The 288,358-nt window shown below is 36.1% G+C and overlaps 7 protein-coding genes across 8 annotated transcripts; 5 read left to right on the forward strand and 2 right to left on the reverse strand.

The window, feature by feature from the left end:
* Window positions 1–1,980: 1,980 nt before the first annotated feature.
* On the forward strand, window positions 1,981–3,000 carry LOC140147490 (neuropeptides capa receptor-like). The gene has a single exon (XM_072169267.1). It carries the CDS (start codon window positions 1,981–1,983, stop codon window positions 2,998–3,000), a length of 1,020 nt encoding a protein of 339 aa, XP_072025368.1.
* A 30,770-nt stretch (window positions 3,001–33,770) lies between these two features.
* On the forward strand, window positions 33,771–34,106 carry LOC140147491 (uncharacterized). The gene has a single exon (XM_072169268.1). It carries the CDS (start codon window positions 33,771–33,773, stop codon window positions 34,104–34,106), a length of 336 nt encoding a protein of 111 aa, XP_072025369.1.
* Window positions 34,107–36,357: 2,251 nt separating this feature from the next.
* LOC140147492 (uncharacterized) lies at window positions 36,358–44,353 on the forward strand. The gene is made up of 3 exons (XM_072169270.1): window positions 36,358–36,476; window positions 39,166–39,649; window positions 43,652–44,353. Exons 1-3 carry the CDS (start codon window positions 36,358–36,360, stop codon window positions 44,351–44,353), a joined length of 1,305 nt encoding a protein of 434 aa, XP_072025371.1.
* A 16,885-nt stretch (window positions 44,354–61,238) lies between these two features.
* LOC140149104 (uncharacterized) lies at window positions 61,239–160,314 on the reverse strand. 2 transcript variants are annotated; one of them, XM_072171272.1, is made up of 31 exons: window positions 160,100–160,314; window positions 140,668–140,730; window positions 139,499–139,572; window positions 119,035–119,103; window positions 118,540–118,628; window positions 115,957–115,988; window positions 112,782–112,818; window positions 112,033–112,073; window positions 107,231–107,281; window positions 105,945–105,993; window positions 97,978–98,040; window positions 93,940–94,011; window positions 93,118–93,152; window positions 90,737–90,774; window positions 89,435–89,621; window positions 88,402–88,429; window positions 87,809–87,961; window positions 86,422–86,453; window positions 85,798–85,834; window positions 84,631–84,705; window positions 81,662–81,733; window positions 81,088–81,150; window positions 79,234–79,299; window positions 77,462–77,629; window positions 71,850–71,900; window positions 69,104–69,796; window positions 68,186–68,367; window positions 66,650–66,730; window positions 65,366–65,521; window positions 64,898–64,984; window positions 61,239–62,356 (listed from the first exon to the last, which is right to left on the reverse strand). In XM_072171272.1, exons 1-31 carry the CDS (start codon window positions 160,175–160,177, stop codon window positions 62,327–62,329), a joined length of 2,952 nt encoding a protein of 983 aa, XP_072027373.1. In that variant the 5' UTR covers window positions 160,178–160,314; the 3' UTR covers window positions 61,239–62,326. The 2 variants fall into 2 exon arrangements, with proteins under 2 accessions (XP_072027373.1, XP_072027374.1); XM_072171273.1 differs by lacking the exons at window positions 71,850–71,900; window positions 77,462–77,629; window positions 79,234–79,299; ... (2 more) ...; window positions 84,631–84,705; window positions 87,809–87,961 and adding an exon at window positions 85,051–85,125.
* Window positions 160,315–166,256: 5,942 nt separating this feature from the next.
* Window positions 166,257–182,828, forward strand: LOC140147493 (uncharacterized). The gene is made up of 11 exons (XM_072169271.1): window positions 166,257–166,310; window positions 167,311–167,346; window positions 167,878–167,917; window positions 168,376–168,512; window positions 168,979–169,119; window positions 169,516–169,650; window positions 178,556–178,669; window positions 179,514–179,590; window positions 179,998–180,180; window positions 180,680–180,866; window positions 181,830–182,828. The coding sequence occupies exons 1-11, from the start codon at window positions 166,257–166,259 to the stop codon at window positions 182,007–182,009; spliced, it is 1,284 nt and encodes a 427-aa protein (XP_072025372.1). The 3' UTR covers window positions 182,010–182,828.
* A 2,551-nt stretch (window positions 182,829–185,379) lies between these two features.
* LOC140149105 (synaptotagmin-1-like) lies at window positions 185,380–191,296 on the reverse strand. Its single transcript, XM_072171274.1, has 7 exons — window positions 190,917–191,296; window positions 189,182–189,379; window positions 188,512–188,766; window positions 187,395–187,645; window positions 186,721–186,850; window positions 185,992–186,120; window positions 185,380–185,645 (listed from the first exon to the last, which is right to left on the reverse strand). Exons 1-7 carry the CDS (start codon window positions 191,151–191,153, stop codon window positions 185,574–185,576), a joined length of 1,272 nt encoding a protein of 423 aa, XP_072027375.1. The 5' UTR covers window positions 191,154–191,296; the 3' UTR covers window positions 185,380–185,573.
* A 533-nt stretch (window positions 191,297–191,829) lies between these two features.
* LOC140149106 (protein transport protein Sec61 subunit alpha) lies at window positions 191,830–202,810 on the forward strand. Its single transcript, XM_072171275.1, has 13 exons — window positions 191,830–191,974; window positions 192,185–192,252; window positions 194,617–194,682; window positions 195,195–195,273; window positions 195,828–195,959; window positions 196,638–196,747; window positions 197,251–197,404; window positions 197,680–197,840; window positions 198,396–198,536; window positions 199,093–199,149; window positions 199,537–199,728; window positions 200,524–200,600; window positions 202,174–202,810. Exons 1-13 carry the CDS (start codon window positions 191,971–191,973, stop codon window positions 202,358–202,360), a joined length of 1,428 nt encoding a protein of 475 aa, XP_072027376.1. The 5' UTR covers window positions 191,830–191,970; the 3' UTR covers window positions 202,361–202,810.
* The last annotated feature ends 85,548 nt before the right edge of the window (window positions 202,811–288,358 follow it).

Below are 288,358 nucleotides of genomic sequence, written 5' to 3' on the forward strand. Positions count from 1 at the left end.
TCTGTATAAAAGAAAATATGAATATTAACTGCACATCATATATAACGATTCGTGATACCCAATTGTGGCACATTTGATGTCGTTTAAGAAGCAGAGAATTTTATTTCAATTTTATATACGCCAAAATATTTTTTTAATTGAGCAAGAATAAGGATATAAAAAACGTTGAGAATCCTATGTGAATATTACATTAGACCCGGCAAAAGATTACTGTTTCGTTTTTATGATAATCTAATCTTTTATTTCCTGAAAAAACATTTGGGGTCTAAAATGGATTTTTTTGTAGTTTGATAAAAACATCGAACGTGTATACAAGAAAACGGTAGGTTTTCCTCTATAGTATTTTACTGACCATGGAAATGTACTGAGACACAAGCACGTGTCAAAATCGATATAATGTATTGTCCATACAGACGCACAGTTATCATGTTTATTATTGGATTTTTTTTGTATAAAACACGCAGTTAACAATAATTGAGCGCTAATAATACACATAAATGTTTTTAGGCAAATAAAATTCCAAAATATGGTACGTTTTCTGCCTTTGCTTGTCACGTGGTAGGCCTATGTTGAAGTTGCGATTATATCTTCAATAAGTTTCAAATGAATTCCAACAAGCCAAGTGGCCGAGTGGTCTAAGGCGCTGGGTTCGTAGTGTATCCAAAGCAGTCCGCCGCCGTGAGTTCGAACCCCGCCTCCGCCAAACTTTAATGAAGTAAAATTAAAAGTAAAATTTTACTTTTAAAAAATTTCATATTGGGGAAATGTGACTGGCAGAATTTATGTATGGCGTGGAGTGGTGTGCAAATAGATCATAGTTTACTAATCTAATCCTGTAATATAGACCTGTTATATCACCTGTATTTGCATGTAGAGTCTATAGACGAATCCAAATACACGCATTCCTACACCTGACTAGCAGCCTTTAGTTGGGTAGCCGTCGGCTACAATTCACTCAAAATGTGAAATGATTCAGCCTTGGCGGAAATTTTAAACTGCATTCCATCACCCGTTTTACACCTTCCGCGAAAACACAGGCAGACAAAAGAATAACACAATACAGTTCCCTTCGACAAAACACACAGCATGATCTATTCGCTGTTGAAGTGACATAATAATCGGATTAACTACACGCGGTATCTATGCATTGATGTACTTGCGAACAAAAGGACTATGTATGAATAGATGCGACGGGATTACCTGCGGAATTATCTCCATTATATATATTATTAGCTATTATTCTATTAACCCTCCTCATCCTTGCATCTTCTCTAGGTGTTAGGCGGCTTTTATTTGCACAATTGGACGCTCAAAACACCAGGTTGGTGCTAGCGGCTACCCAAAGATGTCCGACCAAATCCTGACCATGACTTGGCTACTTGGATTCGTCTATACATGGTTTGTTATGGTAGGGATTAGTGTCCGATCTCTGTAATGTAATGTAAATGAAGCATATTGATATGCAGGAAGAATCGATCAGGGCGCTATCTATTAGGGAAAGATAAACACTATTCAAAATATCAATAGACAAGAAGAAAGGGATGTAGAGATTTGTAATTGAGTCATGCATGATTTATCAGAAGGTTCTTTCCAATTCCCAAACGTAATGTGAAAAACCAACAAGTAATATTCAAACCTATTATTTGCGATTAACCTTTCCAAATTGAAATTACATTTGATATGACATTTTCCCAATATAGTAGCAGGAAGTGAGTTGCGCAACACGAAATCATGATGTTGCCGATAGGTATAAGCAAAGTATTACTTTGGTAAAAGTAACCAGAACCATCAATCAATCAATCAATTTATTTGGGAAATGAACAAGTTAATAAATGACACGTTCGACGAAAATCGTGCGCGTGGTTATATTAATAACGATTTAAAAATCGTTATCATAGTTATGAGAAATGTAAGTCAGACTCCAAAAGTGTGTTACCTGGAAAGGATTATGTCATTCTTACTAGAATATGTGCGGGTAAAATGGCCGAAACTTGCACTGTTAATAATACAATAACATTGACTTACAACGAAACATTAGGTAACATCTACAGCCGAAGGGACGTCATCTTTGTGATCATCGTGATCCCAATTATTGCCCTATTTGGACTAGTCACTAATAGTAGTTTCTTATTTGTTCTGTATCGCATAGATTCAATGCGAACTGTAACTAATTTTTACTTAGGAAATCTTGCAGTAGCTGATGCATGCGCCCTGATTTTTATAACATCCAAGCATGTTTGGACTTATATGGTTAATTCAACGATTCAGAAAGGTATTCCATGGAAAAGCCCGATAGGGTGTTTGCTGCTTTACCTCTCGTATGTCGTCTACTACACCTCTGTGTTCATAATAACGCTAGTTTCGATTGAAAGATATTTCGCGACATGTCATCCATTACGACATCGTCTTTTGAACAAAAAGACTAGAGCTGTGAAGTTAGTCATCACGACTTGGGTTGTTTCATTCGGATTGGCGAGTTTTGCTGCTTTACCAACTTCTACCTATCAACTGTGTTACAATTACATATTAACAGAAAAAACGTTTCCCAAAGAAGATGCTATTATTGTGTATGAATGTAAAAGAGCATGCGCTAATTGTTTCTTAATATTGCTTATCATTGATATGGTGCAATTTGTCATAGCTTGCCTTTTGAATTCTATCCTGTACAGTCTGATAGTACTTAAAGTAAACAAGAGAAGCATTGGTGAATCGATCGCAAACAACAATGTCAGAAATTCAGTTATTAGAATGGTAATCGCCAATTCAGTTGTATTTTTTCTTTGTTTGTTTCCATTTCAAATTGTAAATGTACGTAATCTGATTTTAAGCTTTGACGGATATTCATTTATTTCTGCTGAAAATCTCAGTTTGATTGAATGGATTGGACGCGCAACACTTTTGCTCAACTCCTCAGTTAACCCTGTGGTGTATAGTATGACCAACCCTCGATACAGAAAGGCATTCCTTGAAGCATTTAATCTCAGACACGATGATAACTGATAAAGATAAGCCTGAGTGTAACGCAGTTTAAAGACAAAAACCAACCAGTAATATTCAAACCGATCAACCTTTCTAAATCTAATTTCCCAATAGAGTAGCAAGAAATAATTAGCACGACACGAAATCATGATGTTGCCGATAGGTATAAGTAACCAGAACCAATTATGTGGTGTTGACAATATCACGGGAAATGAATTAAACAAGTTAATAAATAAATAACACGTTCGACGAAAATCGTGCGCGCGGTTATTTTAATAACGATTTAAAAATCGTTATCATAGTTATGAGAAATGTAAGTCAGACTCCAGCTCCAAAAGTGTGATTTTACCCAATTCACTGTATAATATTGTAACTTGGAAAGGATTATGCGTTCTTACTAGAATACCTGTATGAGTAAATATGGCCGAAACTTGCACGGTTAATAATACAATAACAGTGACTTACAACGAAACATTAGGTACCATCTATAGCCGAAGGGACGTCATCTTTGTGATCATCGTGATCCCAATTATTGCGCTATTTGGACTAGTCACCAATAGTAGTTTCTTATTTGTTCTGTATCGCATAGATTCAATGCGAACTGTAACTAATTTTTACTTAGGAAATCTTGCAGTAGCAGATGCATGCACCCTGATATTTATAACAACCAAGCATGTTTGGACTTATATGGTTAATTCACCGATTCAGAGAGGTATTCCATGGAAAAGCCCGATAGGGTGTATGGTACTACTTTACGTCTCGTATGTCGTTTACTACACCTCTGTATTCCTAATAACACTAGTTTCGATTGAAAGATATTTCGCGATATGTCATCCATTACGACATCGTCTTTTTAATAAAAAGACAAGAGCTGTGAAGTTAGTCATCGCGACTTGGGTTGTCTCATTCGGATTGGCGAGTTTTGCTGCTTCACCAACTTCTACATATCAACTGTGTTACATACTAGTATTACCAGAAAAAACGTTTCCCAAAGAAGATCCTATTATTGTGTATGAATGTAAAAGAGCATGCGCAAATTGTTTCTTAATATTGCTTATCATTGATACGGTGCAATTTGTCATAGCTTGCCTTTTGAATTCTATCCTGTACAGTCTGATAGTACTTAAAGTAAACAAGAGAAGCATTGGTGAATCGAGCGCAAACAACGATGTCAGAAATTCAGTAATTAGAATGGTAATCGCCAATTCAGTTGTATTTTTTCTTTGTTTGTTTCCATTTCAAATTGTAAATGTACGTGAACTGATTTTAAGCTTTGACGGATATTCATTTATTTCTGCTGAAAATCTCAGTTTGCTTGTATGGATTGGACGCGCAACAGTTTTGCTCAACTCCTCGGTTAACCCTGTGGTGTATAGTATGACGAATCCTCGATACAGAAAGGCATTCCTTGAAGCATTCAATCTCAGACACGATGAGAGTGTTGCCAAAACATTTACTTCGCAGTTGAATATATTGAATAAACCCAATAAGTTGATTACTGATAAATATAAGCCTGCGATTAACGCAGTTTAAAAACAAGAATGACCAAATAATATTCAAAACCTATTATTTGTGATTAACCTTTATAAATCGAAGTTACATTTAATATGACATTTTCCCAATATAGTAGCAAGAAATGATTAGCACTACGACACGGAATCATGATACTGCCGATAGGTATAAGTAGTTCAAACCTAAAAACCTTTGTGTTTTGCAATGAATTAATATTGCGAAAGTAACCAGAGCCATTTATGTGGTGTTGAAAATATCACGGGAAATTAATTAAACAAGTTAATAAATTACACGCTCGGCGATTAAACAAGTCAATAAATGACACGCTCGACGAAAATCGTGCGCGCGGTTATTAAATCGTTATGAGAAGTCTAACTCCAAAAGTGTGTTGTTACCCAATTTAAGACTTAATAACATTTTAACTTGGAAAGGATTATGCGTTCTTATGCATACCTGTGCGGGTAAAATGGCTGAAACTTGCACTGTTAAAAATACAATAACATTGACTTACAACGAAACATTTGATACCATTTACAGCCGAAGGGATGTCATCTTTATTACCATCGTGAACCCAACTATTGCGCTATTTGGACTGGTCACCAATAGCAGTTTCTTATTTGTTCTGTATCACATAGATTCAATGCGAACTGTGACTAATTTTTACTTAGGAAATCTTGCAGTAGCAGATGCATGCACCCTGATATTTATAACAACCAAGCATGTTTGGATTTATATATCACCCATTCAGAAAGGCATTCCATGGAGCAACCAATATCCTGTGCGCTACAGTCTTACACCGTGTAAACATGTATAACACTACATGTATAACACTACATGTAGTTTCGATTGAAAGATATTTCGCGATATGTCATCCATTACGACATCATCTTTTTAACAAAAAGACTAGAGCTGTGAAATTAGTAACCATAACATGGGTTGTCTCATTCGTATTGGCAGGTGTTGTTGCTTATCCAACTTCTACTGATCGAAAGTGTTACATATTACCAGATAAAGGATTTCACAATGATGTCCCAGATCCTATTATTGTTTATGAATGTGAAAAAACATGCAATATTTGTATCTCAATAAAATTTAAAATCCATGGACAAACCCACGATACAGGAAGGCATTATATGAAGCATTCAATCTCAGACACCGTTAAAACACGAAATTAAGTCTTTTTAAAGTTAATTTGGAATGTTAGTTTAAACATTCGTTTTTTACATTCTTTTTGTACGTCCTAAACGTCACTGAGTCTAACACCTTCATTTTTCTTGAAATTGTACAAAAAAAACATGTTAATAGTTGAAAATGAACGTGTTTATAGATTTGAGAGAGAATTACGGACGTAACGCAGTGGGAGAGCCCGGGGAGAGCTCCGATCACTTGAAAACACTGAATTGAAAAGATCGCGATTCAGATTTCATAGAGTGTTTTCACGACGGGCCAAACACTGATGATAGGGTCTAATTCCAATCGAGCGCACGTAATATTGTGAACTTTAAGAGCTTGTTGAATGAGAGAATTTGCGTAGTTTCCAACAAATCAGGACTTTAGAAGGAGGACGATAAAATTCGCATTAACGTCGATTTGATGTCCAACGACATGTAGAAAATTCGCGGAAATTGAAAGAGCTAACGGAAACAGGGAAAATCGGTGACCAACCATAGTGCAGTGTCGTCCACAGCATATTCACCGTGACCTTTCCAGCCATAAACCCGCTTATTGAAGATTAAACCGATATATGCAGTACTAAACCATTATATAGTAATCTATTGTCCAATGCAAATTTATTACCACCTGATAATTATTGATCCAATGAGCGACCGAATTGTCCGCTACGGACGACTAATCCAATCGATAGTGACTCTATTGACATGTACGAGCGGAGCTCCACTGACCGAGTTTTCGGGTATTTTTTCACTGGTTTGCAGCTGTTTGCTGTCATTTACTCATCAAGGCGGACCACCGTTATTATAAGGACTATGCCAATTATTTAAAAGATTGACATGTAGAGAATAAGCCATAATTGATTGACAGAAAGTACTAAATTTGTACCTATGACGGTTTTATGACACCAATCTTCCAAATACGACCAAAAAATGGCTGCCCGGTGAAGCAAAATGTGCATTGGAATAACACGGCGAGTTTGGATAGATGGTAGGATTTCTTTTTAATAAAATGTATGTTCCCCGTTATTAAAGCTTGTACCGGGTTGAAGATTCAGATATTTGGAAAAGAATAAGTAATTGAAACATAGAGCAAGTACTAAAATCATAGCTTTTTCCTTTTTAATATATGATGCTAACTAGTTCATCCCATATAGCTACAACACAGCGCTACCAGTAGGGTTCAATTGCCTATTGTGAGTGCCCCTGTGTTGTGTGCATACATGTAGTTAACAATAACTGCATGATGCAATGTATAAATTAGAATTCTCATGCGGAACTGGACTTGTGCGTCACTCAACTGAAGCGATGTGTTAAAAACTGTCAATAAAAAGCGGTTGGAAATTGGATTGGAAAAGCGGTAAGTCACAATTACGTATGGAGGTTGTAGGAACTTAGAAAATGATGACACCCTCACCTATCAGTAAAGATGAGAGTCGCGATCGCGATTACACTGCTACAAAAGAGTATACTATCTACGAACAACTGCCTTAGCCCTTTGTTAGTCATCTGCAGATTATGCATGCCCAGTTTGGGAAAGATCGGTCCATGCTAAAAAGATTGATCCAGCCATCAATTGCACCTACCGTCTCATCACTGGGTGTCTTCGACCAACATCAACAGACAACCTATACATACTATGTTGTGTAGAGATCCGTCGTAGTGCAGCAAGTATAGTAGAGAACGTCATCGCCAGACCACAGATTAGCAACACCCTACATTTGGCCATGAACCTGCAAAGAATCGGCCGAAGTCTAGGATAAAATTCCTCAATGAAGTTGAACCCAAGTGCACAAGCTGAAAGTACCAGAGCTGCATTATGGAAAGAGAGGCTTGTCGATCTTCCACAAACAACATCCATGTCCATATAAGTGTCAAAAAAGAACTTCCCCTGGTGCAGACTTAAACTGGAATGGAAATGCCTACAGACTGAGAACTGGTACTGGCCAATGTAAAGTGAATCTCAAAAAGTGGGGTTATCTAAACACAGAAGACCTGCGTATGTGGAACTGAACCACAAATGGAGCACATACTGCGATGTTCTCTATTGGAGCAAGAATGCAAAGCTGAGTACCTTGCAGGGAACAATGATAATGCTAAAAGTTGTGTCCAGCTATGAGCTATGGCTGAAACACAATATCTAGCGTGTTTGGACACGAGAAGAAGTATTAATTAATAGTCGTTTTGAAATCAAGACATTGCATAAGTTGTTGCGTGGCCTAACGGTTATAGCGTTGGACTATGAGTCCTTTTTGAAAAAACCTGGGCTCGAGCCCTGTGTGGTAGAATTTCTTTCTTTTCATCTTTTTCTTTTTCTTCTTTCTTGTTCATTCCTTTCTTGTTGATTCGCTGTTTGCACTGATTGATTGTTTTTCATTATATAATTCAGGAATTTATCGGCCTACTATTTAATAATCTTGTACATGGGTCATGGGGACAATTGGTCGCGTGGAATGAACCGCGTGACGCCGTACAAAACTGCAAAGATGCAAATCGCTATTTCATTTTTATACGGTCGACATGGTCGATCTCATACGCATTTCAATGAACAATCTGTATGCATGAACCGAATGTATAGTTCAAAATTTCATACCACACTGTTGCTTTATTATAAGGATTTGTTACAAACAATATCATAACAAGGATCATGTTATAGTTAGACTTTCCTTCGGATGTTCAATATCCTTGCCTGTCTTAAATATATTGTAAAACGGATAAATTGTGCGCATTTTCTACGTTGTCCGCTCGTTCATTTCGTACGGACAGAATCTCAATACTTATTAAATAAGAGTCGTTTTGAAATCGCAACCGCTCTAGTACCTTCAGTTTTCCTCTCACAATCCTTTACATCAAAAGCTAGGAGTTGGTCCGGGTCGAATCATGAACGCGTATCAATATTATCGATTATCAATAGACCATTTAAGTTATCGTACATCGGTTTTGTCAGGTCGGCCGTAAAAGTTAACTGAGTGATTAAGTGAGAGATCATCTTGGCGCAAAGCAAGTCTCCTGTTTGGATAACAAAAATACTGTGTTTCGGCCCTCAACATGCTCCTTTCATTACTTTGATTGTACTCAAGTGGAGTGAGGCAACTGACAATTAAACCATTAAACAACTCAGGGACTTTACAGCTTACGAGCGCACACCCTCAATCCGCCCTAGATATTCATTGACCTTCGCAGCCAGGATCAACTATCCGAATTTCGTACGTGTCACAACGAGACCATTAGCAATAAGTTCCTTATCCAGGGTAATTTCAAACTAACTCAATTTTTCAATAGACCATACTAAACCACCGCCAGGGTTCTAACCCACAACCTCTCGCACCTTTATTCGAACACCTTTGAGAGTATATTGACACGAGTTTAAACGTATTTATGGTAATGTAGACCATGAGCCACACAAATCTCAACCACTATTAAAATAGACAAGACTGCCACATCCAATACTTCATTAAGTAGATCCAGTGTAGAAGTTGAAAAAAACACACCAGATTTTCAATAAATAAATATCAAAAATTGTGGTTACGACACACCTTATATCTTAGTCATAAACGAAATGATCAAAGAATCTTAGTGTATATTATTGATCCAGTATTTCATGATCAGGTAGTCATAAATTGGTAATTAAATCATCATCAGTCAGGTGCTTGAAGAAGTCCGGTGTTTCCAGACACAATGTAGCATATTGAATTGCAATTTTTTTGATTGAATTTTTTAGTGATTGGAATTTATAAATGATACAAACGCTGAGCTCCATTATGTTAAATTATGATTGAATTAATTTATGAACAGTTGTTGAATCGTAAAAGTTGGAGACCAATGGTTAAGTAAACCTGGGGTTTGGGCAAACTTATAGTAACAGTAACGTTGCAATTCGTTTTGGTGATTTAGTAATATTATAAATTTTGTGACTGCATTTTGGCATTTTCAATGCGTTTTGAGCTTACCGTGGAATTAATAGTGATATCTGGTCCTGCTCCTTTTATAATTTTTGTTTGATCGTCTAATTTTGCAAATAAAAACTCTGAGTAAGTACCGTAGTCATCTCGGTGGGTCTTTTCATGATATAATTACTTTGAATTCCATGCAAGAACCCAAAATTTACCTCTGAATTCAGGGTTCAAGACTGCTTTCGGAAAAGCCGTAGTCTTAAAAAAGTGCACGAGTGGCGACTACGTTTTATACTTCGCGCATTGATGATTGCGTCTACGCCCAATATGTTGATTGTACAGTGATGAATCACTGTTACACAAAGGTATACAAAGAATGACCTCTATATATTTATTTGATTAGTATGACTGAAGGGATAGACCCTTTATGTATCTTATAAATAAAAATATATTGTATTACGTAGGATCTTTACCCACTGGCATGTGCCCGGGGCATGTGCCAATATTGCGTAACGCCAGAGGTGAATATATTGCTTTGACATCGAGTAGGATGGCCGAGCGATCTAAGGCGTTGTGATTTCTTCGATGCTGTTCTGATCGTCGCTTGGTCGAAACTTGTTATTATTCCATCTTTTTTCTTATGCTGCTTTATTTTTTCCAGCGAATAGAAAATGATTGATTTCTTTTTGTGTTATTAATTAATTAATTAATTTATTTATTTATTTATTTATTTATTTATTTATTTATTTATTTATTATTTATTTATTTACTTAATTTTTCTATTGATTATTTGAATGACGTGAGGATTGTGCGAGCAGTTATTGGAATGACATCGTACATTACACCCCTGGCAAGCCAATTTTGTGCCTATTTTTGTATTTTTCTTCAAAATTATAGCGCATTGGTGACAAGTAAGATATGTATATTATAGGGGCAAGGACTACAATTACTGCACTGAAAATTCAGTAACTCAAGACAAGTAGTTATTGATTTATTGATCAAATATTGGTTTTCCCTAATTTTTGACTGTAACACCACAATTGTTGTCTGTGCTGAAATATAATTTCCAGTGCAGTAGTTGTAGTCCTTGGCCCTATAATATACATATCTTACTTGTCACCAATGCGCTATAATTTTTGAGAAAAATGTAAAAATAGGCACCAAATTCGGCAGGGGTGTAGTACCCCTTAAGCATTATCAAGGATTAATATCACAGGTTTTATTGCAGATAGGTAGTTGATTTAGTGGTACTATCCAGTGCTTCAGAACCGAGAGGTACCGGGTTTAATTCCCATCTATGCCTAATTTTTTTAAATTTAAAGACTAGGAAAATTACTGCAGTAGGTTTATTTGGCGCGATCTCAGTTATTCATTTTCTGTTGGCTGTGCCTCTTACAGACACCCTCCCCTGGAATCCAAACCACGGTTCGCTCTCGTCACATCCCGTAAGGTATAATCTACCAAAAAACGTTGACAACGTAAAGAAATCAGCAAGTTTAAAAAACCCACCTCGGCTCACTTTTTGAAACTTGGTCCCATTTGTAAAAGGTACTGATTTAAACTTTATCATATTTATATAAATCTAAAACATTTCCAGAGTGTTATGTATCTTTATAAATGTGCAGATGCGATATTAATTTGTAAGCTTTCTGGAACGACCTGAAAGGTTATTATCTTGTTCTTGCATGGTAAGCCAATATCCTATTGTGGTTTTTTTATAATAATCATGATTAATGATTGAATTAAACGAATAACAAGTAGGCTTGTAATCTTGTTAATGTTGGAAACGCTGTATTCTGTTGAAATAAAATAAAAACACTGATTTGCTGTTGGTGTTCAAAATGGGACCAAGTTTCAAAAAGTGAGCCGTGGTGGGTTTTTTTAACTTGCTGATTTCTTTACGTTGTCAACGTTTTTTTTGGTAGATTTCTTTTCTTTTTATGAATGTAGCCAAGCAGCTCCAAGCTTGGAAAGTCATCAGGTTACAAAGTGCTCCATAAAACGAATAAATCGAAAAATAGATGTGTGAAGTTTCTATTCTTGATTCATGACTATAAATAATTAAACCAAACTTTATCAGTCGTTTATTTTTAAAACTTGCTCGTCACACGTGACTGTAATGTTAAGAGGCGTACAAAATGATCAATATACATTTTAATATACTTTAATTATTCAAGGCAACGTAAATATGTAAAGAAAATGTAAATATGAACAACACACACCCAATGTTGACAATGCCAGAGAGACACAGAGTGTAAGTCCGATTTAGGCCTACTTCAAGTCGGAACTGGTAAATGCGCATAAGCGTCTAAATGCCCCGACCTGGCAAGATACTCGTGTTTTAATGTTTGCGGGGTAATATACTTGGCTATCCGAATTTCGCGGTTTGTGGTTCTTTGTCGCCCTGCGGGGCAATGTAGTTGGATATCCCTATAAGCGGTGGTTATCGGCGATCTTTCGTGGTTTGTGGTTTTAATTTCCCTCATCGAGCCCTGCCCTCTATCGGGAGCTAATTTATAGTTTAAACTTGTTGGATATCCGTATTTCGTGGTTTGTGGTTCTTTATAATAGATAGGCCTGCGGACCATCTGCTTAGATATCCAAATTTCGCGGTTTGTGGTTCTTTGTAGTCCTGCGGGGCAATCTAGTTGGATATCCCTATTAAGCGGCGTTGTCGGCGATCTTTCGCGGTTTGTGATTTTAATTTCCCTTATCAAGCCCTGCCCTATATCGGGAGCTAATTTATAGTTGAAGCTTGTTGGATTTCCATATTTCGTGGTGTGTGATTCTTTGTAGCCCTGCGGGGCAATCTAGTTGGATATCCAAATTTCGCGGTTTGTGGTTCTTTATAGCCCTGCGAGGCAATATAGTTGGATATCAATATTGAGCGGCAGTTGTTGTTGATCTTTCGCGGTTTGTGGTCTTAATTTGTTGGGTATCCATATTTCGCGGTTTTCTTTTTAATCGATAGGCCTGCGGGCAATCTAGTTGGATATCCACATTTTGCGGTTGGTGGTTCTTTGTAGCCCTGCGGGGCAATCTAGTTGGATATCCCTATTAAGCGGTGGTTATCGGCGATCTTTCGTGGTTAGTGGTTTTAATTTCCCTCATCAAGCCATGCCCTCTATCGGGAGCTAATTTATAGTTTAAGCTTGTTGGATATCCATATTTCGTGGTTTGTGGTTCTTTGAAGCCCTGTGGGGCAATAGTTGCATATCCAAATTTCGCGGTTTGTGGTTCTTTATAGCCCTGCAGGGCAATCTAGTTGGATATCAATATTGAGCGGCAGTTGTTGGCGATCTTTCGCGGTTTGAAGTCTTAATTTGTTAGATATCCATGTTTCGCGGTTTGTGGTTCTTTATAATCGATAGGCCTGCGGGCAATCTGGTTGGATATCCAAATTTCGCGGTTTGTGGATCATTGTAGCCCTGCGGGGCAATCTAGTTGGATATCCTTATTAAGCGGCGGTTTTTCGGCTATCTTTCGCAGTTTATGATTTTAATATCCCTTATGTCCTCCTTACGGTTTGTGGTTCTCAATATCAATATTCAGCGGCAGTTGTTGGCGATCTTTCGCGGTTTGTGATTTTAATTTGTGACAATTTATAATATTTATTCCAAATATAATTTTAATCTAAGCTGTGAACAGAGACACCGATAAATGTGTTTTAAATGACGAAGATGTCATGATAGTCAGGCATGGTGAAAGCATCTGGATGGTGAAAGTAGGTCCTAGGTCTAAATGTGAATAAAAATGAAACATGTTTGTTTGATGAAAAAAAATAATATCACAATAGCAATGGATGTTCGAAATGGTGTTATTCTTGATTTATGACAAAAGTGGTGGGAAGTTTCGAACTTAAACAAAAATTCATAAATGGATTAGAAGTCCATGGACTTAACCGCTTCGCCACAGGGACGTCCCGATATAACGAGGTGTGAAAGTGGAGTATTTATTAATATGAATGTATGCTGTGGTCCGGAAAGAATAAAAGAATTGTGAAAAACTTGATTTGTTGGCGAATGAGATCCAGAATTTGTATGTAGGGTATCCAGGAAAATGCTAGGGTATATTTGAAAGTGAATCTGAAAAAGTAGCGCCACAGTGACAGCCATGTATGGCTGTAGCAGTGTCGAAAGATTGTGGATATATGTATGATTAGCTATGATTTTCCACTAATTTTGGCTATGAAATACCGCGTAAAATAAAACAAGAATGTTTGTTTATTATCAAACAATCGGATTGACTGTAAGATTGGTGTAACCTTTTGAAATAATGAGCTATTAAAATATGACACTTTGGACAGTAAATAAGATTTAGCATGGTTTTAGATATATTTTGTACCCAGCGAAAAATATCATAGAACAATAGCGTTTTGTTCCGTGCAAATATAGTCTCGCGGCGCATCTGTTTATCCTTCTTTATCAGTCGTTTTTTTACAACTTGCTGGTCAAGCTACCGCGTGACTCTAATCATCAAATTGTTCGACCATTAATCCTTTTCTTCATTGTTCCTCAATCATGTCAATACTTGCCACATTTATTATTGATAATTAATAACGAGATTTCTTTATCTCAACTGAATCCAACCAAATTGTGAAAGGAAAACGTTTTTTTCTTAACCAAGCAATTGATGCTTTTGACCCACTTACCGAATATTATCTCGTCGTATGCGTATAATTTAATTTGATTTTATTATTCAGATACAAATTAATATCCAGTCCCATTACGATAATGACAACATATAAAAATTATTAACAACACAAGATAAATTGTTTTAATTACTTTTGAAAGTAACACAAAAACTATATTTCCAGCCTTTATTTATTTAAGTATAGGCACACGACACTTATATTTTGTTTAATCAATTAGTAAATGCATGCTTTAATAATCTCATTGCTTTCATATTAATCAAAATTGGATTATTACAATAATGTTCTCCTTGTTTGTCGTAAGCAAACATTTTGTTGTCATTCTATTGTGAGACTTCCATCGAAACACTCGTGGTGTTGGCTTCTCAGTTTCGTTTACTTTCTTATATTTCAATAGCGTTCAATTAAAATACCAAAATGGCTGAGAGTTGCAATGCCATGAATACTGTAAATTTAACACAAGAAGATGCTTCGGGGATCACTTATAGTAGGGATGACCAATGAACCATCAACTTGATTAGAACACTCCCATAGACATGCAGGGAGCTCAACTGTGCACTGCTTGCACATACATTTCTAAATTGATCTCATTCTTTTATTTTCAATATTTTTCTGTAAAATTTGGGGAAGTTACTGCCAATTATATTTTGTAACTATCTTGCAAATTACAGCAACATAATTTATTTTGTTTTTCTGTAAGTGCGAGTCAAAATTGGTCCATCGCCACAGTGCGCTTAATTGCCAGTGGCTGAGTTTAGCACTGCTCAAGAATGGCACAAAATATTCAAATCAGTAAGATCAGGTGAAAAACGTGGCCTACTGAGCTGTAATTTGGCAGAGTTGCCAGTAATACCTCTATCATACCCTCTGTAAAAAGGTTAAAAAATTGAACAAGTAGATCTCGAGTTACAAATTAAATCACCAGCTTCCCTTTGGAATTTTTATATTCCTTTCAAATCATGTTAAGAAGACACCTTTCTGAACATAAATGTGAAGTTTCGTGCTCATTCGATGTATTGTTCACCTGATCTTAACCCTAAACGTTTTCTTATATTTAGGCCTATAACATCTACAACTTGCTGCTGGCTATACCTTGTTTAGGACTTTCAAAAGAAGTACCTGAATGTGCAACCATAACTGTTTCAAAATAGCCCGCGATAGTCATGCAGGTAACTCCGAGGTCAAGCATTGAATTGGTTTGAACAAAGATACTCATAATGTATTGAGTGCTACTTTGGTTTGAATGAGGAATACTACAGGAATACACATGAGCATGATGAGGATAATCTCTATTGTTGTGAATGAGTCAATGACCTTCAAAACTTAAGATTTTGTTTACATACACCTACTAATTGGTCATATTAAACCCAATAACATTGAAATTCTTGGTTGTGAAAAAAAAGTTCACCTACTTAGTGCAATTTTGATTTTGTGCCATATCGGCTATCTTGGATGATTTTTGGCAAATGTCCTCTAAATGCATGATTTCAATGCCTTGGTTTGAAAAAATAAGTTATGCCAGTGACTAGTTAAGTGCCATTTCATAAGAAACCCTTTGATACTTTCACAATATGCTTGTTTCATGTTTGCAAATATGTTAAAATAAAGAAATATATAAAGGTAAATATATGCTTATGCCAATTTTGCTCCCAACTGCTATTTTTGGACCTTGTCATTTTATTTCGTTCCAATGACCGGTCAGAATGGGAAACTTTGATAATTCATAATTCAAAAAGTTTTTGACCGATTTTGACCATTTAACCACCAAAATACTTCTGTTGATTAGTTCTACTCAGAAAACAATCTTTTGTAGCAATAGGGTCAACATGAAATTTTGATGGTTATCCCTACTTATAGCCAAGGAGATACGATGTTTATCACTATTGTGTTACCGATTGTTGCATTTCTTGGTGTTTCGAACAATCTCGCTTTCTTGTTTGTCATTTTTCGAGTCAAAGTAATGCAGAATGTGACCAATTTTTACTTGGGTAATCTTGCCGTTGCAGATGCTAGCTATTTGATAATAATGGCAACCAGATATGTTTGGATCTTCTTTGCAACTTCACCAATCCAAAGTCAAACTCAAGGAGCCATACCTTGGAAGGCTCCAGTCAGCTGCCAGCTGCCAAGCATCATTACATATGCAACCTATTTTGCCTCGGTATTCATGATAACGCTTGTTTCAATTGAAAGATACTTTGCGATATGCCACTCCTTGCGACACCGTGTCTTGAACAGAACGACAAGAGCTGTGGCATTAGTGATTGTTACCTGGATTCTTTCATTTGGACTGACAATCTTCTATATGATGCCAACATCTACCAGACAAATGTGTTACATATTACCGGATGACATTGCCAATGGACAAGATCTTCTCATTGTTTATGCCTGTATCAGGTCCTGCAACTCATGTATTTCAGTCGTTTCTTTGATCGATGTCATACAATTTGTTCTTGCTTTCATATTAAGTTCTTTTCTGTACGCGTTGATTGTTGTAAAGGTAAGCAAGAGAGATATTGGTGAAACGAACGCAAATAATAGTGTAAGAAATGCAGTAGTCAGGATGGTGATAATCAGTGCTGTCATATTCTTTCTTTGCACATTTCCATTTCAAATTGTCAATTTACAAGATGTCATTTTAGGCTACGGTGGCAACTGGTTTATGTCAGTTGAAAACTATAATTTACTGAATTGGATTGGTCGCGTTACTTCGTTAGTCAATGCTTCAGTTAACCCTGTTGTATACAACCTGACTAACGCACGATACAGACAGGCTTTCTTAGAGGCATTCGGTTTGGGAAAAGAAAAGTCTGTCACCAAAACATTGCAGTCACGGCTGAATACCATTAGTCGCTCCAATATATTGGATTCTGGTGAACTCTAAATGAATCGAGAGCATACGACTCTTATTTCTATCTTAATCGCTATTGTAAAAACTAGAATTTATTGGTATATCGAATTTTGTCTTAGTAACACGTCGAATTAAAGCAATGTACATAAATGTGACTAATTTTTACAATCTTAATAATGGACTTCTTTACAACTTCACCAATCCGATGCCAAAGTCAAGGGGCCATACCTTGGAAGGCTCTAGTCAGCTGCAATTTGCCAAACATCTTCATGCAACTTTTTTGCCGCTGTGTTCTTAACGCGTGTTTCAACTGAAAGTTACGATAACTCGCATCGCCAATATCAACACACAGCAGTCTAACTTATGGGTCACAAGTCCAAATGGGGTAACCTTTCAACAATATGATGGGATCATAAACACAATATATGAAATAAGGTCTTGACTCTCAGAAAAACGTGCCAGAATATTGTCTGTACATTTATCAAGATATTTTAGTTCTTTGCATTGAAACAAATTGTGGTTAAGAATCATTTTGACACAGCTTATATCTCAGTCATAAACGAAATGATCAAAGTATCTTAGTGTATATTATTTATCTAGTATTTCACGATCAGATAGTCATAAATTGGTAATTAAATCGTTGCAATTCGTTTTGGTGATTAAGTAATATTATAAATTTTGTGACTGCATTTTGGCATGTTCAATGCGTTTTGAACTTACCGTGGAATTAATAGTGATATCTGGTACTGCTTCTTTTCTAATATTTGTTTGATCGTCGATTTTTGCAAATAAAAACTCTGAGTAAGTATCGTAATCCTCTCGGTGGGTCTTTTCATGATATACCGTATTTACTTTGAATTCCATGCAAGAACCCCAAATTTACCTCTAAATTCAGGGTTCAAGACTGCTTCCGGAAAAGCCGTAGTCTCAAAAAAGTGCACGAATGGCGACTACATTTTATACTTCCCGCATTGATGATTGCGTCTACGCCCAATATACCTCTTTATATATGTTGATTATACAGTGATGAATCACTGTTACACAAAGGTATACAAAGAATTGAATATATGAATACAAAAGCCACCTAAGTCCATACTTTGGCCAAATTGAGTTAAGCATGGGAAATTGTTGCTATACATAGGCCTGTCATATGCATGAAAGAACAATTCAAATTCATTCTCTGTGTCTATTGGGCATGTGAAAAATAGCATGCATGAAAGAATCACCCAATTCCATGATTTGAGTCCAAAATTTAAAATGAACCCCACGAAGTCCCTGAAATGCTAATCGTCATACCTAATACAGGTTAATCCACTCATTTGCACGTAAAACTTACCATATTGACCAGGTAAATCTAACTGAAGGAATTAAAATGATACACGGGTTTTTCTCTCAAAATAACTTCGCATGGACTTAGGTGGCTTTTGTATTCATGTATTCAATTGGTTACATGTCAATGACCTCTATATATTTATTTGGTTAGTATAACTGAAGGGATAGACCCTTTATGTTTCTTCCGTGTTTTTGTATTACGTAGGATCTTTACCCACTGGCATGTCCCGGGGCATGTGCCAATATTGCGTAACGCTAGAGGTTTGACATCGAGTAGGATGGCCGAGCGATCTAAGGCGTTGTGATTTCTTCGATGCTGTTCTGATCGTCGCTTATGGCTGGCCGTAACCGCCACTACGTGGAGCTGCTACGCGTAGCTTACTTTTCGCTTCGCGGAGCTAAATTGACCAATCATGTTAGATCTTTTCATTACGCGGAACCAGTGGATGCATCCTCGTTCCAGAGAGAGAAAACTCTTGCCAAAATTAATGTTTACTATGTGGATTTTAAATGAATCGAATGTAAATAAACCACGACCAGTTATACAGGATGAATACCATTAGTGTATAGTCAATGTTACGGCCAGCCATATGAGTGCATGTCCATCTTAGGGGTGGTGCAATAATTATGTGTACCCCGGGGGTGAATTCTCAAAATGGTCTGCCAAAAATCGCTTGCCCCCCCTTTGGCCGTGCCAAAAACCTTTGCCCCCCTTTCGACGTGCCAAAAACCTTTTCCCCCCTTTTGACGTGCCAAAAATCTTTGGCCCCCCTTACACATGCAAGATTTTGGGGAACCCGAATTTAAAACCTTAAATGTCTTAACATATAATGCGAACGCAGCGAGCCTGAAATTTTGCATATTTGAACGTGTTTGTAACGTTTTCCTACGCCTTTTTAAGCCGTATATAGAAACGGTGCCCAAAATATCTGTGCCAAACATTGCTTGCCCCCCCCTTTTGACTTGCCAAAAATCGCTTGACCCCCCTTTCGACCTGCCAAAAATGCTTGCCCCCCTTTGGCCTGCCAAAAATCTTTGCCCCCTATAATTCACCCCCGGGGTACACATAATTATTGCACCACCCCTTAATAATAAGTCGGTTCGTACTTTTCATAAACTACTTTTTGAATCATAACTTTCGTGACCGAGGATATCTTGCAACTACGTGAAGCTCGTCTGGCAAATTCTTAATGAACAAATTCGCTTCACGTAATGAGTAAGTCGTACTTGATTGGTCAGTTTTACCTCCGAGTAATGAAAAACTCTAACATGATTGGTCAATTTGGCTCCACGGAGCAAAAAGTCAGCTACGCGTAGTAGCTCCACGTTATGGCGGTTGCGGCCTACCATAGTCGCTTGGTCGAAACTTCTTATTATTCCATCTCTTTTATTATGCTGCTTTATTTTTTCCAGCGAATATAAAATGATTTATTTCTTTTTGTATTATTTATTTATTTATTTATTTATTTACTTAATTTTTCTATTGATTATTTGAATGACGTGAGGATTGAGTGAGCAGTTATTGAAATGACATCGTACATTACATGTAGTATTGATTTATTCCGTTAAGGGGGTACTACATCCCTGGCAAGCCAATTTTGTGCCTATTTTTGCATTTTTCTCAAAAATTATAGCGCATTGGTGACAAGTAAGATATGTATATTATAGGGGCAAGGACTACAACTACTGCACTGAAAATACAGCAACTCAAGACAAGTAGTTATTGATTTATTGATCAAATATTGGTTTTCCCTCATTTTTGACTGTAACACCACAACTGTTGTCTGTGCTGATAGAAATTTCCAGTGCAGTAGTTGTAGTCCTTGGCCCTATAACATACATATCTTACTTGTCACCAATGCGCTATAATTTTTGAGATAAATGCAAAAAATAGGCACCAAATTCGGCAGGGGTGTAGTACCCCCTTAAGCATTATCAAGGATTAATATCACAGGTTTTAGTGCAGATAGGTAGTTGGTTTAGTGGTACTATCCAGTGCTTCAGAACCGAGAGGTACCGGGTTTAATTCCCATCTATGCCTAATTTCTTTTATTTAAAGACTAGGAAAATTACTGCAGTAGGTTTATTTGGCGCGATCTCAGTTATTCATTTTCTGATGGCTGTGCCTCTTACAGACACCCTCCCTCTGGAATCCAAACCACGGTTCGCTCTCTTCACATCCCGTAAGGTATAATCATCAAATTGTTCGACCATTCATCAGGGGCGTAGCCAGCTTTCTTGGTCGGGGGGGAGGGTCAAAAAAATTTCAGGGGCACAGCTGAAAAAAATTGCAGTTGCAACATGAAATGTTTGTTTTTAGAGAGACTGTACATGTTTTCGAGCTTCCAAAAAAGGCTTTATTGGGGCGATATGCGCGTGATCTATTTTTGCCCATGATCGAGACGAAATTTGCTTTATTGTGACAAATATTTGTATTTTACACTATTTTTGCCCATGTTCGGGGTGAATTTTGATGAAAAAGGGGCTCCTTGCCCTTTTTCTTTTACTTTGCCCTTTGGTCAGAGGGGCACTTTTTCTTTCATTTTTTGTCAGGGGCAGTCTGCCCCTGTCTCCCCCTGCTGGCTACGCTACTGCCATTAATCCTTTTTTTTCATAGTTCCTCAATCATGTCAATACTTGTCACATTTATTACTGATAATCAATAACGAGATTTCTTTATCTCAACTGAATCCAACCAAATTGTGAAAGGAAAACGGTTTTTTTCTTGACCAAGCAATTGATGCTTTTGACCCACTTACCGAATAATAGAGAGCTTGCGAAATGGCGTTACTTTAACTTTAACTTTAACGTCTAGAGGATTATAGAGGATTATGTATTCAAAACCAAGGTGGTTTTGAATACATAATCTCTATAATCCTCTAGACGTTAAAGTTAAAGTTAAAGTAACGCCATTTCGCAAGCTCTCTAATATCTCGTCGTATGCGTATTTAATTTGATTTTATTATTCACATACAAATTAATATCCAGTCCCATAACGATAATGGCAATATATAAAAATGATTAGAAACACACGATAAATTGTTTTAATTACTTTTGAAAGTAACACAAAAACTATATTTCCAGCCTTTATTTATTCAAATATAGGCACACGACACTTATATTTTGTTCAATCAATTAGTGAATGCATGCTTTAATAATGTCATTGCTTTCATATTAATCAAAATTGGATTATTATTATAGTCTGTTCTCCTTGTTTGTCGTAAGCAAACATTCTGTTGTCATTCTATTGTGAGACTTCCATCGTCACACTCGTGGTGTTGGCTTCTCAGTTTCGTTTACTTTCTTCAATAGCGTTCAATTAAAATACCAACCCGGGATACCAACATGGCTGAGAGTTGCAATGCCATGAATACTTTAAATTTAACACAAGAAGATGCTTCGGGGATCACTTATAGCCAAGGAGATACGATGTTTATCACTATTGTGTTACCGATTGTTGCATTTCTTGGTGTTTCGAATAATCTCGCTTTCTTGTTTGTCATTTTCGAGTCAAAGTAATGCAGAATGTGACCAATTTTTACTTGGGTAATCTTGCCGTTGCAGATGCTGGCTATTTGATAATAATGGCAACCAGACATGTTTGGATTTTCTTTGCAACTTCACCCATCCAAAGCCAAACTTCAGGAGCCATACCTTGGAAGGCACCAGTCAGCTGCCAGTTGCCAAACATCATTACATATGCAACTTATTTTGCCTCGGTATTCATGATAACGCTTGTTTCAATTGAAAGATACTTTGCGATATGCCACTCCTTGCGACACCATGTCTTGAACAGAACGACAAGAGCTGTGGCATTAGTGATTGTTACCTGGATTCTTTCATTTGGACTGACAATTTTCTATATGATGCCAACATCTACCAGACAAATGTGTTACATATTACCGGATGACATTGCCAATGGACAAGATCTTCTCATTGTTTATGCCTGTATCAGGTCCTGCAACTCATGTATTTCAATCGTTTCTTTGATCGATGTCATACAATTTGCGCTTGCTTTCATATTAAGTTCTTTTCTGTACGCGTTGATTGTGGTAAAAGTAAGCAAGAGAGATATCGGTGAAACGAACGCAAATAATAGTGTAAGAAATGCAGTAGTCCGGATGGTGATAATCAGTGCTGTCATATTCTTTCTTTGCACGTTTCCATTTCAAATTGTCAATTTACAAGATGTCATTTTAGGCTACGGTGGCAACTGGTTTATGTCAGTTGAAAACTATAATTTACTGAATTGGATTGGTCGCGTTACTTCGTTAGTCAATGCTTCAGTTAACCCTGTTGTGTACAACCTGACTAACGCACGATACAGACAGGCTTTCTTAGAGGCATTCGGTCTTGGAACTGAAAAGTCTGTCGCCAAAACATTGCAGTCACGGCTGAATACCATTAGTCGCTCCAATATATTGGATTCTAGTGAACTCTAAATGAAACAGATACACTTTGAATCGAGAGCATATTTCTATCTTAATCAAGGTATATTGTAAAAACTAGAATTTATTGGTATATGACTTAGTAATTCGTCGAATTGAAGCAATGCACATTAATATGGCCAATTTTTACACTCTTCATAGTGAAACTTTGCAACTTCACCAATCCGATGCCAAAGTCGAGGAGCCATACCTGGGAAAACATCTTCATATTATGCAACTTATTTTGCATCTGTATTCTTAACGCTTGTTTCAAATGAAAGTTACTTTATGATAAACTCGCATCGTCAAGTATTAACACACAGGAGTCTAACTTATGGGCCACAAGTCCAAATGGGGTGACTTTTCAACAATAAGATGGGACTATAAACACAATATTTGACATAAGGTCTTGACTCTCAGAAAAACGTGCCAGAATATTGTCTGTACATTTATCAAGGTATTTTAGTTCTTCAAAGAACAGTACACTGCAGTACATTACTATTGACTTTTTGTGTAAGGATGTTAAAAAAAAGATTGAGGACCTCCTTTTGAATATATCTTTCAATAAAAGATATCGTCCGATGAAAGTACTTCTAAAAACGTATATATGACGTATATATGTGGAGGATTTTTGTAGTAAAATTTCACTGCTAAAAGTAATTATTCACGTCTATTGAAAGGCAAATTGATATTTTGTTATTTGCATGCGGTTATCGTGTATATTATCCAAAAAAAGAGATTTCACGTCAATAACGCCTGCCTGAAGACATTATTTTTTATATAATTTTCAATGGACATCAAAGTAAAAACGGAAACCTTTACATGTCGAAAATCGGGTTTTCATAGATTCGATTCAATTAATTGTATTAGGTCTATATTAATTCGTATCCATTTTTTCGTTCTTAACGTCATCATTTGTTATTACTTGCATTATTTTCCTTTCATTCTTTCATCATTTCTCATCCTCTGTTGTTTTTAGGTTCATTTTCATTTTATATTTCATTTCATTTTATTAATCTATCTACCTGTCCTATTTTCCTTTCATTCGTCTATCCTTTCTCTTATTTGTTCAACTTATTATTCTATACTTGTACCAATATTTTTGTCATCATTATTTGTTACTCGCATAAGATTACTCGCATAAGTTACTTTACGATAAACTCGCATCGCCAATAATTATATCAACACACGGGAGTCTAACTTATGGGTCACAAGTCCAAATGGGGTGACTTTTCAACAATAAGATGGGCCTATAAACACAATATTTGACATAAGGTCTTGACTCTCAGAAAATGTGCCAGGATATTGTCTGTATATTTATCAAGGTATTTTAGTTCTACAAAATACAGTACATTACAATTGCAGTACATTACTATTGTGTAACGATTGTTACGAGTCGTACTTGACTCAAGGCCAAAATAAACTTTTACCCGAACTCACACGAATGCACAACACAAATACACTGTTTGTTTAAGCTAACAAAATCTAAGTCTTTAATTGAAAGCAAGTTTTGTTTGGTACAATATAATGACAACAAATGCACATATACACTAATCAAATATAATCACTCTTTAACTATTTAGTACTTAGCCAGCATTCTTCTTCTTGGTGATCATAAAGAGTTCTTATAATGTTCTGGACGGCTGATGTATATCCTTATTCTCTTGCCCTGCGAAAATCAGCGAAGTCCTTTGTTACACTTGCATTGATAAATATCCTTGCGCTTAAAATCGTCACACAAATATGGCGTTGCTTTCTCCTTGCGCTATCTCCTTGCGCTGCCCTCTAAACTTAACTCCTTGTGCTGCTTTCTCCAAACTTGGTGCTATTTCCACCTTTCACACAATATCTTCAGGAAGCAGGACAGCGATGCAGTTGTTCCCACTTATTTTGACAGTTGTGTTGCTCCTTTAACCAGACTTCAGCAAATCGGCAGAAGAATATATTTTCCTTTCGTTGAAGAAGTACGTTCTTTGACGTATTCTAGATCTTCTCCGACAACACTGGCAGGTAGTAGTGCATTGACTACTTAAATTAATTCTGGTTCGCAATTTCCTTTCTTTGAAGGAATTGGACTGTAAGCATATTAGCTACAATGTAGCTAGCCCAAATGAACACAATAAACTGTGACAATAATTGTGACCATCTTCTTATATATCAAGCATGGAAAAAACCCCATTCTATTATGGGCCATTTCCTACCTTCACACTATGCTCAATCTGGGAAATTCCCAAGTCTTACTTATAACATTAACGTTTCTCATTACATCACTTCCTTAGGGGAATTCCATTACATCACTGTCACTTTACAACCTCAGGGGGTTTCCAAATATTCCAAATTAGATTTGATTCAACTTGTTTTGCTCAATTTGAGAGGGGAATTCCCCCAAAATGTCATACTCATGTAACTTTGTAAACAAAGATAAATCATCAAATTGAATTACTCAGGGCACATCACACGATTTTGAGAAAAAGATTGAGGATCTCCACTTGAATATATCTGTCAATATTGCTTGTAGCTCCTTCACGAATAAGGGTTTCTTTTTACTTTGTTTTGTTTGTTTCGACAACTGCACATTACACTCTTACAATATTGTTGTATAAAACATTACGCAGCGATTATACATGATCTGGTGTTTGAAAAATTACACAAATTATTTTCAAGGTTTACTCATTTTGTTGCGCGTAAATAACAGATACTAGGCTTTATCATAGTAAACAGAACTAAGATTTTGAACAACCATTTCAAAATAATATTAAGTGGTGATCATTAACGACATATTCGACATGCTCGAGTTTTAATTGTATTGTAACGATGTCTTTGTAAAAATAAAATCGTTGTGATTATTGCATGTTATATCATCAGCATTTCTTTAGTGGTCATCATTATCCACATATTCGACATGCTCAAGTTTTAAAATGGTATTGTAATGATGTCTTTGTAAAAATAAAATCGTTGTGAGTTTGTATTTACCCCGGCATTTACTTAAATAACGACGTGAAAATATTTGTTTACGCGTTTCTTTGTCACGTCAAAACTGAACATTGTCCAACATGATTTGCTTTAACACAGCAGCCTCTCGGGCATTGAAACTTTGTGAGCTGTAAGATATTCCAGCAAATACAAAATATTGTTCAGACAACATTATAAATGTCGGGTTATATAAAGTTATTAAATGTTGACAAAATATTGTGCAAATAATTATATTTGCCAAAAAATATTTTGCAATAACATTTTGACAACATTTTAAAGATATCGTTGTAGTATTTTTCATGCAAAACAAAAAATTTTCATGACCTTTATATAACCCAACATTTATATGTTATTAAAACGTTTCTATCAGTGGTTCAATATTTTATCATCACATTGTATAAGATTTGAGTTTGTTGTAATAAAAATTCGTGTAATTTATGGAATTCAGTTAAAATCTTCAACAGCCTTGTGGATTCTTTGCAGCAATGCATATGAAAAGACCCTGATATATGCTTTTTTCACCAATTCAACCATAATCCCATGATCAACATTATCAATCATTATAACAAACAAATTATGTCCGTAATCTAGTAGGCTACAAATTAAGAAAAAGAAGGGGTTAACCCACCACTAATTGCAACAGAATCCATTTAATCACCATTCATTTCAGAAAAGCATATTTAGTAACACATCAAAAGTCCCCAAAAATCCAAGTAGCCTAATTTGCATAAATCCAAAATGGCCGCTTATGCAGGGGTGAAATTTCAAAGTTAGTCAAATCTTGTAGTTCACATCATCTTGCGAATGATAGTGAGCTTTGGCAAAAATTGCATTGATCATTTCATAGCGAGTGTGTAGAAGAATTCAAATATCACGGATATACTTTTGTAGGTCATGTGGTTCTTTAGTTATGTTGTAAAAAAGGCTGAAACAACAACACTTTTGCAAAATGTACATAACTCATTAGCAACAATAATTCAGCAAGTTTTCAAAGTATATGATTTGTAGAATGAACTTTTGTAAAACATCAAAGTGTTATTTCTCAATAATATATTGATTTAGATAATAAAAATTTGATTTTTTTTTGGCTGCTTCGACCAACAAGACCTACTCTACCCTTAATAACCATACCAATGTATTGCTATCATCATAAGGATTTAGAAAATGTATAGTTTGACCAGTACCCGACATATAGTCCTTGGGTTATTGGCAAAAAGGTCAAAAGTAATACATTGATATGGTTTTTAGCAAGGTTTGATCAAATTTGAAATTTCACTCCTGCATAAGCGGCCATTTTGGATTTATGCAAATTAGGCACTGTTCCACTGCTTGGATTTTTGGGGAATTTTGATATGATTTTGTGTGAGTTTTTGGGAGATGGATGCATGCAAAATGGATTCTGTTGCAATTAGTGGTGGGTATTTTTTAAAAATTTGACTAGCCCATAGCTTACGAATTATGCAGCGAGCAGTCAAATAATATGTGGGAGTAAAATATGTGGGAGTAAATGTGGACAACAAACTGGCAAACTGGTACTGTGCAAATATTACAGCTGCTTCCGTTAATAATATTTCGTTGCAACTTCCGCTAATGATCAAATGTGATTACAATAGAGGTTATGAAAATGTCAAAAGTGAAACTAAAACAGGGCAGAATATATATCGCGCTGCACTAGTACGTTCACGCAGTACCTCTGCATTGTATCATATCATGTTGATCACTCGCACCTGTAAGATTGGTATCTCAGTTTGAAAAGAGCGGTATTGTATTCAATCTTGTAAGTCTGATAGTGCTTGTAATAACTTGTATGAAACAATCCCACTTGATATCTAACTGCTTTAGAAAACGTTTTACCTAATTATGTGAAAAGTGACCTCGTGCTGTTTTTATTGGAAGCAAACTATCCATTTCCATTAACAACCTACACTAATATATATATGAAGAGCTTTGTTTCAAAACCCCTTACATCCACTTTCCCAATTTTGAGAACACATCAAAAAATCATCAAAATAATCACTGATATAAGGTGTTTTTCAACAAAAGCAGTTTTTGGCGGGATGCTCATTGTACCCAAGCATCCCGCCAAACACTGCTTTTGTTGCAAACCCCCATATATCAGTGATTTTTTTGATGACTTTTTGATGTGTTCTCAAAATGGGCAAGTGGATGTAAGGGGTTTTGAAACAAAGCTCTTCATATGTGAATGATAATTCGTATATTTAGTTGGTCGTTCCGAAGGGTAAAAACAAAATGTGCCACGTTCAACAACTCTTTCAGCCATACAAATAAAAAAAGATATCTCTTACAGTCCACGCTTGGTTAAGTTACAAAATTTATACACAAAAACTGAACTTTTGAGTTCGTTGTACAATAGGTAATAAACTAAGATGTCAATAGTTTTGAGCCTATATGTTGTGTGTGGTGCATTTGGTCTCAGTAAATCCAAACTAATCCAGCTAGATTCACAAGTCAAATAATATAAAATCTTTTTCACCACCGTTGTTGCAGCTGTCTTTTTACATAAAGAGTGAAGTTTCTAAATCTTTTCCAAATTTTCCTATCGACAATGTTGAAATTCTTGAGAGGAAGTCGTGTTTTTGGGCGAGGACGTTTCGTGCATTCGTCAGCAATATTCATGGAGGATAAGCCAATTACAGGTGGAAAGGTATCGTCTATTCCTTACAGGTAAGTTGAAATCAATTTATACTAAAACCGTCAAATTGGAACAATACCAAGCGCTAGCGGACATTGAGTCAAGACTATGTGGGAAGTTTGGGGCAAGTAAACCATTTCCTTATTTAAAAAAAAAAACACATTGAAAACGATGTCCAAAATTCAACTTTTTATCACAACGCGATGTATTGCAATAGTCTATATTTAGATGGCCTTATATGCTGGTTCTCTTAATTCTATTTCTAAGTGTTAATCACCTGCCGTCTGATGTTTAGGTAAAGTCTAGGGAACAAATGTGGCTATTTTTTGGTTACAAAAACCGACACTGTTAAAAAATATCGGTATTTACGCAAGCAACCTCTGCAGTGTGCATAAATTAGAATAGCGAACAGTAATATCAATAATAAGTATCTACATTCCAAGCGGAAACGCTTTTCAGAAACTTGCCGCCCTTTTTCGGGCAATTGCGGAAACCGAATTATGCAATTATTCTAAGTTGAAATAAATTTATAAAACTAGTTATTCAAGCTAAAAATGTGAGTAATATTCTGGATTTGTCTACCTAATAATTTTCTGATATGATGAAGGTCATTTCAAGGCTAGCAGAGAAAGATCATGTAATTAGATGGATTGTTCTGAGCAATGCATCAATTCTTCACGAAAAGACAATTTTGTCCAGGTTCATTTCAAGGTCACGGCTGGAATTCGTGGTCTTATCAAATCGCAGTTTATCTACACTACACGATTCTTACTGCGGCCGCCTGCATAGGTTCATCGTCGCCAATGTACCTGACTGGTACACACAATGTACCTACATAGTACCAATGCTGTTACTGCACAAGACCCACCTGCAGTGGTACTGCACTTGTAGTCACTGATACTGCCCTGCACAGTACCAGCCAAGTACCATGGCGAAGGTAAACCTGTGCAGGCGGCCCCAATAGGAATCCGGATCGTAGTGTAGGTATTCGTCCTGTCGCAACTAATATAATTTGCTCTGGCCCTTTCATCATTTGACGGATTCTGACCAAAACGGATTATGACCAAAACTACCCCAGACTTTACAGTTGACATTTTGGCTAAAATGTAATTTTTACCAAAAATTTTTCTTCTCCTATGGGGTCTTCGCAGATTTGGGGTATTATTAGAGTAATCTGTTTCTCACCTCCACAAAAGAGGGTTTCAATAAATGACTTACAAATTTACACATTCGAAATGACAATAGGAAAATAGAACCTGAGATAATAGAAAACTGCTATATATTTCTGAAGTGTCAGGGCTCACTGTAGGACTCCATCAAAAGTGTTGCGTTCAAGTGCAAATAATGCAGATGAGAAAGACAAAGACTTTAGATGAAAACTTGCCAAAATATTAAAAAAGAAGGTAAAATCCAGAATCTGTGTAAAGACCCTACGTAAAAAGAACCTCAAAGACAAACCCTTCCAAACCCGTATACCGTACGTAAGTGTACTATTATTAACCCCTTTCAATCTGTGTTGTTTCATTTTTCACAGAGGTGACTATAGTCAACAGGCAGCCGATGCCAGACGTAAATGGGTTGAAAGTGTTACCAAAACTTGCCTTAGTAACCTCGATGGTTGGTGGGAGCCAAACGCCCAATTTGACGAAGAGCATCTTATTGCTAACATAGAAAATGCCATCGGCGTTATTCGCATACCTGTTGGTGTTGTTGGTCCGATTGACATCCATGGGAAGTACGCTAGTGGTACATTTCTTGTTCCAGCGTCTACGTTAGAAGGCGCGCTACTTGCTTCTGCTTCAAGAGGTGCCGCTCTTCTGAAAAAAGCCGGCGGAGTTGAAGCACATGCGTACCGGCAGCGGATCATTAGAGCACCAACGTTTTATTGCAGTAGTGCAGAGGAGGCGGAAATGGTTGGAGGGTGGATTCAAAGCTGTTTACCAATCTTTCACGAAGTCGTTGCACGGGTGTCGAGCAGAGCTCGGCTGAAATCTTTGGATTTCTTCATCGATGAGGAGGTATGTGCATTATAAGCTATAATACATTACTGTTTAGGTATCTAATCTTCAGACTTTTAACAAAATAAAAGTATCAATAATTCGAATTCATTTTCAGTAATGACAAATTATGTTCATGCATCTTAATATGCCAGAGTCAGGCTATGACAAACAAGTCAATTTTGTGATGAGTTTGTTTAAATAAAACTACGTGATTTGTGCGTGATAATTGTTTTTCCAACATAATAAGGCATAATGGTGTTATTGCCGGAGACTTCCTTTAACCAGTAACGAGAAATCATTTCCAAAATTAACTTGCTTTGGGGACAAGCTAATTTACACACTATTAAGAAAAATTGATCACTGTCAAGTGATTCCAAGTATGCGATATTGTGACCGTGAAATTTCAAGTAGGCGCTATTGTGACTGCGAAATAAACGTATCATTTGTAAATCTCTCCGGTTGGGTACTTAAACCAACCGGCGGTTGTAATGACCTCTGACAACCGGACGGAATCACCCGGAACCGGCGGTCAACCGCCTGTCGAGTTTTGATTTGACCCCTAACCAACTATCCGTCGTTCTTTTGTTTCCTCAAATGTCACAGAGGCTGAATGTGTTTTTCGCCTACGATTCTGCTGAGGCGGCAGGACAAAACATGTCTAGCACCTGCACCAAAGCTTGCTGTGATTGGATCGTAGACAACGTCAAGGAATTGAACATCAAAATCAATAATTTCACAGTAGAAAACATCCTCTCTGGAGACAAGCAGGTATCTTCGCTGAATGCTCTCTTTGGGCGTGGTGTTTCAGTTGTTGCAAGAGCTTCAATACCGGATGGCTTAATCGAATCAGTATTCAAAATAACAGCTGATGAATTGTTGCGCGGCTTTGCAATGTATCGAGATCACCATCACAGAGCCATGACGCCTTCGGTTCAAATCGGTAATGTTCCCAATATGATAGCCGCCACGTTTGCCGCTTTTGGTCAAGATTTGGGCTCCGTTGGGGAATGCTCGCAGGTATTTTTAAATGTTCAGAAAGGGCGACATTTGGGGCACGTAGATGTTGAATTGAAAATGCCTAGTCTTGCCATAGGAACTGTAGGGGGTGGTACATTATTGCCGACACAATCGCAATGTTTAGCAATGGTCGGTTGTCAAGGGGGTCCAAATTCAAGCCGCAAATTGGCTGAGATTATCGCCAGTGTATGTCTGGGGGCAGATTTGTCTCTGTTGGCTTCACTCGTTTCAAATACACATTCTGACTCCCATGACAAATTTGGTCGCAATCGTCCAATAACAGAATGAAAATATGTCATATAGGCCCAGCAAACACAAATAATTATGTTTTTAAACGTTTTAAACATGTTGTATTTTGGGTTTGGGTTTAGATAAAACGTATTAATAACGTTAAATGTAGGGTTATATAAGGGTATGGCAACGTTTTTAAACGTTTTGTATTAAAACACACTACACCATTATTTTAAAAATGTTCTCAAAATGTTGTTGTTAAATATTTTTTGCAAACATTTTTTGCCAAACATTTTGTTAACACTTAAATAAGATTTGCAGTAGATTATCAACAAATGTTTTTGAATGTTATGAAAATGTTTTATACCCCTTATTATATGTCCTTTATATGGCAACCTTTTATAACCTTTTAATAATGATGTCGAAAACGTTCTAGGCCTATATCATGATATATCATTCTTGAAATGACTTGCCAGCAAAATAGATTTCAATTGTGACATCATTAACACACGTTCTCCCGGCTCGTTTTACAAAAGAGTTTGGAAGGTTGTGTGTAGGGGTGTAAAGTTTTTCATCTGGCATATAAAACCCTCGAGATTTGTGGGAAGGACGCCCTCATTTTTTTTTATAAAGGCTTTCTTTTTGTCCGGATCCGAACCCGGACATTTAAATTAACACAGTGGCCTATGGGGAACTATTATATACCAAAATTCCCATAAAATTAAAACGGAGTATTGGAATCAACTATTTGCAGCATATTATGTTAATTTTGTTGTCCTTTATAAAATTATGGGCAAAACAGAAGAGGTTATGATCACCACTAGTCTCGGTGCCAGCCGATTTGTGCTCCTTCGTAGTGACGGAGGAACACAAACCGGCTGGGACCGAGACAAGATCACCACCGGATCTGTGAGTGTCCCTTTGAGGGTTTTTCACACCAGAGATTCACGAGTTCAATTCAAAAACAAAAGCAAACAATATGATCAATACCCTCAAAAAATTACCCGTGTATGATAAGGGGTATGAAGACAAACCTTAACTTACTAAACGCACAACGGAACATAAAGGCATACCCGACCACACACGTGCCGTTTACTCGAGAGGGCTCTATGTTACTTCCAATATACAGTGTACTTCGGTTATTTTATAGCGCACGTGACTCATAGGCACGACATACTAAGACCAGCAAGCGTGACCAAATCCTTATGCTTTGACCACTACACAGAAAAGGATAGGAACTATAGATAAAAATCATCAAATTTAAGTATTAGTTACATAGCAAAATTATTACACATGGGGGGGGTCCGAATTATTATGTTATCAAAAACATAACTTCGAACTTCGAAAAATTTTGACTTCGAAAAGGCCTTTGATTCTGTGTGGCAGGAGGGCCTGTGGAAGGCACTTGGATTCTTCGGATTCCCCAACAAAATTATTAAGCTCCTTGAAGCACTCTACCGGAAATCTGAAAGCGCTGTAAGAGTTAACGGAGAGTTAACAGAATGGTTTACTACTATAGTTGGAGTCCGACAAGGGTGCGTGATCTCACCTCAGCTATTTAATATCCTTCTTGAGCTGGTCATGTTATATGCTCTACACGACACAAACATAGGAGTAAACATTCAGGGACAGCTTATCAATAATCTACGCTTCGCTGATGACATTGCACTTGTTGCTGGGAGTGAAAACGACTTACAAACTCTGGTTGACCTTGTGCATAAAAGCAGCACATCACTGGGACTGAAAATCAACATAGGAAAAACTGAAGTACAGGCATTCACCAAAAAGTACACAAAGATAGATATAAAAATCATGAAATGAAACACCAGGTTTAGTCCAGGTTGAGGAGTTCACATACTTAGGAGGGAAGCTCTGTCAAACGGGATCCTGCACAGAAGACGTGAAATTACGCATTGGGAAAGCCATAGGGACTGTTCAGAAACTCCACAAGATATGGAGCGCCAAAGACATACAGAGAAGCACTAAGATCGAGCTCTACAAAGTACTTACCCTCTCAATACTGCTGTATGGAGCGGATACAGCAGACTTTCAACATTTGAAATAATGTGCCTTCGTAAAATAATGGGAGTGTCACGTCTCGACAGGATCAGAAACACCACCATTCGCAAAACCCTGGAGTTTACCATCCTGGACAGAATATCAACAAAAAGACTCCGATACTTCGGCCATATCCAGAGAATGCCACCATCACGTTTTCCCAAATTAGCATTTGAGGCACATATCCATGGCAAACGCCCAAGAGGGAGACCACTAAAAAGATGGAGTGACTGCCTGAAAGCCGATTGTAGCAAAGTGAACATCAACTCTTTGGTCAAAGCTAGCAGACTAGCTCAAGACAGATGGAAGTGGCAGGACATCATGAAGCAGATGGCACCACTCAACCCCAAGTTGGAGTGAACGCCATAGGTCAAGGTAGGTCAAGGTATCAAAAACAACATTTTGAAAGTATTTTACGACGGACAAATATTCAACGACGGAAACGTTTACGATATAATCACAAAGTTGAACAAAATAGACCATTTTGCTCCACAGTAATCTCATGTTGTTCCGCCTTGGCATTCAAATGTTTATGAAGACCACCCGCTATATAGAAGGTCACTTCGAGACTTACTATCTACAAGCTGTTATGGCAGCGCGGAGGTAGTCACGTGCGTATTTATAAAAGCGCATTTATAAATATAACCGAAGTACACTGAGAAACATTTTAGGATATCGTTATTTAATGACCCCTTTAAGTTGACGGTGAATTTATTTTAAATAAATAAGGTGTGTTTATAAATAAATAAGGTGTGTTTATAAATAAATAAGGTACATTTATTTTAAATAAACGGGACAACAGAAAAATCGCCGTTACTGCGACACAATTGTCCGTTTTTGATCAGAATGATCATCCATGAAATATTTAATATTTTATGATTTAGGATATATTTATTCATTGCCAAACTATGCATAGAAACCGGCTGAACAGTGCACAACACAGGTTTTAACAATATAGCTGGTCAGTATCCTGAAGAAGGGCAGTTAATTTGCCGAAACGTCGCTTGTAATTTTATTTACTTTTAGCTAATGGTGTCTCCAACGGGCGAGGTACAAAAGACACCACGGAGGATGATACAAGAGGTTACTCAGAATATATAAAAACAGAAAGATTCTTCAGAGACAAACAACAAAAATATATACAGCCAATGAATTAAGCTAGTTACAAATAGACTTAGCCATAACCCCACAAGTGTGTATATCTGGCTCGAATCTTTCCGACCGAGTGAGCCTTCATACTGCAGTTACTGTCCGTTTTCCTATACACAATACACAGTGCTCTCACCATTGACGCGTGACCTCTACAAATAGCGTACGTTATAAGTATGGGGATTTGCCTAGTTAACATCACTGTGTGAAAAATAACCGGCCAATATTTAAAGTATTCTCCAAACTTCTAGCAAATATATTTCTCTAACATGACCTAAAATTACAGCTAGGTTAGATGTTCAGAAATAGTCGCACTTTCGTAAAATATGAGTGAGGGCAAGGCATAGCTAGCTCATAGCTAGCCAACTCCCCGTGTTAATTGAATGGAGATTTGACCGAAAATATTGGTAACGGACCGCTCAGTTCTGAAGGATGCCACAAAAACGGTATAAGCTACATTTAAAGTATTCTATGAAATTCTAGAAAATATAGTTTTGTAACATGTCCTAAATTGTTAGCTAATTTAGGTGTTTGGAAATAGTCGCACTTTTGTGTTTTAGGAAGGATATGTAAACGACAGATAACACCAAAAATATGAAGAAATTATTTCCAAACCGTGTTAAGTCAACAATCATTATGTTGCTCATTTTCAAGAATGCTGGTTAACAAAAAGCAGCCCATTGTCTCATTTCGTGAACAAAGGTCCACATACCATTGTTTCCTTGCGTTTCCTTTATAACCGGTTACCCAACTGAAACTATAATACCAGCGTATTGAACATGTAAAACAGACACATGTGCACAACCAGAGAAGATCTGATTTAATCAGTTTTCAATGAGTGTTATCTTGGTTTAATAGCTTTTAATGGGGTTTAAGTCCTGCAAAGGTCGTGGTGAATTCTACTGTAGACATGACTGCATCGTGTGTATAACAATAGCTAGCTAGTGACTAGCGTTCTGATTGTGCTATCGCGTACGAAGACAGGGGAATCGGATGAAAGGCCCATTCAGTGATCCCAACTCAAGTGTAAAAGAATAAATTACTAAAAAGTGAAAGATAAGACATTAAAATTGTCATTTCGTATTTTTGAAATGAAAAATTTGGCATAAAACGAAGAAAGCAGCAGTATTGACGAAGTTGAAGCCCCATTCAAATACAGTGTAGCTAATTCATATACTGTCAGACAGATCGAGTCATATAAATGCCTTATTATTATTATGCCATAGAAATGTCAAAAATCACTCTTCCAGTCCACATGCACGCTTGGTTAATATAAGTTAAAAAATATATACACAAAAACTGAACTTTTTTAGTTCGTTGCACAATTGATAATAAACGTAAGCTGTCAATAATATATAATTTTGAGCCTATTGTGTGTGGTGCATTTGGACCCAGTAAAGTCAAAAACCTTTTTACATAAAGTGTGACGTTTTTCAATCTTTTACAAACTTTGCTATCGACAATGTTGAAATTCTTGAGAAGAAGTCGTGTTTTTGGGCGAGGACGTTTCGTGCATTCGTCAGCAATATTCATGGAGGATAAGCCAATTACAGGTGGAACGGTATCGTCTATTCCTTACAGGTAAGTTGAAATCAATTTATAAAATGTCTGTGTGCAAACATTGTGGTCAAATGTAAGTAATAAAAAATTTGTTACAGAAACCGACACTGTTAAAAATATCGGTATTTACGCAAGCAACATCTGTAGTGTGCATAAATTAAAATCACGAACAGTAATATCAATAATAAGTATCTACAAATATGCCATTCTAAGTTGAAATATCGTGTGCATATCGACTGCTTAGTGAAAGAAGTTGGTACGTGCTATTGCACTTACCGACGCAGCCACACATCGCTCACCCCATTAAATTAATACACATCTACACATGAACGAGACCAAGATGGACAGACAGAAAAAATATTGTCTTAAAATGATGATAATTCAATAATAACTGATAAAGAACGATCTAGAACTAGGCCAGTCAAATTAAGAACAATAAGGGGTTAACTCACCACTAATTGCAACAGAATCAAATTTGATCGTACCCTGGGAATGAGACTACAGCCGGTTTCCGCGGGAGAAGTAGTGAACCAAGTCACTTTTGAGAAAGCGAACATCCAAGATGGCGAAAGCTAATGACGTGAGTATTCTGGATTTGTCTACCTAGTAATTTTTGATATGATGAAGGTCAAATCAAGTATACCAGAGAAAGATCATGTTGGATTGTTATGAGCAATGCATCAATTCTTCACGAAAAGACAATTTTGTCCAGGTTCATTTCAAGGTCACGGCTGGACTTCGGGGCCTTATCAAATCACAACAAGTCTACATTACACGATTCTTATTGCGACCGCCTGTGCATGGGGTCTTCGCAAATTTAAGGTATATAGACTAATCCGTTTCTCACCTCCACAAAAGAGGGTTTCATACGTCTTCGTGTAATCAATAAATTACTTACAAATTTCATCTTACAATAAGATATGATCAAATACATTGTAACAGATACAAATAGGTAAAAATAAACAATATAGTTAAATTTTTAAACTACAACAAAATGATTAAATATCATGCATAATACGTTTATCAAAAGATGAGTTTACAAACTGAATAACTTGATGGATGGTATCATAGTCATGTACACTCATAATAAGTATAAAGATATCTCTATCAGATAGACTGTCAAAGCCATAGATGCTTCTAAAATTATCAAGCAATCGTATCCGCAAGTCATTGTAAAAAGAACACTTCATAACAAAGTGAAACTCATCTTCAACATCTTTACTATCACATAACTTACAAATCCTATCTTCAGGCTTAATATTAAAATGAAGACCCTTTTCAATCATTAGCTGATGTGCGCTAATTCTTAATTTACAAAACGAGACATGAGAGGAACGGTTCATCATCAAGACATAATTTTCTAACGAAAAGCTTTTTTGAAAAGACAAAATGTCCTAAGTTTAGCCTGGTAACAAGTGATTTGTTTAACCCATAAATCACTGTATACATCTTTAATAACACTATGAACAATATCATCAAAGTTAGATAAAGTAATAACATTGGGTTTATCCCATACCGTATATCCAACCTATTAATCGTTTTTAAACTATTAAATATACCAGATGACCATGAAAATATACCTGATGAGTGAAGCCTTCTATTATCAATTAATGCATCTGTCACAAGGTCATTGCTACCTTTATGGTATTTAACATTTAATTTCCACCAATATTTTTATCAATTAAAATTGATAAACTAATCATATGAATAAGTAAAGGAAAACTACCAAGTTCACCTCTAACAGCATGATTAGTAGATATTTTATGCACACCCAAAATTCCTTTACAAAATTTAATATGAAGAGATTCACCTGGTAGTTTATCACATAATGAAAGAAAATTACTATTATTAAGTTTATTTAACAGAAATGGAGACCAAACCTCGCAGCCATACCCAATTATTGCCTGCACTAATGTTTGGAATAACTTAAGGGTAGATGCGGTATTGTTGGTCGAAGCAGCCAATAAAACTTAACTTATTGTTGTTAAAGAGTTATGTACATTTTACAAAAGTGTTGTTGTTTCAGCTCTCTTTACAACATAACTCAAGAACCACAGGACCTACAAAAGTATTTCTGTGATATTTGAATTCTTCTACACGCTCGCAAGGAAATGAGCAATTTTTGTCAAAGCTCACTACCATTCGCAAGATGTTGTGAACTACCAAATCGCAACACTTTAAAATAATGTATTACCTTAAAACCACATTTTATTGAATTATCAAATAAATTATGACGTATTTTAAAGATAATAACAAAAACTACAGCTATGGCTAGAATACTTTGGTCAGAGCTCACTGCGCGACTCCATCAAAAGTGTTGTGTTCAAGTGTCAGGGTTCACTGCGCGACTCTATCAATTGTTGTGTTCAATTGCAAATAATATTATGTGGTGCTTATGATCAATACTCATTAACATACAGGTGGGAAAAACAAAGGCCTAAGTTGAAAATGTATTTTAACTTGCCAAAACATAAGAAGGTAAAAACCAGAATCTCTGTAAAAACCATTGACTTGCCATTTTATATGGCAGCCATAGGGTAGATCAATTGTAACGTTTTGACAAAGTGAATACAATAAATAAGAGAGAGAGAAAGATTCCAACGTAAATCGACCAATTACACAAAGAAGCTCAAAGACCGAACCCTTCCAAACCTGTATACGCATAGAGTATTAATAACCCTTTTAATCAGTGTTGTTTCATTTTTCACAGAGGCGACTATAGTCAACAGGCAGCCGATGCCAGACGTAAATGGGTTGAAAGTGTTACCAAAACTTCCCTTAGTAACCTCGATGGTTGGTGGGAGCCAAACGCCCAATTTGACGAAGAGCATCTTATTGCTAACATAGAAAATGCTATCGGTGTTATTCGCATACCTGTTGGTGTCGTTGGTCCGATTGACATCCACGGGAAGTACGCTAGTGGTACATATTTTGTTCCAGCGTCTACGTTAGAAGGCGCTCTACTTGCTTCTGCTTCAAGAGGTGCCGCTCTTCTGAATAAAGCCGGTGGAGTTGACGCACATGCGTACCGGCAGCGGATCATTAGAGCACCAACGTTTTATTGCAGTAGTGCAGAGGACGCGGAAAAAGTTGGAGGTTGGATTCAAAGCTGTTTACCAATCTTTCACGAAGTCGTGGCAGGGGTGTCAAGCAGAGCTCGGCTGAAATCTTTGGATTTCTTCATCGATGAGGAGGTATGGATGGGCATTATAAGCTATAATAATATTGTACATCACTTTTTAGGTGTTGAATTATCAAATTTGTAACAAATAAAAGTATCGAATTCAAATTCATTTTCAGTTATGACAATATGTTATCTTAAAGCCTTAATGTACGATCTTTTTTCTTTATTTTTTCAAACCCGATTTTTTGCCATATTTGTAATACTTACACATGTTCCAACTTAAATCTGCGAGCAAACTGTCAACTTCTCCCTATTTATTTGTAGTACTTAAAACGGGATGATTTTCTGTTGGTCCGACATATTATCATAATTTTTAGATTATGATGATATGTCGGAAAGATCGCAAATTGTAGTTTCCTACGAAGCCAGTTTGGTTACGCTCCCTCCACATGTGAAAAAAATGGCTGCCTGAAGTTATATATAGTACTGTCTGTTCAATTAGCTTAGATTCTTGTAATTTTAAGATATTTGAAAAAATAAAACACTGTGGTGAAAGTCACCAAAGAAAAGCGTTAGCACAGCCTTAGACCCAACGTGATTTATACCTTTCAAATTCCAAAGTTCAATTTGAAACCCCATTTCTTTTTAATTTTGGTCTTTTCCCGCGATATTTTTTTATAAAAAGCCGTAGAACGTCGGGTACCATAAACTTTTTTGAATCAATCTATTTAGGGCAATGGGGACGAATGTTATAATAATTAGATGCGCTGAGATAGTATTCGACCATCCGCATCAGTAAGTATTGTCCAGGTAAATAGCTATGTTTGCCAGTAGGCCTAATTTGTGTTGAAACCCCACTGTTGAAACATTACGTTATTATAAAAATGTGAATATGAACTAAGGTTTTCTAGAATAGGCCCAGCTTATATAAATACATTTCTTGCGTATTTAAATATATTCTTGGAAAGAAATGATGGTATTAAACAAAGCTCAATTTACATTGTAAACCAGTTGAAATAAGAACGATATCTATAATTTTAACGTCATTGTTTAGGAAAAATATAATGCTCAGCAAAATGTTATGCATAAAACGTAATCGCGCATATAATTTCATGCAACAAAAACAGGTGGACCATCATCACCTATAGATCCTATCAAATAAACCGGAACGGTATAATAATTGAAATGGCAGGACATATTGGTGGATAGATTGTTTTGCTGAATTGGATAGGGTCTATGCCCTAAGTTGAGAATGGACCGTTCCACTCGATTTGTGAAAAGGTCGCGAAACCTTTTGGTGGACCCAAGTAACTGCCTAAAATGAGGCAAAATTGAAAAGAAATGTGGTTTTAAATTGAACTTTGGAATTTGAAAAGTTAAAATCACATTGGGTCTAAGGCTGTGCTAACACTTTTCTTTGATGACTTTGACCAAAAATGTATATTTTTTCAAATATCTTAAAAATACAAGAATCTAAGCTAATTGAACAGACAGCATACGGGCCTGTGTGATTTGAAATAATAAAATCAGAACTTCTAAATTGTAACTAAAATTAACTAATCTACACAATGGTAATATATTCAAACTATTTTAACCATTAGCAAGAAACTATTTCCAAAATTATTAAACTTGCTTTGGTGACAAGCCAATTAAATCCAGAGAAGATAATAACACACGACTATCGATCACCGTGCTTTCAAGTATGCCCTATTGTGACCGTGAAATTTTAAGCATGAACTATTGTGACCCCGAAATGAATATTATATACTCCTCAAAAAGTTTGGAAACTTTCCAAAACGGCTATATATCAGAAATATTTCCATATTGTTTCATATCAATACAAACATTCAGAGCAAACATTGTTCTTTCTTTTCAAAAATGACACCAAATTTGTGACCAAGGTTGAGTAATTATCTTTGAAAGACAAGGAGGTCTCAAACAAAATGTGCCAAATCTGCCATTGTCTGTGCCATTTGCAACAGTAAACATATGAGTAAGGAACTGTTCTGCAGCCGTTGTTTTTCTCGGGCGGCCACTTCTGGGTCTTTCTTTGACATCTCCGGTCTGACAAAACTTGGCTTTAAGCTTCGAGATCATCCTGCGGGAAACTCCAAAAATTGCCACAACTTGATTCTGAGGTATGCCAGCCTCAAGCTGACCAATAGCTTGAGCCTTATCAAGATCTTATAATCGAACCATGGTTGATTAGAACTTTCTTGCAAATGACCACTATGAAGAAGTGACCAGCAAGAGAGATTGACTTGCGTTGACCACTATGAAGAAGTGACCAGCAAGAGAGATTGACTTGCGTTGACCACTATGAAGAAGTGACCAGCAAGAGAGATTGACATGCGTTGAACCATTTAGATCCACCTGTGAATCCCATCCTAGCACTTTTCATTTAACATGATATACTCCAAATAATTTTTCATTCATTCTTCTATTCATGCATTAACCCACTCATTCATTCAAAACAATGAGATGAGCGCAGACAATGTTCAGTTTAAGACCTCTCTGTCTTTCAAAGAAAGTTACTCAGCCATGGAATAAGTTATCGTCACAAATAAGGTGTCATTGTAGAAATTGTGTTTGTAAAATGCTGCCTCGTACACAAATATACGGTCCTTCCCCCCGTTCGAAGCAAAATGGATTTCCATGGCAGGAGACTGGTGACGTCACAGTAAATGAAGAGTCATGTTACATACACATGTGCCCTGGATATGAGCTCTTTTGACATTCAGTAATGTGTATAATATGCGACCTTGTACCACGAGAAATCGGGAAAGTTCAAACAAAAGGCCATTGAAATTGTTTATTTGCATAATAAATACAATATGGATATACATCACGCTCAAATTCTAAGCTGCACGGCAAAATTGGTGTAAAATATTTTTTATTGTTTAGTCCAAATATTTCTCAACAACTTGATATTATGAACTGTAATATCACAATTTACTAGTATATGAAAAAGAAGCGGGTGATTTTATCCATATGTTTAAAAAACATTAAATTTGTAACACTTTATTAGACTTTTTCTCTTAAACCAACAACAGTATAAGTTCTGTGCATTGAGAGCGTTTACAGTCCCTTCTCTCAAAGCAGGCACATTTCATTTCATGACGTCAACTTTTTACTAGGTCAAATCTGTCTCGTTCGAAAGAACTTACCGCTTAAGTTGGTTTTTGCGGAATATCAATTTTAAACATCTTATTTTCTCAAAAAAGGAGGAGTCATTTTCATTGTCCTCATAATATTAGCTTGTCAATGCTATGATGTTGTCCGAGCAATATGAATGACCTTTAAAACAAACTCATTTTGACCTTCAAAACGAATAAAAACAGCCGTCTCTCAACATGCGATATTCAAGTTTCCCGGGCACCGAAATTGACTGTGGCATTGACGCCCAGTAACACAATGAAGGCTGGCGACAATTGAGCACAAATAACCATGACGTCATTGCCACAGGCAATTTCGGCGCGGGAATTTTAAATATCGCATTTTGAGAGCCTTCTGTTTTATTTGTTTTCAATATGAGTTTGTTTTAAATAAAACCATGTGATTCGTGTTTGATAATTGTTTTTCAATTACTGGGAGGCATACCAAAATAGCGTGATCCGGTAAACAAGAGAATTACGTAACCACTTCGATGCTGAATTCATCAGCGAAGTGTTACGTGTAATCTGATTATCACTATGTCAACTGGATCACGCGTTTGAGTTCTGCACCACGATCGAAATGATCGCAACACAAAGTCTATGACATGTACTACCAATTCCAAAAGGTGCGTGATCCAGTTACCAGGGAATTATGTAACCACTTCGCTGACAAATTGAGACCGTGAAATTTCCGCTATTGTGACTGGGAAATAAACGTATCATTTGTAAATCTCTCCGGTTGGGTACTTAAACCAACCGGCCGGCGGTTGTTACTCGTGCATTCTTGAATATTCATATAGCAATGACCTCTAACAACCGGACGGAATCGCCCGGAACCGGCGGTCAACCGCCTGTTGAGTTTTGATTTGATCCCTAACCAACTATCCTTCGTTCTTTCGTTTCCTCAAATGTCACAGAGGCTGAATGTGTTTTTCGCCTATGATTCTGCAGAGGCGGCAGGACAAAACATGTCTAGCACCTGCACCAAAGCTTGCTGTGATTGGATCGTAGACAACGTCAAGGAATTGAATATCAAAATCAATAATTTCACAGTAGAAAACATCCTCTCTGGAGACAAGCAGGTATCTTCGCTGAATGCTCTCTTTGGGCGTGGTGTTTCAGTTGTTGCAAGAGCTTCAATACCGGATGGCTTAATCGAATCAGTACTCAAATTAACGGCTGATGAATTATTGCGCGTCTTTGCAATGTATCGAGATCACCATCACAGAGCCATGACGCCTTCGGTTCAAATCGGTAATGTTCCCAATATGATAGCCGCCACGTTTGCTGCTTTTGGTCAAGATTTGGGCTCCGTTGGAGAATGCTCGCAGGCATTTTTAAATGTTCAGAAAGGTCGAGATCTGGGGCACGTAGATGTTGAATTGAAAATGCCTAGTCTTGCCATAGGAACTGTAGGGGGTGGTACATTATTGCCGACACAATCGCAATGTTTAGCAATGGTCGGTTGTCAAGGGGGTCCAAATTCAAGCCGCAAATTGGCTGAGATTATCGCCAGTGTATGTCTGGGGGCAGATGTGTCTCTGTTGGCTTCATTTGCTTCAAATACACATGCCGACTCCCATGACAAATTTGGTCGCAATCGTCCCATAGTAGAATGAAAACATGTCTATATTCTTATAAAGAACATGCAGTCATTTTGCCGTTCTCCAGGCTCGTTCTGCAAAAGGATGTCGAGGGGTGTTATATGCAGGGGTGTAAGGTTTTTCGTCTAGTATATAAAACGCTTGTATTTTGTGGGAAGGGCGCCCTGAATTTTTTTGATCAAGGTTTTTTTTAGTCTGCATCCGGACATTTAAATTAACACAGTGACCTATGGGAAATTAGTATATACAAAAATACCCATAAAATTAAAACGGAGTATTAGAATCAACTGGAATTTTCAGCATATGTTTATTTTGTTGTCCTTCGTAAATTTATAGATAATCTATGGTAAAATTAAGGGCAAACCAGAAGAGGTTATGATCACCACCGGTTCCGTGAATGTCCTTTTGAGGCCTTTTCACACATAAGTCAAGAACAATATTGGACAATATGATCAATGCCCCCTCAAAAATTTGCCCGTGTATGATAAGGGGTATGACGAAAAACCCAAACGCACAACGGAACATAATTAACGGCACACCCGGCCACACACGTGCCGTTTACTCGAGGGACTCTATGTTACTTCCAATATAATGATGATACGTTGCGAGTCGAATTTGTACATTTTGGGATGTCGTAATTTAATGGCCCCTTAAAGGAGTATTTCGTGATCCTAGCATCCTCTTTTTCAGTAGATATCCACGAAAAAAGCGTATTCCCAAAATTTCAGTTGATTCCGATTTTGCGTTTGCGAGTTATGCACGATATGTGTTTTACCCTGCTGCATAGCCATTGTGTTGTAATTTCGTTCTGGTATACAGAACGAAATTCAAATTTCATGATATCTTTGTCAAACGAATTAATCTGCAAGAACTTTTTGTAAACATTGTGTAGCAAGAGGTTTCCAGTGATATAAAAATCTCAAATTGTTTTGAGAAAAGTGAAGGGATGATGCTGTGGATCACGAAATGCCCTTTTAAGTTGACCTTTGTATTTATTTTAAATAAATAGGTATGTTTGTAAATAAATAAGGTACATTTATCTTAAATAAAGCGCTTCTTTAAGGGTAGACTACGTATTGTTGGTCGAAGCAGCCAAAAAAAAGTCAAATTTCATTTTCTAAATCAATATATTATAATAATTATCATAATAGTCTGGCGCCAGTGGGTATGACGTTGTTTTGATGTCCATTTGCTTCTCAAGACCACGAACTTGAAAATAAGTTTACTGGACCCTCTCTCAGCATTGGGTATTTTGAGATATGGCGGATCCAAGTTCACACAGATTGCTCAGATGCTTTTACCCTTCTTGAGTTAACTCCAGAAGGGTATGTCACAGATAGGTAAAAGTATACTTTTTCTGGATCGCCATGACAAGAGGAATAATTTGGAGAACTTTTCAACAGTATTTGAGGAATTTAAAATTTGACCTCTGTATGAACTTTGACCCACCATATCTCAAAATGCCCAATGCTGACAGAGGTCCAGTAAACTTATTTTTGAAGTTCGTGGTCTTGAGAAGTAATATCCATCAAAAACAAAACTATGGACATCAAAACAAGCTTCTGTAGCAAATTGCATTTGGCAGCCGGACTATTATACTAAATTAGTAGGTGTATGTCTTACTCTGATGACGACAATGATTTATTATAATATTGTGAAACCTTTATTAATGTTGTCCACCACACCTTTATTACCATTAGGTAATTGAACATTGCTAAAATTGTATTATTGTTTGATTCCAAGACATGTTGACTTCTCAGAACCATCAAGACAATGCATATTATAAACCGTGCATCGTTGACATCACACATTCTTAGGTCATGTATGGTGTCCACACATGCAGGAAGCTATTATGTTCTTGCTCACATACCATAAGTTACTTTGGGCCAATCAGAGTTAGATCATCTCCTACTCCCACGCTAATTTTAATTGAATATATTATGTTGTATCAACAAATACATGTATTATAGTTATAGTAGAGTTATGATTGGAGATCTGTCAAGTTAACATCGTATTATGGTTAAATAGTCGATATTAAATATTACTTCTACAACTTTACATCTAATTCCCCGTTTGACTTATTTATATCCCGGTTATAATATTTATGTGTGAGACAATGTTGCCCACCTGTATGTGCAATTAAAACTTTTATGCACAAGGGCGCATTTTGCAAAACATAGTTGCCCGTTTTGAAACCAAATGCACTCCTATCAAACATCAAGGGATTGCCTACCAAGTCTGCATTTAAACAAAGTGTCAAACAACATCTGCCCAGCAACTCTCTCAGTCAAGAGATGTTAGATTTCACTGTGTAGGCATTTTCTGTTTCCCTTTTATTCTCTAATCTTTTCTTGGGACCATCGGAAATAAGCTTGCCTTTTCTGCGGGCTTAATGGTTTATCCCGGCTTCTCATTTTTTTGTCTGTGTGTCCTGATCCACGGCGGTTTGATGTGATAATTTATTAATTTCTTTAAGGGATCTAAAATGAGTGTTTATTGCGTTTCGACAGTATTTTTTGTGGGACATGAGAGCACCTCAGACCTATCGAATTGTATTCTGAATACGAAGCATGTCTTTCTGATATCAAATAATTTTCATTTTTTGAAAATCACAATATAATTCAAATTTTATGACAAATTATAAAAATTTGATATTTTTCAAATTTTTGATATATAACAGTACTCGAAGTAAATTATATAAATCTAATGACATATTCTTAAAGTGTATGTAGCAGGAGGAAAAGCCGACGTCAATTGAAAATTTTGACCTTTCATATTGAAGATATGGATTTTTTTCCAAAAAGACCTAATTTTTTTTGTGGTTTTTTGTGGAAAAAAATTATCTTCAATACGAAAGGTCAAAATTTTCAATTGATTGTCGGCTTTTCATCCCACCTACATACACTTGAAGTATAAATCATCAGATTTATAAAGTTTACTTCAAGTACTGTTAAATACAAAAATATCAATTTTTAATGATTTGCCATAAAATGTGTATTAAATTGCGAATTTCAAAAAATCTAAATTATTTGATATCAGAATGACATTCTTCGTATTCAGAATGCAATTCGATATGTCTGATGTGCTCTAATGTCCCAAAATAAATACTGTCCAAACGTTCATACCCCAGCCCTTAAGAAAACATTATCATAATGTTCAATTCTAGACCTGAATACTACCAGCAGATATCACACTAATAAATGGTATATGCGCATATAAGTTAACGAAATGTGAAAGGTGTGGTTCCCGGAGAAGTGTGCAAATTGTGTGCAAATTGAGGGCGCTATTTACATATTTTTATAATTTAAATGATCCAATTTATATGAGTTATACATAATATTTCATGATAAAATGTTTTTTTGAAAATTCACTTGTCATTTGTTAGTCTGTTTGCTGATGTTCTAATACCATTTTACAAGTGTCTTCCTCTTGTAAAGATGCAAACAAGGTTTTAGATAAATAGCGCCATCATTGTTCAACATTTCTTTAAAATAACTCAGTTTTACATGCCATCAAATAACCGTGGATCCTAAATGGCTTTGTGGCTGGATTTAATTAAGCTTTTAATTTGTCTCATTAATGTGCTTCGTAATGATTTATCTGTCTCTATCATTTGTTTTTTGTATTCTAATGATCTTGCCAAATAAAAAACAAACAGACATGCAGACCCATCAAACGCGATGTCGGACCCGGAACAAGAATCAAGGGTCTAAAAATGAAGATAAACACATGTTCTTGGCTTGGGGCTCGAACCCCCGCTTCACTGATTCATTTTGTGAACCAATGAATATTGATTTTTCGACGTCCAGCGCAGCATGCCACTCTCAACTTGCTTTATTAGAGTGATTTGCTCATCCGGACGATCGTAAAAATCATCAAAATTCAGATTTTGATACCTTTGTCATTGTCATACATGGGCTAACATAGCCTGCGAGTGGTTCAGCCGAAAGCCGTGTATATAAGACAAAATAAGACATTTTACACGAATCTGAATGGAGCTTCAACTTCGCCAGTACTGCTGTTTTCTTCGCTTTTTTGCCAAATTTGTCATTCAAAAATACCAAATGACAATTTGAATGACTTATCCTTCACATTTAAGCAATTTATAAACAATTTTAATTTTTTTTACACTTGCGCTGGGATCACTGAATGGGTCTTTAAACATTGTAAATGAGAATGAGTGTGTTGTGAGGTGTGAGTCGCAAACTAAAACATGGCACTTGCAGAGAGTGTAAATCGGGTAAATGGCAGATACAGTCGCCAATTATTACCATATTTCTAACCCAAGGTGGATGAGACATTACTACAACATATCAAACAAGAGTTAATACTCGGCTTCTTTTAACATCAACATTTTGCTGTTAGAAAACAACCAAAATTCTCACCTTTTACCAATGAGCTGCTATTTTTCTGTATTTTTCGCTTATTTATTGTTATAATATATAAGAATGATTATCAATGACATTTTCAATACTTTATGATTTAGGGTGTATTTATTCATCGCCAAACTATGCATAGAAACCGGTCAAACAGTGCAGAACAACTACTTAATTATTCATAAGCCTCATTAAAATGCATGGTTTTAACAATAGGGATGGTCAGTATCCTGAAGAAAGGCAGTTTATTTCCCGAAACGTCGCTTGTAATTTTATTTACTTTCAATTGACTTGAGTGAGACAAAGTCTCCAATGGATGAGGTACAAAACACACCAAGGATCAAAGGATGATACAAGAGGATACCTAGAATATATAAAAACAGAAAGATACCAAGGATCAAAGGATGATACAAGAGGGTACCTAGAATATATAAAAACAGAAAGATACCAAGGATCAAAGGATGATACAAGAGGATACCTAGAATATATAAAAACAGAAAGATACCAAGGATCAAAGGATAATACAAGAGGATACCTAGAATATATAAAAACAGAAAGATACCAAGGATCAAAGGATGATACAAGAGGATACCTAGAATATATAAAAACAGAAAGATACCAAGGATCAAAGGATGATACAAGAGGATACCTAGAATATATAAAAACAGAAAGATACCAAGGATCAAAGGATGATACAAGAGGATACCTAGAATATATAAAACAGAAAGATACCAAGGATCAAAGGATAATACAAGAGGATACCTAGAATATATAAAAACAGAAAGATACCAAGGATCAAAGGATGATACAAGAGGATACCTAGAATATATAAAAACAGAAAGATACCAAGGATCAAAGGATAATACAAGAGGATACCTAGAATATATAAAAACAGAAAGATACCAAGGATCAAAGGATGATACAAGAGGATACCTAGAATATATAAAAACAGAATGATACCAAGGATCAAAGGATGATACAAGAGGATACCTAGAATATATAAAAACAGAAAGATACCAAGGATCAAAGGATGATACAAGAGGATACCTAGAATATATAAAAACAGAAAGATACCAAGGATCAAAGGATGATACAAGAGGATACCTAGAATATATGAAAACAGAAAGATACCAAGGATCAAAGGATAATACAAGAGGATACCTAGAATATATAAAAACAGAAAGATATCAAGGATCAAAGGATGATACAAGAGGATACCTAGAATACATAAAAACAGAAAGATACCAAGGATCAAAGGATAATACAAGAGGATACCTAGAATATATAAAAACAGAAAGATATCAAGGATCAAAGGATGATACAAGAGGATACCTAGAATATATAAAAACAGAAAGATACCAAGGATCAAAGGATGATACAAGAGGATACCTAGAATATATAAAAACAGAAAGATACCAAGGATCAAAGGATGATACAAGAGGATACCTAGAATATATGAAAACAGAAAGATACCAAGGATCAAAGGATGATACAAGAGGATACCTAGAATATATAAAAACAGAAAGATACCAAGGATCAAAGGATAATACAAGAGGATACCTAGAATATATAAAAACAGAAAGATACCAAGGATCAAAGGATGATACAAGAGGATACCTAGAATATATAAAAACAGAAAGATACCAAGGATCAAAGGATGATACAAGAGGATACCTAGAATATATAAAAACAGAAAGATTCAAGTCAGGTATACCAATTTGATATAGGGAACAAGAAAAAGACAAAATTAGATAAAAACTATACAGTATGTAAACCATGGAGTCCAAAAACCACACGGATGGTAGACAAAAAATAAATTACAACCGAGGTTTCGTGCAGATAAACTGCCCTTCTTCAGGGACAAACAACAAAAATACACACAACCAATGATTTAAGCTAGTTACCCGAGTGAGCATTGTATAACAATAGCCAGCGAGTGACAAGCGGATCAAATTGGAATTTCATTTTCAGTTATGACCATTAATTGTATCTAAAAGGTTATGCATCTCCAAATGCCTTTTGTGGACAGCACATGAATAGCTTCTAAGCACCCCTGCTTCTATAGATGAGGTTTTAAGGTATTTGTTACACCGTTTTGCAGCAGCTTTTATAAATATTGTTAATAAAATATCTTCTGACCTTCTGAAAATGTTACAAAAATGTTTTGTTTGCTGGGAACTATAACCTTAGAACGTATGCTGTGTTGCAATTACATTAAGCCAATGATACATTTACACTAACAACGACAGTTTTTGTTTGTTTCCTGAACCCCGAGTACATATTATTTTGACATTGTGTCAGTCAACAAAGCTATGTACAGTAGATTATAAATTTGAGCTGGGACAAAAAGGATATTTTATAAACATGTAAATACACAAATTAATAAACAACATTTCACATGGCATCCCATAATAATATTCATTGAAAAATTATTCCAAGAGTTTATTTACAGTCATCTTCAATATAATATAATATATCTTTACATTGTTAGACGAACACAAATATATAATACTGTACAAATTAATTAATATTTTACAATATGTAGCAATATTTGACAATTATTTATAAAAAAATTTCATACCTTTCCCTTGGGCTTTCCCACAATCCATTGTCAAATTATCAAAGAATGCCTGGATAAAATGTGTTATTAAATATAAGGGGCAGTGCAATAATTATGGGGATTTGTTTCAATTCATTATCAAATCAAAGAAAAACTGGATAATAAATACATTTAAAAACTGTGGCATTTTTTATTTCAGGCAGAAATAATAGTATTCTTGGTTCAATGTGCTCGTTGGAAGGAACAATTGATGTGGGGCAAGTCTAAGGAAGGAGGGACAAGCAATATTTGGCACTTGACTCAGCCTTGTTCAAGGCCTTCTAAGTTTCCTCCCTCATGACCAGCACTTTAATCCTAGTTTCTAATCTGCACTGACTTTGGGGCTGCCAAGTCCATGATATGAGGGCACAGATTGCGGCTACATATAACCATGCAAAAGTTGAACGATCAAACTCGGGTTGAGCCTACGAGCACGTATAGGGCGATTGGTGGTTCGTAGACTAAGCCCAAGCGGTCATTAATAGCCGTAATCTGTGGCCCTCACCTGCTCACTGATTTCGCGAGCCCAAAAATAGTTCAAGCTGGGAGAAAATCTTAAGAAGACCTTGAACAAGGCTACACTTGATTAGGCTTTAAGGGTACCTATATTCATGCAATACATGTAAATATGTTAAGAATGATGGTTAAAATGATAAGACAATGTATCAACATGCTAAATGACCAATAGCTATCTATAACATTTTTCACCCTCACAGTTGTTTGAAGTGATCATTTAGAAATTTTCCTAACAAAACATTATTTACCAACATATATCACACTAGTATACACCTATATTTTCCAGCTATTTATAGCATTGATTTTCGTTTCTATATCAAATTGTTCATCATCTTTTTCTGCTTTTGACATAATTTTTGTTCCATCAACAGTACATATTTTGTGTGTTAATTGAGGGCGCTATTTACTTATTTAAAAAAAATTGAAATTAGCCAAATAATGATGAGTTATTCCTTACATTTCATGTTCCTTGCCATTTGTTAGTCTTTTTCTGATGTTCTAATACTATCATACAAGTGTACCATCTACCCCTTGAAAAGATGCAAACAAGATAAATAGCGCCATTGTTCTTTTCTTCAAATTTACTTAAAAATTCATAGTGTTACATTTCACATGGTTGTTTTACAAACAACCGTACCCTGATGTGGTAGAGATGTTAATACGCTAAGGATGACATTTCGCATGCGTATCTATGCAGCATCTTAAAATGTGTGTTGGTTTATGTCAGTGCTTGAGAGCATACACCAGCGATTTGGACCTGCATCCAATGAAATATGCACTGATGTCACTGCTACATCAGGGTGAAAAATGGTATAGACCAGTTAAGGTTTGGATTTGGAATTTAACATAAGATTTTTTGGTCAATGAGGGACAAGATATATTTTTTTTGGCATACCAAGAGGGGAGAGCAAAACGTTGGCATGCCATTCACTCTCCATGGCACATGCTTATTGCACAGCCCCTTACTCTTCCCGAATTTTGGCACATACTTAATTGGTAAGTTTTGGAACTTTATTCACACTACTACAGGTTAAATAATTTCTGGTTATTTTCCAGATTCACAATTTTGTAATTTAGATTACATTTGTTCCAGTAGTCAAGATAAAGCAATCAACTATGCAACACAAGATAATAGTCACAGTATTTGTAGTATAAATTGTTCAGTTCAAGAAATATAATTTTTAAATTTGGGAGTGGGATTTCCACCCAGATCAGTTCTGAAACAGAGCCGAATTCTAAACGTCAATAGGGTAGTCAACCCTGAGCAGGGTTGTGAGAGGTCTCACACAAAGAAGAGGAAAATTACTAAAATAGCTTAAAAACAGTGTAAAATCAGGGTAAAAATGTCACATATGGACTGAAAATAAAAGAAAACACCATAAATTTTGGCAATAAAAATAGTTCAAATCGGCTAAAAAGCTGACCTCTAACACCCCTGTTTGAGGCATATAGTTTGAGCATAGATTAATAACACATTGATTGTAATATTCCATGCCTGTGCTGTCTGAATTCAGCCGATGCCGGTACAGCGTTCAAATGACATCGCTCATCATACGCGTGAAGTTTCTTTTGTGTATGCTCACGGTATATGACCTATTTTTAGGTTAGTTCACATGCCTCTTACTTAGCGTTGACCCCGAAGGCAACATGCCCACATTCCGCAGTATGAGCTTGAGTCTCACAGTTTCTCAGGCTTTCATTGCCATAGTCATCAAAATCCCATACTTTTGACCAAAATTTAAAAAACTAACCAGGCATGAAAACTGGTCTTGACGAAAACAACACTGAAAACCACATGTTTTTTACTCTTTTCTGTGAAAATCACTGAAAACAATAACAAAAAAATGCTGAAATCAGCTAAAACACTGAAAATTTATTCATGCCTGAACTATCATACTATGGATTACATATTGTACACATCCATGGTAATCAACTGCCATAGTTGACATTTACTGCAGAATGAAATTTTTTTTAAATATGTGGCTTTAAAAAAAATCCTGGCCTATGGCGAAAGGTGCCATTTTTGGCTTCTATAAGCCCTGGTTTTCAATCAGTTTTAGCTAGTTTTTGTAGCTAGAAACGTACTTTACATTTGTGGTGATCAAGCCAAATCAGTTTGAAATCTGGCACATTCAATTTTCAGTCTTTTACATGATTGTTCAAAGTATTTTGCAGAAACCCCCATTAAAATTGAACTTTTAGTTCTAAAGATATGAACAGTTGCAGCGCTTCCAAAACAATATGAAACAAAGGAAATTATTGTCTTTGTTTGGCTATATCTAAAAATCAATATATCCGAATTCTGACTGATTTTGCTTGATCACATCACATTTGTCTAATTTGTGCAGCATGTTGGTAGAGTATTCAAGTATCTATATTTTGTTAATCAAGGTCCTCCTGTACCTAAATGAACAATAGGTTACCATAATACATTAAAATTGTGTTCAAAACAACACAAATGTCTGAGCAACTGAGCTATTGTATATTAAGTGGTAGCAAAACTAAAATGTATCAAAAATGTCAAATTTGTTATCAAACTTACAAACAATCGTAGTAGCAAAAATATTTCTAAATGTATTATAGCATCATTTTGATCAATACTGTGTACGATAATGTTTACATTACATTATTTTACTAACATATGGTATAATCAAATAAATAAGGTACATTCATGTCAATAAACCCTTACAAAAATGAATGCATTAATATCAGCTTTTGCAAGCTTATAATAAGCTTGTATTAAAGTTGTTATTTTTAAACTTCCGTGGTTGTGCCTGTGCGTATCGCGTACACAAGCGTAAACGCAAAACCAATAAACAATCACGCTGATTGGCTGATCAATGCACTTCACAACAAGCCGGCTGACCCATTGGTCTTTCGGCGCGGCGCGTAGTAAGCGACCTTGTCACTTCTACTCGATCGCAATTCACCAGCGCGTACCCGGACCAAGGAAGTTAAAAAAAAAACAACTTTTGCTTGCAATTTGTTTGCCACTTCTTCATGTAAATGACATCCTTCTTGATAGTAAATTTTATCTATTTTAAAGGAGTATTTTGTGATCCTAGCATCCTCTTTTTATGACATTTTTCAGTAGACATCCATGAAAAAAAGCTTATTCCTAACATTTCAGTTGAATCTGATTTTGCATTTGCTAGTTAGGCATCATTATGCACATACACTGCTCTATAGGCCACCAGAATATACTAACGTAATTCAAATTTGATGATATTTTTGCTTAACAAATTAATCTGCAAGAATTTTTTTCTACATAAACATTATGTGGCCAGAGGTTTCCAGTGATATAAAAAGCTCAACTTTTTTGAAAAAAGTGGGGAGGGGGGGTTGAGGCTGTGGATCATGAAATGCCCTTTTAATGAAATAGAATGAAAAAGGCACATGCATGTCTGCTTGTAGCTCATGGAGGAGCTAATAGCGTACATAAAAAGTGGTCCCGTCAACGTTGATTTGGTTGCAAGTTTATTTGCGTTTGCAGGTAAGAGAACCTTCAAATTTAAGTGAACCTTTGTAACACTCATATTTTTCTGAGATGTCTATTATTTGGGATATACCAATGGGTTATTTTTACGCTTTTCAAAAACATGGCCAAGATTCACTATTATCTTGGTACCCCACGGCAAAGCAACCTTATATAAGAGATCTCCAATTAAGTTCAAATGGGGATATATGAAGAGCTACAAACCATGATAATCCATGGTCTGCCTTATATTGTTTTGTTATCAATAGTTAATATATTTTATTGCAGTTTTCTTTTCTTTTCATGAATGGACATGAGCCTTTTAGCTATATAGCCAACCAGAAAAGATGTGCCTGTTGAAAGTGTCTACACTGGGATTCAGAGAAGAACAGCAGTCCCTTACACAGATTGACGCGAGCGCCCTGTTAATGAGCGACATATGCAGAGCTTTGTGTTCACTTCAGAGGTGCAGATCTGACCAATGATTTGATGCACAATCTGCCGATCAGATTATTGGTATGCTGCTATGATTGTCAGTCAATTGATTTAGCCAATCAGAACCCCACTTCTGTTTATGCTCTGCACACTTTCAAAATGTAGAATCCCACTTTTGTGTTTACGCTCTGCACATTCTCAAAATGTAAACAAGTGCCGTTCTTCTCTGACAAGAACTGTAATTGCACTCTAATTGCAAACTATATATGCAGTGTTTGACATCATATGACGTAATACATTTACACATGACATCATAATAGGTGTTACAAATCCACTGCTGGCAGTTCCAAATCAGCCATCAGGGAGCATGTCACAAGATCTAAAGGCCACCAGATTGCCTGGGAAAATGTAAAGGTTCTCGAACAGGAACAAAAAGAGTATTCCTGGGGAGTTCTGGGAACACTTATACACACAGACACCAATACTGAACCATGATAAAAGGACTAGAAAAAATCTGGCATAACCTTCTGATGCCAGGGGACACAATATCATCCTATGACGTGTGTCAATCATATGACGTCATCAATAAGGACTACCCAGATTGTAGCCAAGAAATCATTACAATATCACCATCTGCTGAAGCGGAAACCTTCCAGGTGAGTGTTGAAGTAGAACTCTTTTACCAACTTGTCTAATTTCACACCCAATCTCCCTTACCCTGTAAAGTTATACTGTGTTCAACTCACATACATTCACAGAAACTCAATCATGCAACACAAAGAGCACTTTAGGCACAACATCTTTTTTGGTCCTACAGCGCTATCGGTGCCTGAAGATGGCACTTTTTATTGTACCCTGAACATTCGCATAGTGCATTCATTTTTATCTAAATGAAAAACAATAACACTATGCAAATATTCATTATTATGCTTATTACATCTCCAGGGAGCGATGTTAAGAGTTATCTGTACCTTACAGGGTACTGATAGTTCTATAGGACCAAATTGGATGTGGTGCCTTACATAGGTGCATGCCAATCGATATAAAACTATTTTGTTACAAGTCTTGCAAATACCTGCACAAACTCAAACATAACACAAGGCAGCATTTGAAAATATCACTACGTTCTTGAAATCCTTTGGTTGATAGTTCCCCTATTAGGCAGTCTATTCTCATTGTCATTATGCCAACATAAAATCAGTTTTTACTACTAATAATTTGTTTGTTTTAATTATGTTTTGTGAACATGAATATGAAGATATCTTAAAAACAGGTATGAAAGGAAACATTAGATTGACACATTAGATAATATCATCACTATGTACATATATATACCTTGTAATACAGGGTATTAAAATAATTCAATTAAATATTAAATATCAAAATAAAATATACAGAAAATGCTACTAGATTAAAAAGTATGAGGCATTTGGTCAAAATGATATAGCTGACAGCTGCATCAACATCTTGTTCTCCCATAACTGTAAAATCGCTGGCATGTGACCATTAATAAGGACCCAGTTGCTATTTTTGCGAGCCGAGTAAAAATGCAGTTGCGCAAAGTCACTTAAAATTAAAGCAACATGAAGCTCACATGCATGTTTGACCACTTTTCTTACAGTAGTTGACAGTCTTAGTCTCTACCAGGGTATGTCCACCATTCCTCTGTATGCAGATATCAGCTCTCCATTCACACCACGTCATACTTCCTGCCTGGGGATGTCAACTTGTGCAATTATGTGTCTCTGAAGTTCACCAAGGTCTGCAGGAGGGCTTGTGATAACCTTTGATTTAAGATAGCCCGCAAGAATAAATCCAGAGGGGTAAGATCAGGAGATCTTAGGGGCCATTCCACTTGGCGCCAAAGAAATCACACAATTGGCAAACAGTTCTGTGAGAGGTTCTGTCAATTACTCTAAAGAAAGCAGTGAAACTGTGATTTTCATGTTGTTTAATTGACTTTGCTCAACTGTATTTTTACATGGCTCAAAAAAAGCAACCACCGAGTCCTTGTTAATGGTCACACGCTGGTGATTTTCCAGTTATGGGAGAACAAGATGTTGCATCAGCTATCAACTAAAATACCTCATAGTTTCTAATCTAGTTGCCTTTTTCAAACTATAAAATTGATTTTGATACACCCTGTATATATCATGGTTTGTATGCCAATATATACACAGACAAAATCCTTGTAGTATTTTTAATACTTGTTCAGGAATTGAATTGAGTGGAAAGACATCTGTTTCAACCAGGATATAATCATTTGGAAGTGATATTGAATTTGATGAGACAAGGTGCCCTGTTCAATCCTAGGTAAATATGAGTTGTGCTGATTTTAGATATACTGGGCCCAGGGTGGTCTTTACAGGGGGATGGTGTTAGGGCAGGGGGTTGACCTTCCCCCTCCCAAAAAAACAGTTGTTTTGCTAACTCAAACCCCAAAAGGGTCAGTCCATCTCATATCACCTAGTTTTCACAAAAGGTTGGCTGGTCACCCTCTCAGATTTTGTTTAAAATCATTTATATCATAGCCCTATGTGCCAAATGAACACATTTCAAACGGTAGGTCTCTACTCCTTGTCGTTTCCGAGAACCGGCCTATTGAAAACTGGGTCAGAACCCCCCCTTTTTGCTCACACGCGTCGCGACGTTAATTTTCTTTCGAGTTTAGACATCCATATCTTCCCCTAGGGGTAAGCTACAGGGCTACAAATTGGAATCTAGGGTGTCTTTGACCCAAATAACCAGATGCTGGACTCAAAACATGAATATCTATATACCATGTTCTGGATAGGCTATAATGACAAATTATATGTCCTTTTCCACTATCTTTGGCATGCCCAACCTTTTTAAGATAAAATTCAAAGTGTTGAGAGGTCATCTTGACCCCTAAATCCAAGATGGCCGCCAGTTCCATATTGAAAAACATGAAAATCGATATATCATGAAGTGGATAGGCTATAATAACAAACAATGTGTCGTTTTCAACTATATTTGGCATGAAAACCCGTTTAAGATCATATTCAAAGAGTTTGGGGTCACATTGACCCCTATATCCAAGATGGCCGCCAGTGCCATATTGACAAAAACATGAAAATCTATATACCGTTAAGTGGATAGGCTATACTGACAAACAATGTGTCGTTTTCCACTATTTTGGCATGCCAAATCTTTTTTTGTCATATTCAAAGTGTTTGGGGGTCATCTTAAACCCTAAATCCAAGATGGCCACCAGCACCATATTGAAAAACATGAAAATTGATATATCATGAAGTGGATTGAATATAATAACCAACAATGTGTCGTTTTCAACTATTTTGGGCATGCAAAACCATTTAAGATCATATTCAAAGAGTTTGGGGTCACCTTGACTCCTAAATCCAAGATGGCCGCCAGCATCAAAGAATTTGGAAAAGTCAGAGGATTTCACGAACGTATTCAGAAGAATGTTAGTGAGCTTGTGTATGATACAAGAACTGCCGGTACATACAGCGAGGCCGCGTTATTATCACTGGGAGCAGGGTTTTCTTTAACTCACAAAACACACATATTTACGCGTTCAGGCACTTTTCTGACTCCTTCAAATCCATAGTCCCAAAGTCCAATGCGTACAAAATCTTGAAAATGTACGCATTCAGATATTGCAAGATTTGAATAGAGAAACACCCGATATTGTGCATTTATTCTCGGCTTTTGGCATTTAGGACCTACTTCCGGTATGTAGAGCCCATCACGTTTTGTCAGCATCGATCCATGTATGTTTTAGTGATTGCGAGTCTCTTTATCAGTTTGAAATCTTGCAAATTGGGTTCGGGTCCTTTTTTTCTGTTTAAATGATGCACCAAATATGTCTTCAATTGGACTTTATTTTGCAAAATTTTCTCTATAAGGGGGAACTTCCCCCTCAGACACCCTATGCGTAGTGGATAAACAAGTGACCATTTTCGCTTCTGCTTTCGACATTTGCCATTTAGGCCCTATGTTTAACACAATTTATAGGTCTAATGGGGAAAACGTGACAACGAAAGGCTTTATGGGCCGTCATTTCACAATTTTTGGCTTTTCAATTGTTCAAACTTTACACAGTAATAGTGCCAAAATGGTCCACCAAATCGCTTCAATTAGGTCTTCATTTTGCAAAATTTTCCAAGTTCTAAGGGGGGAACATCACCCTGTGTAGTTGATAAACAAATGGCCACTTTCACTTCTGATTTCGACATTTTCCAATTTATGTTTAACATAATTTATAGGCCTACCATAATAGGGAAAACTTGCCGTAGATTTCTTTTTTGACTATGGGGGGATGAAAAAATGTCTTGAAGTGTAGTGAATCCAGCACCTTTTGGAGAAAGAATAAGTTTGTGGTACAAAAATGTTTTGCCATTTTGAAGCTAAACTGTTAAAATATGGTGTAAGAGTGGAATAAATTTGTGCGAAGCGCGCAAAAAATTGCATTTTGGGGGCTAAAATGGCCTAATATGAGGTTAATTTGGTCAGAAACCCACATTCAGGCGTCAACATTGGGGGATGATTGTATGGACCATCCCCCTGGCAAAATGTTTTGGGGAGATCCCCCCACCCCCTCCGGATCTACGCCTATGGCTCCAAAAAACACACATGTCTTTAAAATTAATATTATAAAAATACCCCTTGGGCAATGTTTTTGACTCCTTCAGAGGAAAAATTTACAATTGAAAGGGTAAAAAAAATTTGAAAATACCCCTTCAGCAAAATGCTTAAAGAAAACCCTGACTGGGAGTAACGGATGACCAGTTGGTCAATGTTGCAACACGACTTAGAGAACAGGTCATCAAAAGAACCACTATTCCTTGGCCCCCGTACATACATGAGTCAGAGCAAGATGAAAACTTTAGTGAGCTCCTACTAAATCTCATTACCTGGTTGAAAAAACCTAACACAGGTTCAGCTGATGACAACCCAAAGGTCTGATCAATTTCGTCAATTTTAGAGAGCGATTGTTATTTACGACAGGGGGAATGGGCATATTTTTTATCTTGAAGGGGGGTTCGAAATTTTTGTTGAACCAGGAGGGGGATTGTTAAGTTTTAAATGGAGAAATTGTGTGAAAACAAGGCGAATTTGAAAATTTGCTTCCCCCTCGCGTCCACTCAAAATTGTCAGATTCCGCCTTTTAAACTTAACAATCCCCCTCCTGGTTCAACAAACAATTTTTTGTTTCCACCTCAAGATAAAAAAAAATAAAAAATCGGGTTCCCCTCAAAATGCCCATTCCCCCTGTCGTTAATAACGATCTCTCCCTAAGATTGACGCAATCGATCGGACCTTTGGGTTGTCATCAGTTAGACCTGTGTTAGGTTTTTTCAACCAGGTAATGAACTTTAGTTGGAGTTCACTCAAGTTTTCAGCTTGCTCCACCTCATGTATTTACGGGGCCAAGGAACAGTGGTTGTTTTGATGACCTGTTCTCTAAGTCGTGTTATGACATTGTTGACCAACTGGTCATCCGTTACTCCCAGTGATAACAGCGGGCCTCGATGTATGTATCGGAAGTGCTTGTATCATACACAAGCTCACTAACTTTCTTCTGAATACGTACATGAAATCCTATGTCTTTTCCAAATTCTTTGATCAGAAGTTCCCTGAGGTAGCTGGACCTTAATTGGGAAAAGTGCCCGTAGCTTGAAGTAATGCGAATGTAATCTTGGAGCAGTCCTTCAAGGGTGCGTATTTCACGATCTTAATATGACTTGTTGGATATGTTGAAAGAACATAGCTTGAGCCTCCCGAAGGTTAACATGCTGTAGATGCTCTGCATTTTTACTGAGATTATCTCTCGCTTGATTGCTGACATATTGACGCCAGCAATGACCGTGGTATCTGATTTCCAAGCCAAAGGCTGTTTGCCTGTCTGGGATTGATGTTATAAACGTATTAACCGCTCTCTTGTATCCTCATCTGCAGTGTGTGCCTTGAATCTTCTCCATGCATCTTGTGTCAAAAGTAACAACAGTGTTTTTGTCCCGGTTACCAGACTTTTGTGGACGCACAATGCCTTATCCTGCAGAACACCTATACTTGAACGAAGTTTCTTGGGAGGAGGACCTGAGAAAGATGATTGCTGACCGGACATCCCAGCCTTTTTTTTTTGATTTCTCAGATTTGTGCTTGCGTTGTGTGGCTTGGCAGTGAGCGTGTGTGTTAGACATTGTGGTACAACAAGTAGCATGCATATGATAACCCTTAGGTCCTTTATCCCATTCAACTGTTGTATTGACATGTTGAAATTTACAGGGGTGTGATTAGTTTTTCAGGAAAAATCCTAAAACTAATAAAAATCCTGAAAAATAGCGTAAAACTGGGATAAAACACACAAAATCGGGCTTTAAATCGATAAAATTGCGGAAATTTTGGTCACAAAAAATCCTGATAAATCACACCCCTGAATTTATCAAGGCCCTTCCATTGTAAAAATGTGTCCTTAATGTTCTCCCATTTCTTTACTTTTTCTAAACTATCTTTTACAGGGCAATGATCTTTCAGCATGCATTCTAGTTTATCAGTCTCTTGGGTGCTCTGTAGCTCTTCAGTGTCTGTTCTGTTCTCCATCACATGCTCTTAACATGCAACTTTATTTCCTGAAAGAACAAAGGTAACACTTTCAAAATCTATAGTACAGGGGGTATCAAAATTAAGTATACAGTTTAAAAAATGCCCGCTAGATTAAAAAGTATGAGGTCTCTGGTCAAAATTCTCTAGTTGATAACTTCAATATCTTGTCGTCCTACAGCTGAATAATCACTGGCGTGTGACCATTAATAAGGATTTAGTGGCTACTTTTGTGAGCCGAGTATAAAAAGCAGTTGCGCGAAGTCAGTTGGGTTTAAATGCCTGGTGCTTGTTATTGTTGTGCAGCCAAGAGAAACATGCAGGTGTACAGATCATTTGTCCTCATTGTTAGGGTTCCAATCCTGTGCATGTGTGAGTTACATAACATGTGACTTTTGGTAAATCTGGACAACAACCTCTTGCATATGCTAGGTTTTACTTGACAAGTAGAATAGCAACACTAAAATGGATACTCCACAGTACACGTCAGAGCAAGATGTCTTCCTTGTTGCAGTGTACCATCGCACCCAGAGTTCAGCAGAAGTGCTTCGGAGATTCCGTTAGCAGTACCCAAATGCACGTCCACCTTCGGCCTTCACGTGGCGCTATTTACAAAAATGTTGCGAAATATCAGATAACTGAACAGAGAACTGGAAGATCTGCTGCTAATATCCTAGCAGTTCGTATTAACACTCTGCAGGCGGGGCAAGCAGGAGGTCAAATTAGCTGCCGTTGAAATAGACTTGGAATACCATCTGCAACCTTTAACAGAATAACTTGTTTATGACTTGCGATTTCATCCCTATCAGAAGATAAGGAGACATCAACTTCAGCAAGCAGATCACCAACGTCGCACTATATTATGTCAGTGGCTTCTTGCCCGTCCTCTGCATTTCCTGGAAGATTTCATCATTGGCGATGAAGCAGAGTTTGCATTAAATGTTTTCACAAGTCCTGCAGACCTTGATGAACTTCAGAGATGCATAATTGCACAAGTTGACATTCTCAGACAGGACAGACCTCTCATTAGACGTTGTGTGAACGCCATGTTTGGAAGAGCCGAAATTTGCATACAGAAGAATTGTGAGCATGTGGAAGACTAAGACTAAAACTGTCAATAACTGTAAACAGTAAAGAAAGTGGTGAGACTTTTTTGTGATTTGTATGTTGTTTTGATTTTAATTGACTTCGCGCAACTGCTTTTTGTGCCCGGTTCACAAAAGTAGCCACCAAATCATAATTATTGGTCACACGCCAGTGATTTTTCAGCTATAGGAGAACAAGATGTTGATTAAGTTAGCAACTAGAGAATTTTGACCACAGACTTCATACTTTTTAATCTAGCGGCATTTTTCAAACTGTATACTTAATTTTGATACATCCTGTATAAGTAATTGAGTAAAAATAAGTATTGGCCTTATGTGTGTCACATCTTAAATATCGTTCGATCATGTTTTTCGACATGGCTTAGACAGTCATCTTGGATTTAGGGGTCAAGATGCCCCCGAAACACTTTTAATACGACATGAAAAGGTTTGGCATGCCAAAAATAGTGGAATATTTGTCAGTATAGCCTATCCCCTTCAAGTTTTTGTCAATATGGTGCTGGCGGCCATCTTGGATTTAGGGGTCAAGGTGACCCCAAACTCTTTGAATATGATCTTAAATGGTTTTGCATGCCAAAAATAGTTGAAAACGACACATTGTTGGTTATTATAGTCAATCCTCTTCATGATATATCGATTTTCATGTTTTTCAATATGGCGCTGGGTTTACGATGACCCCCAAACACTTTGAATATGACAAAAAAAGATTTGGCATGCCAAAAATAGTGGAAAACGACACATTGTTTGTCAGTATAGCCTATCCACTTCATGGTATATAGATTTTCATGTTTTTGTCAATATGGCGCTGGCGTATCTTGGATTTAGGGTCAATGTGACCCCAAACTCTTTGAATATGATCTTAAATGGTTTTCATGCCAAATATAGTTGAAAACGACACATTGTTTGTTATTATAGCCTATCCCCTACATGATATATCGATTTTCATGTTTTTCAATATGGAACTGGCGGCCATCTTGGATTTAGGGGTCAAGATGACCTCTCAACACTTTGAATTTTATCTTAAAAGGTTGGGCATGCCAAAGATAGTCGAAAATGACATATTATTTGTCATTATAGCCTATCAAGAACATGGTATATAGATATTCATGTTTTTCAAAATGTCACCGCGGTCATTTTGAAAAATGAGCTATAAATAGATTTTCCCGCCATTTTGGGAGGGACATAGGAGCTATTTTTTCTTAGAATATGTCCATCTAGTCAAATCCACAGAGAAACAAAGGTATGCTATGAATGGTCACGGATCGTAAGAAAATGATTCAACTACATTTGACATTGCTTCAATGCCACAGCATGGGTTCAGTTAAAACTAGGTTCCTCCAGAGGTTCCTTAAGTCAATAATTCAAATTGTAGTTCTTTTCTGAAGTAGTTACTTTCTGGGGCAGTCTGGCAGATATTGGAATGTTGTGATTAAATGTGGTAAATTAAAAGATAGGTACTGCAACCTTTAGTGTCACTTTGCCTTCATCCCTAGCGAGTATAACTGGTTCCTGTTGGTAGTACTGGATCATTTGAGAAGCATTATCATGTGTCTGTGTATAAAAGCATAGAAAAATACAAAGAGCATCAGCAAAAATCTTAATACATTCAGCATTGTCTTGAGGGCTAAGAACCAGAACTGGTTACAGGTCAGGCAATCACATTCATCATCACCAACATGACCAAATTGGCAATTCAGTTTTATTTTGAGGATGTTTATGTCCAAGTGCTTTCAATAAAAATATTCACAAACTATCATTTTTACTGTGTTATATGCTTTATTTCTCTATAAAATAAAATAACTGCATTTTGGTCATGCAGATTTTGTTACTGATTTAAAAAATACTGTTTCAGACAGTACATACTGTTTAATATACAACAAACCCCAAATTAATATTTTTGTGATCAGAAGTTCATAATCATAAAATACTCACCACTTCATTGTCCTTATAATTGCCTAGCTCAAATTTGCCATCTTCTTGTCGTTTTCTAATTTTCAGATTGCGTACTTTGTTGTTATACCACAGAGTTAATGAGTAAGGTGCACTCTCACCTCCCTTTTCACTATTTCTTACCAAGAATGCCCCATCCTGTACAAGCAAATAACATACATTGATTAGTATCTCTTAGAAGTGCCAAGCACTTTCCAGTATTCCCAAGACATCAGTATTTCCACACAAAAGCAGCTGTGTGATTTTAATAGGAAAACATTTGTTTTTGCTTTGACACCTAACATCAAGCTTTAAAGTAGGGACATAGAAAAACTGGTATAGCACTTACATACCACCAATGTTATTATACAACGTTAAGTAACCTTCGGTTCTGAATTGAGTAATTTGTATATTTAATGTAGAATTAGAGAATAAAGGTATATATAAGTATAAAAGAATACATTTTTAGAAAGGAAATCATGTAAGGAATCCAACTAGCATAACAGATTCCTTTGAAAATTAACTGTTTTTGAGAGAATCTCAAAATTTGATTTTACTTTACCGACTCGAGGAAGGTATATGGACTATAATAAACCTCTGATGAAACATCTATTTCTATACTCGATGCGAGGATAATAAACCTCTGATGAAACATCTATTTCTATACTCGATGCGAGGATAATAAACCTCTGATGAAACATCTATTTCTATACTCGATGCGAGGATGCGAGGAATCACATTACTTTTAGTTCATATATTTCAAATACTTTTAAGGAAAAAAACACCATTAATTACAAAGACTTTCAAGGCCTTAAAAACAGATTTTCAAATTCCAAGACTTTCATTTCCAAAGACCATACAACCCCTACCCAATCCCCTCCCATATGGTAGGCACAAATAGAGTTTTAACCCCATAAGAAGAGATCGAACAAGCAAAAACTGAAATGCCTAAAAGTGAAATATGATAAAATCAGGTGAAGTACTGAAAACTACTGATTATGAGGTGTTGAATGATTGATAAGCACTATTTCCCAGCCAAGGTAGCAGTTTCAATTCAGATTTCCATTCTCCCCATAGTACATTTAGTAACAGGGGGAGTGCTCAATCCAGGCTTCATAGGGAACAAAATGCCACCAGGAAGGTCCCAGATGGCAGTTACAAGTCATCAAACTTACTTTCAAGTGGAAGTCCTCAGACATAATATTAAAACCAATGATGTACACATACATACAGATATAAAAGCACACACACACTTATAGACATGAGCGCAATGTCAGATATGCCTACCTGTCTACATTCTTTGACAGCCTGGAATGCTTTGTCTCTCTTCAAATCACCATGATACCATGGATAACCATCTAATTCATTCTGAAAGAAAAATTTAATTTATTCACAATATTAAAGGGTAGTTTATGGTTCACCATGTTGCATGCAATTTTGATGTGACACATTTGCTGAAGCAAAAATGTGCAACAAAGCCCTGAACAATGCAAGATGAATAACCATTGCTGCTACATACTGCACATGCTTTGATGGCAAAAATGCAACATTTTGTGTTGTTTATTTAAAAGCACTTTTCTTATCAATACCTCTTGAAATGACTACAATTTATAGCATTTAATGTACAAATTATGTGTATCTGTGTTGCAGTTGGATATGGCAGTCTTGTTAATTGTAATTCCAAATTGATGGGTACCAATCACTTTGCTACAGTCTGTATTACTCATGATTCTGTATGCCTTTTTAATATTTTCTATTTCATGTGTCTGCCTAATCAAAACAAACGATGTTCCAGGGATGTATGTGGCCTCAAATAAAAAATGTGGAAATTTACTACTCTACATGAAGGCCAACTATCACAATTAGTCATTCCCACCACAGGTTTTTAACCAAAGGCTTTTAAGATCTACTTCGAGCGATTCTGTATCTAACTTTGCTTTGTCCCACGTTCAACAAAATTATGATCTCTAGATGCCATATGTCCTTTTTCACATTGTTTTGAACAAAAATAATCCTCAGTAGATAACATATGGTTTGCCTTGTCTAGTAATGGGAGATGTAAACAACAGCATCATTCTGACAGCAAGGTTCGAACATAACAAACACACACATGTAACAGTGACTATTACGGTAGATGGTTGTACACAAATGAATAGTCTCATATCTCCTGTTTAGGCCAAAAAAAAACATGTTTGTTTCCTGTAGCAGGTCAAAAAAAGTCAAATGGGAACTTTTTTTTTTTTTTTTTTTTTTTAAATCCATGTCTTTTTACCCTCTTATGTGTTCAAATAACCCTTTCCCATCCAATCGCACAAAATCTTATACCCTGGGCATCTCTCCTGGGATAAGTTAGGATTTGGTAACACACAGCTCACCCCACTCAAACAAGCTGTGTGCGGTTAGGTATAATGAACCCATTTCTCACCAAATTCTAGAAAATTTTACACCCTGGTGCCTAACCTGCGATAGACAGAGGTATCACACTGAACACACCTACCAAAACCAACTGTGTATAGGGTTTCAAATGTCATCATGTTTTAAAGTATCAGGAAAAAAGTCTTCATATCATTGAACAGGTTTTCTGGATACAGAATTCTAAATTTGAATACATAATTATTTCAAACCAATTTACATTTGATTGCTGTAGTTCTAAAAGTTTTTAAAGCTAATAGAATAAAACTGAATGGAAATGGCAGTTTTCCTGCTGTAAAAAATGTGAAAATGTAGGTCCTAGCTAGGATGTCAAAAAACTGTTTCTTTCATTGATTTTGGAAAGTCAGTTGAAGAAAATAGCACTAAGTACTAGACGAAATAAATACTCACTAGTTTCTGTGCAGTTGATGGTGGCAACCTAGGTGAGGCTGCAGGCCTTATAGTTGGTGAAGGTGAAGGATGCTGGTTAGGCCTTGGAGTTGGCGATGGTGGTGGATGTTGTACTTTTGGTTCAGGTTCCGATGGAGGTGTGGGTTTTGGCTTCTGCACTCTGGGAACAGGACTAGGAGCTGCTGATGAATTGACAAAAGTATATTGATTTGCTTGAGTGAAATGCATGCATACAACCACTTCACTGCTCAATAGCCTTATTGTGGTGTGACGGTACTGTTAGGCAAATATGTCACAAGTCATCTATACTCAGTGGTTTGTTATACAAGGACACAAAATGTGTTCCTTACTTCACATTTCAGCCCTTTGTAAAAACGAAGTCTGTCAATTTTTTTAAAGTCCAGGTAACCTTAACCCCAACACCCTGTTGGGTAGCCAGTGCCACTGGGGTTTCACTGACCTGGTCAGTGATTCTGTGCATATATATACATGTATGAATTGTGGTGTTTGTGTCATGGCATCATTTGAGATGCATGCATATAGGCATTAGGCACTGGTTTTCCTTTTTCTGATTTTGTTAGATTTGGCAGTTATTAGGGTTAAGATAACCACACTTCACATTATCAAGTTTCAAATTGAATTTGAACCTTGAACGAAACTTGAACAAAATGAAAGACACAACCATTTTTACTCCCTGGGTAATATGACAAAGTAGGAGACCATTCTATAGATTAAATTAATTTATGTTTGAATTCAGACATTGAAATTATCATGTTTTTTATTGTAGCTCTTTCTGTCAAGTAACATACCTGCAAGAATGTGCCTGGATGATATTACTTGAAATTATGCAATGTGTCTAATTGTTGGTGATTTTGCTTGTTTGTTCATAATTACATATCACTTGACATTGTTTAGTACCTTGTTTGATTGGTTCCAGTTTAGGTGGTTCTGGTCTATTTATTATTGGAATCGGCGGTTGTTGCACCACTGGTTTCTGTGGTGATGAATCATAGTTCCATCTTGAAGTTGGCTTGTTAACTGGCAGAGATGGCACAGGAATATTTGTAGGAGGAGCATTGCTAGGTAGTGGAGGCCTTTGCTTTGGAATTTCTGGAACACGTCTCTCGGCAGATTGAGGAAGCTTAGCAGGTATAGCAGGCCTAAAAGGTGATCCAAACGGTTTGCTGTCAGATGCTGATGATGATGATGAGGATGAGCTGCTATTACTACTAAACCTTTGTCTTAAATTAGACACTGTTGACCCAGTGCGCTCCCCAAGTTCATTATTTTGTGAAATGCGTTGATTTGCATGCTGAATCTCATTAACCGCCGGATTGATCTCCTCAACTGGGCTCCTTCTCTGTATAGGAAGAGTGGGGGGATTCTGAAGTACTACTGTTGTTGGGGTGCTGTTATGAGGCCTTTGGACTGCTGGTGGCCGAGTAGGAATTGCTGGTGGCTGAATGTTATTACTATTTGTATTGTTCATAGAATTGGGTTTAGGAGGGCGCTTTGGCATTGGGGATGTTTTTGTTGGAGGTGGCATTGGTGGTCTGGTGACAGATGGAGGCACTGGAAGCTGCCGACCTTGAACTTGTCTGTTTGGCGGTTCTGTAATGACCCAACAAAAAGAGATAAAAGAAAACCGTTAAAAAAACAAAAATGGTGAATCGCAATGGTTAATTTCCATACATTGCTTTTTCATTGTGTCACCAAGTGCATTTTTACAATTAGTCTCTACACAAGCTTATTGAGTGAGCACCATGTGCTATTTTATACCCTATGATCTGATGTAAACTAGTTACATTGACAAATTCATGCCCACTGCATGACAAACAAAACCAAGTTATATTTGTGTTATCATTTGAATTGATTAGCCACACTATTTCTGCTGTATGCAGTATGTAAAGTTAATTTTTTATTACTTCCGTGGTCCGGATACGCGCTGGTGAATTGCGATCGCGTAGAAGTGACAAGGTCGCCTACTACGCGCCGCGCTGCAGACCAATGGGTTGACTGGCTTGTTGTCAAGTGCGTTGATCAGCCAATCAGCGTGATTGTTTATTTCTTCTGTGTGCACGCTTGTCTACGCTAGGCGCACAGCTCGGACCACGGAAGTAATACAAAATTAACTTTAGTCAATGTTATGGCTTGCTTCAATATGTTGACCATGAAGGATTTTATGTATTCATTTTCTTTTGACTTTTGGGAAAGATGCATCTGGTTCGACAAGATTGCAATATGGACCTGGTCAGAAATGCAACATTAATACATAGTGATATCCCTCATGCAAATTTCTATGTGGGGTGCATGGGCATTCTGATTTGAATAAATCACAATAAAGCATTATACATGCATTGTACAGGCAACAAGCACAGGCATAACATTTAGGGAACAAATCAAAAGATCGACAATATACTATAAACCCCCTCCCTCTAACGTAAGTTTGAATGTTGGAAGGTCAAACCCAAAAAAGGATTTTCATTCATAGGGTGTCATCAAACTTTTGGATTGTTCCCTTAGACCACAAGATAAAAAGAGGCCTGTTTTTAGACCATTCATGAACCTCTCCTGCCAACACTACTCCCTGTACACTCAGGATCATGAAATTGTAAAAAGGACCAACCACCATCATTCTGAAGATGTAAAATCATGAGTGAACGATACAAAAATATTCTTATTGGTTAATTCATTTATGTTATAAAAAATTAAAGGATTTGATCTGACACCACAGAGTAAAAAATTGCACTAGCTATCCAGTTCACCTTGGAGACCAATAGATTCCACCAGATCTCTCATGAGCAGTAAATATTTGTATACTATCAGCCTAGATGATGCAATGGCATATATGATAAATGATCATGTGGCCTAATCAAGCCAAATGAAATAACTAGAATCTACGGATAAAATATATTCTAGTATATCAGCCTGCTTGGAACACAAACAAGTCAAATGCATGGGCTACTTGGTGCACAAAAGGGTTAACTGGTAAGGTTCAACAAGGCAGTTAACTCTTTTGTTCTCCAGGCAGCGTTTGCACTTAGCAGTTTTGAGCTCCATGCAATCGATGTGTAGCTATTGAAGCTAAGTGAAAGCACAATATCATTATGCTGAACATGTTTTTACAAGGGTTGTATACTTCATTTCACCTACAGTTTGGTAGTGACATCAGTGCTTTCTTTTATGCAGCTACACCGCAAAAAGCTGTGTGTATATGCTTTGTTTGATGAGGATAGTGCATAACATCACCAAATTTGAGGTGAAATAATGCATATAGTATTATATAACATCTTACTATATTATTAAAGTAAACATACCATAAGATTTGTAATTTTTGTAGTTAGAAATGAATTAAAACTGAATGATAAGTACTAATTTTGAGTTTCTACAAAAGTTTAATATTGATTGCCTGAAAACCACCTGTAGGAGGGCTCCAAACTTAATAATGAAACTCCTTACCCAGCAAACACAAAGCATTTCACAGAAAATCTTTAAATGCCGGGTTATATAAACTGTTTTAATAACATTTAAAAAAAATATTTGTTGAAATACAAAACATTTTCACATAATCTTATTTAAGAGTTTGAAAAATATTTTGCAAAAATGTTTGCCACAAAATAGACATTATAGATTTTGCCCGAATGATTAATAATTATATATCTACCGTCATTGGGGTCCAAGTATAGCTCATCTTCAGTTGGAATTGGAGTTGGATCTGAAGAGTAATAATTAGGAATATGACATGAAAATGGTGATAATATGATATCAACATGAGAAAGCTATCTAATCTGCCTTATCTACTACAGATTAACTTACCATGTAAATGTATACATGAATATGTATCAGAAGATTCAATCATTTGCATTATTATACTGGTAAAACACTTGCCTTGATATAATTATATATATATTCATGATAGGAATGTTTCATACATCTACTGGTGAAAGAACTTGCCTATGTATGCATGAGAAGGTACAATCAATTTGCCTTTTAAATATACTGGCTAAAGTATTTTAGCTGCTGGAAGGAGATACAAGAATGTATGAGATGGGTTTATCTGCAATATAAGCTATTCAGTGGGCAAATTTGAGATGTAGTTTGTGAATGATGACAATATGTTACTCCCAAGTTACTGACATTGTATCATTCCAATCATTTCCACAATGTTTACTTCATACAACAACTCTGAAATAACCAACTTTCAAAAAGTTTGAAACTGATAAACTTGAACCAGCATTTCTACAATAGACAGTGAAAAGATGAATAAGCTTGGATAAGAGATTAATGATAGTATTTGCTGATGTTACAGTGTGCAAGAAGCATGTTGTGTAGGTCTGCTAGCAAGCTGGGGAAACCATGGGTCCAGGCCTATCCAAGCGGCCAAAGTGAACCCCTCTAAAGCAAATCAACCTGTCGGCTGTCCTTCTGGTGGTGACCCCGGCGGTGACTTTGACATGTCTCTATGTCATGTCAAATATGAATTTCAAGTACCCCTGGGTCAGGGCCGGCTCTGATTTTACATACCTTCTAGTGGTGTAATGTACATCTCTTGACCTTCCGGAAAATCACCCATATCTTATACAAAACAGAGACAAAATATTTGAGACATTTTGTACCTTTCAATAAACCAAACAAAACTTGATGCCATCGGTGAAAGAAATGGATGGATGAAACTGATGACATATTAAGAGTGAATGTGTCAAAATGAAAATCAAATTACATGGAAAGGACAGTCCATCTGCATGCTAATGAGATCCTACAGCAGCCAAAAATTAAGAGGCCAATAAAGTAAATAGAAAAGTTGGCATAAGAGCTAGACTATGATGAACAGACTGATAAGTGAGAAATCATGCAAGAAAGAATGAAAACTAGATATGGTTGCGGTCGCCTGCGACCGCGAGCATGCACAACCGCCAGGTATTTTAGGGGGGGGGGGCTGATGCAAAATAAAAAATGACCCTTAATCTGTGAGAACCGAAGTGATCCTTTAATTACCTTTGACCCCGCAAAAATATAACATAGTGCTTAGGATGTCATAAGGAATATTCCTGGTGAATTTCAGCTTAATCGAACTTATACGTGGATTTTGATTTAAAAAAATTATGATTGACCTTTTGACCCCTTAATGACTTTTGACTTCAATGAAAAAAAAAAACCTTATGTACACCGACAAAATGCATTGTTCCAATTTTAATTAAAAAATTCTACTATGTTTAGTTGTCGAGATAAAAATTCTTAAAGTTATTTAGCTAAAAACAGGAAGTGACCCCTTAATGACCTTTGACCCCCAAAATAAAAATACCATGCATACATCAAGTAACACTGATTCATGTATGATGATTATATTACTCTGGTCTGTTTACATTTTGAGATAAAATTTTTTAAAACATTTTTGATAATTTTGGTTTTTGACCGGAAGTAACCCCTTAATGACCTTTGACCCCAAAACTGTAGACATCCTAAAGACCCTGGCTAGTAGCGATGCATGTGTGCTAATGGCGACTCTCTGCTATGTAATTTGTAAAGACAGTGATTTTTTGAATATTTTTACAAATTTTTCAGACTTTTACCGAAGTGACCCCTTAATGACCTTTGATTCCAATTTTGTGGTATAACTTTTAGACAGTGGCTATAGATGATGCATGTCTGTAAGTGACGCCACGGTGCTATGTAATATGTGGGAGGAGTAGCATTTTTAGTGAAAATCTAAATTTTTTGTTTCTAACCGTTTGGCCATGGCCATTGACCGAAGTGGATGACATTTGACCGGAAGTTGATCATGTGACATCTGTGGCACCACCAAACGTTATACTGACCAAGTATGGTCAACATGCCTGAAAGCATGTGGCTACGATGGCTGATCATAGTGTTGACAGAAGAAAGAAAGAAGAAGAAGAAGAAGAACGCGGTAAAAAGAATGCACATCGCCGATGGCGGATGTGCAATAAAAGTAGAAACAAGACGATGCCCAATACAGACAGTAAGATGTATACTGAATATGTTCATTATAGGACTAATTATTCTCTCCTAGTTATATTGCTAAACAGTGAGTCAGCATCAGAGCTTAGTTGTCTAGGCCTATATAAATTTCTTTGGTCAGCATCCTCTACATATTAGATCTTCACAACAAGAATGTAGAAAAGGGTATCTGGTAGACAGCAAAATGACTGCAGTGAATGCTGATTCATTGGACTATAATCCGAGACCAAATTAAAAAGTTTGTGTCTGACATCAGGGCAAAGGGGCAAAGGTGCGGCATGATTGGTTGCTGACCTGCGCAGTAAGACCTTTTTGGTCTGGTTGACAGGATGTCAGACACAAACTAGTCTTTAAATTAAAAATTCTGTCTCAGAATATAGTAGAATATTTCATTGATAAGAGGTGAAGATCATTGGTGACCACAACCAGAGTCATTAACCTTCAAAGCTCACCCATTCATTATTAACACTCAAGTTTGCAACAGTAATTCAATTTTATATAATTCAATGGTAATGTTTGCAATCTGTGTACTATTTGCAACAATTAACATGCCAAGTTAAATTTCGGGTCTTCCCAAAAGTTTCCCAAAAGCATTCATCATTTTAGATCCCATAACTGATAATCCTATATGGCAAATTACCTATAGCATTACGCAAGCAGTTCTCCCAGTTGATGCAGAAAACATTTCTATACAGTTCTTATTTTTTTAATTTCTTTATCAGTAACGCATTGTGGTGAATAAAAACATAAAACTCAAAAAATCAGAGTGTCCAAATAGTCCAACTAAGATTGTGCAAACTCTACATGCATAGGCACACACTAAACAGAGTAAACTTAAAAACTACTAACTTTTAGAAGACCAACTTTGACTATTTTGTGTAAGTACATCTACAACAACAAAAAGCAGAGAGATTTTTGAAACTGGCAAAGGTCTACAATTAACACAACATGAGGAGTGACTCCAACACACCACTCGCAACATAGAAAATTATCAGCATAAACAAACTAATCATTCAGATACAAACAAAATTAGCATCTTATACAAACATATAAACATGTCAACAAAAATTATATGTCTATCAAAATCGCTCTATCAGCTAGGTAAGCATACTCATAACATGTAAGGATCGAGTGCTGCTGACTGGCAATAATCAGTACCAGCTTTAAGACATGCACACCTGGCAAAGATTGACAAGAACACTTGACCCTGGTAAGGAATTTTGATACACACTGTATAACTTAGCAGACTTTGCAAAACATAAACTCAAAACATCTCTTCATGCTGGTAATTTTCCTTCACCATGAGTATAAACTGATATAAATTATGACAAATACAACACCTGGAAGAGAGATAAAATAAATAAAAGTAAGACAAATAGAAAGTTTGTTTAAGAGCCACCAAAGGTATTTGAAGGAACCATTTGCCAAAAACCGTTAGCAAGGTAGTGTAAGTATGTACAGATTAGATTGCCTTGGGTTTGCTCAAGGTGCTCCTTGGTATTATGCTGGGTTCCCTGCTTAATTGTACAATTGGCTCTCAAACTAACCCTCTATGGGACCAAAAAATAGCGAATCGTCCTTTTATGGTAAATAAATATAAATGTCCCATATGGCAACCCTAGATTTTCATCAGGAAAGGAAGTAATTTAGATACCCTCATTACTAATATTCATAGTTTTCAGTCAATTTGACATCATAACAGGAAAGTTGTATCCCTTTTTTATTGCTATTATTCTGTGTTCCTTGGGAACCCAACACCAATACAAAGTGGCAATCACATGGAAGAAACTCCATTATGTTTAGTGTTGTCACATCACCAGTATTCCATCCAAACTGTTATTTGCCTACCAGGTATAGAAGTAAAACTGAATTTACCTGAAATTAAACATTCAAGTTAGTTAGTTAAACCAACATGCATATTTTGTTAGAAAACGTTTGCTACCAAGAACCCTGGGCCAAGAACATTAAAATTCCATTGAAACACTCAACATAAAAGTCCCAATAAGACTAAAGATGTCAATATATGTGGCATACCACATATGTGACCCATCACATCGAAACAGACCACCTTGCGGCAGAAATGAAAATAGAGATTTAAACACTAGGATAAACTGCTGCTTTTTAGCTTGAAAATAACACCTTACTTGTTGAAATCAGATACAGTAAAAATGTTTTATGAGGCAAAACAAGCTCTGAATTCTTTTTATTTTCTTTATATTTTTTCATCTTCTTTCAGTGACTTTCATTGTTTGACTTTCATTGTTATCTGCCAATGAAGCTAGCCGCGAAGTGGTCTGTTTCGATGTGATGGGTCACATATATATTCTGATTTTGGAGCCAATGTAAATCCCAATGTACAAAAGAAGAAGCAACACCAACATAGAGGTCCTTCTACTGTGCAGCTTGTCTAATTCAGATCCTTTTTTATGGTCACAATGGCAAATGTATTAGTAACTCCAAGCTCTTTTTTAAATTTTAAAGTTCCCTTCCCACCATAAACTATTACTTCACTAATGACCCTAACATTGCTAAGTCCTGCAAATCTTAATAACCACCACCTGATGCCAGAACCCATCTCCATGCTGTGTGTATACTCAAGCAAAACTATTCCAAGATATCTTGAGAATCTCTAAGAACCCCAAAGTTACATATGCATCAGGTTTTGTTAAGCAAGCAAAATTTGACAATTTTATCAACAGACCAAGAGCTCAATTTTGAAGCTTAACCCAAAATATATTTAGGAAGGAGCTGCACCCATGCCTTGCACAGTATTTACTCTTGGAATGTTTATAATACAAAGAAAATGCTGAATCATTTACCTATATACATTATAGTTTATGTTTGATGAAAGGGAGTGATATTTTTAACAAATATCTGTCCCACATCACTAAGGGATCAATTCAAGATCTTCTTGAGAAATTCAAATGATGTCATTTTCATTTCCTATCGAAGAAAATACATTTCAGGGCAATTTGACAACAAGAAATCCTTTTGTATCTAAACATAACATAGGCTCATACAACATAATATGTCAGACCATATGGATCAATTTTAGCCAGCTTCACAATTAGGTATCAATATCTTGTCACCAATAATTTGCCTGTAGAATGTGGTTTGCGGGTTTGGTAGAATTTAATTTCACTTATGACATTGTTTAACGAGAATTAGCATAGATAGAATTATGCAAATGGATTCCCTGATTCTAACTGAATTTGAACCATAAGAGTAAATACTGTGATTTATCACCATACTATACAACAAGCTAGGGTTTGGGATTTTGACGAAGATAAGGTATACCATGATCATCCTCATCAGTAGCATCTGGTTGAGTGGGAGGTGGTGGAAGAGGAATGGCTTGTTTATTCTGTGTTTGGCGTGATGTCACTGGTATATCTTGTTTATCCAGTGATCCGCGTGGCTGTGGCACCGGGAATGGTGGTAATGGAAGATCATCAGTTTGCACCTCTGTCAAGAGTAAATGTAATGAAAATGGTGACTGATGGTTGTTAATGTGACACATGAATATTCTCAATCTGTAGAAACAAGCGAATAAAACTCAGTACTGATTAGTGATCATGTGACAAAAATATGATGATAAAAAAAGGAAATACAACATATGTTCTTCTCCACATTCAATAGCTCTGAAATATGAAAGTGAAAAGCAAAGATGCATGGTAAATAATGTTCCATACAAGACAATACAGAAAATATTTGCATCAAAAACCTGTATAATGAGTAGGGTAAAATAAGGTATAGTAACAGGGCGGATTTAGGGGGCGAGCCAGCCGCCCTCTATTTTTGACTAGCAAAGGCGCGGTAACTTAAAAATACAAAATTGTAAGAAATTTAAAAAAAGAACCAATTCGACCATGAACAGCAAACAATGGGCCAAAACCGTTGAGTTTTCTAAGGGGGTAACCACCTTTAACACATTTTTTTCGTCGTCGATCAAAAGGCGCCCCCTTTATCAAAAATTCCTGGATCCGACCCTGAGTAAGTAGGTACTATATAGACTGATTTCTGCAGTACAGTTGTTCAATAAAAGCTGTGGAGAAAAATCAGTCAAGTTCTGGTTCAAAGGCTAGTATGTTTTGATCTAACCCCTGCTTAACAATTTCACAAAAACTACTGATTTATAGTTTATAGGTCTACAAGTATTGCTTTTACAAAAACTTAGGTTTCAAATTGAATACGTCTAAAACTAAAATCAGTTTCTCAATTAAAATTGCCACGTTTAGGTCAGGCAAGGCCAACCTTGTTGGACCTAATGGCCACATTGCAAATTACAGACAGGTTGTGGGCCACATACTAACTGTTTTTAAATACCTTTATAATGACTAAGAATTACTTAGTGCAGGGCATACCTGTATAGTATTATTTTAAGAAAAGGCTTTGCGGGCCGTATTGGACATTGTCAAGGGTCGCAGCTAGGTCACCTTTGTTTTAAATAAACTTGGTTGTTCAATTGACCAAAGTTAGAATTCAATTAAAAAACAAGTTTTTCAGCAACAAAAAGGGCACAAAAAGGTTAAGTTCCTTTATAGTGTAAATAACTTGCCCTAGACAACACCCAGATCCCTCCTCATTATAGTAAATTGCTGTAAACCTTTGACGAGAGTGTACTTCTGCGATATTTACAAGGCAGCTCTGAATTTCGTCACCATACGCGTCATATGCGTTGTGAGTTGAGCCTTGTCAATATCACGGAAGTACGCTCTCTTCAAAGGTTTACATCAATTTACTTTATTAAAGCAGTTCTGTTAAGGTCCGTTCATACTACCACCGCATTTGCGATGCGTTGCTTTGCGATGCGGTGCATCGTACTGCAAACTACAGCATTGCGATATCGCAATAAAGTTAAATACATTTTAACATGGAAATGCGACGAGTTGCGTTGAGTTGCGGCAAAAGTAATCGATATATCGGCATCGCAAAGCAACGCATCGCAAATGCGGTGGTAGTATGAACGAACCTTTAGTCTGCAGTTCCCTTAAATACTGTGGTAGTCATATCAGTTGACCTACAGAAATATCAGGCACAACTTGGTCGACTATTCATAGTCATCATACCTTGTACTTCATCTGGTGCAAGGTACAATTCATCATCCTGCACACTACTACTGGGCCGTTCTTGTTCTACATGATAGCGCACAAACAAAAAGACAGACAAACAGATGGACAAGATGATTAGTGATGAAACATGGCATGTTACTTGACATCTAGATGAAATTGTAGAATTCTATATTATATACTTATACAACAGGCATTTTGAAGGTGAGTTAGTATCATTTCTATTTCCTACCTTTGGCTTCATCTGGTGCAAGGTACAATTCTTCCTGCACACTATGTCTGACTATTTTTTCTACTTGATGGTGGTATTAAATGACATGCAAACAAACACACAGACAGACAGGAACAAACATATGGATGTTAATCGTGTGGTATGAAGTGTTATATGTTGATGTAATAGCTACAATCCCAAGTAAATCATATTATGAAAATAGTGTATGGTTACAATCAAGTCTAAAAAAAGTATTAGATTAACATACAGATTCACTCGCTTAACCCTAACCGTGCCGTATACTACAAAATACTACTTGATATATGCGCTGTTCGTGCATGCATCCCACGTGGTGTGATGACGCAATCGCCTAAGTGATATATAGAGGCACGGTTTCAGCTGGCCAGCGAAGCCCAAGACCTGTGGCAAGGTGTCGCCAACCGTGTGCTTGGCATGCGAGGGGTCTCGGGTTCGAATCCCACCCAGAGCAAACAACTTCTTTCCTTATTTTCTCTCTTTATTCCTTCCTTCTTTCCCTTCCCGTCGCCGAAAAGCCCCTAGGCGGTTAGGGTTAGGCCTTGAAGGTTTTTGTGTGTAAAAATTGATAACCTAAAAATGAGTTAGCATCAACTGTACCTTTGGCTTCATCTGGTGCAATGTATAATTCATCTTCCAGCACACTACGTCTAAATTTTTGTTCTACTTGATGGTGTAATGACATGCATACAGACACACAGACAGACACAAACAAAAAAGTTAATCATGAGAACTTGAGATGAGACATGAAATGTTAAAACATTATGTTTGTATTGACTGCATAATAATGCAACAAACACACCTTTATATGTACATATGAGAGGTGAATGTAGATAGATATGTATGATGCATGGAATTAGGATTCACATGTTCATTGGACTGCACTCTGTGCATGACAGTCACACTTGTTGCACACATTTTCTGTACAAAAGATTATTTTTGTCTAACATTACTGCACAACCAAATAATCTACAATTACAATAGACCAAATGAAAAGGTCAGATTCCAAATCCGAATGCCATTTTCAAATTACAATTTTATTCTTTGGGATGCCTCAAGTGATATAGGTGCATATGTCAATGTTCGAAGTATCAAATTATGCGCAAAGGTAATTGTGCCGAGTGTACACACAAGGGCAGTATGTCAGCATGCTTGCAGTGCAATGGCGACAAAGTATTGATGTCGCTACAAACTTGAGGTGACCCAAAGAATAGCTTTTAATTGACACCTTACTTTCAAAAATTCCAAAGTCAATCTTGAAACTATAATCAAAAGTAGCAGGTATGTTTTCTGATTTTCATGACATTTACCTATATCTCAAAATGAGATTTTCACATCCAAACTCTTATGCATATTTCATGAAACATTGCACATAACTTGTTCTGTAAGTGTCATGTTATCCCCAGCGTCAACTCAGCTACTGCGTAGGTTATCAGTAGTTTCCACATTCAACGGCCTCACTCACACAATAATAAAAGTACGGACATATTTTCTCCTACCTTCATTTTAATATCAGATTTTGTCTTATCAGATTACTTTCAAATTTGTATGAATTAATTATTTAGCATTTTCTAGTCTAGCAACTGTATCTACAGAACAACTCCTACCTTGTGTTTCATCTGGTGCTAAGTACAACTCATCTTCTTGGACACTTGAACTCAATCTATGTTCTATGGCATGGTGATAGATATGCACACAAACAAATATGCAGACACACAACAAGATTAATAAAGCATGAAATATGAAAAGCAATTGAAATGTAAAATTGGGTTCTTACTCTACATGATGGCATACAAACAAACAGACAAACTCACACAACTTATAACATAAATGATACATAAGCCACTACAATGCACAGTATCAACATACATCAACTACAAGATGATACATATTGCTACCAAGAGGGGACTGGTCGTGGGTTGAAATACTGGGTTGGAATTGACTTACTTTGCGATTTGCATATTTCTTTACGCTTATTTCAGACCAAAATTTAACTATTTTTTACCATTTCAGTATTAAAATTACTGATTTCAAAGCACTTTGTAACATTATTTGGGAGTAGGTTAGTGGAACAACCAGGGAACATGGCTTGGTAGTATGTCAGTGGGACAACTTGTGGGACAACTTGCAATTTTATCCTCTTGGTAATTTTACTCGTTATGCCACTACTTGCATCTATACCTTGAGTTTCATCTGGTGCCTCGTACAGCTCATCCTCATGTGCACTGATAACCCTAAAAGTATGTTCTGGCTCTACATGATGAAGGACAAAGACATAAAAACAAACAAACAATCACAGAGAAGATTAGTGCTAACATACACAAAAAGTGACAGGCTACTGTGTGAAATACTACAAGTAGTTGGAGAGGGAGGATATAGGAAGACGATGCATACATAATAATCAGATTTCTGAGCCTGCATATCTACTTAGTTTGCATTCTACACAATGAAAAAGGTATTGCTTTTTTTTTATACATTGTACCAGCACTATTATATGGAAGCAAAATAACCTATGCTTATTATCTATGATAAAAATGTGTAAATGTGCTTTCTGCAGTTAGGTGAACAAATGTTGATAAATTTCAAAATGAAAGATACAGTCTGTGAATCAACTGAATGCATGAATTGGAAACATTCAACAAAGCTTTCCAAGTTAGCAGGGGTGTTTGTGAACAGTTTTTTAATTACATATAGGCCTAATGCTTCCCATTCATTTTAGGCCATGCACTGGGCAAGCATTAATACTTAAAAAGAAAAATTGGGTGACTTTTTGATGATTTGGGCACATTATTTTTGAAACCCCATGTGTAACCATAGTAACTGGGAGCGACAAGATGCACTATTTTAGAGAGAAAAATAAAAATGTAAGTACCATAAATAAAAATCCTATTAGGCGACGACTGACCCAGATTTTGAACAAATTGGAACAAAAATTTTTCTGGTACAAATGAATGCCGACCCAAATTTCAGGAACAAATTTTTGCAAATTATTTACAGATTTTGGTGATTTTTTGGGTCATTTCAAAAAAAAAAAAAAAAGCCTGACCGACCGACCTTAGTTGAAAGGTCCGTTCGCCCATATTACAGGGTTTCTTGTTTTCATCGCCTTAGATCAAATATAATTATGATGCCAATAACCCAAATACCCACAACAAGTGTTGAAGGTGTGTTCCTGGTGAGACAAGCAGAATTTGATTTGAGGTTCAAGAGGGTTTGGGTTATAGCAAGGCAGTCCCTAGAATTAGACTGTGAGACACAATACCCCTGCCAGATAAGCTTACTTCTATGTATCTATACACATCCTACCTGAATTACAATATGCTTATTAGCTTGGTTTAAACTATGCTGGTTAACCAAATGTATGATGAAGTTAAATTATGATATCAATATAATACCTTCTGTAGAGACAACATAAATCTCTTCCTGATGAATGCATGTATGGTCTTCCTCTGTAGGAAGATGTGGAATGTGCACACCAACAAACAAACAAACAAACAAACAGACAATGACATATTACAACAACTAACAGTGCCCAATCACCGATGTAACATATCATCCCTTTGCATTTCTTTGAAAGTACAATCACAGGAAAACTAAAATTATATTTCACTTGAATGACTCGCTTTCTATTCAAGGTATTGGTTTTTTAGTTTTCATTACATTATTGGAATAAGTATAAATCCTTCACTCAGCCACCCTACATGGGTATATATAGTCTGTCTCGTCTTGAGAGTTATGCCATGTTGAATTTTGTAGTGGCAAATTCGAATTGTGTGCCCTAAGTAACCTAATCCCACGGACGTATATACATGCGTAGAAAAGCGATTTGTCCCTACCATGGCTATGCAATCGCGTAAATGCACTGATTGGAATCTACCACTGCGAAATCCAACATGGTGTTACTGGCACCTCATAGGACACTGTGACGGTCCAACACTATTTATGCTCCTCACATTTTACTTTTTCCTGTTCACCACACTTTCTTGCCTAAATCAAAAATATCAAAAATCTATAAAAATATCACCCTTCCAGCCATGGTTCATAGTTCAAGTGAATTCTGTGTATCCTCCATCATACAGAAGTAATGATCAATGTAAAGTGGAACTTACAACTAATATGAGTTTTAGTATCTACAAAAGACTGTAACAATAATCTAATTGATTTACTGTAAAAGAGGTCATTTTAATGCTATTATTTTTTTGCACTCAAACAATTTCAAACCAATTTAAATTATTCTTAATTGCAAACTATTTTGCTCATTTTTAATTTTGCAAATTTCAAATCCTCTTTATATGACTTCACAAAATTATTTTACACATCTTAAATTTCACACAGGCTTAACAGATCACGAAAATCACAGACAATAATGTAGCACAAAAATTTACACTTTCTTTCACACTAAAACATTTCAGGATTCTGTATTGTCTAGACTTTACACTGTAGACATAGGGAGTATTTTTAGCCTCGTAAATTTGGTTTAGTCTAATAAAATATTAACTGAAATGAAAAAAAGTTGTTTATATTACTGACATGTTTTTGTTTCTACCTACATTTAGTCTAGACAAAAAATCTCTGGATATGTATGTTATTATATTTGTTATAGACATGTTTACAGACCTACTTCATCCACTATAATAGTAAATGTCAACATAAAATAAATTTACTTTGATATACAGGCTTGGTAAAAATGAAATATAAAATCTTTCTGCGATACCAATTTTGGCAAAAACAAGTGAAATTTTTCTTGGAAAATATCGCTTTCACTGCATCGCAACATACTACCTCAGAGTAAACATTGGCCTACATTAATGGTAGTAATATCCAGGTCTGAACCCATTTAATCTGCAAACAAAATCAACCCATTTTTGGCAGGGATGAAAACAAGCACTGACATAATTTCCTGAAAATGCTTTAATTTCCTGAAAATGTGTATTTCCCTATACTTTGTACAGGGAAAATTAAAGCAAAATTTCCTGAAATCAGGAAATTTCCTGAAATCAGGAAATTTCCTGAAATCAGGAAATTTCCTGAAGATTTACATCCCTGTTCTGGGTACTACAGGGCAATTTTCACCTCTCTTCCTCCTATCCTACTTTCATCATTTCAAATTCTGGATATGACCTTGATAAAACAAGAAGTTAGATACCTACCATTTGGAACAACATACAACTCCGGCTGTTCATCAGGTGGTGGAGGTAAACTGTGCTGAGAGCTCCGTTTCCCAACTGCATGCCAATGAAAGCAATTCAACAAAACATGCAAGAAATTGATTCATGCAAGTTAAAATCCACAAACTAATGAAATACATTTACAGATAATGGAACTCAAAAATTTAGTTTAACATGCAATATCATAACTGGGAAAATAAATATAACTTCTGAAACCTCTATAAAGCAATCCAGAACATTAATTCCAACATGCCTGTCTAAAGATCAATACCTATTGCAGCTTACAAGTCAAGGCTCAATGCACCACATTCTACACTATGTTTGCACAGGCACACTGCACGCAGCTACAATGCGCAGGACCATGTACATTATTATGCACATGCATATTCAATTTAGACCTACTTCTTACTGCATTGTAGCATTGATGTAAATATCGTATATCATGAGGGCGCCTGTACATACTAGCTAATTCTTCATCTGCGAGACAGATCGGAAAGATAAGGCACACTTATCATACAGCTGCTATTTTGAACAATATAATTTCTGTTATATTTATTTAAAATGTCAGGCAGAGAATAGCTGAATTGTAACAGAGTGTAATTATAATGACATTCAAAGTATTACAAATACAGCAAATTTACAATATCTTGTCCATATAAAGAAATTAACAAACACTTCAAATATGAATAGGAAATAATTAACACACAAAGGGGCTGATATGGCTGAAATTGAGTTGAACTGTCTAGGGCAAAATAAGACCTCTATCATTAAAAGGCCACAAAGAAGAAGAAACAAAAATTTGTCTCAGCATTACCACATGACACAGCTTTTCAGATTTGTTAAATTTGGTTTATGAAAATTGAACCCCAATCAATCAATCAATCAATATTTCATTCAAAGAGGTCAGGACAAAAAAGTGGGCCAAATATGCCATAAAAAGAGAAATCCTACATGATGCATAGTCTTTTATGAACTAAAGCACTTAACCTTAACAATTCACAAGGCTTAGGATTTGGGGCAAAAATAAGATTTTATCCCCATGATTGGATATCCAGTCAACACCAGCGTTCATTGAAAAATTATAAGAATACTCATAATTCCAAATTCGTATATATCACTCATGCCCCTTGATAAAGTAGTTTTTCTTACCTTCATGAGGAGGTGCTAAATGATTTGGCTGATCATTCTGTTTAAAAATGAGAATATCATACCAATTAACCTTAATTTTACTGAGATAAATCAATAAGTCAATAAATGCCACATAAATGTAGTCATGCATATCTAGTTTAGTTTGAACCATATAAGGCAAATGAGAACAAATTCTGTTTTTGGATGGATGAGGTGATTTTTTTCATTCATTTGACATAATTCATTATTCAACAGATTCAAGACAGTACCCTAATCTAAAGTCTTGCATCTTGGAATTGTCCAGAAACAGTCAGTACAAAAAAGTTTCAAACTTTTGTGGTTTTTTTATATTTGAAACTAGTGCTCTTTGCACAGGAAAAGTAAATTGTCACCCATACAGACATAGAGACAGGCAGACAGAGGTTTTGGGTTTTAAATATAATAGGTGAATGCATTGTGATTCAGACTACATGTACCTATGTACAAGGGATCTTGTGAGTTATAGATAAAATCACAGCTGTGTACACTGTCTTGAATTTTACGCAACATGTATGTAACTGGTTACACACACTATCATCACATGCACACATTGTCTCAACCTCTATTGGTTTGATGGAATAAACAGAATTCTACCATGAGACTTACCCTATCTGCGACTTCGTAAAGATCTCCAGATTCTGCAAAACCAAAAAAGAGGATATTTTCAATATTATTAGCATATGAAATTAATTAATTTTAAATTGTCATTTTATTAGACTGGGTATATCACACACATACCATAACATAATTAATACACCATTTGTACACATGAACAGGTAAACAAGCTTGGGTAGACTGGCATAATATACTAATCGAGAAAAATATACAACCAGGAGGAATCGATCCAGGATACACATTACACACATAGTACACAACATGCTGAGATATCCCTTCACCATTTCATATGGTACAAAATCTAAACTACAAGGGAAGCTGAAGGAATAACCTGGTCTTTTAAGAGCCACCACGGGTATATAGGAATAAGTGGGAAAGGCATTAGTGGGAACCCAAATGAGCATATAAAGAGTGTGTGTTAGATTGACTGTCTCAAGTTGCAGTTGTCACATCGCTAGCCTTCCATGTCCAACTCATTATTAACTTGCCAGCAATTTAAGAAAAATGTGTTAAGACAACAACTGAACATCATTGCAATGGAATAAATAAATTAGTTATCTTTGTCAACTGATACTCCTTAAATCCACAAAAAAAGTCACAACCTGTGTGCCTCCATGGGAGCTAGTGAGGGTGGACAGCACATTGGGACTGGGTCATTTCATTTAAACTACAGCATCAAGGTTAAGTATCAATACACATAAGCATAAGTAATAAGCATATATTATTTCCAGACACCAGACACTAAACTAAAATCCCATTGAAACCATGTGTGGTAACACTAGAATAATATGTCCCAACAGTAGCATATTGTGATTTAGGAACTGCATCCATGCCTTTCACAGGATTTACTCTTACTGATGGAAAGTGAATGCTGAGTTTATCTAGTTTATCTAGTTTATGTTTCACATGCTTGTCGGAGTGAGTCACGTTTTTGTAGCTGTTGACAGCATCATTATATTAGCCACTTCAGCTGTAGATTTAATAATACTATGTACCCATTGTATCATTAAACTATGTAAATTTTTTTTTCATCCTTGAAAGTATATTTCAGGACAATTTGGACAACATGGATTGATTATTTGGATATTCAGTACTTTTCAATAACTTCTTGGAATCAATTTGCATAATATGGCAAACTATCCATAGCATATGTGTAACTGCTCCAAAATATAATTAGCTCACAGGTAGACCTATGACAGAGGTTCATGATTTGTGGAGAATCAAATTCCAACTTTAATATGACAACCAACAAACAAATTAGAGATACAAATTTCCTGAATCTTCCTGACTTTAAACCATTCAGAGTAAATACTGTGATTTAATCCCATATATACCAGCAAGCTAGGGGTTTGGGATTCTGATGAGCACAACATTATACCATGATCCTTTTGCTCTTCATCATTGGTAGCATCTGGTTGAGTGAGTGACGGTAGTGATGGAAGGGGAGTGTCTTGTTTGTACTGTCTTGGGCTTGATGGCTGGGAAGAATGCATGGGCTTTGGTGATGATATGGAATCATCAGTTTGTCTGTCTGTAAGTGTAATCAACATCATTACTTATACTTTGTAACATGAAATCAACATAACAAAAATATGCAGTAATCAGAAAAAATGAACAAAATGGTTTTTTGGGGAAAGCTGTGGAAAAATCAGTGGAGCTCTGGTTCACAGCTCAGTATATCTAGATCTAATCTGTGCATACACTGGTGCTGACAGTGGTACCAAAAGAGAGTTTGATTATGCAATGATGGCATAAACCTCGCAGCAGTGCTAGAAAAAGTACATATAGATTGTTAACTATGGCTTACAAGGTGTAAATAGCACCCTGAACTTTGTATGTGAAACATTCTTATTAAGTAGATATCACACCAACAGCTGTTGCAAGCAAAACCTTAGGTCTTTAGCTAAGTGGATAATCTTGGGTTGTCTAAGGCCAATCTTTACAATATAGAACTTTATAATATTTACTTACCATTTGGAGTTAAGTAATCTTCGGTATCCTAAATTGAGAAAATATAAAAAATGTATTTTATAAATGGAAACAAAGAGAATAATTATGCAAACTAAGGGCACAGCTGTGTTTGAGCAAACACAAAACACTGTACCCCTGACCCGTCGCCCACCCACTATAACATTTGGGGCCCTTGGACCCATAATGTTCAATACATGTACTATGTCAAGGGATGTCAGTGAACCAACTTATGGTCCTAAAGCTGTGACATTAATGATGATCATAATTAATTTGTATTGCTCCGATTTCCAAGGTAAAAATACCCCCAGATTTAAGTGGGTAACAGATCCATTTGCTGTGACACTGACAGGTGGCTGAGCACTTGCTTGAGGTATTTAGCATATATGGGGGCATATCCAGAAACAGACTGCAGCAGGGGTTAAAGTGTTATCACCCCCTTAAAACATTTTGCTATTGTTGTTGCTGTTCTTTTTATGCTCATTATTACTTTTCAGTGCTGGATTTCTTTTTATGGTCCCATATTTCTGGATAACTGCAAATTTACAGGCCCCTTGACCTCACCCTGCATGCTATTATTCCCATGCCATATTCATGCCACTTGTATGGATACTGGCAATTTTTTGGCAAAGTGGCACTTCACATTTGCAAATGTTGCTCTATACTTTGTTTCACCTCAATTCCATAGTGAGATATACACGGATACGCGATCATGATACGATTATGATACAATCGTAATCGACGGGAAAAACACACTCGGGTGGACTGGGTCTTAGATAATAAATGAAAGAAAATTTTGTTTTCACTATCCTCAATCGTGTCATAGACAAGTGTGTTCCAAGTGTTATCGCCTGATAGACACCCCAGGAATGTGCATAAAAAAGTTAAGCTAAACCACACCCACTCAGAATGCTGATTAATGGATCATAGGGCAACTTATGCCATCATTGTCAGCACACAGAGGCCTTGTGAGTTTGGTATAGTCATCTGGGAGTAACCATTGTTCATATTTCAATGATAGTATGGCAGGTCTTACCGAATCATCATCATCAAATTGCTCTGGATTAGCGTGCCTTTGACCCCAACTAGGTGGCATTCTGGCATTTCCTGGATGAGGAGGTTGTCGCTGGGGCGGTCTCTGACCAGGAACAGTTGGCAAACCACGTTGTGCTGGTGAGCGCAAGTTTTCACTCTTAATTGGTCTAGGTGGTGGGTTTGAGTTCCTGTATATAAAGGCAATGTTTTAAGGTTGAAAATTAAAGGATCACCAATAATATCAATACATTTGTATTGTAAAATGCATACAGTTTGTTATGAAATTTCCTGATTGTCTTTTTCATCAATGTGTGTCATCGCACACTATTACAATATGTTTACAATCTCTGCAATTTAGCCACTGTGCATGCTCAGACATTGATATCCCCACAAGATAAATGTGGGGAAAACAATCCAATGTTCTTATACCAGGGAAGTGGTTTACACTTCCCTGTTTATACATAGATGACTATGCGAATGAACTGTGATTCATCAGAATTTCCAGTGAATGCTCTTTTCTGTTACAACATTGACAGTCCAACCAGGCATAATCAATACTTATGTGCTCTGTAAAACCTCAAGACCCAACAATGTGTAAAGCACAAGCACAAAGCAAAGTGCTATAATATGAGACAGAATTTGAAACACTAGTTTGCATCACCTGTCGAATTCAGAAACAATTTGTTTATGAGGTGCTGTGATTATTGCGTTTCTGAATGTGGCAGTAAAACTGCTTGCCTTATGGTTAATTTTTCAACTTCAAACATACAAACTGTCTTAAAAGTAAGGTCTTAATAATAGGAACCTTTCTTTCCTGAAGGCACCATGCACCATGTCAACAATGCCAACGAAATTTGCTTTTTGCCTTGTAAAAGTTCCATGATTGGAGCAGATGATTGAAGCAGATGAAGCAACCTTCCTTTCAAGTACGACTAACCAATCAAGGGTTAAGGGGAGTTTGATTGACAGTGATGTTAGACGCAAACTGTCTTGGATTATAGTAACAAGTTTCAGGCTTTTATAATTATTCACCCATCATATTACCCACAATGCACTTTACTTTGTGATTTCAAATATTAAATAACTGCCTGGTCAAATCTAAAAATTCTGTTGCTCCAAGAGTTCCAACTCTTCTGTTCTATCTTAGGTACTTAAACACAAAAAGTGAGGTTTGAGTATTTCCTTGTTCATATACAAAGTCCTCTACATTTACTCAAGCTTTCTCAAAATTTCTTTCTGCCTTTAATATTTGTGTTGACAAAACTATTAATAAAAATACAAAATATCTTTATCTTTCACTTACATTGGTCTGTGGCTAGGGCTTGGAGATCTTCTGGTAGGCTGAATGAAACAAATCAAATAAATCAACAATTAGTGAGTGACTATGAAGATGATGGTATATGAAAATGGCTGTATGCTTTTGTGCACAGGTTCAGTAGGCTGTTCCAGGTGTGATGATGCATTACTTCACTACATTCTTTCACTGCATTTCAACAGTTATTGAACTATTTTGTTTTTTCCAGTAATTTTTGATATACTGCCTTACCTTATTACAGCAATGGTATACTTTATACAAATTCAACAGTTATTATAAATCAAACGAAAGGTAAAAACATTTTATTGCAACATATTTTTGTGCACTTGTTCTGTAAGAGTGAATGGACAAATGAAATGGATTTTTTTTCACCCTTAGATTCTGGGGAATTCTATATGGGATGCAAAATCCATTACTCGACTAATGACTTTCAATAATGCGTAAAGTGCCTAAAAATGTTTGAGTTGCTTACATACACCAATAAGCAGAGTATACATACAATTAGTGTAACATAGGAACATAAGCGCTATCAAAAAAAAAGAATAGTGCGCTATGCATGATGTTGATCCACAAGCCTCAGCACACGTAACAGGTTGTCGTTACTCGTTGACCACTGCGGCCCCATATCATTCCATAAACCATTTAACAACAATTACTTAGGGACTTAGGAGCGCACACCATAGACATACAACAATTGACTTTCACAGCCAGGATCAGCTCCCCAAGTTTCGTACAGGTTAAAAGGAGACAATTAGCATATTAAAGTTCCTTGTCCAGGAGAATTTCAAACTAACTCAATTTTTCCATGAGAGCATACTAAACCAGTGCCTGGATTCAAACCCACAACCTCTGGCACCTCATCAATTGAGCTAACTTGACTGCTGTTGGAATATGCATTAATTAGGAAGAGTTTAAATCAAAAGAGCAAGTGATATTCTAATTTCCATCCAGCAAACCTGCAGGCAACTATGACACATAATGTACACAATAAGAGAGAGAAACCTGTTTTTTCAACATCTTGTTTTTTCTTCTGTTTCTTGTTTTTTCTTTGGCTTTTCAAATTAAGAACCCTGGTTTAATCAAGAAACCTTGGTTGACTAACCAAGTTTTTCAAACTTGCTTTTCAATTTGATAAACCTGGTTTTTTAATTTGTAAAACCAGAAAAATAAACCAAAACAGATATTTAATTGAGAAACCAAGTTTCTCTTTTTTAATTGTGCCAAAAAACGTGCAACACAACAATAAATGATTTAGCTTACATACAGGGTGTCCCAGAATGATTTATACCAGGAAAGATGGAATTTTTTAGGTATGAACGGCATTTCTATTGGTCATATGGTTTTGCATTTTAAGTTCTACATATACTTAGCTTTCTCAGATTTTTTAGATTCTCTAGTAGAAGTTAGAGAGGATTGCGTAAAAATTGTGAATTTCATGTTTTGACAAAGCAACCTATTTTGAAAATCTGTAAAATTACTAACCGTTCAGCATAAAGTTATTTGGAAAATGTTATGCAGTATATTTGCCCTGTCGATAGTCGATATCTATCGTTTATTTATGATGTTACAAAGCAATCCTTGTATGGAATAAAGGATTTGCTACGCTTGAGTGACCTAAAACTATTCTTTCTTTGGCGGCAGTTTTGAAGCCAATTATTGTGGTGTGTGAGTTTCATCATTTCAAATGCCGGCAGAGATGAATTTTTCATAAAAGTATAGAGAAGGTTCGTCCTTAGTGTCACAGCATGCATTTATGTCCAAAGTATATTGGCAAACCCACAGCTACGTGACGAAGAAGATTAAAATTTACTGCGGAGGATGCTTGTGGAAGTTATATCCTCTGTAATAATGACATTTTTGGGTACAAATTGGGGTAAAAATCACATAAAAAGTATGTTTTTCAACCTAAATATCTGATGTCATATTGAAATGTTTCACTTAATCCCATACCAAGAATTATTTTGCTTTGTAAGCTCTACATCTGTGCCAAATTTGGTGTATTTCCTATAAAAGAATGTAGGATTTCTCCAATATATTGCACAGTGCGGCTGAACGATGGTGATAAAGGACCCATGTGTTATGAATACACACCTGCCGTTTTCGTCCATTTTCAGTAATAGCAATGTACGCAAAAACGAATCAAGCTATTTCCATGAAAGTCACAGAATAAGTAGGAGACATGTGTGGCATTGTATTGCACTTATTAAGATTAGATACACTGTTGACTATATATTTTTGATATTTTGTTTAAACACGGTATAAATCATTCTGGGACACCTTGTATGTGCTGACAGCCAATAGCTTAATTTCGCTAATAAGATTCCATACTTCCCATAATGAATCTTGTTTTTTATATATAACAAACATACCTGTGTGGAGGGTACTTGCATATGAGACCACTGTCCTGTAAATGGAAAAAAAGACATGAGATTGATCCAAAGAACTTTATCATAGGAGATGGCTAACTCTGTGGATTATTTTAATGTAACCAAAATGGTGTTCAATAAAATAGATCAGAATAATTTGATATGAGATGACTAATCCCGTGTAGGGTTATAAGAAATCTACCATCTTGTATCGTTTTATAAAGCAATCTTGATTCTTGAACAATAAACTGGATGTTATCCCTGAAATGACTAGTTTACCAGTTTGCCAATATATGACCCAGCTGGGAACCAGTTACGTCACATGATCTTGTTCAGTCCAGCTTTCCAGAATGTGACTCTCATCTGGGTCTGAGGCAATTGGTTGTCAAATGTTGACAGTTGGTAACAGATGCTATTGGAAGTATTATTGGCCATATTATGGTTGAATGAGTTATCATTGTCCTTTGCAGCTTAAACATTGGTAAAATATGACAGATTTGTTTAAAGAGGAGCACAAATATCTGGAAATTAACCATTTTAATGTTCATTTTATCCAGTTTTATGAGGACAGATTAGTGGCTAGACATGGGATTGGCTGCATCATATCCCACAATGTGACCTTTAGGTGCAGGTAGTGCTTTGCAAAATATGTGTCAGGATCAAGATTCTTGCAGTGTGGTAGCTGGTAGGTACATATTGCATTACAACTTTCCCACTTTTTGACAAGCCAATAAAATGTGCATTTAAGAATAGAAATAGTGTGTGATGAACTAGGACAATTCCTTCTTAGGAGTAAACCTATCCTGTATAAAGTGATTAATTTACCTGACTGTGGTGTTCTGACTTGATTTAGTTCTTCACGTGGAACTTCATCATATGTGTCATCAAAATCTTGCCCTGTATAAGAAGAGACATATAAGATAAAATTATTATCAGTTATATAAAGTTTTAACCAAGATCCTATAGTTTAAATTTTTTTCTTGGCTATATATAGCATGTGAGAAGATAAATCACACAGCAGAAGCAAGTGCAATGCAGGGTGGTCTTGGAATTGCCTTGGCACTGGAATGACTATGTTGGCTCAAGTAACTAAAACTGCCAACTTTCATCTTGTGAACATTGGATGTGCGCAAAAATTACTCACTGAAGATGCCATTAAATGGCTATTCATTCACTGGGGACATCCCACCTTGAATATTGCAATAGTCTGTTGGTGGGAATAAGCAAGAAACTGCAGAACAAACTTCAAAAGTCCAACGCACATCAGCAAGACTGATTATCAGGTAATGCAAGTTGGACTCCATCACTTCAGAACTCATAAATGAACTCTATCAGCTTCCCATCAAACAATGCATTGATTACAAAATTCTCGCAGTTGTATATAAAGCACTTCACGGACAAGCTCCATCTGACATCATTGATATGCTTCAATTTCGAGTTACCCAAAGGGCTTAACATCATCATGCTCAGATGGTACCTCTCTTGTTGAGCCAAGAACTTGTGTGTTTGCGTGACCAAGCTTTTGATGCCTATGCTCCCAGATTGTGTAATAAACTACCAGATCAAATCAAAAAGTGTACTTTTGCACAGTTCAAAAAGCTCCTGAAGAACCACCTATTTCAGGATGCTTATCAGCAGTAGCTTTTGAGCTAATGAGTGCCATTGAACACTTTGTAATAAATTTGGGGCTAGGATATAAATATAACCGATTGTCTATTGGGGATCAATCCCCAAATAAGCTTCTGATTGCCTCATGTGAGCTACAACCCCTACTAATTTTATATTGAAGAAGAAAAAAAAAATACATAAAAACACCTCCCTCATCAATCATGAAATCCTCAGACAAGAACCAAAAAACATTAACTGCAGGTAACATCTACATGAAAATAGATCAGCACATATGGCATTCATTTGTTGTTAGGAAATGTGATTAACACATTACTTTCCTGTTTTTTTTCTGTACAAATTATAATACTATTATTACATGTACCCTAAATGAGTTTAATGTCATCAAATAGTAGTTTGCAACTTGTGTGTTTTTAATTTTATGGCATGATTACACATGTAAAGGATCCATTAACAAGACCTTTAATCAATTTATCATGTCATTAATTAATATCCAATTAAACAAGGGTTTTTAAATCCTTGTTTAATTGGAAATGTTTAATTAAAATGTTTTGATTATATCATTAACTGTCCCCATTCAGAGAAATGTGGTTAAAGAATTACTACTTTGTTGTGGAAAGGAAAGTCACAGAAGCATAAATGCAATCACGTAGTAGGAAGTGGAAGAGTAAAGCCGAGTGAGCGAGAGAGACATAAACAGAGTGAGTGATTGAGAGAGAGGGGGAGAGGAATAGAGGTGGCAACAGTTCGGCAGAGCTGTAGAGAAAGACGGATAATGTAAAACAAGACAGTCAAGACAGAGATAGAGGAGAAAAGAGAGTGAGAGAAATAGGTGAGAGAGAGAGAGAGAGAGGGAGGGAGGGAGGGGGGGAGGGAGGGAGGGAGGGAGGGAGGGAGGGAGGGAGGAGAGAGAGATGAGGGACAGAAACGAGCCAGAGAAAGGTAATGATACATGTGGAGGGAGGGAGGGAATGGGATGGGGAAAGAGGTGAGAGACACACACAGACAGACAGACAGACACATAGTGAAGAGTGCACTTTAGTGAGATAGATAAACAGAGAGACTGAGTCAGGTTAAGATTTGAAATATTAGGTATAACTACCACATATTTACATGTTTTCCAACACTATGTTAGCTAGTGACATTCATTGTAAAACAGTATAGAGCCTTTCATATAAATCAAATACAAAGCAACCCTTTTTTAAGTAACTGGGACATAACAGCTGTTCAGGTGATGTTTGTTTTTGTAATAGAAACAGACATGGCTTGAGGTACAGGAAGATGCCATGCCAACTATCACCATGGTTCATTTATAATTTACAAATATTCTTTCAAATTACTTCATCCTTGCTTGATACAGGATATTAGATCCAGACACAAGCATAACTAGTAACATGTTGTATTAGATTGAAAACACATTCTCTAATCATATTTAGTGTTTACTTTCAATACCATTCCATTATTTCACCTACACACTCTATATTTTCCTGAAATGGTCTTGCATCAAATTCAGGAGAAAAGGGTTTACAAAGTCTAGAAGTCCAACCAATATTATGTCAGGCAGAATTGTTTTAGGAACATGTTTGGTTTTTTTCCAAGGAAAAGGGAAGACCCCAATTTTTTTTCGAGAAAAGGGTCATTAAACATGCATTGAAGTTGAAATATATAAATCTTGGGGGAAAATGAACACAAAATTGTTTGTTCACAAAGATTCTTCACTCCACCCCTGCCAAGAAGAATCAACTTCAAATAACTCACCTAGGAGTTGAATAGTGCAAAAAATAAGCTGATGTATCATGTTTTTGGCATGGAACTGGGGAGCTTGAGTCCCAAAGCCACCACCAGGTATGCATCTGAATTTTGTAACAGAATGAGGGAATATCAGCTGCTCAGTTACTGTGTAATCAGTTTTTAGTTTTAGATAATTCAATTTGGAAAAAGGTGCCCACTTTGTATTCAATTACAATATGTAGGTCATGTGATCCTTAAAGGCAATTTCCTTCACAATACACATTGAAAAGACTTGCTAACAGTATATGCAAAAAAAAAACTCCTCCCAATATTGAACCGCTCAGCACTGCCTCAACTCACACAGCCAATTCTTGGGTCTTCATGTCCTCTGCATGACTTCCAACATTTCACTGTGGCTAACACATTCAAAGGCTTTGCAATCATCAATCAAATGCAGATACAAGGGAAGCCTATTTTCTCTGCATTTTGTAATAATTGACTATCTCTCTCAAAGTAACTTGTATGATGAAAACCTACTTTTCTGGTTTCACCTTAACTCTGTTGATTCTTAACATAATCTTGCTGGAATGTAAAATCAGATTGATTGTGTGGTAGTTATAAACTCTTCCAGGCTACCCTTTCTTGGTAGTGGTACTAACACAGTCATACACAAAATGTATTGGCCCCTACTCTTTCTCTTCAGATCTTTGTACACAAGTGTCATAGAATATCAGTGTCTCCTATATCCAGATGTTTTTCATAGCTCTGCAGGAATATTCATCCATTCCAGGTGACCTCTCATTGTTCACCTGTTGTAGTGAATGTTCTGTCCTGAGTGGGGGTGGTTGATATGTTACCCTACCTCAAATGTAAGTTTGCCAATGGTCATTGTCATCATGTAGCTTTGCATTATATTCCATCTACATGTCTCTTATAAGGAATTTCAGTAAGAGTCCTGCCATATTGATCATTAACAACATCAATCCTTGACATCCATTTGTTTATGAAATAACACCTTGTGCCTCTGTATTCAGTTGGGAACAATCACAGGTTGCCAGCTGCCTTAGTTTTCCTAGCTAGATTGAGATCAGTACTTTGTGTAATCCCTTTTCTTCTTGTTTGGAATCTGACAGAACTATCTCCTTCATATCCTCCCATAGGTCATCTGAAGTCATTCTCTCCTTCAGCTTCAATTTCACATTTGCTACAATCAGCTGGTGATCATTTCCACAATCTGCTCCAGGAAATGTTCTCAATTCATACATATTGATCGATGGATGTTTCAGCATCAAGTAAGACATATCTCTGGTGCTATGTGCATGAATGCCAGTGATATGCTGAAGTTTGTGCATGCACTCATATAGAATTCATTGAGTTAATTAACTCATGCATATCACAGGCAATCATACACAAAACAGTGATATATATGTACAGATGGAGATACTTCTTTCTGCTTCTGAGCCATTGATATAGGACAAGATACATACATAAAAAGATTCAGCTTACCTTCTACCATGTTTGAAGAATGTCCTGCAGGGACTTCATATGTACCACCAAAATCATCCTCCGCTGAAACAAGCATGATCACAGAAAATTGTTAAATCATTAAGGGATCTAAAATGAGCGTTTATTGCGTTTCGACAGTATTTTTTGTGGGACATGAGAGCACCTCAGACCTATCGAATTGCATTCTGAATACAAAGCATGTCTTTCTGATATCAAATAATTTTCATTTTTGAAAATCACAATATAATACAAATTTTATGACAAATTATAAAAATTTGATATTTTTCAAATTTTTGATATATAGCAGTCCTCGAAGTAAATTATATAAATCTAATGATATATTCTTAAAGTGTATGTAGCAGGGAGGAAAAGCGACGGTCAATTGAAATTTTGACCTTTCATATTGAAGATATGGATTTTTTTCCCAAAAAGACCTAATTTTTTTTGGTGTTTTGGGAAAAAAAATCCATATCTTCAATACGAAAGGTCAAAATTTTCAATTGATCGTCGGCTTTTCATCCCACCTACATACACTTTAAGTATCAATCATCAGATTTATAAAGTTTACTTCAAGTACTGTTAAATATCAAAAATATAAATTTTAATGATTTGCCATAAAATGTGTATTAAATTGCGAATTTCAAAAAATCAAAATTATTTGATATCAGAATGACATTCTTCGTATTCAGAATGCAATTCGATATGTCTGATGTGCTCTAATGTCCCAAAATAAATACTGTCCAAACGCTCATACCCCAGCCCTTAAGAGCATGAGCAAATTGAGCATCTGTTTTACATTGCAATGGACCATTCATCTGAAATCTACACTCCCTTCTGGAGGACATCAATGTTATCTTGATTCCAGTTGATCAAATGTTCAATCCTGCTGGAAACTGTTTGATTATTTTATGCTAAATTTCAGCTATTTATACTTTTTTAATCCAGTTTCAACTTCAACATCTTCCATGCACTTTTTTTTATTGTTTTAGGATGCAACAATTGTGATATTTGAATATGACCTTAATCAAAATATTGAATTTGGTTGTAATTTTTAAAATGACAAAATCTTACACAGTAGGTGGAATTACATAGGTTTGTTTGCAATAACAGAACATATACTAAAATAAAGATGTGTTGGTACTAGTCTAAACACACGCAAGAAAAAACTATCATAGTGGAGAAACATCACTGATTAAATGTGAGTAGTATCTATAACTTTTTTCGCACTCAAGTACTTAAAACATTTTTTACCACACTGCTTTACAGTTCTGGGTACAGTTCTGTATATAGGCACATAACCAGCCTAGTTGATCTGAGGGAGCAAGAGCATGGGTCATTGGGATCCATAAAAGGGCCAAATTAACATTAATTTTCATTCTTTCTGTCCTAATTTCATCCAAAATATTTTACAAGGAGTAGTTTGCCCCCTGCCACCCCAGTTATACTGCTGTCTGAAGAAACAGATACGTATGGCTATCCACATACAGTTATAATCCACCATTAGACAAAACACTTTTAAATTAATCCTTTATTAGGAATTGCTAATTCACAAGAAAAAATATCCTAAGACATATTCTGGGAACATACTGTTTGATGAACACCATATTGAGCAATTGACATTTGCAATATTTGCTATAGTATAAATCCATGTATTTCTTTGTTGTGTATAATTATGGAGCTCTGTTACAATCCATAATGATAGTGTTACTGGCCATGTGCCTTTTCCACTGCCAATTGGAAATCTTCAGAAATCAGTTCAAAAAGATATTATGTGCGGTGAAAGCGGTTTTGATGAGCATGTTGTGTAGTATATTTATTCACACCAATCATGTGAATGCGGAATTAACTGTGTGGTTGATTAACCTGGCACACATTTTGTTACAAATTTATTGGATCAATATGTTTTGATCGTGCATGATCAGTGCTTTTTGCAAAGGTCCTAAAAAGATCTATCATGCTACCTTAATGCATGGTCATGCAAACATTGTGTGATACATCAAGAACTGACATCAGTGTAATTGATATGTTACAGCTTGATCAGCTTGAAGATCAGATGATACAGAGGTGTGACATTCAATCATAAAAGGATTCCCAATTTGCAATGTGCCCTTTGCTGGCATTTGAGAACTGTAAATGCATCAGACAAGCTGTATCATGGCTATTATACTTGCCACCAGTGTTCAGTTGTAGATTTGATCATTTTGATCATTTGATCACTTACTCAGTAAATGAACCTTTTCAGGAGGACAAAAATACCAATCATACGCGACCATCAAGATAAATTAAACCAATATATTTCAAAGTTGATGCTGCGTTCAATACATTGCATCAAGTACAGGCAATGTGATAGGCCTACATGATTGGTGTAAACAATCATACTACATCACATGCTCATTGAAAGTGATGTCGCCAATGTGGTTGATGTATGTGGTTGATGTATTCGGTTAATCCCATAAAAGATGTAATCATTTGATGTCACGCTGATGCACACATTGTTTAGTGAACATCACTAATGCGCATTTCAAAGCTGTGAAGAGCGCAATGATGATATGCGCATCGGCTGGATGTCAAATGATGATATCTCAGATCTACTTGCAAAGGCTTATGGGATTTATCAAAAAGGTCAATTGGTTGTAATATTTTTGTTTACAGCAAGGGGCATCTTTTTGAACTTAATTCGGAAGATTTTAAATCAGTTGCTGAAAAGGTCTATTAAACTTGAGTGTTCATACAAGTAAAAACCTCTTTGAAATGGTGGTTATTGCAAGTGGTGACCCGCAACCGGTCCAATCTGTGCTAACGGACAAGTTGATAAGAAAAGTGAAGTGTTATCTCTCCTCAATCTGAGCATATCCAACTACCTTGTGACATTTCATCCATAACACAGATTGCCTTCTATATCATGATACATTTGATGACATACCAATACACTTATCTCTCACTGACATAAGCAGTCCTTCCTTGCATAAAATTGCAAATTCATTATCTGCAAAACCAGTCATTTTTCAAATCCATATTGAGCAGTCATGGCATAGGCATTTCACGGAATGGTTGAATATGCCCAATTGATATTTCTTCAAAAATAACATGTGTGTCCCTTTCCATTAAGTTGCTTCAAGCTGATCCATTAAAAACAAAGCATTGATAGTAATTCCCTAGCTTTTCTGCACAAGCACCAAAATAGTTGTAAAATATTTTCCCCAAGCTTGCCACACCAAATGCAGATCACTAGTGTGGTCATGGACGAAAGAGATAACAGACCGTGTCAATTGGTTGTAATATTTTTGTTTACAGCAAGGGGCATCTTTCTGAACTTAATTCCCAAGATTAATTCAGCTGCTGAAAAGGTCTATTAAACTTGAGTTGTCATACAAGTAAAAACCTCTTTGAAATGGTGGTTATTGCAAGTGGTGACCCGCAACCGGTCCAATCTGTGCTAACGGACAAGTTGATAAGAAAAGTGAAGTGTTATCTCTCCTCAATCTGAGCATATCCAACTACCTTGTAACATTTCATCCACAGATTGCCTTCTATATCATGATACATTTGATGACATACCAATACACTTATCTCTCACTGACATAAGCAGTCCTTCCTTGCATAAAATTGCAAATTCATTATCTGCTAAACCAGTCATTTTTCAAATCCATATTTAGCAGTCATGGCATAGGCATTCACAGAATTTTTGAATATGCCCAATTGATATTTCTTCAAAAATAACATGTTTGTCCCTTTCCATGAAGTTGCTTCAACCTGATCCATTAACAACAAAGCATTGACAGTAATTCCTTAGCTTTTCTGCACAAACACCAAAATAGTTGTAAAATATTTTCCCCAAGCTTGCCACACCAAATGCAGCGTATCACTATTGTGGCCATGGATGAAAAAAAATAACAGACCGCGTATCAACAGTCAAAAATTCTGTGTTTTGTATGCTGTGAATTCTCGCACATTCATGAGGGCCGATAATCACATCCTTCGCACATACACGATAGAGCTTTATGCGTATCTTTGCGTTTACGAGAAAGAACGTAAAAATATGTGGTACGTGCACAGCAGTGTTGCCTGTCGCATTTCATAGAACAATCTGCCCTCATCGGGTGATGCTAAGATTTTGACTGCTTGAACGTGCGATTGTGGTAAACACAACATTCTCAAACACACCTGACTGACATATGAATTATATTCCATACATATCAATCCCACTATGAATATCCAAGAATTAACACATCGTACTTAACACATACTTCTATATAATCCATTCCAGAAAGCCACATATCCTCTCACTGAAGCAAGCATAGTTGTTCTTCCAGTACTCCACAACACCATTTATACATATAAGCGCACTATTCCAACAACCACTACATAATCAGACAAAGAACTCCACTAGCAGACACAGCACGTACGTACTAAACCCCACATGACAGTCAAAGGTGCGTTGATAAACAACTATTTCAGTTTTTAATGGTCACATATGACTCATGATGACGTCATTACAAGGTAACTTGGTCATTTTCAAAACTGGGATTAGACCATCATATAGCGAGGATGTGCTAGCGATAAGGAATACTTTAAACTGGGATAATTAACCAATATCCTCCAGTTCCACGCTGATAAACATGGCTAAACTTAATTCATTCCATGCAGTTTTACGGTTTTCGGAGGTATACAATCAAGAAAAGCTTATTTCCAATTAAAATATCAAGAAAAGAAAACATTACTGGGCATAATACTATTCATTTGGGGGTCATTTTGATATGGGAGAGAGGTACTAATACATTTTTACTTGTATTTTGGAAAACTACAATTTTCTCCAAAAAATCGTCTTAAAAACTTGTTGTCTCTTGACTTAAGCAAGCAGCAGGTTATACTGCAAATTTGTCTAAATATAGATGTTGTCATTCAGATTCTTTCAGAAGGCCATTCCAAAAAACCTCCAAAACAAATCCCAGCATGTTCATACACATCTAAAATTGACATTCTTTAACAGTCTAAACTTGTCAATGTTTAATAGAAGTACAATCATATCAAGCATTGAAAAGACTTAATTGCATGCAGTTTGTTGAATTTCAAATGGCACACTTTTTTGCCAATTTAAGCTTTGTACCATAGAGTTCGAGGTTACCAACACATTTTGGGGAAATTTGACTTTGCATAAATTAAAAAGGGTGAATATCACGAGGTTATACTATGATAGTGCTTTGTATCATGGGCCTGTGTAACCACCATATTGTCACTTGGGTTGGAAACCCTCATGCATTTACACTGTAACGTATTAGGCAAATAGGAAACAGCGACAAAATGTTCATTTTAATGATATTATTATTTTGCAAAAAACTAGACAACCGTTCCAAAATGTTGTTTTTATTAGTTAAGTGTGTTTTATAACTCTTGCAAACTTAAAACTCCATCAAATTTGACATTTTGTTGCCATTTCATATTTGCTAAATGGGTAACAGTGGAAACACGAATATATGAGGGTTTTCCTGCCCAACAACAATAATGGAAAGTCATGCTTAGGAGACCAAAATTGTGTACCCACAGCATTAATTTTGTTGTGGCAAGAGCCTGAAATTGAACAAAAAATCTGCAGTTTTTTTTAAAAGATATTGATTAAAAATCATTAGCATTACAAGGTTCGTGAATGCAATGCTTTAGCACGCATTGTTGTCACATGTTCATTACAAGGCCCATACTTTGTTGGCTAATTGGAGAAAATCCACAGGTGGACTGTTTTACTCTTCATGAGTGACATGCAAATAGTGTGGACACAATTAATTAGTCCAACTTGTTTAGTTGATATGTGTGATTCCTTGGCAACCTTAATGACACACTGTGACATGGTACTAAACACAGTCCTATGTGAAACAGGGGATTCCTAAGACGTCTTGTTAATGCAGGGCAATTGATGTAAGCATATTTAGCAGTCTCTCTGTTATATCTCCATGAAGACACAGGTGTTCAACAATCAAAGCCAGAATTTAGTGCAATACATGAATGTTTTTATGTATTGAATACTGTACCATAGAGTCCGAAGTTTTCCATAATGGAAATAATCACAGAATCGGAGGTACAACACGGAAAATTTTTTGTAGGACGTGACAAAAATTGTTAAACGATAAGACAAATAAATGTTAAAAACAATCTTGAACTGTATGTGTCAATTTTTATGATAAAAATACTGAAACACTTCTCCTTCAGAAAATGTCTATAAAATGTACTGAAATTGAACACCCAGTCATTTTGGACAGGTACATTATTTACTCCTAGGATGGGCAAATTTAATGTCTTTAACGGTAACTTAATGGAGGCCTTTTGACAAAGGGGACGGAAGGAAGAAAGAATGTGCAGAGAATGGTTGTTTTATCCAGTCCGGTTTTGAACCATAAATAGCTAGCAATGGGCGAGTACCATGGTCGGCAAAGGGTTTCACGCCTCATTCACATGGGATACTTATAGTAGTCACTTTGTGTGTTAGCCTTTTGCAGCTTTTGGTTGGGTTAGGATTCCACGATGAGGGGAAAGAAGTGGTTTTTAACCCTAACTTACTGGAAACTTTTTGGTGAAGGGGAAGGAAGAAAGAAGATGAAGCGACAAGTTCTCTTTTTTTCAGTCCAGTTTAACCATGGAGCTGCAAGGGCCTTGGCTATAGAAATGGGTGTTATTTTTGGCAGCAATTGGTGTAAACTTTGGATCTCATTTCCAGACTTTCAAAGGCACATCAACCACATCCTACCCAAAGCAAACTTTCCAGGCAAGTGCCAATTGCTAGTTTAGATAGCGCATTACGACCCAGATTTGTGTATATAAACCTTGACCAGCCATGTTGGGTCCCTGTAGACTGATCACGATGAATGAAGCCCTGCCTGATACAATTCCTGAAGGCTTTCCTAAAATAACTCCTCCAGATCTCAAGTCTGACAACTTCCTTGTGTTAAACTGTGATTGAAATGGACAAGGCTAATCTCATAATGTAAAACATGTAAACTGGGATCATAGTAAACTGTTAAACATGACACATCTACCCAAGCTCAATGTCTAAATATGGCACAGTTACCGGATATAATGGGTGAGAATTTGGCTTAAAATATGTGTAACTTGCTATGTAAACTGATGGTAATCAAAGGACAAGGTTCTTGTCCCAGGGTTCCCAACCTGTTTTTGGGACATGACCCATTTCTTCTAATTCAGAAGTCATTCAAATGTCATTAACTGGGTGGATCCAGGATTTGTATAGCTAGATGGGGCATTAAAGTGTGATCCAGTTGTGAGTCAGGGGTGGGTGGTGTGGGTGGGGTCAGCCTTGGGGCTTTGGAATTCTTGTATTTTCATTTACCGTATACTCTATAATTAACCTTCCCTCTAATAAATCCTCAATCTTTTTTCAAAGAAAATGTGACCGAAATGCAGACATTTCCCTGCCATAGCATGTAAGTATGGGAAGTAAGCTTAAAACTGGCATGCCATGATATCATGAAACTGAACAGACAAACATATTCTTAAACTTAAATTGCCATCCAATACATGGCCACATTATAGTAGAATGTTCATATTTTTAACTAAATAAATCAGTTTTGCATACAAGTTCACTTACAGATTTAATTTTGTAGTATTCACCATTAATGGCCCACCATGTTGTACTTCAAACCGGAAGTTTTATGTTGCATATAAACACCCTCCTTTTGAAAATGTCACACCACCGGGGGGCATTTAGTAGAAAGAATATGGTAGTTAAGTTCTTTATTTCTTTAATTTTTCTTTCTTTCTTTCTTTCTTCTGTTTCTTTTCCTTCATATCTTTCCTTTTCATCATTTTGTTTTTGGTGGAAATTGCTGTATTGGTCCTATGTTGACCGACCCCTTACAAACTTATGATGCATTGCAAGTCTCAAATGCATCCAAAGTTCTATTTCACAGAATATATTACGTATCACCATAGTAACACATGTACATCATCAATATTCTTACCTCCTGGGTCTGTGTATAATTGATCACTGTCTCCTGTTGACGGGCCACTCTGAGATACAAACAAAGGCACACCATTATTAGAATAAGTAGATTTGAAATTCAGCATTTATACACCCATGCCCCCATTAGAGCACATGAAATTGGACATCTACTCAAGACTGGAAATATTTTAAGTGTTAGCAATAATGAGTGACATTAGTCCGATGATAAACAAGCTTTGGAAAAAATAATTTATGATACTTTTGAACATTATCATCATTGCTCATGCTTTTGACATGCATGACCATACATACTTGATAATATGGATATAGGCATTGAATTACCATGCTGGATGGGAGAAATGATTCTCCTTGGTTTCAAATTCAATCAATATCAACCAATTTCACTCTATTTAAGAACCAATCTAATTATATCGTTCATGAGCATTATAATTATACATTTTGCAAGTTGTGCACCCCTAGCTGCAATGGTCCCAAATAACAGTTTGTTTGTGCTGTTGAGTGTTACACCATTGGTATATTGCCCCCTTGGACATTTTGCTAAGTATGCCCCTATTTCCAGAACATATGCACCTTTTCCCCTGTCCCCATGCCAATTACCAAACAACAAATAAGTGAAGATACAAATAAATGATGATATACATGTAAAACTATGAAAAATTAAATATGAAGATCGTGCGAGGATGTGCAGATGGTAAATAAATAAGCACAGTTTTCTCAAGCACTTACTAGCATGTGTGTTTTTGTTTTAAGACATCCAGATGATGTGCGTCCATGCCTTGCATGCTGGGTAACAATACTATTATTTTCAGAAAATAAGTAAACTTGCAGCATATTTCATCACAAAAGTACCACATTTAAAGATCTGGCAAAAACACTCACAAACAGATGTGGTAACTTACTACCAAATCAAGATGAATAAAAATGTGTATTGTTAATTTATCAAATAATAATTTGTCTGAAAATGTGACTTGCCCTTCAGGAAATCCAACATTGGCAATGTCCTTTAATTTATTTACTTTATCTTTTGATTTCATTTTCTTTAGAAATTTAAGGTTTCTTTCAAACAAACCAATGTTGCATTGACCTGTTTCTTATTTGTGTAAATAATTAGCTCTAACTTTCCTAGGTTCCAAAAGCAATTCAATCACAAAGAACAGAGAAAAGATCAGCTACATATCTAAGTGAGTCATCTGCTACTTTCATAAAGTTACACATAAGGGAACACAAATTCTGAAAATTCTAGTATATCTTACCCTGACAGCTATATAGAAATTAATATTGTACCTGTTTTATGGCACCTAATGATGCACTGCGGAACTGATAGCGTTTATGAGGCTGCTAAGCAAATTAGCACAAAAAAGGAAAAGCAGAGCTTGTATATGAGCATATAGCCTTATGAAAATGAAGTTAACAGCAAATGCATACAAACATGCCATTAAGAGAAGCAATAGAAACAGAAAACTTATTAACAATGTATAATTGCAATTGTAGATATTTTTAGGCTGGTTGGCATGGCAGCAATAACAGAGCCTTTGTGAGTGAACATATTTAAACTTTGCATAACATAATCTTTGGCATACATTGGTTTAATTTAACATTACTCTGTAACAAAAGTGAACACTTTGGTGTTGGTTTCTGTCACCAAATAAACAATGTTTGCTATCTGTGTTCTTGCAAACTGAAATCATGCATTGACATTTTGCCAAATACCACAATATAGAGGCCGTCAGCCTTTCGCCATCTTGTGGGTACAAATGATACGCAGGATTCTGCGTCGGACACTACGCGCAGGGCGCAGCTTGCCACGCAGCTGTTATCACGCATCACCACGGTGATTTTGCTGTTCACGCATGGAGATCGAACGACCATCGCAGCCTGTACCCACAAGATGGCGGCATATGACGTCACGCTGACGGCCTCTATTGAAAGTTTCTCTTTGCAGTGCCAAGCACATGTAGATGAAGCAGCAATCGCTCCATTTACAGTTATACACCATGAGTGGATGTGAGCACACACAAAAATAGTGTGGAGATATATAAAAGCTCCATTTTTCCTCAAATTGGTGACATTTGTGTTCTGGATCTCATCTATGTATGGAAGTACTATTGCCCAGTGTTTAAAGCCATATTGTAACATTTCCATAAAAATAGATTAGTATTTCTTTTCCATAAAGTGTTAACTGTTACTGTCAAGTATGTCCCCTTTTAATTTTGAGCTGAACAACTGAAGTAAAACAAAGAAAATTGGAATTTACTACCAGCGCCGATGCATGTCACCACGTTGGTCATGCTACGGCATGGTCATTTGATGTGTGTATGACCCCATTCTATACTGTGTTATGAACATCGCATACGCATTTGACTAAAATTTCCATTGTAGTAATTAAACAATGGTTCAAGCGCTTTATTCAAAATCTGGGATTTTGACAAAACTACGGCACCTTAAGTTTTGCAGGGTATGTCAGTTTAATAAAGTACATTATAATCATGTAAAAAACAGAATTCTGAAAAACATACATTGAGGTTGTCCTCCTCAGCAAATGTTATAATATGGTTTTAATGAACTAGTTGTTTTGAAATGAATAATGGCTGTACACTTTGTCATGGGAAATATCAAAAGTTTATACATTATGGACGAGATGGTACACTAATGCCCATTTCATACCAGCACTCGCAGCGTGTGACTAATAAATCTTTAGTGATCAAACGCTGGTAGTGTTTGCACAATCTCTTGAAGTCACAAGGCATGTTAGTGATATCTATCAGGTATTGACACTTGCTTTTCGCATTAGCGAGGGACATCCAAGTCGCCAAAATATGCTATGCTCCTTGCGATTGCTTAGTATGCTATGGGACATTAGGATACGGCATGAAATAAACTATTTCCCCTATATCCCAACATGCACCATATTCCAAGAGGTGCTCTCTTTGTCAATATTTTCATGTCTATACCTTCGCCTATTCCACTTCACATGTCATGTTAAAACTTGTCACTGAGAGAGTATACAACCCCCAAGTGCATGATGGGTGAAAGGCGAGTGTGTTTGAGGATGATTATACCAAAGAGGATGGACTTAACCATGTTTGCATATTAATTAAATAGGGAATGATTCACAAAGTGCCTAGCAAACTTCTAGTCATCTTTTGCTTGACCTCAACTTGTTGGCAAACATGCCAGAGGTACACTTTTTTAATTCTCATCTATGTTCTGCAAAACATATAACAGATTTTCCATGGTATTATGCATAAGGGTCTAATGAAGTCCACTTTCTTTGGTCTAATTCTTATCCATTTCAGAATTGTGGCATTGAAAAGTGCTGTTTTGTATATACAGCAAGTACAAACAGGTGGCCAGATTAAGTAATGTGAAATCATCACCTCCTTAGTTTGAGAGGGGAACCTGAAAGACTGTGCATGTCTAGGACTGATTACAGCCTGTAAACGGTAGTAGATATAATAGTCAATAGGTTAGTCATTAGTCACTTAGTATCTACTTTAGTAACATCTTAGTCATTAGGAACAAGTATCTATACTTTAATCAAACATTGATACTTTGTTATACTCTTTCGCACCTTTTGTTGATCACAGGGTTCTAATTGGTTAACTGAATCACATCATGAAATATCACCAACTCATTTGCTAAACAAGTTGTGTAGCATTGTGTGACCCAAGCATGACCTATGTTTTTTACGTGATCATCGGGAAGAATCTAAGCTAATTGAATGGACAGTAGTAATATCTTAGTCATTAGTGAACAAATTACAATGATGATTTCTTAGTGGTGCATGAGCATGCGTCTACATTACTAACATTTCACAGAAACTTTTAGCCATAGGGAAGTGGTAGCTCAATCCTTGTTACTGTGTGTATGTATGATGCAGGTAGTCCTCAGAATGTAAAGCAAAATAGTTTTCTTCTTAAAACCAACTAAATGGTTCCTAATTGAGTCATATTTCTTCTAAGTAGCTTGGGGGGTTTAGTTTGATATTCAACAGAGGAAAACCTCCCTCAAGTCATGAACTTGTTCAACTCTGGGCATTCCTGTGCATTGCCAAGTGATTCAAACAATAGTCATAAATACATTGGCTGCTGTATGTCAGTACCCACTATACTTGTTTTCTGTCTTATAAAAGAGGGTAGCCAATGCTGGCCTTATTGCCCTTTCGATCATTCCCTCCATAATTGTTTCATTAATGTTTCTTTGTAGTAATATATTTAATAAGTATTTTGTCTACTTTTTATTAATTATAGAAATAAAGTTAAATTGAAAAAGTTGAATTGCAAAAGTTCACCAAGATAGCCCTTACCCTCCTTGCTGAAGCTGGCTTGAGATCTGATAGCAGGGATAGGTGTAGAGAGAGCATTCCACAGGCAAGTATTAGATGGGTCAAAAGAACTTTGAAGGCTGTTACTATTTGATTGAGGTATCTCAGCTGCAAGGTCATAGGATCTTTTGGACCATCAAAGCCTAGGGTCTGGGGCTTGCATGTTTAGCATTAGCTGATACAGCAGATCTGGAACTTCATTGTAAAAATATACTTGAAACTTATATCTAGCATCCCTAATTTTTTTTCTCAAAAAGAAGACAGAATAATTACTTTTTTTTCTTTTCTCATTATGATATACTATTATATTTCAAAACGAGAGGCACCTAAAGAGCTTTCATTTTACATGTAAAGTTTATGGTGAACTATTTGGTGGTATGGAGAGCTGTTTGGTGGTATGAATGCTCATAAATTAATGGCAGCTGTGGACACTTCATTTGACTGATTCAATTGATGGCAACTATGGACCCTTCATTTGGCTGATTCAATTAATGGCAATACGGACCCTTCATTTGGCTGATATGATTGATGGCAGTACATGGACCTTTGATTTGGCTGATTCAATTGATGGCAGTATGAACCCTTACTTTGGCTCATTTGATTGATGGCAACTATGAACCCTTCATTTGGCTGATTCAATTGATGGCAGCAATGGACCCTTCATTTGGCTGATTCAATTGATGGCAGCTATGGACCCTTCATTTGGCTGATTCAATTGATGGTAGCTATGGACCCTTCATTTGGCTGATTTGATTGATGGCAGCTATGGACCCTTCATTTGGCTGATTTGATTGATGGCAATATGGACCCTTCATTTGGCTGATTCAATTCATGGCAGCTATGGACGATTCATTTGGGTGATTCAATTGATGGAAGCTATGGACCATTCATTTGGCTGATTCAGAATCAGATTCATATCACTTAGGCAGCAGGAAATATACCCTGCGCTATTATTTTTAGTTGAAATCCCAAAGGTACAAGTTACTCACTATATTAACTCAAGCATTTCATTATAAATAACGTTTGTTGTTGCTCATAATCATAGATAGTGTATTCTTTCACAGATGTTAAGAAAATCTGTATGATTTTGGATTTAACATGCATAATCCCTTCAATAGAATAAGATCATGGAGTACCAGTGTAGAAGGGGCAGCACCTTACCTATAATTAATTAGTGTAAATGAGTTTATATTATACATGAATATCATACACAAATGAACATTAGACAGCAACTTTGCATGATTTTGTATTAATATTTCTGAAAACAAATCAAAAAATAAAATATATCTAGACACCTGGTTTTTTTTTAAGTGTCCAAATATCATAACTTTCCCCTAACTTTAAAGCAATCCTGTAGAGAGGGATAATTTAGCAATACCAAGTTTACACAAATTTAACTATTCAGAATCAGAACAATGGAGGTTTTTTTAATTCAAAGTTTTAAACAGCTACGCATAAAAGCCTATGGATCAGATTTTTGAATCTGCAGTTGCAAGATTAACCACGAAAAAGATGAAGATAAGCCTTGCGAAAATTTCCAGCTATACACAGTACACATTGTCATACGAGTAAATACAAGATACCCGGGTGTAAATAATTAGCTTGTATTTTCATGCACTGCCAAATTTGAACAGGCTCAAACAAATCCTTGCATGCCCAACTTGAATAAGGCATAAACTGTTGTATGACATTTTGTCATAATTATGAATATGTTCCTAATGATCTACTATATAGTTATGAGAAAAACAATGAGTTGACTTACTGCTGTAGTTCCTGTAGATCCATGATAACTAGATGACCGGGCTGAAATAAGCAGACAATCATTGTATTAAATAACAAAAACTATTAAAGAAACATACCTGACCTAATTGGCGCCCCATGTCAACTTTTCTCACTTGTGTCCCTTTTCAATGGATGTTAAGAAAGGGTAAAATTGCTACCCGAGTCACAGCAACATCTATAACAGCTGTGACATTTGTTCTATGGGTATTATTTCCATTTTCTCAAACTACAAAATTGTTTTGCATGAAAAACGTCCAGTTCAACTTTCAAAATATGTTATTTATTACAGTAAGTGCCCCTTAAGATGAATTACTTAGTAGTGCTAAGTATGTCAAATATGTTATTTCTACTTGATCTGAGGGTTTTAAATATCAATTTGGCTAGACACACCAATGTATTATTAGCTTTGCTATGCCTATATGAATAAGGTATTGTGCTCAGGAATCACATTTCCCATATAGTGTGTCTCATCTCAAGTTGAGAGTAACGCCATGTTGGATTTTACAGTGGTAGATTAGAATCGGTGCATTTCAAGAGTACGCAGTTGCATCACCAGCGTGTGGACATGTCATCCTTCAATGTGTGTATTTACACCCTGCCGGATTAGGTTAGCATGCACAGTTCAAATCTGCCACTGTAAAATCCAACATGGCGTTACTCTCAACTTGAGACAAGATAGACTATAATAAGTTTAGTATAAACTCAAGCTTTATTCTCAAATCTACTTACGATGGTTAGATTCAGGTGTCGGATCATCATATTCATCCTTAAAATATGAAAAACATTTTAAAAATCATTTTCTTAGTATACAAACTATGATGGGTACTGAATTACACATTTTTTGTTTTTGTTGATGTCAAGAAATCAATGCAAAAATATTTAACACACATATTTTACCAATACATCTTTCCTATTTATGTTTACAATTGCAGGAAATTGAAACTAAACTATATATACTATATCGGTTGATAAAATAGTATCAAAGTTCATCCTTCAGTATAACTGCTACATTGAATAGTAACCTTGTAACACATTAAAGTCATTAGAAATACTTTCTATAAATATCAAGGTACAAGTCTGCAAAATCATGAACATTGATGGATTGGATTTCAAGCAAAATATTAGCAAGAATTACATATTCATGCACACTCTCAGTTATTTAGCTCATTAATAATAGTCTTGGGAAAGAGAATAAGATGATAGAAAGAAATTATAAATGATGTACTATGAAAACCCATATGTTCAATTTGCTTCAAACAAAATATAAGCCCTTTCACAATTACAATATAATTGCCTGTAATAAGTGTGGGGTTGTAATAATTTTAAGTCCTTTTGCAATTTCAAAAATCTCAGACTGCTAATCATCTGAACATCAACATCCGGGTCTGTTTAAGAGATAAACAACCCAATCTCCTCCATTGGCGATGCGAGTGATGAACCGCGCCTGAAGGGATTCCCCTTGATTTTACCTTCCTGTTTTCACACTAGCAATTTTTAGCTAGCTCATCAATACTTTCCATGTCTTATGCAAGTGTTCAGAAGACATTAAGACCAAAAAATAAGGAAAACACACATACTAGAAGTGTTTTTTACAAAGTGCAAAGTTCACAGTCATTGAAATACTGGGGTGAGCACTCAATTTTTATCACCCGAGTTGGCCAAACATATTACCCACAATGCACTTTGATTATGAGATTGCAAAAGGGTTTATTGATCAGTGAGCTTTGCTGCAATTGATTAAACCCAGCATTCCCAACATTTTTGCAGGTGACCCAATTTTGCTTGACTTATACGTCACGACCCACAAAGTGGTATATACCCCCGTAGATATCCTGTGGTGGAGGACAGGTGAGGCCAAAGTTTGAGTCGTCCAGCTTATACTAAATTTACTGGTTTAAACTTTACAAATGCAGACAAATCGCACACAATTTGTAGTGCTGACTTATAAAATAAGATGCAGCTTGACCTGAAATACCTCAACATGTTCATAAGGTGTTAACTGCTACATTGCGCATAGCTCAAGAAAATGTTGAATTCAGGTACACGATGCAGCGTTAGAAAAGGCAAATTATAAAAAAATAATAGTCGGTTGTTAAATTTTTGTTGATGTTTACGTTTATAATGCTAGTGTCATGATTTTTGTTCGTAAGAATTTTGCTTGTGATCCCTTTTCAAATGGCTCGCGACCCCCAAAAGGGTCGCTACCCACAGTTTGGTAACTGCTGGATCCGAGTTGTAGCTACAGTGGGTGGTGGTGGGCAGCAGAGCCCACCACTCAGTTTTGGAGTCCACCACTGAGCTGTAATTTAACCACAGATGCCCACCATTCAGAGTCAAAAATTGCACAATCTTATTGAATTAGTCAAGAATTTGGTCAATTTTGACAACAAATTGCCAAATATCAAGATTTTCATCAAATGCTACATGTACCCAGCACTGAAAATATCCTAGCTACAACCCTGTGCTGGGTTAACCTTTTTATATTTTACTAAGAGCATTTCCTAATTCACTCTCACTAATTTGCAGTATAGAAGGCTGTGGAACTATAGAGTTTTCCTGCCTGGTACGACTAATCATCAGGTTGTGATATGTCCACACAAGTTAATTAAATCACTTAAAATTAATTGAAATCTATTCAATTAATTGAATTAGCTCATATCCCAAAAATTATACTTTGATTCTGGCATCAATCAACAATCACCTATAACACTTCAGTAATAGATAGGTGTTCTTTTCTATCACAACATGCTTACATTGATGGCTTAAATTAGTAGCAGAAAGATGGGTCAATCCTTAAGCAGTATGCAGACTTTTTATTAGATGTACAATATTGTATGTAACATATCTACATTATTTAATCTATTGCCATTCTATTTCCAGTAATGTTTAAAGGTCCACAATCATTGGCCTGGTCAACTGGCCAGTTGGTATATGACCTTGTCCTTAATAGATCACACTCCTGTATACAAGTATACATGTCTGGACTTACATGTAGGTGGTGTCTGGACTGACATGCCCTGGGCCACATAACTCAATTATGTAGTTCATTATTCCAGATGTCATGCGCGTATTTTGGGGGTGGCTTTTGGGGCGCCAGCCCCCCGGGGTCAAAGTAGGGGGCGGCAAAAACGAAGGGGCGGCGGAAGAAGAAGGGGTGGCAAAAACAGGAGCGGCAAAAACGAAGGGGCGGCAAAACGAATTAGCAAATCAAAAATGGCGCAAAAAATTGAAAAAAGCATAAAAATTTTTGAAAAAAGGTTGCTTTTAGGGCGCTAGCGAAAACCGTTTTTTTTTTTTTTTTTGCTCTTCACTTTTCAAACGACCGTGAAAAAATTGGGTCAACCTTTTCGGGCTGTTAAGGAAGGGGCGGCAAAATTGTTTCTTCTTCAGCCCCCCGGGGTTGGGGCGGCCACGGTACGCCACTGGATGTGGTGGTGGACCTTTAAGTTCTAACGAATGTTTGATGATGTAAAATCGATAATATATTTCTACCAGATATTATACGTAACATATTATCGATTTTACGTAATCAAACATTCGTTAGAACTTAAACATGACTGGAAATAGAATGGCAATAGATTAAATAACGTAGATATGTTACATACAATATTGTACGTCTAGTACTCGGAGTCTGCATACTGCTTTAAGGGAATTATTATGTGTAAGCTAATCCTAACCCTAATCCTAACCCTTATTGCATGTAAAATTACAAGAAGGGATAATCGAAAGATGTATATCCACCAATAGATGAAAGCTCCTATGAACCCAAGTTTGGTTGCAATAAGACCTAAGCTTGCACCACACATGTTTCTTATGTCTATGTATGTCTTCATTTATTTTGCTAATATGTTACATGATAAGCGAACTCTCCAGGTACGTAGAACAAGACAAAACGGTAACTTACATCATCATCAAACTCTCCCTCTGGCCAGGCACCTAATGAGATCACAGAAATAGAACAAAAAAGACATGTTTAAGAAGAGTACATAGACAGAAGAAATCACAAGTCTTTTTGGTGAATTTGGGTGTGAAAATTATCTACTATAAGATATTTAAATAGCAGTTTCGGCATTTTCAAGCGTCATGTAAGTTTAATGGAATAATTTGGACATTATTATGTTTTGATGAATCTAAGTGTGTGAAAATATTGGATCCAACACATAATAATGATAAAATTGATGCTTTACGCCCAATATTTATTGGTCTCGCTATGAGTTTTAAAATATTGGACTCGATTACGTCTCGTCCGATATTTTAAAACTCATAGCTCGACCAATAAATATGGGCTCAATCGATCCAATTTTATATCAATATTGGATGGATGGTATATAATAATCATGGTGTGCAAATTGTATAGTCACTGTGTGGGCGTCTACAGAGGCATGCATGAGTATAAATACAAAATTTATTTATATATTATTATTTATTATAAAAAATGAAATAAATATGGTAATCTGATTTTTAAGAAAACATGTTTCACAAAAAAATGCTTCTTGTCTAAAGATGTCATGGAATTTACACTTCAATATTTGAAAGAGTATGTATCAACAAATAACATAACCCGAACATAACACAAATAATGTTCTTCTATGCTCCATTGTAACAGGACCTACACACAATTTGGTGATAGGGCATTCTCAAACACTGCACCTCATCTGTGGAATTCTATGACCTAAACACCCAGGCCATCTTGCATCTCAAGACTCACTAAAGGTCAAACTCCAAAACATACCTCTTCCTAAGGTGGTTCTCAAAAGTGTCACCTGCTTTTCAGTAACTTCTGACTAATACTGTAAGACTGTATATGCTTAAACTTCTCAAACGCTTCAACTTGCCAACAGATGATCTTATTACTATCTTTTCTGGGTTCAATGCGCCCATTAGCTGAGTATGCTGCCCTGTGTGGCACCCTGGTCTGACCATCGGACGAAAGTGCCGCTTTGGAACGAATCCAGAAGAGAGCATGTAGGATCATTGTTGGCAAGCAGTATACAACCTATGATGAGGCACTTGAGCTTTGTAAGTTGCCATCCCTGTATGAGAGACGTGAGCAACAATGTTTGAAGTTTTCAACTCGCTTTTCAAATCTGAGCGTTTCCATAGTTGGGTACCGCCAAAGAAGAGCAACATTCATGGCAGAGTTTTAAGAAATTCTGACCAATTGTCGGTACCAAGGTGTAGAACATTATGCGTTGTCAGAAAAGCCCTCTGGTGTACATGGCCAATATGTGGAATAAAAGACTCCTAGTTTTTAGCTTTTTAATTATTTTAAAGGGCTATTGACATTTTCACTCCCATCTCCACCAAATTTTATAAACATTATTATGTGCAATATATTTTCTGTTTCTCTCATTAATTTTTTGTCATTTAATATGATCTTAATATGCTAAGTAATTCATTTATGACAGTATGTGTGTGCCGAGAAGTTTTGAGTTTGAGTATGTAGTCACTAGTGCATGAGTAGAGAAAGAGTTTGAATAAGTGGTGTGTAAGGTCAGTGGGTGTGATCTTGTGGTAGTGATAGTTTATGAGTGGATATGGGATGCAGGGGTGTGTGGGGGGGGGTGTACATGTGGATGAATGGGTGAAAATGAATGTGTGGATGTTTTACTATGTAATTTGCTTTTTTCTTCATGTTTTTGCTGTATTTTAGCATTTATACTTATGTATTTTAATATTTTATATGTGTATACTTTTGTAAAATTGTTGCATTTCAGTTTTTATACTGCTATGACAATTGTGTAATAAACCTTTAATGAAAAAATGAATGAATGAATGAATACTGTACTGATTGGAATACCCCTGTCAATATCTTATTATGTTATCCCCATGACACAAGGAAGGGTCCAAGGGACAGCTTTGTGTTACCCTGGTTGTCTATACTACCCCTTGCAAGTTGTATCCTTCTATAAATTGATTTCAAATGACCTCAGTATGTGACCTTCATCACCAATTCATTACATGGAGATTCCCATAGTGCAGTTATAATCCAAGTTTGATATACAATTGGATGGATTGAGTATAATGCACCAATATATTAGTTGAGCCATGAGTTTTTACAAAATATTGAGCGAGTCGCGCAGCCACAAGCCCAATATTTTTAAAACTCATAACGAGACTAATATATTTGTGCATTTTGCACAAATATCCATCCAATTTATCCATAATGATGTTTTCAGAATCTTTTACCATGCAAATATAGCAAGTAAATTCTGACATGTCACGAATGACTAAGTTATTAATTTTGAATCAATTTGTGAAAAAAAATGTTGGAAATTTTTTTAAAACAATTTTTGGAAAAAAAAAAGAACTAATTATTGCAATAAATAGATAAATTGTCAAATATTGCTTGAATAGACCAGCCAAAGATCAAGATTATACAAATAAAAACAACATCTGGAAGCTCTTATTTGCAAAGCGCATTGTTAACTTCTTGGCTATCTATTTCACCATGCTGATAAGTACTGTTTGTTATGTAATAACTTACCATCATCTTGCTCATGTCCATTGGTTGGGTAGTCTGGACTTCTTGGTACTGGTGTTGGGTTTGGCTTATTTCTATTACCAACCAACCTGCTGTGGAGATGAAACAAATAAACTGATAATATTATTTGCTAATAAGTAGATTAGTTAATTAGGCAAAAAATATGTTTGCTTGCCTGCCACCGACTGACCGTAAAGTCATGGTTGGCCTTTACAAAAAATCTTCAAAATTTGAAATGTCCTATATTTTACAATTTGAATGTTTTTGAGTACTTTTTTGTGAATGTCATTAAAAAGCTAAATCTGGCCAATGACATAATTGTTGAGACAAAATATCACTGTAAACTCATAAAACTACCCATTCCTAGAGTCGCATTTCCCTGCACATTTCCTAAAATGTTTCAGACTAAGTATTCAGTCCTCTTATTTGAAGCGTGCAGATCCATTTGTATGGCATGTTGAGTGTACTAGAGATCAGGTTTGTTTTCTTATATCTTACCCAGACATGTTGGCTAGGAAACCTCTCTTCTTGTTGTCCTTTACTTCCTTTATTTTCCTCATTAGTAGTCTATAATAATATAATAAAAAGAAATATGTACAAGTTATTAGTATAAAGACACGATCTACTTAAAATTCCACATTCAATTATTTGTTTTATTTTTAGGGTGTTTTGAATGCTAGAACAATGAACCTCACAGAGACTGTTTTCAGTCTATACACTATGGGTTTTGGCAAATGTGCTTAAATTCTCCTTTATAAACAATTATAAAATAAGGACAAAAGAATAAGAGTGATGTTTTAGCCTATACACATTATTTTGATGCTTAAAGTCTGTGAATTTAGTGACCATTGTAGAAGGGCACTTAATCGAAAAATATATTCTTGTATCACACTCAAAGTCATCCAATATTATATAAATTCTAAACATTATTACATAGGACTGAATAAGTAACATTTGTGACATCCCAAATTAAAGCATGGCACAATCTTATACAATCTGTTATGTGTTATTGTTTTGTTACTTGAAAACATCTGTGCCAAGTGCCGGAAACAATAGTTGTGGACAGAGTGCGGCATATAATTATTTTCCTTCCTTCCCTTTACTGAAACCTCACATTGATCTATGTAGTAGTATCAATTAAAAGATATATAGGGAAAAGAAAAAAGTCCTTTTAGGAGTTGTTTTTTTGAGCTAAACTTCCTTTTATATCTAGTAACTTCCTTTTGTTTAAAAAATATTGTACAAAATAATTTTTATCAAAATCCATTAAAGTCACTCAAATGCATTTGTACATGTATGTTTATTAGTTGGAATACTATTTATAGGTATTGAATTAAACAGAGACTTTGCCAAAATTCAATTGCATCTTTCTTTTTTCAGAGGTATGGTTCTGATTCTCATTATACAATTTCACAACCAATAAGTATGTCTGTCATTAGGCACGTTCAGACGGTCGATGATTAGTCGTTGATTAGCTTGTAGTTATAAACTTCGATGATTAGCTTGTAGTTATTGACCGTGTGGACGCAATCGTGGTTTAGTAATCAATGAGTAAACTTCAAGTTACTAACCATAAGAAATCTTATGGTTTAGACCTAAACTACGAGCAGTAGTCGATGATAGTGCCCGTGTGGACAAGCTTATCTTCGCAGTCGTAGTTAAGCGTGACCTCAAATGACCTGATGGTGTCTATACATAGCATGTTTCTAAAGATTCGAAACTTCAAGAAAATTTGCCGGCGCCGGACGAACGGTCTGGATCGACTCCAAATCATTGCATTTTTTTAGGCATATTATAGTATTTTCTTAATTTTTTGGCTTAAAAATGAAGTAGCAAACTTGAAAAAAGAAGACAGGAGATTAGAATAAAATTATGATGGTTTTTTGGTATCGTCATTCGTTCTCGTGTCATAGTACTCGAGAATCCTTGGTGTCACATTACGCCAAAAGGGGAACTCCCGGCAGTTCGACCTATTGGGATTCAGTATATTGTTGCCTGCGCAAGAAATAAAAATTTAAAACTCAAGAATATGATCTTTCACAGTTTAATTTCAAGTAATATTTCTTTTAATGAGCTAGTAACAACATCAACAACATGGAATCTTTATTTCTTTTAAAAATCTTTTTCACTATTAAAAATAATGAAGCCACCATGAGTCTTTAAATGGAGCCGATTTATTTTTAGCTGCACTGGTGGATTCATCCGCGCTTGTTTTTATTATATTTTATTTGTTTATTTCATGGCTAAATAAATCACGTTAAATATTTAGCATGGAATAAATTATGTATATTCATTATAAATATTTTTCTGACATTTTCTTTATGATTAGGCCTATGAATTTCCACCAACCATGCCAACAAAATTTATTCAACATCTTGGAAGATCAATGCTTCATTCGATTTTTTTCCCGTGGTATACGGTCCACTTCCGGTTTTTTATCAACGAGCAAGGTGTTGGCTTGTTGATAAATATTGCAATTGTCGAAGGTTAGCCGTCATGTGGACGCTCGTCGTTGATTAGGGGATTAAAAGTTACCATCGATGATTAGTAATCATCGATGGTATTGTTCTAGGTATGTTTTAGCTATAGACTTTTATCTTTGAAGCAACCATAACGTAAGTGCAAATTAATTAACCTGGCAGTAGTTCAATGCAATCAATTGCCTATACCAATATCCTGTTTTCTTTGATTTACTTTACCACAACAGGCCTACAATACAGAAACATGCTCCAATACATGTGTAGGAAGTGGGCGCAACAGAATTTTTTTCAAGGAGGTAGTGGGATGTAGGGGAGTGAATTTCATGGAGCCAAACATTTTTGAAAGCCTACAAGTTGGCATTTTTGGCCCAAAGGTGAACATGTCTCTAATTTCTTGTTTTGTAGCTTTATGTATGCAAATATATACTTTGTGATCTATAAGCAGGTATTATTCTGCCAACCTTCTACAACACTTTACAGTAGTCTTAACACTTAAAAAATCAGCATTTTCTATTACAAAATTACAGTTTCAGTTTTATGTAAGCCTATTTGTATTGAATATAGATTTATATCTAACCAATTAACAATATACTCTGCAGCATTTTCAGTTTTCTTCAGTACTTTTTCACAGTGGCGGTGCCAGGAAATTTTTTTCGGGGGGGGGGCATTAGGGGGGGCAAAGTGAATTTCAGGGGGGGGCAACAAAGTTTGCGCAAAATTACCGTAATCAGTGGAAATGTTCGTAATTTTGGGTTTTTTCTGGGGGGCAACAGGGGGGCAAGAGTTCTGACTGGGGAGGGCATTTGCCCCCCCATGCCCCCCCGTGGAGCCGCCACTGCTTTTTCAGTATTCTTTAGTAAAATCAGTACTACTAGTTGGCAGCAGCGTTATATTCCCTTTTGTTTAGACTTAATATTGACTTTTTGTTTCTAAAATCACCAGTAAGATTTATGGTGGATCGATGAGCATTTTCTTGAAGTATTTCGACTAGAACTGGCTCAGTTCCTCCAATCATGAAGTCCTATGCGTTTCCAGCCTTCAAGCCACCAGGGGATGGTGACTGGAGTGCAATTGGTTAATTTCTTGTCAGGGAGGGTCTGTCAAATGCAGCACTGGACCAGTTAAGTGCTAGATATAAAGAAACAGGCTGGGCAAGTTTTTTAATTCAGACATACCATTTCATAATACCAAGATTATCATTTCTTTGTTTGTATTTTGCTTTTAATGATATTAATCAATTCAATTAATGAGCTACAATGACCGAATAAACTCATAATCCAATTTTTTGTACTTTCATTTGGCAGATTTTTGCCTTGAAACTTAAAATCAAAGTGTTTCTTCTAATGTATTACATAGTAGATCCTCCATCTAATTTGCATAATTAATGTCTAGACAATTAAAGTACAACACGAGTCTCCTACACTTTGGTTAAATTTCAGACCCAAATAATGTAGTATAAGATATATAGTGTGTGTCGTCTCAAGTTGAGAGTAAAGCCAAGTCGGATGTTGTTTACACTTTTTATTGAAATATTTTGCCACAAGATCATTAGTTGGCCTGAAGAGGCACCTAGGATGTGGTGCGATACCATAGCAACTCACAAAAAGTGAGGCCAGTTTAAAAATAGATTTATGAATCCAATGTATATTGATAAACTTGGTTTGAAAACAATTGTCTGGTCACAAATACATGTTTTGATATGTATCAGGAACTTAATTAACAAAAGAAAGTGAAAAAAGGAACAAGATTTTTTTTTCCATTTTTGAACTTTCACCCATAAATTCAACTATTAGGATATTGACATGGATATAACAGAAATATTAAATTTTTTCTACAAACTGTTAGGTTTCACTATTAGACCTGATTTGCAAACAGCGAACTCAAAATTTTGGTCATTTTTAGGTAAATTGGTGGTGCATTTTTCAGTTTTGAAAGTCTAAGCTTACAAAAGCATGAAAAGGGTACAGTTTTAAAGATAGCATTACATGTCTCAAATTACATGTATAATGTATATATATGGTGCACTTAGCATATTATTTGGCAAATGAACATATTTTGTTTTGCCATATTATTAATTTGTCTTTGAAGCATGATAACATTTTTGTAGACTAAAACAGCCAAAAAATAACATAACTTTATAAAATCTGTTGCATTGTTTGTAAATTTGATTGACTTAAATTAATGAAAATCAAAATTAAACGTTAGTGCAGTTTAATTCATCCCAACAACTAACATCAAATTTGTAAAAAAAGGTCTAAATGTAAACTTTGAATGTGTTTATCTCAAAATGTCAAATTTCGACTTACATTGTTTTGCCATATCGTGGTAAATATGTGCCCTTTCAATTTTGAGCCAAACAAATCAGGTCAAACAAAGAAAATCACTATTTCATTCCAGCGCCTACATTGTCAATGCGTGTATCAGTCTGTCAAATGTTACTGAGGTTGATCGGCCCAATATGTTCTAAGCATCCTGTAGAGTCACATGCGCAACAAGCCATTTCAGACTTGCAAGTTACATACTAATATTTTGGTTTTATCTACTAAATCTTGTGTTCCATGACTTTGATTAAAAATCTCAGATTTTGTCACAAATACAGCATCTAGGGTCTTGATTATCAGAGGTTATGTTAATTAGTTCATACAGCCTCAGTACATTAAAATTATGTAAAAACATTCCTCAACAAATGTTACAATTATTGCTTTAAATAAACCTTCTTTGTGTATTTTCAATTTGTGCAAGAGTTAGCAATGCATGAAAATTAATACGGTCAAAATGTTTCACTTTTACAGGAAATACCCTGGGTTAATTCAAATCATATTTTGTTACATTTACACATGCTACATTTATGTTATATGTGCGAATTGTTCTGTACATGTCGTATTCAATGTATCTATCACAAAACTAGGTGCACAATTTACTAGTACAGTCATAAACAGTCACAAACTACCCCCTGCATGTCTAACCCAAATTACTATAGTATATTATATGTATTATACAAATGGCCCAATTTCACTGTGATCTTCTATTTATTGTCAACTTTTCACACAATAATATATGTACTGTTCTTTATCTGCTATATAAAATATTAAGCCATATTCAGTCAGATGAGGATAACAATGTATAAATGTTAAATACAAGCGACTATGTGTAAAACTCTAACTAGACTATCAAAAGAACTTACAAAATACTGGTATGAATTGATTTGATTTTACTGTTTTGATTTGATGAGATCAAACACAGAGCAAAATTTTAAATGTTAAGCAAAAGGGCATCAATATTACATATTTTTGTGAGCCACCCCCTTACCACCAATATGCCCTACTTATGCCCCAGAGCCAAAGGAGTAACAGTTCTCAACAGAAAGTTACCTTAAGTTAACAACTGTCTAAAAGTCAATCACTGGTAACAGACACTGTAGGCATTTAAGATTGTACTCGGACACAGAAAACAAATAAAACTCAAACTATATAGTTTGCCACTTATGTATGCTGTTTAATTTCTAATCATCTCATCATAAGTAGAATTTCAATTGCTGAGTGAATTGAATTACAATGTTATTTTATTTATCAACTTTTGGCTCAAAATTATAAGCCAATTTTTTAGGGAGTATTGATCCAGCCAAAATTTGACTTTAACTTCCCCACTTTCAACTTTCACACCCTCTCAACCAAATACGTTCATAAGGCTGATGTATTTATTCCACACCCAACCAGGGTAAATATTTTCCTCATTTCAAATCTACTTAATGATATTTTCTCATCAGGCAAATACGTACATAAGGCTGATGATTTTCCTTAGCTAAATCCACTTGAAAGCTAAATACCATCATAAGCAGATATATAATTTAACAGCCAAATCCGAAACAATTAAACAAACCGATAAGATATCTTTACCACAGCCACAGCCAAATCCTGGATAAAGCTAATAATTTTCCATCATACTCTAGTATATATCTCAACAGCCAACTACTTTCAACAACCAAATATCTACAAAAGCTGCTATAAAACGAGCAAACAAAATACCCTCATACTCTGGGATATTTCTAATCAGCCAAATACCTACATAAGGCTATGATATTTTTAGCAGCCAAATTCCTACATAAGGCTGCTATAAAGCAAACAAACAACCACAACTAAAAAATACCAACATACTTTGTTACATTTCTAAATAGCTAAATCCCTTCATAAGACTATTATACTTAAGCAGCCAAATAAGGCTGCTATAAAACAAGCAAACAATTACACAAACAACCATATCAAAAAATACCATCATACTTTGGTATATTTCTGCATAGCCAAATATCTTCATAATGCTATTATCCTTTAGCAGCCAAATATCTGCTTAATGCTGCTATCAAACAATACAAACAATTAATACCATCATACTTTGGTATATCTCTAAATAGCCAAATACCTGCCTAAGGCTATAATACTTTAGCAGCCAAATACCTGCTTAAGGCTGCTATCACACAATACAAACAATAATACCATCATACTTTGGTATATCTTTAAATAGTCAAATACCTGCATAAGGCTATTATACTTTAGCCGCCAAATACCTGCCTAAGGCGGCTATCAATCAATACAAACCATAAATACCATCATACTTTCGTATATTTCTAAATAGCCAAGTCTTCAAATACCTTCATAAGGTAAGTATAATCTTAAATATTCAATTCAATTGTACGGCTACAATTGAATATCTCCTCATCAGTTAAATACCTTCAAAATATAATGGTAGGTATATTGAGAAATCAAAAGTATGTTTATAATATTTCTCACTCTCAGCTACCACTTAGTTTCTTAATGCTGATAATATTCTTTAGTTAAATCTCTCCATTATATGCTTATCCCTTATATATTCGCAACGATCAATAACATTTGTATAACAATCAATAACATTTGTATGACTGATATCTTTCTTTAGCCCAATACTCTCAAAATGTTTTAACTGAATAATAATAATAATAATACATGTAATAATAATTTTACAGCCAAATACCAAATAAGGCGGGCATATTTCTTGGGCCAATACTTAATGGCTATCAAGTATAAGATGTATTTACAACAGCCATATTCTATATATATATTCTATATTCAAATCTTTATTAAGTGAAAGTAAATTAAAAGAGGCAATCTCATTAAAAGGACTTTAATTTCTATAGCGAAATACCATGACTTGTTATACCTAACTTCACTATCATTACTTTTGATTGCCTTTTTATAACAAAATCTACTATATAATCTCCTACCAATAAACTTATACCAGAGAAGATGTAATGGGTTAATTACATCTTCTCTGCTTATACATATCCTATGGGAGGGAAGGGTGGGTTAAAAATTTGGAACACTAGGTAGATACATGTATGACTTCACTCCTCAACAGCAAACATAAGAATGATTTGAAAACCCATTGAACATGTTGAAACCAATTCAATCCATAAATCAATAATGCCAGTGGAAAATAACAACCACTTGAAACCAGCCAATAGACTATATGACCAAGAAAGTTTTATCGCCTTGCCAATCTTAATCTGTGATTAAATGCAAAAATTTCATTTGTCATTTAACTTTATTTAAGATTGTACTCGGACACAGAAAACAAATAAAACTCAAACTATATAGTTTGCCACTTATGTATGCTGTTTAATTTCTAATCATCTCATCATAAGTAGAATTTCAATTGCTGAGTGAATTGAATTACAATGTTATTTTATTTATCAACTTTTGGCTCAAAAATTATAAGCCAATTTTTTAGGGGAGTATTGATCCAGCCAAAATTTGACTTTAACTTCCCCACTTTCAACTTTCACACCCAACCAAGACTATGCAATAGTTTTGGCCCAACAACACCAAACAAGACAATCCCAATGATCTTCACTACCGAATACATACCCATACAGTATACTAAATTAACAACAACAACTTCAATTTATACAGCGCCTAAAACCAAACAATAATATCCCCAATTCTTCCTATTCCTACTGACGCACCATTTGACATACCTCAAACATGTTTTAATCCTGATAGCCTACCCGAGACATAATAACTGCAAGTTCCCTCTTATTCATCGATACTGTATTCCACTTAAATACTAAACTAGACTAGACTTTCAACATCCCAGAACCTGTTTCGAGCTATTACTGCTTCCAACCATTGATAAAGTAGATATTCCATGCTCCAACTGTAACACATAATCTTATAATTTCTAAGGGATAAACTAATAGGACTTCTAACTGTTATTTTGTTTCATCAAAAAGCCTATATGAATTAGGCCTACAGTTCAGTTCAGATCAGTTCTTTATTGACATGCACCACACATATAGGTATAGTCAAAACACATATACATCAATACAAGGATATAATAATGGTAGTATAAAACATTACAACATTCACTTTACATACTGTATAACATTGAGAAACATGTACATCAGATGTCTACTGTAACTCGGGATTCAAATGCACTTTCAACAAACTTTATAACTAAAGAAATAGCATCATAATCCTGAAATCCCATTAGCAGCAAAAATATATCATTATCAGACATGTTATTAATATCATAAATCTCTGAAACATTTGAGAATAGTTTAGCACGTAAATCAGCATAATATGGACATTTTAACATGAAATGCAGTATATATTCTGCCCAATCCCTTCATGAGGGTGAATCTTTAATTTATAGCTATATAATATATGCTATAAATTAAACACTATCAATATTTACCTTTTATTGTGTTCAACATTTTTTTTTTCCGGCTATCTGATAATTGTTAATTCCAATAATAAATTGAAAACCAATATTTCCAACATCATAGATGTTCTTTTCATAACTATTCATAACATCCAAATATCCGCATAAGGTTGATACTTTTCATTAATTTTACGTCTTTCCTGTTATCCTTCAACATTTTTAAAGCAATTTACTGTGATAATTCCCATTACTATATCACTATAAATCACATGTTCTGAATATTGAAATCCTTTTATATTTGATCCTTCTTATTATTAAATCTTCCATATATTCCACCTCAGAAAGGCCTATGCAGCAGACCGACCTGTAATGTTGTTGAATTATCATCATTGCCAACTTATGCGCATATACTCTATTTTGTTACTGGTGTTGCCTTGGAAATCTTTCACTCTGATAACATTCTTTCCCTCCTGTTTGCTGAACAATAACATATTTCAGTCTTAACCTGTACATGGAAGAAAATAACATTATTAAAATGCAATCGATGTTACCATTTCAAATTACAATACCACATAGAGAAAGGAAGAGCGAGTTAAGGTTCTTAATTATTAAACTGTTGTGATTTGGTAGTTCACAGTATCTTACTAATGGTTGTGAGCTTTGGCAAAAACTGCATTGCTCAATTCATAGTGAGTGTGTCGGAGAATTTAAATATCACTGATATACTTTTATAGATGCTGCGGTTCTTGAGTTACGTTGTGAAGAGGGCTGAAACAACAACACTTTTGTAAAACGTACATAACTCATTAACAACAATAAATTAAGCAAGTTTGCAAAGTATACGATTTGTAGACTGAACCTTTGCAAAACATCAAGGTGTCAATTTTCAACAATACATTGATCCAGACAATAAAATTCGATTTTTTGGTTGCTTCGACCAACAATACCTCGTCTACCCTTAAAGAGAGATAAGTTATAGCTCACCAGTAGCTTTATATCCATTTTTTATATCCATATTTAAGATGATCTTAATAACTTTCCAGTTTGATTTGTGTATACAGACGAATAGTGGTGCTAAGTTAAGGGAATTACTAAACCTTCCTACATCATATACCATGTATAATTTGTACCTTCCCAACAGCCATAAACCTTCACAAGGCTGATAAATTTCTTTAGCCAAATCTATTTATAAAGCTATAAATTACATATTCTGATAGCCTAAGTTCATGATCACAGCTACATGCTGATTATTTCAAAATCAAATCCCATCATTTTGGGCTAAATCTAACTCGTCTTTATAGCTTACTGGTATCCTAAAATTCATTTCCTGAGGCTGATATATTTCATGAAGGAAAATGGTACATGCTTTGAAAATAATGATCATTTATGATTTACTATGTTCCCTACAGTTAATTCCACAATGTGGAGGTATGCCCATATCAACATGTGTGCTAATCCTTTATTTATTATGCAATCCAAAGATGGAAGATCTATATTAACTCTTTCCTATATAGTGATCCCTCAAAAAGCAACTCTGAAGCTCCGAAATCTGAAGCTCCACACGCGTATCTCACACCAATAAAATATGCTAATGTTTTAACTTTTATGTTGATCTAACCACATTGGGTAATACTATGTTATACACTCTCCTTTAGCATCATCTATTCACCTCAAACAAAAGAAAATTGTCCATTTATGCACCAACTCACATTACCTTGCACACACACAACCTTTGTTTAAGAGATTAAATACACATACAGTTTATGATATTCACAAACATCAAATTTCCCTCTTTATGTATAAGTTCAAAAGTGGTTTACTCCCAAATATTTTCACTGATTATTTTAAGAAGAGTAATACCTTCCATTCTTATTGAACCAGGTCAGCTGAATTGTATAGACCTTGCAAATAACACTATTAAAAGACAGGGACCATTAAGTTGGAATGTTATTGATCTCAATATTCGTAACTGTAACACTGTTAAATGTTTTAGAATTAAACCTGTATAAAGATTATCTTGTATCATAATATGAGTTGTAATTAGATTGCTTGGGGTTTTACTTATAGCTCATGTTGATTTCCATCAATACTCTCGTGACTTTGAGTCTCGTAATCATCTTTTTCTTATCATGATTATATCGTCATTGCCAACATTTTTGTCTGTCTCACCTGTGTTGTCCTGTCTCGCTTTGCACGTTGTAGCTTTGTCGTTTCATAATGTCTCTCGTCTTTGCACGTATATAGTATTTAAGTATTAAATTTCTTTCAGGGTGGCCAAACTTGTACAAGCCTTGTGCTCTTTTTTGGTCATCCCTCCATTGTAATACCGTTTGTTGTGATTTATTTGACTCAATTGGTAAATAAAACTGAAACTGAAACTCTCATGTATGTTTTCCCAAGCAAAGTTATTAGATAATTTGTAACCTTAATGTAAGCCTATTATAATTAAATATAAAGGCCTAAGCTTTATACTTTTCCTTGATAAATGCCCAATCATCATCTTCTTAAATCATATTGAGTTATTGATCAGCATTAATTAGCAACAACTCTAAAGCTTGGTCTCCATCAAGGTTTCAAGCATTAATATATACCCATTTGAGATAGGCCTATCTGACAGCTTGCTTAGTTCAATGAAGATCGATGTATTAACTATTGATGATTTCCGCTTAATTATTTTAATAATATTGTGTGCCAAGTACTTCTTCACCTAGTCGTGTATATCCTATTTAATTACACATTGATAATTATTGTTTTTAAACCTTTGGAATGTTTAGCAGGGAGGCAGTGACTACTAAATAACAACTAACTTGCCCTTGATAACAACAATTATGTAGCTCACTTAAAATTGTACTATAAATTGATGTCTTAAAATCTTATTAGTAATTCTTTTTAGCTTTTATTGAACACATCATATCCATGCCATAGAATAATGCTTTCTGACAAGTTTATGTCCTTTCCATCTGATGATAACACTTAACTTAAACCAATATATTGATTATTCTATACTAACAGCAAAATTGATTATTTGTGATGACCATAGTCTGCGCTGTTCATGTCAAGTTTTCACAGTTTTCTACATACCATTCCACTCAAAGCTAGTAGTTTAACAGTTATAAAAAGTTAACTGTACCTTCTTGCAATAAATTACAAGCTGCAAGAAACTTCCTTTGTTATTCAAGCTATATATAGACTGATACCAATTAATAGCTATCTATCCACCTATCCATAATAATCGACTTGTTTTTAGATTTCAACATGTGTACCTCCGTTTAGGGCCTTACTATATTAATCATGTTTTTTATATAATTAAACCATTTACCTATTGCAAATCCTATGGAGTAGTCTATTGTGTAACTGTACATTCTTGCAATAAATTACAAGCTGCAAGAAACTTCCTTTGTTATTCAAGCTGTAGGCTTATACTGATTCCAATTCTCTAATAGCAATCTATCTACCTATCCCCAATAATCAACTTGTTTTTTGATTTCAACCTGTGTACCTCCGTTTGACTGATTTTTTAGGGCCTTACTATATTAATCATGTTTTTTATATAATTGAACCATTTACTTATATAATTTCAAGTTTATACAACTGTGTTTTTACCACACTTTTTCTATATTGGCTTGTTTGGTGTTGCCCCAAATAGTCACTTGTCTGAACACATCAACTGCGATTATCAAAATGAAATCCATAATAAATAAAAATTTTATTGATACATATTCTCTACATCTCTCTTATACTGACACTTGTCATGACCTATTATAAGGACAGATGATCATGTCTAATTGTATTAATATATTTAATGGAGGGGTTTCACAAAACTTCAATAATACACCATGATTACGTGTTAATATGAATTAAGAAAAATTGTCTAATGAAATGCACAAATCTGTGCTTCGCTGCAAGAAGCTAACTTGATGTGATTATTGTATCATTTCTATCTGTGATGCCGCTATATTGGTATCTACTATGACCAGCATCATCAACCAGGTAATTAAATCATTAAACCCCCTCTTACCATCACATCCCCTCACACAGGTAAAATTTTCATCTTAATACTATAAATAGGCATATACTTAGTTTCATTTAATGCAATACTTTCATGTGATAGTCTGCAATCAATTGATGCTCCTGCACCATCTCGTTTTGCCCTTCCTTTTAAATCTCTGACTTCCTGACAAAATGAAATTAACACTAGCTTTTTTTTTTTTTTTTTTTTTTTAATGGGTCCTTAAGGCGATATAATACCCGATTTTCATCAGTACCCCTTTCTTTTTTTTTTTGCAAATTTATTAAGTACATATATATGTTTATCACCTCATGTCCTTAACTTATAAAATATATCTACATATAAAGTGACTTTCAACCATTTTAGTAAGTCATTTTAACCCTATATATTTTTTGTTTACTGTAACCTAGTAACTCAGATCTGTGTTTCATAACAAACCATAATTTATTCTTTTCAAAATGTTCAAGTAGGGTACATGAATAGAATACATTAAATCCTTTGTTATACTCTCTATAGAAAATCTATAGTGGTGCATGCAAAATACCTACCATGATATAACACTGAATAAATTAAATACACACTTATACAATAGATGCATAGTCATTAGTTGTTAGGAGAAGAAAAGGCTATTAGGTCACCGTATGTCAGGTTATAGGTCAATTGGTTCAGGTCAAATTTAAGCATCAATTTTGAATACACATGTGAGAGTCTGTGATATCATATGAGGCATAATTTTGATATTCTGTCTTTAACTGGATATATATCGAGAAGTGCATGGTGGATATACTAATATACCTTGGGATGTAAATGGTGAGTACAATTTAGAATGCCTAGTTGAGACGGATTTCACAAATAAATATAAAATAGTTACCAAAATCACAAAAGGTAAGCTTACGGAAAACTACCCAATATGGTTGTATAGGTGAAAAGAAATACAATTTTTTTCATCATTGCTGTAGTATGGTTGTTGTAACCTGTTACCTATGGCATAATTAAGTTTCAGTGCAATAATGTCGCATGAGTTAAAAATACAAAATATAGCTCAACATTGAAAATAGAAGCATTTTAACCAGTTCCTTTTTTGATAGTTGTGGAGCACCAAGTTCATGAAGTCATAAAAGAAATCAGGAACCACTTATTCCCATTTTACATATCAACTTTATTTCCCTAATGTGTTAGCAACACATATCCAAAATTTTAACGAAATCCGTTGATAGTAAGCTTTCCAAAATGAAGTGAATTTAAATCATCAGTGATGTACCTCCTTTTGGCTTCTATCTGTAAAAGCATGTAAGCTACATTGATACCGATACCACCAATAAAACGAGAAGATTTGCCCCTTCATTTTGCATACCACTTTGTCCAATTTTTTTTGTAATTTCTTCACAAAATGCAAAAAATGCAAAAAAAAAATCAATGGGTGTAGTACCCCTTAAGCCATCATCTATTCTTATTAAAATTGTGTTTTTAGAGAATGAAAATTAAAATCAAATGTGCTGTAATAATATATCACCTTTACTCGAAAACCTGCCGTACACTGCCTGATGTTAAACTAAATACTAGGACAAATAAATTATGACAACATATAACATATTGTCATTTCAAACTTACCAATGTTTTGGTGTTTCTTTATTACCTACTCTGGACCTGTTACATGTAGCGTTAATAATAAATCTCAACTGCTGTGGCTATTACATGTAGTCTCGAATACTGATGCTTATTGCTTCACACTTAGCTCTTTCCAATATCATACTAAAAAGATAAATTCTTATAATAAATATTAAAACAACAAACTTAATGAATGTTCACAATAATCTATGTTTCTAGACTGGTCTATTTATACTTGCAGGATCTCAATCTTCTCTAATGCCAAATTATAGATTTGTAGATGCTAAATAGGCCCAGCATCTTTCATAATTCTCTGAGAATCTTCAAAGCGACTAATAAATCCAAATATGAAACAAATGATTTATATAAGTTCATGATTTACCCAACAGATTATTTACCTGTACTTCTACTATTTGATCTCCTTTAAATTTCTATTCCATGGTAGAATATGGTCACTCCAATAATAAGTTAGTTTCCATCTACTTCCAACAAAGAAAATTAATCAGGCAGTGTAGGCCTACAGTAGTTTTAAAAATTTGGAACACTAGGTACACTGCAAAATTCCTGGCGACAGAGTGACTACATCGCACGGGAACTCTGAAGTCACTACCGCCGTCACTCCAGAATAACCTACCCTATGGTGGCCGACAGAGTAACTACAGGAGAGTGACTACATCGGAAACAAGGCAGTAGGTTACTATGCAGCAGTGTCATCACGTAGTGACTACAACTGCTGGCCTCCGATGTGTTACCTGCTTGATGTCGTATCGGCGACTCATGATGTACACCACCGACTAGATCCCGACAGTGGTCCACATCTTGTAGTCACATCAAAGTGACTTCCGTATCCAGTGCCCCCATGCGTCACCTGCTCGGTGCCCAGTCGGCGAACTTCGAGGTGACTGCGCTGCCAAAAGGTCGTTGACCGAACCCTGTTATGAGTTCGAACACTCTGGGGACGCGCGCGTATATCTACAAAATACTCGCTGATGATGACAAAATGCGCGATTCATGCTTGTTTACTGCTTGTATACGCTCATGAATGGAATAAGTTGGTTTTATAATTAATTGATTGATTGCATGATGTACAGTGGGTCTGTGGTGGTACTGCCGTCTTTGTTTTTTATCGTGCTTTTGCATTCTTTATCATTTATATTTTGTTTCATTTACCATGTTATTTATTGTTCTCTTTTATATAACTTAATTCTTTTCGTGCTGCCTTTTTAACGGCTTTTTAATAATCTCATCGACTGTGTGTGTTTTATTTGCAGTTCTTGTTCTTGGTTTATTTGTTTGTTTCATTTCAAACGTTTTTATTTTGTTTATTTGTTTGCTTGTTTTCCCACAAAACGTATCATTGCTTTGTTTACTTCAGTGGTTAGATGACCTGTTTTGCTATCAAATTAGGCCTATTTTTTCATATTTTGCATGATAACGTTATAGGCTATAGGCCTATTGAAACTTTTTATTTAAAACGAATTGTGTTTTTAAATGTTTTAATAGAGCTATTAATTTTCAGCCGAAGTTCGCAAAGTATGCCTATTATAGGCCTAGCATTTTCAATTTATACACTTTGATTTGCCAAAACTTTACTTATTTTGAAGCAAGAATTTTTCTGTTATATTTAAAATTGATTTGTAGGCCTAGCATGCATTTTGTTTTGCTTCTTGTCACTTTCCTGAAAGGTCTACTGCAAATTTATACTTTTACTGCCGTAAGTTTATGCAAAACTTTGGCTTGTGCTATTTCCTTTTTCCGTTTTTCAAAATTGTGTTTTTATAGGCCTATTAGTTTGATTTGTTTTTCATGTTGATTTTTTTACGTTATCAAATTATGCCTATAAATCGGTGATGAATAGGCCTATAGGCCTATTGCAGTGTTTGTTTGAAATTGTGTCTTATAAATTTTTTATCACGCAAATATTAATGCTTGTTATGAATTATTATTGTTATAATTATTTTTTTATTTTACACATAAAATAAGTATTTTAATTCATCAGCATGATCAGTAGGCCTACATGCTGTATATAATATTCCTACTTTTAACTTGCAAGTTGTTTTCTTTCGAAGTGTTTCTTTGTTTCTTCCATTCTTCGTTTATTGGTTTCTTACTCTTTATTTATTTCTTAATTTTTTATTTATTTAGTTATTCAAATAACCACCAATTAACAAAAATGTATTTTATTCATCATATTAGTTTATTGAATTATACTTTGTTTACTGATCATGTTTATTTCTTTTACTAACAAATTTATTTTATTCATCTAATATTTCCCTTATTTTTAAAGTCCAGTTTGCAATTTCACCCTCCCTAATCCCCTAAAAAAACAAGAAATAAAGAATATTATTTGAATAAATCAAGAGAATATAAAAAATATGGCAATAAAAGCAAAACCGGCAACCTAAAACGCCGGTACTGAGCACCCAGGCTCAGTCGCAGAAGTCACACCGGTGTGACTCTCCTCATGAAGTCACCACGCCACCAAGTCACTCTGTAGAAACCTAGAAGGCTGGCTACCCGGCTATTTCGGACCGGCGATATGGAAAACCGAGGTGTAGTTTCCGATGGAGTGACATTGTGGTGACATCGGCATCACAGAGATGAGAATCTTGCAGTGTAGATACATGTATGACTTCACTCCTCAACAGCAAACATAAGAATGATTTGAAAACCCATTGAACATGTTGAAACCAATTCAATCCATAAATCAATAATGCCAGTGGAAAATAACAACCACTTGAAACCAGCCAATAGACTATATGACCAAGAAAGTTTTATCGCCTTGCCAATCTTAATCTGTGATTAAATGCAAAAATTTCATTTGTCATTTAACTTTATATATATATATAAGAAGTCAAATTTCCCCTCCCCTTGCTACATTGTGCTCTGTAGGACAAACTGTCCCCCATTTGTAATATTTGCTACTGAAAATATTGAATATTGAATAAAAACACCCTGTCTAAAGTTGTGGTATTCATAGAGTGCATATTTTTGTCCTCATTTGTAAGGTATACATACAGTGCCATTTTCCTATAACAGTTGCAATTCTACCTGACAAAATAAAGTTTTATTACAGGAAGCATGTCTGGTGTCTAGAAATGGATTATTTTCTGATTTGGTTAAACATGCATTGTTGGAGAGTGCATGTACAACATTAATTTGAGGAAATGAAGTTAACAATGCTCTGATAATATTGCCTATTGTTATGATTTCATTCATACTCCTCTTGTATCAATTAATTAATCTCCATTAATGTTTCTTTGTTCTGGTTCATAACTCTATCGCCTAATAAATAAAATAATGTGAATCTAAAAATATTAGCGGAGCTTATCTACAGCATTCTGCCAGGAACTCAGTTTACAATCATGGAAACAAATGTTGGTCCGACTGGATGTTGGCACACTTTGATTGTCTTTTGGTGAATCTGTGCCCTTCCCAAATTCAATTTTGGACAAAGCATTTTGTTTACAGGTCTGTGCAACCACCAAGATTGAAAAATGGGGAGTGGGGAAGGTTGATACGGGGGTCTGTGCCTCACATACATTGCATACATGTTTCACTCGCTTCTCTAATTTTGAAAGGGCACACATATCAATTGTTTAGCACAAGTGTGCCAACTATTTTGTCCAAGAGTGTAGCTCTTCATACACAAACCTGTATAATGCACTTCCTGAGACAGCTAATTTTGTCATTCCTTGTCAAAAAATGCTAAGAATACATTATTTTGGACCCCGCCTAGATGTATGACAATTTAATAAGGTGCATTTCCTGTACATAGTATTTCAGGTAACACATATGTTCCCTTCTTGGATCAAACCACTAAACATGGTGAATCCCTTTCACTCTACAGTCAAGCTACAACATTGATCCTAAATGGCCATTCAGCTCCATAGACTTTCCCAAACTTTCTGATAAAAAGTGCAACCATAACAAAGAGGATTCACCTGACTCTACATTTCAAATGCCTATAAACATGTTAATAGGGACAATCACAAATTGTCTACAGAAAATAATGAGACTAATGATAAGCACAAATAGGTCATGATATATTTATGTTTGATGAACATCATAAAGGCTTTAGGGGCTATCTTAATACTAATTACGGCGTGTCCGTCCGTCCATCCTCTGTCTGCGCTGCTATCGCGTTCGCGTCCCGCTGAAGTTTAGCTTCACGCGGTGCACTATCGCGTGCTTTCAAGGTGCGCTATCGCGAGTATCATCGGGAGTGTGCGGCGAGTACAGTCCGCGCATCGGAAAAGCATTACAGTGTGACTAACAGGTGCATCTCATCGGGCCAATAATTATAGGCCTTATTTTCAACACATATTTCAATATTAAGATACCGAACACGTGCACACACCAAACACGTGCATGTAGGCCTATTTTTATGAGAACATGACTATTTCCGGAAGGCCTATGAACCGTTTTTTTTTTTTTTTTTCTCGCGATTGATTTCATTACTTTAGTAACGGCCTATATCCACGCCCAGATACTAATTTCGGTTTCTCTAAATGTGGTAACAGGGCAGGGCTTGGAAGAGGCGAATGATTGGTTTCAGATTATGGCTAGGCCTACCAAGTAAGCATCACACCTTTAAAACAAACAGAGTTGATTAAGTTGTGTCTTGGGTCTTGATCATTGAGAGACGCATTTCTTAGTAGTTTAAAAAGTCAGGGCAGGTATATGGGTAACGAGTTTGGGTAATTAGAAATAGGCCTATCACGAGAAGCGCCCGACCGAGAACCGCTAAATCTAGTATGTAATAATTATGAGCCCTGAGGGAGGGTAAAATGGGGGGGGTGTAAAATGTTTTTGGCAAGCAAAAAGGGGGCAAGCCATTTTTAGCAGATCAAAATGGGTGACAAGCGATTTGTGGCACATATTTATGGGGCACCTTTTAAATAACACCTTCTAAAAAGGCCTAGGAAAACAGTACAGACACAAAATTTCCTGCTAGTCGAGAAGCTCCAAAGGGAGGGGGTTGAAATATTTTGGCACGCTGTTTGGAAATTTTACCTGGAGGGGCTCATGATTGTCGCACAGATACTTAGAGATTCATAACACACTGCAAGTAAATTGCTTGTTCTGTAACGTGTTGATGGCTAGTCCCATCACACAATATCACCCTCAGGTCAATAAATACATTTGTACAGATGGAATCACGTGGAAATGTAAACGCACCATCCTGCTTAATAAAATAAAATTCACCTCTAGAGATATCTTTCAATTCCATTTAATGAAAAGAGTCATAATCCTATTGACCAGGATAATTGAAGCTTGCACCGTATCATTGTGTCTATCATGTCTCATAGAATTTAGACCGCACACAGTTTAATTCATACAATACGTACAAGAGCTTATGATTTGAAAAGACCGCCACTTGACGATAATTTTATTCATAGCATGTTGCAGGTTAAAGTTTTTCTGGTATTTATTCCTATCTTTAGGCCTGATGACAAATGTATGTTGATGGTGCAGGTCTGAGCTGAATGGGCTATGCATGGCGGTGTCAATATTCTATTGATATAATTATTCTCAAACAGTTGAATATATCACATTATTAACATACGATTTAAAAACGTAAAGGGAAAATGCAGTTAAATATATGTTTTTAAAGGAAACAGCAACCGCAGCTGTGTGTATTGAATTTCCAGTTAGGGTATTGAAAACAAAACCTGGGTTTTACCTGACAACAAATCGAATTTTCTTGTAATGGCAATACCATATGGGGTACTGAGCATGCGCAGATCATATAAACGTGTATGAATGGAAATGCTGCGGTATCTCATATCGTGTAGTGATGTGCTTAGCCTGAGTCGCTGGGCCTATCTCGAACAAAATCGCCATGCGTAGCTTTTGAAGAACAAGTGGATTTGCCGTACTATCACAGCAATTTTTGACACGAATATATAGGGATGATGATGCTGTGCATCATCAACTGCTTACATTCATTTGTTAACCATGGTTTCTGAATTTGACAGCCTTGCATGAAGTAGAATCTATTTTTTAGGGTGTCCTGATTTTGCAAATGACTGATTTTCCCCTTAAAAGTAAAGTTGCAGAATGTGACTCATCTTTGTTTTGCCAATGCCATTCATAATATGATTAAACTTTAATTCTTCCATGAAATAAATAAAATAAAGTAAAAAATAAAATATAAAAAGATACTTACACGGAAGGGTCTTCTCTTTTACTGGTTCGCATGATATTTGGATAGCACCTTCGTAATTCGTCTGGGCTTAAATCCTGCCGAGAAGAAGACGAAAAAAGAGACAGAAATGCAGCAACATTAGCGGTAAAATCCATGAGCTATTTTTATCCTCTCGTAAAAATTTGTTGAAGTTCCTGCACTCCTGCAATACCTTGTTCTCATGAAATCACAGACCGCAAGACGCTTGTTTCCCATATGAGTGACGACCCGTCTTGAGGTTAAGACCAAAGGAAGGCAATTATGGAATCTAAGTATAGCTTAAAGAAGGGAAGTGTGTTGACGTGGTCGGCTATCATTGAGGTAACAAGCGAATATCCTATGCAGTTTCCTTCCCATGTCACTCGCAGCCAGGGGATTCGCTGGGGACATGAGAGCAATTAGAGCTTAGCTAAGGACACATAGCTAGTTAACACATGACTGCATAGGCTAAACTCTGAATGGATTACTTCTAATCAATGCCAATTAGTTTCTCTTAATTGCTGTGGTAATTAAAGTCAGATCACCTAGATTAATATGATATATCATGTAATGAACATCTTGATATCTCAAAATCTGTTATGGCACAATCATAATTGACAATAGCAGGAGACACACATGAATTAAAGTACCATAATTCAAAGTTTCAATTTATCAATCCGTTGATTTCTTTCTAATATATAAATGCATGATGCACAGAAAAGAAAATGACAAAAATTTAGAATTGTTGGCACTTTAATAGCACAAATAACTAGTAGTAATTACTAACAATTTCCCATTTTTGTTCTGGGTGATAGGGCATGATTATCCCACACTGTAACATAATTTATAAAACAGAGTACTTAATTAGATACTTTCTGAATTTGCTGAAAATATTGTTCTAAATGCTTACTGATATAAGTAGCTAATACAAAGAATATATTTAAATGCTTGTTTCACACAGTAAAAATCAGGGGGAGCTAATTGTACTGATATCAAAAGTCAAAAATATTTATTGTATTGCCCTATAGCTCACAGGACATTTGTTTAGGCAACACAAAAATCATTTATACTTATTTTCTAATGCTTCAGCTTCTAAACACAGCAATAAAATTTTGTGATTCAGATATATCGAAACATAATTTGATACTAAATATAGCTATTAAATGACTCACAAGCAACCGTTTTCCATCAATGTTATTGTTTTCAAAACCAGCAACAAACTCGACAAAACCAATCTGTAAAAGAAATGTAAAGAAATCAGTTCATCAAACACTTTCTATATACATGAAATAATATTTTATATAATACTATTATAAAACATTAAAGGTAATATCAGTGATTTACTAAATCAGAAAATCTAAAAATCATCAAAAAAACCCAACACATTTCTGCATCTTGGTTAGGTGTATATGTGTACTAACTTTATACTAGACAAGCCTGACCTACAGTATTTTGCAAAGTCCCTTCGCACTGCCCGATTTTGAAAACACAAAGTGGATTTCTGATTGGCTAATTGAATCATGTCATCATCACCTCATTCACAGAATGTGCTGCATAGTATCGCAAACCGCAGGCCCAGGCGTCACCAAGCTAGACCTTTTTATGTGATGATCAGGGCAGTGTGAAAGGTGTAAAATAGTGTAATAGGGATAAAATTTGACATTTTAGCCAAGTTGGAGGTTGCTAGTACAGATATAGACGAATCCAATTTCACACATTCCTACACCTCAATGGCAGCCAGAGCTGGGTCCCCGTCGGCTCAATCTCACCTAAAATGTGAAATGATGCGGCCTTGGAGGGTATTTTAAACTGCATTCTATCACCTGTGTTACACGTAGACAAAAGAATGATGACAGTTTACAACACAAAAGAATCTAACATCGATTTTTAAGCGGCTTTAATCCACCCAATTGGGCAGTCACAACACCAGTTTGGTGTTGCGGGGACCCAATAATGGCCGACCAAATCCTGACCATGACTTGGCTCATTGGATTCGTCTATACATAAAACACATTTTGCTCCACTTTGCTTCAAATTTTTTTCAGCATAGCTGTTTAGTCCTGTTTGACAATTATCAAATGGAAAAACACCAAATGAGAATTGAAAAGACTTATTCATCACATCTACGCTATTCCTACAAATTTCGACAGGATCACTGATACCTTCAGCATCTTCTACTTCATATATGGCAGAAGGGTGAAATTTATTCACTGCAAGACTTTTTAAAAGGAAGTATGTATTGATTGTAGGTGTGACTCCTACTAGGACATAAACCATGGCATGATTTCTTTACCAGCCAGTTGGATAACCCAAAATTTAGATAACTTACATTGAATCTCAAATTTTAATACCTGCCACACGGACAGGTACTTTTGACATTTTTACCTGCCTGTCAGGATAGTATTATACCCACCACTGGAGACCAGGTAGCGAAGTGTCATGCTACAGCTCTGACACAAAAACACCAAAAAAGTCACTCTTTAGGTCCATGCGTATGAGGCACATACAGGCATAAATGAAAGTTTAGGACTAAAGTTCTGAAATGTGTATTAAAATATATAACATTTAACTTTAAAAAAGTGGTCTTTTGGTGTGAAATGAAGAAATTACTGCCCTCCCAGTAAAAATGTAGTATCTGTTTTGCTTATTGCTGTCAGATACTGCCTTTTTCTTTGGAGGCAGATTTTGACTTTGTGCAGATTAACTAATTATAAACACCTATACATCTCCAAAGTAAAAAGGTATTATCTGTTTTATAATTTGTTCATATACACTGCAATGTAACTGAAAGAGCAGATATGCCAAACATTCATGCCTCGTTTATTTACAGTTAATAAAATTCAAAACAAAAAATACAATGTTCTGGATTTTGTGGGAACAGACAATTCTACTAGAGTTATAAAGATTTTGTTATCTATAATCATACACATGTGAACACATCAATAAGAATTTACACATACCTGTAGAGCAGCCAATTTGTTATATAATCCCAGATATTATTTATATCCACATTTGTACAGAATTAGTTAGGTTAAGCCTTGCAGGTACCTGCATTCTACACAGAATGACAAGTCCCGGGCTGCATTGCACCAACTTTTGACTTTTACTGCCACTTTTTGATGACTACACAGCGGCCTATTACTATTATTATTTTTGATGTATTCATAAGTTCACATAGGAAATAATTACCACGACAAACAAGAAAATGCAATTTTATTGTGTGTTTTAGAAATATGGTAAAAACATTGCTTTGTAGTTTTTAAAATTAATGATAGTAGAGTCCACACCACATACATAAAGAATAAAGTGATCACAGTAAAGAAAAAGTTAGACAAATTCTTTTATGGTGATTAATTCTTTATTTCTTTGCTCCTGTTTTTCATTTAAAAAGTGTTACCTAGTCAGTTCCTCTGTAGGGTCCTACAAAAATGTATATATCGTTTATTTTAAGTATTTCAAAGCTTAGTCTTCACTGACTCCTTCTACTGCAATTAACTTCCTAGATTGTATCATAATTTGTAATATGGCATCACACCATGATCCCCGGTCACAGCAGCACAGTTTTACTCTTGCCCAATGCCCGAACAAAGATATTGGTAATTGGAATCGCAGACCATTATAGCTAGGATAGCTCAGATCACAGCTTCTACATGCATAATCTGTGCTCAGATGGTAGAGCAACTGGACTCACATACCCAAGGTCGCAGATAGTTAAAGTTTCTTTGCTTCTCTATTTCATTTTCATTTAAGACATTTTGTGACAAACTTAAATGTTACAAGATTTTTTCTCTTGCTGGCTTACTAGCGAGATGTATTTGATTCCAGAACATGGACCTCTTGACCAGGGCCTGATTTACCTTTTTGGGGCCCTGGGCCAGGCCAAAATTTGGAGACCCCAAACTCACTGTGAGGAAGACATGTGCACTCAAGTGGCTAATGCTCAGGGTTTAGGAATCGATGGTGGTAGCAGGAGCATTACAATTTAGGGGTAGATGAGTATAGATTTTAGCAGGACATTTTTGTGCATGACGTACGTGAAAATGTTCAATTTAGCCCAAAATGAAGGTGAATTTTACTATACAACAGCTTACAACTGACCAGTGCGCGCAAATTTGTGCAATTTTACCCTATTTTGGCCCAAAACATGGTGTTTTTAGGGCTAAAAAGGAAGATGGTAAGCAATGGTAAATCCGGCCCTGCTCTTGAGTCTTGAACCCCTGTTGGTCAGAACTAAACAAGGTCCTAGGAAATGATTAGAGCCTTCTTTATCTGAACTTTATAGCGAATTTTACTGTGATGTTTAGAGTATGGTTTGCAGATTTACTCAGTGCCAAAAAGTGGAAATTTACGTAATTTTGGGGGTTTGCCTCAAAAGTTGGGGGGGGGGCAAGAAAAATATTTTTGGGGAAATGCCCCCCCTAATGGGGGAGGGGGTAATGCTTTCTATAGATAAATAGTTTTTAAAGCATTCCCTAAAAGTAGCTGCATCTGGCATACTACTCCAATTCGGCCAGATTTTTCGAAGACCTTTTTGGGGGAAACATAGAGGCCAGCGAGAGCAGGGTTTTTTTCGAAGACCTTGTTTTATAAATGTTCATTTTCTTTTTCTTTTTGCTGTACAAAAAAAATGAAAGAGACTGGTGCATTTAGTTTAAAATGGCTACATTTGTTTTATTTACTTAGGCTAGTTCATAAGGGACGCACACTTGGATCCATGGAAATCCATGGTCCAGACCTACACAAAATGCACAAGCCAGGCTAGCTTAGCCTATAAAAAGCATGCTGGTCTTTCATAGCTTAAAATAGAAAGTTAGCAAAGTAGACCATGCACTTCCAACAATCAATATAACACTTTTGATCTTAGTCCTTGGGTGAGAGATAAGAAACTGGAAATTTATATCCCATCCACCAATTCAAAGGCTTTATTACAGGGTTCGCAGGTTTTTGCTGCATGTGGAAAAAACCATGGTTTTTACCACAGTTTTTTCCGCTTGGCAAAAACAGTTTTTGCCTGCAAAAATGGCAAAAGCTAAAAAAGTAATAAAAATATTTCACCTTTTGCCATAATGTACGATCTTATAATATGAAATTGGTTAATTGTTTTCAAATTTGATTTTTTTGCATATTTGTAATGTTTACACATGTCCCAACTTGCACCTAAATGGAATCAGCTAAATTTGTTTTCTTTGTTGGTCAACAGAGCAAAGTTCGACATATTATCATAATTTAAAAATTATGATAATATGTCCTCCCATAGAACTGCATGTTAAATGGCCAAAATAACCAGTGGGGTTTCTTTCACTTTACCTTGTTATTTCAACTTAAAATGGACAGCAACCCTTCCTGGCAGTTATTACTAATATTATTTCAACATTTTGAATAAAGAATTAAAAAAATTTTGACGGGAAAATAAATAATTTCCTGTGTGTAATAAGGCCAGATTTTGTACTTTATAAGTAACATATCTAGAAATTAAAGTTATGGGTTTTCATTGCGCACAAGTGCACTTGACTGAAATGTGTCATATCAAATTCATTAAAAGTTGTGTGTTACTGTTCATGAGCTTTCTGTCGTGTTACTTTTATATTTGACTGACTATAAAAATTATGAGCTTTTGCAAGTTTTGCTGGTTTAAACAAGTTTTTGCCACTTTGCCGGCAAAAACCGAACCCCGCTTAAATATACTTATTCTTGTACAGTAAAGCCGATCTTTCCCTTTCTGTAGCTGCTGTACCTATTCAGTCAATCAGCTGTTTACAGATAAATATAGAATACGTACTGAGAAAATAGAATGAGTAATCATCTTGTGTCAGAATCAATTCCATCATGTTAGGCAAGCAATGATGAACTGAAAAGAACTGTGGTATTTCTACAAATTTCATATTTACTTGACTTCCATATAAAAAGATCTGTGGTTTGATGGTCCTGGTAAGTTTTGATAGTAATTTTGACGGTATCTTTTTTCAATTAAAACCATTAAGTTTGTACTAATTCAGATTCAGATTTCGATGCAAGCCAATATATCGAGGGTTGACAAACAGAAGGCCTTAACTCACTTTTGGCCATTTTGAGATTTTGGTACCAAAATAATCTGTAATACCCGAGATTCTTAAAATCATAAAGCCTTAACTCAATTCAACTTCCTATTGCATCTATAGCACAATAATACTTGGTCACATCTCAATGCAAAATTATTATTTTACTTGTTTTTCTCAAAAAGGCACTTTTTGAGTTAATTAAGCCTTCTGTTTGTCAACCCTCGATATATTGTTTAGCAGGGTTACCAAATGCATAATTTGAAAGCCCAATTGGGTGACTTTCATAGATTGGTACTTTTGACCACTTCCTGCCTCATAGAATGCAATGGTTTAGAAGGATTTAGAAGGGGGGGACTCGTGGATCAACAATTCTCAATTACAGTACTGCGGGGATTAAAACCCGACCGCAGTGGTGAGAGGTGACTCAGGGGTGCTACGATTACAACAACCAGCCATCCTCCTCTTTTTCCTCAGTTTTTACTCTATCACTTTTGTCTCATTCCTCTTGGTCCCTTAATTGTGTTTCTGTTTGCTTTTTTCCTTTTTGAGTTTGGTGCTGACAACATTTACATTAAGCACAGGTGATCCATTTATAGATTTTTGATTGAAAAGAAATGCAAACACCTTTGTGAGAACTCCCTTGTTCAGGGTGGTGCCACAACAACAGGATATAATTAATCTAAGTAAATGCTTGTAGTACTACACACCTACCTACCCACACAGCTTGTTGTTCATCATCATATTCATTTTGATGTGGGACAGAATATATGCAAAATAATGTTGGGCTGCTTGAAAAGAGGCCCTGCATGATTTTATTGATTGGCTCCAAACAAAGCATTTGAACCGGTGTCCTTCACCATAATCATGGCGCAGTGCAGTCTATGCAACCAAATGTTGTCATCAACCTATTTGATCGTACATGTAGTACATTTGTTATGTGTGTTAAGCGAGCTTCAGACTCCGTATTGTACGTACAATATTGTATGTACAATACTTTTCGTGACGTCAAAAAGTATTACACGTGCACGTGCCACGACTAGTTGAATCAAATTAAATAACGCGCTATAACCCTGACGGTTCATTGTTTGCTAAATCCAAGCGAGGACACCAGAAAATTTATGCAAGATAAATTTCTACTGCTGCTGATGAAAATCCTAGAGTGCGTTTTGAGGTTTTTTCTGCACTTTACCAGTAGGCCTAATAAATTCATAAAAAAATAAAAATAAAATAAAGATTTAGGGTGAATGCTTTTAATACTCACTGCTCATCCACTTTCCCAGGAAACTAAATACCGATGCTTCTTAGTTTTCCCCTGACTTTCCAGACATAATTATGAGTAAACATCAAATTTAATGTTTACAAAACAATCAAATATATATACATTCGTTTGCATTTTGTACATAAATATTAATATTAATAATGTACAAACATTAAAAAAGGGGGCCTAAGAGTATGTCTATCTTTAATCATATACTAATTCCGCCATGCCCAAACATATTTTGTATACATGAAATCGTGTAATGGCACCCAAATTCCAATAAAAAATAAAAACAAATTTGTTATCAAATACACTAGGCCTATACATTGTATTACAGGAATTTAATAGATGGTGCATTTTAATAAATAAATAGATTAACACGGGTAATGGACAATAAATATTTGGCAATACCGGATTTACCACAGAGCCAGTGGACAAAGAAATTAATTACAATTAAAACAAATTAAATGAGAAAATGAAAGCAAGGACATTTGGTGTTCAAAGTATTGTTTTAGAATGCGAAAGAGTCCTAAATGTTATCCTGGCCCAGGACACTGATTAATGTAAATTCGACCCATAGTTATTTTATCTACTTTTGCCAGCATTCAACCTGTTCAATGTGATTTGTGCCTATTTTTAATACAATTCCGAAATCTGTATCGTCCACAAACTACGATCCGAGACTATTTCATTTGACACGGTTGTATGGATTTCAAAAGATCGGTCCTATAATAGATATCAATTAGAGAATTACAGCAAGACGCTTTGAGGATGCCGTAATCCTCTTGACAATCAACCAATCAGAGAGACATATTTCAGAATTATGTTCGTATAGTTGAAACTCTTTCAACTCTGAAATATATATTTCAAGTAATCTCGTTTCACATTAACACGCTTATGGATGTATTGGGATGATCATAAGTAGGTCTATAACATACACCATCATAACATGCCTCAACGATATCAACATGTAAAAAGCTGTTGCAAATTCATAACACAACGTGTTATAATGTATAATGTTATATGCCAAAACTTTAAAAAACAATAAAAATATCAGTATCAATCAAATCAAAACCAGAATAAATACATAGGCCTACAAATAATACTTAAGAAACCGACTAAATCAATATATGACTAAATGTCAGTATAAATGAATCGCTAAATCAATTAATCAATCAGTAATCAATCAATCAATCAATAAATAAATAAATAAACAAATAAATAAATAAACAAATAGGCCTAAATAAATAAATCTATAAATAAATAAAAAGAACTGAATGCGCCATTTATATTATTATTACAATTTTAATATTATTAATATCGTTAGTATTAATAGCCCTTTTAATATTAAGTACAGTTGAATACAAAAGATATAAAAGATGTTCATCATTCCGTACACGAACACTCACTAAATTTACCACTCTTAGAAATTTGGCAACTACGTATCAATTGTGACCGTACAGCACGAATGAGCCGTAAATGTCCTCAATTGTATTCTGAGTTACAGTGTAAAATGGGCATGAAGGTCATATTCATAGGTATTTCAATTTGGTGCTACGTGTATCTCATTAAATGAGGTACACGTAGCACCAAATTGAGGTACCTATGAATACGACCTTCATGCCCATTTTACACTGTAACTCAGAATACAATTGAGGACATTTACGGCTCATTCGCGCTGTACGGTCACAATTAAACCAATGATTGTAGCACAATATATATTTTCCCGGTACATACTATTAATTGCACGCGTAATACTTTTTTGACGTCACGAAAAGTATTGTACATACAATATTGTACGTACAATACGGAGTCTGAAGCGCACTTAAGACAAACTATCGTGGTAGATTGCAATCATGCTTTTGTTGAATGCATTTGAGTAGTCCACCATATTTACGGTATACGTCATATGCACAACCTCTATATAAATGAAGGTATGTAATTAGGTTTCTGTGGACACACTCCTTTTTATTCTGGGGTATTGAATAATGACAATTGACAAGTGGTATGAACTGTGAAAAAAGGTCTTGACCACCACCATGAGTGTTAATGTCAATTCTGTGGATCATACGACCCTCACTTTTTGGCCAGATTATTTTTGGAGAGAAAAGCATAAAAGCATTGAAATTAGCCCTTCTTTGAAAGAAAAATTCACAAAAGGGTCACTTTTTAGCTCCTCGCCCCCTCCAAATAAATCCTGTTTGAGATTAGAAAAAGAGTATGACAGTGTAAGTGGCCTGTAGCTAACTTTTGTGCCAGGTAAGGTTGCTTCTGTGGAGGTAACAGGGTGAAGAACAACAACTGTGACAAATACTGTGATACATGTGTAAATAAGAAGTTTCTCAGTCTGAAAATGTTACTACATATTTTGCGATCAGAGGGGAGTCTTGCGATCACAGGGTTTGTGCATGGTTTATGCTCTAGTCACTAGACTTGACTTAGTTCAAATCACAAGGGCTCTGGTTAAGAGCTACACCCACTAGCTAGCAGCTAGCGTGGGCTTCATGCAAGCCTTGCTGTCTTAATGTTACATAATGCATGCCACATGCAACTCAAAAGAATGTATGTTACACACTGCATCAAAATTGTTTATGAAAGAATGGGGCCAAGGATCCATATTAAAAAAATAAAACTTGATCCAAAATATATTTTTGGAATGCTGCCATAGTAGCAATGATTCATATATGTATTAATATCCTCTGTCTCCCATTGAACAAAATAGCAATGTCATATAATGCTGCCCTCAACTTGAAACTTTGATTTGTTTATTTCAAAAAGTCATAAAGACTTTTGATATTACTAGATATAGATCTAACAGGTTTCATACCATGGAATTCACAATAGTTTTAAAATACAATTGAAGCCCGAAATGTCGCTGAAGATGAGGATTTTGTTATTTTCATGACCGGTTAACACTTTAAGAGTATGTTTGAGTATGGAGTTATGGTGTCAGGTGTATCTACCTTGATTTAGTGACACAGGGCAGTTGTTCAGAGCCACATACATGTAAGTTACATCCAGTTTGGACCCTTTTTCCCCACGTTCTAAGGTTGCTGAATGTTCATAGAAAATCAATTGCAGAGCGAACGGCAAAGCTGAGGACACCTCTGGGATCACATCAGCTTATAAAAACAAAAAGACTGCCTTTGTCCAAAAAATAGTTGGTTAACTGTGATTTTCGTTTGCGAAAAAACTATTTTTTTCTGTATTATCATGTCCACTGGTCTCTGGCTCGCAAGTCGCATGGCTCTGCGCCGTTTATGCGCGCATTGGCGTAGTGCGCATTACGCGTTTTTACCCATATTTTCACTGTTTTTGCATCCAATTCTTGACCGATTTCAACCAAATAAAGTCCAGTCCATTTCCCGTATATTCCTCGTTCTCCCGTATGAATTTGGCGACATTTGGATCGAAACTGACGGAGCCTTTTACATATGCCACATACATACATACACACACACAACATTAGCCTATTTATAGTAAGATGCTGGTACAGAGATGGACAAACTGTTATTTGCAGGATCTGACCATTTCCCCTTCTTGAAGACTGCACGGACTTGCTTTAGTCCAATCATGTGGTCCTGTTCCAGAGTCAAGGGACTGAAGTGTTACTACTGGTGCGTGTTACTACTGGTGCGAGGATGGTAGCATTCTCCTTAGTCAATCTTGTAGGTAACATATCAGGACCCGGAGCCTTTCTGGGATTTAGAAAACTCAGCAATTTTTCCATACCACTCTCCTGGATAGGTCATTCTTTGGTAAGGTGCCTATTTGCAGTCCCGCTACTTTCTGGGGTCATAACTATAATATGTAACAGGGTTTCTAATTTTTTTTCAGTAGTTGTTGAATATTGACATTAATTTTATATCTTATATTAAAAGAAGTTCTCATTTTTGAGAAAATTGCTTATACAGGGTGTCACAGCCCCCAAAATCCCATGTCCCAATTGGGGGTCATTAAAACTTTTGATGCGGATATCTTATTGTGGATAATTTCAGCAGCATAAAAAACACAGGGAATTACAAATTATTTGTTGTCTATTGTGGAAAAAGTTTATATTGTAACACATCTTTCATAGCAGAAGGTAAAAATATTTTCACTCTGTGTCGAAAATTTCCTGTCCCGAAATTTGCGTCATTTACAGTCATGAAAACATTCTGAGAAGAAGACCCAATTTTTTAAGTCATATATTTGAGATGGACAGAATGAGCCAATCTGCAGTCAATTCATTTTAGACATTTTGCCCTTGTGTTGGTGCAATAAATTCAACAAATCTAACCATTTCTTCATTCATACAGGTGGGTACCTGTATTAATTGTCATCTCCAAATGCTTCCAATTACTAAAATGTTCGCATTATTTGTTTTACTTTTTTCAAAATTACAACAAAATAAAAGATGTGCAAACAAAAAGACCTGCTGTTTGTGTTTTTTAAGACTAGATACTACTTTCGAATGTAAAAGATTGCCAACACCACTTTCATATTTTTCTTTCAGCAAGGTCATAAAAACCAAATGAAAGATCACTTGAGTGAAATGTAATTTTTTAACTGATTTCACCATTTCATAGAAGTTTTTTAAAATGCGTAAATGAGTGCGTAACATAGCTCACAGTAATGTAGTTCACGTTTTTGAATGTTTTGATGTGATTTGCAAATGTTAGAACGCTATGTCTGTTAATTTTAATATAGGGTTCGATCACTGGTACCTATAACATATTATTAGGAGGAAGCACAAATACAAGTGATGGAATCCTTGTAACGTAGCTTACGTACCACTCTTAACATGGTCGGTCAAAATGTCACATGTTCAAAACATTTTCTATGCCAAAAATGCTAAAACATCAAGATTTTTACTATGATTTTTAAAAATCTATGAGCTTTTTCTTTCAAAAACTGCAAACTACATTGATACTTCTGTTTTACTTAACTAAGTCTTCTTTCAAATAACGTGTGTTAAAAGCATGTAACGTAGCTCACAGTGTATTGGTGGAAAGTGCAATTCATTTTAGAATTACACAAAAATGTTTTAATCACTTAAAAATAATGTTGAGAAACAATATGATGGTGTGTTATCTAATTAAAAAAACAGCAAATATGTGTAAAGAAATCGCATTTATTCAAAGAAAATATTAAGGGTCAATTTGAAACTTGAGTAGTAGAAACGCATTTTTAGCCATTTTTAAGCCTTTTCAAGAGTTAATCAGGCTGAATAAAGCATTTGAAGTATGGAAAACTATACATTATACAGTCGTCTTAATACTAGGCTATATAAAGGCACTTAATTTAATGTCGTACCGTGGCCGTTCCTACCCCGGGGGGCTGAAGAAAATTCAATTTTTGCCGCCCCTTCCTCAACAGCCCAAAAAGGTTGACCTAATTGGTGGTTTGAAAAAGTGAAGAGCAAAAAAAAAAAAAATAAATAAAAAAAAGGATTATAGATGCTAGTGCCCTAAAAGCAACAAATTTTGAAGTATAGTACAATTTTTTCACAATTTTTTATACTTTTTCAAATTTTTTCCTCCTTTTTTTCTTTACTAATTCTTTTTGCTGCCCCTTCGCTTTGGCCGCCCTGCTTTTACCCCCGGGCTCGTGCCCCCAAAGCGCCCCCCCAAAAAAAATATGCACATGCATTAAAGCTTCTAGACAGGAAGTCTGGAAAAGTGACCTTTGGTACAGCAGGTGGTCTTCCTGTGTATTTCAATTGGAAACGCGGGATGCATGTCCAAATTTTCTAGCAAATTTGTCATTTTTCTGCAACTTTGTAGTATTATTGTAAGAGTTTCTGTCGATAACTTTTTTCCCCGTCGGTAAAACTTACAATTAAAATTTAGTTCTTGAAAACATACTAAAAAGTAATTCCCCAATGTGTAATAAGTTGCCTTTTTATACATTTTCAGCAATTTTGATGATATTTGTCTGAAAAATTCCTATTCAATTAGTAGGACCTAGCATGATAAATCGTGACAGGTGGCTATAATACATGTATAAAGTTTGTTCGGCTTATACATACATGTATAGGCAGAAATTATTCAGCTTTTCAGTACAGGCATAGCGGTTAATTCAATGATTGATAAATCCACTGACATCATTGGATCCAGCGTTCATGATGATACTCAGGCAACAAAATTCTACAAAATTTCAGAATTCAGCACTTACAAAATATATTTATTTTATTATTTTGGATGTTGGACCTTAAGTTGACCTTAAAATGTCACGTTAATTGCAGCGGCAGAATCGGTGTGCGAATTGCCATTTTGTTTTATTGCTTTTCATCGCCACTGCGCATGTGCAGCACTACATTTTAATATTCAGGGACGGGTCATCAGCAAAATGGCCGATATCCGAATCATGATGACAACTTTTTCCATGATATTTATCCATTTGCATCCGAATGTTGAGGATAAAAATTTAATTAATTTACATGTGCATTGCAACCTTTCGTGCATCAGTGACAGTCACGCATTATGCAATGCACAACTAGCATGAGTACTGCACCCAATTCAAACAACCAGAGATGTCTGCAAACAACATGCACGCCATCTCCTCTAGGTACGTAGCCTGAGGTACTCACACCTCCGTCACTACGATTTCCACTGGCCTTCTCCGTACGAAGGTCTGAGACTCCTGAGCATATCTGGTCCAGTGTACACATAAAATACCACTTTTTCTCATAAATACCACTTCCTACCATTCCTCACGTGAAGATGAGACTTAAACAAAACATATTTGGTGCATGTTCGTAAATTTTGAGCACATTTGAGGATGTAAAAGACCAGACTTGTGACTGTTATCGCCGCCATGTTTTGAATTCTTCCTATAAATAGATGCCGTCAGTGTGACGTCATCACCGCTGACGTGAGTTCACGGTGCCCTGCTTTTTACGTCGTATGGCACTCATGGCCCTAGTGAGGAAGGAACAGGGCCATGATGTTTCGGCTACTATAGGTACGGTGTTACGAGTCTTATTTTTTCCGCTATATATAATAAGCCAAACAAACTTTCACTTTAATATTTTTAGCAATAAGATCTATGCAGAGCTGGATATAACTACTGTTGGAAATTAACACCTAATTTAATAGGCGATAGGCCTAAACTGATATAGACCTTTTTCCCTCTATCCCACAATGCACTATTCCAGGGGGGTATGACGTAGTTCATCAACCTCATAGATCGTGTGCATCCGATGGTCTTTGCCAGGCCTTTGCAATTATTTGTCTTAATATGGGCATACTGATTCCATATATGCGGATTATCGTAAAGGCCATCGATGTTACTAATTATGCAATTATTGAATACACGAGTGATGCAGTTACGGAGCGATGCAGAACATCTGTGTAAGAGATTTTGTTTTCGTTTTATTTTCAACTCCAAAAAAAAAGTGAAACGGACGCCGGTAAAATATCACTGCGTGTTCCGTCATCAGTTATTCACCATTAGGTCTATAAAATGTATACAAAGTTAGGTTTCAATAACAGGGAACTTTTTTTGGTGACGACACCATGTCCATAAGGTATAGAAATGTTGTTTTTTGCCCCCGAAAGGTATTAGTGATCGTGGCGCCATTATCATCATTATCGGGGATTCCTTTTTTGTGATGAAGGCACCAGTCGAAATGTCCGTATTCCAGAATGTAGGTATGCTAGGTGAATTCAAATTTGCCATCAAACTGCATCATTTTATATATCAAATTAAAGCCCTTGAGTAAACAAAGCCAAAACTGAAAACCCTTTTTTCATAGCACTTTCCGTAGCAAAGTTACATCTTGTCAAAGATTGACTTTCATCAAACAATGTCAAAAAGATTCAGCTAGCAAAATTCCCCAACACGGCATTTCGGGGGTGTTTCTAGATCTTTTGTCTCATTATGATAGCAGGGTTTTTTAATGGAACTGCTATCAAAATCCTCTCTAAAATTCCATGAGCGAGTGTCTTATCACCATAAAAATCATATATTTGGGTCAAGTGAAGTATAGAAAACATATTTATGTAAAGTTAATTTCTTTAAACTTCCGTGGTCCGAGCTGTGCGCCAAGCGTCTACGAGCGTACACACAGAAAAAATAAGCAATCACGCTGATTGGCTGATCAACACACTTGACAACAAGTCGGTTGACCCATTGGTTGTCTGTTCGGCGCGTAGTAGGCGACCTTGTCACTTTTACGCGATCGCAATTCACCAGCGCGTACCCCGACCACGGAAGTTTTAAAAAAACAACTTTAGGTTTCCTTCTTCGGCCAGTTGTTTTAAATTTCTATGTAAATATGCATTGACATTTTCGGCGAATTTGGAGGTATGAAGTTACTCCATTTCCGGAGGTTCTGCGCCCGAGCGCAAAACCTCCAAAACCGGAGGTTCTGCGTATAACGTGCGCAGAAACTCCGTTTTTGGAGGTTTTGCGCATGGACGACAGTGACTATTATTATAGTTAATAAACCACCACAGCGTGCGCAAAACCTCCAAAATCGGAGTTTTTAGCCCGTCGCAAAACCTCCGATATTGGAGTTTTGCGTATCAAAACTAACATTATAATAAATGTTTAAACATGCTTAACTTCATTACTTTTAGTATACGCAAAACCTCCAAAATCGGAGTTTTTGCGCCCGTCGCAAAACCTCCGATATTGGAGTTTTTGCGTATCAAAACTAATATTATAATAAATGTTTAAACATGCTTAACTTCATTACTTTTAGTATACGCAAAACCTCCAAAATCGGAGTTTTTGCGCCCGTCGCAAAACCTCCGATATTGGATTTTTTGCGTATCAAATCTAATATTATAATAAATGTTTAAACATGCTTAACTTCATTACTTTTAGTATACGCAAAACCTCCAAAATCGGAGTTTTGCGCCCGTCGCAAAACCTCCGATATTGGAGTTTTTGCGTATCAAAACTAATATTATAATAAATGTTTAAACATGCTTAACTTCATTACTTTTAGTATACACAAAAAATCCAAAATCGGAGTTTTTTTGCGCCCGTCGCAAAACCTCCGATATTGGAGTTTTTGCGTATCAAAACTAATGTTATAAAAATTGTTTAAACATGCTTAACTTCATTACTTTTAGTATACGCAAAAACTCCAAAATCGGAGTTTTTTCGCCCGTCGCAAAACCTCCGATATTGGAGTTTTTGCGTATCAAAACTAATGTTATAAAAATTGTTTAAACATGCTTAATCTTAATTACTTTTAGTATACGCAAAAACTCCAAAATCGGAGTTTTGCGCCCGTCGCAAAACCTCCGATATTGGAGTTTTTGCGTATCAAAACTAATGTTATAAAAATTGTTTAAACATGCTTAATTTCATTACTTTTAGTAGTAGTATACGCAAAAACTCCAAAATCGGAAAACCTCCATTTTTTTAAATTGAATATATCGGACCCCTTGAAACGTCGATAATGTATTCAAGTCATTACAATTGAGAAATCTTTTGTCGGTATATGTGATGCAACCTCATTGAAACCTCAATAATATATTCAAGTCATTGCAATTGGGACATCATTTGTCAATATACGTGTGATCTGCCGACAATAAACACCGCTAATGAGTTTCCTATTCACCTTGGCTTATCTTATTGGAGAGTAAGACGCTCTTTATGGGATTAGCTTATAAGACGCTCTTTATGGCAACAATTATTCCTACTTTACCCAAGGTTATTTAGGATAAGCCAAAGTTTATCGACGTTCTTTTGAACTAGTCATTCATGCAGCACTTTTAAGTTTCATGAAAGTTTTTGGCAAATATAAAAAGAAAGGGAAATATTGTTAAGATTTCACCAAAAAATAATGATAAAATAAAGGATAATAAAACATATTTCAAGTTGAATTAAATGGTGGATTTGCGTATCCACACGAATAGCATAATAATATTTAAACTTCCGAAATGTAATACTTTTAAACATGCTTAATCTTAATGTGGGAGCACGTGTGGCCGAGTGGATAAGACGCCCGACTCATAATCCATAGGTTGCGAGTTCGAGCCCCGCTCGTGCCAACGTGTTGTGTCCTTGGGCAAGGCACTTTGTCCTCATTGCCTACTGGGGGATGGGGTTTGGTTTGATGTTTGTATAGTTGTTTGTTTCAATGTTGCAATATTGGCGCTGATTAAGCTGCTGCCTGCAAATTGCACTGTGTCTGTTTAGGTGTGTTTAATGTACAATTCTAGCAATTTGACCTGCGGGTCACCATTAGAGTTTGTAATAAAACCTCCTTTTACTTTTAGTATACGCAAAAACTCCAAAATCGGAGTTTTTGCGCCCGTCGCAAAACCTCCGATTTTGGAGTTTTTGCGCATACTAAAAGTAATTAAGATTAAGCATGTTTAAACAATTTTATAACATCAGTTTTGATGCGCAAAACTCCAATATCGGAGGGCGTACACTAAAAGTTATTAAGATTTAGCATGTTTAAACAATTATCATAACATTAGTTTTGATGCGCAAATCATGTATGTATAGTTACTATCGGAGTTTTATGGTTATAATTATGCTATTCGTGTGGATACGCAAATCCTCCAACATTAACAACTGCACTTAATTCAACTTGAAATATGTTTTATTACCCTTTATTTTTTGGTGAAATCTTAACGCCAAAACTCCGATTTTAGAGTTTTTGCATATACTAAAAAGAATAAAATTTCTGATGTGACAAGTCAAAATTCAGAAGTGCAAGACTAATTTAGAAGTCAAAATTAATCATTGTCTTTGTGTAACAAATGCAACCCATTCGATCAAAACATCTATAGAAGACACCTATACTGAAAAAAGTATTACATTTCGGAAGTTTAAATATATAATTATGCTATTCGTGTGGATACGCAAATCCACCATTTAATTCAACTTGAAATATGTTTTATTATCCTTTATTTTATCATTATTTTTTTGGTGAAATCTTAACAATATTTCCCTTTCTTTTATATTTGCCAAAACTTTCATGAAACTTCAAAGTGCTGCATGAATAACTAATTCAAAAGAATGTCGATAAACTTTGGCTTATCCTAAATAACCTTGGGTAAAGCAGGAATAATTGTTGCCATAAAGAGCGTCTTATAAGCTAATCCCATAAAGAGCGTCTTACTCTCCTATAAGATAAGCCAAGGTGAATAGGAAACTCATTAGCGGTGTTTATTGTCGGCAGATCACACGTATATTGACAAATGATGTCCCAATTGCAATGACTTGAATATATTATTGAGGTTTCAATGAGGTTGCATCACATATACCGACAAAAGATTTCTCAATTGTAATGACTTGAATACATTATCGACGTTTCAAGGGGTCCGATATATTCAATTTAAAAAAATGGAGGTTTTCCGATTTTGGAGTTTTTGCGTATACTATTACTAAAAGTAATTAAGATTAAGCATGTTTAAACAATTTTATAACATTAGTTTTGATACGCAAAAACTCCAATATCGGAGGTATTGCGACGGGCGCAAAAACTCCGATTTTGGAGGTTTTGCGTATACTAGTAAAAGTAATGAAGTTAAGCATGTTTAAACATTTATTATAATATTAGTTTTGATACGCAAAAACTCCAATATCGGAGGTTTTATGACGGGCGCAAAAACTCCGATTTTGGAGGTTTTGCGTATACTAAAAGTAATGAAGTTAAGCATGTTTAAACATTTATTATAATATTAGTTTTGATACGCAAAAACTCCGATTTTGGAGGTTTTGCGTATACTAAAAGTAATTAAGATTAAGCATGTTTAAAAGTATATTACATTTCGGAAGTTTAAATATATAATTATGCTATTCGTGTGGATACGCAAATCCACCATTTAATTCAACTTGAAATATGTTTTATTATCCTTTATTTTATCATTATTTTTTGGTTAAATCTTAACAATATTTCCCCTTTCTTTTTATATTTGCCAAAACTTTCATGAAACTTAAAAGTGCTGCATGAATGACTAATTCAAAAGAACGTCGATAAACTTTGGCTTATCCTAAATAACCTTGGGTAAAGTAGGAATAATTGTTGCCATAAAGAGCGTCTTATAAGCTAATCCCATAAAGAGCGTCTTACTCTCCTATAAGATAAGCCAAGGTGAATAGGAAACTCATTAGCGGTGTTTATTGTCGGCAGATCACACGTATATTGACAAATGATGTCCCAATTGCAATGACTTGAATATATTATTGAGGTTTCAATGAGGTTGCATCACATATACCGACAAAAGATTTCTCAATTGTAATGACTTGAATACATTATCGACGTTTCAAGGGGTCCGATATATTCAATTTTAAAAAATGGAGGTTTTCCGATTTTGGAGTTTTTGCGTATACTATTACTAAAAGTAATTAAGATTAAGCATGTTTAAACAATTTTATAACATTAGTTTTGATACGCAAAACTCCAATATCGGAGGTTTTATGACGGGCGCAAAAACTCCGATTTTGGAGGTTTTGCGTATACTAAAAGTAATGAAGTTAAGCATGTTTAAACATTTATTATAATATTAGTTTTGATACGCAAAACTCCAATATCGGAGGTTTTATGACGGGCGCAAAAACTCCGATTTTGGAGGTTTTGCGTATACTAAAAGTAATGAAGTTAAGCATGTTTAAACATTTATTATAATGTTAGTTTTGATACGCAAAAACTCCAATATCGGAGGTTTTGGGACGGGCGCAAAAACTCCGATTTTGGAGGTTTTGCGTATACTAAAAGTAATGAAGTTAAGCATGATTATAATATTAGTTTTGATACGCAAAAACTCCAATATCGGAGGTTTTGCGACGGGCGCAAAAACTCCGATTTTGGAGGTTTTGCGTATACTAAAAGTAATGAAGTTAAGCATGTTTTAAACATTTATTATAATGTTAGTTTTGATACGCAAAAACTCCAATATCGGAGGTTTTGCGACGGGCGCAAAAACTCCGATTTTGGAGGTTTTGCGCACGCTGCGGTGGTTTATTAACTATAATAATAGTCACTGTCGTCCATGCGCAAAACCTCCAAGAACGGAGTTTCTGCGCACGTTATACGCAGAACCTCCGGTTTTGGAGGTTTTGCGCTCGGGCGCAGAACCTCCGGAAATGGAGTAACTACATACATGGAATTTGGCTGACTAGCAAATCTGTTTGCCTGGCATACCTACAGAATGTAATGAACATAACTCTGTACTCCCCCGGGGAGATGATGTATTTTACGACACTCATACCCCCCTGGAATAGTGCATGATGGGAAAGAGGGAAAAAGGTCTATACACGTACACACACCCACACATGATGCAAATGCACTGCATAACTGAATCCCGGATTTCAATACCAAACACATGAACATGCCAACAATGAATGACCTACCGTATTTAGCCAATCAATCACTTGATCTTTCTGCCATAACTTCACATCTTCATAAATAGGCACGTCTCTGTTCGCCATTGTCACACTTTTTAAACATCAATTTATCAATTAAAATCAAAATTCAAAAGAAATATCAGGTTCAACCGTATAAATTTGTCATTTGTCAAGGTTTTTCTATGGGAATTTCCTCTATCCGTCAGCTGCTTCACGCATGTCAACAAATAAGTAGTATAGTAATTCTAGAGTTAAAGTTTTTAATTTCCATCGAGCAAGAAAGAAAACTTTATTAATACGATCATCACGAAATATCTATATTCTTCTCATGTATTGTTATAAAGTCTAAAGAATATCGAAAACATTATGGTTTAAAGTGTATATTTTTGTGAGTACTATAAATATAATTATATGTATAATTTTTTTATAAGTATAAACGCTTGGGAAAAGTTACTTCCGCGTTGGGTGCAGTGCGCCCTGTATCTGGTACAACCCGGACGTGGGATGGCCAAAACCGGCGATGTATCGTTGGCCAAAACTATCAATATTCGACTCTTTATGCTCATATCGTTCAGAGAGGGAAAAATAATGATTAAAAAAAAAATAATAATAATGATTAAAAAAAAAAAGGAAGAAGAAGAGGAAGACGAACAAAAAGAATTTCGAGTCTTGAGTTTCATATTTCGAGTCAAATTTCGCATTTTAAATTGTAAATCTTGTGCTAAAAGTTACTATTTTCGCCTGTTTGTGTCACACAGTTGTAAATTCAATGGACTATGCCTGTGCTAAAATAGCGCTTACAAATAAATAATAATAATAATATTCATTTCTTATATAGCCCATTACATACAAAATCTCAATGCGCTTTACAATATATTAAAAACACCAAAACTACAAAGATTAATTGCACAAATACATTTCAACTATCCTATCAAAAATATACAACTGATACCCAGATAAAACTCAGAACCAGCTGAGATGAGACTAGGTTAAAAGATAAACAAATTTAAAAGTTTAAGAAACATCACTAAATGCATTGGTAAAAAGTGAGTTTTTAAAATACTCTTGAAATGATTGATGGAATCTGCAGATCTGAGTTGTATAGGCAAGTTGTTCCACAAGACTGGAGCTGCATTACAAAAAGCTCTCTTACAAAAAAATTGATACCGGTATGCAAATAGCAAGTCTCGAGTTTCAAATTTTGGAATCTCGAGTTTCCAATTTTGAGTCTCGAGTTTCAAATTTTGAGTGTCGAGTTTCAAATTTTGAATCTCGAGTTTCAAATTTTGAGTCTCGAGTTTCAAATTTCTTGAGTATCAAATTTTAAGTCTCGAGTTTTAAACTTCGGGTCTTGAGTTTCAAATTTCAAGTCTCGAATTTCATTGATGAAACGTTGAGTTTCGTTTCCAGCTCAAAGCTGCTACTTTTAAGGAAAGTCGAGTACACATTTGCATTCGATAAATCTAAACACGAACTAACAGACTCAGTAAAGCTTTCAAACATGTAAACAGGCCTACTCCTCCATTTGGACAATATAAACTCGAAAACAATAATTTACATCCAATAAAATGTGTTAAATGCGGGGTTAAATGTGATCTAGACACGAACTAACAGATTCAGTAAAGCTTTTAAAGCTTTTGTCCCATTTTGAATATTGTTCAAATCCTCAAATACCTATGTTCAAATTCAACAATTATATAAATGATTTACATTTACAGTTTGTTCGTTCGTGTTTAGATCACATTAATACAAGCTAATACATTTGTGACCGTACACCACGAATAAGCCGTAAATGTTATAAATTGTATTCTGAGTTACAATGTAAATGTGCATGAAGGTCATATTCATATATGAATATACCTCAAGTTAGTGCTATATTATGTATCTCATTTTGATACCGCTAAATTTGAAACTCGAGACTCGATTTGAAACTAGATTACAATAGATCATGTTTAAAGGCCCATTCAGTGATTTGCTCATCCGGACGATCTTGAAATAATTATTCAGGTCTTTTGGTATACCTTTGTCATTGTCGTAGATATAATGTGCTAACATATAGTCTGCTACTAGTAGTGGTTCAGCCGAAATCCGTGTATTTAAGACAAAATAAGACATTTTACTTGAATCTGATATTTCTCTACTTACCTAAGTATAGAAATTAGCTACATGTCATTGAATGGAGGATTCAATTTTGTCAATACTGCTGTTTTCCTCTTTTTCCTAGATTTTTAATTTCCAAAATACATGATAACAGTTTTAATGACGCATAACGACCGGGGGGAAGGGAACACGTGAATTGATCAATTCAGCATCGATTCTACCCCAAGCGATGAAAGTCAAAATTTTCGCGCGCATTTAAACAAAATCATTTGCAAGATCAATTTATGACCGATAACTTTATTATAACCAACATTTATGAGTGATAGGCCCTATTTGTGCAAATTTTCTCGCGCTGCGCGGGCACTTGTTCAAGAATTGGGGGAGGGGTGCCATTATGTATCTTAAGCCCTGGGCGTCACGACCCCTAGCTATGTTATTTTTTTACACTTCAGGATCACTGAATATGCTTTTAATATATAGGTTGCAATAAAATTGAGATCATTTTCGTTGAAGGAGCTTTTTTCATTTTTGACCCCTGTGTAGCCCAAAACTGAAGTGACAACCCTTTAACCACCTATTTTGACCTTTTTACTCATAACTCAAGATCAGTATATTGCAGCTTGCAAGTATGTCAAACGATACCTTTCCTGAATCCTTCAGATAAGATATGAAGTGACTTTGATACCAAACTTTGGTATGTTTTAGCCACACTTTGACTTTAAAATCAGAGGGAAACCTACGTCTAAGTTGACAATCTAAGACTACACTGTAAAAACAGTGTTTAGCGATTAAACACGTTTCTAAACACAATTTTGCCACCACTTTGTAAACATGTTTAAAAGCTAGACATCATGTGTCAAATTTCTCAACATTGGTCAGTGATGGTGTTTAATTTCTAAACATCTGACATCCATATTCTAAACATAAAGTTTCTAAACACATACTTGCCACCACTTTCTAAACACTGTTTTTACAGTGTAGCAATTAGCATTCAGTATACTGTTATTATAATAATAATGGTGGAGTTCAAACTTCAAAATACCAATCGGACTACACAATCATTTTGAGATACCCTCGTATTTAATATTGGACTTTGACTGGCATGGTCCGTATCATAATTTCGATGTAAATATCAGTGCACAGTAGGCCTATGGCTACTGGATAATCATTGGTGACGACAATTGCATGAATGTGCTAAAAATGAACAATACGAGCTGGACAGTGATTTGTTTTCTCACATTTATGTGTTTTATGATCATTGAGGTAATTACGTAAACTCTATTGATATTTTGTTGTACTTTTTTTTGTATCATTAAGCTTCATTACATCCTTATTTTTGACACAAAACGTTTCAGCAGGTAGGTTACGGTTTGTAGGTTTGAAGCCGGCAATGAATTTATAAAAAGCTATATTAAAGGACATCCCGGAAGGACACCAATTGATTTGCAATAATGAGAAAATATTGATGGTAGCTGATGGTTTGGGTACTAACATGTTTTTAGTTACTTTTTATCTACCAATTAGTATAAATGTTTTATAGCCAAATGTTTCCATTGATGTTACTGTTTTCGTCGTTGAGTATGGTCATTAGGGTTTTTGTGACCGCGAGAGCAGAGGCAGAATTGAGGGTTGATACTATGTTTGTTTGTTTTGTTGTTGAGATAATGAAAATAAAATGAGTTCCTGTGCATGCTCCTCCCAAATGTGTTTGCTAACTCCAGGGTCAAAAATGAAAAATGACTATAAATGCATTATCATCTTGTCACAAAAATGAAAAACGGGTAGTTTCGACTATCTACGACTAATGGTAAGACAAAATGTGTAAAATGTCAAAGGTCAATCATACAGGGTCAACATTTAAAATGCTAAGATTTCTTTCAAACTAAATCTTCTTCTAATCACAGGATTGAAACAAAAATAGTTTGCACTGTCTCTTATTTTCGTTACCCAGAGTTTTTCGGAACTAGAGATATATAGATGCCGTTGGTGGCGTCTGGCCAGATGAATAATACCAGGGATAATACCAGATGAAGGGGGCCAGGGAGGGGGCTATAGCGGCGAATGGCATGATCGAGCCGGCAACTTGTGAAACCGCCCGGCCGTATGGCATTTTCCATATACTTGGTTAGTTTTGTGGGGTTCATTATCGAACCCCAACGGTTTTAGCTTGTATTTATATTATTTATTAACATCGGCCTATTTGTTTGTGATATTTCAAGCGTTTTAAAATTTCAAAATAATCCCATTCAATTCCACGGTTGACGATGAAAATTTACTGAATTTAGAGAATGCACGGCGACCACCACCTGGGGGCTATTAAAGCTTGTACCGGATTAAAAATTCAGATATTTTGAAAAGAATAAGTAATTGAAACATAGAGCAAGTACTAAAATCAGAGCTTTTATACTTTTTGATATATGACGCTAACTAGTTCATCTCCTATACCCACAGCACAGCGCTACTAGTACGGGTCAATTACATATGTGAGTGCCCCTGTGTTGTGTGCATACATGTAGTTAACAATAACTGCATGATGTCCAACCCTTTTCAAACCATTCTAAGGCATTCCATGTGCTACAATGTCAAAATTGTGGCTACATCATAGATATCTCGGGCATCTCAGAGCATTACCTGCAGCTACCTGCATGGTTTTTCCATATGGAAGTAATTGAGGTGTTCCACCCTGATCAACGCTTTCGTCGTGTGCTGCCACCTAGCGGTGGTTCCGGGAACGTTGCGTCAAGATACAGGGCATACATGTACTATGTCATTTGGCTATTCAACATGTTCAACTATGTTGACCTATATGACTTCTGTGTTGTTTTACTCGGTAAAGGAATCACAGGCAGTGCAAACCGCGGGTGCAAACTATACTTGTTTTAATCCTTATGGCAAGATGAGCAATTAAAAGCCTACGGTATTTTTGATTTACTTTTGACATTTGACACTTTGTCTTCGAGTCTCGAGTCAAATTTTCGAGTCTCGAGTTTCGAGTTTTGAGTCTCATATTTCGAGTTTCGAGTCTAATATATCGAGTTTCGAGTCCCATATATCGAGTTTCGAGTCCCATATATCGAGTTTCGAGTCCCATATATCGAGTTTCAAGTCTCAAATTTCGAGTTCCAAGTATCGAGTGGCAAATTTCGAGTTTCGAGTCTCAAATTTCGAGTATCGAGTGGCAAATTTCGAGTCTCATATTTCGAGTTTCGAGTCTCAAATGTCAAGTTTCGAGTATCGAGTGGCAAATTTCGAGTTTCGAGTCTCATATTTCGAGTTTCGAGTCTCATATTTTGAGTTTCGAGTCTCATATTTCGAGTTTCGAGTCTTAAATTTCGAGTTTCGAGTATCGGGTTTGATATGCGCACTTGGAACCTCTCTTTTTGGAGTTAGCCCACTCTTTTGGGAGCCCGGATTTCATTTTAATTACCTCAAAGAACCTATATCAACCCTTAATTCTTCCTACTCTCCTCACACTCCTCTTCCGACCCTAAATATATATTGATCAGATGATGGTCGTCACTGTGTGCATGGTTATGGCCGATTCATACTCGACGTCTAAGTTATAACGAAAAATCCATTATATTTGAAGCCGAATATATATATTATCGCGTTTACGTTAACAAACGTTCGTTAGAAGATAAAAATGACTGGAGATAGAATATAAATATAACGATTATATTGAATATTCGATGTCCAAACTCAGCAAACACAAAACGTTTTACAGAAAACGTTTAAATGTCAGGTTATATAAATGGTATAAAAACGTTTAAATAACATTTAAAAGACATTTTTTGAAAACTTGATGCAAAACATTCTGAACAGAGTGTTATTTAAGTGTTGACAAAATATTTTGCAAAAATGTTTGGCATTAGGCCTATACAACGTATTAAAATGTTTTCATGACGTTTATAAAACCCGACATGTTATTATTTCATTTGGAATGAACGTTTTAAGAACATTTTTGTGTTTGATGGGAAGTAAGTAACCATGCTTCATTGCTAGAAATTGCTATTGTTTCTTATAGTCTCGCTATGCCCATGTTGAGCTCGATGATGAAAATGATATGTACGACTTGGCTACGTGTGATGGTCTAAGTGAAGATCATGGATGTACAAATGTGAGTAACAGAGGCCCTATTATACGTTTAAAAAAAATAAACACATCAATTTAACCGTTTATGACTCCACAGAAAACCCATAAAACGAAAACCACTGACCACTGAATAGATTCATCAGGTTTGTAGATATACATTAAGGAAAATTTTCATTGAAACAAAACCAAATAATTTACTCATTATTGACGGTTTCGCCTATCATGGTCGACAGGCATCATCAGAATGATGCTGGATGATCCTTACTTCCGGTAGGACGAATCCCGACTGTAGAGGTGTATTTACAGCCAGGAGAGGATCATACACGTCAAAGAATCAATATGGATCAGGAGAAGAGGAACCAACGTCATGAACAGAGACGAGGGGGCCGCCTGAGTCACGTGTATGATCCTCTCCTGGCTGTAAATACACCCTTTACAGTCGGGATTCGTCCTACCGGAAGTAAGGATCATCCAGCATCATTCTGATGATGCCTGTCGACCATGATAGGCGAAACCGTCAATAGTGACTAAATTATGTGGTTTTGTTTCAATGAAAATTTTCCTAACTTTGACACCTCCCCCAGCACTTTTGATCAAATTCGGTGTAATAATTATACGAATCGTTTGCTTTTCCAACTCAAACTTTTGTGTATTCACAGTGCACAAACGCAGGACATTGCTATCGAGGTTTCCTTCCTATCGACACATGGTTGGACTTTGCTCTGAAAACTCAACGTGAAATTCAGGTATAAGCAACTTTTATATGACAAATAAATTAACCAGAGTTAACTTACCCGTTATTATGTAAACCACCAGTGTAAAACATGATAGGCCAAAGTGAAATAATGTGAAATCTTTAATTGCTGTATAGCCTACATAAATGTGAGTCTGTGACATCAATAAGCAAACTTGAATATACTGTAAATATTTGTGAAATGTGACATCCGTGTATTAATCTTTCAACACTAATTATCATATAATAACAAACTAAAACTTAAAAAGTAACTTATTTTTATATGTTCCAGATTGATAAGACGTTTGATCACATTTTGATGTTTGATGTAAGTATAGTACTAGGCCTATGTATACAAATACAACGTACGCTAAGGGACCGTTCACAAACACTTGTAAGGGGGGCCTGATGTAGAATCATTTTATCGCGAACATTTTTCACCCCCCCCCACCCTTTACAGACCTCGAAAATTTCAGGGCCCCTCTTTTTTGACATGAAAATTATGGGTCAACCCCATAGAAAAGCATAAAATAACTCAATTTTTCCAGGAAAATGTGTGGTCATTTTTTCAGCCCCCCCCCTTAGGAGGGTCAACAATTTTCAGCCCCCTTTTTTTTTTGCATCAGGTCCCCTCTAACAAGTGTTTGTGAACGGTCCCTAAATTAACAGGATTATCCAAGAAAACTTCAAAAGTAGAATGATAAAAGGGGAAAAACGAATTAAAAATGATTTCTGCATTAAACTTTTCCATGTCTCGGGATAACATGATACAAAAATTGGTACCGGTATTATTTGCTTTTCGCTCATGAGGAAAAATGGAAAATTTACTTTTAAATGCCTTTACATTATGTGTTCACAGGCACACAATGCGTATAACAACAGAGCCGATGGATACGGAGGTAAGGTAGGGCTACATGTGTTTGCAGACCCGTTTTAAAAATGAATTTTAAATAAAATTTCCATAAACTGTGGATGAACCGTTATTAAGTATCTGAAATCTGAACTGAATGTTGTTATTGTACAATTATGAAATAAAGACATCATTTTTGTACATTATAGACCGGCCAGGACATTGTGTCGGTTCTTTTTAATGTGTAGTTATAGCTCACTGACTTGAAAATTTAGTTTGTGCCTGTCTGTTCTATAAACAAGTCAATATTGAATTTTATAAAGGACATCTTTTCAATATTATATTCTTCGAAGCATCATTACATTAGGCTACATTAAAGGCGAAATGAATCCTTCCAAAGTCAAAACGTGTTATATATGCGTAGTATTGTATTTATAATTGTGATGAAAAAACCCAAATACTGATTCTTCAAAACAAAAACATCTATTGTTTGCCATCTTTTTTCAGATAACGACACTTGTAACTGGCCGCCACCCTATGAGCCAACATGTGTCAATGTTGCCAACCACGAATTTACCATGACCGACCTCCTGAACATGGGAGTAAGAGCATTTGAGTTAGACAATTGGTGGTGTTATGGAGCTGTGAGTGTTCTTCCATATTTCCATTGAAAACTTGAGGGCAACTAAAAGCTCAATTCCACGCAAGAAAGTTATTCATTTCTATTATAAATATATTTACGTTTTCTACATACTTTTTTTTTCTAAATCATGTAAATAGTGGTAGCGCTCCTTTGTAACTGGGACGGATTGGACTTCAGGGGTTACACTCTGTTTGAAATGAAGCCATGATACATGTATACAATTATACAAGGGACACGTCCTCGCTGTGATCACCGGAAATGTGTTCGTTGTTCATGTCCGACATACAGATATTGCACATCCGCTGGGAATTGAACCCGGAACCTCATGCACCAAACCACGAGTACACCATCAGTTCGTGCACTCTCAGGCTGTCAGACAAACCGTAAATTGATCTGAACCCCGGATCTGAACCATGATCTTGTTCACAGTAATTTATTAACATGTTTATTGCTATGTTATGCTTCAGATGCGTCTTGCTCATTTACTCACCGATGATGCAGTAGGCTGCATGGATTACCATCGTCTTTATGCAGATGGCATCAGAGAATTTGCTGATTGGTTAGAAATTCCAGAAAACAAGGGAGAATTAATACGAATATACATGAACGTGAGTTAACAACAACGTTAAAAATGAGCCCCTGTTAAGGGCAAGTCCTCCGTTGAAGTGGCAATTTCCGAGACTATATATGATAGACATACACTCATGTGAATAATTTATAAAACTTCAGAGCTCTGTAAAAGATAATTTCGTATGACCGATTGATTGATCGAGAGGAGGACTTCTTGTAAAACGAGCGAAAAATGTCTAGAGCCATGAAAACAAATTAACGCAACCATGGCAACGGTAAAAAATAAACCTAGTTTCGTCAGTGTTCATACAGTTATCACTTTTCCGGGGTGCACTCCACCAATCAAACTACGTTTCAGGTCTACCCGTTTCTGTCGTCAAACTTAAAACTTTTTTATGCGTTTGATTTAAATACTCAATTATTTATCGTTAAAGGAAAAACAAGACCAAGGACACGACAGTGAGATCAACGACCCAATCGCTTTATTCTTGGGAGACAAGGTGATCACACCCAAGGAGTATAATGAAACTTATAATTACCAATGGCCAACAATGAAAGAAATGAGAAAGGTGGGTATTTACTCCCATACACATCCCTCCCCACCACCCCACCTCACACCCCTATCACCCTATACAGGTACATACGAGGGGTAGTCAGTATGTTTTAAGAGTTGACTCGTGACGTCATCTGTGGATTGTTTTCATGGGATTTCTCAATGATTACATAAACACTGTACCTTTGTCTTTCATACAACACATCTAAAAATTATATCATACACATGATTACGTAACAGCATTAGCATAAAATCAATAGTCTAGGGACACTGCCAAATCACGCAAAAAGGCGGGCCTTTTAAATTACAGAAAAAACACGTGTTTACAATGTCCGAGAACAGCAAACGTACAAGGTGCATATGACTAGTTTTGGGCAGGAATAAACACTAGGTCCTCAGTTTGCATTTGGTAAAATATGAGACTTGTCATTAAACTTTGGTGGAAATGGGACGTCTGGAAACTTCAACAACTTTAGGGCTTGAATGGAAGCGAAAATATTCTGCAAAAATGGCGAAAATTAAAAAGCAGTTATTACAATTGACATCAATTATCTCCAAAATTAAACATACTAAAATATAATGACTGGTCACGTGTGAGAGCTGGTACTCAGTGCGATGATAACTGGTGCAAATCAAACAACAATCTGCGCATGCGTAGGTAGGATGACCGATACAACATGGTGGAAATGCACGAAAATTGCAAAATTCCATGTAAATAGGGCCTAAAATATTACAAAATGTTATGAAAATTGTAATTTAAATATTCATATGAATTTTTATGGATAATCTCAACCTGAAATGAACAGAAAAGTTTTAAAAATTAATTTCTCATTCAAACGATGGTCTCTCTCTTTGTACCACTACTTTTTGTATAAATGTAACAATGGTACAATAACAGTTATATTTTAATCACGGATTCAAATATTTTCTAGGGAGACTCCCGTTTAAATGTTTAGAGATAAGTCAACAGAACTGGCAAAAAAATTTAGATTTCCACGTTTGCAATTTTTGGCAATATCAAGATTTTTAAAGAAAGAAAAGCCTTGTTTTTGTCCAAAATAAGACATATTTGACCACCCATTTTAAATAAACTGAAACCTCTCCAGCCCAACAAACATGGTTTAAGGAACTGGTAGTTTGTGTTCTATCACTGTTCCAAACGGCAGTATTCTCCATTATTTAATTCCCGAGAAAATAGAGAAAATACAACAATACCTCATTTCGGCCTCTTATTTCCCTTAACAAAAACGACTCAATTTCACCAGGTGACTCTAGACCATTGATTTTATGCTAATGCTGTTACGTAATCATGTGTGTGATATAATTTATACATGTGTTGTATGAAAGACAAAGGTACAGTGTTTATGTAATCATTGAGAAATGCCATGAAAACAATCCACAAATGACGTCACGAATCAACTCTTAAAACATACTGACTGCCCCTCGTACACTCACACCACACCCGTAAACCTGCCTCATTTCGTACTATAGGAAACAGCAATCTGGATAGCAGTGTGTGTTTTCTATATCTTGGATGTCCATGATTACCGATTTTTAAATATTTACTTAATGGTAGAACTACAGCCAAATACACACCGCATCCACCAGGAGAATTATCCTAGAGCCTTTCATTTCATTATAACATTATAAGAAACAGCAATCTTGATAGTAGTGTGCGTTTCCATATCTTGGATGTCCATGATTTACCGATTTAATATTTACTTAATGATAGAACAACACCCAAATAACGTGCGTTCTTAGAAACAGCAATCTTGATGGTATTGTGTGCGTTTTCCAGATCTTGCATGCACCATAAAACGATTTACTGTTTGAATACGGCCCAATTCATTTCATTCTTAGAAACAGCAATCTTGATGGTAGTGTGCGTTTTCCAGATATTGGATGTACCATGAAAATGATTTACTGTTTGAATACAATTCCTTCATTTCATTCTTAGAAAACGCTATCTTGATGGTAGTGTGCGTTTTCCAGATCTTGGATGTACCATGAAAACGATTTACTGTTTTAATACAGCCCCTTCATTTCATTCTTAGAAACAGCTATCTTGATGGTATAGATCTTGGATGTACCATGAAAACGATTTACTGTTTGAATACAGCCCCTTCACTTCATTCTTAGAAACAGCAATCTTGATGGTAGTGTGCGTTTTCCAGATCTTGGATGTACCATAAAACGATTTACTGTTTTAATACAGCCCCTTCATTTCATTCTTAGAAACAGCAATCTTGATGGTAGTGTGCGTTTTCCAGATCTTGGATGTACCATGAAAACGATTGACTGTTTTAATACAGCCCCTTCATTTCATTCTAAGAAACAGCAATCTTGGTGGTAGTGTGCGTTTTCTGGATCTTGGATGTACCATGAAAACGATTTACTGTTTTAATACAGCCCCTTCATTTCATTCTAAGAAACAGCAATCTTGGTGATAGTGTGCGTTTTCCAGATCTTGGATGTACCATAAAACGATTTACTGTTTGAATACAGACCCTTCATTTCATTCTTAGAAACAGAAATCTTGATGGTAGTGTGCGTTTTCCAGATATTGGATGTACCATGAAAACGATTTACTGTTTGAATACAGCCCCTTCATTGTTTAAAAAAATAATAAGCATCATTTATTAAGCGCCTTTTCATGTACAAAGCGCTTTACAATACAATACAATACATCATAAAATCAACAAAAATAGCATTACACATGGCAAGAAAAAAATAAACCCAACAATTTAGCTAGAATAGCTAGAATATTAGCTAGAATAGAAATACTTAGCGAGACCAGCTCATTATTTAAAAGAGCAGGAATGCAATTTTAAAACAGCTCAATATGGAACTCTAGCTATGTGGCTGGAGGGCCTAACATGTTATATGAAAGCCTCATAGGCAGCACGATATAGGCCTACATAACAATTGTGTTTTTGTCGCTTTTGTAAGGCGCTGTGTGCTCCGTAGAGCGCTCTATAAGTATTGTGTAATAATATTAATAAAAATAATTATTACATAAAATACGTAGCGAGACCAGCCCAATTTTGAAGAACATTAGCAATCAACATGCAAAATTGTTTTATAAAAACATATAGCAAATTTTTAAATTATTGTGTGTTTTTGATGTATTTTGCTTGCGTACATTTAAAAATACATCAAAAACACACAATAATTGATTAAAGCAGAGGAGAAACTTTCTAAGAAACAGGAATCTCGATGGTAGTGCGCGCGTTTTCCAGATCTTGAATGTACCATTAAACGATTTACTGTTTGAATACATCCCCTTCATTTCATTCTAATAAACTGCAATCTTGATGGTAGTGTGCGTTTTCCAGATCTTGGATGTACCATGAAAACAATTTACTGTTTGAATACAACCCCTTCATTTCATTCTTAGAAACAGCAATCTTGATGGTATAGTGTGCGTTTTCCAGATCTTGGATGTACCATAAAACGATTTACTGTTTGAATACATCCCCTTCATTTCATTCTTAGAAACAGCTATCTTGATGGTATAGTGTGCGTTTTCCAGATCTTGGATGTACCATGAAAACGATTTACTGTTTGAATACAACCCCTTCACTTCATTCTTAGAAACAGCAATCTCGATGGTATAGTGTAAGGTTTTCAGATCTAGGATGTACCATAAAACGATTTACTGTTTGAATACAGCCCTTTCATTTAATTCTTAGAAACAGCAATCTTGATGGTAGTGTGCGTTTTCCAAATCGTGGATGTACCATAAAAACGATTTACTGTTTGAATACATCCCCTTCATTTCATTCTAAGAAACCGCAATCTTGATGGTAGTGTGCGTTTTCCAGATCTTGGATGTACCATGAAAACAATTTACTGTTTGAATACAACCCCTTCATTTCATTCTTAGAAACAGCAATCTTGATAGTATAGTGTGCGTTTTCCAGATCTTGGATGTACCATAACACGATTTACTGTTTGAATACATCCCCTTCATTTCATTCTTAGAAACAGCTATCTTGATGGTATAGTGTGCGTTTTCCAGATCTTGGATGTACCATGAAAACGATTTACTGTTTGAATACAACCCCTTCACTTCATTCTTAGAAACAGCAATCTCGATGGTATAGTGTAAGGTTTTCAGATCTTGGATGTACCATAAAACGATTTACTGTTTGAATACAGCCCTTTCATTTAATTCTTAGAAACAGCAATCTTGATGGTAGTGTGCGTTTTCCAAATCGTGGATGTACCATAAAACGATTTACTGTTTGAATACATCCCTTCATTTCATTCTAAGAAACCGCAATCTTGATGGTAGTGTGCGTTTTCCAGATCTTGGATGTACCATGAAAACAATTTACTGTTTGAATACAACCCCTTCATTTCATTCTTAGAAACAGCAATCTTGATGGTATAGTGTGCGTTTTCCAGATCTTGGATGTACCATAAAACGATTTACTGTTTGAATACATCCCCTTCATTTCATTCTTAGAAACAGCTATCTTGATGGTATAGTGTGCGTTTTCCAGATCTTGGATGTACCATGAAAACGATTTACTGTTTGAATACAACCCCTTCACTTCATTCTTAGAAACAGCAATCTCGAATTTTTGAGACTAAGTAAAGATAGGGACTACTATTTTTCAAAAGCACATAAGACAAATAATGCTGAAGATTGGAGTAAAGCAAAATCTCTTAGAAATAAAGTAAACAATATGAAATATTCACTGAAAAAGAGTTATTGTAATGAGGCTATAAGTAACAACATAAATAATAGTAAAAATCTTTGGAAAACAATTAAGAAAATTATACCAAACAAAACATCAAGTATACCTTCAGCAGTTGTTAAAAAGAATGGTAATTACTCAGGTAACAAAAGGATATGGCAAATGAGTTCAATGAGTTTTTCACTTCAATAGGTAATGAACTTGGGAGTAAATTTAATAATAACAATGATAATTATGTATGCACTTGTAATACTGTATGTTCTCATCAAAATCATAGTGTAAACAAATTTAGTTTTAGAGCGATACCGTATCTAATGAATTTGTTCTTAAACAAATAAGTAAAATGCAAAATTGTAAATCATCAGGATTAGATCCATTCAATGTAAGGTTATGAAAGTTGGCTGCGCCTTTCATCTCAAAATGCCTTGTTCATATTTGCAACCGGTCTTTGAATGGGTCTACTTTTCCTGATGCATGGAAGAAGGCTAAAGTAACTCCAATATTTAAATCAGGTGATAAAACTAATGTTAGTAACTATAGACCTATCTCTGTATTACAAATTGTATCAAAGATCATTGAAAGAGCTGTTCATGATCAATTATATGAATATATGAGTAATGTAGGACTGTTATCAAATGCTCAATCAGGATTTCGTCCGAATCATTCCACAACAACAACCCTTCTAGATGTTCAAGATTACATTTTAAAGAATATGGATACAGGTTATGCTACAGGCGTTTTATTTATAGACTTAAAGAAAGCATTTGATACTGTAAATCATGATATTCTGATTAGTAAACTTAAACAATATGGGGTATATGGGGATGAATTATTATGGTTTAAATCATACTTAAACAACAGAGAACAAACTGTTAATGTTAACGCAACTTTTTCTGACTTTAGGCCAATTGATATTGGTATTCCTCAGGGCTCAATTTTAGGTCCTTTACTGTTTATCATTTTTGTTAATTGTTTACCTAATGCTGTGTCTGAATGTAAAACTGTAATGTATGCAGATGATACCTCTTTAATGTGCAAAGCTAAAAATGAATCTGATCTTAAAATTCAAATGGAGTCATGTCTAAATAAGGTAGCTGAATGGTTCAAAGTAAACAAACTCACTTTAAATGTTGAAAAGACTAAGTTTATGATCTTTGGTACAAACAAAATGCTTGAAAAGTTCAACAATATACATTTATTATATAACAACAATGACATTGAAAGAGTAGATGAGTTTAAATATCTAGGTGTAAAATTTGATAGCAAGCTGTCTTGGTCAGCTCATGTTGATAATGTTAGTAAAACAATTTCCAAAAGAACTGGAATAATAAAACGTATCAAGTATTTCCTTCCATACAAAACCACTGTAATGTTATCCAATGCTCTTGTTATTCCCCACTTTGATTATGGAAGCATGGTCTGGTCAAATTTTGGTGTAGAGTACCATAATAGGCTTCAGGTACTTCATAATAACTTAGCTAGAATAATTCTCTCAGCAGATATAAGGACACCAACTAATGATTTAATGAATACATTGCAGTGGGTTAAACTTGATCAAAGATGGCATAATACTCTATTAATGACTGTTTTCAAATGTTTAAAGAATGAATATCCATCATACTTATCTTCTCAATTTGATTTTGTTCATGATAACCATAATCATATAACTAGAAATCATACTTGTAATACATTGATTGTACCAAAATTTAAATCAAATTCTGGTCAACGTACTTTTCACGTCAGGGCAGCCTATGCATGGAATTCTTTGCCACCGACAGTAAGAGCTCAGATGGAAAATATGACTTTAGGCCAATTTCAGTCAAAAATTAAAGAAATTTAGGCCTGTCTTTATCTACATTTTGTTCATTTGCTTGCTTGATTTTTGTATAAATACATGTATAATTATTGTATTTCTGTATTTTGAATCATGGTTTTTATAATTATCTTTTAGTTGATGATACCATTATATACTTATTTGTAATACTAGTATATTGTAAATACATTGTTAATACTGTATGCTATTTTTGTAAATATTGTGTATCGTAATATATTTTGTTGCTATAACATGTGTACAATGAGGGCCTGCTTGAAAAGCAGTGTTTGTCACTGAAGCAGTATTACCCTCAATAAAGAAAGAATAAATAAATAAATAAATAAATGGTATAGTGTAAGGTTTTCAGATCTTGGATGTACCATAAAACGATTTACTGTTTGCATACAGCCCTTCATTCCATTCTTAGAAACAGCAATCTTGATGGTAGTGTGCGTTTTCCAAATCGTGGATGTACCATAAAAACGATTTACTGTTTGAATACAGCCCCTTCATTTCATTCTTAGAAACAGCAATCTTGATGGTAGTGTGCGTTTTTCAGATCTTGGATGTACCATAAAACGATTTACTGTTTGAATACAACCCATTCATTTAATTCTTAGAAACAGCAATCTTGATGGTAGTGTGCGTTTTCCAGATCTTGGATGTACCATAAAACGATTTACTGTTTGAATACAACCCATTCATTTAATTCTTAGAAACAGCAATCTTGATGGTAGTGTGCGTTTTCCAGATCTTGGATGTACCATAAAACGATTTACTGTTTGAATACAACCCATTCATTTAATTCTTAGAATCAGCAATCTTAATGGTAGTGTGCGTTTTCCAGATCTTGGATGTACCATAAAACGATTTACTGTTTGAATACATCCCCTTCATTTCATTCTTAGAAACAGCTATCTTGATGGTATACCGTAGTGTGCGTTTTCCAGGTCTTGGATGTACCATGAAAACGATTTACTGTTTGAATACAACCCCTTCATTTCATTCTTAGAAACAGCTATCTTGATGGTAGTGTGCGTTTTCCAGATCCTGGATGTACCATAAAACGATTTACTGTTTGAATACATCCCCTTCATTTCATTCTTAGAAACAGCTATCTTGATGGTAGTGTGCGTTTTCCAGGTCTTGGATGTACCATGAAAACGATTTACTGTTTGAATACAACCCCTTCACTTCATTCTTAGAAACAGCAATCTTGATGGCAGTGTGCGTTTTCCAGATCTTGGATGTACCATAAAACGATTTACTGTTTGAATACATCCCCTTCATTTCATTCTTAGAAACAGCTATCTTGATGGTAGTGTGCGTTTTCCAGGTCTTGGATGTACCATGAAAACGATTTACTGTTTGAATACAACCCCTTCACTTCATTCTTAGAAACAGCAATCTTGATGGTAGTGTGCGTTTTCCAGATCTTGGATGTACCATAAAACGATTTACTGTTTGAATACATCCCCTTCATTTCATTCTTAGAAACAGCTATCTTGATGGTATAGTGTGCGTTTTCCAGGTCTTGGATGTACCATGAAAACGATTTACTGTTTGAATACAACCCCTTCACTTCATTCTTAGAAACAGCAATCTTGATGGTAGTGTGCGTTTTCCAGATCTTGGATGTACCATAAAACGATTTTTTACTGTTTGAATACATCCCTTCATTTCATTCTTAGAAACAGCTATCTTGATGGTATAGTGTGCGTTTTCCAGGTCTTGGATGTACCATGAAAACGATTTACTGTTTGAATACAACCCCTTCACTTCATTCTTAGAAACAGCAATCTTGATGGTAGTGTGCGTTTTCCAGATCTTGGATGTACCATAAAACGATTTACTGTTTGAATACATCCCCTTCATTTCATTCTTAGAAACAGCTATCTTGATGGTAGTGTGCGTTTTCCAGATCTTGGATGTACCATAAAACGATTTACTGTTTGAATACAACCCCTTCACTTCATTCTTAGAAACAGCAATCTTGATGGTAGTGTGCGTTTTCCAGATCTTGGATGTACCATGAAAACGATTACTGTTTAAAAAAAAAGGTTCATGAAATGTTACCAAAGAATATCTAATGGTCTCCATGACCTTGAAATTAGCTCGCAAGATACTGGCTTTCAAGTTCATGAAAATTCATCAATCTTTAGCCTACTTATCCGCCCTCAGTTCGCGTTTCCTAAAAACAAAACAAACACCTCCATCCCTCCACACTTTTCCAAAAGGTGGGGACCTGAAACGAATTTCATTTTATGTGGCCTTAATAATAGTTACAACGGGTAGGGGCAGAGTTCACTCTGACAAAAAATGAAAGAGAAAGGGACCCCTTGACAAAATATTATAGATACATGCGCTGTTGCTGTTGATAGCTATAACCTTTGTTCCCTCAGCATGGTAAAAATGTGGTGATCGCCACTGCTAGTACGGCTGGAACGGGAGAATTCTATACACACGGAGATCACTACATTCACAGAATATTTTGGGAAGACATCAAAGTGAAAGAGGTAGGCATATATTTATTTTGACAGATTGTATCAGCTCATGGACACTAACACACTAAATGTAAAAAAGTAAACCAATTCAAAATATTGAAATTTTACTCCAAAAGAGTAAATAGTTCACCCCAATATAGTGAAATGTGTACTATGGGCTAATTCGTTCGGAGTGCATGGTCCTTTATGGCTCCTTGAAGAGTGAAAAAGTGACAAAGTCTGGACTCTGTATGCCGACAGACGCCCGGTGATATTGATGGGTCTTGATCATTTTGAGAAAAGATATAGGCCAAATAGGCCTATGTATATTACAGAGGGTTGTATTTTTCGAAATTTCTGGAGATCCCCTCCCCTATGGTCGGAAACCACTCACTGCTCAGATTTTGGAAAAGAGGTCGATTTATAATATCGGTACTCCGCAATTTGTTGACATTCATATTTTTCATCAGGTTTCTGGCGTTTCACGTCCATACACTATAAAGACATTCTATCAAATTTGGTTCAAATTAAGCGATAACGTTGGTCAACATGGGAAGAATCTAGTCATTGAACTTTTAACGCACGAACACTCTGCCAACACTGGTTCTTAAGCACAAACCCGAGGAAACAACACGGCAGAACGTCGGATGGTGAAGTTTTACAACGTTTTCACAACGTCACCGTTTTGAAAACAAAGACTGATAGGGCCTGGGCCTACTGTTATACCTACATGTATCACATGATTCAGGAGTTGCACATGGAATCTCTCCGCTATTAGTTGTCTCAACGATGTTTAAAATTTGTTTTCAATGTGACGTTCATTGACTCTTTTGCCATGCTAATCGATCATATATTATTTATTCAATAAATGTTGTAGTTTACAGACTATCCAGATTGTGGAGGCAAGACCAAAGAAAACCATCTGCGCTTCTACAGTGACAGCACGAAATACGGGTAAGTCACTCCAAGAAACTGATAGTAGGTCTCAAAAATATCAAAGAAATAAGACTTCGTGATAAATGTTTTGGTCATGCATATGCACCGCGCGCCTTTTTAAAAACGTGTAATGCATGTTTAGAAGCTGGAGTGGTAGACTACATATACATTTTTGTATTCGATAAACCCCGAGTTATCCATGTAAATCCATGACCGTTTATTTGATGAAAAAGGTCTTTAAAAAAACCAGTGAAAATAGACCCATACCACCATTCTTTGGCAGAATAAACCTGTAAACATAAAATGCTCGGGACACCGTATGCCATTTTCTTGAGCATGGTGACAACACATTTCACATTCCAAAATTGTTTCCATGACTCGTTGAATTGAATGTTAACTATTTTCTGCACATTTCATTTTAACAGACGAGCCTACGACGGTACCAAACAGACCGGTACAATTTTGGATTTCATTGAGTATGTGAAATGCAACATTCAGTACCCAGGAGCTGATCAAATCAATCCAGATATCATGAAAACAGGCGTATTTACCTGGGCAGAAGGTGAACCTAAAGATGAACTTACAGCAGAGAGTTGTGTCATACTGGAGTAAGTTATCCACGGATTTTACTTTACTGCGATTTTTCTTCTTTAGTATTTCGTGATCCTAGATTTCGCGTTTGCTAGTTATTCAGATTCAGATTCAGATTCATTTATTTGGTTTCATCTCAAACATGCACTTTTATGTGTATAAACTTACACTGCTCCATAGGCCACTGTGTTGTAATTTTGTTACCAGAACGTAAAACTTCAGGATATTTTTGCAACTATGAATAAATCTGCAAGAATTTCTTTTGTACATACATATTAACATTGTGTAGCCAGATGTTTCCAACCGGGTTTCCAAGGCTCACGAAATGCTCCTTTAATAATTAAACATACTATAGGGTTTTAAGGCCCAGAACGCCTTTTCTTCCTTTTCTGTCTCTCCTCCCACACTTCCTTTATTATTACTCTCATATTATTGGTTTTTTTTTTTATTAATAACAATATGCTATTTCTTCAAAATAGCTACATAAAATTCGCTTTGATATTTGTCATCCTACAGTGGAACTGAAAAGCGTTGGTATGTTGCCAGCAGTTGCACAGAGGAGCAGTTCTTTGCTTGTCAGAGCACTGAGGATTCCCATGACTGGGTGTTGAGCACATCAGCAGGGTCATTCAATGTGCAAGAGACATATTGTCCTGATGGCTACAAGTTTAGCATTCCACATGATGGGTTTGAACAACAAAAGGTAGGCATATAGTGTACTATAATTAAATGAGTTCTGCATTTGATGACGTTCTTCCATTTCATTTACATAGTCATTCTATCAATGTTTTAACTTCATTCAGTTTGTCACCAAGCCATGAATAACAATTAGACAAGTGGCCTATAAGGCTGCCACTAAGCTTTTCAGAAGGGGAAAGATAAAGATTTTCAAGGTGTCCTCATTTTGGCTTGGTATACCCGGTGGCAAAACATACATTATCTTAGGCGTTTAATGGCCCAAAAAGAAGATGTACATGGCAAATATTCAGTGGCAGTGCCAGGAATGTTTTTTCGGGGGGGGACAAAATTGCAGCAAAAAGTAGACATTTTTGTAATTTGGGTTTTTTACTGGGGGCAAGAGGTCTGACTTTTAGTGGGTTTGAAGTTTAGAACTGTCAAGCTTTCGTCAGGTGTAGCTCTAACTTCTTCAGGACAAAATACCTAAGAATGAAACATGTAGACAGCCCCTTGCCTACTGATGGCTCTGAAAAGAACTGAAGACTGACCCTTGTCAACAGAGAACAAGTAGACCTTGTCTATCTGCTAACGTAAAAGGTTTGATGGCTATGAATAGAGAACAAGCAGATCCCCCAGGAGCAGATCTCACCTATTTCAGAGCCACCAAACCTTTAAATTTAGCAGATAGGCAAGGTTTGCTTGTTCTCTGTTGACATGGGCAGTCTTCAGTGAACGGCTCTTTTCAGAGCCATCAGTAGGCAAGGGGTGGTCTACGTGTCTCATTCTTAGGTATTTTGTCCAGCCATCAGTAGGCAAGGGGTGATCTATGTGTCTCATTCTTAGGTATTTTGTCCTGAAGAAGTCAGAGCTACTCCTGACGAAAGCTTGACAGTTCTAAATTATTCTGTATTTAGTTTAATATGCAGTCAAAAAGTTACATGATATTAAACATGTTTCCCTATTTCTATAATTCTGTACCATATAACAGTTATTGGAAGCTGCAAATGGTGTTACCTTGTGGCTGGATTATACTCCCTGGTTACCTGGATACACACCACCATCAACAGGCTCACCAATTGAACCTACTACAGAGGCAGCATCATCAATAGCTGCTAGCTCTGCTATCATCATCCTATCAATTATAATTGGAATATTGAACGTAATATAACTATAACAATGCTATGCCTGAGAAGAACATGCTGGACAAAATCATAAAAACAGCTCATAAAAACAGAAAAAAACTTTCAGAATTTGTTTTTGATCTTATTATTTTTTTAAATTCAAAACACTTACAGTAAAAACTAATACATTGTAGACCAACAGAATCAAATGAAAACACTCCTACATCACATGTCAACCCCAGCAAACTGTGACCAGTGATCTAGTAACGCTATCTAGGAACTTCGGACGTCCATGTCCCTCATCTGCTGTTTCACTAGATTTTCCAAGTCTACATTTGCCTGGTGTTTACACATGCATACCCACGCGCAAAGAAATGAAACCTAGACAGAATGAACAAGCTTAAGTAACAACCCAAAAGATTGATGAAGTCACATGCCTATAATGAAAGACAAAGATAAAAACAATTTATCGCGTATGACGTCATCTGTCAATCAAATTCGAGCACGGTTTGTTTACAAGTGTCGTGATGATGACTTGCTGACGCGGATTTATAATCGGGCGCCTTATTGTTAATTTTGCACCTTTCGACATGCAAACCATCTCAAAAGTTAGGTCTTTATAGTAGGAAACTTTCTTAACCGAAGGCACCATGTCCACAATGCCTAGAAAAGCTGCTTTTTGCCTTGTAAAAGTACGTAATTTTTCGCCATTTGCTGCTATTCCTTTTCTCCGATCAGCACCAGATAGATCGGTCTTCCTTTTACGCGTTGATTAACCTGTGTAAACCAATCAATGATCGTAATTGACAGTGACATCAGATCAGACGCGATAAATTGTTTTTATCTTTGTCTTTCATTATAGTTATGTTTTGCAGATGACTTCTCCCTATTCATATCATATGAATCATATGTAACAAAAGCAGAAGTGGATAAAACTCAGTAATATCAGTATTATGAGACACCTAATGTACATTTTCAACCCCCTAATGAAACTAGGTTTGATTCCTTGTGGTCTCATCAGATCCACTGCACACCACAGCAAGTATAATGAACAGCAGGTAATTATTTCTTACTGAATAGATGTAAATCAAGAAATCTTATTTTAATACTAGTTTTGAGATTACCAACAACCCAATGCTGATAATATATAATCAGATACCACAGTTTGGGTGATGGTTATATAACAGATAAAAACATCCAATACTGACAATGCAAATTATTTTTCTATTTATATGCAATTTATATTTATTTGTAATAGCTTTGTAACCCTTTTCCATCTTTTGTACTTTCTGCTATGTAATGTATGCTACGGTACGTTTGATCAGCTGAAACATTTCGTTGTTCTTTGTCAGATATAAAGAAGTGAAATGTTGAGTATCAGTTTACACTTTAGATTTAGATCAAAACTTGGTAATGATTGATTGTAATCTTCAACTGGTAATCTTGCTTGACATATCAGCAATGGGCTTGTGATCACATACATTACTTAGCATAATATTGTTATTATGCCCAAACTATGAAACAAAATTACAGAAATATTTGATGATTCACAAGATGCTCATTAGCCTCATTTATGTTGCTGTGAAAGTGGCAATACTACTTCATTATTCTAGTAAAAATAACAAATGTCATGACATGATAATGACGTCAGTTTTACAGTTTACGAAAACTATTTAATTATGTGTACAAAAATACAGATTTAAGTCATATTTTTAGAAAATGCATACTATAAATAATGAATAAAAACCAGGACGGATTATTTTGTTGTTATATTTTATGAAAATGCATATTATAAATAATGTAGAAAAACTAGGACGGATTTCAAATAAACTATTTTGTACTCACACACTTGTAAACTATAACTAACATTGTTGTTTTAAGTAAAAAATAACATACAAATTTACACTATCTTACATAATATACACCATATTATTACTCTGAAAATGTTATTTCAAAAAACACTTTTAAAATCCATGAATTTCTGTATTGATGTTTACCCAGCAAACACACAACGTTTTACAGAAAAGGTTTAAATGTCAGGTTATATAAAGGGTATAAAAATATTTTAATAACATTCATAAAACATTTTGAAAATGTGGTCAATGCAAAACATTTAACGGTTGGACAAAATATTTTGCAAAAATGTTTGTCCAAAATATTTTACAATAACGTTTTAAAAACGTATTCATTATCTTTATATAACTGACATTTAAATATATGTTGTTAAAATGTTTGAATAAACGTTTTACGAACATTGTTGTGTTTGCTGCATACGTTTTTAAACATAATCTGTATGACACAATAAATAGGCAAATATTAATTTGCCTAATAAAAGGTCTATTCAATGATCCCTGGGAAAGTGTAAAGAAATTGCCTAAAAGGTGAAGGATAAGTCATTAAAATTGTCATAGAGATATTTTTAAAATGAAAAAATTGGCAAAGAACAAGGAAAATAGCAGTATTGCAAAAGTGGAAGCCCCATTCAAATACATGCAGCTAATTTCTCTACATAAGTAGATAAATTACAGATGCAGAATGTCTTATTTTGCCTTAAATACAGGGCCTTTGGTTTAACCACTAGCAAGCTATGTTAGCACATCTATGACAATAACAAAGGTGCCAAAATTTTAATTTTACAATCTTAAGGATGAGCAAATCACTGAATAGGCTTTTAATGAGAGGATGCTCCTTATTATCCATGTACGAAGTCAACCTTTTCAAAATGACAATTTCAGAAGAATGCACTCCAAATTAAGGATATATATAATACAGTTTTGTCATTCACAATGAAGTGTGACAAGATGAATGATTTCTGACATGAACAATTATAAATCTGAATGAGAATAATTGATACAAGGCTCATACTTTTTGAGTCCAGTACTGGAATGTTTACAAGTGTGAAAAATTTAACATTTTTTTACCAGCAATATGTGCATCCTGGAACATAATACTGATACTTAATAATTACATTACCATTTTTGCTTCTATGGTGTCTTGGACAGGTGCAGTCAGTGTGAATTCCATATTTTGCTGTTTTCTGCACTAGCACACACATGTGCTTATGCAAAATGCTTGCACCCTACACAGATGCAAGTACAGCCAGGGGTGGGGGTACTCAGTACCAATGACCATACAGGGATGTGCTGCAAACATGGGTAGCATTTTTGGTCTTTTTGTATATCAATGATCCTTTTGTTTTGGTAATGGATGCATTGGATGGTCCTTTTTCAAAATTTTCTCAATATTCTTGGAAAAATTTGGAGAAATTTTGCCTTACTGTAACCAAAACTTTTGGAATTTCTCCAAAATTTTGGGTCCTAATTTTTTGAAGAATTGGTATATTGATGCGTCCACTTTCAAATTCTCAGCGGCACACCTCTACCCAAACAAACCAAACTTGAGTATTCCCCCCCCTGAGTACAGCATGACATAACTTCAATTGGACAGACCCACCATAGGGCTGGATTTAGCATCAGGTACCAAGTATATAGGAGCACAGGACTTAATAATTTCCCTATCATACATGTTGTTATCACAGTATATTATCTAAAATAGTCAGCTATGCTTCTGGACATAGCTTTTGAAGACAAATTAACTCATCATTGGACATCTCATGTTGGCATACCATTCACTATCCGAATCTTAGCAGAAGACCCTGCCTTTCTGCTGTGTACAGTCAAAACCTGCAAAAGATAATTATTTTACAATATGATAATAAAATTCAACCCTGTCACATATTCAATTTTTAACATTCAAAAATGTATTTTTTGACACTTTTAATTTATTTCAATCTCATCAAGTTGCATCATTCTATTCTGATATTCTGTTACATATTACATTAAAGAAAAACCTGTGAAACATTAGCCTTTTTGACAATCTGTAATTTTAGTCACAGGTGGACAGAGCATTGGAGTTGTCATATATAATTTTTTGTAGTCATAAAATGTAACTAATTTGCTATGAAAGTGGAAGAAAACATTGTTTGTTTTATGATAATATAAATAATACCAGCATCAGATGTTATATTACCTTGTTTCCTTTATGCTTTTGAAATATCAGCTTTGGATACTTGTATACAGCATGAGCATACATGGCTTCTCGAAATTCCTGCACTGTGGTAGTCTGGGACCATTTTGTACGCACTCTATCTGAATTTTTCTATTGCAAACAAACAAGCAAATAAAAAAAAATATGATTACTAGTCACTGAATAGTAAACACAAGTCTAAATATTACCAGAGGAAAACTTGATCTCTATTCATATCCCAATTTGATTACAAACAATTCTAGGGTGATGGATATTGCTGGCCAGGAATTTAATGGGATTTACCAATCACCATGCACAGTTCCAGGGTAAAATATAAATAGCCAGGGTTATCAATCAAACTAGCATTTTTGGGAAGGGCAGTTTTCCTTGTAAGTCTTAAGTCAACTCTTCAAAGCTTCTCAGTTACTTACAAGTGAAACAAGAGGATGTTAGACAAGGTTAGATGTGGGCATGTGAATGTGTGATGATGATGAGATGTGATTCAATAGTGCTGACTGGTTAAAGTGGGTTGCGGTGATATCAAATTGATAACACACATTCATGTGCCATGCCCATGTGAAAAAATATAATCCTGTCTTTATTTACACACCCCTACACACAAGGGGGAAAAGCCAAAACAAAGAAACATACATTCAAATGTTTATCTTCTGAGAAACGCAGATAGTTGCCTCTGTTTATATCACAACCGTCATGGCCAGGAATGAAACTTACCAGGTCTGCTAAAGGAAATGAGCCACTGTATCCATGATGTATGTCTAGATTACTAAGATCTATATAGACTTGTCCCATAGCTTCTGTATCCCCTACCAATGCCTTATCAAGCACATGTAACACAAGGTACCTGCAAATAAGACAAAATTAATAATTATGACCGGTAAATGTTCAAGTTCGCATGGATACAACTTGTCTTCAAAGCATTATAAGTGATTCTATATAGTGGAGTTCTACAAACCCATTCTTCCTCTGAAGTTAAGCATTAGATATACTACAATGTAAATGAAAAAGGTGTTGTGTGCTGCTGATATGTAAATACTATTCAGAAACTATGTTGTCAAATAGGTTTTCTTCATATGAGAAATACTTGACAAGATAAACACTTTTGACAGTTTGAAAGGGAAGTATGACCACTTGATGCTACTACAACACAGACAGTTTGGAGGGATATGCCACACCCTTTATTTATTTACTTTGTAGCTTTGTCAGTATAACTGTGCAAAATCAAGCGTCCAAATTAAAAATAAAACAACTGGCAGTCAGCTCCCTGTAAAATTACTGCATTTCAGTGATTTTCTGCTCCTCTCATTGTATCACTTGGCCCTAAAACATTCATTTTGTGAAATCTGTTAAATATACGTAACAATTATTCTAAATCCCAGTAGAGTTACCTATTTTGCAGCTCTTCTTGTGGAATGGTATACTCATATTCTTCCTCCCACACAGGGTGCAATGTTCCTTTGATGATTTTGGTTTGTTCAACCTTTGGTATTCCAGGCAGTACAACTTTGACATAAGGATGAGGCATTTTGTCTGAGTCACGACACACTAACTCACTGGCTGAATGAATGGTAATCTTGAGTGTTTCTGGAAGTCGGTAGGTCAGACTGAGTTCAAGATGACCTTTTATGTCAAGATCAGTCTGGTAAAAATAATATAACATATTAAAATGTAAATAACTATAGCTACTTTTAAAAGATATAGCTTTAATAGGTGTAGATTGACTCAACCTTTAGGTACTTGTTTCAAAAATATCAATTGATTCAATAAAAATACTCCATGTTTTTTACTTTTTGTTCATTGCAATGCAATTTAAAACACTGTACCTAAAGTTTTGGGACACTAAATAGGGGAATATAAATTTTTTCAGCCAATTACTCCAATCAATGTTGAACTGTGCTATATCTTACTGGCATGAATATACGTGTACAATGCAGCAAAATACCCAATGTTGATTGATGGGGAATGGTGAAGGCTGTGAGCGAGGTATATATAAGGTTGGTTGATTTATTTCAGCTATACACATGATACATGTAGGGCCAAAATCCTGAACTTGTGAACAATTTGATAACTTAAGTTCCGTTTGACCTACTCCCCCTACTCTGGGATTATTTCCTTACTGGGTAAACACATGGAGAGAAGGAACAAACCATGATTCTAGGGTCATTTGCCCTGTCCACCTATGCTTAACCCTAACACCCATTAATACCACAAAATACCACGATGAAAACCACTGCGCATACATGAATCCCAGGGTCTGCAATGACGCAATCACTCTAAGTGCTATATGCTCATGGAATCGCTGCCCGTGTGGCTACCAGTCAGTGATTGTGTGCTTGGCATACGGGGGGTCTAAGGTTTGATTTCCGGGGGTGCCAAGGGACTTCTTTCATCATCTTCTCTCCTTTTTTGTTTCTTCTTTAACTTCCGATAGCAAAATGCAGGGTTGGGTGTTAGGGTTAAATAACTGAAAACTATCCATTGAACATGCTGAAACAAATATCTTACCTCTTGCTGCATTTGATACCAAGATGTAATCACTTCATTAAAATCCAATGTCCCTAACTCAATGATCCTCTCCCCCATGAAGTCATCTTTACCCATAGTATCTTGGCTCCATATCTGAACTCGAAGTAATGTGTCAGGAATAGCCTCAGGTTCCGATGAAAATGTAAATATCTCATTGTATGATGGAGTCAGGGTCATATGTTTGCAGCTTGTTGTTTTAGCACCTTCACTTTGCTGATCAGGAACCAGGTCAAGCTGTTTCAAAAAAATAATAGGAAGAAATGTAAAATTGCATATTTTGCTTACATGGACATGCAAGATGTAATGTCGACAAGCCACAATTTATCGAGTGATAGACGACAGCAGAGACAAACAGGCTCCTTTGTCTATGCCATTGAAATACAGCGTAAAACATGAAATCTTGGAAAACTGTATTCTGTCAAGAATTTCACACCTTGAAAACAAGCAAACAAAAGACAAATCATGCTGATGTAAATCAATAACCTGTTAATCAGTTTTGATCTCCACTCGAAAACTGTCTCAGAACAATAGTGTGAAAAAAAGTCACACTACAGCCTGGTGTATAGGCCCACATACTGCATGATCATAAGAGTGCAGGGATATTGTCATTTGTAAATGTTACATGTGTACCTGCCCAAATGATACATACCCTAACATATGGATCAGAAGCTTTCCCTCTCAAATCTTTGGCACTTAAATCTCTTGCATTGACAACTTTAACCAGCAGCATTTGGCGTCTCCTGTCATACTTCAAGGATAATTTGACTTCCCCCTTGGCCTCTCCTAAACTTTTCATTACTGCTGGGTCCATTCGTTTGTAGAGTTGTTTAAGTATAAACATGCTTTCCTGAAAAAAGAAATATATAATATACATGTAGTATACAATACTGCAAACAAAATTTTGTGACTAATTTTGCATTTTTCTCAAAAGGAATCCAAATACTTCACTGAAATTTCAGTGATTCAAGACAAGTGGTTCATTATATAATTTATGTTAAGAAATGAGGTAGGCCTACATTGTACATTCTAGTGGTACCTCTTTTCTTATCATAAATAACAAAGAATTAAATTAATTATAATATTTAGAACACGTCATAGTAATTAATGGTGCTGTTTATATTATTCATATTAGCCATTTAGGTGTCACATAGTTCGAAAGGTCTGTGACTTTGACCTTTGTCATTTGTGCAAACACAGGGTTCTGTACTCTGTACTGTATTTTAAGTTTCATGCTTAATAAAAAATGATACATTGTGTAGCTTAGCCTCTTTCTATGGAAGAAGGGGTCACACTGGGGGTAATTATGTTTTCACCAAAAATAGGGTGGTGTGTAATCAAATTATCAAAGGGCTTGTGACTAAATAATTGAAATTACAATAATATGTACATACCACATCACATTTCTTGACCATTTGAATTTACAGTATTTGCTTTGGCCTTTGGGGATGTGTGTCTGGATCTGGACTTTATCCTCTGTCTAAAAACTAAGGAGGTACCCACATGGCACATTCAACCAATAACTAAATGGAGCTACGTTTAAGTGGAAGGGGGTCATAACAAGTTTCAATTCAATTATCATAGTGAGAGTTATAAAAAATGGTCTGGACATTGACATGGATCCCCCTTCCAAAGAAAACTAGCTCCATTTACACACTGTGACGACCCTCAAATAGCGAGTGTAGCGAGCTTGTTGGAACATTTTATTTTTATAGATCATCATACAAGTATTTGAATCCAGCACAAAGTATGTGCTACTAAAAAAAAGGTTAAAAATAAAACTTTAAAAAAATAGCTTTCCTCAGCTGGCTAGCATGGACATGGCTAGAGCTGGGCTTAGTTCTACTGCCAGTACACTAGTATTCCCAGTAACTGTAACTCAGTATCTTCATAATCATTATGACGTTGGTCCGTATAGGTCATTATATATTTTTAATACATGAATCATGGAATATGATTACTAAAGTCTTGCTTGCAGGACTAATTTACTACTAGTACTAGGCAATTTTATTGTTATTTGCATTAGGCCCTTCACGTCCAAAGCAGAGAATTTGCAAAATATTTACTTATTTTATAATTTTGGATTGTCTCTTTTAAAATAACTTTTAATAACTTCCATTTGCTACTTTTTGACTTTGATCACATCAACTATAATGTAATGATGTATAAAATCAAACATAGTTGTAAACTAATTTAAATGTATGTTCCTAATCAAAACAGGTTGATGTAGGCTGCAACCACTTGCTATAAAATAAAGGAAATAATAGATAATTAATAATTAATAATTAAAAGTCAACTCATCCCTTGTTTTCAACCATGAAACAGGAAACTAAGAATCAGCTGTGGAAGGGTCTCTTGCTTATTTCAAATTCAATATTTGGGCTTACCTGCTGTCCATCAAATTCTTCATCATCTCTGTCAACACCAAAGGCGTCTCCAGGATATCGTCGTTTTTTCTTGTGAGATGTCATTAGTCGTGTTAGCTTATCAACCCTATCATCAGTCCCTGAAACATCACCAGGTGCATCGCCCCTATTTCTTGAAGTTGCAGTAGCACTGCCACTGCCACTGGCTGTGTTATTCTTTTTGACATCATAACTCGTACTCGATGAAACTGAACCCATGTCTACAAACCTGATGTCAAATCCGAGGAGCTTCAATGCAATGAATACTGTAGCTTAAATCATTAACTTTTAGACGGTTAACTCAAAGTTATTTTTTGAACCCATCAGCACCCATAAATTGTGTAAAAAACAGACACCGCATTTAACTTGTAATACTAGCCTTGAGAGTTTCAAGTCAGCAGTTAAAGACCACTACCAAACCAAAAGTAAAAATTAAAATTTAATGCAAGCATCATTCAGAGGTTTATACACAGTTAGCGTGATGCGTCGAGAAATGATGTCTTGCTGACTATACAGATGAGATGAGATGAGATGAACTTCGTGTCATAAAAGCAGCCATGTTGTTTACACTGACGTCATCCTTGTCATGGCAAAAAATTGATAACCTCCTCACCAGAACAAAAGTACACGAGGCTAGGTTTAATTGCGTGCTCTTTAGCACACTAAAGAAACAAACTGAGATTAATAAAACACGTATCACTGTAATCTCATACATAAAGCCAACGGAAGCACTATGCGTACAGGTCAATTGATCTACGTGTCATTCGTATTTCTATGAGGCTCCACTCAATTATGCAAATTAGCGGCTTCCACTTCCTATAGTCTCTGATACAGTGTAATGTTTCGCTTGCGTATACCTTATCACACACGCTTATCAAGTTATCGAGTGGATTACGTGTGTTGAAGAGAGTACCTGACCTTTTCGACCATTTTATGCCGACGTGGGCTTCTGCTGCCTGAACCCACGAAGAAATATCACATTTTACTACACAAGAAGTTTATTTTGTGCACTGAGAAGAAGTGATACAATACCAACATGGGTAAGTTTCATGATTTTATAGGTTTGATTTTAGTAGCATATCGGTAGTCTTCACTAAAAGAGGGAAAACCTCACGATTATTCCAGGTTGCAAACTTCCCATACAACTGTGAAATAAAATTAAAATACTCGTTACAACAAGCAGCTGTGTCAGTGAGTAAAAAAGTCTTGCCACTTTTAACCTATTTATTTTCTGCTATTTTCTCTTACAGTTAAGTTTCTTGAAGTGTTGAAGCCGTTTTGTGCGGTGATACCAGAAATTTCAAAACCTGAGAGAAAGGTAAGTAGTGTTGCTTGCGAGCAAATTCTTCATTTTCAATTTCATGCATGATTTGTCTTCACTGTTCTGAATGACGCTGACCGTCAAAAAATCATAAAGTAGGTTGCCACGTCTACATTGACATTGACATTGTCTATCATATTCAATCATACATGGATTATATTTAATATCTTGATCCTTGAAATGTCCTTATATAATTTTGATTTTTTGAAATTCACGATTAAAATGTCTTGACAGTTTGAAATACGCAATTTTTTTTTGGCAAATGATTTTTAAAAAATTGATATTTGTTAATTTTGTATATCACTTATCAGTTAACAGTCCTCATGTAAACTTATAAATCTAATGATATATCATTGAAAAAATTATACTTTCGTACCATTTCCCACCCAAACATCAAAAACATTTAGGTCTTTTAGGGGAAAAAAGTGTAAACGCCAGTCTATGCTTCAAAGTTCAATTAGGCTAAGTAAAAAATAAAACATGTTTCACGTCCGGGTTTTCGAAAAAAAGGAGGAAGAGGGGGGCTTTTTATTTTCTATTTTTTATTGCAAAATTGTAAATACCCATAGGCCTACTTAGAGCTGTTTAGCGTACAATCCGTAGGCCTACATACAATAATGCCTGGAAAAAGGAGGAGACCCCGGGAGGAGACCCTTTTTTATTTGTTGTTCTGAGAGTTACACACCCTCTAATGATCACAAAACCTTCCTAAAATGTTTCTTGTATCTTAACAAGGGCAAGGCTATAGAGAGCATCCCAACTTCCTAGACATATTTTTTGAAAAGTTATAGCTGAATTTCAAAAAATAAAAATTTATTTGAGAAAACCTCAAAAAAGGAAGCGGGAGGGCACGTGAAACATGTTTATTTTTTTATTTGGCCGTACATAAATATGAAATAATTGATGTTCCATACTATTTATACTAGATAATGAAGGGTGTCCATCAATTCATCAGCAGAAAGTATGATCTTGTACTAACTAAGCTGTTTACAAAGTATCAGTACCGGTAATTTGTTATAAAATTCTGCAGAAAAATGTGTCCAGACTCACTGTGTGTACTTAGTACCGCTACCGGTAAATACATGTAGCCCTAAATCCTCCAAGTGGTCGCATGTCATGAACTGGGCTATCAAATATCTCAATTGGAAACTTGGCTTTTTTCGACGGGAATAAGCAAACTATGATGCAATTCTATTAGTTTCGCTGTCGAGCAATGATTAAAGGCGGAAATAGGAAAGTGATCCTGCCCGGGAATTGAACCCAGGACCTCTGGTTTACGAGACCAGCGGGCAGCGCCTTGGCCACGGGGAGCTTCATGATTAGGCACACTGGGTCTATCGCACAGTCTGAATTCCCAGTCTGCTTAATCATGAATTCCCAGTCTGTCTGCCTAATCCCACGTAGTGTGATGACGCAATCGCCCTAAGTGATATAGGCATGGTTTTGCTGGCCAGCGAAGCCCAAGACCTGTGGCAAAGTGTCGCCGAGCCAGTGGTTGGCATGCGAGGGGTCTCGGGTTCGAATCCCACCCGGAGCAAACAACTTCTTTCTTTGTTTTCTCTCTTTAGTCCTTCCTTCTTTCCCTTCCTGTCGCCTGATGGGTTAGGGTAATCATTGCTCGACGGCGAAACTGATAAAATTGCATCATAGTTATCTCAATTGATTACAGAATTACAGAACATAAATAGAAGTAAATTTGTTCTCATCTCCTCTTTCATAAGGCCATTTATTTATAGAGTATGGATTAGTAACAAACAAGTTGAGGATCAAAATGTCTGCACAGGTTACAAGGGATCAGAGGACATTGCATCGGAGGACATTTCACACCATAGGAATTACCAGTGTTCGAATTTAGGAAAAATAAATGGTTGTCCCACGGACAACCAGATTACAATTTCTGGTTGTCCGTCTAAGTTTCTGGTTTCCGTAGGGCTACAAATGTGACTTTTGGCTAGATTTATGGTTGTCCGGCGGACAACCAAATCAGTATTTTTGGTTGTCCGGCGACTTTTTTAGTTGTCCCGGGCAACCGGACAACCAAAATTTCGAACGCTTGGAATTACACACAAAAAGCCAAAAATGGAGCTACTTTGAAATCGAGGGCTTAGAGCCAGAAGTAGCTATGTCCACAATTACATGTTACTCATTTCTGCAACAAATGGACAGTTAATTCTGCCCTCTATAATATAATGTAAGTGACTTTGGGTATGTACATGGTCACTTGCATCTAACTAACCATGCTAACTGTTTTAGTGACCATGCATATACCCCAAAGTCACTTGCATTTATTATGGAGGGCAGAATTAACCATCCATTTGTTAGTATTAGGCCAGCTAATGATTTGAATTGTTTTCCTTTCAGATTCAATTCCGTGAGAAAGTATTATGGACTGCAATCACACTTTTCATATTTCTGGTGTGCTGCCAGGTAAGTTTCTTTCATTGTTTCATTTATTGTACATGAAGTTCATGAACATGAACACGACCTAATTTTAGCTGAGAGTCATGTGAATGGGGTGCTTATTAAATTATGTGATGCCATCAAGCAAAATTACCTTTATTTCCCTCAAAAATTCATAACAATTAGCCATACCTGGGGTGGAGGCTGTTATATTTGGTAGAAATGTTTTGGGCTATCTGCCTGCCAAGTTTGGGGCTTGAAGTTACTCATCATATAATGAGTTAGAGATGTGCAAAGATATTTATAATTAAATTGTTTTATATATGAACATCGACCTCTGGGCGAGTCTGGGGTCAATACGACCAATGGGTCAAGACCAATCAGATGATTCTCACCAACAATTATTGCAAACATGTAGTTTGATTCTTACATTTTCATTCGTTTCGAAAGTTCATTTGGTTATGGTGCCCAGATTATGATACTAGTTTATCCGGTCAGAAACATTTATCACAAACTGAATGTTCTCAATTTTTGCACAGATCCCGTTGTTTGGAATCATGTCATCAGACTCAGCAGATCCCTTCTACTGGATGCGTGTAATCCTTGCTTCAAACAGAGGTAATATTAAACACTGCAATCATATACAATGTAGAAGTTTGTTCCACTTATAAAGCAGAAATTATTTGGGCTTCGTTACTGCGTGCATCAATAAAGTCCCAACTCACGCTCGCGTAAATTCACAAAAGCGTGTGTTAGTCACGCATTACGCAGCGCACAACAAGCGTACATGCCATTCTATATCAATACACAGTGTTACAAGTCTTATTTTTGCCGCCTTATATAAGCCCAACAAACTTAGTTTAATTGTGGAATTCATAACAAATTGTTGCAGCCATCAACCACATATAATCGATCATTCTGTCTCAAATGCCTGAAAAATATTTTATGAAACGATCATCAAGACTATCCACAATTGGGTGATCAATGTCAAGAGTTTCATTTTTCTTACGGCCATTTTACACTATAGATGTAGTACCATCTTCTGAAAGCTTTGGAATTTCTACTAAGGCAGATTAAGTTGCTTCCTCTTACGGCTGTCGTTGCTGCATGTTCTCTCCAACAATATGGTCCTTGTGATATTAACTTTGTTCTTTGAAATTATCTTTGTTTAGGTACTTTGATGGAGCTGGGTATTTCTCCTATTGTCACATCAAGTCTTATCATGCAGCTCTTGGCTGGTGCAAAAATCATTGAAGTTGGTGACACACCCAAAGACAGAGCACTTTTCAATGGAGCACAGAAGTGTAAGTACTATTAACTCAACATTGGACCTGATCTGAGCCAATCAATCTATGTTACCATGATGAGATAAACATACATGCCAAAGAAAGGTGGTGAAACAATAGCAGACAACATTTTGTCAATATGTTTTCACTGGCAGTATTTTTAAGAGTGATTTATTTGCATTAATTTCAAATGAAATGAAAATGTGAGTTATTTTTTTTTGCATTATACCCTTGAACCAACAAGGCATCTGCACATCACTTAATCACAGATCACAAAGGCCCAAGACACTCCCGAAATTATTTTGTGTATTCAGGAATTTGGTTCTGTCCTGGCACATAACCCTATGTCAGCCTTAAATAATTACCATGCCAGTTGGTACCAGCTCCCAAAGACTGGGTCAGATACCCCCCCAAAGGCACTATTACTGATGTGTGAAGTGTGTATGCATGTTATATTCCCAAGACCAAGCAAGGTTCAACTCATTGAAGTTACAATATACTATAATAGTGAGGATGAGTCCAAAAAATGTGAGGAAAATCTTGAAAAGATGGGCTAAATGCATGGGCTAAGTCATCCCCCATAACTAACTTTTGCTTGAGCAAGACCTGCATGTACAACAACAAAAATGCACCGTACACAAATTGTGACTCTGCAATTTCAAAAATAACTTAAATGTGGTTTCTTCATTGTTTCAGTATTTGGTATGATCATCACTGTTGGTCAATCAATCGTCTACGTCATGACAGGCATGTATGGTGACCCAGCGGAGATTGGAGCTGGTATATGCTTACTTATCATCATTCAGGTAATAATCAGTTTTTAATAAGAAACATCTGTTTTTTATTTATTCAATGTAATTATTTATATATTGATCACATTCATGTGGCAAAAGGTACAGCTTCAATTTTTGTTTTATGTTGTTCAAAACATTTCAAATTAAATTAATCTTTCAACATTTCCGGTTCCTTGTCTCTAGTAACCACCAGACTAATTGGGTTTACTGTTGTATACTGCCTGATGATGTCTGATGGTACTAGTGGCAAAAGTGGGAATTTTAGAATAAACAACAAAACTGTTTTGAATAATTTCAATAACTCATTTATGAATATTCATTTTACTTTTCATGTAATAAACCCAATGTTTCTTAAGCTAATTGTAATTTCTAAGCAAGAAAAATCCTTTTCTATTGGTACATGAGCTCTATATCTATACAAAAAGTTAGAATATGCAAAACATTTAAGTCTTTGAGTTATAATACATTTAACATGTTCAAAGAGTGATAATATGGTATTGTCTGTTTTTCCACAGTTATTTGTTGCTGGTTTGATTGTGTTATTACTAGATGAGCTTCTTCAGAAAGGTTATGGTCTTGGCTCTGGTATTTCTCTGTTTATTGCTACCAACATTTGTGAAACCATTGTATGGAGAGCTTTCTCACCTGCGACAGTCAATACCGGAAGAGGTAGGTTTTTTAAGCTAAGGAAGAATATGGCCAATTTTTGTTAAATGCATAATGTAGCCCTTAAAAATCTGATGTTGATTTACTGCAGTGTTGTAAGTAACAAGTTACTTGTTGATCATGTGCTACTGCTATTCTGGCAAATATTTCATTACTTTATCCCTTTGGGTTCAAAATCCCAAGACAGCTAATTGTGAAAAAGGGGAATATGCCAAGTATACCAAATGTAGCTTAGGTGCTAATACTAACAATAATTCTCTACCAATTTCATTCACCAGGAACTGAATTTGAAGGTGCAGTCATTGCCCTATTCCATTTGCTGGCCACAAGAACAGACAAAGTCCGTGCACTACGAGAGGCATTTTACAGACAGAATCTGCCAAATCTAATGAACCTTATGGCCACTGTACTGGTGTTTGCAATTGTCATATATTTCCAGGTGAGTCTCTGATGCGGTTTGTTTTTTTAATTGTGTTCGATTTCACACACAGTTCCGGCACCTCGTTTAACGCATCATAAATCCAAACCACCGTAACTTTTTTTTAGCAAGTAAACTCTGTGGAAGAGTTGCAATGGGTTTGGACTGACAATGAGTTGAAGGACTTGCTGTGTTGCAAGTGATAGTATAGTGTGATATCTTTGTACACAGGCTTGCATGACTATGCCCTCACTCAAGAGAATAAATATGCCTTCAACAAGATTAAGGACTCAAGATCTGTTGTAGTCACAAACATCGTGAATATCACAATTGGTAAATTTAGTTTTACAAATCCAAAAATTTACTCACGTTTGAGACGTTTCATCTTTTGATTGGAAGACTAATCAGAAATGTGCTGATTAGATCATGAGGCTTGTATAACAAAATTTACCAATATCTATAATGTCTAACTGTCCTGGTGAATGTATTCAAAGATAAAGGGAACACATGTGTAAGTTTGTATTCTAGAGGAGAATAACATAATCTCTAATAAATGTTGTCATTGTTATGTTGCAGGGTTTCCGTGTGGATCTACCAATCAAATCTGCTCGTTACAGGGGACAGTACAGTTCATACCCCATCAAACTTTTCTACACCTCCAACATCCCCATCATCCTTCAGAGCGCCTTGGTATCAAATCTTTACGTCATCTCACAGGTAAGATTCTATTTTGTGTTTTTCATTTTTTGTCAAGATTGAAATGTGAATAGCATATTTTTGTCAAAATTGTTGTGGGCTCATCTTAAAGAGGCGTGGTCGGATTTTTCATGTTCTGTTTTCTATCTTAGATTGAGACCTACCATTAAAACAATACGTTTCCAAAATATTTAGTTTCATTGCTGCAGTGGTTTTGATGTGAGAAGCAGAAACATGTGTAACAATACCCCATAGGATAGTACATACACTTCCGGTGTGGTAACCATTTAAACAAGACTTATCTCAGCGTTAAATTTCACTGGGGTTATGAGAAAAGTATGAGATTTCTTCTGATAGCAAAATCTCAAGTTTTTAGGAATTAAAATGGGGGATGAGGCTGGCAATCGGGTTATGGACCTTTAAATGCAGTGCACATTCTGCAAAATCTAGCGGACAAATAAATAAGTTTCAAAAGAGCAATAGTATTTTCATAAGAAGATTGAAAGCAGAATGTTTCTGTGTCTGTCCATTAATGGTCACCATGTATTCAAAATTTATATCTGTATTTCTTTTTCAGATGCTTGCAGTTAAATTCAGTGGGAATTTCTTTGTAAATCTCCTTGGTGTATGGACGGTAAGTGAATATAATTTATCTTCCCTAAATATGTTACATTATGAATTGGAAGCAAAATGTTATCGAGTTGAAAACCTTGATGGGATTGTTTTTGTGATGGAAATATTTTGTGGGTTTTAACTATGAATCATAACATAATAGTGATGAAATGTCATTTAACAATGGTAAATGACTAGATTTGAGGTGATTATTACATACCATAACATTATAAGAACAACAAAACTGATTGTTATAATATTGTACTTTAGATTTAGATTGTAATTAGATTCTTTCTTGTTAGTTTATTTGTTTGATGATAAGGTTTAATAAATTAATATGCTTCTTTTTCATTCATGATTCAATATATTGCATTCTCAAGTCATATCTTTCTTTCTTTTCTGTTAACAGGAAGCTGGTGATGGAGGTCCTGCAAGATCATATCCTGTAGGTGGTTTATGTTACTACATGTCTCCACCAGAGAATTTCGGTCACATGATGACTGATCCTATTCATGCACTTCTTTACATCATCTTCATGTTAGGATCATGTGCATTCTTCTCCAAAACATGGATAGAAGTATCAGGGTTATCAGCAAAAGATGTAAGTACAATGGTGTTTATTTGGGTGTTATATATTCTCATGAATATCAGATAACTAGAAAGCATCCATGTCCACATCCCTAGAGTTGCATTTTTCTGACTACATAGCATGCGGTTATCAAAACCAATCATGCCTTGATCCCTACCCATGCTCAACGAATTGTGTTTAGGATATAATGATTTATACCAGGAATCTCCTCCTGATTCATCCGTACGCGGTCTTCACAAAGTATTATGTCACTATTTTCAGCGTTATTGAAACTGCTGTTGTATTTTTTGTGTTAATTAAATGTAAGAAACATTTTCATTTTGACAAGTAAGTAAATAATAATATTTTAGATTTAAAAAATAATAATCTTTTAGATGATGTGAAGAACATGAAGTTGTTGTCAATTAGATGCCTTCAATAATTGAATTGACAGCTTTTTAGTAACATTGAAACGACATATTATTTGTTTATTTATTGTGTTTGATACCTAAAAAAAAGATTTACAGTGAGAAGGAAATAAGGCTGGAAATAATGCAAGGACTTTTATTTATTATTCAGTTATCACTTATTCTGTCCTGCAAAATTTGTTTTTAAACAACGACAATAATAATGTGTGCGACTTACTAGAAACAAGTACACATATTATGTCAAGAATGATGCCCAATTCAATGTTGTGCAGTTCATTCTTTGACATTTATGGTAAACCCATTTAGCACAGAACATTGTTTTTAACATTAGTCCCTTTTAATTCCTAAGTTCTCCCTGATTTCCATTGAACACATTTTATTTCCCTTTTTCTTCTCACAGGTTGCTAAACAACTGAAAGAACAACAGATGGTAATGAGAGGTCATAGAGAAAAATCCATGATCCATGAATTGAATAGGTAGGTCTTTCAGTTGCAGCCCACCTCAGAACTCTTTAAAAATATTGTTGATTGCATGCCTGAAAAACTCCATACCTTTCATTGTAACTAAAGCATAATTATGTTGGTGTTATTTCCTCGCACTGCAGTCTTCAATAGCCAACATAAAGATCCACCACATATACTTTGCACAATGTAGTGGAAAAATGAACAAAATGAAAAACTGAAAAAGAGGTTCATACTTTCAAAACATACATTTATAGTTAAGCATGATGTTGATTAGAACCCATTTTGATCCTCGTAACGTAACAGGGTGTTTCTGAAAGATTGATTACTGGGGCTAGTTTTGTTCCTTTGTTTACTTGCAAGGTTAAATATCTAAATTAAATCTAGGAAACATAAGTATGCAGTTTTGCCAATAGTATCCTTTTTAAGTCATCAATATTTCCTTTAGTTTAGGAAATACAGCAATTTCCCAAAAATTTGTGATGCTGACAGTTTTGTCCATTGAATGATTAAGTGTTACACACATACCCAACCAACTCAAATAACAGTTGGTCACCCATGTACAAAAATCAGTATCATGAAGTTTGGGGAAATTGTTGAATTTGCCAAGAAACATAAGTGTATTCTGTCGGTCCAACATCCAGGCTATCTCTAGTCTCGGGCCCAAACTGCATGTGGCTCACGGTTTGTTATGAACAACAGAAACCGGCTGTGAAGGAGGCTACATAGCGATGTTGTTGGAGTGACATTCAATTTCGGAAAAAGCGACACTCGACCATGGAATTTAATTTTAAGTTTGTCAGTATATAAACGGTAAATCAAGTAAGTTTCTTCAACTCTGAAGACTTAGAAACGGATGTTGGATTCCACTGACTATTTGCGATCGAAATTTACAGAAATCATCAACAAAAATCGAATCGCATCATCAACCGGAAGTGACATGGCACGGACCGACAGAATAGTATACACTTTGTTTTTCCTAATTTCAATTTGGATAGTTATCCATGCAAGTAAGCAAAGGAACCAAAGTAGCTTCAGTACCAATCTTAAGGGGGTACTACACCCCTGTGGTAAATTTGTGACTATTTTTGCATTTTTCTCAAAAAATAATAACACACTGGTAATAAAAGTTATGTATATTATTGGGACAAGGAATCCAATTACTACACTGAAATTTCAGTGACTCAAGTCAAGTGGTTCAGTATATATGAAAGGAAACAAGGTACATCCTAGATGTACCTTATTTCTCTACCATAAATAACAAACCGCTTGTCTTGGGTCACTGAAATTCCAGTGTAGTAATTGGATTCCTTGCCTATAATATGCATAACTTTTGTTACCACTGTGTTATTAGGTTTTGAGTAAAATGCAAAAATAGACACAATTTATCGAGGGGTGTAGTACCCTTAACTAAACTGGTTGAACTTTTGAACTAATTTAATAAATGTAGTGATGATACATGTAGTAAGACCATTTCCAAGCCATCCTCCCAATAGTGGTTTGTCCAAAGATCTTTATACCCTAGATCCATTTAAGTACTGGAGTCACAACTAATTGCTATGTCTTTCTTTTACTTCTACCCACACAGGTACATTCCCACAGCAGCTGCCTTTGGTGGTTTATGCATCGGTGCACTGTCAGTTTTAGCTGATCTCTTAGGAGCTATTGGTTCAGGGACGGGTATCCTGCTCTCAGTCACCATCATCTACCAGTATTTTGAAATCTTTGTCAGAGAGCAAAGTGAAATGGGTGGTATGGGTGGTTTACTCTTCTAGCATTTGGGGGTTTCTGATCTGTTAGCAGTGTAGTTGTAGTCACCTCTGGAGTAAGTCGTTGCAACAATTTCAGACATTAACCAATTTGGGTCTCTGGCTGGTCAAGTTTGGATCAAAACATTTTTTTATGATGAATTCTCGTCTATAAGCAATGCAATTGAATGGAGATGGCTGATAAAACATATAAAAATGGCTACTAATAATCATTATGGGTTATTAGTTGGTGTTTATATTTGAAGTTAACCAGTGCCACTGTACAAATGTAATTTAAAATGTGCATGTTTGGTAGTATGTGATACAAGGTATGGAACCAAGTTCCTCCATTTCTGGACCTAAGCATTACCTTATTTACCATAATGTCTGAAAATGATGCAATGCAGTAGCTAGCTCCTTAGTTTTGGTTGATCAAATGTCTGCTTGTACTTATAGTTCCAGGATAAGTCATGCAAAGGGAAGGGGAGGTTCACTTATCGCTTTCAGTGTAGATGTACATCCACAATACCATTTGTCTTGGGAAACCTTTTCTAGTTTTTCTTCCAGAGTAAGTTATTCTCATTTCAAATTTCTGGTGCCATGTAATTTTAGAATCTCTGATATTATTTTAATGTTTCTTATGTACAGAAGTAATCGGTCACATTTTGAACTGACTGATTTTCAAGTTATTACAGATAAGCAGGACTGTTTGTAAATTACATTCAAAGGGAGTTTCTATTTTACGTTAACCAAATATAACTTTGTATTGAATTAGTATTTATTTGGATTGAATACATTTCTAATGCACAAAGAAAAAAGACCACTTATGGACTGTTTGCAAACTATTTGCTTCAATTCAAAACACGGGATGTTTGGTAAAATTTTACAAAAATGATTACTATTATAGGTTTAAGATTATTTAATTTGTTGATGAACACTTGCCAAATTGTTGTTAACAATTCCATTATGCAATTCTCAAGCAGACATAACAAATAACAAAAAGAATGGTGCATGGGTACTAACTGTTTAGTTCTTTAAAGATTTTTTTCTTTTATGAAATTCATATTGTTCCATCAAAGAAATAATTTCAAGAGATGGGTCAGGTGGAACATAACAAATTCAATTATTCATTTCCTTACTTTTTTGACAGTTCTATCATACTTGAACTGCTGAATTTTTACAAATTGTCATTTGTAAAAAGTGTAATAAAATGGTTTTACAGTGCTTTTTCATAATTTAACTCTTATACCAGAAATACTGGTGGAAAATAAAGGCTTCAATGTATACTGTAACAAGATTCTTTTTATTTTTTATTTTTAGTGTGAAACCAAGTTGTTACTAAGGGACAAAATCAAAACATTTAATACTTGTGATATACTTTCCCCTTGTTTGCATAACTTTTCTTTTAAGGTTAGCAAGTATTTTAAACTGTTGCGATTTGGTAGTTCTCAGCATCTTGCGAATGGTAGTGAGCTTTGGCAAAAATTGCTTTGATCATTTCATAGCGGGTGTAGAAGAATTCAAATATCACAGATATACTTTTGTAGGTCCTGTGTGGTTCTGGAGTTATGTTGTAAAGAGGGCTAAAACAACACTTTTGTAGAACGTACATAACTCATTAACAACAATAAATCGAGCACGTTTTCAAAGTATATGATTTATAGAATGAACTTTTGCAAAACATGAAAGTGTTATTTTCCATTAAAGGAGTGTTTCGTGATCCTAGCATCCTCTTTTTATGACATTTTCAGTACATATCCACGAAAAAAGCCTATTCCCAAAATTTCAGTTGATTCCGATTTTGCGTTTGCGAGTTATGCATGATTATGTGTATTACACTGCTCCATAGACAATGCGTTGTAATTTCGTTCTGGTGCACCAGAACGAAATTCAAATTTCACGATATCTTTGCAAAACGAATTAATCTGCAAGAAATATTTTGTACATAAACATTATGTAGCCAGGTTTCCAGTGATATAAAATCTCAACTTTTTTTGAGAAAAGTGGGGGGATGAGGCTGTGGATCACGAAATGCCCCTTTAATATATGGATTTAAAATATTGACAATAAATTTTTTGGCTGCTTCGACCAACAATATGTCGTGTACCCTTAAAGGGGCATTTCGTGATCCACAGCCTCATCAACGCACGCGCTTTTAGATCGGAAAAAATTGAGATATTTATACCACTGGAAACCTGGCAACATAATGTTGCAGATTAATTCGTTCACAGAAATATAGTCAAATTTGTATTTCGTTCTGGTACACCAGAAAAAAGTTACTAACACAGTGGCCTATGGAGCAGTGTAATACACACAATCATGCATAACTTGCAAACGCAAAATTGGAATCAATTGAAATTTTGGGTGCAAGTTGTTTTTTTGTTGTCTTACCGAAAAGAGGATGCTAGGATCATGAAATACTCTTTTAAAACAGAAAGGTCTTATAAGGGCAGTTCGTGATCCACAGCCTCTTCCCCCTACTTTTCTCAAAAAAAAGTTGAGAATTTTATACCACTGGAATCTTCTGGCCACATAATGTTTATGTACAAATAATTTCTTGCAGATTAATTCGTTTAGTAAAAATATCGTCAAATTTGAATTACATTCTGGTGTACCAGAACGAAATTACAACGGTGGCCTATGTAGCAGTGTAATACATTTAACCCGCAAACACAAAATCGGAATCGAAATTGAAAAATGTCATAAAAAGAGGATGCTAGGATCACAAAATACTACATGCTTTCTCTGTCGTGAATTGTTACGTGTGGTGGGGACCAAAATGGTAGCTCTTTTCTTCAATTTGACGTTATAAAAAATAGCATTGCAATTTATTTTTTAATGTAAAATATTGAGTTTGTTTCAAAATATCTGAATCCATTGTAACAAGAGTTTTGAAAATATCAAGCTGTCTTGGATACTCAAAATTAAATTACTGTTTCAGAATTTGGTCCTACAACAAATAGGTAAATTGTTTTTTTAAGCAAACGATAAGATACATAAGACATTTGTCTGGTTATTTTTGGTTGAATTGGCGCTGATTGTGAGAAGCAACAAAAGTGTCCCAGAGCTGCACACTAGGATCTCCTCCAGCTGCTCGAAGGTCGTGTTCTGGCCCAGCAAAGTTAAAAAAGAGTTGCTGAAGCTAGATATCAACAAGGCTTCTGGCCCTGATGACGTCCCTGCTCTTGTCCTTAAGATGGCGGCTCCTGAACTAGTTACTCCACTTGTTTGGCTCTTTCAGTTATGTTTTGACAAAGCTTAGTTACATGCCAGCCCAGTGGAAATGTGCACATGTCATTACATGCTACAAGAGGAACGATAAACACACACCTGGAAACTACAGGCCCATCTCTCGGTTGTGTATCATGTCAAAAGTGATGGAGAAGCTTGTCAGCAAAAAAATGTGGAAATGCCTGGATCAACATCATCTGATCTCCCCTCGACAATTTGGTTTCAGGGCTGGGCACTCTACATCAGATGCTTTGACATATGTGACGTGTCATGTCAAAAGGAGACACTTTTGGGCAGGTAATCAATTTTGAGGTTTTACATAATAGAGATATTTTGCTCCACAACGCCGTTTTCCCAAATAAAATCGGACATTCCTAAGCGAAGATATTGATTTCGTAAGTTATGGTATTAAAAAATTGGAAATTGAGATACGGCCTATAAAAATATTATTGATAATGTTGAGAGTAGGAATTACCTTGACAAATGTCTCAAAAAATACAAGATGCCAGTTATATTCCGGTCTGAAACTATCAGACAATCTTTTAAACATTAATAACATCACAAATTCACAACAAACCCAAATTGTGAAATTTTTTGGCTATTTCTCCATTTACGATCCTGCCCAAAAGTGTCTCCTTTTGACATGACACGTCACATATGTCTCTCAATGTCTTGCCAACTCACTCAACAACAGAGAAGAAGCACGGGTCATCTGCCTTGACATCAGCAGAGCTTTTGACCGTGTGTGACACCCTGGTCTGCTTGAGAAACTTAATCTGCACTAGGCTTTTCAGGTACTCTACATGCTTGGCTCAAAGATAGAGCACTGAATGTCGTCCTGAATGGGAGAGAGTCTGGATTGAAAATAATCAATGCTGGGGTAACTCAAGGCTCCATACTAGGCCCCTCCTGTTTATCATCTTCATTGACGACATCTCACAATATCTGAAGAACCAGTCCATCCTGTATGCAGATGATGCTACCATTATGTTCTTCGTCAAATCCAGAGAAGATAGACTTCCTGCTGCTGCATCTCTCAATCGGGATTTAGCCAAGATAGAGACATGGGCTAAGACATGGAATGTCCTGTTTGGTGCTGCCAAATGCAAAACCACTAACATCTCTAACCGGAGAGATGCTGATGTCAACCATCCACCACTTCACTTTTTCGGTGTTACTCTTGAAGTGAAGAAGCTGACGGCGTGGACTGTCTCGGTCTTACATTGAATAACAACTTGGAACCAAGTAGTCACCAAAATGTCTAAAACAGTTGGCCAGCGAATGGGACTCCTCAGAAGAGCGTCGCCTTATATTCTACCTGCCCAGAGAGCCATCATCTACAAGGCCATAATACGATCAAAAATGGAATACTTAGTATGCTAGCAGTACTTGGATTGGTGCAACCCCACCTCACTAGCTCAGCTTGACTAAATCCAAAATAGAGCCAAGCGTGTCATTGGTCTGCCAACGAATGAGTATGAAGATAATCGTATTCAGCCATCGAGCCACCGCAGGGCAGTTGGAGCAGCCACCCTCTTCTATCTTCTACAAAGAGGCCCCTGAGTTGTTATGCCAACTGATGCCAGACATCCATGCCCATGACCCCAGGTTGCGACGGTCTGCGAGATCCCATGACCGTAGCAGTCCCAAGGTCAAACCTTGTCAGCAATGAAAGATCATTTCTACCATCTACCACCTTTTTATTGCTTTTAACTTAATTTAGTCCCCAAAATGTGTTGTTTACCGCACTGGTCAGCGTCAGTGCAGTCACATGAGCATGCCAGTTACGTAATCCAATTAAAATGTGCTTTAACGACAGGGGATTAAAGCCTTCGCAACCGATAGACTGATTTTTATAGGAAAAATGGATAGATCACCTTCGGCTTCAAATATAATTTCCCCCCAAACATGCCAAAGAAGCTCTACTCTGGCACAATCGGGAAGGTGTTCTGAAGTTGGTGGTTTTTTTTTCTATTTCTACCATAATTTCACTGCCTACCATCCCAAGTCAGAGGTTGATATTCTACAATATATTGTTTGTTTGTTTGCTTGTTTGTTTGTTTGTTTACCCAGGTTGTCCGAGGTTGCACATACTGATATATTCTCCAATATATTGGGACTTCCTACGGAGTGAAGAAGGCTAGAGAAACTCGGCTATTGATAATGATGTCACGAGTCCATCTTTGAACTTCTATGATACAAGTGGTGTTACATCGGCTCTCTGCGCGGCTGAAATCAAAAGTCGAAATTAATGAGGTGTCCAAGAAAATGCTTAGAATTGCAACAGGATAGGGGTAATGTTATTCGCCACACAGCACGTGTTGCAAGCCAGCAAGGTGAATATCAATGAATGTATCAAGGGATGATAAGTACGGGGATGAGTACTAATGAGACGAATTTGTAAAGGTTAACAGTGTAATAACAGGTGCCCCTGGCTCGCGTCACGCCAGATCGTGTGGTGGGGGTGTGACTTAGAATGTTTAATGGGCTAAATATGTTCTCTCATTCATTATACAAGGTGTCCCACAAAAAGGTTACATGTAGAAAATGAACCCCACCCATTTTGTGATGGTACAACAAAACAATGTCATTTTACAGATATTAGTTATTCATCCTTCAAGTTTTATTCTCTGTTTTATCAGAATAAAATACAGCTTGCTCAAGAATGCAGGTTGTGAACTTGACATTCACAGGGGTATTTAGAGGGTACATAGATTATGTCATGAAAAACTTACACATGTAGATTATTTAAAAAAATGTACATGTAAGCTTTTTTTGGGACACCCGGTAGCCGGTATTACGTTTCAAAGACTGATGTGCTTTAAAAGCTTCAGAGTCAAGTTATAACCTTGTATTGAGAATTCATTTTGCAAACGTAAATGAGAGGTGTTTAAATTCATTCAAATAATGACCTCGAGATAATTGCCCGTGGCGTGGATGAGATACAAGAAAAATTATTCTCATATCAATTTAGGCCCTATATATTACTGGAGAAAGATTTCACTAAATAAATAAAATATAAAATTAAGTCTAAATTGTGTTTTTTTCCTTCAAATTCTGGGGCACAGATTCTCCGTGAAGATATTCCTAGAAATTCGTAAATACTCTGAGCATGTTTTAAATGGATTAATTGAGTTGCAAAAGGTACATTGATCATTATGCTTTTTGTTGGAAGCAAATCAGACATAACGTTTTCATAATACATCAATTTATATTTTCTTTATATCTTATTGTTTTTATCAATAATCAATGTAGCTAATGATGTAAAATTACTGAAAAGGATCATTAATGTATTTTTGCCAATATTTTGCTAAAATTCACTGCATAAATGTTCAGGGTACTTTTATTTTTTATAATGTTGCCTTGCAACTTGCTAAAAGTGTTTTAATACTCTCTAATATATTATATTGTCTAACTAGTAACCACCCTCCAATTTGGATATTGTATATAATTAATGAGCTAATTTGCATAGGGCGGCTAGACTCTTTAATGTATTAAAACATATTAAATGGCGAAAGTATGCGAAATAAAAGTACCCTGAACATTTGTGGTGTGTTGCTTATCTTCGAGTTTCGAGTCTCGAGTCAAATTTTCGAGTCTCGAGTTTCGAGTCTCGAGTTTCGAGTTTTATACTTCGAGTTTCGAGTCTTATTTTTCGAGTTTCGAGTCTCATATTTCGAGTTTCGAGTTATATTTTCGAGTTTCGAGTCTTATATTTCGAGTTTCGAGTCTTGTATTTCGAGTTTCGAGTCTCATATTTCGAGTTTCGAGTTAAATTTTTCGAGTTTCGAGTCTTATATTTCGAGTTTCGAGTCTTGTATTTCGAGTTTCGAGTCTTGTATTTCGAGTTTCGAGCCTTATATTTCGAGTTTCGAGTCTCATATTTCGAGTTTTGAGCCTCATATTTCGAGTTTCGAGTCTTATATTTCGAGTTTCGAGTATCGAGAGTCAAATTTCGAGTTTCAAGTTTATAATATCGAGTTTCGAGTCTCAAATTTCGAATATCGAGTGTCAAATTTTCAGGTTTTGACTTTATAATATCGAGTTTCCAGTAATACAAAAAATATTTAAACAAACAAAACAAGCAATCACAAAGCATATTCACAGACATACATATTAACACAAATATTCACAAAAAAAACGTGCATTTTCACGATAATGAAATTCAAATTCAATTTACAACGGACCCTTTCTAATGGACAAAATGACATTCAAAACCCACTCATATTATTTCTTGGTCAAAATACTATAAAATGGGTGAGAAATAGCTGATTAAATTCTGCCTCCTAGAGAGTTATAATCGAGACTCGAAATTTAGACCCAATTTCGAGTCTCGTCATTTTAAGGAAAATTGACCTTTTCTAATGGACAAATGACATTCAAAAGTCACTCATAATATTTCTTGGTAAAAATTATTATAAAGTAGGCGAGAAATAACTAATTAAATTTGGCATTCTAGAGAGTTATAATCGAGACTCGAAATTTAGACCCGATTTCGAGTCTCGTCATTTTAAAGAAAACTGACCTTTTCTAATGGACAAATGACATTTAAAAGCCACTCATAATATTTCTTGGTAAAAATTATTATAAAGTAGGCGAAAAATAACTAATTAAATTTGGCCTCCTAGAGAGTTATAATCGAGACTCGAAATTTAGACCCGATTTCGAGTCTCGTCATTTTAAAGAAAACTGACCTTTTCTAATGGACAAATCACATTTAAAAGTCACTCATAATATTTCTTGGTAAAAATTATTATAAAGTAGGCGAAAAATAACTAATTAAATCTGGCCTCCTAGAGAGTTATAATCAAGACTCGAAATTTAGACCCAATTTCGAGTCTCGTCATTTTAAAGAAAACTGACCTTTTCTAATGGACAAATCACATTTAAAAGTCACTCATAATATTTCTTGGTAAAAATTATTATAAAGTAGGCGAAAAATAACTAATTAAATTTGGCCTCCTAGAGAGTTATAATCGAGACTCGAAATTTAGACCCGATTTCGAGTCTCGTCATTTTAAAGAAAACTGACCTTTTCTAATGGACAAATCACATTTAAAAGTCACTCATAATATTTCTTGGTTAAAATTATTATAAAGTAGGCGAAAAATAACTAATTAAATTTGGCCTCCAAGAGAAAGATAATCGAGACTCGAAATTTAGACCCAATTTCGAGTCTCGTCATTTTAAAGAAAACTGACCTTTTCTAATGGACAAATCACATTTAAAAGTCACTCATAATATTTCTTGGTAAACATTATTATAAAGTAGGCGAAAAATAACTAATTAAATTTGGCCTCCTAGAGAGTTATAATCAAGACTCGAAATTTAGACCCAATTTCGAGTCTCGTCATTTTAAAGAAAACTGACCTTTTCTAATGGACAAATCACATTTAAAAGTCACTCATAATATTTCTTGGTAAACATTATTATAAAGTAGGCGAAAAATAACTAATTAAATTTGGCCTCCTAGAGAGTTATAATCGAGACTCGAAATTTAGACCCGATTTCGAGTCTCGTCATTTTAAAGAAAACTGACCTTTTCTAATGGACAAATGACATTTAAAAGCCACTCATAATATTTCTTGGTAAAAAATATTATAAAGTAGGCGAGAAATAACTAATTAAATTTTGCCTCCTAGAGAGTTATAATCAAGACTCGAAATTTAGACCCAATTTCGAGTCTCGTCTTTTTAAGAAAACTGACCTTTTTAAAGGACAAATGACATTCAAAACCCACTCATATTATTTCTTAGTCAAAATACTATAAAATGGGTGAGAAATAGCTGATTAAATTCTGCCTCCTAGAGAGTTATAATCGAGACTCGAAATTTAGACCCAATTTCGAGTCTTGTCATTTTAAAGAAAACTGACCTTTTCTAATGGACAAATCACATTTAAAAGTCACTCATAATATTTCTTGGTAAAAATTATTATAAAGTAGGCGAAAAATAACTAATTAAATTTGGCCTCCTAGAGAGTTATAATCGAGACTCGAAATTTAGACCCGATTTCGAGTCTCGTCATTTTAAAGAAAACTGACCTTTTCTAATGGACAAATGACATTTAAAAGTCACTCATAATATTTCTTGGTAAAAATTATTATAAAGTAGGCGAAAAATAACTAATTAAATCTGGCCTCCTAGAGAGTATTAATCAAGACTCGAAATTTAGACCCAATTTCGAGTCTCGTCATTTTAAAGAAAACTGACCTTTTCTAATGGACAAATCACATTTAAAAGTCACTCATAATATTTCTTGGTAAAAATTATTATAAAGTAGGCGAAAAATAACTAATTAAATGTGGCCTCCTAGAGAGCTATAATCGAGACTCGAAATTTAGACCCGATTTCGAGTCTCGTCATTTTAAAGAAAACTGACCTTTTCTAATGGACAAATCACATTTAAAGTCACTCATAATATTTCTTGGTTAAAATTATTATAAAGTAGGCGAAAAATAACTAATTAAATTTGGCCTCCTAGAGAGTTATAATCAAGACTCGAAATTTAGACCCAATTTCGAGTCTCGTCATTTTAAAGAAAACTGACCTTTTCTAATGGACAAATCACATTTAAAAGTCACTCATAATATTTCTTGGTAAAAATTATTATAAAGTAGGCGAAAAATAACTAATTAAATTTGGCCTCCTAGAGAGTTATAATCGAGACTCGAAATTTAGACCCGATTTCGAGTCTCGTCATTTTAAAGAAAACTGACCTTTTCTAATGGACAAATGACATTTAAAAGCCACTCATAATATTTCTTGGTAAAATTATTATAAAGTAGGCGAAAAATAACTAATTAAATTCGGCCTCCTAGAGAGTTATAATCGAGACTCGAAATTTAGACCCAATTTCGAGTCTCGTCATTTTAAAGAAAATTGACCTTTTCTATTGGACAAATCACATTTAAAAGTCACTCATAATATTTCTTGGTAAAAATTATTATAAAGTAGGCGAAAAATAACTAATTAAATTTGGCCTCCTAGAGAGTTATAATCGAGACTCGAAATTTAGACCCAATTTCGAGTCTCGTCATTTTAAAGAAAATTGACCTTTTCTAATGGACAAATCACATTTAAAAGTCACTCATAATATTTCTTGGTAAAAATTATTATAAAGTAGGCGAAAATTAACTAATTAAATTTGGCCTCCTAGAGAGTTATAATCGAGACTCGAAATTTAGACCCGATTTCGAGTCTCGTCATTTTAAAGAAAACTGACCTTTTCTAATGGACAAATGACATTTAAAAGCCACTCATAATATTTCTTAGTAAAAAATATCATAAAGTAGGCGAGAAATAACTAATTAAATTTTGCCTCCAAGAGAGTTATAATCAAGACTCGAAATTTAGACCCAATTTCGAGTCTCGTCATTTTAAAGAAAACTGACCTTTTCTAATGGACAAATGACATTTAAAAGCCACTCAAAATATTTCTTGGTAAAAATTATTATAAAGTAGGCGAAAAATAACTAATTAAATTTGGCCTCCTAGAGAGTTATAATCGAGACTCGAAATTTAGACCCAATTTCGAGTCTCGTCATTTTAAAGAAAATTGACCTTTTCTAATGGACAAATCACATTTAAAAGTCACTCATAATATTTCTTGGTAAAAATTATTATACAGTAGGCGAAAAATAACTAATTAAATTTGGCCTCCTAGAGAGTTATAATCAAGACTCGAAATTTAGACCCAATTTCGAGTCTCGTCTTTTTAAAGAAAACTGACCTTTTTTAAAGGACAAATGACTTTCAAAACCCACTCATATTATTTCTTGGTCAAAATACTATAAAATGGGTGAGAAATAGCTGATTAAATTCTGCCTCCTAGAGAGTTATAATCGAGACTCGAAATTTAGACCCAATTTCGAGTCTCGTCATTTTAAAGAAAACTGACCTTTTCTAATGGACAAATTACATTTAAAAGCCACTCATAATATTTCTTGGTAACAATTATTATAAAGTAGGCGAGAAATAACAAATGAAATTCTGCCTCCGAGAGAGTTATAATCGAGACTCGAAATTTACACCAATTTCGAGTCTCGTCATTTTATAGGAAGCTGACCTTTTCTAAAGGACAAATGACATTCAAAACCTACTCATAATATTTCTTGGTAAAAATTATTATAAAGTAGGCGAGAAATAACTAATGAAATTCTGCCTCCTAGAGAGTTATAATCGAGACTCGAAATTTACACCCAATTTCGAGTCTCGTCATTTTACAGGAAGCTGACCTTTTCTAATGGACAAATGACATTCAAAACCTACTCATAATATTTCTTGACCAAAATACTATAAAGTGGGTGAGAAATAGCTAATTAAATTATGCCTGCTAGAGACTTATGATCAAGACTCGAAATTTAGACCCAATTTCGAGTCTCGTCATTTTACAGAAAACATTCAAAACCCACTCATATTATTTCTTGGTCAAAATACTATAAAATGGGTGAGAAATAGCTGATTAAAGTCTGCCTCCTAGAGAGTTATAATCGAGACTCGAAATTTAGACCCGATTTCGAGTCTCGTCATTTTAAAGAAAACTGACCTTTTCTAATGGACAAATGACATTTAAAAGCCACTCATAATATTTCTTGGTAAAAAATATTATAAAGTAGGCGAGAAATAACTAATTAAATTTTCAAAACGTACATCAACTTTCTAAGAATACACATGTCAAAGTCAAAGATTTTTTACTTGAGTGTTGTCAGGACAAAATTTTCATTTAGATTTTAACGTGTAACCAAAATTTGACCTCCATTCCAAAAAAAGATTGTTGCCATATCAGTTTCAAAGGGTATGAAACCAATGCAATAAAGTTGTTGTACATGGGACCAGGCCCGATCCGATCCGATCAACTGAGGATTAAGTTAGCAATCGCAAAGACCGGAAGTGAACCCTTAATGACCTTTTACCTCAAATAAAAAATACCACGTATACACTGAGTATAACATAAATTCATGTGTGAACATACCGTTACCGTGCTATGTTTTTTTAGCTGATATAATTTTTGAAGGTATTTCGTTTTATACCGGAAGTGACCCCTTAATGACCTCTGACCCAAATAAAAATACATTGAGTACTTTTACTTTTTACTTTTTCAGCCATTATCAATCCACTGCAGGATGAAGGCCTCAGCATGATGTCTCCATGTATCTCTGTTTTGTGCTTGTTGGTACAAGTTCACTTCTCCCCAGTAGTTTTGCAGCTCGTCCCTCCATCGCTTCCGTTGGCGTCCTCTATTTCGCTTCCTCCCATGAGGTGTCCAATGTGTGAGTGTTGAACTCCAACGATTGTCTTGTCTGCGGCTGATATGGCCGGCCCAGGTCCATTTTCTGCTTTTGATGATTTCCAAGATGTCTTGAACTTGGGTCTGCTCCCTGATCCATTTGTTTGTTTTCCTGTCCTTGTAGGTGATGTTTAATATACTTCTCTCCATGTTGTGCTGGGCTGCTGCTAGTTTTCTTTCCATTTTTGATGTTAAGGTCCATGATTCTGCCCCATATGAAATAGCTGGGAGGATGCATTGGTTGTATACCTTTCGTTTAAGGCATATTGGAAGATTGCCTTTCATGATGGTGCTGTATCTTCCAAAAGCTTGCCACCCGGCTTTAATTCTCCTTCGAATTTCAGAGTCTTGGTTTTTGTCTCGAAGAGAGAAGCGTTGTCCAAGATATACATATTCCTCGACCTGCTAAATTTCAAACCCTTTTACTTTCACTGTCTTTGGGACTGTTTCTAATCCTTTCATGACCTTTGTTTTCTTCATATTCATTTTAATCCGGTTACCCAGCTTGCCTCATCCAACTCTTGCAGCATTGTCTCAAGTTCATTTAAGTTGCTTGATATTGTGACAATGTCATCTGCAAAGCGTAAATGGCTCATGTGCTCTCCGTTTATGTTGATTCCTTTCTTGCTCCAGTCGAGTGTTTTGAAAATTCCTTCTAGGGTGGCTGTAAAAGCTTCGGTGAGATAGTGTCCCCCTGACGCACGCCCTTCTTTATCATAATTCTGTCACTGTCTTTGTGCATTTTGACTGTGTTGTAGCAATCTGAGTAGATGTCTTTGAAGATCTTCAGGTATGCGTTGTTGATTCCTGGTTCTTTGAGTGCATTCAGGACTGAACTGGTTTCAACAGAATCAAATGCCTTCTCGTAATCTATAAAAGCTACGCAGAGCGGAATGTTATACTCCTGGCATTTCTCCTTTAGTTGGTTGATGGTGTGGATGTGATCCATGGTTGAAAAGCCTTTCCTGAAGCCTGCCTGTTCCCTTGGTTGATTTCCGTCTAGGATGATTTCAAGTCGGTTTGTTAGTAACCTTGTGTGCAGCTTGTACAAGTTTGAGAGGAGACTGATGGGTCTATAGTTCTTAAGGTCTCGCTTGTCCCCCTTCTTGTGCAAAATGATCATAGTGGCTTCTTTCCACTGATGTGGCACTCTCCCTTTTTTTTTTTTGTTGTATACAGCTTTGCTAGTTCTTTGGTTATGATGTCCCCTAATTCTTTGATTGTGTCGATGAGCACATTGTCCGGTCCAGGAGAAATTTCCTCTCTTCATTTGGTTTACAGCATGCTGTACCTCCCAATTTGTGACATTGGGTATTTCTTCTTGTGGTTCTCCTGGTTCATCTGTTTCTGTGTCACTGGCATATAGTTGTTCATAGAATTCTTCTATCCTTTTCAGAATTTCGTCTTGGTCTGTGATTTCTTGCCCATTACTATCGAGGAGGCTTGTAATTTTCTGTTTCCCCTGCGCTAGTTTATATGTTTTCTTCAGACTTTTGTTTTCCTCAATTGTGGATTTGATTATTTTGGTGTTGTAGCTCCGTATATCTTCCCGTAGCTTTTTTCTGATTGTCTTGCAGGTTTCTGTATATTCAACCCGCTGTATGTTTGTTCCCTCTGCTTTCATCGATCTTCTCTTTTCCATGAGTGTTCTGGTCGAATCTGATATCTTTGTTTCTCGGGTCTTTGGTTTCTTTCCTGCAATATCCATGGCCAGTTTTTGTGTTGTTTCCACTATCTGGTCATTCCATAATTCTAGAGTCCTCTCTTCTGGACATTCATCTGCCAAAAGTTGGACCTGGTTTTGCAGCTGCAGTTGGAATTCTATTCTCTTTTCCTGCAACTTCTCTAGGTTGATGCTGCTCTGCTTTGGTCTTAGTAATTTATGTCTCTCTAGTCTGGTGTTGATTTTTATCTTGCTCATTACCATCCTGTGGTCACTACCTACGTTCACTTTGTTGACTGTCTTTACGTCTTGAATGATGTGTGGACTGTCTGTGAGAATGAAGTCAATTTCATTCTTTGTGCTTCCATCTGGGCTTCTCCATGTCCATTTCCTACTTGCTGGCTTTTTGAAAAAAGTGTTCATTATTTTCAGCTTGTTACTGATTGAGAATTCGATGAGTCGGTCACCCCTATCATTTCGTTCTCCACTCCCAAATTTACCAATTGTGCACTCTTCTCCATCCTCTCTTTTTCCAACTTTGAGTAACTGCAACACATATGTGAACATACCGTTACTGTCATGTTTTCCTTAGCTAATAAAAAAAATTGAAGGTATTTCGTTTTATACCGGAATTTACCCTTTAATGACCTTTGACCCCAAATCTGTGTACACCCTATAGACACTGGGTAATTACAATGCACGTCTGCAAGTGGCATTACTGTCATACGTAATTTGTAGGAGAAGATGCATTTTGAGTTAAAATCACGTTTTTGACCACTATGGCCCCTGTGTGACCTTTGGCCCCATTACTTTCATGTGACATGTAGGGGCACGGTCAGTGATCATTGTGACCAAGTTAGGTCCAAATCGATGTAAGCATGTGAGTGCTAGAGCAAATGTAATGGGCGACAGAAGAAGAAACTAGACTTAGCTGTGGTCTAAGACCACGAACACAGCCGTTTTGTGACCCCTTAATGACATTTGACCCCAAAATATATGAAAATCCCATAAACATTGGCTAATGTCAACGTATTTGTGCACGTGGCATCACTTTGCCATGTTATTTATGGCAGAAGGGCATTTTGAAGGCTTTTTGTCTCAGACCGGAAGTGACCCCTTAATGACCTTTTACCCCAAATAAAAATACTACGTATACACTGAGTAACATCAATTCATGAGTGAATGTACCGTCTCTGTGCTATATTTTTCTTGGCTGATAAAGTTTTTTGAAGTTATTTCGTTTTATACCGGAAGTGACACCTTAAAGACCTTTGACCTCAAATCTGTGTACACCCCATAGACACTGGGTAATAACAATGCATGTGTGTAAGTGGCATCACTGTCCTACGTAATTTGTGGGAGAAGATGCATTTTAAAGGTATTTCGTTTTATACCGAAATGACCCTTAATGACCTTTGACCCCAAATAAAAAAAAAATACCATATATATATTGGGTAAATACAATTCATGTGTGAACATACCATCACTCTCCATTTCTTAGGTAATAACATTTTTTGAAGATATTTCGATTTATACCGGAAGTGACCCCTTAATAACCTTTGACCCAAAATCTGTGTACACGACATTGACACTGGGTAATAACAATGCATGTGTGCAAGCGGTGTCACTGTCCTACGTAATGTGTGGGAGAAGATGCATTTTAAAGGTATTTCGTTCTATACCGGAAGTGACCCCTTAATGACCTTTTGACTCCAAATATAAAAATACCACATATACATTGGGTAACTGCAGCTCATATGTGAACATACCGTTATACTGTCCTATGTTTTCCTTAGCTAATGAAGGTATTCCGTTTTATGCCGGAAGCGACCGCTTTCTGCCCTTTGACCCCAAATTTGTGTACACCTTATAGACATTGGGTAATTACAATGCATGTGTGCAAGTGGCGTCACTGTCCTACGTAATTTGTAGGAGAAGGTGCATTTTTAGTTGAAATCACGTTTTTGACCCCTGTGACCCGTGCGTGACCTTTGACCCCACGAGTTTCATGTGATATGTAGGGGCACGGTCAATGATCATTGTGACCAAGTTATGTCAAAATCGATGTAAGCATGTGAGTGCTAGAGCAAATGTAATGGTTGACAGAAGAAAGAAAGAACTAAAAGTGACTAACGTCACGGCTGTAATAACAATTCATGTGTGCAAGTGGTGTTACTGTCCTACGAAATTTGTGGGAGAAGTAGCAATTTGGAGTCAAAATCACGTTTTTGATCCCTGTGACCCCTACTTGACCTTTGACCCCACGAATTTTATGTGACATGTAGGGGCATGGTCAATAATGATTGTGACCAGGTTAGGTCAAAATCGGTGTACGCATGTCAGTGCTAGAACAAATGTAAAGGTCGACAGAAGAAAGAAGAAAGAAGAAAGAACGAGATCTGATTGCGTTCGCCTGCGACCGCGAGCATGCACAGCCAGCAGTGACAAATGAATCTGTGAGAACCGGAAGTGATCCCTTAATTACCTTTGACCCCACAAAAATATTACATAGTGCTTAGGATGTCATAAGGAATATTCCTGGTGAATTTCAGCTTAATCGGAACTTATACATGGATTTTGATTTTTTTTTTTTTTTTTATAGAAATTTTGACCCCCTTATTTACCTTTGACTTCAATGAAAAAAAACCCCTATGTACACCGACAAAATGCATTGTTTCAATTTTAATTAAAAAATTTCTAGTATGTTTAGTTGTTGAGATAAAAATTCTTGAAGTTATTTAGCTAAAAACAGGAAGTGACCCCTTAATGACCTTTGACCCCCAAAATAAAAATACCATGCATACACCAGGTAACACTGATTCATCTATGATGATTATATTACTCTGGTCTGTTTACATTTTGAGATAAAATTTTTGTTTAATTTTTTGATAATTTTGGTTTTTGACCAGAAGTAACCCCTTAATGACCTTTGACCCCAAAACTGTAGGCATCCTAAGGACCCTGGCTAGTAGCAATGCATGTGTGCTAATGGCGACTCTCTGCTATGTAATTTGTAAAGACAGTGATTTTTTGAATATTTTTTACAAATTTTTCAGACTTTTACCGGAAGTGACACCTTAATGACCTTTGATCCCAATTCTGTGAGGAACTTTTAGACATTGGCTATAGATGATGCATGTGTGTAAGTGACGTCACGGTGCTATGTAATATGTGGGAGGAGTAGCATTTTTAGTGAAAATCCAAGTTTTGGCCATTGACCGGAAGTGGTTGACATTTGACCGGAAGTTGATCATGTGACATCTGTGGCACCACCAAACGACTATACTGACCAAGTATGGTCAACATGCCTGAAAGCATGTGGCTACGATGGCTGATTATGATGTTGACAGAAGAAGAAGAAGAAGAAGAAAGAAAGAACTAGACTAAGCTGTGGTCTAACCCACGAACACAGCCGTGTTGTTACCCCTAATGACCTTTGACCCCAAAATATATGAAAACGGCCATAGACATTGGCTAATGTCAATGCATGGGTGCATGTGGCACCACTTTGCTATGTTACTGGTGGCAGAAGGGGCATTTTGAAGGTTTTTAGTCTGAGACCGGAAGTGACCCCTTAATGACATTTGGCACAAAATAAAAAAATACCACATATGAATTGGGTACCCACAATTCATGTGTGAACATACTGTTACTGTCCTATGTTTTTCTTAGCAAATAAAACATTTTGACGGTTTTTCGTTTTACACCGGAAGTGACCCCTTAATGACATTTGACCCCAAATAAAAAAATACCACATATGAATTGGGTACCCACAATTCATTTGTGAACATACCGTTACTGTCCTATGTTTTTCTTAGCAAATAAAAAAAATTGAAGGTTTTTCGTTTTATACCGGAAGTGACCCCTAATGACCTTTGACCCCAAATCTGTGAGGACCCCATAGACACTGCGTAATAACAATGCATTTATGCAAGTGGCGTTACTGTCCTACGTAATTTGTGGGAGAAGAAGCATTTTAAAGGTATTTCGTTTTGTACCGGAAGTGGCCCTTAATGACCTTTGACCCTAAATAAAAAAATACCACATATACACAGGGTAACTACAATTTATGTGTGAACATACCGTTACTGTCCTATGTTTTTCTTAGCAAATAAAAAAAATTGAAGGTTTTTCGTTTTATACCGGAAGTGACCCCTTAATGACCTTTGACCCCAAATCTGTGAGGACCCCATAAACACTGGATAATGGCAATGCATGTGTGCAAGTGGTTTCACTGTCCTACGTAATCTGTGAGAGAAGAAGCATTTTGAGTTGAAATCACGTTTTTGACCCCTATGACCCCTGCGTGACCTTTGACCCCACGAGTTTCATGTGACATGTAGGGGCATGGTCAATGATGGTTGTGACTAAGTTACGTCAAAATCGGTGTAAGTATGTAAGTGCTAGAGCAAATGTAGTGGTCGGCAGAAGAAGAAGAAAGAAGAAAGAACCTGTAAGAAAAAAGACACAGCCGTGACTAACGTCACGGCTGTGTAAAGAACGCGGTAAAAACAATGCACAGCGCCGATGGCGGCTGTGCAAAGAAAGAAAGAAGAACGCGGTAAATAGAAAGCACAGCGCCGATGGCGGCTGTGCAAGAAGAAGATCCTAACGTCACGGCTGTGTAACTAGATCTACGATACCTTGTGCTCACAGAGCACGACCCTTAGCCAGTGATGTTTGATATGTTTCGGTTTTGTTGATAACCGGAAGTGATCCCTTAATTACCTTTGACCCCGCAAAAATATTACATAGTGCTTAGGATGTCATAATGAATATTCCTGGTGAATTCCAGCTTAATCGGAATTTATATATGGATTTTGATTTTTTTATGATTGACCTTTTGACCCCTTAATGAGCTTTGACCTCAATGAAAAAAACCCTGATGTACACCGACAAAATGTGTTGTTCCAATTTCAATTAAAGAAGTCTACTATGTTTATTTGTTGAGATAAAAATTCTTGAAGTTATTTAGCTAAAAATAGGAAGTGACCCCTTAATGACCTTTGACCCCAAAATAAAATACCATGCATACATCAGGTAACACTGATTCATGTATGATGATTATATTACTCTGGTCTGTTTACATTTTGAGATAAAAATTTTTAAAACATTTTGATAATTTTGGTTTTTGACCGGAAGTAACCCCTTAATGACCTTTGACCCCAAAACTGTAGACATCCTAAAGACCCTGGCTAGTAGCGATGCATGTGTGCTAATGGCGACTCTCTGCTATGTAATTTGTAAAGACAGTGATTTTTTGAATATTTTTTACAAATTTTTCAGACTTTTACCGGAAGTGACCCCTTAATGACCTTTGATTCCAATTTTATGGTATAACTTTTGGACACTGGCTATAGATGATGCATGTGCGTAAGTGACGTCACGATGCTATGTAATATGTGGGAGAAGTAGCATTTTTAGTGAAAATCCAAGTTTTGGCCATTGACCGGAAGTGGATGACATTTGACCGGAAGTTGATCATGTGACATCTGTGGCACCACTAAACGGTTCTACTGACCAAGTATGGTCAACATGTCTGAAAGCATGTGGCTACGATGGCTGATCATAGTGTTGACAGAAGAAGAAGAACTAGACTAAGCTGTGGTCTAACCCACGAACACAGCCGTGTTGTTACCCCTACTGACCTTTGACCCCAAAATATATGAAAACGGCCATAGATATTGGCTAATGTCAATGCATGGGGGCATGTGGCACCACTTTGCTATGTTACTTGTGGCAGAAGGGGCATTTTGAAGGTTTTTCGTCTCAGACCGGAAGTGACCCCTTAATGACATTTGACCCCAAATAAAAAAATACCACATATGAATTGGGTGCCCACAATTCATGTGTGAACATACCGTTACTGTCCTATGTTTTTCTTAGCAAATAAAAAAAATTGAAGGTTTTTCGTTTTATACCGGAAGTGACCCCTTAATGACCTTTGACCCCAAATCTGTGAGGACCCCATAGACACAGGGTAATAACAATGCATGTATGCAAGTGGTGTTACTGTCCTACGTAATTTGTGGGAGAAGAAGCATTTTAAAGGTATTTCGTTTTGTACCGGAAGTGGCCCTTAATGACCTTTTGACCCTAAATAAAAAATACCACATATACACAGGGTAACTACAATTTATGTGTGAACATACCGTTACTGTCCTATGTTTTTCTTAGCAAATACAAATTTTTGAAGGTTTTTCGTTTTATACCGGAAATGACCCCTTAATGACCTTTTGACCCCAAATCTGTGAGGACCCCATAGACACTGGATAATAACAATGCATGTGTGCGAGTGGTGTCACTCTCCTACGTAATCTGTGAGAGAAGAAGCATTTTGAGTTGAAATCACGTTTTTGACCCCTATGACCCCTGCTTGACCTTTGACCCCACGAGTTTCATATGACATGTAGGGGCATGGTCAATGATGGTTGTGACCAAGTTAGGTCAAAATCGGTACAAGCATGTAAGTGCTAGAGCAAATGTAGTGGTCGGCAGAAAGAAGAAGAAAGAAGAACTAGACTAAGCTGTGGTCTAACCCACGAACACAGCCGTGTTGTTACCCCTAATGACCTTTGACCCCCAAATATATGAAAACGGCCATAGACATTGGCTAATGTCAATGCATGGGTGCATGTGTGGCACCACTTTGCTATGTTACTTGTGGCAGAAGGGGCATTTTGCAGATTTTTTGTCTCAGACCGGAAGTGACCCCTTAATGACATTTGACCCCAAATAAAAAAATACCACATATGAATTGGGTAACCACAATTCATGTGTGAACGTACCGTTACTGTCCTATGTTTTTCTTAGCAAATAAAAAAAATTGAAGGTTTTTCGTTTTATACCGGAAGTGACCCCTTAATGACCTTTGACCCCAAATCTGTGAGGACCCCATAGACACTGGGTAATAACAATGCATGTGTGCAAGTGGTGTCACTGTCCTACGTAAATTGTGGGAGAAGAAGCATTTTAAAGGTATTTCGTTTTATACCGGAAGTGGCCCCTTAATGACCTTTGACCCTAAAAAAATACCACATATACACAGGGTACCTGCAATTTATGTGTGAACATACCGTTACTGTCCTATGTTTTTCTTAGCAAATAAAAATTTTGAAGGTTTTTCGTTTTATACCGGAAGTGACCCCTTAATGACCTTTGACCCCAAATATGTGAGGACCCCATAGACACTGGGTAATAACAATGCATGTGTGCCAGTGGTGTCACTGTCCTACGTAATTTGTGGGAGAAGAAGCATTTTAAAGGTATTTCGTTTTATACCGGAAGTGGCCCCTTAATGACCTTTGACCCCAAATAAAAAAATACCACATATGAATTGGGTAACCACAATTCATGTGTGAACATACCGTTACTGTCCTATGTTTTTCTTAGCAAATAAAAATTTTCGAAGGTTTTTCGTTTTATACCGGAAGTGACCCTTAATGACCTTTGACCCCAAATCTGTGAGGACCCCATAGACACTGGGTAATAACAATGCATGTGTGCAAGTGGTGTCACTGTCCTACGTAATTTGTGGGAGAAGAAGCATTTTAAATGTATTTCGTTTTATACCGGAAGTGACCCCTTAATGACCTTTGACCCTAAATAAAAAAATACCACATATACACAGGGTAACTACAATTTATGTGTGAACATACCGTTACTGTCCTATGTTTTTCTTAGCAAATAAAAAAAAAATTGAAGGTTTTTCGTTTTATACCGGAAGTGACCCCTTAATGACCTTTGACCCCAAATCTGTGAGGACCCCATAGATACGGGATAATAACAATGCATGTGTGCAAGTGGTGTCACCGTCCTACGTAATCTGTGAGAGAAGAAGCATTTTAAAGGTATTTCGTTTTATACCGGAAGTGGCCCCTTAATGACCTTTGACCCCAAATAAAAAAATACCACATATGAATTGGGTAACCACAATTCATGTGTGAACATACCGTTACAGGCCTATGTTTTTCTTAGCAAATAAAAATTTTCGAAGGTTTTTCGTTTTATACCGGAAGTGACCCCTTAATGACCTTTGACCCCAAATCTGTGAGGACCCCATAGACACTGGGTAATAACAATGCATGTGTGCAAGTGGTGTCACTGTCCTACGTAATTTGTGGGAGAAGAAGCATTTTAAATGTATTTCGTTTTATACCGGAAGTGGCCCTTAATGACCTTTGACCCTAAATAAAAAAATACCACATATACACAGGGTAACTACAATTTATGTGTGAACATACCGTTACTGTCCTATGTTTTTCTTAGCAAATAAAAAAAAATTGAAGGTTTTTCGTTTTATACCGGAAGTGACCCCTTAATGACCTTTGACCCCAAATCTGTGAGGACCCCATAGATACGGGATAATAACAATGCATGTGTGCAAGTGGTGTCACCGTCCTACGTAATCTGTGAGAGAAGAAGCATTTTGAGTTGAAATCACGTTTTTGACCCCTATGACCCTGCGTGACCTTTGACCCCACGAGTTTCATATGACATGTAGGGGCATGGTCAATGATGGTTGTGACCAAGTTAGGTCAAAATCGGTGTAAGCATGTAAGTGCTAGAGCAAATGAAGTGGTCGGCAGAAAGAAGAAGAACTAGACTTAGCTGTGGTCTAACCCACGAACACAGCCGTGTTGTGAACCTTTAATAGCTTTTAATGACCTTTGACCCCAAAATATATGAAAACCCCATAATACATTGGCTAATGTCAATGTATGTGTGCACGTGGCATCACTTTGCCATGTTATTTGTGGCAGAAGGGGCATGTTGCAATGTTGGTTACCAAATGTGTGTTTGTGGGCAGGGAAAGGAGATAAGTAGGGTCACGGGCATAGATGTTCGTGTTTTGCCGAACACAACTCTGCTGAAGCCACGTGGTTCAGCTATGCAAATGATGATATTCCTAAACAATTTGAAGCAGCAAGAGATTTGCGGATTCGTCCTCAGTGCCCAGGACCTGCAAGACTCTACTTTGTCAAATCAAGAGAAGACAAAGTAGGAGACTAAGACTCGTTTCTGACTAGTGCAATTTTTGTTGTAGATAGAAAGGGGTCCAGAACAGTGTACTTTGTCTGCAGAGAAGACAAAGTTGCCCCATTTCTAACTTACGCACAAATTGCCCTACCCTGGGCATACGAGTCTTAACTAAGACTCAATTATAATTATTGATTAGCATGTAGCATATAGTATATACAATAATTGCAAATAATTTATTATGATTCATGACAAATTATTTTAAGTAGGCTATATACAGAGTGACATTAATACATTATTAAAATATAAACAGAATATTTTATTGATATTGCACAAAGTGAAGGTATATATATAATTTACAAAAAGTGAATAAAAAGCGACTACAATATTATCTGATATAATGATGTCATGTATAATAGGCCGGACAATGTGAAAGCATAAATAGAATTACAACATAATTATCGAGGTTATGTCACAGAAATACGCAGGCTTATAATTTTTATTGTAGGCCCCGTTGCATTTTCTAAAAGTTAAACTAAGATAGAGGCATATATGTGTACCAATTCTCTGAACCATTAACAAATTATGAAAATGCATTTTTTTACACTTTGAATATGAACATGTTGAAAAGTAGTTCAATGGAATGACGATGTTCGTTATATTATATAAGTTATAGTATGATGAAATTCGGTAATTGATTGACATGATTCATGTATGTTATTTTGATAAATGAGGTATTGAAACTGTTAAAGACGAGTATTAAAGACAATATTTAAATAATACGATTCATGAAACATTCGTAGATCATTGTAAAATTAAACAATGTTATATAGATATTAATTAACATCTGCTATGTCACAATTATTGCGTATAACAAAATTGGATTAACATAAAGATGTTTCACTGAGCTCAATTCTTTTTAAAAGATATATAAAATTTAGATTCTCATGCAAGACATTACTAAGTGCATGGTTTATATTAATTTTAACATAAGTTAACAGTTATCCTGCTCTTAAACTTGCTTTTGCATATAATGTTTCAGTACAAGGAATCGTCTTTGTTTGTAAATCTAAATGGTTTAACTGAAAAGAATTGCTAATACGTTATGGCAATAAATGTTGGCTGATGGTAGCTGTAATATGTTGTCATTACAGATGCTTGGTATTGCTTGGGCTTGGGCTTGACATAAATGTGATCTAGCAGAGTTCCTTTAGCGGTGGTAGAATTGGAGATGACCTGATGGTATTGTCTGAAAGCGGGTAAAATGGTTTCTTTGAACAAGTTGCGATTGAAATCTCCGACGAGTACTTTGTAATCTGTATCTAGTACTTCCATTTGGGCTGTGATATTGTTCATTTCTGTGCTAAACGTGCTTGTACTTGTTGCAATAGGCTTGTATATTGTCGCAACCAGCAAGTTTGTTTTTCCACTTGTTCGTATGGCAAGTATATCACATTCATTACTGAAAAGTGGTACTACTGTATAACGGATGCCGTTCTGAATATACATAGCGACACCTCTACCATTTCCAGAGTTAACTACTTCCAATGTGTATCCTTCAATTAAAACAGAGTCGAGGTTACTGTCGTCGGTAAGCCATGTTTCAGACAAACAGATCACATGGGCCTTTCTTATTTCTGGGTTCTTTTTGAGATCATCTATGTGTCGATGTAAACTCTGTATGTTGTGATGAGCGATTACAAAATTTGTGTTGTGGTCGATTTCTGTCAAAGGGTTTGCTTTGGAAAGATCACATGTAGGCATTTTGGCGACGTTTGCTTCGATATCTTCATTACAAAAGATGCGGGATTCATCATAATCCATCAAATACATTCCTTCAAGATGAGTGACTCGACTGAGTGCCACGTAAGCCATCGATTTTCTTAGACCTTTCATAGAAATCACTGCCTGATCTGTCGTTTGGCCCTGCACTTTATGAACAGTAACAGCCCATGCAAGTTTCAATGGCATCTGTTCTCTTGTCGTAGTGAATGTTCTACCTCGAACCTGGAACGATTCTTTACGTGGCTTTATTGGTACACATCCTGCATAGTGTGGTGGAATAAACTGGGTAGTTCGTGTTTTTGCTCCAACTCGATCACTGTCAAATTTGACATATACAACAATTGGCATATTTTGAGAATTGCAGAACTCGATTCCTTTCACTATGCCAGGAACTCCGTTACATAGTCCATCTGAAACATCTACATTTGCTATGAGCATAACTCGAGCATCTACTGCTAATTTCAGGTAAGATGCTAAAGAAGTATCATCTGCACGTGTTGTTCTATGTGGCGTTTCATGCACTTGGATAATTCGTCCACCTCTTTGGTCAACGTCATTAGCTTTAATGGTGAACATTTCAGTGTTCAGTGACGCAAGTTTTCTTTCATTGTGGCTATCAACATCTTCTTTGTTAAGGTAAAACAAATGCAATGCATCAGAAGGCGCTGTTAGATTATTTTCCTCAACTCTTCGTGATTCGAGCAATTCTTTGTCTGTCTTTTGCAGTGGTTGCTTCTTTTTCCGTTCACGTAGCCGATTAAGCATTTGAGCAAAGATAGTATCATCTTTTTGGCGCATGATTTCTTTGAGCTCAACTATTTGAAAGAGTGGGTTCCATATATCTTTCAAAATTTCGTCGTGGAAAGCATAATGGTGTAGGTGGGCTAATTGGTGGCAATTGATAGAAATCTCCCACTGCTAGGATTGATACATTGCCAAAGTCAGTATATGTTCCTTTAATCTGCTGCAACCGTCCGAATATATATGTCAGCTGAGTTGTACTAACCATTGAAATTTCGTCTATAATTACTAATTGCAAATGCCGATATTTGACTCGTAAAGTGTTTAGTGATTCTTCACCAAGTGGTTTGTATTCTTTTTGAGATTTAGGATTAATTTTTAATCCGGAGCAGATTGTTTGACCACAAATATTGAATGCAGCTGTTCCAAGGTGAGCAAGTGACAAGACTGTCATATCTTCGGCGGATTCTGTCATGCGTGCAAATACTTTTTTTGCATAGTACTGAATGCATTTGATAACATGCGACTTTCCGGTTCCTGCACCTCCAGTAACAAACATTTGAAATGGGTCGACACTCTGATCTCTTGCTTTATCGTCACACCATTTTGAAACATGATTAAATACCTGACGTTGCTTTTCGTTCAGTTGGCGCATCATGTGTTGTGCTTGTTCTTCGGTTATTTCAGGATTGCATGTTTCAATCGCACATCTAGGTTGATCTCCCTGATGTATATTTTGTCGTGACTGCAGTTCAGGAACTTCCATTTCGGCAAATTCATCATCTGAATCTTGAACTAAATTGCGGTCTAATTGGTCATCCAGACGTTGTTGTTCACCTTGTGGATTGATTGCTGCCCATGCATCTTGAAGGTCTGCAACATGTTGAATCGCATCCCATGCTTCATCTAGTTGATCAGTTGCTGGTTCAAACTCTTGCATATTTTCTTTAACTATATCTTTGACTCGTGCTCTTTTGCCATTGATATTCACATTACCCTTCATATGATAATCTTCATATTTGGTAAAGGCATTTGGCTTGATTTGTTCATTTCTGTGTGGCAAATATAAGCGTAGCATGTTCATATGATAACGCTCACTATCTTTCTTAACTGATACTCTTGGGTAACGAATAACAGCTGGCTTTCCTCTTGTACGTTCTTTCATCTTGATGGAGCAATTTTGCAGTTCGATTGGTTTATTTCGTTGGCAAGATTTTGCTTGTTTCTCATTACTTGCTTCATTACTTACATCTTGTTCTTTCTCTGATTCAGTTTGCTCAACATCTGTTTCGTTATCTGCTTCATTGTTTGTTTCGTCATTACGTACATCTTGTTCATTCTCGGGTTCAGTTTGCTCAATATCTCCAGCATCTGTTTCGTTATCTTCTTCATTGTCTGTTTCGTCATCAATTAATTCATCTGGATTCGCATTGATATTATCTGATTTGCCTGATACTTGATAATGACTGGAGAAAAATTTAGCCATGCACATGTTATTATACTTTGAGGTTCTTGGTCTACCTATATACTTTTCAATTTGGGATGTTTTCCAAACTTGTTCAGATTTCCCTGCGTTTGCTTGTACCTCTTTCAATGGCAATGATATTTTGTGTCCGTCCAAATCAGTTTGAACAAAGATGACCTTTCTGGTACTATTTCGTAGAGGCATGCTACAGATTAGGTAAATGGCGCCCATGACACTGATTTCTCTATGTTGCAAATAAACACTTCCAAGTTTTCTCAATTGCGAAACAGCATCATCATTTCCTAATTCCCTTGCTTCTCTCTGTGCATTTCTTAACAAATCACCCATTTCTCTTTCAGATTTGGTAATGTAGGAAAGCATGTACATGGCGGCACCAAATGGATCTAACACGAATTGTATGTCCATATTTCCATTCCAGCATCGAATCAAGTGTGGGTTGTAATTGTTGATCCATTGATCTTGGATACGTCGTTTCAGGTTTATTGTGTTTTTTCTTGTAACCAATGCTAAGTACTCTTCAAATTCAGATTGTGTAACTTGTGCGGTACGGAGTATTTGTTCAAAATCTGCGTCAGTGTTACCTTCGACAAGTTCCCAAATCTTCTTTAAAGTTTCCTTTGCCTTTGTCTCATCTTCTTTTCTATGTTCAAGATCTTCTTGATATTCGAGATCTTCTTCATTTCCTTCTATCCCTTCAACTGGTCTGGAGATAAATGTTCTGTTGGATGGTGGTTTTGGAAAATTAAACCGACATACTTTTCCAGTTTTCCGACATGATTTCGAATGACTTTTACTGTGTAGTTGCACATTGGTCACTAGTTCGTGTAATTCTTCATCAGTCTCAGGGGCAGTTCACAAGATATATACTTGTCAACAAACTCTGTAATATCTTCATCAGAATCTTCATCAAACTTCGGTGCATCTTTAATCCATACCATCATGTGAATGTGTGGCCAACCTCTTTGTTGGAACTCTGTCCTGTAGTAATAGTCCTCAACTTTTCCAATTGGGTTAGCTGATGAGCACATTACATCTTTAATTAAAGTGTGCACTCTTCGTTCAAACATTCTGGCTGCTGCTGCAGGATTAGACATGATGATAGTACAGTGATCTTCCCATGTCATGTTCTTATGTTGCTCTTCAGTCATTGGTGGTTTGCCTTGTGATATTAGGATACCATTGGTTATTTAGATCCAGCGTCTGTCTGCAGCACTAAATGACATGAAAATGTTGGGATTCCTAATTGACGTATCATTGCAAACAGATCTCGCTTTGATCTTTCCCAATAAGCAGGTGTTCCTCTTATTTGTGTCAGGAATCTATATCCTTCGTCCCTTTTGATTAGGTTTTTTACTTGTTCCTTGTCTCGCAACATAGATGCAGTTATCTTTCTACCTCCTGCTGTCTTAGTGTTACCTACTCTAATTGCGATAGAAATACCGGAGTGAATTTGGTGAACCTCTGTTGCATACAAAGCAAAAAATATGTATTCCGGATTCCTGACAAATCTGTTGTCCATTGAAAATAAGCGAGCATTAAAGTATCGTGAAGGTGATATCTTTTTCTCTCTCTTTTCCATGTAGGTGTTTTTGCCATCAGGAAATTCAGTTGGAAAACTCTTTGATTCCATTTCCAAAACCTTTTCAGGTATATTTCCTTCGCCAGGAGCAAGACACATTATTGATTCATCATGTTTGTCTGCAACATATTGAGCAAAATCTACTGGATGTAGAAACGAAAAAAGTGGTGCTGAGGTATTTGTAACATAGTCAGTTTCCGCTTGTACATTATTTTCTGATGCATCTGGAGGGTTATATTCGGAAGGCTCATCTATCATCATAGGATCTATATCAGAATTGTCTTTAGTAGCTTGGCTATCTTTATTTGCATCATCAGCAATATCATCTTTGTGTTGATCTTGAACATTACTCATATTGTCACTGGCCAGATGACTGGAACATTCTGATTCATTTTGGTTGACATCGGTAGACTTAATGTTTGTTGTTTCATTCACAGATATATTTGTATCGACTTCTATGGCTAGTGGTTGAATGACAAACGTTTTGTATCTTAGATGCAGTTCCTCAGACAAGAGAAGCAGATAGTCGTGAAGGTTTTCAAAGTTTTCAAAATACAATGCAACTGCAGTTCCTTCTGATGTTGGAAAACCGAATTCATCTCGAGAATGAGAATCAAAAAATACATATTGTCCTGATGTAATGTCCTTATAAATCGCCATCATGTAAGGTTCAAATATCAAAATGTTAAAATTTGATACATGGAATGCGTCCTGTAATTCAACATTAAGTGGTCTTAACGCACTGTCTGGAGTAGCGTCTAATCTTCCACATCTTTGAATCAGATATCGAATCGGGAAAGATGAATTGCCAAAGGTACAAGTCGTCGGCAATTGTTCACTATCTAGATACTTGCTACGATCGAGTTGGCCATTTGCATTTAGTTCCTGAGATGTTGTCTTGTACAATTCATCACCATATATCAGAATTTGGTCTAAATCATCGGATGTCAATTTGTGGAAATACTCGGTATATAGCATAACATTACTAATGCATTACACGAACATTGTACAGCTCTTGATTCTTCGCTGAATTGGACATCTCCTTGATGAAAATTTGCGAAAATTCTGTTTGCATAGGTTAATCTAATGACCAGATCATCATCATGGAAGTCATGATCTCTGTTCTCATTAACGTGGTCATCGTAACATTGACTAGAACTTCCGTCATAGTCGGTACTTTGTATGAATGACTTATCATCGTTCTTCGAGGTATCATGGAAAAGTTCATCTGAAGCATTAGTGTGTTGACTTGATTCCGACATTGTTTCTTCCAACGCATCGTTTCGTGCCTGATGTTCTTCTTTGCGAAGTAACTGATCGTCTAACATAGTGTCAAACTCGTCGAAATTTATATCAATACTTTCATACTCTGGATTGTTTTGTTTTAACCAGACAAGCGCTTGCCTTACTTTTGTTGGATTTATGTCCTGACACATGTGATGTCCTTTGTACTCTAATTTCTTTTTTAGTTTCACTCTGATTAGACTTTGTTCTGTTGGCAGTCTTGGTAAACATCGAGCAGTATTATCGACATTAGCTTTGACGCATACAACCTGTCCATTGATTCCTTTTTGAGCACCCTTTATAAGTGAAATCATCTTCATGAATAGTATGGCAGGCGAAATGAGATGTCTTTCCAGCATATTTAACTGAGATAGTTCAGGTGGCTGTTCATGTAAGCTAAGCGTATTTACTGTTGCTAATCTAGGAACAGAATTTGATAACATATTTCTATGACATGCTTCACAGATCCATTTATTTTGGTTATCATTATCTGAAGTAAGAGCAAATTCTGCAATTCCAATATTTGCTGGTATACTCTTGAGTAGGATGCGCTCATTATATTTGTCTCGATATAATGCTCTAACCTGTTGTTTGAAAAGGATTCGCTGGCATATTTGGCATATGTATATTAGTTGTTGGTCTTCTTTGCACGATTTTTTGAAATTCGCAATAACAGTATCGATATCTGATGATTTCTTTAATCTATTAGACTGAACATGTTGTCGTTTTATGTCGGCCTTTTCAGGGTCTTTATACTGAAGTCGAGACTGATTTCGTGCTTGTTGTCGTTTTCTGTCAGCCTTTACAGGGTCTTCATACTGAAGTCGTGCTTGTTGTCGTTTTATGTCGGCCTTTTCAGGGTCTTCATACTGAAGTCGAGACTGAAGTCGTGCTTGTTGTCGTTTTATGTCGGCCTTTTCAGGGTCTTCATACTGAAGTCGAGACTGAAGTCGTGCTTGTTGTCGTTTTATGTCGGCCTTTTCAGGGTCTTCATACTGAAGTCGAGACTGAAGTCGTGATTTTTGTCGTTTTATGTCAGCCTTTTCAGGGTCTTCATACTGAAGTCGTGATTTTTGTCGTTTTATGTCGGCCTTTTCAGGGTCTTCATACTGCTGTCGAGACTGAAGTCGTGTTTTTGTCGTTTTCTTTCTGCGTATTCTGGTGATGAGTACTGCTCCTTTGATCTTTTCCTTTTTTGTGCGTGAATTTCATTTTGTTCTTCTATTGGTTTATGTTGGAACCATTTTTGTTGTTTCGTTAGTTTTTTTCTGCAACCATCTTGGCTACTTTTAAACGGTGTCATATTTTCTTCAGTCCATGCCGAACATCCTGGTTTATTAACAGTCTTGGTAGACCTAATGTCTGTATCACTCGCAGATATATGTGTATCGACTTCAATGGATAGTGGTTGAATGACAAAAGTTTTGTATCTTAGATTCAAATCCTCAGACAAGAGAAGCAGGAAGTTGTAAAGGTTTTCAAAGTTTTCAAAATACAATGCAACTGCAGTTCCTTCTGATGTTGGAAAACCGAATTCATCTCGAGAATGAGAATCAAAAAGACATATTGTCCTGATGTAATGTCCTTATATATTGCCATCATATAAGGTTCAAATATCAAAATGTTAAAATTTGATACACGAAATGCATCTTGTAATTCAACATCAAGTGGTCCTAATGCGCTGTCTGTAGTAGCGTCTAATCTTCCATATCTTTGAATCAAATATCGAATCGGGAAAGATGAATTGCCAAAAGTACAAGTCGTCGGCAATTGTTCACTATTTAGATACTTGCTACGATCGAGTTGGCCATTAGCATTTAGTTCCCGAGATGTTATCTTGTACAATTCGTCGCCATATATCAAAATTTGGTCTAAATCATCGGATGCCAATTTGTGGGAAATAATCGGTATATAGCATAACATTACTAATGCATTACATGAACATTGTAAAGCTCGTGATTCTTCGCTGAATTGGACATCTCCTTGATGAAAATGTGCCAAAATTCTGTTTGCATATGTTAATCCACCTGTAGGCCTATTCATATCCGGCTTTTTGTTAATTAAGCTCACAGATTCGCTACATTCGATTTTACAATCTGGATTATCATGATTATTGTCCTGTAAGTTCTTGAGAAATGCCAATCTGGCACGTGCTTTTGCAGAACGTCTAGGCATTTTCAAAAATAATGTAAATGAATAAACAGTAATAAATGGATTAAGCTAATTGGTATAAGTTTAATAAACGCGAACAATGAAACGTTTAATACAATATAACGGCCAAAATATTAACGATATCTATTATAATACGTAAAAGTAGAAAATTATAACTACAAGAATACAGCAATTAATTGTAACAAATGTAACTTTTAAACAAACAAGTTTATTAATAATAATATAGAACACTATAAAAACTATAACTATAACTATTTATAACACTTAACTACGGATTAATATGTTAACTGATGTACAAAAGAAAATTCTTTGAATGAAATATATCGGAGTACTTTATGATGAAACTACTTAAAATGTCCAACATATACTTTGAGCTACCTTTGGTTTTTGAAGTAATTACTTTAACGGGACTGCACGAAGAGTCAAGACTGAAGAAAAGGTCTAACCGTTAATTGTCACTTTTTATCTTTCAACAGAACACTAGCTTTAGACAGAACGCTAGATATTCAAATTTGTTGTCAAGTACGAATGTAGATTTTAGCATTACCCAGGGTCGGTTGTACGCTTATTAAACGTTGTTTTATATCATACGGAACCAATCTACAGACCCCATAGACAATAAATAGAACCGTGTTGTTCACATTATTGTTGTACTTGCATTTGTTTTAAAATAATTTCATAATTAGGCCTGAGTTTTGGTTTATTCTCAAAGTCACATTTCAAATTCGGTTTTAACTCCCAATACAGAACGTAAATTCTATAATAATTATGTTCATTGATCTTTTTTTTTTACTCCAGTCGAATATACTGTGTGTCTGAACACCAGTGGTTGAGGCTGATGTTGGCAAATGTAAAATTTACTGTACTTCTATAAATCGTCATTAAGGTGTTCAAAATTTCATTTTTTTGGCCGAAAATACCTTGATATCTCTTTCAAACCATATTTTATCTTCTGAAATCCACGTTAACATGTTCAAAACAGAGAATGTCTTTTTTTCTACATATGCTGCAACTTTAAAGGCTTGTTTCTCTGTATTTTGTATTCAAGTTCCATGACCTTTGACTGATAATAATTTTGTAACTACATATCCCAAAGGTATCATTTTAATCCACACTTACTGCTTTATAATTATGAAACTGTAAATATCTCAATTAACTAATTTATGCCATGTGCCTTAATTACATGCGTTCCGCGGTAAATTAGTAAGCAATTCTTGAAATATGAACGGCGATAATGTCTTTTACCTTTCTGCAGATGTGAAATATTGTTGCATACACTCTGAATCAATGATAATTGAGTATAATCGAATTTGGTGCACTGTAAAAGAACTCGGCCGATATTTTCAATCTAGGGTCAACTTTAGCAGATAGTACGTTACGAATCCTAATGTTATTCGTGTTGCTAATCAAATCTACTTCCAGGGTGCTTGAATTCTTCAATAACGCCATTTGTATTTATCAAAGTCCCGATTGACTTGTTACAAAACGAGCATGCGCATGGATTGTTTTCTATCATGCCGTATTGATTTGAAACAACGGATTCTTCCCCGCAACTTTAATAAACTTAGTGACGTTGTTTTCCTGTATCACGATGTACTCACACTTAAGATAATCTCACAAGAGGCAAAGGAGACGTTCTGGGTGAGAATTTATTTTTTAATTGCTGGTACAACAAATTAGATCAAATACATGAGATACAATTAATATTTGAAAACACATCATGATGTACATCTGATAATAAACAATAAATTTGTACAGAAAATATAACTACGCATTTTAGTTAATTAAATCTGGTATTACATGACTAATAATCCATATCCATTGGTGTAAGCATGAAAGAATCACAAGATGCATTAGAATTATAATAATGTATATTAACGGGGTTATTGTGTATTGCTTGGGTACGCCTATATACTTAATCATCTTCGCCTATGATTTAGTATCCTAAAAAAATAGTTTACGTTTAATTATCTATATTCATTAGGTTTTTGGTAACTATCCCATGTAAGAATTACGAGAGTCAAATGATCAATGTTACTCATAACGGGGCTTCACTTGCGTATTTTTAGCTATGTATGGATAGTCCTATGACTGACTGTGCTTTGCTATTATCGTTTTCCTTTCCTTGAATTTGTTTAGGCCAACCTGATTCTTTGGCGACGCTTTGGTATATCATTGTTATTAATATTTACATGTACTTATATTGTTCCATTGTCCATGTTGATTATTAGGTTTTTGGTTAATGTTTCATGAATGTAAGAATTACGAGATTGCTTGGGTAGGCCTATACTTAATCATCTTTAGCTATTTTACTATCCTTGACTTGGCTATATCATACTGTAATTAAAATCTACTTAAATATTATTGTTATGCAATCAAAAAGCTAGTTCACGTTTAATTTTCCATATTCATTATGTGTTTGGTAACTGTCCCATGTAAAAATTACGAAATTCAAATTATCAATATGTTAATAATAAATATTTACCAGGCCTTACTTGGGTATTTTTGGCTATACATGGTAGACCTATGATTGACTGTGCTTTACTAATTATTTGTCTATTTGATTGCTTACCTGAGATGATGCTTTGGTACATCATTGTAATTTAAAATTACATGTACTTACATTGTAATGGAATAAATTGGGTAGTTCCATTCGCCATGTTCATTATCAATTCAGTTCAACTCATGTTTCATTTCAATTCAATGCGCTTCGATTCGTTTAAATTCGTCTCATTTAGTCTCAATTCGTCTCATTTAGTCTCAATTCGTCTCATTTAGTCTCAATTCGTGTATATCTATGTTGGGTGCAAGGTCCAGTTCCAGCTCTAGTCCGACGGACCCCAGAACTCCCTTGTCGAAGAGATTACCTACAATTCAAGAACAATAGGTAACTCTGTGGTTCGTCTGCAATCGTGACATATAACGAGGACAAAAACAACACAATGGCCTGCAGTTAACCATGTCACATATAACAATAACAAACACAAACATAACATGAATGAAATTGTCGCTAATCTAGGACAGCGCTCAAGCTTTTGACTTACGCTTGGTGATCAGAATGGTGGGAATTTGAAGTGAAAGATATCCTTCTTAAGGGGTACTACACCCCTCGATAATGTGTGTTATTTTTAGATATTTCTCAAAAACTAATAAACAGTGGTAATAAAGTTATGTATATTAGTGGGCAATTCAATTACTACACTGGAATTTCAATGACCCAAGAAAAGCGGTTTGTTATTTATAATAAGAAATAAGGTACCGCTAGGATGTACCTCGCTTCCTATCATACATACTGAACCGCTTGTCTTGAGTCACTGAAATTTCAGTGTAGTAATTGATTCCTTGCCCCAATAATATACATAACATTTGTTACCAGTGTGTTATTATTTTTTGAGAAAAATGCAAAAATAGATTTACCACAGGGGTGTAGTACCCCCTTAAAGGAACATTTTCTAGGGTGAAATTTTGTGTAGAAACTGAATCTGACATAAAAAATGCATAATTATCAACTTGAAAATTTTCCCCATAGCACTGTACAGGCATATTTCTGCCCAAGTCCTCAAATTTGAGCGAAACTTGTCGCAAAAAAAATAAGTCCTTCAAAACTGGGACTCTCAGGGCTAAACAAATATAAACTTGTTTCTAGAGGTCTTGGCTGTAGCAAGTTTATATTATTTTTTTTTATGAAGGCCTTTATTTTGTTCACACCACCTAAATGTTAGGGTAGTAACATATTAATAATTTATTTTTGTCAGTACATTTAAACGAGTCAAGTTTTATACCACTATTTAACTATTGAACAAAAAGCATTTCAATAGCTCATACCATTGAGTTAAATGGCTTTTTTTTTCAAGCTCAAAATTAGGCGAAAATTGCATTTTTTCTCAAATCAATGGTCACCCTGACCCCCAACTTTCTAACCCTGTTACAAAAATAAAGAAATATATTTATTCCATTTAATGATTTGAATATCACAAATGTGCCCTTGTCACATAATTAGTATAAACAATTAGGCACTACTCAGTACTTTTCATGTTCATACACTCACAGGAAATTAGCATGTGAACATTTTTTCTCACCCTAAACGGCCATTTTCGCCAAAATTGGACCAAAATCTGAAAATATGTGACATTTTACCCCTAGAAACATTTAAGTACCAGGTAATCAATAATTTTGACTGTTTTCACCCTGAAATATTTTTTTCACACGTGTGTCCGCCAAAAGTAAGTCAAAGTTTGAATGCTGTCCCAGCAACTTTTTCAAATTTTGATGAATTTTTGAAAATTTTGTATATAATTTTATATACATGAATCATGTCCCAAAGTTTATCCTAGTCTCACTGATTAACCTCCTGTTTTGGTCATATTTATCACAAATTTCCAGTCTCATGGAAAGACATTTTTGGTACCTTCCCAATGAAAGACCCCACCCACTTTTTCGGTGTCTAGGTTCTCACCGAAAGACCCTTTTTTTTCTAAAACCTATCCAGACATCACCGCTACTTCCAAAGTTGAGTGCCCCCCCACCGACAGAACTCCCTTGTCAAAGAGATTATCAATAGGCAACTCCCAAGATAGCAAGACAACGTTAACAATGTTCAGCATGGTCACGGTCGGTAAGCTGACACCAAGACAATGTTAGACCATTGTTAAATTATGGTTGCAATGGGAACGTCAGCCTAACATTGGGTCAACGTTGTTATTCCAACCTTACATTATGGTCGGTATGTTAACGGCAAGCCGCCCCCCTTAAAATTACCGTTAGCAATGATGCGGCGTCCAAGGGGCAAGGGCCCCCCCCCCCATCGATTGCAAAATTTAGAAAATCCCATAGGAAAATTGCCAAGACACAGCTTGTGCCCCCACACTACGCCACTGACGGTCAGCATCAATTCAAGTTTGATATCAAGACAACATTGGCTCCAACGCTATTTCGATCACAGAGCCAAGACTTGTATGCTCTTTCAATAGATCGATATTCAGAGCGATATTCTGATACAGTTTTTGGAGTATTTATTTTTGACATTTTGTCTGAAATGATTGGAAATTGTTTTGTGCCCAAAATGTTATTTTTCTTGGAAACTTCAATGATTTTATCATTTAAAAAAAATGCACTGGCACTGGCGCATTGTGCTAAATCTCATTTTAAAAGCTATGCTGGTGGTCCGGAGACAAACTTTTTTTTTGGACTAAGAGTTCGGTCAATGTTGGATTGACGTTGATTTTAGTGATTTCAGTGAATCTACATAAATGGGAAAATGTAATTTTCTCAAAATGCTGTTTTTTGTGATATGCAGGTATAAATTTACATGTACATGCAGAAATTGTTACAGATATTCTCCATTCACTTGACATAGTAAGGATATGACCAATTATAATTTTAATATAAAACACCCAAGACAAATTTGATGTCACAAACTTACATGAATTTGACATCTAATAATATGAAATTGCAAATGATGAATGCAGTTGTCTTATGTTCATATTAATAATAAATAAGCATTACAAAGTCATTCAAACCAGATCAATTATAGACAAAACATACAATCATATCAATGATCATAACAGAGTGGTGAAATGCACACGACCGTATCCAAACAAAGGGCTGGGACACGACAGTATACAACCCAAGCATACGCACTCCCCAAACACCATACCATGAGTTTTACAGTGTAGATGCACAGATATGGCTCCTGAGAGCTACAGCCATACATCCCACACAACATGTGTACAAATAATAACAATCAATAGATAAGTGCAACAACAATTACAAAATGTGAGAAACAAATAAAAACATAACTTCAGCACAGAGCAGAAACAATTCTGAGTTCACACAACCATTTCCCAACATAGCTGCTAGGAAGTAATTGTGTGAGTCCAACAATCATGAAATGAGAGGCCCACTATCACAACTCCAAGAAAGCAGGAACAGTGCACCTCGCAGATAGCCCCCATTCATCAAACAATAATTAATAAATGGTCATGTGCCATAAGTTGGGACCCCTTCGGTAACACATGGGAAATTTTGAACATTACAATGGCTTAACATCTTACTTGATGAGGCTTGTTTTCCCAAGCATTTATTTATTAAGATGGAAAGAGTATAGATTACTGTTTAAAATGACACAAACTTTATTATTGTATAACTAGTATTATGGAAAATATGACATAATCATCACTGGAAAAGTGTTATTCCAACGTCAAATTAGGTATCCCAACTCATTGCGCAGGACCAAATCGAGTAAATTAATACACAATATAGCAATTAAGACATTTATAACTTTTATAAGGAAATATTTCTTATAAATGGCAGTAAAAAAATATGATGATGTATGAAAAGCCCACCGACTGAGCACTGATGATGGGACAGTCCCCGGGGGACAGTCGGTGTACCTCACATACAAAGTAACACATAATACATTCTTTAAATATTAAAACATTGCACAAAGTGAGACCTCTCTCAAGCACACACAATCAGTAGCATCAGGGGAAGCTTAGGACCCACTAACATGATTCCAGGGAGCCAGTCAGTGGGCCTTGCATAACATTCCGGTACATGAGTAATAAAAAGCATAACATGAAAAGGTCCCAATTAGTGATACAACAACTCAGCATAAAACAATCATATAAAACAGCACAGTTCAATAGGCAATACGTCATGTACATGTAGCAGGTAAAAACACTGAAACACATTTATAATTAAAATGAAAACAAGTATGTTTTTAATTTAAAGATGCTTTAAAACTAGTCACTGATATAGAACATTTGATTTGTAAAGGCAGTTCATTCCATAGCATTGGTGCTGTAGCAGCGAAATACCAGCTTCCATACAATTTAAATGTCTTCACTGGAGTAAGTATTTGGCACCGGACCTGAGCGAGCGAGTGGGCTTGTATTCCACAATCAACTAAGAGATATAGTCCGTGCAAACCCATAGTGATTTGTAAGTTATTAGCAAGATCTTATGTATAATAATACGCTTCCGTACTGGTAACCAAAGAAGCTGTTGCAGAACCAGTGTTATATGTTCATACTTTCTCACACGAGGTACCATCCTAGCTGCAGTGTTCTGTACTTCCTGTAGTTACCGATTTCATAATGCGGTAGTCCATAAAGAATTATGCTATTGCAGCAGCTGTCTAAGAGTGAACTCACGAAGGCATGGAAGAGTTTCTCAGTGCATGCATGAACGAGGTACTTTCGAACTTGACCAATTTAGCGTAGGGCGGTTAGATGCTTTGCAGATTTTATGCACATGAGCGGATATATACTAAGGTGTTTATCAATGGTCACACTAATCACTAAGGTTCTGTGCTGAAGAAACTGCATGAACAGATTCCGAGAGAATATGAAGACGTGGAATGGTATTACCTTTACGTAAGAACTTGGAAATAATATGCAGGAATTCGGTCTTGCTTCTATTCAGTTTCATCTAATTGTCTGCACACATCCAGTTTTTCACATCATGGATGCAGTGTTCCAGATTGGAGATGGCAGTTGAAGTCTCTGACTGATTGAAGATCATGTAACAGTTGTGTATCATCAGCGTAGAACATCAGCTCTATACCATCATGGGACGTTATTATGTCTTCTAACAGAGCGTGTACATGGCAAAACACAACGGGCGAAGCATTCATTCAATATTATGTGCCTTTTTTATGTATGGACGCCTAATAAAGTGATGCTGTTGATTGAAAATCAGAATTACTGATCTTAAGATTGTGAATATAGAGGCCAGGTTATGACAATCATGCAGGGCCAAGCAGCAAGGTTGAAAATGTGGGGCGGCCATCACAAATGTGGGGCGGTCAAAATACAAATATACGCCAATATTGAAATAAAGATATAAAGAAAAACATAACAAATTTCTCAAAAGTGGGGCGGCCATGGCATCCCCGCCGCCTGCTTGCTAAGGCCCTGCAATCATGGTTAACACATTACTCTTTTCAACTGTGTGATCATCAACAACTAATTGTATTTGTGACCGATGGCTTAGGTATGTACTTTCATGGTTCAGGTACCTGATTCTAAATGTACCATAAGTAAAGTGAAAGCCTGACTTTAATGTACTGATGTCACCACTTAAAGCCAGACATTTATCTTCTGATGATTTTAGTCTTATTTAAATTCGAATTCATTCAGTTTCTTGTAAACTCCATTGCTCAGCAAATTGTACTGATAATCTATATTGAAAGTACTATTGGAGTAAGCAGCAGCAACTGCTTTGTTTGAAATGTAGTACTAGTTACTACTGGTTTTGAATGCATCACATGATGAATGGGCTAGCAGATACTTAAGGGGGTACTATATCCATGCCAAATTTTGCGCTACATTTTTCTCAAAAATTATAGCGCATTGGTGATGCAATCTCTGTACATGCTATTGAGTGAATAAATCTAAAATCCAAACAGTTCAGTTTCACAAAGAGATGACATCCTTGTTGTTTCTTTAATAATGCGATCAAAAATATCAATCTCTATAGATGCTGCTTACTGAGAGAATAAATCTAAAATCCAAACAGTTCAGTTTCACTAAAAGGTGAACACAACACAGCAGCTGTGATCCTTTGGAATCCTGCTGCCTCTTTGATCAACAATATTGGCAAATGCTATTACCAAATCCATGCACAGAACATAATCTGCTTCATATGGAATGTTGGATGCTAGAAAGTATTTTTCTGAACGTCAGAATGGTTCCTGAGTAACATAATATAATAGAGACTAGTGTCCTGGTTTGTCTGGTCAACTTGGGCAGTCTGTATAAAAACAAAAGATAATAATACTACATTATGAACAAAACACAAACATCATATTCAGAAGTGGGGAATTAGGGTCAGAATTTTGGCGAGAATCGATTCTCGAAACATTCTGGCAAACAGATTTGCATGAATCAAAGTAAATTCTCACAAACTTTTGTAGTTTACACAGAAGTTGATTTGCAAGAATCAAATGATTACAAGAATTTTTTCTGCAAGAATCAAGATTGATTCTCGCGCTGTGAAACAAAAACTCTGACCCTGGATGTGAAAGATTACAAAGGTTCAAAGTGACTTGTGCAATGTGAAAGTTTTGTTTTCCTTTTTAGTAATGTGTTAGTCCACCTTCATTCTCACCAAATTCATTGCAACGATTCTGCATTCTATTGACCAGGTTTCAATGCATTGCTGTGCAGGTGACTCCATGCACGCTGTAGTATTCTCAGCAACCCTTGCAGTGTTGTGTTGTCATTTAGTCGGGTATCTACATGTACCAGGTTTTAATGTGCATCCCCAGGACTCTACCAAACCAACTTTTTTAGCTTCCTTTTATGGTCCTATAACATATTCAAAATGTTAACAAAAAATATTTCTCAAATTGCTTGTTATTTTACGGAATAGTTGTAACCATGTAGGATGTTTCGTTACCTAGGAAACGTCACAACATAGGTTGTGGTCAATAGGCTGTAATGGGGGATTGACCTTTATGGCCAATTTTGTCAATAACGAAGCATTTTAGACAGTGCAAACAATTCCTTTTTTGACTTGCTTTTGCATGACGAGCAATTTTAGACCATTAAATTTGCGTTGAAATTGGAGCATTATTAATTTTTGGCACCTGTGTGGCTAAAAAAACTGACCACCGCTCAAAATCTGTCTTTTTGCTTATAACTTAAGAACGGTAAGTCGCAGGTAGGTCAAACTATACTTTTTCTGAATCCTTACAATGAGAGGAATAATTTGGTGTGCTTGACCAGATTTCAGCAACTTTGAAATTTGACCCCTGTGTTGACCTTTAACCTTGAATATGGCCGGAGTGCCGGGAAATATTTTTTGTTAACATCTTGAATGTGTTATAGGAACATAATAGGAAGCTAAAAAGTTGGTTTGCTAGAGTCAAAAAAAAAAACTGTTTAGAAACAAAAATAACCAAAAAGTCATTTTGGCTTCGATATAGCCAACTGGTATTTGAAGGTAGGCTTATCAAGCAACTCACCATTATAGCCTGATGATGTGCGACTTGATATCCACGCCTGTCTACATGCTTCCTTCTTTTCACAGGTTCTCATAAATCGATGCAGTTCTGACAAAACCGTGGTGGGTGAATGTTGTTATGTGTAATGTCAACATTGCAGTATTGCAACAGTTTTGTATTCCAAGTGATGTTTGATAACTTATCCACATCCTTACTGTCAAAACTTGTTCCAGCCAACGTTGATCCAGTCCTACGCAAATCTCTGCCACACATCCTACACACCTTTTACAAATTTTGCTGATGCTGAAGGAGCCAGGACATATTTTAGCCTGTGAATGAAGGAAAATAAAATTAAATTACAATTTAAATGTGATTGATCCAATCACTCACATAAATAATCCGCTTATGCGTCCCGTTTCTTAACATGCAAACAAGCACCTGTAATCACCACGTAAGTTCACACACTAAAGATCGCATATTAAATGTGCATGAAGTTCACGAAAGGAAGATACATTTCATAAGTTTTAAGAGCCAATCTTACTTATTATGTACGGATCTGTGATACAAAAAGTTTAAAATTATTTTGTTAAATATTAACACCAACAATACATTATATACAGTATGAGCGTGCACAGCGCCCTCATTCACCTTAAAAAAATCATGAAATCTCAGCCTCTCTGAGCCTTACAATGATAAACTTTGGAGGTGCATAATGTACATGTATAACATTGTGAGCCATCATCATCCCAACCTGCATTTTGCATTTTTTGAAGTACCAATGATTACATCACAAAAACCAAGGGGAAAAAAATGTGATCTTTGATGGCTAAAAAACCCAGCAAATCCAATGTTTGATCAAAAGTGCCCTCGTGCAAACTTCTAAGCATCATAACCATGGAGGTCTTTAATTTCAAACTTGTTCAGACTTGGGCAGGCCAGTATGCAGGATTTTTTTTTTTTTTTTGTGGGCGATTTTGTGAAAAGTGGACTTTCTTCTCCAAATTTAAGGTAAAAAAAAAATTGTTCTCGCTACTATCGCAATTTCTTATATTTTGGGACTTTTTTTATAATTTTGCAAATTTGGGGAGGTGCGGTCGTACCCTCTCACACCCCTGCGTACAGGCCTGGACTTGGGATAAGTTTAATTTTGCAGCAACAAGTTAATTTGGAATTTTGATGGCGCACATAGATCAAGGGTAGCGCTAAGTTGCTTTTTGGGGCCCCGGACCCACCAAAATAGAGTTGGGACCCCCTGTTTTTAAATTTTCTGCAAGTTCAGGGGTCCCTGCAGACCCCCAGTTTTTCAATCTAGCTATTGCAGACATACTATTTATGCTGCATTTGTGCAACTGGGACTCGCCAAACTCTACTCGGACCCCCTACTTTTTAATTTTTTTGCAAGTTCGGGGTCCCTCGGACACTTGAGTGTTTAGTTCTAGCGCTACCCCTGACATAGATACTGTTAACAGAGGTCAAAGCTCAAATTTTCTCAACTTTTTACATGCCTATATTTCCACACTCCAACGTCACCTGATTCTAAATAGCATCTCATCAAAGAAGATGTAATTCTCTGCATGAACTTAAACAAGGCGTTTCTTGAACCACAAGTCTCGCCTGCTTTCATGACCGCCTGCTTTCTGACACTTTTAGTAGAAGTAAATGAACCAGCAACAACCCTGCCCATGAAGACCTCGAAATGACCTTCCAAAAATTTGGCTCTACATGTAAATGTTGGCTGAATCCACTAAGTTTCATGCCTATACAATAGTTTTTAGTAATTTGACCTCATCTGACCCCTGGATGACCCCCAAATGACCTTCCAAACATTTGGCTCTAAATGTTGAATGTAGGCCTACCCACTAAGTTTCATGCCCATATGACAGTTATTAGTAATTTGACCTCAAATGACCCCTGGGTGACATTTGGATGACCCAAAATGACCTCCCAAAAATTTGGCTCTAAATGTTGACTGTACCCACCAAATTTCATGCCCATATGAAAGTTTTTACTAATTTGACCTCAGATGACCCCTCATGTGACCCTGGATGACCCAAAAATGACCTGAAAATCTAATCAGGTAGAAGGCATGCACATTCTAAATTTTTTGTGCGCTCCTCGTGCATGATTGTTAAGTATTCATTCAACTGTAGGGGCCTACTCTCAAGCTTCAAATCAACAAAATGTGTAATGTATACACACTTTACAATTTTGGTGTATTATCACTATGACTGCAATGAGTAATAACTTCTAATTGTAATTTTAGCTAATGAGTTAATGACCATATAGGCGTAGATATGGGGGGATAAATTCCCACCCAACATTTTGAAAGAGGGGTGGTCCATACAAAGTCTATACAATCATCCCCAATGGTGATACCTGTAGCATGATTGTTAAGTATTCATTCAATTGTGTAGGGGCCTACTCTCAAGCTTCAATCAACAAAATGTGTAATGTATACACACTTTACAATTTTGGTGTATTATCACTATGACTGCAATGAGTAATAACTTCTAATTGTAATTTTTAGCTAATGAGTTAATGACCATATAGGCGAGATATGGGGGGATAAATTCCACCCAATATTTTGAAAGAGGGGTGGTCCATACAATCATCCCCAATGGTGATGCCTGTAGGCCTATGGGTTTCTGACCAAATTAACCCGGATTCGGGCAATGGGACCATTTTAAAACCTAAAAAGTGCCAAATTTGTTGTACTTCGCTTGAATTCATTCCAGTTTTGTAACATATATCGCAAAATTAGCTTTAATATGGCAAAAATTTTCACGCGCTTCGCAAATTTGTACCATGATCTTATTTTGGAACCAAAAGGTGCAATTAGACTTTAAGAAATTTTCTCCAACTCCATCCCCCATGTCAAAAAGAAATCTACGCCACTGTTAATGACGTACGGTATTTTTTTTTTTTTTTTGATGTCCAAGGTTCCAACTTTTCCAACAACTCCCACCAAAGTATAAATTTATGAACACTCCCTTAGGTAACTGAAAACAATTCTTGTAAAGTCACTTTATCTGAAAATATCAAGCAAATCCTGATATTCTTGGGAAAGAATGGTGGTATTAAGGGACCATTCGCAAACACTTGTTAGGGGGCCTGATGCAAAAAAGGGGGGGCCTGACAATTTTGAAAAAATTGAAAAGAAACATGGGGTTTTAAATAATATTGAACTTTGAAATTTGCAAAGTGTAAATCAAATAAATCAAATCATGATGAGTCTAATATTACCGTACTATAGAAAAATTATCAAGTTTGTGTACATCGTGGAACATACTCTTTGCTGTGCGTAGTAAGCAGTTGTACATGATAGCCTTGCTATATGGATGCGTAGGGTAGCGTTGTACGGCTGAACGCGCGTGTTCTTAGCATGATTAGTCGCGGAGTTACAAGCATAGTTGAATGTTCCACGATGTACACAAATTTAATATTATAGTATTACTCCCTATTCCAGAAAAATACAGCACTAATTTTTGGGGATTAATAAAATATTATCAAGTTCTGCCAAATGAATCATAGCTCAATCCTAATCCTTTAGTTAGTCCTAACTGGCAATAAAAGAAAAAATCACTATTTTACTAATTTCTTGAAAAAGAGCCAAAACCTGCATTTTCGGCATACTTTCCGACAATCAAGTCACGAAAATCAAAGACTTGGAACAAGTCTAAGCATTCAAAATCTTGAGTATATGCCGAAATTTTGCTATAATTTTCACTTTTTGTGTGTTTCTTTAATTAAATCAGAACAAAACAAGTCTTTTCCAAAAATTAGACTGCATAAACTGAAATTAGTCTTGGTACAAGTCTTTGTGCTTGATTGTCACAGCATCTGAAAAACACCCTAAAACGCATGTTTTTTGGCCCTTATTTCCAAAAATTGACCAAATATTAAAATTTGACTTTTATTGCCAGTTAGGACTAACTAAAGGATTAGGATTTAGCTATGTTTTATTTGGCAAAACAGGATAATATTTTTTTAATCCAAAAAAATTAGTGCTGTATTTTTCTGGAATAGGGAGTAGTCTTAACAACATGTAAGGCTGTGCTAACACTTTTGAGTTTGACCAGAATTTTTTCAAATATCTTAAAAATACAAGATAAAGAATGTATTAACTACTAAGGTTTGCCCGTCATATTATACGAAGCCAAGAAAGACCCTAGATTTTGACTGCTCGCAGCTCCAAAAGACCCACCACCTCAAATTTCCAGGGGAGAACATTTTTTTGATGTGCCCCCCAGGTGTGTTCTAGGCGAATTTGGCTGACTAGCATGTGGTAAGGTTTGCCTGGCATACCTACAAATGTACATACATGCTGCATGCACAGGTAAGCGTTGGATTCCTGAGCTTAAAAGGAGGTAATGAATATTGATACACTACGTCACTGTCCTGGTTCTGAGCATCGGCTGCAAACATTTCCGTATGATGAGTAATTTGTAGGGGTGGGGGTGGTCTGATATGATATTTATATAATTATAACAGGGGGCACAATTTTGTCAAGACTTTTGGAGGTTTAGTTAAGATTTAGTTAAACCCATATTATAACATTTGCTGGGAAGAACGCCCTCAAAAAATTTTAATTCAGGTTTTGCACAATTGTTAATGTACTTTAGTAAACAAAGATTCTCTGCAAAAAGACTTCAGGTGCTGTAGTTTTGTCAAAATCATATCCGAGATTTTGAATAAACCATGATGGAAATATTACTCGAACCGAAGTGTATTCGATGTCAACACACCCCTACGTTACACGGCGTATGGGGACACACACACACACATGCCAGAGGATCGTACCATATTACAACCACCGGAGTAACATGCATTGGCGCTAGTAGTAAATTCCAATTTTCTTTGCTTTACCTCACTTGTTCGGCTCAAAATTAAAAGGGACATTCCGTATCTCAGTGATATCTGACAGTAAATGTAGGTACATGTATGCCAGGTGAATTCAAATTTGCCATCAAACTGCATCATTTTATATCAAATTAAAGCCCTTGAGTATAAAAGAAATTAAGCCAACACTGAAAACCTTTTTGTCATAGCACTTTCCGTAGCAAAGTTAGGCTCTAGTCAAAGATTGACTTTCATCAAAAAGATTCTGCAAGCAAAATTCACCAAAACAGCATTACGGGGGTGTTTCTAGATCTTAGTCTCATGACGATAGCAGCTTTTTTTTAATGGAACTGCATGCTATCAAAATCCCTCTGAAATTCCATGTGCGAGTCTCTCATCACCAAAAAAAAAACATCATATATTTGGGTCAAGTGAAGTAGACAACATATTTATTAAAGGTTTCCTTGAGCAAGCGGTTCTTTTAAATTTCAATGTAAATTTGTATTGCGGTTTAGGCCATTTTGGCTGACTAGCAAATGTGTTACGCCCAGGGCTGTCAACTCTCACGCATTGGCCGTGAGTCTCACGCACGCCTAGGTAGTAAATCTCACGCAAAAAGCTTGAAAATGTGTAAAATCTCACGCATCGTCATGAATAATTTGTTGCTCCTACCCCCCGCTTTTCACATACTCGAGCGCCGTGGCTCAAGTAATCATGGTAGGTATCACAGAAAAATCCTAATCCACTCAATAGGGTTAAGCCGATTACGCTATTCAACGCTAGTCATCACTTGAATGGATTTAATCAGTGCAGTCCCTCAAACACGGCCTTTGATGTTTATGATCGTTATGCGACAATATCGATCATCTATCTTAAAATTCAATTTAAACAGACCCCCCAGGTGACCCCTACCGGCAATGGATGGTATTAGTGCCCTTTTGCATCGGTCACATGATCTTCGATTAGCGTCATTGTCTTTTCGAGTTCAAGTTGATTTACTAGCGAAAACCTGATCGAATTCCCTCATTTCCTTCCAAAGTTACGGTGAATTTATGTATTTTTTCTGATCATGATCAATTTAGTAATACTGGCGGGTGTCTGCGGGACTTTTAAACCAGTGGAAATGATTTGGAAAGGTTTTCCAAGACTGGCAATGTTGTTTCTATGATCCGCCAAGTTTGGCCATAAGAAATATTGGCGTTATAAAATTACCGAAGTAAATCGTTTTCCTTTGTTTATGGTCACGCCACAATGCTTTGTGGGTAAAATGACGTCATTCCGCTTAGAAGTCACGATAACGGTGGTTCATAACCGGCCAAGCTCAATAGATAAGAAGCCTTAGCAAATCGATAGTGCACCATTCACCCGGGGGGGGGCCACTCAAATATGGCAGTGTACGCATGCGTGACCAAATTTTTTTTTTTTTTTCCCTAAACGAGGTTTACCCTACCATTAAATTTAGCCCCTTAATAAGGTAATTTAGTGTAGAATTTACACCTAAATGAGTTTTTGGCTGGTGAAAATGCAACAAATGTACCCTTTTGGACTCATAATTTACGAAAATTTGAAAAGGTACCCTAAACAAGTTGTCCAGTTTCAAAAACTACCCTTATTCTTGAAAATAACTGTTTTTTAGAACCTAAACGCGTCACCCGCGTAACTTAACATAAAAAAAAAACACCCCTTTTACTTGTTTTTTTGGTCACGCATGCGTACAGACCATTTATGTGAGTGATCCCCCCGGGACCATTCATACCTGCTTGCTCAGTATCGACTCATAACGATCATAGTACAAAGGGAACTGGGTTCGTGCATTCTCCTTCTATAATACCTACCATATGAAGTAATCATGGTACAAAATGAACATTGCAAGCGGCAGGGTAGTATCAGCATTAACTGAGGTATTCCTGTCGTCATACCTAGTAAATGCTAGCATTTTATTTTAATAAAAAAATTATGAATACTAATCTATTTTTAATTTTTATATTTTAAATGTTATAATATAGCTTTAATTTGAGCTAAATTTTCCAAAGTTATTGAAAACGTCATAACATAAATATTCATGACCTCCTTCGAAGTGCAGGAATCCAACGCTTACCGAATGCACTGCATGTGATTCACATTGCAAACTTTTAATACGCGTCTACATTTATAAACCTCTACAATTAGCAATCGGTTCTCAATATTATACATGTATGTGACCTTAAAATATTACTAATGTGTTTTAGTCAACACTCACCACCAGGCTTGGGTCCTTTAACAATGTTTATACCTTCCAAACACGTCGCGATTCTCGGTACGTACTTTCCACGTAGGCTGTCATTGTACATTGTATCATGTGCTTGAAGGAGAGCCCGTTTTCAAGAGGAGCACCCCTGTGGTAGGTGAAATGGCGTTACATGTCTATCATCATTTTATACTGACCGGAAGTGACTCCTAAATTACCTTTAACCCTATAAAAAAAATACCACATGATACATTGGGTATAACAATTCCTGTGTGAACATAACATCATTCTCCTATTGTTTTCTTAGCTAATAAAAAAATTTGAAGGTTTTTCGTTTTATACCGGAAATAACCCTTTAATGACCTTTGACCCCAAATCTGTGAGGACCCTATAGACATTGGGTAATAACAATGCATGTGTGCAAATTGCGTCACTGTCCTACGTAATCTATGGGAGAAGAAGCATTTTGAGTTCAAATCACGTTTTTGACCCCTATGACCCCTGCGTGACCTTTGACCCCATGAGTTTCATGTGACATGTAGGGGCATGGACAATGATGGCTGTGACCAAGTCAGGTCAAAATCGGTCCAAGCATGTGAGTGCTAGAGCAAATGTAATGGTCGGCAGAAAGAAGAAAGAAAGAAAGAAGAGAACCTGTAAGAAAAAGACACAGCCGTGACTAACGTCACGGCTGTGTAAAGAAAAAGAAAGAAGAAAGAACCTGTAAGAAAAAGACACAGCCGTGACTAACGTCACGGCTGTGTAAAGAAAGAAGAAAGAACCTGTAAGAAAAAAGACACAGCCGTGACTAACGTCACGGCTGTGTAAAGAACGCGGTAAAAAGAAAGCCTTAGCCGTGAAACTGGCTAAGGCAAGAAACTAGATCTACGATACCTTGTGCTCACAGAGCACGACCCTTAACCAGTGATGTTTGATATGTTTCGGTTTTGTTGATAACCGGAAGTGATCCCTTAATTACAATTGAAAAAAAAAAAATATTACATAGTGCTTAGGATGTCATAATGAATATTCCTGGTGAATTCCAGCTTAATCGGAATTTATATATGGATTTTGATTTTTTTTTTTTATGATTGACCTTTTGACCCCCTTAATGAGCTTTGACCTCAATGAAAAAAAAACCTGATGTACACCGACAATATGCATTGTTCCAATTTCAATTAAAGAAGTCTACTATGTTTATTTGTTGAGATAAAAATTCTTGAAGTTATTTAGCTAAAAACAGGAAGTGACCCCTTAATGACCTTTGACCCCAAAATAAAAATACCATGCATACATCAGGTAACACTGATTCATGTATGATGATTATATTACTCTGGTCTGTTTACATTTTCAGATAAAACTTTTTAAAACATTTTTGATAATTTTGGTTTTTGACCGGAAGTAACCCCTTAATTACCTTTGACCCCAAAACTGTAGGCATCCTAAAGACCCTGGCTAGTAGCGATGCATGTGTGCTAATGGCGACTCTCTGCTATGTAATTTGTAAAGACAGTGATTTTTTGAATATTTTTACAAATTTTTCAGACTTTACCGGAAGTGACCCTTAATGACCTTTGATTCCAATTTTATGGTATAACTTTTGGACACTGGCTATAGATGATGCATGTGTGTAAGTGACGTCACGATGCTATGTAATATGTGGGAGGAGTAGCATTTTTAGTGAAAATCCAAGTTTTGATCATGTGACATCTGTGGCACCACCAAACGGTTCTACTGACCAAGTATGGTCAACATGCCTGAAAGCATGTGGTTACGATGGCTGATTATGATGTTGACAGAAGACTATCGTCACGGCTGTGTAAAGAACTAGACTTAGCTGTGGTCTAAGACCACGAACACAGCCGTGTTGTTACCCCTTAATGACCTTTGACCCCAAAATATATGAAAACGCCCATAGACATTGGCTAATGTCAACGCATGTGTGCACGTGGCATCACTTTGCCATGTTACTTGTGGCAGAAGGGGCATTTTGAAGGTTTTTCGTCTCAGACCGGAAGTTAGAGCCAAATTTTAGAAGGTCATTCGGAGTCATCTGGGTGTCACCCAGGGGTCATCTGAGGTCAAATTAGTACAAACTGTCATATGGACAGGAAACTTGTTTGGTACAGTATTGGGTGATACAAAATGATTATTTGCAGGTCATGATTCTTTAGTAGTGTCGATTCATCTTAAAGAATAAACTTGCTGTATTATTATCTTGATATGTGTTCTTATAGTTTGCGTTGTTGTCTGAGGTCCGAGTTTATATAACCCAAGAAATGATGTGAAGTTTAAGAGGAGTGAGGACCAAATGTCACCCTACTTGCGTGACCCGACTAGTAATTTTCTCGCCCACTTTATAGTATTTTGGCCAAGAAAAAATATAAGTGGTTTTTGAATGTTATATGTCCAATAGAAAAGGTCCGTTTTCTTCAAAATGACGAGACTCGAAGTTGGGTGTTAATTTCGAGTCTCAATTATAACTCTCCAGGAGGTAAAATTAAATTAGCTTTTTATCGCACATTCTATAGTATTTTGACCAAGGAATAATATGAGTGGCATTTGAATGTCATTTGTCCATTAGAAAAGGTCCGTCTTCTTTAAAACGATGAGACTCGAAATTGGGACTAAATTTCGAGTCTCGATTATAACTTTAACTCTAGGAGGCAAAATTTAATTAGTTATTTCTCGCCCACTTTATAATATTTTTACCAAGAAATATTATGAGTGGCTTTAAATTTTGTCCTTTAAAAAGGTCAGTTTTCTTAAAAGACGAGACTCGAAATTGGGTCTAAATTTCGAGTCTTGATTATAACTCTCTAGGAGGCAAAATTTAATTAGTTATTTTTCGCCTACTTTATAATAATTTTTCCCAAGAAATATTATGAGTGACTTTTAAATGTGATTTGTCCATTAGAAAAGGTCAGTTTTCTTTAAAATGACGAGACTCGAAATTGGGTCTAAATTTCGAGTCTTGATTATAACTCTCTAGGAGGCCAAATTTAATTAGTTATTTCTCGCCTACTTTATGATATTTTTTACCAAGAAATATTATGAGTGGCTTTTAAATGTCATTTGTCCATTAGAAAAGGTCAGTTTTCTTTAAAATGACGACACTCGAAATCGGGTCTAAATTTCGAGTCTCGATTATAACTCTCTAGGAGGCCAAATTTAATTAGTTATTTCTCCCCTACTTTATAATAATTTTTACCAAGAAATATTATGAGTGGCTTTTAAATGTCATTTGTCCATTAGAAAAGGTCAGTTTTCTTTAAAATGACGAGACTCGAAATTGGGTCTAAATTTCGAGTCTTGATTATAACTCTCTAGGAGGCAAAATTTAATTAGTTATTTTTCGCCTACTTTATAATAATTTTTACCAAGAAATATTATGAGTGACTTTTAAATGTGATTTGTCCATTAGAAAAGGTCAGTTTTCTTTAAAATGACGAGACTCGCAATTGGGTCTAAATTTCGAGTCTCGATTATAACTCTTTAGGAGGCAGAATTTAATCAGCTATTTCTCACCCATTTTATAGTATTTTGACCAAGAAATAATATGAGTGGGTTTTGAATGTCATTTGTCCTTTAAAAAGGTCAGTTTTCTTAAAAAGACGAGACTCGAAATTGGGTCTAAATTTCGAGTCTTGATTATAACTCTCTAGGAGGCAAAATTTAATTAGTTATTTCTCGCCTACTTTATAATATTTTTTACCAAGAAATATTATGAGTGGCTTTTAAATGTCATTTGTCCATTAGAAAAGGTCAGTTTTCTTTAAAATGACGAGACTCGAAATCGGGTCTAAATTTCGAGTCTCGATTATAACTCTCTAGGAGGCCAAATTTAATTAGTTATTTTTCGCCTACTTTATAATAATTTTTACCAAGAAATATTATGAGTGACTTTTAAATGTGGTTTGTCCATTAGAAAAGGTCAATTTTCTTTAAAATGACGAGACTCGAAATTGGGTCTAAATTTCGAGTCTCGATTATAACTCTCTAGGAGGCAGAATTTAATTAGTTATTTTTCGCCTACTTTATAATAATTTTTACCAAGAAATATTATGAGTGACTTTTAAATGTGATTTGTCCATTAGAAAAGGTCAGTTTTCTTTAAAATGACGAGACTCGAAATTGGGTCTAAATTTCGAGTCTTGATTATAACTCTCTAGGAGGCCAAATTTAATTAGTTATTTTTCGCCTACTTTATAATAATTTTTACCAAGAAATATTATGAGTGGCTTTTAAATGTCATTTGTCCATTAGAAAAGGTCAGTTTTCTTTAAAATGACGAGACTCGAAATCGGGTCTAAATTTCGAGTCTCGATTATAACTCTCTAGGAGGCCAAATTTAATTAGTTATTTTTCGCCTACTTTATAATAATTTTACCAAGAAATATTATGAGTGACTTTTAAATGTGATTTGTCCATTAGAAAAGGTCAGTTTTCTTTAAAATGACGAGACTCGAAATTGGGTCTAAATTTCGAGTCTTGATTATAACTCTCTAGGAGGCCAGATTTAATTAGTTATTTTTCGCCTACTTTATAATAATTTTTACCAAGAAATATTATGAGTGACTTTTAAATGTGATTTGTCCATTAGAAAAGGTCAGTTTTCTTTAAAATGACGAGACTCGAAATCGGGTCTAAATTTCGAGTCTCGATTATAACTCTCTAGGAGGCCAAATTTAATTAGTTATTTTTCGCCTACTTTATAATAATTTTTACCAAGAAATATTATGAGTGACTTTTAAATGTGATTTGTCCATTAGAAAAGGTCAGTTTTCTTTAAAATGACGAGACTCGAAATTGGGTCTAAATTTCGAGTCTTGATTATAACTCTCTAGGAGGCCAGATTTAATTAGTTATTTTTCGCCTACTTTATAATAATTTTTACCAAGAAATATTATGAGTGACTTTTAAATGTGATTTGTCCATTAGAAAAGGTCAGTTTTCTTTAAAATGACGAGACTCGAAATCGGGTCTAAATTTCGAGTCTCGATTATAACTCTCTAGGAGGCCTAATTTAATTAGTTATTTTTCGCCTACTTTATAATAATTTTTACCAAGAAATATTATGAGTGGCTTTTAAATGTCATTTGTCCATTAGAAAAGGTCAGTTTTCTTTAAAATGACGAGACTCGAAATCGGGTCTAAATTTCGAGTCTCGATTATAACTCTCTAGGAGGCCAAATTTAATTAGTTATTTTTCGCCTACTTTATAATAATTTTTACCAAGAAATATTATGAGTGGCTTTTAAATGTCATTTGTCCATTAGAAAAGGTCAGTTTTCTTTAAAATGACGAGACTCGAAATCGGGTCTAAATTTCGAGTCTCGATTATAACTCTCTAGGAGGCCAAATTTAATTAGTTATTTTTCGCCTACTTTATAATAATTTTTACCAAGAAATATTATGAGTGGCTTTTAAATGTCATTTGTCCATTAGAAAAGGTCAGTTTTCTTTAAAATGACGAGACTCGAAATTGGGTCTAAATTTCGAGTCTCGATTATAACTCTCTAGGAGGCCAAATTTAATTAGTTATTTTTCGCCTACTTTATAATAATTTTTACCAAGAAATATTATGAGTGGCTTTTAAATGTCATTTGTCCATTAGAAAAGGTCAGTTTTCTTTAAAATGACGAGACTCGAAATCGGGTCTAAATTTCGAGTCTCGATTATAACTCTCTAGGAGGCCAAATTTAATTAGTTATTTTTCGCCTACTTTATAATAATTTTTACCAAGAAATATTATGAGTGACTTTTAAATGTGATTTGTCCATTAGAAAAGGTCAGCTTTCTTTAAAATGACGAGACTCGAAATTGGGTCTAAATTTCGAGTCTTGATTATAACTCTCTAGGAGGCAAAATTTAATTAGTTATTTTTCGCCTACTTTATAATAATTTTACCAAGAAATATTATGAGTGACTTTTGAATGTGATTTGTCCATTAGAAAAGGTCAGTTTTCTTTAAAATGACGAGACTCGAAATTGGGTCTAAATTTCGAGTCTCGATTATAACTCTCTAGGAGGCAGAATTTAATCAGCTATTTCTCACCCATTTTATAGTATTTTGACCAAGAAATAATATGAGTGGGTTTTGAATGTCATTTGTCCTTTAAAAAACGTCAGTTTCCGTAAAAAGACGAGACTCGAAATTGGGTCTAAATTTCGAGTCTTGATTATAACTCTCTAGGAGGCAAAATTTAATTAGTTATTTTTCTTCTACTTTATAATAATTTTTAACAAGAAATATTATGAGTGACTTTTGAATGTGATTTGTCCATTAGAAAAGGTCAGTTTTCTTTAAAATGACGAGACTCGAAATTGGGTCAAAATTTCGAGTCTCGATTATAACTCTCTAGGAGGCAGAATTTAATCAGCTATTTCTCACCCATTTTATAGTATTTTGACCAAGAAATAATATGAGTGGGTTTTGAATGTCATTTGTCCTTTAAAAAGGTCAGTTTTCTTAAAAAGACGAGACTCGAAATTGGGTCTAAATTTCGAGTCTTGATTATAACTCTCTAGGAGGCAAAATTTAATTAGTTATTTCTCGCCTACTTTATAATATTTTTTTCCAAGAAATATTATGAGTGGCTTTTAAATGTCATTTGTCCATTAGAAAAGGTCAGTTTTCTTTAAAATGACGAGACTCGAAATCGGGTCTAAATTTCGAGTCTTGATTATAACTCTCTAGGAGGCAAAATTTAATTAGTTATTTCTCGCCTACTTTATAATATTTTTTACCAAGAAATATTATGAGTGACTTTTGAATGTGATTTGTCCATTAGAAAAGGTCAGTTTTCTTTAAAATGACGAGACTCGAAATTGGGTCAAAATTTCGAGTCTCGATTATAACTCTCTAGGAGGCCAAATTTAATTAGTTATTTTTCGCCTACTTTATAATAATTTTTACCAAGAAATATTATGAGTGACTTTTAAATGTGATTTGTCCATTAGAAAAGGTCAGTTTTCTTTAAAATGATGAGACTCGAAATTGGGTCTAAATTTCGAGTCTCGATTATAACTCTCTAGAATGCCAAATTTAATTAGTTATTTCTCGCCTACTTTATAATAATTTTTACCAAGAAATATTATGAGTGACTTTTGAATGTCATTTGTCCATTAGAAAAGGTCAATTTTCCTTAAAATGACGAGACTCGAAATTGGGTCTAAATTTCGAGTCTCGATTATAACTCTCTAGGAGGCAGAATTTAATCAGCTATTTCTCACCCATTTTATAGTATTTTGACCAAGAAATAATATGAGTGGGTTTTGAATGTCATTTTGTCCATTAGAAAGGGTCCGTTGTAAATTGAATTTGAATTTCATTATCGTGAAAATGCACGTTTTTGTGAATATGTGTGTTAATATGTATGTCTGTGAATATGCTTTGTGATTGCTTGTTTTGTTTGTTTAAATATTTTTTTGTATTACTGGAAACTCGATATTATAAAGTCAAAACCTGAAAATTTGACACTCGATATTCGAAATTTGAGACTCGAAACTCGATATTATAAACTTGAAACTCGAAATTTGACTCTCGATACTCGAAACTCGAAATATAAGACTCGAAACTCGAAATATGAGGCTCAAAACTCGAAATATGAGACTCGAAACTCGAAATATAAGGCTCGAAACTCGAAATACAAGACTCGAAACTCGAAATACAAGACTCGAAACTCGAAATATAAGACTCGAAACTCGAAAAATTTAACTCGAAACTCGAAATATGAGACTCGAAACTCGAAATACAAGACTCGAAACTCGAAATATAAGACTCGAAACTCGAAAAATATAACTCGAAACTCGAAATATGAGACTCGAAACTCGAAAAACAAGACTCGAAACTCGAAGTATAAAACTCGAAACTCGAGACTCGAAACTCGAGACTCGAAAATTTGACTCGAGACTCGAAACTCGAAGATAAGCAACACACATTTTGTGCATGTATTTTAACAACATATTGGCAAAAATACATATTAATGAGCAGGCAGGTATGTCCGCAGTTATTTCTCTGCTTTATCCGCTATTTTATTATGCATATTATGTTTCAATTTAAATACCATGTTAAATTGTACTACTGTACTAGTGTGCGTATGAGCCTTTCAATAATTTTTTTTTGTCTTTCAATGTTTATTAGATTTTTATCTCAACTACATTGATTATGATAAATTATTTTGAACTACAGTCTAGGCAACTGGACTTACGTTTTTGAGTGGGAAATTTTCACGTTCTATCCTGAACGCACCATGAACGGATGAATGATAATCTTCACAAACGTACATTGATTATGTAGAAAAATGTCCCTCCTTATTGGCCCCGGGTTATTGGCGTAATTAAGGCTTTGTAATTCGGCCTAAAAAACTAAAAATGGACTCCTAAATGGCGTAAACTCTAAAACAAACCCATAAATTGTGCAACACACCTACACAGTAATTAAAAAATAGTACCAGGAGTTCCAGTATGTGCCCCATGGAATTAACATGAAACATTTCAATTTTGGCCTTTCAGAATTAAAATGTTGCATTTAAATGTACATTGGAATACATACTGGCGCTGGCATGGCCAAAAAGTGACCCTAAGTTGAAAAAAGATACCCCTTTTTTGTGGCAATTTTAATTCTATAAACTGTATATTTGTGTGTAAATTGAGGGCGCTATTTACATATTTTAAATTTAAATTATGAGTTATACATTATATACATTTCATGATAAAAAGTTTTTTGAAAATTCCCTTGTCATTTGTTAGACTGTTTGCTGGTGTTCTAATACCATTTTACTAGTGTCTACCCATTGTATTAAGATGCAAACAAAATTTTAGATAATTAGCGCCACCATTGTTCAACTTTTCTTTAAAATGACTCAAACAACCGCGAAGGCCAACTTCATCATTGACGCCATCAGTGATCGTTGTTGCGCTATGGAATATAAAGCATTTAGAAAATATGCTTTAAAGTATGCTTTGAAGATTACAAGAGTATTGCTTGAAGCTACTATATAATACAGGCTGTATCAAAATGATTGGTATACCTATCAATTTGGATGTTTATTTAAAACGTTTGACTCTTCTAAATGCAACATTGGATACTTTTGAAATGATCCAGAATGTATAGACGAATCCAATTTCACGCACTCCTACACCTCAATGGCAGCCATAGCTTTGTCCCCGGCGTGTTCATCCATGGAAGTAAGATCTTACTTCCACATGGTTCATCCCACCTGAAATGTGAAATGATGCGGTCTTGGCGGAAACTTTAAACTGCATTCCATCACACGTGTTACACGTAGACAAAGGAATTATGAAAGTTTACAACACAATACAATATAACATCGATTTTTAAGCAAGTTTAATCCAGCCAATTGGGCAGTCACGTCACCAGTTTGGTACGGAAGGGACCCAGTAATGGCCGAATGAATTCTGACCATCACTTGGCTCGTTAGATTCGTCTATAGTTTATGACTAAATACAATCTACATGCAGATATGGATCTTATGTTGAATTTTGATGTGTCAGACTTGTCCATTATCAATGAAAACTGATGGGTACCAATCATTTTGATACGCTCGTGCAAGCATTTCAAATTTCTTTGTACTGTTTTGATCGATAATCAACGTAGTTAATGAGCTAATATTAAAAGTGCTCATTGATTTGTAATTTTGCTAAGATTTTGCTAAACAATGCATAAATGTTTCATTTCATATAATATCGGTTTCAAACGTGGTCCTAATGACTACCAGATAGCAAGCCGCCCTATTTAGCGCAATGAATTAGCATTTATGCAAATTAGCTTACTAATTAGATGGCGGCTAGACAATATTATACTTTAGAACATATATTAGAAACACTTTGATCAAGTTTGAAGACAAAATCCTGCAAAATATAAGCTAAAATTGTATATTTATGAGCCTTTTTCGGTCATTTTAACTCATTATCTACATTAGTTATTGATATAGCATGATGCAGTCATGTCTACAGTAGAATTCATCTCGACCTTTGCAGACTTAACCCCATTAAAAGCTATTAAACCAAGATAACACTCATTGAAACAGCTCAACTGATTAAATCGGATCTTCTCTGGCTGTGCACATGTGACTGTTTTCATGTGCGATATCGCAATAAAGTTTGTATTACAGCTTCAGTTGGGTAACCGATTATAAAGGAAACGAAAGGAAACAATGGTATGTGTACTTTTGTTCACGAAATGAGACAATGGCGTGCTTTTTGTAAACCAGCATTCTTGAAAATGAGCAACATAATGATTGCTGACTTAACACGGTTTGGAAATAATTTCTTCATATTTTTGGTGTTATCTGTCGTTTACATATCCTTCCTAAAACACAAAAGTACGACCCTCTCCAAACACCTAAATTAGCTAAAAATTTAGGACATGTTACAAAACTATATTGTCTAGAATTTTAGAAGAGTACTTTTAATATTGGCCGTTTATTTTTCACACAGCGACGTTAACTAGGCAATGTACTATTACCTATAACATTAACTAAAACACCAAAGTACGAATATTTCCAAACATCTAAATTAGCTAAAAATTTAGGACATGTTAAAAACTATATTTTCTAGAACTTTAGAAGAGTACTTTTAATATTGGCCGGTTATTTTTCACACAGCGACGTTAACTAGTCATATCCCCATACTTATAACGTAGGGCTATTTGTAGAGGTCACGCGTCAATGGGAAAGAGCACTGTGTATTGTGTATAGGAAAACGGACAGTAACTGCAGTATGGAGAACTTAGGAGAACCGTATCATTTTGTATCGTTTCAAACAAAATGCATACTGATCAGATCAGTATATCTTGCCTTGCTCAATTTAAAACATGCTCGGAGCATTTGCTAGTTTTCAGAAAGTGCCTCATATCCCACGGTTAAAAATAGTGACACATTTTGCGATCGTCGAGAAAGCTTCTGTTTTTTTAACATTCTTATGCCGCCTTGAAAGCGGGATGTTTACCTATTTGGGTATTTCTCTGAAAAGGTGTACTATTTGAAGATAGGCAAATATGAATTTGAAAATGATTATAAAAATGTTTCCTTTACATATCTGTAAGGATGTAAGTCTCTAGTGCATGAAAACAATATTTGGCGCAATCTTTAGGGCGCCCTCTATATTATAGAGGGCGTAATCTGCAGGTTGTGCCAGGTGAGCATCATCTCCGTCACATTTAGGCCAAAAAGGAAATAAGGACAAAAAATTGTTAAAACTCTTAATTATGAGTTTTATGGATAACTTGTAAGTTGCTTGATTCATGTTTGCTTTTTTCATTTAAAAAAATATGATTTTGAACTTTCGTCATTTAGTTGGGACAATGAGAGGCAGGTTGTACGGAAAATGTCATGTCTGTTAGTATTTTTTTATACAAACTTAAGTATATTCATAATTTTGCTTAAAATAACTAAATAAATTTCTATTGACATAGTAAACACCTACCTTGACCTATGCCGTTCACTCCAACATGGGGTTGAGTGGTGGCATCTGTTTCACGATGGTCCTCCATTTCTGTCTGTTTATGGATTGGTGACTAGCCTCCACCACAGACTTCAGGTTTAATTTGGTGCAGTCAGCCTTGATGCAATCTAGCCATCGTTTTGGTGGTCTACCTCTGGGTCTGTCCCCATGGATGTGAGCATCGATCAGAAGTTTGGGGTAACGTGATGGTGTCATTCTTTGGATGTGACCAAAGTAACAGAGTCTTTTTTGAGTTACCCTATCAACAACAGATTGCTCGATACCTAGGCACTTCCTGATTGCTGTGTTACGGATTTTGTCCAGTCTTGTGACACCCAGTATCTTTCTTAAACACATCATCTCAAAGACGAGTAGTCTGTCCTCATCGACTTTCTTCAGTGTCCAGGTCTCGGCTCCGTAGAGCAATATTGAGAGGACAAGGACTTTGTAAAGCTCTGTCTTGGTATGTGTTTGGATGTCCTTGGAATTCCATATGTTTTGAAGTTTCTGAACGGCCCCTATTGCTTTCCCTATTCTGAGTTTTATGTCATCTGTGCAGGATCCCTGTTGGCTGATTGTTCCTCCCAGGTAGGTGAACTTTTCAACCTGGACAAGTTGTTTCTCATCTATATTGATGTTGATTTGCTTTGGTACTCTGCTAATGACCTGTACTTCAGTTTTGGCTATGTTGATTTTTAATCCGAATATTGAACTGCTGTCGTGAACAAGATTGACAAGTGTTTGGAGGTCTTCTTCCTTCTCCGCAATAAGTGCAATGTCATCAGCAAATCGTAGGTTGGTGATGATCTGGCCTTGGACAGTAACCCCTTTGTTGCTTTCGTGAAGGGCGTATTGCATTACTAGTTCTAGCAAGATGTTGAATAGTTGTGGAGATATTACGCAGCCTTGACGCACTCCTACCAGTGTCTTGAACCAATCTGTTAGATCGCCATTTACTCTTACCGCACTTGTTGATTTCTGATATAGGGCCTTCAAGAGTCTTATGATTTTGCTGGAGAAGCCGAAGAAGCCGAGGGCCTTCCAAAGCCCTTCTTGCCACACAGAGTCAAAGGCTTTCTCGAAATCGATGTAGCAGCAGTAAAGGTCTTTCTTCTTCTCAAGGTACTTTTCCATTATCTGTCGAAGTGTGAAGAGCTGGTCGATGGTTGATCTCCCAGGTCTGAATCCTGCTTGTGATTCAGAAAGAATTTGCTCCGTTTTATTCATGATACGCCTTTGGATGATGAGGGTTAAGACTTTACATGCGTGACTGAGAAGGCTGATCCCTCTGTAGTTGCCGCAATCCAGCTTATCTTTTTTCTTGAAAATTGGTGTAATTATTGCCCTCCCCCAGTCATCTGGGAAGGTTTCAGTGACCCAGATCTTCTTGCAGAGTTGGTGGAAAGTTTCAATTCCTATGTCGCCTGCTGCTTTTATTTCCTCAGCAGTGATGCTGTCATACCCTGGTGCCTTTCCTTCCGAGAGTTTCTTTATGGCGCTTGCTACTTCGTCCCTTAGTATCTCTGGTTCAGTGTCATTATTTGGCATTTGGGGAACACTGCTTGCAGTGTTCTCGTTGATTGATTCATTTTGTTGTAAAGTTCTTGGTAGTTTTCCTTCCATCTTTCTTTGACTTCCTCCATTTCAGTCAGGATTTTCCCCTCCTTACTTTTGACAGTTTGCATCTTGACTGATGCCTTCTTTGTGATCTTCTTTATTGTTGAATACACTTCCTTGGACTTTGCTGCCTGGTGTGCATTGTCAACTTTGCTACACAGATCCTGTAGCCATCTGTCATGGCATCCTTTCGTTTTCCTTTTAATTTCTCTACTAAGGAAGTTATATCTTCCTTTCAGACTTGGATCGTTGATCTTCTGCACCTTTACTTTGCTGCGTTCATTTGCAAGTTCAATAACCTCATCGCTGATCCATGGCTTTTCTCGCTTTGATTTCTTGTATCCCAGGACTTTTTGGAAGTTTCACTGAAAGCTGATTTGACTTCCTCCCACATTGAATCTGTATCCATGTCCTGCTGGTTTATCAGTGGCGCAAATCTTCCACCAATTTCAATCTCATAGTTTGTCTTGATGCCCGGGCTTCTGAGTCTAAACACATCATACTGTTTAGGGTATTTTGGTCTCCTCTTGATCTTAAACTTGAGCCTTACATTTGCCATAACGAGCTGGTGGTCTGATCCGATATCCGCACTTGGGAAACTTCTAGCATTGGTTACGCAGTTTTTCCACTTGTTATTTATCATTATGTAATCAATCTTGTTGTGAGTTTTCTGGTCCGGGGATTCCCAAGTCCACTGCCGGCTGTCCTTACTCTGTTTGAACTTAGTGTTGCTGATGAATAAATCGTTCATTGCGCAGAAGTAATTTTTCCCCTCGATGATTTGATTCGCCATATCCATGCTTCCCCATTACATTTTCATATTGTGTCCAGTCTGTTCCAATTTTTGCGTTAAGATCACCCATGACTATTTGAATGTCACTTTTGGGGATCTTGTCTATGGTTGTTTGAAGAAGGTCATAGAATTCATCTACCTTTTCCTCAGGATCTGCAGTGTTTGGTGCATAAACTTGCACTACAGTAATGGCTCCTGTTTGCATTTGAAATCTTGCAGTTATAAGCCTTGGTGAGATAGGGTTATATCCCATGAGTGCGTTTTGTGCCTTCTTGTTTGAGGGCTACTCCGGCACGATGAGTTGTGGCATTCCCAGAGCATAAAATTTTGTATCCTTCTGAGGTTAATTCTCCAGAGTCTAACCAGTGGGTTTCGGAGATTCCTAAAATTTGCCAATTAAATTTCTCCATTTGGTTTAGCAATATCTCAAGATTGCCAGATTGGTGTAAAGTTCGAACATTCCATGTTCCTATACCAATCGTTGCTTTGGTAGTTAATAAAGCCATCCTGTTCAGTGGTTTGTCAGCTTCAGCTCCGCTAATTGGGGCTCGACTTGGTGTTATTCCCGCTCTGGGAGAACCATCAAATCTTCCGATTAGATTTAGAGTTGCAGCGTCATGCTGCACTACTGTAGGTAGGCCCATTGGTTGGACTGGCTGATTTGTTAATGCAGGGGCTGGAACCCTGGTGCTGTAATTTCCTTTCATCATGAAACAGTTTCGCTCATAACTAGCTAGGCGGGTGAGACAATCCTCTCCTAGCCACCCTGGTCTGTCCGTCACCTACTGAACAAGTCAGTCGGCTCACAACCCCCGCCATCGTGAAGGTAGACCAGGACGCTTACCCATTAACTCACAAGTCGGTCGTCCCCTCACACTACATGCTACACTATGTGCTACTCTATATATTCTACACTACATGCTACATGCAAGATGCTACCAGGGACGGTCTCCTCCTTGTTGTCCATCATAACAAGTATGATAAGAGAAAAAAGGTTTTGTAGGGGGTCCAAAGTAAACACATACAATATCATACAATATGGGGGTCCATAGTAAACACATACAATATCAATTACATTTCCAAATAGTAAATTCCATGTTGTCTGGGTCAAAGGTCAAATGAAGGTCAACAACAATTGTGATGGAGATGACAATGCTGTGATGGAGATGATAGTGATGTGACGGAGATGATATTTCTACACAAATTCCTATAGAGAATCATCTCCGTCACAGACATTTGATTTCAGTAATGTTTTCACACTACTTGAAAATGAAATTCATACAGATGAGAAGGTCTAGAATTGGTAAGCATTTTCTGATAAACTAAACTGGACTTCGCTGTATCTCAAGATCCGGTGATGTGATGGAGATGATGGTGATGTGACGGAGATGATATTTCGACACGAATTCCTATAGAGAATCATCTCCGCCACGGCAAATTGTGACGCCAACTGATGTAGCGGAGATGATGGTTCAGACATTGCTTACGATTAATAGCAGGGTTAATCTTACCCACGTGTTACAAATCACCACAACAGCTTGTGGGACATATTCAACCATCATTATTTTCCGGAAAATTTCAACAATAAGACTTATATCAAATTGATCAGAAACGTTTGGAGATGATGTTGAATAAAGGTACGCGCGTGTATACTTGAAGATACCCTCAAAATTGGCAGGAAAAGAGTGCCAATGTGCACCTATTCCGGGTTGATGTTTTTCGTCGTCTGTAAAAGGCAGCGTACAGGGTCAAATTATTGACCTCTGATATTTGGTCTTCACCTCCAGTCGTTTTGATGCCAATGTGACGGCAATGATGCAAAACCAAGGGACAGCAATTTTTTGACACAAATTTTTTAATTATTCCATAAAATTGACTTTAGAAGTGGTTTTAAGCATTTGAACCTTCTTAGACATGATATTTACCCCAGTCAGTGGTAATTTTCACTTCCCACACTTGCTCACAAAAATACTACAAAATCACTCAAATTCGGTGCGTGACATCGGGACATGTGGTTTTCAGGGGGTCGTCAGATATTGAAGAATTTTTGACTCAAGAAATTAATTTTTCCCCACTTGGATGTTCTTAACTATTTTTATACATACAAAGTCCATGACTAAGCCAAAAAAAAAAAAAAATCCGCTTTTAAAACTTTTATGAGCGCCGAAAGTCGCGGGACTTAAAAGTTACCCTTTTCAGAGAATCACCCATTTACCGTTTACATGTCCGAGGTGTCATTGACATTTTAATCAGCGTAAGTACTCTTGTTTTGGCAGGCATTTATCTGTAGGAGAAACAAACTAGGCTTAGTGGTGCTTTCCGTGATATATCTTCCGGCACATTGTTTTTTCCTTAAAATAGAAGAAAGACAGCGGAACAAGTTACAATGTTCCGTTCAACATAATAGTTTTTAGTGTATCGATTTGTTTTTGCCCAGATACTAGGATCCACAACATGTTCATCTACAGTTCTTTAACCCAATACATTTGTACATTTTATTGAATGACCTTAGAAAATGTGGGTGCAAAAACTCATACTCTGCAACTTGAGGTCAAATTTTGCACTATGAGTGTTTAATTGAGGTTATTGAACTATGCCATTGAGATGAGGCCATGGTGGTCCATAATCATGATAATGAGATCCCTCTCTCCAAATAATCTCGGGTTTTGGTTTTTGCTGTCACCAAATGACCCCCTCAGTTTCAAATAATTCTTAGCCACTTCCAGATCGTAATCTCTCAACTAATCACTTCTTCTGAAATTAAAACATGATGCAATAATCAATTTAGACTACTCGTTGATAATTAAGATTACTTGTTGACGACATTTTCATATCAAAAATGTGTGAAATTTTACAATTCCTCAATAATATTTGACCCACTGAATAAGCCCCTATACTACTCACCCAATGATCCCTTTTTGGTGACAAATTGCTCATCGAAAGACACCGGTGCCTGCACCCGTGTCCTCACCATTGAATCTTTTCCCAGTGTCCATCTCCTCACTGATGCATCCCCGTCTAGCTCCTCCAAACAGCACTGGAATATCTGCTCCTAACTTTTCAACATGTCATCAATTTGGGCATAGATTTAATTTAAACAAAAGTCAATGCTTTTTTCGTTGATTCTTTAACGTCACTCGCTCACAACATGGAAGTAAGAGACAATAAGTTGATAATAATTAAACTCGTTTGAACTATTGGACACTTTATAACTTATGTGATGTGTTGCGTTTAATCTCGCGTGAATCAGCTTCAGGGTGAGAATTGACATCGCGCTAGGCATTGACTTAAACCAAGTTACTCGTCAATCGAGTCATTCAAATCCTCACTCAAGACATATTTTTTCGAGCTTGCTTATGAACTGGATTAATTTGTAGTATACTTTGTTATTTTTTACATCATGTATCTTGAAATGTTCTATTGTTGATTGCATTTGTTCCTTGTTTCCATTTTTCCTGCTGGTATATTTTGTTTTTGCTCTGTATGCGCCACGAGCGTTTATTGCGGATCTGCGCGCTTTACAAGTGTACATATTATTATTACTAGCGGGTACCCGCGCTTCGCGCGGGCCCCCGCTAGATGAGTAAATGGGAGCGGTTAGTAAACGGGAGCGGTTAGTATAAACGATGGAAATGGTAATCATGGCAATTGGTATCGCTTTTAACAGCTCAATTATTACGCGGTTAGTGATGTGGTAGGCCTACCATTTGTTGCCTCTATTTTGCAAACGACTTCTTAGCATCAAATCTTTTGCGTAATTTTTGTACCAAACACCCTTTTTACTTATTTTTTCTTTGTCTTTCCCTTTTTTCTTTCAGTTTCTCTCTCTGTCTTTCCTGCGTTCCATTTCTTTCTTTTTTTGCTTGTTCACTTTCTTTCTCTCTCTTCTTTCTGTCTATTTTTCTTTGTCTTTCCCTTTCTTTCTTTTCGTTTTTTTTCCTTTTCTCTTTCTTGCTTTTCCGTTGTTTTTCTTTCTTTCTGTCTTTCTTTCCCTCTTTCTTTCCCTCAGTTTCCTTCCCTCTTTCCTTCCCTTTTTACTTATTTTACTCTTTCCTGCGTTCCATTTCTCTCTTTCTTTTTCTTGCGTGTTCACTTTATTTCTCTCTCTTCTTTCTTTCTTTCTTTCTGTCTGTCTATTTTTTCTTTGTCTTTCCCTCTCTTTCTTTTCGTTTTTTCCCCATTTTTCTTTCTTTCTTTCTTTCTTTCTTTCCTTCCCTTTTTACTTATTTTTTCTTTGTCTTTCCTTGTTTCTTTCAGTTTCTCTCTTTCCTGCTTTCCATTTCTCTTTCTTTTTCTTGCTTGTTCACTTTCTTTCTCTCTCTCTCTTCTTTCTTTCTGTCTATTTTTTCTTTGTTTTTCCCTTTCTTTCTTTTCGTTTCTCTCTCCCTTTCTCTTTCTTGCTTTCCCGTTGTTTCTCTTTCTATCTTTCTTCTCTTTCCCTCTTTCTTTCCCTCTTTCCTTCCCTCTTTCCTTCCCTCCTTCCTTCCTTCCCTCCTTCCTTTTTTCCTTCCTTCCTTCTTCTTTCTTTACATAGGCATAAATCCCGGGGTGAGTAATAAATTCCTCAATATTTTGATAAGGGGCATGCATGGTCTACTGAACCGGGCTACTGAATCACCTCCATGTTGACACATGTATGTGGGTTTCTTTATTTCTTTCGTTCGTTCTTTCTTTTATATTTGTTTCTGTTTCATCAAGTAGGCCTATAGCAACATTGGGATTTACATAGGCGTAAATTCCGGTGGTGGGGTGATGGGGGATAGGCCTACCCCCCCCCCCCCCATATCATGATAAGGTCAATGGTCCGTATAATCACCCCCAAGATTACACATGTATAATAGATGTGGGTTTCAAACAAAATTAACCTAATTTTTGGCCAAACTAAAAAGTGCCAATTTTTGCGGTCTTCGTGCGAATTTGTTCCACTTTTGCACAATATAATTCACCAGTAGGCCTAATTAGCTTGCCATAAATTATTCTGTCGCCAAGATGCTGGCTTCACTGTAGGCTTATTGCAAGAAATTGATTTAAACGGACCCTTCCCCCCTGTCAAAAGAAATCTACGCCATTGTTAATGTTGCCAAAAGATGCCGGATTCACTGTTAATATGCCTACATTGTACTTCAAGAAATGCTTTCATCCCCCCCCCCCCCATGCCCAAAAGAAATCTACGCCATTGTTGAGATATTTAGCGGTTGCGGTTACCGTGCTAATAATGCCCCAAACTCCCCATCGAAATTCATCACAACATGACAAACGAATAAACTCAAATTACTTTTCAATATATGCCTAGGCCTACCTTGAATTTAAAATCTTCGGAAAGTCATCACAAAAGAAGTTTCCGAAAGTTATCGGTATCATAAACGAATGCAATTGACTTATTATTATAGCGGTTGCGGTTACCATGCCGCATAATGCCCATTCTCCATCGAAAATCACCACGAACGGATAAACTAATCACTTTCAAAATATTAGATCACTTGGAAGTTTTGTTACCATTAGCGCGTCGGGAAGTTGCTACGATCTGTGCGTAATCCGCGTATAGCAACGGACCGTAAATAAGCGGGCCACCATTGGTTGATTATCGGCAAGTTCCTCTTCAAAGTATCGATCAGTATCGATTATCGGCAAGTTCCTCTTTAATAGTATAGATTAAGTTCACTAGCGGGACACCCGCGCTTCGCGCGGGTCCCCGCTAGATGAGTAAATGGGAGCGTTCACTATAACAGGAAGAATTACTGAACAGGTAGAATCATTGAAAAGGGACATTTTATTTATCTAAATAAAATCTGTCTCTTCTTACATTTACTTTTTTAGTTTCTTCAAATTTTCGCATTACCGTCTCGGTATATTCCTCGAATTCCTGTATGAATTTGGCGACATTTGAATCGAAACTGACGGAGCCTTTGATGGACTCAGATACAACAGGTGTCAAACTCAGGTGTTCTGGAATCTGACAACCATGTTAAGGCTAACATTCTCAATGACCAATTCAAATCTGTTTTTACCAATGAAGATGACACATTACCAACATTAGGACCTAGCAATTATCCCACAATACCAGACATTCAAATTTCACAAGAGGGCATCATTAAACTCTTACAGAACATCAAGATTCACAAAGCCCCAGGGCCTGATGGTATTCCTGCCTATATACTCAAGGTTGCAGCCGAGGAGATAGCCCCGGCATTATGTATGATTTTCGAAAGATCCTTGGAGTCTGGCGAACTACCATCAGATTGGCTTAGTGCCAATATTAGCCCAATTTTCAAGAAAGGAGACCGAACAGCTGCCTCGAGCTATAGGCCCGTCTCTCTCACAGCCATATGTTGCAAGGTCTTAGAACATGTCATCCATTCACACATCATGCATCATTTTGATAAACATTCTGTTCTCACCACAAAACAACATGGCTTCAGACGCAACCACTCATGCGAATCACAACTTTTATTAACAACACATGACCTGGCCCTTTCACTAAATAACAGACAACAAACTGATCTTGTAATTATGGATTTTAGCAAGGCATTTGATACGGTACCACACAATCGCCTTCTCCTTAAATTACAACACTATGGCATCCGCAACAACATCCACACATGGATAGCAAATTTCCTTATGCACCGTAAACAGAGGGTCGTTGTCGGGGGTGAACACTCGGCTTGGACAGATGTGTTATCTGGCGTTCCCCAGGGCACGGTGCTAGGACCTTTGCTATTCCTCATATATATCAATGACTTGCCACAAAACATACAATCTGAAGTCCGGCTCTTTGCCGATGATTGTGTTATCTATAGGCAAATAGTTCACAATCATGACCATGATTCACTCCAGGATGACTTAAACACACTTGTCAAATGGCAGAATGATTGGCAACTACATTTCAATATCCAAAAAATGTTTCGTCATGAGGATCACCCATGCACGTTCGACTAAAATGTTTGATTACAAATTGGGAGACAGCATTTTAGAAGAGACAAAATGCCATCCCTACCTAGGAGTTGAGATTTCCAACAATCTTTCATGGTCAAATCACATTCACCGCAACACATCATTTGCAAACAGACAATTAGGATTTATTAGAAGAAACTTGTACTCTTGCACCAAGCAAATCAAACAAAATGCCTACATGTCACTTGTGCGTCCCCACATTGAATATGCCAGTTCAGTGTGGGACCCCCACCAAAAAGATCTAAGTAACAAAATTGAGATGGTGCAGCGCCGCGTAGCGCGCTTTGTTATGAATGACCACAAAAGAACTAGTAGCGTCACTAACATGCTGAAGGAGCTGGATTGGTATCCTCCACAAGGCTAGAGAGGGTCTCCTGCCCCTGCCGGTCGACGACCTCCTTCTGCCGGTCCAACGTCCTTCTAGGCACTCTCACCAGAACTCATATCAAATCATAACCGCAAACAAAGACTGTTATAAGTACTCGTTCTGGCCAAGGACAGTACAGGACTGGAACAAGCTACCCTACCACATCACCACGATACAAGACTCCAAAGATTTCAAGAACCAAGCAACCAACTACCTAAAGCAACTCCAATAAACAGCAATCCGCATGCGCACAACTATTCCTGTTCGTCTGGCTTCACTTGAAGCGTTGAGCAGTATTGCTACAGATACAGATACAGATACAACATTAGCCTATTTATAGTAAGATAGTAAGAATGCCCGTAAAAATGAATATCAGATGGTGGAACATCTTATGAACATGGTGTTGTTGATTTTCGTGATGCTGTTTTTTTTTGCAAAGACAGCAGCTAATGTGACTCGTTCCTAAAAAAACCCATAACACAAGGACTAATAGTTATCAATTAATATCTTTTAAAGATAAATGCCATAACATTAACATTCTGTAGAATTTTCTTGAATGAGTTTTAGTATTTTTTGGACACGGTACTCCTGTGCAAAGATTGTATACGCAAAGGATATGCTACTTGTCTTCAAGTCTACTGTCGCTGGAAAAGTTTGAAACTGGCTATTAGTCAAGACTGCATGATAAGTACATGGATGAAGTAAACATGAGTGAAGATCCACAGGATGGTATGGACTAGAAGACCTACAGTCTACACCAAACTCAATGTGAAGAAAACAAAACTTCTTGTTGCCGAGGCAGAAGGAAAAGAGTACAACATCACAATAAATGGAGAAGTTGAACAGGTCAACCACTTCAAATATCTGGGTTCGGTGAAAACATCCAATGCAAATTGCACGGTAGACATCAAAGCCAGGATTGGAATTATGACCAAAGGAAGAAACTTCAGGATCTGTGGAATGATCGAATCCTTGCAACAGAACTGAAACTGAAACTGATGAAGATTCTGGTATGGAGCGTACTCCTTAATGGCTTGGAGGGCTGGACTTTGACTAAAGCAGATGAGAACCGGGTGCTTGTTGCTGAAATGTGGTTCTGGAGAAGAATGCTAAACATCAGTTGGAAGGAGAAAAGAACAAACAGAAGCATCCTTGAGGAATTGGTGTGAAGAGACAGCTGCTTGGAGAGTTGGTATTCAAGAAAGTTAATCTTCCTTGATCACATCCTCAGAGGAAGTGGCAGTGCACTAACACTCCAGGTGATAGAAGGAAAAGGAAGTGAGGACGACAGAAGAAACAATGGTTTGACAACATCAAATAATGGACAGGAATAAACCTAGTGCAAGCCAAGCGTCTAGCTCAGAACAGAACAGCTTGGAAGCAGGAGACGAGGAGATGCAGCAAGATGGTAACCAATCGTCAGGTCGAAGAAGAAGATTTGAAGATATACATTTTTTCCAAAAACACCTATTTCTTTTTAACTTTTTTAGGTTTTTCTAACTAAAATTTTGGGTGATTAAGTTGTTGACCACATTTTAAGCTACCTTACAAGTAAGTAATTCAATATCAGCGTGGTTCAATGCTGAAAATGATTAATTTGATGTTTACGTGAGAGGCAGTGCATTGTTCTCCAATTTCAATTAACTTGCCTATAACATGTCTGTCTCATCAGATCATGTTACTGATTTCAGACTAAAAGGCAATATGGTTGCCGGTTTGTTAACAAATCAATGGCTGACCAGTCAACTGCTCGGTCATAAAAGGAAATCCTATTTCTCTGCCTGGTTAAAAAAGCAAATTGAGTTATTAAATTATATTACTCTGTCTAAACAAGCAAAGAGACGAAATAATAGAGTTTATAGACTATGCCATTACTTTCTCGAAGCAATCTCCTTTGTGGGCCATACTCGTATAAATATTATTTTAAATGTTATGTTTCATTTCTTTTTATTTTTATGTGAAAGCATTGAGAGATTTAAAACGAGGTCTTAATTTGTGTTTTTCTTCATATCACCATAAATGCAATGCTTCAACTAAAAACTGTAATTTTTTAGATATTATTTGTTCATTCTTTTTGTAATTTTCTGCTAAGTTTCAACTCCCTATCTTAAAAGCAACTTACCTTATGAGACGTGACTAATCAAAATACCGTGCGAGAGTTGAACACAAGCACATCTTTGATTTCATCTTGATTTTTTCTTATTACTTTTTATTTTTCTCTTATTTTCGTTTCATGGTAGAACTTATTGCACTAACTATATTGACAAATTAAATACTGTTCATCTTAGAGCGTCTTGACTCTTGGTGGTAAAAATAAAGGAAGAGAAAAATGGTCATTAGAGAGGAACACAGGGGCACTCACAATAGACAATTGAACCCTACTGGTAGCGCTGTGTTGTAGATATAGGAGATGAACTAGTTAGCGTCATATATCAAAAAATATAAAAGCTATGATTTTAGTACTTGCTCTATGTTTCAATTACTTATTCTTTTCAAAATATCTGAATTTTCAACCCGGTACAAGCTTTAATAACGGGGACCATACATTTTATGAGAAAGAAATCCTACCATCTATCCAAACTCCCGTGTTATTCCAATGCACATTTTGCTTCACCGGGCAGCCCTGACTTGGTCGTATTTGGAAGATTGGTGTCACGAAACCGTAATGGGTACAAATTTAGTACTTTCTGTCAACCAAGTATGGTTTATTCTCTACATGTCAATCTTTAAATCATTAGCATAGTCCTTATAATAACGGGGGACCGCCTTGATGAGTAAATGACAGCAAACCAGTGAAAAATCCCCAAAACTCGGTCAGTGGAGTTCCGTGGAGTACATGTCAATAGCGTCATTATCGATTGGATTAGTCGACCGTAGCGGACAATCCGATCGGGTCATTGGATTAATATTATCACGTGGTAATAAATTTGCATTGGACAATAGATTACTATAATGGTTTAGTACTGCAAATATCGGTTTAATCTTCACTAAGCGGGTTTATGGCTGGAAAGGTCACGGTGAATTTGCCGTGGACATAACTGCACTATATATGCTTTGTTTGGGTTTTGTTGAGTTGAAATCGCTGCTGTGCCTATACTGTAAGAAATAGAATATTGTTCATTTTCTGACTGAACTCTCGAAATAAAACTGAACAAGTTTACTAATCCTTTGTTTAACACAATAATACACTGCGTCTGCCATGCTATGGCTGGACCTACTCAAATGACCCGCCAAATGCATTGTATATACGTCGTGTTGAATTATGTCACGTAAACATGGTAAACAGCTTGCTTAGTATTGCGTGGGAAGTGCCGCCGACAAGGGGGTTAAGGGGGTGCGTTACCCACAGGCCCGGGGTCCAAGGGGGCCTGTAAAAATAAACAAAACATACCTTAATTGGCCCATAAAACAAAGAAAAGAGACCTCATGGGGCCCATTAAAAAGGGGGCCCTGTCATTCATTTTACCCCCGGGCCCGTAATTGCTCTCGGCGGCACTGTGCGTGGGCTAAATACGCACGTTGTGAATTTGAAATTCACCGGGGTACCAGTAGAGGGTACACACAAGATTATGTTATGAATGGGACATTAATATTTTGTCAACATCAACTTTGATTATTTTCAAAAATCTGAATGTAACCTTTGTTGGGGACCCCAGTTCAAGTAGTTCTTAGTTGCTGTATGGCTAGCTAGCTTAAAATAATGATTGATAGCAGATCTCAATCGATTGATTAGCATTCATATCAACTTTTAATAAATGTCGGATAGGAAAGCAGAGAGAGGATCTGGTCTGACCATGTAGAACACTGCAAAACGCGTAAATCTGATACTAGTAGTCATTATTTAATTTGAAAAGAACTTAATTATCAAAGATACCCATGAGATGTATTTCAATATGTATCTGATAAATAATTAAACGGATATTACGAGTACAAGTCAAACAAATGCATGAGATAAAGCCTTTGGAGATCAATTCTCTGTAGCCAATTAGTGAATTAAAACAATAACTGTTCAGGGAATAATACAAATTGAAGAACAATGGGCTTTTATCGATCATAAAAAACGGCATCAAAATATCCATTTTGTTATGGAAAATATCTCCGGAAAAGCACTTTTGTATTCGCTGTCAAAGTGACGTAATAAATCGGATTAACTACGAAAGTATTGGATGAATACAATTTTGACTATATAGCCCTGCACTACAAACAGGTTGCTGTCATCGCTTCTGTGAGATTTTGGCCCGAAATTATGCTCCAGGAGCAGATGTTCCAGGAGCTGTTATGTGTTTAGTCTCTACACTCACTGCATAAACAGTGTTTAGAAAGTGAAGACAAGAATGTGTTTAGAAACGTGTTTAGAATATGGATGTCAGATATTTAGAAATAAATTGAACACCATCACTGACCAATGTTCAGAAATTTGACACATGATGTTTAGCTTCTAAACGTGTTTACAAAGTGAAGGCAAAATTGTGTTTAGAAAAGTTTTTAATATCTAAGCACTGTTTTTGCCGTGTACAATAATTCAGCCCCCCTATCAATCCCATAATTTTCCTTATCTTTCTATTTATTAACTTCTCCTTGTTGCTTTCTGTTCATTTCTTCCTCTTTCTCTCTTCCTTCAGGCTCCTCTCATTCTCCATAACAGGGGAAGCTGCCCCCTCGTGGGTACGCCACTGATACAGTTTCTATGCCAATCGCCTTCTTGAAAAAATCAGATGGAAATTTGTGGAAAAACATTTATAGGAAGATGCTTAAACATGTTACATATACGTTACAATTATACAGTACTATAGACACGGGGCCCTCACAGCCTTAATACATTCTGATGTGTAATCGATCAGCAACAGCATTCAATTTATTTAAATGAAGCGCCTAAAGTCAGGTGGGTGATAAGGAACTGTACATTGACGGCTAAAGTGTGCCTTTTGTGCTTTCGGCTACTAAATCACACCCTTGGGTTGTATAGGAACAAAAGGTACCTCTTGCTCGTCTAGGCGCTTTCACGTGACTTTCGTTTGATCACTTATTGACAGTAGCCTGCCTATTATAGTGTTAATACGCTGTCAGGTCAGTTACCGATTTAATGGCGGAAGCCCTTTCTCCCGAACAAAAGGTACCTCTCGATAAATAGCGTGTCGGTAAATCAAATCGGCACAAAGGAACAATGCGTTACGTAATCTATTGCCATTCTATGTTTATAAAAGCTCTTTGACATTATATACCTAAACATTCTGGGTTTCTTGAACCACTGAACACTAACACAAACCTAGCAATATTAAAGGATATACGTTTAACTGATACAGTTTTAGTAACGTACATATGATTATAATAGAATCGGGCAAAGACCGGGGCACAGAGCTCCATAATAATGATACATTACGGGTATCGGCATCTGAATCTCACCCCCCCCCAGATACCCTGAATCATATGCCTGAATGTATGAATCTCTGTAAAGATTATTTATTTGCTAAGTGGAATTCAATCTGGGATGATATTGTACTGCGTGATTTATTGGACGGCATAAGGCGAATCATTCAAACATGGCTTTTTTAAATAATAATTTATGAATATAAAAAATGTTCGACTTTGTTAATTGTTAGAATGTCATTAATCGGAAGCTAATTGGACAATTGAATGAAACCCCCATCTTAAAAATCTTAATTAATAAAGTTATCACAAATAATTCAGTCGTAAGTGGAAGAACCTCAGTTGTATATGAAATGTCACGATGGGTAGAATAACAAAATATGTGTAATATGAGTCTGAAATACAATTTATGCGTCAATGAAAGATGGTAAGGTAGGCACAATGCAGCAGGAACGCTATTGTCACTGCTGTCGTCAGAAATGGGTCACCATTACAACTATTTGTAATGTTGTTCATTGATCTTGCACAGGGTGTTTATAGAAATGTTACCGAAATGCTCACACCAGTATATTGATTTCAGAAATATTAGATCTGGACTGGTCTTTTGAAATTTCCAGATCATATTTCTCAAAGGCAATAATTTTGCTGCTTATCAGTCCGTAAGTCAACAAGAGCAACAAATACATTGCTGTCTCTATTAGGAAAAGCCCTGCAACCTGTTTCCACTAATTCACAGTTGAAGTTGTTCTGGCATATGCCAAGCAGGTTTTACGGTATTACGGTTGAAATGACGTGCATTTTCTGTTCATATTCATAAGTATTTCATACATTGTTATGTAAATGACACCATAAACTTACTACTAACTGCAAAAACTTTTAGTTATTGACACCAAACAACTTTGTGGCATGGTCTGAAAGCGGAAAACATTTTTATACTGAGCAAATGAGGCATACCAACATAGAATTATATGTTCATTGAAAGACGGGAGTTTAGAATTGTCAAAAGATTTGCTTCTTGAATAATTATAAAGAGCGGTCAACTTTAATCGCTGAAGTACCAGCAACTTAAATATAGATGAGAAGAATATTGATTATGAGGAAAAGCAGAGTGTCAAAAAGCCATTTGGTCATTTTTATCAAGTGTACCTTTTACAATATAAGCTTCTGGGTTATTTTTACATTCTCAGGCCGCCTCTGAAGATGGATGTTTACAGTTTTCCTGTCCGAGGTTGCGTTGACATTTTAATCAGAGCAAACACTCTTTATTTGCCAGGCATTTATCTGTTGGGAAACATTAAGCAAGGCTTAATGGTGCTTCCGTGGTATATCTTCCGGCACATTTCTATATTGAAAATAACGAAGTCGTAAGAACTCCCAGAGTCCATGTTCGAACTGATAGCACTAGAATGACCGCTCGTATGTTACATCTTGTTAAATGTGGGCATAGATTTGAAGGTTAACTTCCACTATGTCGTTCGTTGACCCTTTAACGCCATTCACGCCTGGAACTGTGCTCACTCACAAAAAACTTGGTCAGTACAATCTTTACATTTTAAATTTTGTGATATGTACGACGTACGTAAGGTTTAATCTTGTGTGAATAATGGAGAGCTTCAGGATGAGAATGGACGTCGTACACTAGGACTGACTTAAACCAAATTCATGGTAAAAATGAATATCAGATGGTAGAACATCTGATTATGAACATGATGTTGCTGGTTTTCTTGTCGTCACTCTTTTTGCTAGGAAAACAGCTAATAAATGTGGCTCGTTCCCAAAAATGAAACATTAATAGTCGTGATAAAATACCATAACAGTCCGTAAAATTTCCTAAATTGAGTTTAGTATTTTTGGACATGGTACTCCTATAGCTTCCTCATACTTACCAAAGCACAAAAATCAATAATTGTTTGTTGACATTATCAATAATGCTGGAACAAAAACCACGAAGTGGGGATATCGAACTAGTTTGCCCCGCAAGGCTATAAAGAACCACTAAACGCGAAATATGGACACCCAACAAGCTTAAACTATAAATTAGCCCCCCGATAGAGGTAAGAAGAATGAGGTAAATTATGGGATAAAAAGTAAGAAAAAGATTTGTAAAAAAATGAAATGGGTGACGGACTATCTCTACTGTCGTTAACGAAATGCGGCCTTGATTTTTTTTGTTGATACTGGGCCCCAGTATCAACTAAAACATCAAGGTCGTAGGGCCTGCAGGACCGAGGCCGAAAGCTCCCATTCCAAGTGGGACCCCAATATATTGGCCCGCAATGAGTAACCTTGAAAGGGAAACAGCGTTGGTCAGTCAGCTCCCAAAGATCCACCATCTCCGAATTCCGGGGGAGCATACACACCAAAAATTGATGATGTGCCCGCCTCCCCCTCCGCGTGTTTGCATTCACGTTTATATCCAAGCGCATTGTACATGCACTATTTTGTTAACTTATACAAAAAGTGCGGTTTGTTGTGCATTCTGAAGTGAATTTGGGTAAAAAGTGTTTTGGACCTTGGGTCGTTGCGATCCATAACAACAGTGACCCCATGATTTGGCCTCTAAGCATAATTTGTCTGTTTGCCCAATCCATAGTCATCCTTTCTTAGTTAATTAATCTGCAACATCACAGTGATTGATGAAAATGATTAATTTGATGATTATGTGAGAGGCGCTACATCATTCTCTAATTTCAATTAATTTGTCTATGTCACATCATCTAGTTGGTTTCTCTTGAAATGCAATATGGTAGTACCTGGTTAATAAATCATTTCAAAAGGCTGACTAGTTGACTGATTGGTCACACAGGTAATCCTATTCCTCTGCTTGGTTAAAACAGCAATGAAAGCAGATTACATTAGAGTTTATTTTACATTATATTATTACTTTGTCCAAACAATTAAAGGGATGACATAACAGAGTTAGCTCTCTTTCTTTTTTGTTGATCTCCTTAATAAATAACTTGTGCTTTTCCTTTGCCACCAAGAGTTCTGCATACTATACTCTGCATGTCATGTTGTACATGTTAAAAAGTAATATATTTCAGAAAATGATTTTAGTTACTTTTATACTCAATTTTCTAAATGTTAATTCAAATTGTAATTTATTGTATGTAATTTGGTCTACGGGCCACGAATAGCAATAAAATAATATCTATCATCTAAGAGTTTATAGACTATCACTTTCTTGAAGCAATCTTCTTTGTGGACCATATAAAATCATTGTAAATGTTTGGAGAAATATTTTCAGATATTTGTAAAACCTGTGAAACTATTGTCCAGACTTCTGGAACACACCGCGAAGTAAAGTGTTCAAATTGTTTTGCTAAATCCAATCAACTTCAACACACTTTCTCAACAGCTTTAACTATTTGAATTTAGCATCTGTCAAATGCATTAATTTTGTTTGTCTCTAGACAGGCTAGAGCCAACTGCTCATCCAAATGACGAGTGACAAGCTATAAAGCTGTAAACAATGCTTTGCACAACTATTGGGCGGGGCATTTCTGAAAATTTCGTAACCAGCTGACGTTTAGTAAGTTGTTGCATAACAAAGAGAAGAGATTGAGTGTTATTGTATCTTTAATGATAATAAGTTTGTTGAAAGTCCTGGTACTTTATTGTTTTCAAACTAATATATTTTTAGTCGCTGATAGCAGACAATCATTGAGTAACATTCAAATCAACCTGTATTGGCGGAGTCGTCGTAAATAAGAAAGAGAATAGGATTTTACATTATAGGACACTGTAAAACCCAGAAATCTAATAATCATTACTTGATTTGAAAACGAAATTAATTGTCACAAATACCCATGAGATGTATTTCACTATGTATCTGGTAAATAATTCAGCGCACATTACGAGTGATGGAGGTACAATTCAAACAAATGTATAAAACTTTTCATTAGGGTGTGGCGAAAAATACTTTTTACTCGGATCGACTTGGAACTATCGGAGAATTTTACTTGTGTTTCCAATTATGACATATCTGACTTTGTGCAGGACATACAGGGAGGAACATAACTGGAACCTTTACTCTTTTGTGCACTGTATAGAGAAACATGAATCAATATGAACAACCCGTTGAAAAGTAGGCATTCAGATGACATCATTGCCAAATATTAAGCACTTTGGTTAGCTTGTTAGCCCTCCAAAACTTCACCAGGTACTAAATCATGTATTAGTCTAAACTTATTGTTCGCTACAGACAGGTAAGTAAGTAAGTATTTATGAAATTAAGAGTTGCTAAATTAAGGGGTAGGGGTAGTATTATGGAGCAATTCTCCAGTTTTATTCCGTCAATTGCCATAGTTTTGGTATTTATTGCATAAATACCGAAAATTGCATTTGTTTTTGGTAATACTGCAGTTCATATCTATGTAACAAGACCAAAATTGTGATATTTGACCGAGTAAAACACTGAAGCTGATTATCATCATGATCCATCTAGACTATTGCTCTGTAACATTAAACATTTCAACAAAGAACTGTCCATAGAAGAATCCAGTAAACTACTACTTACACCCATTCATCAGTTTGGTGCTGCTAATCATCGTGACAAGAAACGTGAGATGCTGAGTAATGGCGCTGGTGTTCAACTCAAGATTTCTTCAATTTTCTGTCTCTGTCTACTTAATTGTGGGGATGTGGAAGTTAACCCGGGACCACTCGGACCTGATGCTGACTTTAGTTACTTTGATAATAATAAAAAAGGTCCCACAAAAGATCCATGTGGAAGCTGTTCAAAGTGTGTTCGGTCCAATCAACGTGGTATACTGTGCGACATGTGCAATCTGTGGTTTCACACGAAGTGCATTGGTATGAATGTTCAAAGCTATGAAACTCTGGCTTCATCTGACGACCCTTGGTTCTGTTCATCTTGTGCGCTCCCACAGTTCAGCGACTCCTTTTCAACTCATCCTGCAGTTCTTCCGACGGCGATCTGGACTCCAGTGAGTTCTCCAACGATGATGTGAATGCGTCTTCAGGTCCAAGTCATCCCAACACAACTTCAAACAATTTAACTTCAAACAATGTCAATTCCAATAAACTCAACTTTCTTTATTTAAATGCGCGGAGTATGAAAACTATTAAAAGGAAAAAGAACATTAACAAACTTAGAGATTTTCAATCCATCTTATCTACAAATAAATTTGACTGTGTGTCCGTCTCTGAAACATGGCTCAATGAAACAGTTGATGATAGTGAAATCCCTTGCAGTGGATATGATATTTATCGCAAGGATAGAGATGACCCTGAGAAAGAACGTGGCGGGGTCTCCTCTTTGCAGTTAAAAGCTCTATCTTCTCACTACGTCGTTCTGATGTTGAGCCTGTTGACGAGATAATGGTAATTGAAATAAGACCAAATAAAAGTGAAAAAATGGCTCTTGTGTTATGCTACAGAGCACCTGATGGCAACGTCGAAACATTTGTTAATAATTTTGACTCTACAATTGAAAAACTCCACAATGACTTTAACCAGATTCATGTAATTGGTGATTTTAATCTTCCTGATGTAAAAGGTTGTCTTGACAATACTATATATCACAATGTTACAGATTCTGAACAAGCTTTTGTGATTCTGTGGATTCTTTTTTCCTGAAGCAAATGAATGATATCCCATCTAGAAAAAATTGTGATAATATTTTAGATCTTATTTTCACAACTGTCCCTGACCGGCTCAATGGTGTTACCATATCACATGAAACATTCTCACAAGCTGCTTCAATTTACTGTGAGTACAAGGGTTGAGCGTCTCAAACAAAGACCTCGATTTGTATACAATTTTAAAGCAGCTAATTTTAATGATATACGTTGTGAGCTGCAAAACACTGATTTTAGTCAAGTATATTGTGCAATAGATGTTAATTCATCATGGAATTTATTTTCAGAAATATTCACCAAGGTTTTAGACGATTACATACCAAAAATTAAGATCAAAGACTCTTCGGCCCCAGCGTGGATTGACGCAGAAGTTAGGCATCTCCAAAACAAAAAGGAAACTGCGTGGAGGCGTGCTAAAAAATCAAATCTCTCTAGCCACTGGGCCAATTTTCGGAAGTTACGTAATCGTTTGAAAAATTTGCTCTCTGCCAAGTTTAATGAGTATATTGATAGTCTTGGTGAAAGTGTTGTTGATAACACCAAGAGATTCTGGTCATTTTTTAGATCAAAAACAAAATCCAAATCTCTTCCAAAAGTTATCAGCTGGGATAACATCACAGCTACAACAGCTAGAGAAAAGCTTCTCTTTTTAACAACTATTTTTATTCTGTTTTTACTCAGCCAACTTCCAACACACAGTTGCCAAAGATACATGGGTTTCAACATCCTTCACTGGGTAATATTCAGATCAACGAATGTGATGTCCTCAAGATCTTGTGCAATTTAAATGTTTCCAAAGCTATTGGTCCTGATGAGATATCTCCCAGGGTCTTGAAAGAATGCGCTCATGAAATTGTTTTTCCTTTGTGCCACATTTTTAACTTATCTTTGAGTTCTGGTATTATGCCTGAGACCTGGTTAAAAGCCAATGTTGTTCCTGTTTTTAAAAAGTCTGACAGGCAACGTGCTGAAAATTATAGACCTGTGTCACTATTGTGTATATGTGGAAAAGTGATGGAGAGAGCTATTTTTGATCAAGTGTTCCCCGCAATTAAAGACCAATTATACCATCTGCAACATGGTTTTATCAAAGGTCGCTCCACTGTGACACAGCTTTTATCCGTTTTTCATGAAGTCAGTTCTACTCTGGACAACGCTGGGCAAGTTGATATGATCTATCTTGATTTCTCGAAAGCTTTTGACAGTGTTTGTCATAGCTTGTTGCTTCACAAATTGCAATCTTTTGGCTTTCATTCTGACCTCCTCAATTGGTTTCGCGCTTATTTAACAGGGAGGAGGCAGAGGGTTGTTATTGATGGGGTAAATTCCGACTGGCTTCCAGTTGTTTCAGGGGCACCCCAAGGTTCAATATTGGGGCCTATGCTTTTTCTTTTGTACATAAATGACATGCCCAGTGTTGCCCAGAATTCTTCTTTAGCTTTGTTTGCAGATGACTCTAAATGTTATAAAAACATCTCTGATGTCTCTGATTGTCACATGCTCCAAAGTGATATTGATGCATTATTTAATTGGAGCAAAACTTGGGATCTCCATTTTCATCCCTCTAAATGCCAGATCATATCAATCACCAGACGTAGGAATGCAATTCGTCATGATTATAAAATGAATGGTGCCATTCTAGACCGTGTTAGTTCCATTAAAGATCTTGGTCTTGATATTTCCTCGTCTTTCACTTGGGATGATCACATTAACAGGGTTGTTAAAAGTGTAACAAAAAACTTGGTATGATTAAACGCACCATTGGCTTCAATGCCCCTCGTAATGTATCCAGGACTTTGTACTCAGCCTTGGTTCGTAGTGATTTGGAATATTGCAGTCCCCTCTGGAGTGGTACCTCAAAGCGCAACATCCAGAAAGTTGAGGGGGTCCAGAGAAGGGCAACTAAATTCATTTTAGATTATGCCGAGGCTGAGTACAAAGAAAGGTTAACAGAGCTAACTCTTCTCCCATTAAGTTTTAGAAGAGAATATGTTGATCTCAATATATTTTTCAAGTGCAATCTGGGATTATATGACATCAATCTAGATGATTATGTAGTTTTTAATGGTATTAACAAAGACCGTCCCACCACCAGATTTTCCTCTGATCCTTTGTTGCTGGTAAATCAGCTTTCTAAAACTGAGTGCCACAAGATGGGCTTTTTTCAGCGTATGGTGGCCATTTGGAACCAGCTCCCTAGTATTATCAGATCTCAAATTCTGTTGCTTCATTTAAGCACCAAGTTTTGGAGTTTTACCAGTCCAAATTTGCTCGCACCTTTGATGCAACTTCTGTTTGCACTTGGACCTCTTTTTGTAATTGTCCAAATTGCAGGCAAATGTAACTTACCTGCATTTTCCCCCTCTAATTTATTTTCCCTTCCCTTCTTTTTTGGTTTTGGTGGGGCGGTCTTAGAGGTGCCTGGCACCTGTTCGCTCCAGCCATTCACTGGACTTTTTAAAACAAATGTTCCTTTCATAATATTGTGTAATTTTTGATGTTACTTATGTGCAATATTATATATTTCTTGTAATTCTGTGCCAGTGATAAAGTGTAATAAATAAAATAAATAAATAAATAAATAAATATATACCTTTATTTAGCAAAAAATAATGGTAACCAATTGGAGACTGCTTCCTATTTGGTGATGTTTTAGAGGGTCCAAACAAACTACCTAAAGTGTTTAATATTGGCTATGATGTCATCTGATATTTCAGCACAATAGTAGTATGTACCCCAGTAAAATTCTCCGAAAGATCCAAGTCGATATGAGAAAAAAGCGTTTGTCGCTACATCCTAAACAGTGCTTGTCCAAAATGCAGTAGGCTGTAGGATGATACATCATATTGTATTTAGGACAAGCACTGTTTAGAGATGGCAAGTTGAAGAACAACGGGCTTTCCTGTATTTGATTTTGAAAGAGAAATTAATCAATATGTACCTGGTGAACTCGGTTAGTGAATAATTCAACGAATATCACGGGCGATGGAGGTACATATTAAATAAATGTATTAGATAAAGCTTTTGAATATAAAGTCTTTGCAGCCAATTAATAATCATATCATCATACTGTATTTAGGACAAGCACTGTTTAAGGAACGCAAGTTGAAGAGCAACGAGCTTTCTTGTTTAACTTAAGAGCACCCAGTTTTTATATATGAGAATGGTGAGTAGCAATTGAATGTAATACGAGTATAGTCCTAGTTATTCTTTGGTAATTAAGTGTCATTATATCAACCTTTATCCAGGAATGCAAAATATAAGCAATGCTAGAATACAAGGAGGAACAAAAACCCAGGACAAAATTTAGACAAGATGCCCAAATTAAAGCAGAGTGACATTTTAAACATTAGCAAAAATACACAAGAATAAGAATATACAAACAAGCATAAAACACCAGGAATACCAAGCAGGACTGAAAGATCCCAACAAAATGGCAGGGCGGCGGGTGCGATCACAAATCCTCTTCGGAGCCCCAGGTCGGCTCCTGCCTAGCATTTCATATCGTGTAACTAGACAGGAGGGCCATTTTGCTGAGTTCTTTCATGAATTTCTTGGACGGTTCAAAAGAGGATACCTCGACAATGCGTCCAACATTTTCCTGGGTAATGAGCCCACGTGATCCGACTTCAAAACACGTTAAATCACAAGTAAACCCATTATCTTAAATGTCGGACACAAGGTCAAGATACTTCGTTTGTTTTCGCTCATAGGCTTTTGATATGTTGGTTTCAAATGGCACCGTTAACTCAACAAGATGGATGGAATTTACCTGCTTATTTTGGATGACAATATCAGGCTTGAGTTTAAAACAATGGCATTAACTGGTAGGGTAACCCCTGTTGTGGTGAAGCCCGAAATGTCGCTGAAGATGAGGATATTGTTATTTTCATGACCAGTCAACGCTTTAAGAGTATGTTTGAGGATGGAGTTATGGCGCCAGGTGTATCTGCCTTGATTTAGTGACAAGGGGCAGTTGTTCAGAGCGTAGAGCAAGGTGTCATGATTGCCGCATAACTTACATCTAGTTTGGACCCTTTTTCCCCACGTTCTGAGGTTGCTGAATGTTGGTAAGAAATCAATGGCAGAGCGAACGGCAAAGCTGAGGACACCTCTGGGAAGATCATATATTATTGATCTCCATGTCAGGTCTAGGTTTTTAAGTTCAATGCTCTTTAGGAAGTTACCCGGTTGAACAAGAGGTTTTATGTACTCTCGCCAGAAGTTGAGACGATTATCAGTGACCAGGTTTTTGACAGTTTGTTTGATGGAAGTCCATTTATCTGGAGATGGAGTCTGCTTTGTCGCTAGCACGTAATTTTCGTGCCAACGGACTGAGCCAAACTTATTTTTATAAACTCATATTTTCATAAACTCATACTTATAAATAAGTCTAAAATATGTCATAAGTGCCACTTACGACAGTTTTGCTTTTACATATATCATAAGCAGCATTTCTCTTTAAAGATAATGTGAAATACAAGATCCGTAACAACACATTTGTAAAATGCAAGTAGTTGAGCTTTTTTGACCTCTGACACCATTATCCAGTCCACTATATGTCCAGTGGCAGGCTCTTCCACAGATTGTCACGTCCTCAGAAAAAGCCTTGTCGCCGAAGGATTTAGTCCTGCT

Source organism: Amphiura filiformis, chromosome 3, assembly GCF_039555335.1.
Source record: "Amphiura filiformis chromosome 3, Afil_fr2py, whole genome shotgun sequence".
NCBI classification, from domain to species: Eukaryota; Metazoa; Echinodermata; class Ophiuroidea; order Amphilepidida; family Amphiuridae; genus Amphiura; species Amphiura filiformis.

Excerpts from the sequence above, each read along its gene's own strand:
- LOC140147490 (XM_072169267.1), top strand. The coding sequence starts at position 1,981 with ATGGCCGAAACTTGCACTGTTAATAATACAATAACATTGACTTACAAC.
- LOC140147491 (XM_072169268.1), top strand. The coding sequence starts at position 33,771 with ATGGGAGTGTCACGTCTCGACAGGATCAGAAACACCACCATTCGCAAA.
- LOC140147492 (XM_072169270.1), top strand. The coding sequence starts at position 36,358 with ATGTTGAAATTCTTGAGAAGAAGTCGTGTTTTTGGGCGAGGACGTTTC. Across the intron at positions 36,477-39,165 it reads GTATCGTCTATTCCTTACAG|AGGCGACTATAGTCAACAGG; the intron begins GTAAGTTGAAAT and ends CATTTTTCACAG. Across the intron at positions 39,650-43,651 it reads ATTTCTTCATCGATGAGGAG|AGGCTGAATGTGTTTTTCGC; the intron begins GTATGGATGGGC and ends CAAATGTCACAG.
- LOC140149104 (XM_072171272.1), bottom strand. The coding sequence starts at position 160,177 with ATGGCGAACAGAGACGTGCCTATTTATGAAGATGTGAAGTTATGGCAG. Across the intron at positions 107,282-112,032 it reads GATCTACAGGAACTACAGCA|CCTCATAAACGCTATCAGTT; the intron begins GTAAGTCAACTC and ends TTTGCTTAGCAG. Across the intron at positions 94,012-97,977 it reads TTCTTCAAACATGGTAGAAG|GGCAAGATTTTGATGACACA; the intron begins GTAAGCTGAATC and ends CTTCTTATACAG.
- LOC140147493 (XM_072169271.1), top strand. The coding sequence starts at position 166,257 with ATGTACGACTTGGCTACGTGTGATGGTCTAAGTGAAGATCATGGATGT. Across the intron at positions 169,120-169,515 it reads TAATACGAATATACATGAAC|GAAAAACAAGACCAAGGACA; the intron begins GTGAGTTAACAA and ends TTATCGTTAAAG. Across the intron at positions 169,651-178,555 it reads CAATGAAAGAAATGAGAAAG|CATGGTAAAAATGTGGTGAT; the intron begins GTGGGTATTTAC and ends TTGTTCCCTCAG.
- LOC140149105 (XM_072171274.1), bottom strand. The coding sequence starts at position 191,153 with ATGGGTTCAGTTTCATCGAGTACGAGTTATGATGTCAAAAAGAATAAC. Across the intron at positions 188,767-189,181 it reads CTTCTGATCCATATGTTAGG|CTTGACCTGGTTCCTGATCA; the intron begins GTATGTATCATT and ends TTTTTGAAACAG. Across the intron at positions 186,851-187,394 it reads CAAGAAGAGCTGCAAAATAG|GTACCTTGTGTTACATGTGC; the intron begins GTAACTCTACTG and ends TCTTATTTGCAG.
- LOC140149106 (XM_072171275.1), top strand. Across the intron at positions 198,537-199,092 it reads ATCTTTACGTCATCTCACAG|ATGCTTGCAGTTAAATTCAG; the intron begins GTAAGATTCTAT and ends TTTCTTTTTCAG. Across the intron at positions 200,601-202,173 it reads ATGATCCATGAATTGAATAG|GTACATTCCCACAGCAGCTG; the intron begins GTAGGTCTTTCA and ends CTACCCACACAG.